The following is a 288,358-nucleotide window of genomic DNA, read 5'->3' as shown; positions in this document are numbered from 1 at the left end:
AATTGGGAACAATAAGATAAGATAAGATAATCCTTTAATCGTCCCACCATGGGGAAATTCAGAGTATTACAGCAGCAAGGCAGGAACAAGTACAGATACAGATGCATAAAAGGCATTACATTGACAGTAGGTAGGTACATATACGAAAAAAAAAAAAAATGTAACCGGACTGTCACAACTTTGGATCAATCAGTTCTCTGTTTGGGTCGTTCTCCGTTTTGGACAGTGCTGGTTATACAGGTTAACTGCAGGAGGAAGGAAGGACTTTCTATAGCGCTCCTTCTCACATTTAGGATGAAGTAGCCGGTCACTGACAGTACTGCACATCTTTGTCACGGTCTCATGCATGGGATGGGAATCATTCTGCACCATGTAGCTCACCTTGGCCAGTATCCTCCTGTCGCCTACTTCCTGAACTGGGTCAAGGGGGCATCCCAGGACAGAGCTGGCCCTTCTAATCAGTTTGTCCAGCCTATTCCTGTCCCTGGTTGATATGCCACTACCCCAGCACGCCACACCAAAGAAGATGACTGATGCCACAACAGAGTTGAAGAAGGATGCAAGGAGTGCCCCTCTAACTCCGAAGGCTCTCAGCCTTCTGAGCAGATAAAGCCTGCTTTGGCCCTTCCTGTACACTGCATCCAAGTGATGGGCCCAGTCAAGCTTATTATTGAGGATCACACCAAGGTACTTATAGGTGTCGACTATCTCAATGTCATTTCCCTGAATGTTCACCACTACTGGTGGATTTTTGCCCTTGCGAAAGTCCACCACCAATTCCTTGGTCTTCCCGGAATTAATCCTAAGGTGGTTCCTCTGACACCACTCCACAAAAGCTTGGTTAGTATCTCTGTACTCTCTTTCATCTCCTCCTGTGATGAGGCCTACTATTGCAGAGTCATCAGAATACTTCTGCAAGTAGCAGCTAGATGAGTTGCACCTAAAATCCGCAGTGTACAGTGTGAAGAGAAAAGGGGGCAAGAACTGTACCTTGAGGTGCCCCTGTATTGCAGATCACTGTGTCTGACACACTGTCCCGAACCTTTACAAACTGAGGTCAGTTCGTGAGGTAGTTAAGGATCCAGGTGGAGAGTTGGAGGTCCACACCAACAAGGCCCAGCTTGTCTCTCAGTAGTCCTGGCTGTATGGTGTTAAAAGCACTAGAGAAATCGAAGAACATTATTCTCACAGTGTTCCCAGGTTTCTCCAGGTGAGAGAGAGTCCTATCTAGAAGATGGATAATGGCATCATCCACACCAATGCCCAGCCTGTAGGCAAACTGGAGAGGGTCCATATCCAAGCTCACTAGAGGACGGAGACGTGTGAGAACCAATCTCTCTAATACCTTCATCAGGTGTGATGTCAATGCTACAGGTCTATAGTCATTAAGGTCTTTCGGATAAGGTTTCTTCGGAACTGGTACCACACACGATAATTTCCACAGTTGTGGTACTATACCCATTCTCAGGCTCATATTGAACAGATATGTAATGATCTCACTCAGCTGGTGCCCACAGGTTTTGATTAGCCTTGCACTGATGCCGTCAGGACCGGCAGCCTTCAAAACTTTGATCTTATCCAGTTCTTTTGCAACCTGGGTACTTGTGAAGAACAGACCCTGGCTCAGTTGACAAGTTGCAGCAGGGGGTGAGGTTATTGTAGCAGAGAGGTGAGAATGGTATGCAGAGGCAGGAGCAGCCAGTGTGTGATTAAATCTGTTAAAGAATAGATTAAGTTCATTAAGCCCCTCTTTATCTACAACCATCCTGGAGACAGTCTATCTATGCCCAGATATAGACTTTAGACCCTCCCAGACTTCATGGATCCTTTTCTGTGACAATTTCAGTTCAATCCTTCTCTTAAGGCCCCGTCTCACTAAGCAATCTCGGTAGCGAGATCGCTGCTGAGTCACAACTTTTGTGACGTAACAGCGATCTCACCAGCGAGATCGCTGTGTGTGACAGCGATCAGCGAGCGGCCCCCCTGCCGGTATCGCTGATCGCTGGAAGAAACCTCTGGACATTTCTTTGGTCGCTGGCCAGCACGCACCGCTGTGTGTGACAGCGGGAGACCAGCGATCAGGTGTAAAAAAATAATAAAAAAAAATAAAAAATAGTTATTCTCACCTTCCGATGTCCCGTTCAGCCATCCTGCCTCTATCCACGCTCCGGTCCCAGTGATCCTTTGCATGAATGACCGCAAGACTTTGTTATCCCGCGAGACCGTGACATCTCGCGGTCATTCGTGCAAAGGATCACTGGGACCGGAGCGTGGAGAGAGGCGGGATGGCTGAACGGGACGTCGGAAGGTGAGAATAACTATATTTTTTATTTTGATTCTATTTTCTACAGCGATAGCCAGCGATGCCGGGCGCTCGGCATCGCTGTGCAGATCGCTGGTGAAGCTGTCTGTGTGACAGCTCACCAGCGATCACATAGCGACTTACTAGCGATCCTGACACCTTCATATCGGTGTCGGGATCGCTGGTGAGTCGCTTAGTGTGACGGGGCCTTTATAATTAGCCTTTCCCTGCCTGATTAGATACTTCAGATCCTTCTGCACCTCTCTCAGCCTGCCCTTGTCACCTGATCTGAAGGCCAACTTCTTCTCTTTGAGAAGAGCCTTTATTCCGGGGCTGATCCATGGTTTGTTGTTAGAGAAGCACCTCACTACTTTTATGGGTACCGTGTTGTCTACACAGAAATTAATGTAGTCCGTTATACAGTGTGTGAGACCATCCATGTCATCACCAATGATGAATGTAGGGAGTCTGCAAGTGTATGAGGGTTAATGGCTTGTAGATTTCTGAATGTGTGGTAGGTAGGAGTTTGCTGGGGTGGGCGAGGATTTGTGATTGTGAAGGAAAGAATGTTGTGGTCAGAGAGGGAAAGCGGTGAGTTATCAAGGTAAGAGTTTGAACAGAGCCGGACAAAGATCAGGTCAAGGGTGTTACTGTCTTTGTGTGTCTCGGAGGTTGAGAGATGTGAGAGGCCTAGAGAAGTGGTTAGTGATAGAAGCTGGGATGCAGATGTGGAAGTGGGGCTGTTAATGGGGATGCTGATGCCTCCCAGGATAAGGGTTGGGAGTTCTGAGGACTGCGGCAGCCAGGCTGAGAAGTGGTCAAGGAATTGGGTGGGTGAGCCTGGGGGCCGGTATATGACCGCTACTCTGAGGGAAAGGGGACAGAAGAGCCTGATAATGTGGACCTCAAAAGAAGGGAATGAGAGTGATGGAGTTGGGGGGATGACCTGGAAAGTGCATTGTGGGGATAGGAATATGCTGACACCACCACCAAGTCTGTTTGTGAGTCTTGGGGAATGGGAGAATTGTAAGCCACCATGGGAGATGACAGCAGGTGATATAGTGTCAGAATCCTGAATCCAGGTTTCTGTGAGGGCCAACAGATTAAGGTCTGTTTCACATTTCCGTTTGTTTCCATCAGTCAAAATCCGCCGTTTTGCAAAAAGAAGGATCCGCCATTTTTTTGGGCGGATACGGTTTTTTCCCATTGACTTGCATTAGCGGCGGATTTTGACGGATGGTCATCCGTTGGATCCGTTTTTTGACGGATCTGCCAAAATTTTGGCGTCTGCCGACTTGAGTGGACGGACAATGAAACGTTTTTTGTCTGCACGGATCCGCACTTTTACACTGAGCATGCCCGGAAGCATTTCCAGGCCAGAAAATTAACCCTAAATCCCGTTCTGGCCGCAGAAAAAATTCTCTCTCTCTCTCCTTTTCCAGGCTGCGGTTCCTTTAAATTTCCAACTTCAGCAGATCCGTCAAAACAACAGTCCGGAGGCATACGATGGTGTCACAACGGAAACGGATCCGTCTTTTGCATTTTTCACGGATTTCAACTGACCAAAAAAACGGAAGTGAGAAAGAGGCCTAAGAGAGTTGTTCAGAAAGTAGTTGTGCAGGAAAGGAAGCTTGCTACATACAGATTGTGGATTCCAGAGGGCACAATTAAAAGAAGGAGATGAGGGAGTGCAAGTAATATTAATAAGGTTATTATGGTTTTGATATGAGGTAGGGTAGGGGTTGATGGATGGTGGACTAGGGTTGGGGGAGATGTCCCCTGAAATCAGTAGGAGTAGGAAGACAAAGAGCAAGTAGTTTTTGGAATTGTAAGAAGTTTTTGTGCTATGTGTTTGGGCAAGGTGGGCTGAGGTTTTTCAGGAAGGTGAGAAGTGCATGGGAGTTGTACATGGGAGAGGGAAGGAGAGAGGGGCTGATGTCTATGAGTGGTGATGGAGGGGGGATGGGGCGGTGAATGTGAAAGGCAAGAGAACACAGAAGGATAGAAATAAAGCACATGGTTAAAAGGGAGTACAAAGTGTAGGTTACCTGACTTCTGCCCTAACTGCCACGGAATAACTACTTCTTCAGGATGCTTAGCTAATGGGATGCTTTGCTGAAGGGATGCGCGTGCAAGCACCCCACACTGCATGCACCCCTTAGAATGCAATCACTAGTAATGGATATGTGATTATGTGATGGCGTGTTTGAAAGAGGTGGGAAAGATATTTTATGAAAGAGAGAGGTTATACATTTTGAGTAGGTAGGTAGCGACTGCCAGGGGAAGGACTGGAAGATTATTGAGAGAGAAGTAAAGGCTGTGGTCAGAGACCAGGAGAGGGGAATTGGTAAGATCATGCACCGAGCAGAGCCGGGAGAAGACCAGGTCCAGCATATTCCCATCCTCATTTTTAGGAGAGTTAGTAAGCTGTGAAAGGTTATGAGAGGAGGTGTCATGATCCCTGACCTGCACACCAGGGGTTAACGTCTTGATCCCAGTGCAGCCCTGACCTGCATACCTGGGGTTAATTATTGTGGCCTCTCTTTGGTTCGGGGAGAACTTCTTATAGCCCTGGGAAGCTCCAATCCCCGTCAGTTATACTTTTGCCTTTGGCCGAGTGTGGTGACCCCTGTGTGCCTGTGCCTTTTGCCTGCCTCCTAGCTTGCTTCTATGGTTCTGACCCGGTTCTGTCCCCCATTGAGAGTTTGCCTGTTGATTCTGTACTGCATATCTGTTTCTCTGGTTTCTGACTTCTTGGCTATGTCCTGACTGTCCGTTCTGTCTAGTACTTTGGTATTGTCGTGCTATCTCGTGCTTTGACAACTATAGGTCGGTGAGTCTGACTTCTAAACCAGGAAAGATCTTTGAACAAATTATTAAATAACATGTATGTAAGTACTGTGGCAGGGCTAAGGGTCGTGTAATCGATGGGAGATATGTGTCTCATAGATGGCTTGTCTCCACAATATAAGGCATAACAGATATTATTATTATTGTTTTGCAAGGACCTTTGGTGAGGTCACAGTCATGTGACCAGTCAGCTTCTGGGTTCGTGGGTGTGACTACACCCTTATAATGTGGCCAGCTCCTGAACCAAGGGGCTGTATGTGATGGGGTTATACACCTCCTGTGTGCGCTGAGGCTCGTGGACTGAGCCTGAAGGAAAGGACATTTGATGTTATTTTGTCACCTGAACTGAAGGCTGTTTATTTTGGTGACATACTGTTTGGTTTATGATGTAATAAACCGCATGAACTTTAAGGGGACCTGCCTCCTGACTGTCTCCCGTCGCACCTAAGCGAGTAGAATCCCTACAATTGGTGCTAGACGTGTGGGCAGCGTTCCCAGCAGAGCTGTGAGACTGTTGCTGCATGTCCTGGGTCAAGTTTGCAACAAGCCAGCAAGCATTGCCTGGAAAAATGGAGGACCTGCTGAAACACCTGGTCCAGGCACAGTCACAACAACAGGAGACCAACAGGCTGTTGTTACAACTGATCCAGCAGTTCCAGCAGAGCCAGCAGGAGCAACGGCAGCAGATGCAGCTTCTGGCAACCGCCATACAGGAGGGCAGGACGAGCGCCCCAACCCCAGGTCCGGCTGACGACACCCACGTCAGGAAGGCGGTAAGACGCACATTGCAAAAAATGATCCCTGAGGATGATGTTGAGGCTTTCCTGACAGTGTTTGAGAGGGTGGCTGAGAGGGAAAAACTTCAGCCAGAGCAGTGGGCAGAGCTACTGGCCCCATACCTGATGGGGGAGCCCCAGAAGGCGTACTTTGATTTGACTTTGCAAGATGCCAAGGAGTATCCCAAACTAAAAGCCGAGATTCTCGCAAGTTTGGGGGTGACAATGACTGTCAGGGCAAACCGCCTCGTTCCCAAATGTTCGACCTGTTGCACCTGGTCCAGAAATGGCTGCAGCCCGAGTCTTTTACGCCTGTGCAGATGGTAGAGCGAGTGGTGATGGATCGGTTTGTGCTTGCCATCCCGAGACCCCTACAGACTTGGGTTGCCCAGGGCGATCCCCAAAATGCCGATGAACTGGTTGGGCTGGTCGAGAGATACCAGGGGATGGAAGGTTCCTTGGGGAAGCAGCCCATTCCGTATTGGGGGTCCCAGCAGGGGACAGAGTCCCAAAAAGGGGTGGCGCGTCCAAGGTCAAAAGGGGCGGGGAGGCGGTGCCCAAGGTCCCCACGGGTGATATTATTTGCTGGTAGTGCCACGGGCCAGGACATATAGCTGCCCGTTGTTCCCAGACCACCGAGCAGATGGACTGCAGCATGGGACGCCGTAGTTCATACTATGCATATCCGGCTTGCAGTGTGAACTCGCCACCTAACGAGGGGCCACAAGCATGTCCCGTGAAGGTGAACGGTCGAGCAGTAATGGCGCTTCTGGACTCCGGGAGCTTGGTGACCCTTGTGAGGGCCAGTTTTCCTCTCAACATACTCCCAGGTAAAAAGATTGGTGTTCGGTGCATACATGGCGATGCAAAGGACTACCCTATGGCCAGGGTGAATATTGAAACGGCGCATGGCACCGAGTCACATGAAGTTGGCGTTGTTCGAGACTTGTTGCATCCTATAATTATTGGACGGGATTTCTGTCTGTTTTGGGATCTGTGGGGAAAGGGTTCTGAGTGTGCTAGCAAGAGTAGGGAACCAATCCACCCCAATGAGGTATCGCCACCACCAGAGGCAGACAAGTTTCCTTTATGTGTCCTTGTTGGGGATGAGGAGGAAGTGTCCCCTGTACCTGACATCCTGGAGTTAGGGGTGGTCGGGGAGAATTTTGGGACTGCCCAACATAGGGACCCCACGCTGAGGGAAGCCTTTAACAATGTCACCGTCATTAATGGGGTTGCACAAGAGCCGGGAGCAGACACACAGTTTCCCTATTTTATGTTGAGTGGGGAATTGTTATACCGGGTCACGAAAATAAGGGAGGAGGTGGAAGAGGAGTTAATAGTACCAGGCCCCTATAGACGGAAAGTGTTGGACATCTTGGGGGGACACCTGGGGGTGGAAAAAACGCAGGAATGGATTGTGCAGAGGTTCTATTGGCCTGGGTGTCACCAGGAAATAGCAAACTATTGCAGGTCCTGCCCGACATGTCAGTTAACTGCCCCCACGTCTCATTTTCGGAACCCCCTTGTGCCACTGCCCATTATTGAGGTGCCATTTGAGAGAATTGCCATGGACTTGGTCAGTCCCTTAGTTAAATCAGCTCGGGGTCATCAGTATATATTAGTCATCCTGGACTATGCCACACGTTATCCTGAGGCCATTCCCCTGAGAAACTTCTCCGCGAAGAGTATAGCCCGCGAGCTGGTCCATGTGTTTTCCCGGAGGGGTTTGCCGAAGGAGATCCTGACCGACCAGGGGACACCTTTTATGAGCAAGGGGATGAGGGAATTGTGCCGAGTCTTGCAAATCTCCCAGTTGAGGACTTCAGTGTACCATCCACAGTCAGATGGCCTTGTTGAGAGGTTTAACAAGACACTGAAGAGCATGCTGAGAAAAGTCATAGAGAAAGATGGTAGAGACTGGGATTCTCTCTTACCGTATTTGCTGTTTTCTATCCGTGAAGTCACCCAAGCCTCCACGGGGTTCTCGCCCTTCGAGCTTCTGTACGGCCGACATCCGCGAGGTCTCCTAGATATAGGCAAGGAAACCTGTGAAGCCAAAGTCACGCCCCACAGAAGCATCATTAAGCATGTGGCACTGATGCAGCAGAGGGTTGCGAAGGTGATGCCCATTGTTAAAGAACATCTTCGCCAAGCACAAGAGGTTCAGGCCAGGGTCTACAACCGGTCAGCCAGAGTGAGGCAGTTCAGTCCGGGAGACCGAGTTCTCGTGCTAATCCCGACGGTGGAGAGTAAGTTCTTGGCCAAGTGGCAAGGGCCGTATGAGGTGGTGGAAAAGCTGGGAGATGTAAACTACAAGATCCACCAACCCGGAAGAAGGAAGCCATACCAGGTTTTCCATGTCAACCTCACCAAGCCGTGGCAAGATAGAGAGCCAGCGGTAATTCCGTGCTTCCTAGGCAACCTAGAAGGGGAGGTTGGAGCGGTTACCATAGCGGAGACACTATCGAAGGCCCAGAAACAGCAGTGCTGGGAGTTACTCCAGAAAAACAGGGACCTGTTTTCAGAGTTGCCGGGGTGCACAAAGGTGGTGGAGCATGAAGTTCTGACCGAGCCACATGTGCGGGTGAACATGAAACCGTATCGTATTCTTGAGGCCCGGCGAGATGTAATCTCCAAGGAGGTGCAGCGTATGTTGAAGCTCGGGGTCATTGAGGAATCCAAGAGCGGCTGGTCGAGCCCGATTGTTCTGGTCCCAAAACCTGATGGTGAATGGAGGTTCTGCAACGATTACCGGAAGCTGAATGAGGTCTCCAAGTTCGACGCTTATCCCATGCCACGCGTTGATGAGCTCATTGAGAGACTTGGACCTGCCAGGTACATAACCACTTTGGATCTGACAAAGGGATACTGGCAGATTCCCATGGCACAGGGAGCCAAGGAGTATACGGCATTCACCACACCAGACGGGTGCTTCCAGTATGTCCGGATGCCGTTTGGCCTGCAGGGAGCTCCAGCCACCTTCCAGAGGGCTATGGATAGAATACTTGCACCGCATAAGCTATACGCTGCTGCGTACCTGGATGATATAGTCATCTTTACCCCAGACTGGGAGTCTCACCTGGAAAAGGTCAAAGCAGTGTTTGACGCTCTAAGGGAGGCGGGGTTTACAATAAACCTGAAAAACTGTGCCTTGGGTAAGGAGGAAGCCAAGTACCTCGGATATGTAGTGGGGCGTGGCGAGATCAAACCCCAAGTCAATAAAGTGGAGGCAATTCAAACATGGCTGAGACCTCTGTCAAAGAAGCAAGTTAAAGCCTTCCTGGGAATCATGGGATATTACAGGAGGTTCATCCCTAACTTCGCCACAATGGCTTCACCTCTAACTGATCTGCTTAAGGGGACAAAGTCAGTGATGGTTAGCTGGTCCAAAGAGGCAGAGTCAGCCTTCCAAGAAATGAAGGGAGCTCTTTGTAAGCAACCCGTTTTGGTGACCCCAGACTTTAAACGTGAATTTGTCCTCCAGACAGATGCCTCAGATGTCGGGGTAGGAGCAGTCCTTTCCCAAGAGATACGTGGGGAGGAGCATCCTGTTCTCTACTTGAGTAGGAAGTTGTCTTCTTGTGAGAAAAATTACTCAGTTGTAGAGAAGGAATGTTTGGCCATAAAATGGGCAGTGGATACATTACGATTAGAGATGAGCGACTTTGCCTTTTTTCGGGTCGAGTCGGGTTTTGTGAAACCCGACGAAAGTCGGGTCGAACAAAATCGGCCGATTATCGTGAAAAGTTGAAGGCCGACTGAAACACAAAACCCAATGCAAGTCAATGGGGAAGCAAAGTCGGCAGGGAGTGGAGGACAGAAAACACACCTACAGTGCCCTTTTGAATGCCAAAAACATCAATTCTGATTACTGAAGCTTTTCAACCTTAATTTACTTCATAATACTAGTTACGCACTGAAAAATGGGGGTTATTTGGCTAAATTTGTTGGGGGGGTAGGGCTGGCTCCAGGTTTTCATGTGCCCTGGGCTAAAGATCGTCCCTTTAACACATACCACAACTCATGATGCTCCGATACCGCAGAGAAATAGCGGCATAGTACAATGAAAAATACTTCACTTCTTACATCTCATGACTGATATCCATTTTTAATAGCTCCAAAAACGGACAGCATATTACTCCATACAGTATTATGGCCACCGCATAGTGCGCTATACAGAGTAATGAGGCCCATATATTTCTCCATACAGAATCATTGGTCCCATATAATGTTTGAAACAGTATATGATTAGCTCCACATAATGCTACAGTATATGTTGGTCCCCATGGATGAAACTCCACTGTTTTATGGGCCCAAATAATGCTCCATACATAATGGGCCCCATTTCTAATGCTCTAGGGTATAATGTGCCCTGTAAATGCTGCTCCAGTGTCTGAAGTCCACCTTTAGAATGCTCCATAGAATCATAGAATCATAGAATCGTAGAGTTGGAAGGGACCTCCTGGGCCATCTGGTCCAACCCCCTGCTCAAAGCAGGATTCGCTAAATCATCCCAGTCAGATGTTTGTCCAGCCTCTGTTTGAAGACATCCATTGAAGGAGAACTCACCACTTCTCGTGGCAGCTTGTTCCACTCATTGATCACTCTAACTGTCAAAAAGTATTTTCTAATATCTAATCTGTGTCTCCTCCCATTCAGTTTCATCCCATTGCTTCTAGTCTTTCCTTGTGCAAATGAGAATAAAGATGATCCTTCTACAATGTGACAGCCCTTGAGATATTTGTAGACAGCTATTAAGTCTCCTCTCAGTCTTCTCTTTTGCAAACTAAACAATCCCAAATCCTGCAACCTTTCCTCATAAGACAGGGTTTGCAGACCGGTCACCATTCTGGTCGCTCTTTTCTGAACTTGCTCCAGTTTGTTGATGTCTTTTTTAAAATGTGGTGCCCAAAACTGGACACAATATTCCAGATGAGGTCTGACCAAAGAGGAGTAGAGGGAAATAATGACTTCACGTGATCTAGACTGTATGCTTCTGTTAATACATCCTAGAATTGCATTTGCTTTTTTTGCTGCTGCATCACACTGTTGACTCATATTCAGTTTGTGATCTATTAGTATACCCAAGTCTTTTTCACATGTGCTGTTGCTTAGGCCTATTCCTCCCATTCTGTATATGCTTTTTTCATTTTTATTGCCCAGATGTAGTACTTTGCATTTGTCCCTGTTAAAAACCATTCTGTTAGTTGCTGCCCAGTTCTCCAGTTTATTTATATCTTTTTGAATCCTCTCTCTCTCTTCTCTAGTATTAGCTATCCCTCCTAGCTTTGTGTCATCAGCGAATTTAATCAGTTTACCCTCAATTCCTTCATCTAAATCGTTGATAAAGATGTTGAACAATACAGGGCCCAGGACAGAGCCCTGTGGTACCCCACTTGAGACATTCTTCCAACTGGATGTGCAGCCATTTACGACCACTCTTTGGGTCCGATCACTAAGCCAGTTATGAATCCACCTAACAGTTGCCTTGTCCATTCCATACTTAGTCATTTTTTCAATAAGGATTGTATGAGATACTTTGTCAAATGCTTTGCTGAAGTCAAGATATACTATATCTACAGCATTTCCTTGATCCACCCAATCAGTGATTCCGTCATAGAAGGAAATTAAGTTAGTCTGACATGACTTATTAGTTACAAACCCATGCTGACTCTGTTTAATCACTTCATTCTTATCCAGGTACTGACATACATGTTGTTTAATAATTTGTTCAAAGATCTTTCCTGGTATAGAAGTCAGACTCACCGGCCTATAGTTGCCTGGGTCCACCTTCTTCCCCTTTTTGAAGATAGGAACAACATTTGCTCTTCTCCAGTCTTCTGGGACTTCTCCTGTTCTCCAAGAATTTTCAAATATTATGGAGAGGGGTTCAAAAATTTCTTCTGCTATCTCCTTCAGTACTCTGGGGTGTAATTCATCTGGACCTGGAGACTTGAATTCATTTAGGTTAGCTAAGTGTTTCCTCACTATCTTTCTGTTTATAGATATCCTGGATTCTTCTATACCCTTAATAGGACAGTGAAGAACAGTTGATGTCACATTTCCTTTCTGAGAGAAAACAGATGCAAAATAGGAATTTAAAAGTTCGGCCTTCTCAACATCCTGTCTTACCATTTCATCATTTTCATCCTGTAAAAATCCTATAGCATCTTTGACTTTTCTTTTACTTTTGACATATCCCCAAAATCCTTTATTATTGCTTTTGACATCTCTTGCAAGCCTCAATTCATTGTCAGCTTTAGTAATCTGATTTGTGCCCTGCAGGTTCTACAGACAGCATTATATTCTTCTTTAGATATGCCTCCCTCTTTCCATTTTATAAACATTTTTTTCTTCCTTTTTAGCATGTGCTTAAGTTCTGTGTTCATCCATCCTGGCTTCCTTAAATGCTTCCTATTCTTCCCTCTTTTCGGAATTGTTAACAATTGTGCTTTGAGAATTTCATTTTTCAAGATTTCCCATCCTTCCTGGACATTTTTGTCTTTAAGGATATCCAGCCATTGGATCCCTCCAATTCTCTTTCTGAATCCCTTAAAATCTGCCTTTCTGAAATCTAACCTTGACGTCTGAGTCTTCACAGGTCTTCCTCCTCTAGTTATCCAAAATTCTAAAATAGCATGGTCGCTACCTCCTAGGGTCCCAGCCACTTTTACCTCCTCAACCATTTCCTCCCTGTTTATAAGGATTAGATCCAAGGTAGCAGTTCCCCTTGTTTTCTCCCGTACCTTTTGGAAGATAAAGTTGTCAGCAAGAGAGGATAAGAATTTCCTTGACCTGTTAGTTTTGCCTGAGAGAGATTCCCAACAAATGTCTGGATAGTTGAAATCTCCCATGACAACTATGTCATATTTTTGGGAGAACTTGGCCATTTGATGCATAAAGAGTTCATCCATATCTTCAGCTTGCACAGGTGGCCTGTAGTAAATGCCTACAATGGTGTCCTTTCCATTGTTCTGTCCTTGTATTCTTACCCAAACAGTTTCCACAGAACTCCCAGTCTCTGAAGTTCAATCTCTGTGCAGATATACGCGTTTCTAACATACAATGCGACACCTCCTCCTCGTTTATCAAGTCTGTTTCTTGCAAATAAGTTGTATCCTTCTAGTCTTGTATTCCAATCATGTGTATTGTCCCACCAAGTTTCAGTGATTCCAATGACATCATATTTCTTTTCCTGCGTTAGTAGTTCCAATTCTCCTTGTTTGTTGCCCATGCTTTGTGCATTAGTATAGAAACATTTTAGTTTGTGATTGGTTTCTCTTTCTCCAATATTTGTATTAATTAGATTCTTTTGTCTTTGTTCTTCCTGTTCTTCCTTTCCACTTCTAATAGCAGAGTTCTCAATAGCATTTGTCAGGTGTATGGCTTTTTCTAGTCTTTTGCTTCCCTTCCCATGTTGTTCTAGTTTAAAGCTCTCCTTACAAGTGTAGCAAGACGACTTCCAAATACATTTTTTCCAGTCTTCGTAAGGTGCACCCCATCTCTAGCAAGTAGTCCATCGTAAAGGTACCTCACTCCGTGATCCAGAAATCCAAATCGTTGCTGACGGCACCATCGACGTAGCCAGTTGTTCACCTGCAGAATCTTATTCCACCTCCTTGTTCCATGGCCATCCACTGGGAGGATGGAAGAGAAGACCACCTGCGCTCCCAGTTCTTTCACTTTCTTGCCTAAGTCTTCAAAGTCTCTGCAGATGGTTTCCAGGTCGTTTCTTGCGGTGTCATTTGTCCCCACATGTAGTAGCAGGAATGGGTAGTCATCTGTAGATCTGAAGAGTCCTGATATCCTGTCAGACACATCTTTAATTTTTGCACCTGGAAGACAGCACATTTCTCTTGAAGTTATATCCGGTCTGCAGATAGCGGCCTCTGTTCCTCTCAACAGGGAATCCCCCATGACCACCACTCTCCGTTTCTTCTTCACAACATTTTTCTTTCTCCATCCAGGAGGACTCTGAAGGCGTACAAGGTTGCTGTTTGTGGGCAAAGTCTTATCCTGATGTATTTCTTCATTGGTTTCCTGTGTGAGAGCCTGGTACTGGTTCCTGAGGAGTATGGGTGCTGACTGCCTCCTGATCCTCCTGCTTCTCTGGGTCACATGTCTCCATTCCTCTGTTTCTTCAGGTGCACTTCGAATTTCTTCTCTTTCTGTAACATGAAGAGATAATTCTGCTCTGTCCAAGAACTCTTCGCCTTCCTTAATGATCTTCAACGTAGCTAACCTCTCTTCGAGACTTTGCAACTTTTCCTCCAACAGGGACACAAGCTTGCATTTGTGGCATGTGAAGTTTGGCTTTTCCACTGGTAAGTCTGTGAACATGTAGCAAGAAATGCAGCTCACCAAATGGCTCCTGGCCTCTTCCATATTGAGATTTCTTAAAAACGATGAAAGATGAGCCAAAATTCGGCGTGCGGCTTTCCGATTTCCTCTTTTCAGCTGCAACAGCCAAAACCCAGTGATCGTTGAGCTCACGGAGACTCTTCACTTATCCCAGAAGGCACTGGGAATATGCAGATGATCTCCTCAAGACTCTTCCCCTGGTTTATTTGGGGCTCCAGTGTATGCTGGGCCCCAAATATCATTCTCCAGAGTATAGTGCTCCCCAAAAATTGCTGTCCCAACATTGAAAACAATTAAATAAGTCTCCTCGCTATGGAATCCCTGTACTAGTCTGGACTCCTCGTCGTCCCCATCGTCCATCTCACTGCACTTGGCTGTTTAGGCAGAGGGCGTACAGACGTGATGTCATTGCGCTCTCTGATCAGACTATCACTGTCAGGAAACGCGGAAGACGTCATGGCAGTGGAGCAGGGAGAGGTAAGTATTTCAACTTTGCAAGTGCTGTGATCCTGAGCAAGCAGGGGGCGCCCACTCGTTGGCGACGGCAGTGGCACAGGGCCCCTCTAATAGTATGGCGGTGTGTGGCGGTGTGTCTGACGGCGGGTGGGGGTGGGCCCTCCGGGGGGCCCTCCCACCGGCAGAGACACTTTTGCGTTCTATGAGGGGCCCTGTGCCAGTGCCGTCGCCCATGAGTATGGCCCCCCACCAGCTCAAGGAACCTGGACTTTCATCTGCACCTTCCTCTTTGTCACCGTGTAAGGTGGTATAGTATGCGGGAAGGGGAACCTGAGTTTCCTCTGGGTCAGATTCTGGCTGTGTAGAGTGTGAGGGGAATGTAGTGGTCTGGGTCAATGTACCAGCAGAATCATCTAGCAGTAGCTGGGCATCAGTGCACTTGTGGCGTCCCCAGGAGTACGGTCGCCACAGTGGCATTACCTTCCTCCTAGGGAGTGTGATGTCATGCTTGGGAGCAACGAAGGATCTCTCTAGCAGTTAAACCAACACACAACACATTTCCGACTCCACGCCAGCAGGGAGACCTCTGAACATGACTGCTGAGGAGCTGCTCTCTGTGGTCGGGAGGAGGTAAGTTAGGCCATTCTGTGCAGGGAAGGGGAAGTGTGTGGACGTGAGAAGGGGAGCTGGAGGATGAGCAGAGTTAAGGCTCATTCATAGCTGGAGCGCATGGTCCGGATTCTGGTCTCCGAGTTTGTAGGGACACTGACGTTCCTGCAGCAGAATCCGGAGAAAGTAGCAGCTGTAAATGCTCTGTACCCAACTGAGGCTCGGAGGCCCCAGCATCGACGTGTCTGAGCCAGAAGGAAAAGGCTACGGCTGCCAGCCATACGAGAAAGTTCCAAAAGAGAGTCAACAGGGGGAACTTCATTGAACTCAGCACTGCGAGTACCTCAGATAAGAGCTAGAACGGAGGCCACACTACCTATCTGCAGAGAGAGAAATCCAAATTGGCTTCCAGGCTGACCAACTCCTTCTCCATCTGTACTCTGTGTCCTGGACAGCACCTACCAAGTACAGGTAAAGGAACTGTACAATTGTGTCTGTCATCTTTCTCCTGCGCCTGGCACACGACTCAGCTATATCCTGCACTGCACACCATCTCCCAATTCTTTCATCTGCCCTGCGACTACAGCCCTACCTGTGCAGGTCTTCTACATCTTAGCTGCACCACAACATCTGTCCCAGAGAAGCGACACTGCAGCGCTAGTCAATCTAATCAGAAACCAGAGGTGGCGTCATGCATCATTCACCTATAAACGTAATTCACCCCTTTGCATGGACGTCCAGGCACAGATTAACCCCACTGCCCTGGCTGGCCACCCACACTACATGTCAGATTCATCTTGGACTGGGGAATTCACGATTTGACATGATAACCCAGGCATGGTATGATAGAAAGAGCTACATGGACTAATGTGAAGTGTGGCCTGTTGCCTCATTCAGTTTGGGTGGGGGTGCAGGACACAAGGAAAGGGGTTCTTCCTGACCAGGAGCCAGCACTTGACCACTCAGTGCTTGCATTTTTTGAAACTTCAGAAGAGGCGGGCATATTTGATGGAGTCTGTTTCGGCAGTGTAAGCCAAAACCAGTTCCTCATGCTCCGCCTTTAAAAGCGGTTAACCTACTCCCAGGAAAGGTATCATTCCAGGCGTTCTGGAGCCAGACCATGACGCAGGCTAAACACCTCCTGCCTTAGCTGCTATTGTGCTTTTGCCACTACCAGCAGATGCACCACCACCATCATCACCAGCTGGTCCCCCGCACCCACGTCCGCGGCCTCTTCCACCAAACTTCAAAATTTTGCACAAAATAACATCATATATATATGGCATGGTATCAGAAATGTACAGCTCTATTCAGTCAAAGGATAATTGTCAATCTCCATATATATTCCATCAGTCAAACAGAGATGCTCACAGGCTCAGTATTGATTAGACAAGAATATAAAAAGTAGACAAAGTGTACAGTATCATCAGATAGCAGGTATATATAGCACAGTTTAAACATTAACAATGTACGTCTATATATCAGGAGTAGTGTTGAGCCACCACGCTAGTGTTTTGGTTCGTCACACAGGAGGCAAGTTCGTCGAATGTTCGTCGAACCCCATTGAAAACAATGGCAGGCAAACACAAACACATACAAACACATAGAAAACAATTACAAAACACCTTAAAAGGTGTCCCAAAGCAGAGAAAATGATCAGAAGACAAAAATTACATATGGAAAAGGGCAACTACATTTAGAAAAGAGGTGGAGGAGTAAAAGGAGGAGGTGGAGGAGACACAGATATAGGCTTGTCATTCCCTTAGGAAATCAAGAAAGGCTGGAATAAAAATGTAAAATACAAACCAAAAAAAATTCTGAAATCGAACACGATCATATACCGTCGGACTTCCCACCAATAAATTATGCCAACTGGCGATCGGGCGGCGTTATTTCCACAAACCTCCAAACAGCGTCCATGAAGGCAAAGTGTTTGCTTTCCGGGTGCAGTATGATTGCAAAGCTGAACCTTAAAGGAATGTCCAAAAGGGCACCACCAGGAGTGGAGCCTGCGGCTTAATTGGACTCCACCCGGGAAACCACAACCATGCCACCTCAAGAAAAGATGCACATATTGAAAGCTTTGTTGATTGTATGTGTGGTGTGGTATGTCCATTTGTAGTTGTGCTAGCAATTTGTCAGCTTTATTCCGTTAACGAACGAGACTCTGGCATGCCCCCGCGGTACGCGTCAAGCTTACTAGAGGGATACGCGAAGCTCTGGCACTATCATGGTCTATCATGGCGTTACATGTCCGGGGCTGCATGCGCGCTACACTGAAAGGACCAGCTTTTGTCGCTTACAGGTGCAGATAACCAGCAGAACACCGTTAGTGATGGGGATCTGTGATTCCAATTATTCCCCGCGAACGATGATTTCCCAGTAAGTGCAGGTCAACCGCAATTCCTGAATTAGGCCTAACCGGCATTCCTGAAAAAATGCAAAAAATTACGTGTCCAAACCACAGTTGCTGTAGCTTGCTTAACAGCTCGGCAGCCGTTCTCAGGCCCAGTATGGATTCGAAAAGATTCTAGAAAGTTGATAAAGGGTACAGTTTCACCGGGTAACACGTATATATGTAGCATAGTTTACACATTAAAAACCTATGTCTATATATCAGGAGGCAGGCTCAGACAGTCTCAGGCCCAGTATGGATTAGATGTGATTGGACAAAGGTGAGAAAGGGTACCGTATCACTGGATAACAGTATTGTATAGCATAGTTTACACATTAAAAACGTAGGTCTATATAACTGGAGGCAGGCTCACACGGTCTCAGGCCCAGTATGGATTAGACGTGATTGGACAAAGGTGAGAAAGGGTACCGTATCACTGGATAACAGGTATGTATAGCATAGTTTACACATTAAAAACGTAGGTCTATATAACAGGAGGCAGGCTCAGACGGTCTCAGGCCCTGTATGGATTTGACGTGATTGGACAAAGGTGAGAAAGGGTACCGTATCACTGGATAACAGGTATGTATAGCATAGTTTACACATTAAAAACGTAGGTCTATATATCAGGAGGCAGGCTCAGACGGTCTCAGGCCCATTACGGATTAGACGTGATTGGACAAAGGTGAGAAAGGGTAACGTATCACCGGATTACAGGTATGTATAGCATAGCTTACACATTAAAAACCTATGTCTATAGATCAGGAGGCAGGCTCAGACGGTCTCAGGCCCAGTATGGATTTGACCAGCTTGTACAAAGTTGAGAAAGGGTACATTATCACTGGATAGCAGGTATATATAGCATAGTTTAAATATTTAAAATCTCCATGTTCTCAGTATGGATTAGACAACAAACTAAAAAGTAGAAAAAAGGAAATGTATTTGAAGAGTACACCAGTATACACTTTTGGTGGTATTTTAAAATCTTCATATATATTTCAGTCTCAGTAAGAGAGTCCAGACTCTCCGCCATAGGAAATGAGATGCATACAATTACTGACATAAATTCTAGTGATTGCAGAAATCTAGGAATTCCTATTCACGGGATAAACTTCCGTCACAATTCTCAGAGGCGATGCAGACCCTCAATTAATTAGTGTGTGGAGACAGCGAAAACCTTTCTTTGTGAAGAAAGTGTTGCTGTATCTCAGTACCGTTGATTCCATCGCCATTACTCATATCCATATAATTTTGATCACAGGGAGAGATGTAAACATGGTGCTCACTGCCTATCATGCTCTGTCACGTAACTTTGGAGTGCAAAAAGACAGAAGCCACAGGTAGGGATGGGCGAATCTACTCGTTAGGACTCGTTACTCTGCGAGTAGTAGGGGACTCGCAGGAGTCGGTACTCTGCGAGTTTCCAAGCGATTACTCGCACAGTAACGAGTCCAATGCAAATAAGGCTAAGTGCACACGTACCGGAACTCTCGCGGAAATTACCGCGAGAATTCCGGAATTCCATTCCGCGGGAAAATCGCATTTTAAATTCCCGCAATTTTCCCGCAGAAAAACTAGCATTTTGCAAGCGTAATTAGCTTGCAAAATGCTAGCGTTTTCCAAGCGATCTGTAACATCGCTTGGAGAACTGATTGACAGGTTGGTCACACTCGTCAAACATAGTGTTTGACAAGTTACTACTGAGGCTGCCTATGCGGCATCAGTAGTAAAAGATAAAATGTAAAAAAAAATAAAAAAATGGTGTTATTCTTACCCTCCGACATCCCGCGCAGCCTTCCCGCCTCTCCAAGCATCCGTTCCCAGTAATCCTTTGCGAAAATGCCCGCGATGACGTCCGTTCTCGCGGGATCGCGATGTCTCACGGTAATTCGCGATGACGTCGCGCGAATGACCGCGAGACTTCGCGATCCCACGAGAACGGACGCCATCGCGGGCATTTTCGCAAAGGACTACTGGGAACAGATGCGTGGAGAGGCGGGAAGGCTGCGCGGGACATCGGAGGGTGAGAATAGCAATATTTTTTATTTTTAAATTCTATTTTTTACAGGGATATGGTACCCAAAGCCCGGAGGACAGTCTCCTCTCCTCCGGACCATGGGTACCATCCGCAATTGTTCTGCTTACTTTCCGCATGGTGTGCACAGTCACAGAGGGCATATTTAAAAATGTGCGCTGGAATGTCACACGTCTGTGGGTAGGAAAACTGTGAAAGCTGATGAGAAACCACTACTGCATCTCATTGTGAGTCGACGTCCATAAGAAATGGAAGCCATTGATCATCTGAAGCTAGATCCTGGCCAGCGGGACAGGGCATAGCTACGTCTTAACCATCATCTTCTATCAGTTCACCAAATTTGTAGTGGCAGTCCCAGTGAAGGATTTGACAGTCCAGACTACACAGCGGAGGAGCAGGGAGAGGTAAACATTGCAAATGTTGGGGCCCTGCCCAAGCAAGGGGGGCCCACTCGTGGGCATCGGTACTGGCACTGGGCCCCTCATAGTACAGCGGTGTGTCTGACGGCGGGTGTGCACCCCCACCGACAGAGACTCTTGATTGCACTATGAGGGACCCTGTGCCAGTGCCCTGCCCAAGAGTCGGCCCACCACCTGTCCAGGGCAACGGCACTCGCACGGTTTCGTGCGCTAGGTGGTGACCCCGGCCATGGGGGGAGGAGGCAGCCTAGTTAGGGAGGTTTACAAAATTGCATATGTTGATGTGGGACATTCACCTGCTGCTAAAGGCGAAATTGGTCAAGTCCCAGGAAGAGGCGGACCAAAGAAAGCCACTTTTCTGTCACCCTATGTGTCATCAGGGTAAGGTGTGACAAAATCCTTGGAAACCCATGCATGGTTCATTTTAATGAAGGTTAGATCATCCACATTTTGGGTCGACAAACGTATCCTTTTTTCTGTCAGGATTGATCCAGCAGCACTGAAGGCTCTTTCCGATAGCACACTTGCAGCTGGGCAAACGAGCTCCTGTAAGGCATATTGTGCCAATTCAGGCCAGGTGTCCAGTTTAGCTGCCCAATAGTCAAATGGGAATGACCTGTGAGGGAGAACATCGATATGGGAAGAAAAGTAGTTTGTAATCATAGTTGACAAGTGCTGTCTCCTGTCACTTTCAATTGATGCAGTATTACCAGTCGTGTGAGCGGGACTTGAAAAATCAGTCCACAACATGGTCATGAAACCCCTGTCTCCAACGCCACTTCTGATGTGTGCACCACCAACACCTCTTCCTAGTTGCCCCCGGCCCCTACGGCTCGTGTGACAACCATTACCGCTGCTGTGTGCTGGGAATGCCTCAACCAACCAGAGTTGCTTGTTTGTTAGCCAATATTAGGTCAAGGTTCTCCTGTGGCATGATGTTTTAGAATTTGCCTTTATAGCGTGGATCCAGGATGCTGGCCAACCAGTAGTCATCATCGTTCATCATTTTGGCAATGCAGGGGTCCCTTTTTAGGATCTGCAAGGCATAATCTGACATGTGGGCCATTGTTCCCGGTGTCAATGATGCACTGCGAGTGCTGGGTGGAGGAGCATTTTCAGGCAAATCCACATCCCTCCAGTCACGCACAAACCCAGTACCAGACCTTGCCACGCCAACATTTTCTCTTGCCCCACAAGAAGCATCCTCCTCCCCTAAATAATCATCCCCATCAACATCCTCCTCCTCCTCCTCTTCTTCCTCCACCTCGTCCACGACAGTTCCCTGAACAGACAATGGCTGACTGTCATCAAGGCTTCCCTCCTCCTCTTCATCATCCTCGGCTGCAGACGCCTGCTCCTTGATGTGCGTCAAAGTTTGCATGAGCAGTGGGATGCTCATGCTTATGATGGCATAGTCTGCGCTTACCAGCCGTGTACATTCCTCAAAACATTGAAGGACTTTACAGAGGTCTTTCAGCTTCGACCACTGCACACTTGTCAACTCCATGTCTTCCCTCAAAGTGCCTGCCCGTGTATCCTCCCACAAATGCATTACGGCCTGCCTCTGTTCGCACAGCCGCTCAACCATGTGCAGGGTGGAGTTCCACCTTGTTGCAACGTCGATAATTAGGCGGTGCTTGGGAAGGTGGAGCAATCGCTGCAGCTTCTGCATACGACTGGAGTGTACCGGCGACCGGCGGATGTGCGAGCACAGTCTTCGAACCTTATGGAGCAGGCCTGTTAACTCCGGATAATTAGTGAGGAAGCACTGCACCACCAGGTTCAAGGTGTGAGCCAAGCAAGGTATGTGTCTGAGTTTTGAAAGGGCTATGGCTGCCACAAACTCCGGTCATTATCACTAACTACCTTGCCTGCCTCAAGATGTAGACTGCCCAGCCATGACTCAGTTTGTCGCTGAAAGTAGTCGGCCAGTACCTCCGCCGTGTGTCTGTCGCCCAAACACATCATCTGCAACACAGCCTGCTGACGCTTTCCACTAGCTGATCGATAGTGGGACACATCGTGTGCACCACTGTCAGCTGCGGATGCAGTGCTCGTGCGACTGCGCTCTGTGGACGAGCTTTCGCTTCTGGAGGAGGAGGAGGGTCGAACGCCTACAGCCAACTGTTTCCTATATCATGGGCTAGGCAGCACTGTGCCATCACAGCTGTCCCCTGTGGACCCTGCATCCACCACATTAACCCAGTGCGCAGTGATGGACACATAACGGCCCTGGCCATGCCTACTGGACCATGCATCAGTTGTGAGGTGCACCTTTCCACTCACTGATTGCTTGAGTGCATGGACATGGACAATGCGGTCTTTCACATGAAGGTGGGGGGCTGGGATGGCTTTGCGAGAAAAGAAGTGGCGACTGGGTAGGTCATAGCGTGGTACTGCGTAGGCCATGAGTTCGCAGAAAGGTGCGCTTTCACCCAACCGTTAAGGCATCATCTCTAACGAGATTAGTTTGGCAATGTGGGCGTTCAAACCCAGTGTACGCGGATGAGAGGATGAGTACTTTCTTGTCCTACTCATAGTCTCTGGTAGGGTGAGCTGGACTTGAGAGCTGCATATTGTGGAACTAGCGGTGGACATGGCGGACTGAGAGAGCGTTGTTGATGGTCATGGAGTTGGTGTTCTTTCTGATGGCCTAGATTCAGTCTTTCGTTGCAATAACAGTGTGATTCCCTGACTGATTTGCCCTTGCGACGACAACTCAAAATTTGCTGTTGGTGGTGTGCTAACCGGTGGACTTACAGTGGGGGAAACAATGTAGCGTTGCTGACTACCTTCTTTGGGTGCAGTAGCACATGTGGTACGTGAGTTTTGGTAGTCCGTCCACGCTTGCAAGTGCATGGTGGTTAAATGTCTAAGCATGCAACTGGTATTCAAATTTCTCAGATTTTTCCCTCGGCTAAAGGTCTTTGCGCACTTCTTACGGATAACCTTTGCCTGATCATTAGGATTTTGTTCAAAAAAGTGCCACACTGCTCTCTTCCTACTATGGAAGACATTTTGAGGCCTTGCACGCTGTGCTATTTTGACCGTCTGGCCAAGCTGTCCTGCAACTCTTTTGGTTTTTGTAATCCGTTTTTGGACTGCTCCAGGTCTGCCAGATAACAGCTGTTGCGATGTCGCTGCCCGCTGCGGATGCTCCTCCTCCTCTTCTGAGCTATTGGCAGCGGCACCCTCTACCCCCAATGGATGCCCATCTGAGTCAACAACTGGGTCATCCATCACTTGCTCTTCAATGTCATGTGCACCTTCCTTTGTGTCGTGTATGGTGGTATAGTATGCGGGAAGGGGCACCTGAGTTTCATCTGGGTCAGATTCTGGCTCAGTACACTGCGAGGACAATGTAGTGCTCTGAGTGAATGTACCATCAGAATCATCTATCAGTGGCTGTGCATCAGTGCACTCATGTCAGATTCATCTTTGCCTGGGTAATTCACGATTTGACTTGATAACCCAGGCATGGTATGTGAAAACAGCTCCATGGAGTAATCTGTAGTGTGGCCTGCCGCATCCTTCAATTTTGGTTGGGGTGAAGGACACAACGAAAGGTGTGGTTCATGAACATGAGCCTCCAATGATGCCTCAGTGCTTTTATTTTTTAAAACTTCAGAAGAGGAGGCGATAGAGCTGGAGGCCGAGTCAGCAATGGAAGCCAAAACGTGCTCTTGAAGCTCCGGCTTTAAAAGCGGTTTACCTACTCCCAGAAAAGGGAGCCTTCGAGGCCTTGTGGAGCCAGACGATGACGCAGGCTCAACACCTCCTGCAGTAGGTGCTATTTTGCTTTTGCCACTACCAGCAGATCCAACACCAACACCATCATTACCAGCTGCCAACCCCCGCCCACTTCGACGGACTCTTCCACCACACTTCCTCATTTTTGGGGAAAATGTACCCAAAAAACTACCAACTATATGGTACTGTAAAACAAGGTACAAGGTGTATATAGTAGTGGGGAGAATTTGAATCTCTCTAGACTTCAGGACACAGTTGGATTCTGTCAGGCCCTGTTTATTTTACACCGCAATGTGACAGGCAGATTATGGATGGTGTAATAAAGGTGGATAGAGGACTGTGGAGAATTGTAATCTCTCTAGACTTCAGGACACAGTTGGATTCTGTCAGGCCCTTTATATTTTACACCGCAATGTGACAGGCAGATTATGGATGGTGTAAGAAAGGTGGATAGAGGAATGTGGAGAATTGGAATCTCTCTAGACTTCTGGACACAGTTGGATTCTGTCAGGCCCTGTTTATTTTACACCGCAATGTGACAGGCAGATTATGGATGGTGTAATAAAGGTGGATAGAGGACTGTGGAGAATTGCAATCTCTCTAGACTTCAGGACACAGCTGGATTCTGTCAGGCCCTTTTTATTTCACACCGCAATGTGACAGGCAGATTATGGATGGTGTAAGAAAGGTGGATAGAGGACTGTGGAGAATTGGAATCTCTGTAGACTTCAGGACAAAGTTGGATTCTGTCAGGCCCTGTTTATTTTACAATGCAATGTGACAGGCAGATTATGGATGGTGTAAGAAAGGTGGATAGAGGACTGTGGAGAATTGGAATCTCTCTACACTTCAGGACACAGTTGGATTCTGTCAGGCCCTATGTCTATAACACCTCAATGTGACCGGCAGAAATTGCCTAGTGTATGACAAACTACAAGGTGTATATAGAATTGGGCAGAATTGGAATCTCCCTAGAGTGTAGGTCTGTAAGAACGGACAAACTCCTCGGCTTTTCCTTACAGAGTCACACACTTTGATAGCTTCAATTTGGCCGTGATAACAGCCTGTACACGGTACTGAGAGAGGAGCGTGCACGTACACCGCTGTAGGATGTGTATGTAAAATTGTCAAGCTCCGTGTTTTTGTATACGGACTGACACACGCTGTCTCTCTCTAATTTTGAATGTAATCAAACAGCAAATATACTAAACTGTTTGAAAAATGGACAAAACTATAAGCTGTAGGTCTGTAAGAACGGACAAACTCCTCGACTTTTCCTTACAGAGTCACACACGTAGATAGCTTCAATTTGGCCGTGATAACAGCCGTTACACGGTACTGAGAGAGGAGCGTGCACCGCTGTACGGTGTGTGAAAAAATGAACGCTCACTACCTCACCAGGACAAAACAATACAATTTGGATTGCTTTTAAAAAAGCAGTTTGAACACCAGTGTGCACACAGCAATGCAGCTAGCTTTAAAAGGCAGGCTAATCACCACCAGCGCTGCTGCACAACCCATTTCGCTCAACTCTAATTACGATACTACCTGGTGGGACAGAAGTTCAGATTAATATCCGACCATGCCCCGCTCAGATGGATCAGGGAAACAAAGGGTAAGAATGCTAGGGTCACCCGCTGTTTCTTAGCCCTACAAGACTTCAGCTTCCATGTAGAGCATAGGGCCGGGAAGCTACATGGGAATGCCGATGTCCTCTCCAGAATCCCTTGCCTGGTAGGTGAAAGTGCCAAACCCCATGGCTTTAGGCAGAGGGGGGAGGTATGTGGCAGGGCTAAGGGTCGTGTAATCGATGGGATATATGTGTCTCATAGAAGGCGTGTCTCCATAATATAAGGCATAACAGATATTATTATTATTATTGTTTTGCAAGGACCTTTGGTGAGGTCACAGTCATGTGACCAGACAGCTGCTGGGTTCGTGGATGTGGCTACACCCTTATAATGTGGCCAACTCCTGAACCAAGGGGCTGTATGTGATGGGGTTATACACTTCCTGTGCGCGCTGAGGCTCGCGGACTGAGAATGAAGGAAAGGACATTTGATGTTATTTTGTCACCTGAACTGAAGGCTGTTTATTTTGGTGACATGCTGTTTGGTTTATGATATAATAAACTGCCTGAACTTTAAGGGAACCTGCCTCCTGACTGTCTCCCTTCGCACCTAAGCGAGTAGAATCCCTACAGTACATGGATAAGAATGAATTGATTAAACAGAGTCAGCATGGGTTTGTAACTAATAAGTCATGTCAGACTAACGTAATTTCTTTCTATGACAGAATCACTGATTGGATGTATCAGGGAAATGCTGTAGATATAGTATATCTTGACTTCAGCAAAGCATTTGACAAAGTATCTCACACAATCCTTATTGAAAAAATGGCTAAGTATGGAATGGACAAGGCAACTGTTAGGTGGATTCATAACTGGCTTAGTGATCGGACCCAAAGAGTGGTCGCAAATGACTGCATATCCAGTTGGAAGAATGTCTCAAGTGGGGTACCACAGGGCTCTGTCCTGGGCCCTGTATTGTTCAACATCTTTATCAAAGATTTTGATGAAGGAATTGAGGGTAAACTGATTAAATTTGCTGATGACACAAAGCTAGGAGGGATAGCTAACACTAGAGAAGAGAGAGAGAGGATTCAAAAAGATATACTGTAAATAAACTGGAGCAGTGGGCAGCAACTAACAGAATGGTTTTTAACAGGGAAAAATGCAAAGTACTACATCTGGGCAATAAAAATGAAAAAAGCATATACAGAATGGGAGGAATAGGGCTAAGTAACAGCACATGTGAAAAAGACTTGGGTATACTAACAGATCACAGACTGAATATGAGTCAACAGTGTGATGCAGCAACAAAAAGGCAAATGCAATTCTAGGATGCATTAACAGAAGCATACAGTCTAGATCACGTGAAGTCATTATTGCCCTCTACTCCTCTTTGGTCAGACCTCATCTGGAATACTGTGTCCAGTTTTGGGTGTCACATTTTAAAAAAGACATCAACAAACTGGAGCAAGTTTAGAAAAGAGAGACCAGAATGGTGACCGGTCTGCAAAACCTGTCTTATGAGGAAAGGTTGCAGGATTTTGGAATGTTTAGCTTGCAGAAGAGAAGACTGAGATGAGACTTAATAGCTGTCTACAAATATCTCAAGGGCTGTCACATTGTAGATGGATTATCTTTATTCACATTTGCACAAGGAAAGACTAGAAGCAATGGGATGAAACTGAATGGGAGGAGACACAGATTAGATATTAGAAAAAACTTTTTGACAGTTAGTGTGATCAATGAGTGGAACAGGCTGCCACGAGATGTGGTGAGTTCTCCTTCAATAGAAGTCTTCAAACAGAGGCTGAACAGACATCTGTCTGGGATGATTTTGCGAATCCTGCTTTGAGCAGGGGGTTGGACCAGATGGCCCAGGAGGTCCCTTCCAACTATATGATTCCACAATTCTATGACCCCGGCCTGATCTGGTTTATGTCTCTGTCTATGCCCAGGCCCGGATTGGTAAAATGCCCAACCGGGCATTTTCCCGCTGGGCCACTGTCATGTGGGCCACGGGCGGCAGCGCCCACTCATCTGGCCACTGGCCTGGCTGTTGTTCCTGCTGCCGGCCCTCTGCGCGCACCGCAGGGAGATAAGCCGCCACGCGCCCCATCCTCGCCCTAGCTTGAGACCTCGCCTCCGCGGCAGCCACTCACAGCGTCGCTTGCCTGCTCTCTTTTCTGTACACAGGACCTGTGATGAGGTCACAGGAGGGGAGGAGTCAGGGGTCACATGATCAGGAGCCTTTGTCCAGACCCCTGATCATGTGACCCCTGACTCCGCCCCTCCTGTGGCCTCATCATAGGTCCTGTGCGCACATTCCTGCCTCTTGGTGTCTGCCGGACTCTGCTGTGCTGGTTGTCATGGTGCTGGATGAGGTAAGTATGTGTGGGGTCAGGAGGGGTTTACAGGGTAGATGTAGCAGAGACGTGTGTGTACGAGGTGTACGGAGCGGAGCCGTGTGTGTACGGGGTGTACGGAGAGGAGCCGCACGTGTACGAGGTGTACGGACCGGAGCCGTGTGTGTACTTGTTGTACGGAGCGGAGCCGCGTGTGTATGGGGTATACGGAGCGGAGCCGTGTGTGTACGGAGTGGAGCCATATGTGTACGGGATGTACGGAGCGGAGCCAAGTGTGTACGAAGCATACAAAGTGGGCTTTTCCCATGGACACAGGAGTACACGGCGGAGCCCCGAGGAGCATTTTAAAACTCACACATGACGTTCCACCGGAAGTGATATGCTGAAAGCTGACCGGAAATGAGATAATTTCATGAGGAGATTGTGACGGAACTAGGAATGCTTCAGTTCCATCACCATGTCCTTCTCCGACAGCGCAGACAGCAGGATCGCCTTGGAATCGGGGATGACGGCCATGTGAGCGGATCATGATATGTCCTGCATCGGGAGGCTCAGGTGGGCACTGCAATGGGAGCCGGGCTGCTATAGTATCTTTATAGAATCTTTCTTTATTTCTCTCTTTTTCTTTCTTTCTCTGTTCTTTCTTTCTCATTCTCTGTTGTGTCTTTCCCTCATTTTCTCTCTCTCTCTGTTCTTTCTTTCTCTCTCTAATCTTTCTTTTTTCTTTCGCTCTCTCTCTGTTCTTTCTTTCCCCTTTCTTTCTTTTTCTTTCCTCTCTTTCTTTCTCTCAGTTCTTTCTTTCTTTTCTTTACTTCTTTCTTTCTCTCTCTGTTCTTTCTTTCCCCTCTTTCTTTCTCTCTCTGTTCTTTCTTTCTCTCTGTTTTCTTTTTTCTCTCTCTCTGTTTTCTCTCTTCCTTGGTGCCAGTCAGTGTGCCCATAATGCCAGCCACTGTGCCCTCAGTACCAATCAGTGTGATCAGCAGTGCTAAATGGGTGCGGTTGGGTGTGGACATGGGTGTGACTAGTTGCGAAATGGATGTGGCCAGGGTGTGGCCTAAAATTTGCAGCCGCTGTCTTTCTCCCTCTTTCCCTTCAAAACTTGGGAGGTATGATAGGGGCAGCTGTGACCAGGGGTCAGGTTGCCCAATGGATAGCAGTTCTGCCAGGAATTCTGTCACCGTGCGTACAAAAGGGGACAGAGCTTTGGGAGGAGTACTGTACCTAAAAGCAATAAATAGGACTGAGCTGAAATACTGGGCACAGCTCTGACTACATGTTATATAGTCGTGTTAATCTCCTCTCACTTCTTGTAACCTACAAGTGTACAAAGATATTATATAGTCACCATGTGACCAGTGGGCCTGTGTAACTTCAAATGCCAGGGCTGAATTTTAGTCCCAGTCCGGCCCTGTCTATGCCCCTTGGTAACTTTGCCCCATAGTTACCCTTCTAGGAGTTTTCCTTTAGCACCTAGCTCTCTGGAGCTTAGGCCACACCCCAGCAGTCACATGCTTCAGTTCCTGTTGGTCTGAAGCACGCATCTTCACTGCTGCTGCCCCGCTCCACTGGTATCTCTGAGCACAGTTTGTCTTACTCAGGACATGCACACTGACTCAGTGAGCAAGTGCAGTGTGGTGTCCCTGACAGGTTAGAGAAAGATGAATAGCAGATGCAGAGAGTAGATTATAAATGGGGATGTTAAAGTCCCCCAAGATGAATGTGTGAGTGTTGCAGGATAGGAAATGAGGGAGCCAGGTAGCAAAGTAATCCAGGAACCAGTGAAAAGGCCCTGGATGGTGATACACAACTGCCACTTGCAGGGAGTAGGGCATGAAAAGTCTGATGGTGTGGACCTAAAAGATGAGAAGATAAGTGAGGGTACTGAGGGTATGACCTGAAATGTACATTTTGTTGAAAGAAGCAGACCAACACCTCCACCTTGTATCTTGTCAGGTCTAGATGTATATGAAAAATATAGCCACCATACCAGAGAACAGCAGTGGTGGTGGTGTATGATTGCTGGTTCCAAATTTCAGTAAAAGGCAGAAGGTTAAGAGAGCTGGAAAGGAAAAAGTCATGGATGTAGGAGAGCTTGTTACAAGCTGACCTTGAGTTCCAGATGGCACAATTAAAAGGAACAAAAGAAGACATGCAAAATATATAATATAATATATATTAATGAGATTATCTTGGTTTCTGTGTGTAGCAGAGGAGTTAAATTTACTATTATAAGGAAGGCCCTGGTTAGGGGAGATGTCTCTTGCGACTAGGAGAAGGAGACTAGACAGAATGTGTTTGTTATTGATTCACAAAGACATTCTGACTCGTTTCAGGCATGACTAAGTGCGTAATACAATGCTGGAAACTCGTCAGAGAGGTCTTTGTGAATCACCAGAAATCGTTTTATTGGATCTTACAATAAAGGATATCAATTTTTTTTTATATATACTGTATGTTAAGTGGATGTACCTGTCTTTTTTTTTACCAAACTTTTTCCTACATTACTGTCAGTCAGCTGTCGAAGTGGGTCCCACACTTGGTGCAAAGTTACATACATTTTTTTTTTTTGCTTTAATGTGTTTGTTTTTGCCCGCAGCATCGATGTCGACAAGTTAGTGCAGAATTTGCAACCAAGTAATGTGTTTATAAATATTATATGGTAATCATTATTTTTTTGCATTCAAGAGGGTCCATGGACCGGATCTGCTCAGCAACTATATCGTCAAGCCGCTCTACATTCTTCAGGCATTACAAGATGGATGTTGCTGCTAAGAAGGACTTGTTCTTTCGGTGGCCATCACTCCATAGTTTTTTTCTTTAGGGTCTATTCACACAAACAATTTTCAATCGTATATGTTGCCCAAATGCTTGCACTGAACCCTGACCTATTAAAGTCATTGGGCAACATGCAATTTTCGTAGGAATTTTTTTGCAGTGCCAAGAAAAACGCAGCAAGCACTACTCATGAGTTTCATCGTTCCTCTAGATATATGCATCACTTTTCATGTCAATACTGTGGCTGAGGTAAAAGAAAACCTACTTACTGGTAATTCAATTTTCCCATAAGTTCCATAACATCATAGGAATTTTTTCCCACCTTTATTTCTTTATATTATACATTTTATGTTGTATGTTATTTATACCATCAAACATTCACAGGCTAATTCAGACGAATGGCACTTTTTCATCCTGAAACACGTTTCATCCCTACGATCGTTAAGATAAAATCAAGTCAAGTGCCAATTTTTTTTTAAAACTCTTTTTATTGAAAGATACCACAAAATAACATATTAAACATGTGACATTACAGTATGAGGAAAACAGAGTAATCCATCTAGTCGTCATTCACAACCTCAGTTATAAAAGCATACTTCCAATAATAAAGTAGACAAACAGCACAAATAAAATAGAACATTAAACATAGCGTACTCTGTTCTCAATAACATTGCATCATTAACCCCTTACCTACAATTGACGTAATATTCCGTCCATGTGACCCTGGACCTAATTACCATGGACGGAATATTGTCACCGCGATCAGCGGCGCCCACGTGGTGAGCGCCGCTGATCGCAGCCGAGTGTCAGCTAATTATCATAGCTGACACCCGGCACAATGTGTCAGGGGTGGTCACGGACCGCCCCCCGACACGTTAACCCCTTGCACACCGCGATCAAACACGATCGCGGTGTACCGGGGGTTAAAGGGAAGCATCGGCTGGGAGGGGGCTCCCTCCTTGCTTCCCTGAGCCCCCCACGGCAGCGCAATGTGCAGCGCTGCTGCGGGGGACTCCTTTCCTGCAGATCCAATATGGCGACGGGGACCTCCGGGGGCCTGCAGGAAGCTGGCTTCCTCAGTGCCTGCAAAGCGCAGGCATGAGGAAGCCTGTGCAGTGCCTGTGACAGATCGCTGATCTGTCACAGTGATCTGTGATGTGACAGATCAGCGATCTGTCACAGGACAGTTATGTCCCCCCTGGGACATTGTAATAAAGTTAAAAAAAAAAGTGTAAAAATAATTTTTAAAAAATCGCTAAATAAATTAACAAAAAAAAAAAAAATTCCCCAATAAATTCATTTTTTGGAAATAAAAAAAAAACTACACAATAAAAGTACACATATTTGGTATCGCCGCGTCCGTAACGACCCGCCCTATAAAACTGTCTCAACAGTTAACCCCTTAAGCGAACCCCTTAAAAAATAAAAATAAAAAACGAAGCAAAAAATAATGATTTATTATCATACCACCGAACAAAAAGTGCAATAACGCGCGATCAAAAAGACGCATATAAATATCCATGGTACCGCTGAAAACGTCATCTTGTCCCGCAAAAAACGAGCCGCCATACAGCATCATCAGTGAAAAAATAAAAAAGTTATAGCTCGCAGAAAAAAGTGATACAAAAATAATTATTTTTTATATAAAATTGTTTTCATTGCATAAAAGCGCCAAAACATAAAAAAAGACCTAAATGAGGTATCGCTGTAACCGTACTGACCCGAAGAATAAAACAGCCTTATAAATTTTACCGCACCCGGAACGGCGTAAACGCACCACCCAAAAGAAATTCATGAAACGCTGTTTTTTGTAAATTCTGCATCCCAAAAAACGAAATAAAAAGCGATCAAAAAATGTCACATGCCCGAACATGATACCAATAAAAGCGTCAACTCGTCCCGCAAAAAATAAGACCTAACATGACTCGGTGGGTCAAAATATGGAAAAATTATAGCTCTCAATATGTGGTGATGCAAAAACTATTTTTACAATAAAAAGCGTCTTTTAGCGTGCGACAGCCGCCAAACATAAAAACCGCCATAAATAGTAAATCAAACCCCCCGTTATCACCCCCTTAGTTAGGGAAAAATAATAAAATTAAAAAATGTATTTATTTCCATTTTCCCATTAGGGTTAGGGCTAGGGTTAGGGTTAGGGTTAGGGCTAGGGTTAGGGCTAGGGTTAGGGCTAGGGTTAGGGCTAGGGTTAGAATTGGGGGTTTCCACTATTTGCGCACATCAGGTGCTCTCCAAACGCAACATGGCGTATGATCTCAATTCCAGCCAATTCTGCGTTGAAAAAGTCAAATGGTGCTCCTTCCCTTCCAAGCTCTGCCATGCACCCAAACAGTGTTTTACCCCCTCATGTGGGGTATCAGCCTACTCAGGACAATTTGCAAAACAACTTTTGGGGTCCTATTTCTCCTGTTGCCCTTAGGAAAATAAAAATTTGGGGGCAAAAATATCATTTTTGTAGAAAAAAATATTTTTTTATTTTCATGCCTGGGCGTTATAAACTTCTGTGAAGCACTTGGGGGTTAAAAGTTCTCACCACACATCTAGATAAGTTCCTTAGGGGGTCTAGTTTCCAAAATGGTGTCATTTGTGGGGGGTTTCCACTGTTTTGGTACATCAGGGGTTTTCCAATCGCGACACGATGTCCGATCTCAATTCCAGCCAAAAACGTCAAATGGCGCTGCTTCTCTTCTGAGCTCTGCCATGCGCCCAAATAGTGGTTTACCCCCACATGTGGGGTATCAGCGTACTCAGGACAAATTGCACAATAGCTTTTAGGGTCCTGTTACCCTTGGGAAAATAAAAATTGGGGTGAAAAAATCATTTTTGTGGAAAAAATATGATTTTTTAATTGTACCGCTGTACGTTATAAACTTCTGTAAAGCCCTTGTGGGTTCAAAGTTCTCACCACATATCTAGATAAGTTCCTTGGGGGGTCTAGTTTCCAAAATGGGGTCACTTGTAGGGGGTTTCCACTGTTTAGGTACATCAGGGACTCTCCAAACGTGACATGGCGTCCGATCTGAATTCCAGCCAATTTTGCATTGAAAAAGTCAAACGGTGCTCCTTCCATTCTGAGCTCTGCCATGCGCCGAAACAGTCGTTCCCCCCCCCCACATATCAGGTATCAGCGTACTCAGGACAAATTGCACAATAACTTTTGCAGTCCAATTTCTCCTGTTACCCTTGGTAAAATAAAAAAAATTGAACCTGAAGTATTTTTTTTGTGAAAAAAAGTTAGATGTTCATTTTTTTTTAAATATTCAAAAAAATTCCTGTGACGCACCTAAAGGGTTAATAAACTTCTTGAATGTGGTTTTGAGCACCTTAAGGGGTGCAGTTTTTAGAATGGTGTCACTTTTGGGTATTTTCTATCATATAGACCCCTCAAAGTGGCTTCAAATGTGATGTGGTCCTAAAAATAAAATGGTGTTGTAAAAATGAGAAATCGCTGGTCAACTTTTAACCCTTATAACTTCCTAACAAAAAAAAAATTTTGGTTCCAAAATTGTGCTGATGTAAAGTAAACATGTGGTAAATGTTAGTTATCAAGTTTTTTGTGTGCCGTATCTCTGTGATTTAAGGGCATAAAAATTCAAAGTTGGAAAATTGCGAAATTTTCAAAATTTTCGCCAAATTTCCGTTTTTCTCACAAATAAACGCAAGTTATTTGAATGAAATTTTACCACTAACATGAAGTACAATATGTCACGAGAAAACAATGTCAGAATCACCAGGATCCATGGAAGCGTTTCAGAGTTATTACCTCATAAAGGGACAGTGGTCAGAATTGTAAATATTGGCCCAGGAGTTAACGTGCAAACCACCCTTGGTAGTGAAGGGGTTAAAAAGGTCTAAATCAGGAGTTAACAACAAGTCGGGATGTAGTAAGAAAATATTCCTAAGTCCATGTAAAGCATCACATTCTGCACTGAAAAATAAACACTTCAAGGGTTATATCTCATTTGAAGAATTTATGGAATCAGGAGCTAGTTGTGTCAGGGGCGAGTCACACCACTTTTCCCAAATTTTGCAAAATTTCTGGGGACATCCTCTATTTCTGTATAGTATGTTCTCATAGGGAATTACATTGTTCACCAATTTTTTCCACTGATTAACCGAAGAGGACCTTCCCCCCCATCCACCGCAATGCAATCACTTTCCTGGCAAGAAACAACACCTCTCTGAGAAATATTCTGTCGTAATGAGTCCACATTTCTTCGTCCACAACACCCAACACACACATCTCTGGAGTGCAATCAATTGGTATCCCAATTATCCTTTCTAAAGCAAAAATTACGTCTTCCCGGTACCTTCTTACAATTCTACAATCCCAAATGAGATGCCAAAAATCTGCCCCCACCTCCCCACATCTAAGACATTCATCATTTACTCTTCTGCCAAATTTATGTTGTTTACTCGGGGGTTAGATAGGATTGGTGTAGCATATATAACTGAATCAATTTGTTATTTGCCGCTGGAGGTACCGTCGTATGCGCCTCCAGTGCGTCACTCCACTGGTCATCGGTGATAGAGGGGATTAGGTGCCTCCATTTATCTTCCACAGCCAGTTGGAATTTAACAGAAAGATGTACAGAGAGGAAATCACACCCGTAGGTCCCTGAGTGGACAATATTCCTATTAGTGGATATTTAGATATTTGCATCCTGGGAAGCAGGAACTGAGATGCTATGGCATGCCTCAGCTGCAGATATCTATAAAACTCTCTATGGGGGATTCTGAATTTTATGTGAAATTGATCAAATGATAAAATTTGATTTTCAAAAATCTGATTGAGTGTTGTTATACCATTTTGCTTCCAGAAACCTATATCCTGTAACTTCTGGAGATGGGTAAATTCAGGATTATCCCATATCTGAGTCTCCCCAATCTGATCAGAAAACTTTAAAGTATGTTTACCTTCCCGCCAAACCTGTATTGCCAAACTATGTGCAAACAGCAGGCCCTGAGGTGGTCAGTATGAACCTTCAAGTACCGCCCATCGTGTACATTCTCCCAGAAAATGAATGAGATGAGCCTCTGCATTATTAAGCCTGTCGGAGAGCAACCAATATCGTAACTGGCCAGCCAGGTAGTACAGAAAAAGATCAGGTACCGCGTAACCTCCCTGCCTCTTGGGCCTCTGCAGGGTACCAATACCCACCTTAGGCCTAGATGAGCCCCATATAAACGCTGCCATCAAGCTGTGCATTTTATTAAAGTAACCCTTGGGGATTTTAGTTGACGTGTGTTCCAACATATAAAGACACTTTGGAAGGATTATCATTTTAATTAATCCAATTCTGCCTGCTACAGACAGTGGGAGTCGGGACCATAGTTCAAACTTTTTCCTCATCATATCCTCAAGGGGGCATATATTGTCCTCAAGGTCTTAAATCAGATTCCGGTTAATCACTATGCCCAAATACTTAAATCTTGGTACCACCTGCAAACCAAACAACACCGGCACCGCTATATTATCCAATATCGGCATGACCATCGACTTACTCCAATTAATTTTAAGACTCGAAAACTTCCCAAAGCCATCAATAAGGTCAATTGCCCTAGGAATGGACTGTTCAGTCTCATCCAGGAAGAGCACCAGGTCATCCTCATACAGTCCTACCTTATCCACTCTAGAATTAATATTGATTCCCTTCACCAAATGATCCTGTCTAATCTTAAGTGCAATTGGTTCAATCGCGAGCGCAAAGGGCATCGGAGATAGCGTGCAGCCCTGTCTGGTCAACCCTACCCAAGTTGAAATATTCCGACAGCACGCCATTCACCCGTATATTGGCTCTCGGCATACGATAAAGCAATTCGACCCATCTACAAAATTTAACTGAAAAGCCGAACCTCAGAAGCACCTGCTGCAAGAACTTCCACTCCAAAGAACCAAAGGCCTTCAGTATCCAAAGAGGCTATCGCCCAAGGTCTTTTATATTTATGGCCTATCTGCGTCAGAACCTGCACTCTTCTAATATTCGATGAGGTGGATCTTCCTGGCATAAAGCCAGTTTAATCCTCATGTACAATGCCCAATATTACAGCTTTTAATCTATTAGCAATGAGTTTTGTGAGAATTTTATAATCAGTATTAAGCAGGGATATGGGACGATAGGATCCACATTCCTCAGCAGGCTTATCAGGCTTTGGAATCACCACAAAAGTGGCATCATAAAAGGATTGGGAGAGTGAATGTCCTGCAAGCACCCCAGAGAGGGTCCCAACTGATCTAAGTATCTTTTATATAGCTCCGCAGGCATACCGTCAGGGCCAGGAGTTTTCCCATTCGACAGGGACATAGTAGCTTCCCGAATTTCTTCTAAAGTGATGTCCCGGTCTAAGAACACCCGGTCCCCACAAGAAAGTTTGGCAAATTCAATCTGATCCAGATACACATCAATTTCTTCCACAGTATGATTCGACTGAGAGCTATATAATTCTTTGAAGTACTCCTCAAATCTGTTTGCAATTTGGTCAGATCTGAGTAATGGGGTTCCCTCTTTCGTATTAATGGACAAAATGGATGGGGACATTTGATTTTGCTGGACTATATATGCCAAAAATTTACCTGATTGTTTACCAAGTTCAAAATAGGTTTGTTTAGTAAAGTATTAAGTTACGTACCGGTAACGGTATTTTTCGGAAGCCCATGACAGCACGAGAGAGGGGATCCGCCCTATAGGAACAGGAAACCTACAGATACAAAAAGGGCGGCACCTCTCCCACGCATCAGTTGGATTACAGAGCTTGAGAGGCTACCATGGTTAGTACACAACATATAATATATACAACCTATCTACCCTATTTACCAGAATTATTTTATACCATCTCCCACCTAAGGTGATTTTATGAACAATCTTCTAAAGGAGTGCACCCCTATATGTGAACAAGGGAGGGAACTAAGGGTGCTGTCATGGGCTTCCGAAAAATACCGTTACCGGTACGTAACTTAATACTTTATTCGGACTCCCATGACAGCACCACGAGAGAATTACAGAGATGTAAAATAACTTAGGGAGGGACTACAGCCTGCAGCACCCTTAGCCCGAAGGTGAGGTCTGAGGAGGCACCCATGTCTAACCGATAGTGGTTAAAAAAGGTGGAAGGAGATGACCAGGTGGCCGCCTTACATATTTGATCAATTGATACTCCAGATCTTTCCGCCCAGGATGATGCCATGGCCCGAGTGGAATGCGCCCTCAGATTCTGTGGAGCTGGGCCGCCACCTGCTGTGTAGGCAAGAGAGATAGCCTCCCTAATCCACCTTGCTAATGTGCGTTTTGATACTCTATATCCTTTCCTGGGACCTTGGAAGGATAGGAATAATGCGTTCTCCTTCTTCCAAGGATCTGTGGCCGCTAAATATGTCAGTAAGCATCTCCTAATATCTAACGCCTGAAGTTTCTGCTCTTTAGGGTTGGTTGGATTAGGGAGGAAGGAAGGCAGAACTATCTCCTGTGTCCTGTGGAATTGTGTTGCTACCTTGGGAAGGTATGCTGGATCTGGCCTTAGGATTACTCTATCCTGTAAGAACTCTGTGTAAGGGGGCAATCTGGAAAGTGCCTGTATGTCGCTCACCCTACGTGTGGATGTTATTGCTACCAGAAATGCTGTCTTAAGAGATATAACCTTTAGTGAGGCGGAATCTAAAGGTTCAAACGGACTTTCCGTCATGGCTGTAAGGACTAAGTTTAAGTCCCACGGCACGCATCTGTCTTTGTGTATAGGTCTCGATCTGGCCGCTGCTCTGATGAACCTTGCTACCCAATAATTTTTTGCAATATCACCTGCAAACAGGGCCCCTAAGGCTGAAACTTGCACTTTTAGCGTACTTGTGGAGAGACCCAATTCGAAACCTTTCTGGAGAAATTCCAGAATATGTTTCGTGGGAATTCCGTCTCTGATGTCAAAGTGAAAGGTGGACAGGAAGCGTTTCCAGGTCCTAGCATAGATATTAGTGGTAGTTAATTTTCTGCTTTTTAGGAGGGTGTCAATTAAATTCTTGGAGAACCCTCTATTTTTTAATAGTGACCTTTCAAACACCACGCCGTCAAATGAAGTCCCGCTACTTGTGGGTGGCTGACTGGCCCCTGGTAGAGGAGATCCGGAAGGTTCGGCAGTACCCAGGGATCGCATACCGACATGGTCCTCAACCACGCGAACCAGGTCCTCCTGGGCCAAAAGGGGGCAATCAGTATGACTTTTGCCCGATCCTCTCTGATCTTCCTGACTACCCGAGGAAGAAGATTCAATGGTGGGAAGGCGTATGCCAGAGAAAAGTCCCATCTTATCAGGAGGGCATCCACCGCCAGGGGATCTTCCCTGGGGTTCAGAGAGCAGAACAATCTTTCTTTCCTGTTTTCTCTGGTGGCAAAGAGGTCTACCTCTGGCTGACCCCATCTGCGGACAATCTGGTGGTAAATATCTTTGTTCAAAGCCCATTCTCCTTGTCTTAGAGCCTTGCGGCTTAAAAAGTCTGCTCTTACGTTGTCCTTTCCGCTGATGTGGAGCGCGGTTCAAGATAGACAATTTCTCTCTGCTATCTGGAGGAGCCGTTCTGTTATCTGCATCAGAGCGCTGGAGCGGGTCCCACCTTGGTGGTTGACATATGCTACCGCTACCTGGTTGTCCGAGTGTATCCTCACATGATGGCCCTGTAGGTAGATAATGAGTTTCTTGACTGCCCGTTCTATCGCCAATAGCTCTCTCTGGTTGGATGAGATTTCAGAATCAGAATCCCACTGTCCCTGTAACACTATGTCCCCCATATGGGCTCCCCAACTGAAGGAACTTGCGTCTGTGGTTATAATACGGGTTATCTGTGTTATCCAGGGCACCCCTGACGCTAGGTTCTCGCTATCAAGCCACCATCTCAGTGATGTAACAGTTGAGGGGCTCAGCAACATCCGACCTTGTAAGGAGCCTTCCAGGGCCCTGCTATTAACCAAGACGTCGTTTTGAAGGGGTCTGGTATGGAACTTTGCCCACCTAACTGCTGGGATGCATGACGTTAGAGAGCCTAACAGGGACATGGCCTGTCTGAGGGTCATAGATGGATTATCAATTGCCCGAAGAACCTGCTCCTGTATCTTTTGTAATTTATCTAGTGGCAGCAGGCACCGCTGAGTCTCTGAATTTAGTACTAACCCTAAAAATTTCTGTATTTTTAAGGGCTGGAGTCGAGATTTCTCGTAGTTTAAAATCCATCCAAGGTTTTCTAACCTGGATCTAGCTTTTTCTATCTGGGATTTACAATGACCCACTGATTTTCCTACAATCAAGAAAATGGAATGATTAAGACGTCAACCTCCCGTAAGTGAGCCATAACTTCGGCCACTATCTTTGTAAAAACCCTGGGTGCTGCTGAGAGACCAAAGGGAAGGGCTCTATACTGAAAATGACGTACTGTGCCCTCTACTGAAACTGCCACCCTCAGGAACTGCTGGAAGTCTGTATGGATAGGTACATGATAGTACACGTCTTTCAAATCTATGACTGCCATAAAACAACCTTTAAACAATATTTTTATTGTTGTATTAATGGACTCCATTTTGAATGTACGATTAATCAAAAACTCGTTAAGGGAACGAAGGTTTATAATCGTTCTGAATGTCTTATCAGGTTTCTGGATTAGAAACAGGGGAGAGTAAAACCCTCTTCCTCTTTCAGCTTCTGGAACCTCTACCAGGACATTTTTCTGGCATAGGCTCAAGACTTCCGCTTCTAAAGCCGCTTGTTCGAGATGAGAAGATCTTAAGGGGGTTAGTTTAAAGGTGTCCCGCGGGATCTGGGTAAATTCCAACCTAAGCCCGGTGGATATTACCTTGCGCACCCAGTCACTATTCGTAATCTGTGACCATGCCGGGAAGAAGGATGACAGTCTACCCCCCACGGGAATTGCTAGTCATTGATTTGGTCTCTTTTGATCTCTCGACGAGCGTGTGAACATATAGCCCGTACCTCGTCTCCTTCTGTCTTCCCATCTGGGCCAATCTCTAACAGGCGAAGAGTTGCACCTTCTCCCCTGGCCAAATCTCCTTCTACCAAATGGACGACGGTAGGACGCCGATGAAAGGTTTGGGAATTTTTTCTTGTCGTCCCCCGCCTTCTCAAGCAGCTCGTCTAGGACAGTTCCAAACAAATATTCGCCCTCACAAGGAATCGCACAGAGCTTTGCTCTGGACTGGATGTCTCCCTGCCAGCACTTTAGCCACAGGGCTCTGCGAGCTGCATTAGAGAGACCTGCTGCTCTGGCGGCCATTCTCACTGCATCCGCTGAGGCATCTGCTAGGAAGGCTGCTCCCTCCTGGATGGTCGGTAGGGCCCCAAGAATTGCCTGTCTTGATGTACCCTGTTTTAGTTGTGACTCCAACTGGTCCAACCAGACCATCATGGACCTGGCCGTGCACGTTGAAGCCACTGCTGGTCTTAAGGACCCGGCCGCCATTTCCCAGGTGTTTTTCAGGAAAGTATCAGCCTTCCTGTCTAGGGGATCTTTAAGGGATCCCATGTCCTCAAAGGGGAGCGAGGATTTTTTTGATGCCTTTGCAATAGCTGCGTCTAATTTGGGGGCTCTGTCCCAAGAATTCACTGCCGGATCGTCGAAGGGGTATCTTCGTTTGAGGGCTGGTGGTAGCGACCCTCTTTTGTCCGTTTTTTTCCACTCTCTGTGGATCAGATCCTGTATCTTTTGATTTAACGGAAAGACTCTCTGCTTCCTCTGTTCCAGCCCACAGAACATGACATCCTGCATGGACAAATGGGGCTTAGGCTCCTCTACCTCCATTGTCCCTCTGACTGCTTTGACCAGCTTGTCTACCCGGTCAAGAGGCAGACAAAATCGCCCCGAGTCCTCTTCTCCTGAGGAGGACGAGGGAGATGAAGCCTGGGAGTCTCTGCTTTTTCTCCACTCTACCGAGGAATCAGACTCCGCCGGGACCTCGCCCCTTAAACTTTCCGGCTGGGACAAGGACTTTAGGGTTTCCCTCATTTCTGCCCTGACAATGTCCCTTAAACTCGCCGCTACTGCGGGCGACTCTTCTGCCACCGTCTGCTGAATACAGGGGGGGCACAATTTTTTGAGGCAAGCGTCCGGTAATGGGCATGCACAGAGTGCGCATTCCCTATGTTTAATTTTACTTGTAGCTTTTTTCCCCTAGAAAAAAAGAAAACACAAAAGGGGGGTCCCGTCACTGAGTGAACTTTCACGAAGATCACTTACCAGTGCCACAATCAAGTACCGGAGAACGAGGGGGATTTCTTTCAGTCGATGCTCCTGTCTGCCTGGAGGAGCTCTTACGAGTGGACTGGTCACTTCGTCCCGGCCGCTCATTACTGTCACGGGACACTTTCTTTTTCTGTTTGACCTGCCGAAGGTCATCCAGGGGCGGCAGTGATGTTTGCCGCTGCTGTCGCCCTTGCTTCTGCCGCTGCTGCTGCTGCTGCTGCTCTCGATCACTCTCCATTACCACTGCTGCTGCTGTACACTGCTGCATGTAGTAATGTGGCCAAGGCAAGGTACCCTGCCAGGGTCCAGCCTAAATACCCCTCCTCCGGTCAGCAGTATCCATGCCGCGCCCCACCCCCCCTTAACGGGGCTCCCTACCCCAGCTGGCGCCCGACCCGGTCCGCGCCATCGGTGTTTCCGATGGGCGCCTCCATCTTGGATTCCTCGCGCATGCGCAGTGGCGCGCTGACCCGGAAGCGCATCCTCCGCCCGCCCCCTGACGTCACCGCTACCCCAGGAAAGACCGGAAGTCACGCGGGACGCCTGGGAGCCCCGGAAGCAGCGCCACCCGGTCGCAGCCCCCTGCACCGCGCTGCCGTCGTACCTGCGCCGCCGGAGCCGGGAACCCCCGGGGGGAATATACTTACCGGCGGCGGCCTAATTCCGGAGACGGACATCCTCCGGACGCCGCTCCCTGCTGCACACGCCACCGCCGTGACACCCATCCTGGGCCACCGTGGCGTCCTCCAGGAGATCCGCACCAGGCCGAGGTAGGAGACCCCCTCGCTACCGGTATCGGCTGGCCGGCCTGGGATCCGGTTCTTCTGTAGGATCCCGTCCCCTCAGGAACAGGAAACCAACTGATGCGTGGGAGAGGTGCCGCCCTTTTTGTATCTGTAGGTTTCCTGTTCCTATAGGGCGGATCCCCTCTCTCGTGGTGCTGTCATGGGAGTCCGAATAAAGAAAAGTTTTCTCTGGGCTTTTTCTTGTAAGCATAAGATATATTCCCTCCCCTTCCCAAGCCATTTATGCAAAGAGTCATCAGAGGGGCTATTAACATAGTCGGCTTCCAGCGATTTACATTCCTCTGCAAGCCTCTTTCCCCCAATATATGACTCCCTTTTAATGTATGAAATTGTAGATTTAACGCACCCCCTCAAATATGCTTTGAGTGTGTCCCACATCACTAATCTATCAGGGAAATCATCATGTTCTGTTATAAAGACATCAAGTCAGTCTATTATTCTATCTTGTTCCCCAATAAGGGATAACCAAAATGAATGCATACGGAATCTCTTTTGTCTACCAGGGCCACCACCAATGGAGAATGATCTGATACTGCCCCAGGAAGGTACTCCGATAATACAGCACTATTTCCAAATGCGTGGTCGATTCTGGATAAACAGCGAGCAGCCGGCGTGTAGCAGGAGAATTCTTTCCTAAAGGGATGCCGCTGTCTCCATAGATCAATCCAGCCCATCTCCTCTATAAAAGCACCCAGCACAGTAGTGCCTTGGCCGCCAGGTCTGAGATTTGCTGCACTCATCTTATCCAGATAAGGATTGAGGATCATATTAAAATCTCCGAGACACAGTATCTTAGCATCTGGATGCTGTGATACAAAGATCGCAGCCTGATGGAGTACGTCCATCCTGGCCGGAGGGGGGCTATAAATATTAAGGAGTACATAAGAGACCATATCTATAAATGCATATAGAAAGATATATCTGCCCTCTGAATCCCTCCTGGTCACTTGTACCAACCATCTCAGAGACCTGTGCACCATAACAACCACCCCCCTGGAATAGGACATATGTGTAGCATGTTTCTGCCGTTGTATCCAAGGCTTATTCATCCTGGATAGTTTCTGGTGTCAAATGAGTTTCTTGTAGGCATATTATCTGCGCTTGCGTTCTACGCATTTGAGAGAATACCATATTTAGTTTCCTAGCACTCCCCAACCCTCTAATGGTTCCACGATAGGACTTTAAGTGATGTCATATAAATTGCATAGAAAATCTTTACTCAGGTTAATATTTACTTTTGATTCATTCAGCTCCATCCAGTACAACTCACTCATACGCACTAAATTATAGATGCAATGCTGCATTTTATCTGAAATTCCAATTAAACTAACGGCTATTGACCAACTTTGGTCACAAAAACAAGACAAGGGATGCCCATAAGCTTCTCCGAACTGAAGTATGGGCATAAGTATAGTCGTTGTATTCTTCTCCATTTACCCGAACCACCATTAATAGATATAACGGATGTAGGTCATATTCCTAAAGTATCTTCCACCACCATCCCCCCATCCCCCAATTCTTCCCACCATCCCCCCCCAGGGAGACATCCCAGGACTGTTGATCCGGCCACTCAGTTTTAACTAGACCCATAGGGTAACCGAGCTACCGGACCGTGAAATGCGGCACAAACGCCCGCAGAACTGGGCGCCCCGCCACATCCCCATTTGAATTCTCACCAATCATTATTATTTCCCAAGGAGCGGGAACCAATTGTCTGCATACATAGATAAGCATTTAGAGAAGGGGAGACATGTCAGAGCCGCATAAAGTTATTGTCATAGTTGCATAAAGCCACTAGCACAACAATCAAACCCTGGCACGTACACAAATGTGAAACACAGGTACTATGAAAGGTTTAGAACAAAAAACTCGGCAACATTAACTTGTATTATCACTTCTTTCGGCGTTTCTCTCTCAGGGAAATCCATTCCTCCGCCTCCACAGGGGTCTGGAAGAAGGTTACCTTATCCCCCATCCACCACTCTCAGTCTAGCTGGGTACGCCATCGAATAGATGATATTTGAGCTCTTCAAACGTCTCTTAACAGAGATGAAGGATGCTCTCCGCTTTTGTAGATCTGCCGAAAAGTCCAGGAATAACATCACAGTAGTATTTTCGAACCTGATAGTTTGGGACTTTCTTGCCAATTGCAGAATATAATCTCTGTCCTTCCAGTTGAGGAATCTGGCGAGTAGAGGTCTAGGAGGAGCTCCCGGAGTGTTTGGTTTTCCAGGCACCCGATGCGCTCGCTCCACCGCGAACGCAGCAGAGAAGGTGGCCTCCGGGAATAGATCACGCATCCATTTTTCCACGAAGCTGCTAGGATTATTACCTTCTTCTCTCTCCGGTAATCCAATTATACGAATATTGTTCCTCCTCGATCTATTCTCCAAATCATCTTGTTTCTGGATACATAGTTCCAATTTTTGTTCTAGGATTCTGAGACATTCTGGTAAAGGTGCTGTTTGGTCCTCCAAATTCGAAATTCTGTCCTCCACTTGTCTGACTTTCTCTCCCAAATTGGACATGTCATTGCGGAGGAGACCCAAGTCAGTCTTTACCTGGTCGATTTTCCCAGTCAGTGAGGCTGAACTACTCTGAATGGCAACCAGTAACTGTGCGGAGACTTGTTTCAGGGTGGTTTCCGGATCCATGTCTTCTGGCTCCTGTAACAGCAATGTTTCCTCTTGATTTGATTTAGTTAAGGGTTTTTTGGCTGTCGTTGTTGAGCTGGCCCCTCTGGCATAGGTTTTCAGCTTGTCAACTGCAGATTGTGATTTATGAGGGCCCATAATGCGCTTCCAAGATATGTACGTGGTCCAAAATCGGCTTGTCAGCAATATTGTGGCATGCCTTTGCAGAATATTTGGGTGGTTTGGAAATTAATTTCAAGCAGGCAACAGAGTCATAATTCCGTTTGTTTCAGTGGTGCATATTTATGTGCCACCAATACAGTACATAAGAAGAACACAGGGTGGCAGCAGAGAGCTGTGATCTGCAGAACAACAAGTTCCTCACACAATGGCTAGTATCCTCAGGCTGCCTTCAGTGACCAACAGCAGGGGTATGGGGGAAGGATGCCTTCCCGCAGCCACAAATTCAAAAATCCCCACTCCAGACGGGCGGGTCATCCCCTCCAGCCATTACAAAGTCCCAGATCCACACCTCCACCGCACTCCACCAGCTTCACCACCTCACCCATGTGTTGAGGGGGTTTCCCCAAGATGGCCGCTCTCCCTCAGCTCCGTTCCTGGACTTCCTGCCACTGGTGTCCAACAACTTCAGGGGGGTCCTGTATCAGCGCTCAGCCTCCTGACACGCTCGGCAGCCCCTCCGCTCTCTTCAACTCACCGGGAAGCCAGCCAGCAGGTGAATCCTCAGACACGCAGAGCTGATGTCTGCCTGCTTCAGCATGTCCAGCGCGCCTCTGCCACAGCTCTGTCTGCGCTCTGTATCACGCACCAGATGGGGTCAGAAATTCTCCCGGTGGTCCTCCGGTATGCTCCCTCACCGCTGCTTACCTTTAGCGCTCCGGTTGGCAGTCAGAGGAGCTATTTTGTGCCATTTCCGGCAGGAGCGCAGTGGCATGCGACCTCTCTCCTCAGCGTCTTGGCCACGCCCCCCGTGCTTGATCTCAAGTGCCCATTTTTACCTTTGTTTTCAGGTCCACAATGAAAAAAAATTCCAGTTAAAGAGGTTGTCCACTACTTTGTCATTGATGATCTATCCTTAGAATAAGCTATCAATGTCTGATTGGCTGGGTTCCGACACCCGACACAACCGCCAAACAGCTGTTCTCGATATCGGAGGCCGCCAGCCGGAAATGCTCAATTATGGAGCCTCCCAGTCTTCAGATAGTGGCTATGACAGAGTACTGTACATCCGCCTTCTATTCAAATCAATAGTGCAAATTGTGGATAGTCCTAATTTTTGGGGGTAGAACATTCCAGAGGATTGGCGCTGTGCGGGAGAAGTCTTGGAGTCGGGAGTGGGAGGTATGGATTAGTGCAGAGGTTAGTCAGAAGTCGTTTGTAGAGTGCAGCGGTCGGTTAGACCAATAGACAGAAATAAGGGAGGAGATGTAAGGGGGTGCCGAACTGTGGAGAGCTTTGTGGGTGAGAACAAGTACTTTGAATTGGATATTATAATGAATTAGCAGTCAATGTAACGATTGGCGAAGAGCAGACATGTCTGAGTACCGATTAGCCAGATAGATGACCCTGGCTGCTGCATTAAGTATGGACTGCAGAGGGGAAAGTGGAGTGAGGGGGAGGCCAATTAATAGAGCGTTGCAGTAGTCCAGGCGGGAGTGGAAGGAGACAGTGAGGGTTTTTGTGGTTTCCATGGTGAAAAAAGGGCGGATTCTAGAGATGTTCATTAGGCGGCAAGAGCGGGCAAGAGATTGTGTATGGGACGTGAAAGAGAGATTGGTGTCAAACATAACATCCAGACAGAGCACCTGCTGCCGGGGTGTTATTATGGTGCTACCTACAGAGAGGGAAATGTCAGATTTAACGAGGTTAGTAGACGGCGGGAGCAGAAGAAGTTCAGTTTTGGAGAGGTTGAGTTTCAGATAGAGGGCGGACATGATGTTGGAGATTGCGGACAGACAGTCACTGGCGTTCTGTAGTACAGCGGGGGTAAGGTCAGGGGATGATGTGTATAGTTGTGTGTAATCAGCATAAAGATGATACTGAAAGCCAAATCTGCTGATGGTCTGTCCAATTGGGGCTGTGTAGAGAGAGAAGAGAAGGGGACCAAGGACTGAGCCCTGAGGTACCCCGACAGCGAGAGGAAGAGTAGATGAAGTGGAGCCAGCGAACTAAACACTGCAGAAATATAGGAAGAGAACCAGGAGAGAGCAGTGTCCTTAATGCCTAGTGACTGGAGCCTAGAGAATAAGACACGGTGATCAACAGTGTAGAAAGCTGCAGAAAGGTCGAAAAGAATGAGCAGAGTGTTCACCGTTACATTTTGCTGTCAGAAAGTCATTGGTAACTTTGATGAGTGCAGTTTCAGTCAAATGTAGAGGGCGGAAGTCGGACTGTGAAGGGTTTAGGAGGCAGTGTTTAGAGACGTAACGGGTAAGGCGGGAGTAGACTAGACGCTCCAAGAGTTTAGAGATGAAGGGGAGATTGGAGACTGGTCTGTAGTTGTTTGTGCAGGATGGGTCAAGAGCGGGTTTCCTTAATAATGGAGTAACGATAGAGTGTTTGAAAGAGGATGAGAAAATACCTGAGGAGAGGGAGAGATTAAAGATTGTAGTTAGTTGAGTTGTGACGAATGGAGAGAGAGACTGGAGACGTGAGGGAATGGGCTTGGTAGTGCATGTAGTCGGACAAGAAGAGAGGAGTCTGGAGACTTCTTCTGTGATGGGATCAAATGTGGAGAGTGAGCCAGGGGAAATGCAGGGAGGTATGGGAATCACAGCACTTAGTGGTTGGGTGCGGATTTCCTGATGGATGTCATCTATTTTCTCTATAAAGTGGGGGGCCAGGTCATCAGCACAAATGTCTGTGATAGGGGCTTGAGCTCAGGGCCGGTTTTAGGCAAAGTGGGGCCCTAGGCAAAGTTTAAAATGGGGCCCCAAATGCTAACATATTGCACATCACAGAAGCATTTCGATTGTATTTACATGCGCTGAGTTCAGGCCGCTAAACGAGTGTGATCGACAAAATTGAAGAAGTCATTCAACACTTGCTTCCCGGGCTCTTTACACCGTCTGAGAAAGAATGATGGGAACAGAACGATCACTAATGGATCACTAAGGGGTGTGCACACGTTGTGGTTGGTCCTGCGGATCCGCTGCAGTTTCCATGCGGTTTACAGTACCATGTAAACCTATGGAAAACCAAATCTGCCATGCACATGCTGCGGAAAATTCAGCCCAGATTTGCTGCGGTTTATTTTGCGCAGCATGTTACTTCTTTTTTGTGGAACCGCAGCTGCAGTGTATGTTCCAGGACATACAAATCAATCAATCTCTCTCTCTCATCCGCACTGACAAACTGCACTAGAACCTGCATCAAATACACTGTACACATGCTAGGAATCCTCAGGAAAAATGCATTTGTTTTACCCTGCGGTTTCTGCCAAGAGATATGGATTCTCTGCAGAAAAAGCCGCAGACTAATCCGCAACGTGTGCACACTCCCTAACAGATCATCATACAGTATCATGTTATCAGCAGCACATCTACAGTTTACACCCCTTAGTCCTCCATATAATATAATTTGCCCTATAGTCCTCCATATAGTATAATACACTCCTCAGCCATCCATATAGTATAATACACTCCTCATAGCCCTCCATATATTAAAATACACTGCCCAGTCCTCCATATAGTATAATACACTCCTCATAATTCTCCATATAGTATAATACACCGCCATAGTCACCCATGTAGTACAATTCACTTCCCATAGCATAGTGCACCCCATAGTTCTTCATATAATGTATTCCCCATAGTCCTCGATACAGTATAATGCAGCCCACATATAGTATAATGCAGCCACCTCATAGAGCATAATGCAGTCCCGCCATACAATATAATGTAACCTCCATAGAATATAATGCAGCCCCCCTCTTATAGTTTAATGCAGCCACCCCTTAGAGAATAATCCAGCTTCCCCAGAGAATAATGCAGCCACTCCACAGAATATAATGTAACCCCCCCCCCATAGAATATAATGCAGCACCACCCACCATATAGTATAATGCAGCCCCTCCATAGAATATATGGCAACGCCCTTATAGGATATAATGCAGCCCCTTATATAGTATAATGTAGCCCCTCCATAGAATACAATGTAGCTCTCCTCATATAGTATAATGCAGCCCCCATCGAATATAATATAATACAGCCCCCATAGAATATAATGTAGCCCCATATAGAATATAACACAGCCCACCTCCCCATAGAATATAATGTAGCCCCCCATATTATATAACACAGCCTCCCCCTATAGAATATAGTGTAAAATGTACCCCCCATGGTATATAACACAGCCGCATAGTATATAGCCCAGCACCACATGGTATATAGTCCAGCCCACCATTGTATACAACACAGCATGTGTCACACTGTTCCGACATACTCACCCGGCCTCCGCTCCCACGCCATCTCTGCATACTCACCCGGCCATCGCTCCCATGCCGCAGCCCGACAGCCACGGCGGTCACCTCTGACAGGCGCGCGGCCGACGGCGTCTGCATGCAATGCTCATGCGCCATAGGCCGCGCCTCCCTTCTGCTTCTTGTGCTCCGGCTATGCCCTGACCCAGAGGCACCCCCTGACCAATGGCAGACCAGACAGGGACATATCATGCCGCTTCCCCCTGAGGGAGGCGCCTGATCGTTGTGTTTCCTAGCACACTGGGCCTCGCTTCTTTGTGTGCTCTCTGCAGTCTCACAGTCCCGTTCTCGTGTGCGCCCTGCAGCAGCCTCGCAGTCCTGCTATCCGTGTCCCCTGCTGTACTCCAGTCATGCCTCCGGTGTTCCTGTTCCATCCTGCTCCAGTCCTGCCTCCGGTGTTCCTGTTCCATCCTGCTCCAGTCCTTCCGTCCTACTCCAGTCCTGCCTCCGGTGTTCCTGTTCCATCCTGCTCCAGTCCTTCCACCCTGCTCCAGTCCTGCCTCCGGTGTTCCTGTTCCATCGTGCTCCAGTCCTTCCGTCCTACTCCAATCCTGTCTCCTGTGTTCCTGCTCCAGCCATCCCTCCACGTTCCAGTCTACAGTCTTACTCCACTCCTGTCTCCTGTGTTCCAGCTCTGTCCTGTCATCTACACTTCAGTCCCACACTCCTACTCCAATCTATCCTGAGCCGCCCCTCTCGGTACCGGTTACCGTGGTACTCGAACCCCCGGGCCTGCTCCTAACGGTCCCTGTATAGGGGTCGGTTCCACCTGGCAGCTCGCCCGGGGCCCCTCGGTGCCACGGCCGAGAGGGTCCACTCCTGGAGATTTCGGCTTCAGACCCGCCACGCTAACAGTATGGTATATAGCCCACCATGGTATAATACAGCCCAGCATGGTATACAGGCTGTATACCATGCTGGGCTGTATAATACAGCCCAGCATGGTATACAGCCCAGCATGGTATAATACAGCCTAGCATGGCATAATACAGCCCAGCATGGTATATAGACCCCCAGAATGGTATAACACAGCCCAGCATGGTCTAATACAGCCCAGAATGGTATAACACAGCCCAGAATGGTATAACACAGCCCAGCATGGTATAATACAGCCCAGCATGGTATATAGCCCCCCAGAATGGAATAATACAGCCCAGTATGGTATAATACAGCCCAGCATGGTATATAGCCCTCCAGAATGGTATAATACAGCACAGCATGGGATATAGCCCCCCCAGAATGGTATAATACAGCCCAGCATGGTATAATACAGCCCAGCATGGTATATAGCCCCCCAGAATGGAATAATACAGCCCAGTATGGTATATTACAGCCCAGCATGGTATATAGCCCCCCCAGAAGGGTATATTATAGCCCAGCATGGTCTAAAACAGCCCAGCATGGTATATAGCCCCCCCCAGAAGGGTATAATATAGCCCAGCATGGTCTAATACAGTCCAGCATGGGATATAGCCCCCCCAGAATGGTATAATACAGCCCAGCATGGTATAATACAGCCCAGCATGGTATATAGCCCCCCAGAATGGAATAATACAGCCCAGTATGGTATAATACAGCCCAGCATGGTATATAGCCCCCCCACCATGGTATAATGCAGCCCAGCATGGTATATAGCCCCCCCCAGAATGGTATAATACAGCCCAGCATGGTATATAGCCCCCCAGAATGGTGTAATATAGCTCAGCAAGGTACAATACGGCCCAGCATGGTATATTGGCCCCCCCCCAGAATGGTATAATACAGCCCAGCATGGTATATAGCCCCCCAGAATGGTGTAATACAGCCCAGCATGGTATAATATGGCCCAGCATGGTATATAGCCCCCCCAGCATGGTATGATACAGCCGAGCATGGTATAATGCAGCCCAGCATGGTATATAGCCCCCCCAGAATGGTGTAATACAGCCCAGCATGGTATAATATGGCCCAGCATGGTATGATACAGCCGAGCATGGTATAATACAGTCCCCCAGAATAGTGTACTATAGCCCAGCATGGTATGATACAGCCGAGCATGGTATATAGTCCCCCCAGAGTGGCCCCACAGTCGAGTACTCACACGGATTTAAAAAAAAAAAAAACCTCCTCACCTTCTCCTCGTGCCTGAGCTGCTGGCTGCTCCTGTCTCCTCCTGCTCTGTCTGGCACACAGTGAGAGCGCGATGACATCATCACGCCCCCGCTGTGTCAGAGGCAGAGCGGGGAATGATGGGAGAGGGAGTGTCAGCTGATGCTCTCACCTCCATCACTTCCTCCTTCAATGCGGTGGGAGTCGGCGCTGGGGGCAGGTGGGCCCTCCTGCCTCACAGGGGCCCCATAGCAGCTGTGTGATGTGCCGCTGGCTGGGGGCCCCTGGAGGAGTGTGGGCCCTAGACAGCTGCCTGGTCTGCCTGCCCCTAACGCCGGCCCTGCTTGTGCTTTTGGCCTGAGGAGGGAGTGAAAGGTATCAAAAAGTATCTTGGGGTTGTTGGATAGTGAGGAGATCAGGGTGGTGAAGTAGGTCTGTTTGGCAAGGTGAAGGGCAGAGTTATAGGCTCTTAACATAAATTTGAAGTGGATGAAGTCTTCTGGTGTGCGGGTTTTCCTCCATAAGCGTTCAGCACGCCTAGAGCATCGCTGGAGAAGTCGAGTTTGCGATGTGAGCCAGGGCTGTTTTACTCTTTGTTTGGAGGTTCTGAGGGTTAGGGGAGCTACTTGGTCAAGGGTGCTTCTGAGAGTGACATTGTAGTGATTTACAGCCAAATCAGGACAGGAAAAAGAGGAGATTGGGGACAGTGATGAGTGTAGGGAGTCTGCAAGAGTATGAGGGATAATGGCTTGTAGATTTCTAAATGTGTTGTAGGTAGGAGTGAGCTGGGGTGGGCGAGAATTTGTGAGCATGAAGGTGAGAATGTTGTGGTCAGAGAGGGGAAGCGGTGAGCTATCTAGGTAGGAGATTGAACAGAGCCGGACAAAGACCAGGTCAAGGGTGTTACTGTCCTTGTGTGTTTCAGAGGTAGAGAGCTGTGAGAGGCCGAGAGAAGTGGTTAGTGATAGAAGCTGGGATACAGACGTGGGAGTGGGGCTGTTAATGGGGATGCTGAAGTCTCCCAGGATAAGGGTTGGGAGTTCTGAGGACATTAAGTGCAGCAGCCAGGGTGAGGAGTGGTCAAGGAAGAGAGTGGGTGAGCCTGGGGGCCGGTATATGAAAGTCTGTTTGTGGGTCTTGGGGAATGGGAGATTTGTAAACCACCATAAGAAATGGCAGCAGGGGAGACAGTGTCAGAGAGTTGTTCAGAAAGTAATTGTGCAGGAAAGGAAGCTTCCAGAGGGCACAATTGAAAGAGGGAGATGAGGGAGTGCAAGTAATATTAATAAGATTAGTATGGTTTCGATATGAGGTAGGGTAGGGGTTGAGGATGGGGGATGGTGGATCAGGGTTGGGGGAGATGTCCCCTGAAATCAGTAGGAGTATAAAGATAAAGAGCAAGTAGTTACTGGAATTGCAAGTTTTTTTCTGCGATGTGTATAGGCTAGACGAGCTAAGGTTTTTCAGGAAGGGGTGAAGAGAGCATGGGAATTGTACATGGGAGAGGAAAGTATAGAGGGGCTGATGTGTATGAGTCATGGTAGAGGGGGGATGTGGCATGAATGTGGATGGCAAGGGAACACAGGAGGATAGAAATAAAGCACATGGATAAAAGGGAGTAGAAAGGGTGATTTACCTGACTCCTGCCCTGACTAACTGCCATGGAATAACTGCTTTTGCTTGATGCTTAGCCAAATGCGTGCAATCCCCACACGTGTGTACCCCTTAGAATGTTTCTAAATTTATAGGCCCCAATACAGAGACAAGAGAGGATTGTGGGACCCGTTTGTTATAAATTAGCAACAGCTGCTCAACACATCCTGGTGTGGAAGAGATGATCAAAGACAAAAGTCCTAATTCCATCTCTATGCTATAGCACCTCTCCCATGATAACATCTACAGTGATCGCCCCCCCATGAATATACAACAGTAAGTACTGAGAACAATGTAACAGATGAATTATCGCAAAGGAGATGAATTAAATAATTACCAGTTCAAAATGCTTGCTGACACTGAATAGAGTGAAAACATGCAAGATGGATGATCCTCAGTGCAGGAGTTGAATGAAATGATTACCAGTACAAAATGCATGCTGACATTGAATAGAGTGAACACTTGCAAGATGGATCATCAGTGCAGGAGTTGAATGAAATGATTACCTGTATGAAGAGAATAGAGATGCATGTTAGATACTTGCATGGAATAACTGCTTTTGCTTGATGCTTAGCTAATGCGATGCTTTGCTGAATGCGTGCAACTCCCACAGAAGATACACAAAAGTGACACCATTCTAAAAACTGCACCCCTCTCAAGGTGCTCAAAACCACATTCAAGAAGTTTATCAACCCTTCAGGTGCTTCACAGGAAATTTTGGAATGTGGAAAAAAAAATTAACATTTAACTTTTTTTTCACAAAAATTTTTCTTCAGACCCAATTTTTTTTAAATTTTGACAAGGGTAACAGGAAAAAATGGACAACAAAATTTGTTGTGTAACTTCTCCTGAGCATGCTAATACTCCATGTGAGGGAGAAAACCACTGTTTGGGCGCACAGCAGAGCTCGGAAGGGAAGAAGCGCCATCTGACTTTTTGAATGCAAAATTTGCTGGAACTATTGGTGGACGCCATGTTGCGTTTGGAGAGCCTAAGATGTGCCTAAATAGTGAAAATACCCTACAAGTGACCCCATTTTGGAAACTAGACCCCTCATGGAACTGATCTAGATGTGTGGTGAGCACACTGAACCCTCAGGTGCTTCACAGAAGTTTAGAACGTTGAGCCGTAAAAATAAAAAATTAAAAAAATCAAACTTTCCACACAAATATGATTTTAGCACAAAATATTGCATTTTCATAAGGGAAACAGGAGAAATTGCATCATACAATTTGTTTTGCAATTTCTCCTGAGTACGCCAATACCTAATATGAGGGCGATAACTACTGTTTGGGCGCCGCGGAAGAGCTCAGAAGGGAAGGAGCACCATTTGACTTTTTGAATGCAAAATTTGCTGGAACAATTGGCGGACACATGTCGCATTTGGAGAGCTTCCAATGTGCCTAAAAAGTGAAAACCCACAAGTGACTCCATTTTGAAAACTTGACCTCATCAGTAATGTACTTAGATGTGTTGTGAGCACCTTGAACCCCCAAGTGCTTCACTAAAGTTTATAACATTGAGCCGTGAAAATAAAAAAAAATAAATTACATTTTCCCCACAAACATGTCATCTTGGCCCTAAATTTTGCATTTTCATATGGGTAATAAGAGAAATTGCACCAAACCGATTTATGTGCAATTTCTCCTGAGTACGCCGATACCCAATATGTGGGGGAATACTACTTTTGAGGCACAATGCAAAGCTCAGAAGGGACAAGGCACCATACTGGAGTTCAGATTTTGCTGGAACAGTTTGAGGGTGCCATATCACATTGCCAGAGCCCCTGAGGTGCCAGAACAGAAACCCCTACATGTGATCTCATTTTACAAACTACACACCCCAATAAACTCATCTAGGGGTGCAGTGATTATATTGACACCACATGTGCCTCACAGAATTTTATACCATTGAGCGGTGAAGAAAGAATAAATTACATTTTTACCACTAAAATGTTGTTTTAGACCCAAGTTTTTAATTTTTCTAAGGGCTAATAAGATTTTTTTTACAACAAACTGAGGGCCATTTTTTTCTGAGTGCGGTAATACCCTACATGCAATCGGGAAATATTTTTCAGGCCCAGTGCAAAGCTCAGAAGGCAAGGAGATTTTACTGTTATGGTTTGCAGGTGCCATGACTCACTGGGAGAGCTCATGAGGTGCCAGAACAGCAGAACTCCCCATAAATAACTCGATTTTACAAACTACACCTCTCAATGAATTCATCTAAGGGGGCAGTGATCATATTGACACCATAGATGTGTCACAGAATTTTATACCACTAAGCAGTGAAGAAAAAATAACTACATTATTACCACCAAAATTTTGTTTTAGCCCAAGATTTTAAATTTTCACAGAGGTGGGTAAAGCTGGCACCAAAATGTGTTCACAATTTCTATTGAAAGTGGCAATACCCCATTTGTGGCTGTACAGCACTACTTAGCCATACGGAGAGACTCGGGAGGAACGGAGAGTTATTTGCCTCCTGGAGCACAGATGTTCCTAGAAAAGTTTGCAGACTCCATATACAGAGCCCCAAAATTGCTAGAAGAGCGAAATCCCCCCTCAAGTGACCCCATTTGGGAAACTATACCCCTTGGGGAATTTATCTACAGGTGTAGCGACGATTTTGACTCCATGGGTATTTTCCAGAAACAAGCAGCAATGAATGTTGCCAAGTAAAAATTGCAAACTGACATTGCTGTGACCAGTACGTTGTAGTCACCAGTACATTATGCCCAGCTCATGTTTCTGTTGTCATGAACCCATAAATTAGGCGGGCTCTCATCGCTTCAGAAATGCCAAACGTGGATGCAATATGTGGTTTAGGTACACTGTGGGACTCATAAGGGATGGGGGCATTTAGATTTGAGAGCAGAGAATTTGCTGAATATCTTTTGGCAGGTGAGGAAACATTTAGATTTTCCAGAGCCTTTGTGCTACCAGTAACGTGGAAGCCCCCTATATTTCCGTTAACAGATGATAGACCTGAGTGGGGGCTTGCTGTTTTTGTGGATTAAGTTGAAGGTTTTATTGGGAACATTTTACATAACGTTTGGAATCACATTTATCTGGTGCTCTCCGCTGAGCACTTACTTTGGGGTTTACATCTAAATGTTTGAGTGACGTGACAGATGAAACCCATGAGGGAGCCTTTCACTATAATGGAGTAGCAGAGTTACTCTGGACTCCATTTGGCCTCTGTTCAGCGGTGTCCTTTTTTCCAGAAGTGCAGAAAACTGTGGCCGACGACACTTTTTTGCAATCCTAAAGACAGATACCGCCGGATCACAGGTCAGACTGCTTCCGCAGTGCCTCCATCTGCCTCATTATAGGGAATCTTCAGCCAGAAGTTCCATCTGTATTTCAGAGATTTACACGGAAACCCCAGTGTAAGCGCTCAGCGAAGGATAAATGTGCGCCGAGCCTTACTGTGATCTTTGAGACACAGAATGAAAAAATACAACAGCAGGTGAAGAATTGGTTTTATTTATTTTTGACGCCATTTCTCGTGCGGTATAAGTGATTAGGTGACTTTATTCTTCTGGTCGATGCAATTACAGCGATATCAGATGTATAGTGGGTTTTTATGTCTGGCTACTGACACACACTAAAAGACGCTATTTACTGCAAAAAATAGTTTTTGCATCACCATATCTTGAGAGCTATAATTTTTCCATATTTTGGCCCACAGAGTCATGTTTTTTGCAGGACAAGATGACGTTTTCAGCGGTACAATGTTTATTTAGGGCGGCACGGTGGCTCAGTGGTTAGCGCTGCAGTCTTGCGCATGATCAGCAAATTTCCTAGCTCTGGTGACCTGGATGTCATCATGATGTGGCAACAAACGGGACCCTGTGTCGCACTGCGGGATCTCCGATCAAAGGCAGAGCAGCTGTCAGCCCTCTGCCAGTTCCTGGAATGCTGTTATCTCATTCGATCGCAAGCATTTCGGGGGTTAAAATGCCGGGAGCAGTGCGTGACCGCTCCTGGCACTTAGTGCCCGGTGTCAGCTGTCAGAATCAGCTGACACCCGGCGGTGATCGACCACACACCACCCGTGTGCGCGAGCGATAGCGCAGATGTAATAATGCGTCTCTGGTCAATTAGGCCCAGGTCACATGAACAGATTATTATGTCAGAAAGGGGTTTTATGTAGAAGATAAATTAGCTTTAGAAGAGTGATATTCCATATAGGAGCCCCAAAGAAAAGCTACACAGTAATACCACCTAAGTTATTTTAATCTTTATCTGTTAGACCATATTAATTCATTACAATGAAAGTAAAGTTTTAATCACACTATCCGTTAACTTGGGTCCATTTACCCTCATGGTAATCTTGTTTGTATGATCTCTCATCCCTAAAGGGTTTTGTTAGACACTCAGTTTTCTATTCCAAATTAAACGTCACACACTTCTTAATGGATTTGTCAGGAGAATCCGCCAGGTGGGCACTTACCAGAGGTTTCAGCAGCCCTGACAGTAAGAGCCCAGAGCCTCTGACGGCCTGTGACAGCTGTACTTACAGCGTCCGGGAGCTGGGCAAGATGACAGCAGTACAGCAGGGCTGGAGTGAGCAGAATGCCTGGTGGTGAGTGTACTAACAGGACCTGCAGCACGTGACCAAAGGGAGCGGGGCTTAGTGTCTTGCTGCTGGAGAGGAGTGCAGGATGCTACAGGGACCCTGGAGCAGAGGAGAGGGGAAAGGGGGCCACCGGACACCAGGGAAAGGACGGGGCACCAGAGGGAGAAGAAACCCAAGACAAGCCAAGGTCAGTAAACGAGAGAGGCAACGCGGTACACAGGGAGCAGGCTAATCAGGAATATTCAAGGACGTAGCAGGAGTCAGAAACCAGAAAAGGAGATACACAATACAGAATCAAAAGGCAATCTCACAACGGGGGACAGAACCGGGTCAGAAGCATACAAGCAAGCTAGAACACAGGCAAAAGGCACAGGTACACACGGGGTCAACACACTTAGCCAAGGGCAAAAGTATAAATGACGGGGATTGGAGCTTCCCACAGCTATAAGAAGCTCTCCCCGAACCAAAGAGAGGCTACAGTAATTAATTTCAGGTGTGCATGTCAAAGTCTGCACTTGGCTCAAGACATTAACCTCTGGCGTGCAGGTCAAAAACCTGCACTGGGATCATGACAGGATTTGGTACATCTTTCACCTGTCATGAGCCACCGCACAAAATATACTCAAAGACTACAGTATAAAGCTAGTTTTTACACTAGCGTTAGGAGGCGCAGCGCACGGCTGCTGAGCAGCTCCGTCCCCTGCCGCGCCCCCTCCAGTCAGCTCCTCCTATGGGCGCATGACGCTGCATGCGACCTGCGTACCCTATTGTTAGCATTGGGTACGCAGGCCGTGCGCTGGTATGATTTTGACAGCGCATGCGTCCGTTTGACAGTGCGCCGACGTGCGCCAAATGCACCGTGTTGCATTTTGGTGCCCTCGGCACACCGTCAAAAGGGCGCATGCACATGTGCAATTGCAATAATTTTCTGGGAGAAATACTTCATTTTCTGGACCAATTTTAAGGATGCCAACACTTTCGGCCATGACTAACAGAAAAATCACAAATACAGAAAGTACCTAAAATTACTCAATTTATTATTTTATCTTTAGTTAGTAAAACAAATGTATACATATATACAAATCTGGATATAAAAATAGATAACACGTTGTAAAGAGAAGAAAAATAACTTTGCATCGCTTTCCTGCTATTTTATGTATTATTTACACACTAATGATTATGCTGCAAAACTGACGAAAAATGTAAGAGTGCAAATCATCATGGGGTTTCTCTTTTACCCCCTTCTTTTTTATTTTTTTGCAAGCCCTTCTTGTGGCAAGGTGACTATAGGCCTTATTAGACTGCTCTACAGATTCTTTTTAGCTTAGACTACACAGTTTTGAAAAGGAGTGAATATGATAAAAAGGAGGTAGTAGGCATCACCAGCTGACCACACTCTTCTATTTACATCTGATTCATGTCCTTTATTGGGAAGCATATACCCTCACTGTGAGATGACCTATGTTCTTAAGAATGATCGTGCGAGAAAATTATGATTTTTTTTTCTTAATCAAGTTTCCGGAAGCTACTGGCACTTGTTTGATCCACAGGTTACAATTAATTATGCAGAGCATTTTCCTTAGATCGTCTGTTTTTCTTTTTTTTGCAGAGTAATAATACATTAGGATTACGGACCATAGGAGGGTAATACTGTTTCCCATGGTGGGATAAATTAGTTTTATGTACACAAATATTAAAGTCAAAATTTTGAATTGAACTAAGGTGGCGGCTTCATATTGTCAAGAGTTAAAATCTGCAGTTGTAATGAAGAAACTCTAAAGATGTTCACGTTGCAGCAATCTTAGAGACGTCATGCCACACGGTTTTTCTGTAAATCTTTGGTTGCATATGACCTTGCAAAGTAGAAGTGTCAGATTATAAATTCCCTGGGTTTCCAGTAGTTTTGCTGTGTCTTCGTGATGAAGTATCCTGTGTCTTGCTAATAGGGTTACTGATTTTCGAAGAGCCAGGTACACCGCTTCCTTTGCTCAGGGGGGAGTTAATTGGGGAGGATGAGTTTAAATGGCTAAAATCGGAAGCTCCATAAGTTCTTAAGAGAGGTGCTTGAAGGGTGCTGTTCGGCTGGTGAACTGCAGAAAGAGACAAAATGCAATTAGCAAAAAAATATGTAAATGAGAAGTTAATTCCAATTCTATAGGCGCTATTGGCATGAAATTCTGACCAGATGTCGGTAACAACCCATCCAATCTACACAGGCAAAAAGAGCAAACCATAAATGTCTATAAATTATATGTAATAATGAGAAATGAGACAGGGAGAAAGTACTGAACACTAGAAGAAAGAGAGATGCAAAAAACCATGGAAATTCACGACACCAGCTGAAATATATCAGTAATACAATCCTGCCACTTAGAGAAAATTAATATTAGCTGATTCGACCGATGGCCTATAAAAAGGTGTCTTATTAGCAAGGTGCCACACAAGAAACCTCTCATGATGGGTATAACCAGTGACCTGTCTCAAGACCTTCGCAACCTTATTGTTGAAAAACATACTGATGGCATTGGTTACAGAAGAATCTCTAAACTGCTGAAGATTCCAGTGAGCAATGTTGGGGCCATAATCTGGAAATGGAAATAACATCATTTCTCCATAAACCAGCCACGAAAAGCTGCTTCTCACAAGTCTTCAGACAGAGGAGTGAAAAGAATTATTAGAATAGTTGACAAAGAGCCAAGGGCCACCTGTGTAGAGCTACAGAAAGACCTGGAATCAGCAGGTACAGTAAGTAATCCACTCAACCTCCATGGCCTGTATGCATGCTCACCATGCAAGACTCCACTGCTGAACAAAAAGCAACATTTACACAAGCCTGTGAAATACTAGGAGAATATAGTCTGGTCACATGAGAGCAAGACTGAACTTTTTAGATACCATAATACACAAACATGTTTGGAGGCCAAAAGGCACTGCATATCATCCCAAAAACACGAGGGTGGACATTTCAGCAAGATAATTATCCCAAACACACAGCCAAGGAAACTCTCAATTGGTTTGAGAAAAAGAAATTAAAGCTGCTAGGATGGCTCAGCCACCGGACCTGAATCCAATAGAAAATTTATGGAAGGAAGTAAAGCTCAGTTCACAGAAGGAGCCCACAGCACCTTCAGGATTTCAAGAGAGTTTGTGTGGAAGAATGGGCTAAAACCACACCTAAGCAAAGTCTACCACCAGTTTCTCCACACAAGAGGGGTCTTGAAGCTTCATCACCAACTTAAAGCTTTTCTACAAAGTATTAAATACATTTCAGTGAGGGAGATCACGGCATTTTCCTGATGAAATTTCACTTTATTACTCATAACTTAATTTATGGACATCTATGGTTTGATTTCTTTGCCTGTGTGGATTGGATGGCTTGTTACCGATATCTGGTGAGAATGTCATGTCAATATCACCTATAGAAATATATTTACTTAGAAAATTGATGCCGTGTTCAATACTTAATTTCACCAGCTGTAAATGCAAAATGTACTTGTTTTTGATAGATACTATAGATACTTACTGATTGCAAAGTCAGTGAACTTGATTCATCAAGCAGTTTTTGTACTTAATGACCGGGCCAATTTTTACAATTCTGACCACTGTCCCTTTATGAGGTTATAGCTCTGGAACGCTTCCATACATTCCGGTGATTCTAGACTGTTTTTTCGTGACATATTGTACTTCATGTTAGTGGTTCAATTTCTTTGATATGACTTGCGTTTATTTATTTAAAAAAAAAAACAGATTTGGTAAAAATTTAGCAATTTTCAAACTTTTAATTTTGTGTGCTTTAACCCCTTAATGACTAGAGGTTTTTTTGATTTTGCATTTTCATTTTTTGCTCCCCTTCTTCCCAGAGTGATAACTTTTTTATTTTTTGGTCAAAATGGCCATATACGAGGGCTTGTTTTTGTGGGACAAGTTGTGCTTTTGAACAACAACATTGGTTTAACGATGTCGTCTACTGAAAAACGGGAAAAAATTCCAAGTGCAATGAAACAGCAAAAAAAAAGTGCAATCCCACACTGTTTTTCGGTTTTCTTTTTTTTACTAGGTTCACTAAATGCCAAAATTGACCTGCCATTATGATTCTCCAGGTCATTACGAGTTCATAGACATCAAACATGTCTAGGTTCTTTTTTATCTAAGTGGTGAAAAAAAATCCAAACCCCTGGTAGCCGAGACCCAGAAGATTTTCCGACACTGGGGGGCGCTATATGTTTATTTCTCAACGCCGTTAAAAAGAGGCGCTGAGGAATAAGTACCCTTTACTGCCGCCGTTAAAAGGCGTATTGGAAGTCGTTAAGGGGTTGATCGCTGCTCTTCCTTCTGCAGGGTGACCTGATCAAGATCACACTGCATAAGGCAGAGGATGTGGGAATGAAGCAGAATAGTCATGCTAGTGTGGGAGCCATTGTTTCACTTTATTTAATTTCAGTTTTGGAACACTCCAGTCTCATAGGTGTTTGGTTTGTTTTTTTTTAAACGGATCTTCATTCACCCTACCCCGGTCCAGCACTGAGGCTCCACCGCTGCTCCCAGTGTTTGTCATTGTGTGCAGCCCTGACAACAGCACTGCTGCCAATAACGGATCTTAGTTGCTCTTCCTGAGTGGACCACATGAGCCACTGAGCTCAGTTATTGGCTGCAGTGCAGTCGTCAGTGCTGCAGACAATTTCAGACACAGTGGAGACTCAACGCTGGACCTTGGGAGGGTAACTGGAAACCCCCTTTAATGCAGGTGTCACTAAGGTGAGATCACGCTGTATAGAGCACAGACAGCAGTGGATATAAGATTGACAGTCATGCAGTGAAGTGGCAGGGACAACAAAATTAACCAATCAAAACTATGGCCCCCACAATAGCGTGACAATTCTCTTTCATTTCTATGCACTGAACATGATCTCTGCCCCATCAGCGAGATCTTGTGATAACTTAACCCCTTTCTGACATCGGACGTAATAATCTGTCCATGTGCCCTGGGCCTATTTGATCAGGGACGGATTATAACGCCATCGCCTGCGCACACGAGCTGTGAGCCGGCGATTGCCACCGGGTGTCAGCTGATACTGACAGCTGACACCAGGCACTAAGCGCCAGGATCAGTCACGCACCGCTATCGGCACTTTAACCCCCTGAGTGCTGCGATCGAACACGATCACTGCATTCCAGGAGCCAGCAGAACAAAACTAATTCTTCCCCTGCTATTGATTTTTTTATTCTGCCTCCCAAAGATCGTAGTATGGCTCGGCGCACATTTATCCTGCTGTAATGTCACTTGTGACTGGATACACCGCCTCCAGCAGGGCGATTTTCTATAACACACGTGACCCTGGTTACACCGCCTCCAGCAGGGCGAATTTAAACAGAGTTAAGGGGAACACCGGGGAAACCGTTACAATGGAGGGCCCTGCAATAGGGAACGGGGATGTGGAGACCTCCTGCACTCCCCTGAGTCAGTATCCTTACACTCCTGACGATCCCTAGGCAGGTTCCGCACCTGGCGAAGAGCTGGATACCTCAAATCCCTAGCTCGCCCTGCACCTATCCCTTTCTAGTGAACTGGACGGTGCAGAAACTAATTCCACCACTGCACTAATACACACACAAGGAAAGTCACAAACAGGGAAAAACACCACTTAGCTTTGCTCTGTTGCTATTGCTCCCAGCAACAGAGTACAACACCAAAGTTCAGCTTCACCCCTGAAGCTCGACACTTGAATTCAGCTTCTGCCTGAAGCTATTACACCAGAGCTCCCCTGAGCTGCCAGGAACGCCTCTCTGTAGTTCCTTCCTTCACCAGACTTGGTTGGAAATGGGCAATTTCACCAACAGTGAGTGAGACCACCTGCTACTCCTTTATAGGTAGCAGCCAGGGAATCGCACCTGCTTCATTATCACGTGCAATAACACTAGCGGCCACCGGGGGCAACTAAACTAAAGTAACCAGAGTGCAATGACCCTAACGGCCACCAGGGGCAAAACTAGAACTAAAACAACCACAGTGTAATGACCCTAATGGCCACCGGTGGCAAAACTAACTTTAAGCAAACAGCTTAAAGAAAAAAAAAAAAGGTTACTTGTGCAAAATCTGTCATAATCCAACCTGGATCATGACACCTGCACTCTGCGCTGAGCCCTTGAACTGGGGTTTCCGTGTACACCTATTAAATATCTGATTCAGTTGGAACCTCTGGTGGAAGATTCCCTATAATGAGGCAGATGGAGGCACTGTGGACGCCATAGGACCTGTGATCCGGGGATGTCCATCTTTTTAGGATTGCTTAACAGTGTCATCGGCCACAGTTTTGTGCACTTCTGAAAACAAGGACACCGGTGAACAGAGCCCAGTGTAACTCTGCTGCCTTATTATAGTGAATGGATCCATTGGGGTTTCGTCTGAATCACATCACTCAAGAGATTTAGATGGAATCCCCAAAGTAAGTGGTCAGCGTAGAGCGCAGGATAACTGTGATCCAAAACGTTATGTAAAATGTTCATAATAAAAGCTTCAACTCAATCCACAAAAAAAGCATGTCACCACTCAGGTCCATCATCTGGTAACAGAAATAACAGGGGTTTCCACCTTACAGGTAGCACAAAGGTTCTGGAAAAGCTAAATATCTCCTCGCCCAACAAAAGAAAGTCAGGAAATTCTGCGCTCTCAAATCCAAATGTCCCCCTCCTTTCTCAGCCCCACAGTGTACCTAAACCACATAATACATCCACGTTTGGCATTTCTGAAGTGATGAGTGCCCGCCTAACTTACGGACGCATGCCAACAGAAGCACAGGCTGGGCATAACGTACTGGTCACTACAACAGCAGTTTGCAATTTTCTCTCGGCAGCATTGTTGCTTGTTTGTGGAAAATACCCATGGAGTCAAAATCGTCACACCTGTAGATAAATTCCCAGAGGGGTATAATTTCCAAAATGGGGTCATTTGAGGGGGGGGGGGGGGATTCTGCTCTTCTTGCAATTATAGGCTCTGTATATGGAATCTGCAAACTGGTCTAGGAACATCTGTGCTCCAGGAGGCAAATAGCTCTCCGTTCCTCCCGAGTCTCTCCATATGGCTAAGCAGTACTGTACAGCCACATATGGGTATTTCAATGTTCAGCAGAAATTGTGGGACAAATTATATCATTTTACCCACTTCTTGTGTGAAAATGTAAAATCTGGGGCTAAAACAAAGTTTTGGTGGTAGAAATGTAATTATTTTTTCTTCACTACCCAATGGTATAAAATTCTTTGACACACCCGTGATGTCAATGTGATCACTGCGCTCCTAGATGAATTAATGGAGTTCTAGTTAGTAAAAAGGGGTCATTTATGGGGGGTTGTGCTGTTCTGGCACCTCATGAGCTCTCCCAGTGAGTCATGGCACCTGCAAACCATAATAGTAAAATCTGGTGCTCCTTGCCTTCTGAGCTTTGCACTGTGTCTGAAAAATATTTCCCGATTACATGTAGGGTATTACCGCACTCAGGAAAAAATGGACCTCAGTTTGTTGCAAAAAAAAGTCCTATTAGCCATTAGAAAAATTAAAACTTGGGGCTGAAACAACATTTTAGTGGTAAAAATGTAATTTATTCTTTCTTCACGGCTCAGTGGGATAAAATTCTGTGAGGCACATGTGCTGTTAATATGAACACTGCACCCCTAGATGAATTCATTGGGGAGTGTAGTTTGTAAAATGAGTTCACATATGGGGGGGTTTCTGTTGTTCTGGCACCTCAGGGGCTCTGCCAATGTGACATGGCACCCTCTATCCATTCCAGCAAAATCTGAGCTCCAATAAGGTTCCTCTTCCCTTCTGAGCTTTCTACTGTGCCTCAACGGTAGTAATTCCCCACATATGGGGTATCAGTGTACTCAAGAGAAATTGCACAACAAATTGTATCATGCAATTTCTCCTGTTACCCTAATTAATATCCCAAATTTGAGGCTAAAATAACATTTTTGTGGGGAAAATGTAATTTTACTCTTTTCACAGCTCAACACTATAAAACTGCTGTGAAGCACCTGGAGATTCAAAGTGCTCACCACACATCTAAATAATCTCCCTGGGGGGGTCTAGTTTCCAAAATGGGGTCACTTGTGGAGGGTTTCCACTGTTTAGGCACATCAGAGGCTCTCCAAATGGGACATGACATCCGCTAATGATTCCAGGAAATTTTACATTCAAAAAGTCAAATGACGCTCCTTCCCTTCCAAGCCCTGCCGTGCACAAAAAAGGTGTTTTCTCCCGCATTTGGAGTATCGGCATGCTCAGGAGAAATTACACAACAAATTTTGGGGTCCATTTTTTCCTGTTACCCTTTTCAAAATTTAAAAAAAATGTTATCGAAAGTAAATTTTTTGTGAGAAAAGTTAAATGTTAACTTTTTTTTTTCCACATTCCAAAAATTCCTGTGAAGCGTTAATACATTTCTTGAATGTGGTTTTGAGCATCTTGATGGGTGCAGTTTTTAGAATGGTGTCACTTTTGGGTATTTTCTATCATAGAGAACCTTCAAAGTCGCTTCAAATATGATGGGGTCCCTAAAAAAAGAATTTTGAAAATTTTGCTGAAATAATGAAAAATCGCTGGGCAACTTTTAACCCTTATAAAGTTGACATGTGAGAAATGTTATTTATTAACTATTTTGTGTGCCGTATCTCTGTAATTTAAGGGCATGAAAATTCAAAGTTGCAAAATTGCTACATCTTCCAAATTTTCGCCAAATTTCCGTTTTTTTTCACAAATAAACGCAAGTCATACAGAAGAAATTTTACCACTAACAAGAAGTAGAAAATGTCACGAAAAAAACAATCTTCGAATCACCGGGATCCGTTGAAGCGTTCCAGAGTTATAACCACATAAAATAACAATAGTAAGAATTTTTAAAAAATTGGCTTGGTCCTTAATGTGCAAACCACCTTCGGGGTAAAGGGATTAAATCTCACTGATCAGAAGCCAACGATCATGTTCAGTGCCGGAGAGAGAATTGGTGCTCCCGGGAACGCCTCTTCTGGCAGCCTGATGGCAACTTTTAATAGAAAGTTGGCAATTTGCACACAAAGCAAGTGGCCATCAACTCAATGTTTAATAAGTATTTTTTATATATTTCCACATACTGAAACAATAAAATATAAAAAGGTAAAATCTGATGATTGGTGCCCTTTCAGATGTTACTCAATATCACCTTTTGACACATTGTATCCATATGCCGCAAATGCTGCGGCAGCGCCAGCCATAGCTCCCGCCATGGCGGCTGCACTGCCAGCAGTGGACTTCCGGCTTCGAGATTTCCCCGCCTTTGCTCCGTTTCCAACCGGTTTTGTACGTCCTCGGTTGCGGTTTGCGTTTGCTCTTCCACTGGAAGATGTTTCTGGACTGAAAATTCCTGTGAAAGAAAACAAAATGATCATAAAAACCCAATCTCACTCTTAAGCCAAATTCATTGATCACTAGGAAAGCCGACGTAAAGCAGCTGTAAAAGCAATAAACCCTGGAAATCACCTTAAAATCACAACTTAATCTGGGTACTGTACCTCCTGTCTTCTCTGGAACAACACTTTATATCATAGATGCGATAGATCTATGACGTCACTTAGTGCTGTACATGTAAAAGATCATTCATAGCAGCTTTGAAAATAAAGATGTTAGACAGTCTTGTGCTTTTAAGAGATGTCAAAAGGGACCTGTCAATGGGTCAAAAGTAATGAGCTGTTGCTCTTATTTTATTCCCACTCCTACCTCGAATATTCCATTTTGTTTTTTAGCAAATCTGCCAAACGGTTCTAAAGATATGGGCCTGTTTAATGTAGTGCTAATTTTTATAGTCTATACTAAGGGGGGGCGGGTCCCATAGGGCCATAATGCAGTGCAGCCTAAAGTCACGCCTCAGAAGATTATGTAAGCCACACCCCTTGGTAAAAAACATACAAATTTGCACCAAATAATAAGGGCCGTCTCTCTGGAATCATATGCTGGATTTGAAAAATAAAAAACTGAATACTTAGGAGAAGAGCGGCAATAAAAGAAGAGCAAAAACTGCCCACTTTGAACCTGGTGACAGATGGCCTTTAAATTTGAATAGTTGTCCCTTTTACCCTCCACTCTATTAGAGACAGTTATAAGTGAACAGTCACAATCTCCACTCATCACCTGGTATCAGAGAGGGGAGAAATCAAATACATTAGAGGATCAAAAAGACAATTTGACCTATAAGTAAGGTCTTTTGCCACTATAAGTGGCTGCAAATATATGGCATTTGCAGCTGCAGACCAATAAAGTCTAAGTATAGGATTTATGAAAGATAAGACAAAGTAGAGCTGTTCATATAGTATATGTGATTATAAGAAACTTTGTAATATATCTTATCAGAGAAATCTGCTTTTTTCCTCTGCAGGACTGATCATTCACTCTCAAAAATCTCAATTCTTGGGTAAAATCTGTCTTCAACTAACACAGATTTCTCCATTACAGAGACGACCATTCTGACCCATAATGTTCTATGGAGAACTGCAAGTGTCAATTCAGGAGAACTTGCAGCAGAATGTCTGGTTCTGCCTCTAGCTCCTCCTCTCCATAGAACCTTATAGGCACCTGCTTTCATCTCCTATCTCAGTAATGGGAAATCTTCACCGAAAACAGTTTTTACTCCTGGTTTGAGAATGAAAGATCAGTCCAGGTCTAGGAGAAAGAAGCAGATTTCCCTCATAAATTACAAATTTGCTTATTTTCATGCGTACTGTAATTGATGAAATAAAAATTACACCAATGGTTACTTTTAACCACTTATACTGGTTCTCTGAGAAGTTGTCCAAAATGGCTGCTGTTACATACTTCTAGTTGAAATCCATCCTAGTCATGTATTAGGACGGGTTTCCTGAACAAACACTGCTTGAGATTGATGTCTGTTAGAGATGTTAGAGCAAGTTCCTGTCAGGATGAGGTGCAGCATCAAGAACAAGACTAACCGATCTGATCGCTTAGCTGGACAGGGTTAAAACAGGAGGGGGGAAAAAGCCAGTCAACAGAGGAGAGGTTTTGTCCTCATTCAGCCCTGTTCCATGCTCAGTTGTAATCCAATGCTGCTCTGTTCCCTGCCATACACCTGTCAGACTGGACTAAGCAAACAGGGTTATTTACTCCTGCTTCATGCCCAGTTGTAAACCTGTCAGGCGGAGTGTAAGCTAAGTTCACAATGCTGCTCTTTGGCCTGAAAGGACTTGCTCAAACTTTGCTCAGAGACATCTGTTTCAAGCTGAGTTTCTTCAGGCAACCTGCTCCAATTTGTGCCCAGGACTATTTGCAGCTTGAAATATGCAATAGTGGCCATTTTGGACAACTTCTTAAAGAAGCCGTTTAAGAAGTTTTTGGGTCTCAAAGACAAAGGTCAAAGTGTTTTTTATATCTTCTGAAAAATATAACATTTTTTTCCATTGATGTTTTCTATTTGGGGACAAATTGTATTTTCCATGGTAAAATTGTTCACTACATACAATGTATTAGATACATTTTATTAACTATTTCTGGGGTGGGGTAGGAATAAAAAAATAATAATTCTGACATTTATTTTAGTTTTAAAACTTAGATTATATATGTACATATGTGTTTTTTCTTCCCCATCGATGAGCTAAAACTGAAAAATAATAAGCAGTCATATGTTGGACAGATAAAATTATGGCTCTTGGAAGAAATGGAGGGAAAAAAAAAGAAAAACAAAGGCAAAAATGTAAAAATAAATAAATTAGGATACTTTTTCACATGCCGGGTTTTTCGCGGCCTGTCTTTACAGGCCGTATTGCCGGGTTTTTTGCGGTCTCCCGCAAAAAACCTTCTCGCAAATACGGTGTACCGCAAAAACAAGCTACTGTTATTTTTGCGGTACCAATGTTTTAAATAGAAGGTGTGTCCGTGAGCCGTTAAAAATATCGAGCAAGCTCAATATTTTTTCGCGGCCGTATATACGGCCCTCACAGCCATACGGCACACTGTGATCCGATGTATTTTTGCGGGTCGTTTTTGCAGCCCCATAGAAATCTATTGGGGTTGCAAAAACAGCCCGCAAAAACACGGCAAGTGTAAAAGCAGCCTTACACCCAGTCAGAAAGGGGAATTTTTCATTTTTGCATTTTCATTTATTTTACCTTTGATCCAAGAGCCATAATTTTTTGTATTACCATTTTTATTTCATATATCAATAGTACACATAAAAATAAGAAACTTTGTAATATTTCTTATTAGAGAATTCTGCTTCTTTCTCTGCCAGAACTGATTTTACATTTTTCAAAATTCTCAATTCTTGGGTAAAATCTGTATTCAGTGAAGACAAATTATTACATTACTGAGATAGAATTTTATCTGAATGAATCTTCCATCTAGATGGAGGTATTATGAGGAGGGAGGAGATCTGTCTATAGCTTCTCCCCTGCTGTCTACATAGAATCCTATCTGTAGTATGAGGGAGGAGCTCTGCCTGTATCTACTCCTACCTACATAGAATCTTATCAGTAGTAACTGTCAGCTTCCATCTGGATGGAGGTATTATGAGGAGGGAGGAGCTGTCTCTAGCTTCCCCCCTGCTGTACACATAGAATCTTATCTGTAGTAACTGTCATCTTCCATTTAGATGGGAGGGTTATGAGGGAGGAGCTCTGCCTGTAGCTCCTCCAGTCTACATAGAATCTTATCGGTAGTAACTGTCAACTTTCATCTAGATGGGAGGGTTATGAGGAGGGGGGAGCTCTGTCTCAAGATTCCATATAGATGGGAGGTGGAAAGATCTAGATAGAGAGCTCCTCCCTCTTCATATCTTTCATCTAGTTGGGATGGTTGACAGTTACTACTGATAAGTTCTATGTAGGAGGGGGAAAAGCTAGAGACAGAGCTCCTCCTCCCTCATAACCCTCCCATCTAGATGAAAGATGACAGTTACTGCTGATAAGTTCTATGTAGGAGGGGGAGAAGCTAGAGACAGAGCTCCTCCTCCCTCCTCATAACCCTCCCATCTAGATGAAAGATGACAGTTACTATGATAAGTTCTATGTAGGAGGGGGAGAAGCTAGAGACAGAGCTCCTCCTCCCTCCTCATAACCCTCCCATCTAGATGAAAGATGACAGTTACTATGATAAGTTCTATGTAGGAGGGGGAGAAGCTAAAGACAGAGCTCCTCCTCCCTCCTCATAACCCTCCCATCTAGATAAAAGATGACAGTTACTATGATAAGTTCTATGTAGGAGGGGGAGAAGCTAGAGACAGAGCTCCTCCTCCCTCCTCATAACCCTCCCATCTAGATGAAAGATGACAGTTACTATGATAAGTTCTATGTAGGAGGGGGAGAAGCTAAAGACAGAGCTCCTCCTCCCTCCTCATAACTCTCCCATCTAGATGAAAGATGACAGTTACTATGAAAAGTTCTATGTAGGAGGGGGAGAAGCTAAAGACAGAGCTCCTCCTCCCTCCTCATAACCCTCCCATCTAGATAAAAGATGACAGTTACTATGATAAGTTCTATGTAGGAGGGGGAGAAGCTAAAGACAGAGCTCCTCCTCCCTCCTCATAACCCTCCCATCTAGATAAAAGATGACAGTTACTATGATAAGTTCTATGTAGGAGGGGGAGAAGCTAGAGACAGAGCTCCTCCTCCCTCCTCATAACCCTCCCATCTAGATGAAAGATGACAGTTACTATGATAAGTTCTATGTAGGAGGGGGAGAAGCTAGAGACAGAGCTCCTCCTCCCTCCTCATAACCCTCCCATCTAGATGAAAGATGACAGTTACTATGATAAGTTCTATGTAGGAGGGGGAGAAGCTAGAGACAGAGCTCCTCCTCCCTCATCATAACCCTCCCATCTAGATGAAAGATGACAGTTACTATGATAAGTTCTATGTAGGAGGGGGAGAAGCTAGAGACAGAGCTCCTCCTCCCTCCTCATAACCCTCCCATCTAGATGAAAGATGACAGTTACTGCTGATGAGATTGTAGATAGGAAGGGGGAGGAGCTATTCTGTAGTAAGTGTCATTTTCCATAAAAAAAATACACATGGTATTGCCGCATTCAAAATCACCCGGTCTATCAAAATATAAAAAGAATTAATCTGATCGGTAAATGGCGTAACGAGAAAAAAAATCAAAACCACAGAATTCTTTTTTTTGGTCACCTCAATTGACCGTGGCATTTAAGTGGTTAGATTGGAGCAATCGGAGGGCGCTCCTGTTGCAGCACTTACAGGCAGATGCTAGCTGTGTAATACAGCACTCCCAGCAGAGACCCTGAAACTGGTGACAAATTAATACAGTAAATGTAATGAAAAATTGCAAAACATTTCATTAGCCAAAATGCAACGTTTTCAGAAAGCAGACATAACTAATAGATCGAACGGTGTGATGGTAAAGTGTTCCTGAACCTGTAGCAGTACGGACCATTAAGTGTGTCTGATGCGGAGCCGGTGATGGATGCCGGAGAGTTTGTTCCCCGGGACTGCTGGGCTGAAGAGAAAGGATCATCTACTATCACCAACATGTCATTGCTGCTCTCATCCAGCGCGATAGATCCAGTGTGGAGTTCACTGCTGATGGAAATCTACAGAAAACACAACAATACAATGACTCCTCTGCTGCGGTATTCAGGAATAGGCAGGCATGGCGTCACACGTCACCAGTAACAAGGACGTCACTGGTTAATCACCTCAGGTTTTCATGTTCAGTGTCACTGTCGTTTCAACAATCTTTTGCTTATCAGATGCCAATGTAGGCGCTGTGCAATCTGTAACATGCCTTCAGATGAAAAAAGATTTTATTTTTTGCGGGAAAAAGTTAAGTTGTGGCCACTAGAAGATACACTGTGCCTGCCTCAGCTGTGAACGGAGAGCATCCCCTGGGCTCGGCACAGAGCACAGCAATTGTCCACGGAGCGGGTGTATCTAATCCTACCATGTGTAATTCAGTCTGTGTATCTAATCCCATCATGTGAGATACAGATTCTGTACCTAATCCTACCATGTGTAATTCAGTCTGTGTATCTAATCCCATCATGTGAGATACAGATTCTGTACCTAATCCTACCATGTGTAATTCAGTCTGTGTATCTAATCCCATCATGTGAGATACAGATTCTGTACCTAATCCTACCATGTGTAATTCAGTCTGTGTATCTAATCCCATCATGTGAGATACATATTCTGTATCTAATCCTATCATGTGTAATTCAATTTGTGTATCTAATCCCATCATGTGAGATACAGATTCTGTATCTAATCCTATCATGTGTAATTCAATTTGTGTATCTAATCCCATCATGTGAGATACAGATTCTGTATCTAATCCTATCATGTGTAATTCAGTTTGTGTATCTAATCCCATCGTGTGAGATACAGATTCTGTATTTAGTCCTATCATGTGTAATTCAGTCTGTGTATCTAATCCCATCATGTGAGATACATATTCTGTATCTAATCCTATCATGTGTAATTCAATTTGTGTATCTAATCCCATCATGTGAGATACAGATTCTGTATCTAATCCTATCATGTGTAATTCAGTTTGTGTATCTAATCCCATCGTGTGAGATACAGATTCTGTATTTAGTCCTATCATGTGTAATTCAGTCTGTGTATCTAATCCCATCATGTGAGATACATATTCTGTATCTAATCCTATCATGTGTAATTCAATTTGTGTATCTAATCCCATCATGTGAGATACAGATTCTGTATCTAATCCTATCATGTGTAATTCAGTTTGTGTATCTAATCCCATCGTGTGAGATACAGATTCTGTATTTAGTCCTATCATGTGTAATTCAGTCTGTGTATCTAATCCCATCATGTGAGATACAGATTCTGTATCTAATCCTACCATGTGTAATTCAGTCTGTGTATCTAATCCCATCATGTGAGATACAGACCCTGTATCAAATCCTATTGTGTAAATTAGTCTGTGTATCTAATTCTATCATGTGTAATTTAGTCTGTGTATCTAATTCTACCATGTGTAATATAGTCTGTGTATTTAATCCAACTATGTGTGATATAGTCCGCTGAGCAATGTATTTAATCCCATCATGTGTGATTCGGTCCATATATCTAATCATGTCATGTGTGATTCGGCCCATGTATCTAATCCCATCATGTGTGATTCGGTCCATATATCTAATCATGTCATGTGTGATTCGGCCCATGTATCTAATCCCATCATGTGTGATTCGGTCCATGCATCTAATCATGTCATGTATGATTCTGTCCATGTATCTACTCATGTCATATGTGATTCGGTCCATGTATCTAATCATGTCATGTGTGATTTGGTCCATGTATCTAGTCATGTCATGTATGATTCTGTCCATGTATCTAATCATGTCATATGTGATTCTGTCCATGTATCTAATCATGTCATATGTGATTCGGTCCATGTATCTAATCATGTCATGTGTGATTCAGTCCATATATCTAATAATGTCATGTATGATTCTGTCCATGTATCTAATCATGTCATATGTGATTCGGTCCATGTATCTAATCATGTCATATGTGATTCGGTCCATGTATCTAATCATGTCATGTATGATTCGGTCCATGTATCTAATCATGTCATGTGTGAATCGGTCCATGTATCTAATCCCGTCATGTGTGATTCAGTCAATGAACCTATTCCCATCATGTGTGATTCGGTCCATGTATCTAATCCCATCATGTGTGATTCGGTCCATGTATCTAATCCCATCATGTGTGATTCGACCCATGTATCTAATCCCATCATGTGTGATTCGGTCCATGTATCTAATCATGTCATGTGTGATTCAGTCCATGTATCTAATCATGTCATGTGTGATTCGGTCCATGTATCTAATCCCATCATGTGTGATTCGGTCAATGTATCTAATCCCATCATGTGTGATTCGACCCATGTATCTAATCCCATCATGTGTGATTCGACCCATGTATCTAATCCCATCATGTGTGATTCGGTCCATGTATCTAATCATGTCATGTGTGATTCAGTCCATGTATCTAATCATGTCATGTGTGATTCGGTCCATGTATCTAATCCCATCATGTGTGATTCGGTCCATGTATCTAATCCCATCATGTTTGATTCGATCCATGTATCTAATCATGTCATGTGTGATTCGGTCCATGTATCTAATCATGTCTTGTGTGATTCGGTCCATGTATCTAATCATGTCATGTGTGATTCGGTCCATGTATCTAATCCCATCATGTGTGATTCGGTCCATGTATCTAATCCCATCATGTGTGATTCGATCCATGTATCTAATCATGTCATGTGTGATTCGGTCCATGTATCTAATCATGTCATGTGTGATTCGGTCCATGTATCTAATCACACCATGTGTGATCCTGACTGCTGAACTGTGTAATCACATTGCAGTCATCAACAAAATGGCCATATGCTGTGATCCTAAATGCTGTCCTCTCCCTCTTTTGCAATAAGTGAAGTAGAGAAATGGCATCAGACCCCGCCCACATTAGAGACGGCAGACCCCGCCCCCATCGAACCCTGCAGACCACGCCCACATCAGACCCTGCAGACCACGCCCACCTCAGACCCCGCCCACATTAGAGACGGCAGACCCCGCCCCCATTGAACCCTGCAGACCCCGCCCACATCAGACCCTGCAGACCCCGCCCACATTTACTGCAGCCATTATGCGAGCTAACAGTACACTAGATTGCGAGCTAACAGTACACTAGATTTTATGGCAAGATTCAGCAGTTGCCCCCACTAATGTTTCAAAGTTGAAAATAGAAAAACTTTTATCATTATTCTTATTATTGTTTTTGATACTTTTTATAATTATATAAAATAAATGAAACATTAATACTTTTTTTTTCTACTGTTAAAAACAATTTTGTGGGGGAGAATGACACATTCCATTTAAAAGCTTGATGCTGCTCCTGGCACAGCTCCTTATATCCTGCCTGGATTTGTCTGTCTATATCAGCTGTGCATCTCTACCCAAGGTTTCCCTCCTCTGCTTTATGACAGGCCAGCAGCGCATGGCTCCCGTTCTTGTTTTCAGTTTTCTGCTGGGTCCCAGCTGTGCTCACTCTGAAACGTCCTCCGTCACCCATCTTTCCCACTACCTTGTATTGTGGTTATCATGTCAGTCACTAGGCAATCACCTGCTGCTGAACAGCTTGGGAGAAAGCTGGATCACTGCTGTGCTTACTCAGTCACTGGAACCCAGCTTTCCAATTGCTTTGTGATATTAATATAATGCATAGCAATAGTAAAAAGCTGGATTACTGTGACTGTCAGAGTAAGCACTGCGGTGACCCAGCTTTCTCACAAGCTGGACATTACAGCGATCTGTTGTGGGAATTAGGGCTGTGCGATTGATCAGATTAATTTAATTCTCCTTTGTAGGTCGGCACAAATTTTAATTTATAACAAAATTGAAAATTTGATTCCTGCTCCGCCCCCTCTGCTGTCATTGGTGGAACAGGCAGTAGTGAAGGCACAGCAGAGCCGCTGACCGCCATGATTGGTTGGAGCAACTCAAACCTGAGCGGGAGCTGAGTAAGCGGAGTGCCATGAGAGGTTGAGTGCACACAGAAAAAAAAAAGTTTTGTGTCGTAATTTTCAAAGTTCTGATTTTTTCTCACCATTCAGATATAGAGAAATATCTCTCTACATACACTGCAGATGTGTGCGGCCTAAATGAGCCAAATATTTTTGGCAATGTGGTAATTCTTGGCTCTACATGACTTCAATAGATCAGCTATGGCAGCCGCACTCACCTCACTGAAGGGACTGGGCATGGCGGAGTCCACGCTGAGGAAGGAGTCGTCTCCATCTGCAGAAAGGTTTGAGTTATCAGCTGAGGGCACAAATGGAATAACCAAGTTAATGGCATCTCTTTTCTTCCTCCCATCAATTTCGTCTTCTTTCTTCTTCTGCAATGACAAGAAAATTAATAAAAAATGGTCAGTAATAAACAGTAAGTAGTAAAAAAAATAAAAGTACAAGAAAGTGGAGGCAAAAAACCTGCAAAACAATAATAATCAGTGATTGCATTTGATGAGCAAATAAAGCTATTTTTTCCTTAAAAAAAAAAAAAAAAAGAATAAAAGTTTTACACTTTTAAAATGCTTCAGGCATGTGCATCAATAGAGCAACATCTGCAGTTCCCTATCGCTGATCAGTCTGCAGCAGGCATCAAACACAGCTCAGCTCTTCTTAGTACAAAGGGGAGCATCGATTGTAAGGACTCCATCTGCAAGGTCAGTAATCTGGCAGGGAGACCTGCAAATCTCATTACTTAGCGGCATTCCTGGCTCTCGTTCTGCTTAGCCGGGCTGGCACGACATCCTCATTGTAGTGTTACGCACACAAGACATTGCGTGGGCCTAGCTAATCAGAAGAATTGACAGGAATGCCAGGAAGTAAGGAGATTTGCACAGTTACAGATTACTAACCTGTCTGATGTACCAGAGTCCTATGAATCGTTTCTCCCATCTGCACTGGGTAGTTATTACAAGTTCTGTGGTGGAGGAGAGCAGGACAGTTGCGCTCTGCGGAAAACCAGCTAACATAGCAATGATGTTTAAACACGCAGACAGTTAGGCAGCTATATTGTTGTAGATGGCAAACGATAAAACAGGCCATGCAGGGCACGGTGCAGAAGCACAGAGTGTATTCTAAGGCTATGTGCACACGGTGCAGATTCTGTTGCTGATCTGCAGCGCTTCAGGCTCTGTGGGTCCGCAGCAGATTTATGTGCGCTGTACAGTACCATTGTTTTCAATGGTAAACTGAAAAACGCTGTGCACATGCTGCGGATTTTTTCGCGTGGATTTGCTGCGAGTTCAAATCCGCAGCATGTCAATTCTTTGTGCGGTTTCCGCTGCGGTTTCACACCTTATCCATTGTAAGGTGTGAAACCGCAGAGCTAAACCACAGGCTAATCCGCAGGTAAATCGAAGGTCTTTTGACCTGCGGATTTTCCCAGATCCGCAGGGACAAATCCGCGGCACATAAAACTGTGTGTGCACATAGAAGATAGAATACCCTTAATGTCAGAGGTGGAAGCCAAGCAGAGCTATGTTAGCAGGAAGCCAACACTGCGCAAAGTGCGCATAATCAGGCAGAACAATGGAAACTGAAGGGGGGAGAGAGGGGCATCTGTTGGAGGGTGGTTATGCATTTCATAAATGATTACATTGCCTCCTAACTACCTCTGTAGACTTCAAAAATACCATTTGATTTGGTCCGGCGCTGTATTTAAATGATGATCCAATCCAATGGGAGTTCTCCTTGTGGCATCTGTTCCTCCTCTCTGCTAGTAAAAGCTGTCCTGCAGCTCTGGATGATGTGGTTGACATTTCCTGCGTCATCCACATAGCTGAACGCAGTCTCGCACTTGCGCATTGATGTCCTTTGCTCTGCCCGCAGTAGGGCAAATCAAAGGGCGCCTATGCAGCCAGTGATGCTCCTACATATGCGGATGATGCAGGGCACATTATACAAATCAATCAGAAACCGGAGAAAGGTTTTTACTAACAGAGAGGAGGAACAGACGCCGCAAGGAGGACGCCCATTGGACTGGATCAGCCTCATTTAAATACAGCGCAGGACAAAATCAAATGGTATTTTGAGGTGTACAGGAAGAGTCAGGAGGAATTTGTAATCATTTGTGAAATGTATAACAACAGCAGAAAACAGGTGGTGACATTTGTTGGGAAACTAAAAAACTGGTGACCGGTTCCCTTTAAATAGCTTGTACATGCAACAATACAACATTTGGAGAGGAAATAACCTTTTCTGCATATTTTTCCCTTTTTCTCTTGCGCTCTTTAACTTTGTTGGTCTCCTCTTGCTGTCTTTTCTCCTCTTGTCTCTGGCGTACTGCAAAAATTGGAATAAGAAACGTTACAAATGTTTTGTAAGCTTTTAGAAAGGGTCTACAGAAATGTTCCCACCCCATTTTGATGGCTATTTTAGTTCTGCCAGTGTTTGTGTGCATTCCCTGCGCCACAGATCCATGCTGCACCTAACACAACACTGCACGCAGTGCAAAATATAAGAAGTATCCAAGACAAATGATTTGTAGCATTTACCCTTCGAGTGCATCGACACACGAGGGCCACACACAGGGGAAGTCAGATTATGACCAAGAACGCAATTATACTGGTGTTAAAGGGAAACTACAGAAAACGACCCACTGTTTAAATCAGGCTTTTGTGTTAAATGTAATTTTTTCTATTGCTTAGCAAGATTGTTTTTGTTTGTTTTTTAAGTGGTGAAAAAAATTGTCAATTTGTAAGAAAAAAAAAAAAAAAAAGAAAAGCGGTGAACCCAGAGGAAAGTCACACAAAACACAGGGAGAACAGGAAAAGAAGGGAGTAAAATAACATACCTCAAGAGAAAGACAGACCTGGCTTTCTCCATGTTGGATATGTAATGACACAGAGCTCTGTTCTCCTCAGGGATCCCTCTGCTGAAACCTACAGTGCTTACAAGCTGGGGAGGGGAGTAGACTTGTGTGTCATTACAAACACCTCTTGCAGCTCTCCTCCCACTGCACTGTCAGCTCGGTTAAACTCACTCTCTCCCACACTGACTGCAGGGAAATGAGAACAGCAAGAAGTGTATGGAATGATATGCAGCTCTGCTTTACTCCCCTCTCCCGCTTGTAATCACAGTAGATGCCTGTAGTGAAATCGGCGGCGGGCAGAGAAGAGCAGTGTGTCATTACATGTCACACAGAGAAGGCCTGGTCTGACATTCTCTGGGAGTGCATTCTTCCCACCCCCCCGATAATGGCTCCTGCTTATGATTGGTCAGCATCATGCAGGGGAAAAAGTAAATGCCTCCAGTGAAGAATTTCTATTCACTCCCCCTTGGGTCTTAAGTTTAAAATAAATCAATACTTTACAAGCAAATATCGCCGCAACAAAGATGAAAAATGAAAAAATAAAAATGTTTTATTCAGCTTCAAAGTCTCCTTTTTTTCTTTTATTATGGGTCTAAAATCTAACAAGCAAGTAGTTGTTAGAAAGAGCATTGGCTTCTTTTCCACCCTGCCCTATTGACAGGACGTGACTGCCGACGTCATGCTGATTGACAGCCAGCCCCTCCAATTGTGCAGTGGAGAGCCAGCTGTGAGTCAGCATGATGTCGGCAGTCACGTCCTGTCAACAGGGCAGGGTGGAAGAGAAGTCAATGCTCTGTTGATGTGACGTCAGCGGAAGTAGCTGAAGAATTAAGCAGTGGTCTGTGACCACCCTTTTCGGGCAGAGATCAGTGCCGGGCACAGCAGGCATGTAGCAACTACCTGCCTGTTTATTTTTTATTATGAATATTAAACTATGAAAAAGTCCTGGCTATATTATTATTATTATTATTATTATTATTTATTGTTATAGCGCCATTTATTCCATGGCGCTTTACATGTGAGGGGGGTATACATAAAAACAAGTACAATAATCTTAAACAATACAAGTCATAACTGGTACAGGAGGAGAGAGGACCCTGCCCGCGAGGGCTCACAATCTTCAAGGGATGGGTGATAATACAGTAGGCGAGGGTAGAGCTGGTCGTGCAGCGGTTTGGTCGATCGGTGGTTACTGCAGGTTATAGGCTTGTCGGAAGAGGTGGGTCTTCAGGCTCTTTTTGAAGGTTTCGATGGTAGGTGAGAGTCTGATATGTTGTGGTAGAGAGTTCCAGAGTAGGGGTGATGCACGAGAGAAATCTTGTATGCGATTGTGGGAAGAGGAGATAAGAGGGGAGTAGAGAAGGAGATCTTGTGAGGATCGGAGGTTGCGTGCAGGAAAGTACCGGGAGACGAGGTCACAGATGTATGGAGGAGACAAGTTGTGGATGGCTTTGTATGTCATGGTTAGGGTTTTGTAATGGAGTCTCTGGGCAATTGGGAGCCAGTGAAGGGATTGACAGAGGGGAGAAGCTGGGGAATAGCGGGGGGACAGGTGGATTAGCCGGGCAGCAGAGTTTAGAATAGATTGGAGGGGTGCGAGAGTGTTTGAGGGGAGGCCGCAGAGCATGAGGTTGCAGTAGTCAAGGCGAGAGATGATGAGGGCATGGACTAGGGTTTTTGCAGATTCTTGGGTGAGGAATGAACGGATACGTGAAATATTTTTGAGTTGAAGTCGGCAGGAAGTGGAAAGGGTTTGGATATGTGGTTTGAAGGAGAGATCAGCATCAAGGATTACTCCGAGGCAGCGAGCTTGTGGGACTGGGGAGAGTGGGCAGTCATTTACTGTAATTGATAGGTTCGTAGGGGGGGTCACGTGAGATGGGGGAGATAGGCTATATCCTATAATGCAATGCTTATTGTTCACCCAGGCACGTGCATGTTTAACACAGGCCAGTAATGGTTGACATCATACAAACTTTTTCTTTTGTTATGAAAAACAGAACCCAGCTAAACCCCATAATAGTTAATGGGATTCCCCTGCATCCTTGTGCTTATCTGATACAATGTATCACTTATTATATTTGTCTGTTACGAAACTGGAAACATGAATACAGTCTATGTTCTGATCAAGATCTGTGCCATGGTAAATTCTAGAATACCTTGCATCTCTATGGAACAGAATGGAGATGACTGCATACCTAGAAGTCGTCCCTAATATGTAGTCCTATTACTGCTGTCAAACAATAATTAGCCTCTGAGATAACCAACAGTACATTTTACTACTCAGTTGTGAATCCCAGAAATCAGACATTTACCACCCATCCCGAGATAGAGGGATAAGAGTCAATTAAGGGTAAAAATAAGAGTCACCGTCACTTTAATTTTCATTTCACCAATCAATAGCACACATAAAAATAAGAAACTTCGTAATATATCTTATCAGAGAAATCTGATTCTTTCTCCTTCTGCACTGATCATTAACTCAAACCTCCTGGCTAAAATCTGCCTACTGTGAATACAGATTTTGCTATTACTGGGATAGGAGAGGACAGTTAGTGCTTTTAAAATTCGATAGAGATATATATATACACACACACACACACACACACACAAACATATATATATATATATATATATATACACACACACACATATATATATATACACACACACACACATATATATGTATACACACACACACACACACACACAAACACACATATATATGTATACACACACACACACAAACATATATATATATATATATATATATATATATATATATACACACACACACACACATATATATATATATACACACACACACACAAGCATATATATATATATATATATATATATATATATATATATATATATATATATATATATATATATAACTAAGGAATTTTATAGTGTACTATATATATATATATATATATATATATATGGTACACTATAAAATTCCTTAGTTTCATATGCACTATATATGGAAAGAATAATTAAAATTAAAATGGTGGTTATTCTAAGCATACTGGATGTTCCAGTAGGAGAAATAAGTGTAGAAATGACTCTTGCAATGGTTTCGGAAAAATGATCCAATAGCTTACATTTCTTTTCCAATTCCTCATCATCCAGAAGCAGGCTGACTACTTCCTTTGGTTTCAGAGTGTCCGGTTTAAAATTTCCTCCAGAGATCACAACTCGCTGTATCTGTTACAAAAGACGAAACATGAATCCTGAGTGTGCAACAAACCAATAAGTGAAATAAAAAAATCCAGATATGGCATAAAACCCAACGTGTACTACTAGAGACCGTAAGGGGTCATGCCCGCCTTGTGGATCACATGTTGATGGAGGAGTCTGAAGAAATGGACACCCAATGTGCCGTACCTCACTTTTCTCCTTTGCCCTCTGAAGTATACGCTCTTCAATGGTGCCTTTACATATCAATCTGTAAACAGTGACTTGCTTGGTCTGACCAAGACGGTGGGCTCGGTCCATGGCCTGTTGGTCCACAGTTGGGTTCCAGTCACTATCGTAGAAAATCACCTGAACGAGAACAACAGACAGTTGGAAAAAATGGCCAGAATTAGGGTAGCAGTGATTTTTTGCAATGGGGATGGTTAGTTGGTCATATGCTGGAGTCTGGAACGGAAGTAATGCTTGTCCACATGTGGCGGTGGCAAACAACACATGTACATTGATACAGAGGACTGAAAATAGTTAGGGCTTAAAAGGGTTGTCTCTTTTTGAAAAATCCAAGTCTGAGCATGTTATGGGCACTGAGCTCACCGCTCTCCCTGTGCAGATGGGACTCCCTGCTTAGAGCCGCTGAGCTCAGCGATTGGCTGCAGCCAATATCAGGCACTGGGAGCAGCGGCAGAAACACAATGGTGGACCTGGGGACAACATTTTTAAATAAACTGCTCCAAGCAAAATGTTGCCTTTCAACATCCAAACAGGAGTAGCAGCTTTATCACAGACTAGCTGAAGAGACCGGCGCTGCCCGGGCATAGTAACTTTACTGTGGTTAGTTACAGCAAATTATAATTATCCTCCATCCCATAGTCCGGTGCCCATATACCCATCACACATCCTCCATCCCATAGTCCCATGCCCATATACCCATCATACATATTCTCCATCCCATAGTCCCGTGCCCATATACATATCCGCCATCCCATAGTCCCGTGCCCATATACCCATCATACATATCCTCCATCCCATAGTCGAGTGCCCATATACCCATCACACATCCGCCATCTCATAGTCCCATGCCCATATACCCATCATACATATTCTCCATCCCATAGTCCCGTGCCCATATACATATCCGCCATCCCATAGTCCCGTGCCCATATACCCATCATACATATCCTCCATCCCATAGTCGAGTGCCCATATACCCATCACACATCCGCCATCTCATAGTCCCGTGCCCATATACCCATCACACATCCTCCATCCCATAGTCCCATGCCCATATACCCATCATACATATCCGCCATCTCATAGTCCCGTGCCCATATACCCGACATACATATCCTCCATCCCATAGTCCAGTACCCATATACCCATCACACATCCTCCATCCCATAGTCCCGTGCCCATATACATATCCGCCATCCCATAGTCCCGTGCCCATATACCCGTCATATATATCCTCCATCCCATAGTCCAGTGCCCATACACCCATCACACATCCTCCATCCCTTAGTCAACCATTATGACATCATAATGAGCGGCGGCGGGGCTTGCAACCTATGATGACATCAGCGTCACCATGGCAACCATTGTGACATCATAATGAGGGGCGGGGCTTGATACGCACACACTGCTTCCCCAGTATGCAAATAGGGGCATTATGACATCATAATGAGGGGCGGGGCTTGCTACGCACACACTGCTTCCCCAGTATGCAAATAGGGGCATTATGACATCATAATGAGGGGCCGGGCTTGACACGCACACACTTTTTCCCCAGTATGTAGATAGGGGCAAAATTGTTTGGTGAATTGGAACGCGCGGGTTTAAAATTTTGCCTCACAACATAGTCTAGGACGCTCTCGGGGTCCAGACGTGTGACTGTGCCAAATTTTGTGGCTGTAGCTGCGACGGTGCGGATGCTAATCCCGGACATACACACACACATACATACACACTTTGAGCTTTATATATTAGATTGAGGTTTCCCGAGCCTTACCGTATCAGCAGCAGTGAGATTAATACCCAGGCCCCCGGCTCTAGTACTCAGCAGGAACACAAATATGTCAGTCCTAATTGGGAAAAAAAAATAAATAACATAAATCTATGGGATATGGGAAATAAACTATCTTCCTAAAATTAGACTGACTTGAATCCAGAAGTTACTCATTGATATCCTATCCATACAACACCTAGCACCCCCACTGAGCAGCTGTGTCATGTAAGAAATGTGTGGTGTGGCCCCTGCGGCTCTGTACCTTGTTTTGTGGCCCCTGCTGAGTGCTGCAGTTTATTTCCCACTCAGGTGGAGCGCTGTACAATATTGACATTGCTGCTGCCGAAGCAGATACCAGCTGAACTGTTTGGAGGAACTGCACGTCAGACCCCTATGATGTCATATTGATGGCCTATTGATCCTTAAGTATGACATAAATATAGGAGTTCCAGAAGATGACTTTAAAGAAAATCTGCCATCAGGTTTCTGCTACCCCACCCAACAGCAGCACAAACGTAGGGACAGAGACCCCAATTCCATGGATGAATCACTTACTGAGCTGTGTGTTGCTGCTTCAATAAAATCAGTGGTTTATCAGAAGGAGATTATCACTACAGGACTAGGAGTTTCCTCCTGTTCTGTGTAACCCCGCCCCCACCACTGATTGGCAGCTCAATGAGTACAATGAATATTTACAGAAAGCTGCCCATCAGTAGTGGGGGCGGGGTTATACACAGCTCAGCATTCTGAGAATCTGCTGCAGAGAAAACTGTGATTGTTTCAAAGTTACAGCAAACAATCCAGTAAGTGAAACATCATCGGAATTAGGGGCTCAGACCCTATTTTGAGATACTCTCAGATTCCCTTTAACACCATTGTGAAATGTATACCATATATTTCCCAACATACATCTGGCCATGACCATTTCCTTTACCTGCTCTGAAAGTCAGCCACCATGTCTCGTCTCTCAGAAATCTTGGAAGATCCATCTAATCGCATGTATGTGTGCTTTCTATATACCATATACTCCTACAACAAGAGATGTTTAAGTTACAGCAACTGCACCGAAGCTCACTTTCTAATATCTGCAAAATACAGGTCTATGAAAAGGGAAACTGTGCAATGAACGTGGCAATGCAAGGATCAGAAGCCAACGATCTATATTCCCAGTTTTTGCATTATGACAAGTACTGCGCACTATGCAAGAACTTAAAAGGGTCCCTGGTTTCCCATAACTCTTGTTCTGTAGCTGCAAACACACTGAGCTTTACTCACCCTCCCCGCCTCCAGCTCGGAGCCTCCAGTGTCCGCTATTGTCTGCACATCAAGTCAGTAGCACTGCAGCCAATCACTGAGCTTGGTGGGATTTACATCAGCACAACCACTGAGCTCACCGATTGTCTGCAGCTCTGTCAATGTGACGATAACAGACACTAGGATCAGCGGCGGAAACTCAGTGCTGGACCTGAGGAGGGTGAGAAAAGCTCCCAAAGGAAAGAGGATTTCCAAAACTGGAAAATCCCTTTAAATCTGCATTATGTCACAGCTGCTTTAAAACAAAGATGGGGAAAAAGAGTGACTGGTTATAATTGAATGAATAATACACTTAAAGTGGTAATAATGTTATGACACATCCCGTTACATCACGATTTGGACCTGCGGTCACAGTCTTTCTTCCTCTTTGCAGTGGTGTCATCCACTGTGCAGAAACACACAATCCCACGAGAAGCTGGGATGAGTTCTTTTGGAAATTTGTCCTGGACATGTGAGTGTCAGGTAGTGTTCTGAAGCCCTACACTATAACAAGGTGTGAAATGCCGATTTCTTTATTTCTTCCGGGAACTCATGGCAGATATGCAGCCCGCTATCATTGCAAAGGTCTCATTCTATATATAGGATTTCTCCAAGAACACATTACCTCCAGCAAATCTATCATCCGAGTCATCTGAGAGTAAATAAGAACTCTGTGTCCTTGTGACTTGAGACGGGTAAGCAGCAGATCCAGTGCGTACAGCTTTCCACTGTCAGTAATGAGACTCTCCTTGTCTGCAATAAACACAAAGTGAAGGCAACGGTCACAGTAATATACAGTATGTGCTAATGCTTCATATTACAGGACTATAAGGCTCAATGACACGGAACTAGGTAAGAGTTCCAAGCTACATCCCTGCACGGTGTTAGGTGGCGCTACAACATTATTTCAACTATGAAAGGGTTGAGCCATCAATCACAATATTTTCACAAAACTATTATTAATAGCCCAATAAAAAGTTTCTTCTTCTTCCCCTTCTGGGCATCCAGCTTCTTATAGCTGAAAGGGTGGTGCTTTTCTGATTTGCTAAAGCTACTTTTACTAGCAGCAAATTTACAAAGAAGAAAACGACCAGAAAGTCCCAGAAGGATGATATATTTTATTAAGTCATTATAAAAAATAGTTAAAAACCATTACATAAAAATAGGTAATACATATACTGAACAAAAAAGGGGGTTATGCTACCCAGATATGAAGCAAAAAAAATATAGCAAAAATGTGTAAACAAATGGTGAATAAGCAAAATAAATATTGATATAAATAATGAATAATAAACAATATAAAGTGCACAAACACCAAAAAATATATTATAAACCATAAACATAAGTGTAAACCACTACCACAGTAAAACTATATACATCAATATATCGAAATAGTGCATCTGTGTGATAGGGCTAAAAAAGGACACGGTATGTGTCACCGTGAATTAAGGTGTCTACCGACCAGGAAAGGAAAAATGGTGTAAAAATAAAAATAAGTGAAAATACATACAACCTCTCCTGGTCTCCTGGGAAAGCAACCCGGTCCCGACGCGCGTTTCGGCGCTAAGCCTTCATCAGCCTGATGAAGGCTTAGCGCCGAAACGCGCGTCGGGACCGGGTTGCTTTCCCAGGAGACCAGGAGAGGTTGTATGTATTTTCACTTATTTTTATTTTTACACCATTTTTCCTTTCCTGGTCGGTAGACACCTTAATTCACGGTGACACATACCGTGTCCTTTTTTAGCCCTATCACACAGATGCACTATTTCGATATATTGATATATATAGTTTTACTGTGGTAGTGGTTTACACTTATGTTTATGGTTTATAATATATTTTTTGGTGTTTGTGCACTTTATATTGTTTATTATTCATTATTTATATCAATATTTATTTTGCTTATTCACCATTTGTTTACACATTTTTGCTATATTTTTTTTGCTTCATATCTGGGTAGCATAACCCCCTTTTTTGTTCAGTATATGTATTACCTATTTTTATGTAATGGTTTTTAACTATTTTTTATAATGACTTAATAAAATATATCATCCTTCTGGGACTTTCTGGTCGTTTTCTTCTTTGTAAATTTGGTGTTTTCAACACGACTGTCCTTTAAACAGTCCAACACTCTCCAGCGATATATTATTTTTTATGCATAGTATTATCTTAATATAATGTAAATCTCGCTGTTTCTCCTTATTTCGTGTTTTTTTTTACTAGCAGCACCCTGCTTCTCCTCAGTACTACAGGCCCCCACACTCTTCTCTAACCAATAACCATAAAACTTTAATTTTATTTACTCACCTTCGGGATGGACAATTCTACTCAAGAAAACAGGAAGGGATGGTTTTAACATGACTTATTTGTTACTACTATTACTCACTAGAAGACCAACAGCAGGTTACATGTACAAATATTTTGTATTTTCAATGTGCCTAGAAGTTAACATTTCATTGGTGGCTCCTGGGAGTCATCAAGGTCCGAGTGGATGTATAGAGAAGTTGAGTGCAAGCAGGCTCACAGCAAACTGTGTGTGAAGGAACCCTAATGAAGGCGCACTCAGGATTCAGTAGCGCTGCATTAATATTTGTATTATTTATATTATACTTTAGACTATTATACTATTATTTCTATTTTACTTTAATTATTGTATTGTTAACGTTGTTACTTATGGCTTGTGTTTTGAAACTGTTAAACTGTAAAACGCTGCGGAATATGTTGGCGCTATACAAATAAAGATTACTATTATTATTATTATTTATTATTATGTGTGGTCATTCTAATAATAGACAGCAAAGAGTCCATATAGGTTTAATAAAAGTAGAAAGGCTGACACCTAGTAAAAGAAGTTTCAAAAATGTATTCTATAAGTAGCATCAAATACTACAACAATGATGCTTTTTAGCTTTAGGATTATGTCTGAAAAAGGCTCAGTTAGAGCCAAAACGCATCATTGATGTTGTTATATTCGATGCTACTCATGGAATAACCTTTGAAATTTCTCCAACTACAGTGGGGGAAATAAGTATTTGATCCCTTGCTGATTTTGTAAGTTTGCCCACTGACAAAGACATGAACAGTCTTTAATTTTAAGGGTAGATTACTTTTAACATTGAGAGATGGAATATCAAAAATAAACTCCAGAAAATCACATTGCATAAATTATATAAATTTGCATTTTGCAGTGAGAAATAAGGATTTGATCCCCTACCAACCAATAGGAGTAAAGACCAGTTAGATGTTCCCAATCAACTCGTTACCTGCATTAAAGATAGCTGTCTTACACAGTCACCTTTATAAAAGACTTCTGTCAACAGACTCAATCAGTGAGACTCTAACCTCTACAACATGGGCAAGACCAAAGAGCTTTATAAGGATGTCAGACCCAAGATCATAGACCTTCAAAAAGCTGGAATGGGCTGTAAAACAATAAGTAAGATGCTGGGTGAGAAGGAGACAGCTGTTGATGCAATAGTAAGAAAATGAAAGAAATGATTGACTTTGATCTGGGGCACCATGCAAAATCTCACCTCGTGAAGTATCCTTGATCATGAGGAAGATGAGAGATCAGCCTAAAACTACAGAGGGGAACTTGTTAATGATGTCAAGGCAGTTGGGACCTCAGTCACCAAGAAAAACATTATGCCGCAAAGGTTTAAAATCCTGCAGTGCCCGCAAGGTCCCTATGCTCAAGAAGGCACATGTGCAGGTCCGTCTGAAGTTTGCCAATGAACACCTGGATGATTCTGTGAGTGACTGGGAGAAGCTGCTATGGTCAGATGAGACAAAAATTGAGGTACTTGGCATTAACTCAACTCACCGTGTTTAGAGGAAGAGAAATGCTGCCTATGACCCAAAGAACACCGTCCCCACTGTCAAGCATGGAGGTGGAAGCATTATCTTTTGAGGGTGTTTATCTGCTAAGACCACAGTACTGCTTCACTGCATCAGTGGGAGAATGGATGGAGCTATGTACAGTAAAATCCTGAGTGACAACCTTCTTCCCTCCACCAGGACATTAAAAATGGGTCGTGGCTGGGTCTTCCAGCAAGATAATGACCCAAAACATACAGCCAAGGCAACAAAGGAGAGGCTCAAAAAGAAGCATATTAAGGTCATGGAGTGGCCTAGCCAGTCTAGAGACCTTAATCCTATAGAAAAATTATGGAGGAAGTTGAAGCACCAAGTTGCCAAGTGACAGGCTCAAAATCTTAATGATTTAGAGATGATCTGCAAAGAGGAGTGGACCAAAATTCCTTCTGACATGCGCAAACCTCATCATCAACTACAAAAACGTCTGACTGCTGGGCTTGCCAACAAGGGTTTTGCCACCAAGTATTAAGTTTTGCTTGCCAGAGAGATCAAATACTTATGTCTCACTGCAAAATGTAAATACATTTATATAATTTATACAATGTGATTTTCTGAATTTTACTTTTGATATTCTATCTCTCAATGTTAAAATTAACCTACGCTTAAAATTATAGACTGTTCATGTCTTTGTCAGTGGGCAAACTTACAAAATCAGCAAGGGGTCAAATACTTATTTCCCCCACTGTATGTCAGCGTTGGTCTTTCCATCTTTGATTTCATATGGGACACCTTCCCTTGACACGAGCACCACCATCTAAACAAGTGTGATGTACTTTCATTTTGGCCAAATAAAAGTTTAGTGATGAGTTTAGGGTCCACACTTACTGATAGTCGGTAATTGATGCCTCTTTATTTGGTTGGTATTACAGATATCGCATGTAGATAGTTATCATTGTGTTTCTAACATTGTTGTAAGTATTTCTTCCTGGATTGTCTATACTGGCTACACATAAAGTATAGAATTGTGGAGGGTTCATCATTAGCTGTTTTGTAGTAGAGGTGGACAATACATGATGATTGCATATACCTGGAGGGATGTGTGCACAGACACAACACCATTAGCATCGCTCACCTCCCAATGCAGAGGTGAACAGCACAAGACAATCCCTCATAGGGCGTAATGTGACAAGTAAAGAAAATGATTCCATGATGCATATCGCAATCTGTTTTTTGAGGTTTGAGGGAGGCAAAATTATATGTGGGCTCATTGGGTGTGGATGCACCAATGATGTTGGAGACCAGAAGATACTATGGCTGCACCCATGAAGATGGAGAATAGAAAATATGTCTGCATTCAAGAAGCCGGAGACTAGAAGATGCTATGCCTGTACTCATGATGCTGGAGACTAGAAGATACTATGCCTGCACCCACAATGCTGGAGACTAGAAAATATTATGCCTGTATCCAAGATGCTGGAGACTAGAAGATACTATGCCTGCACCCATAATGCTGGAGATTATAATATACTATGCCCGCACCAATGATGATGCACACCAGAAGATTCTATGGCTGCACCCACAATGCTGGAGACTAGAAGATGCTATGCCTGCACCCATGATGCTGGAGACTAGAAGATAGTATGCCTGCATCCATGATGCTGGAGACCAGAAGATACTATGCCTGCACCCATGATTCTGGAGACTAGAAGATCGTATGCATGCACCCATGAAGCTGGAGACCAGAAGATACTATGCCTGCACCCATGATTCTGGAGACTAGAAGATAGTATGCCTGCACCCATGATGCTGGAGACCAGAAGATACTATGCCTGCACCCATGATGCCGGAGACTAGAAGATACTATGCCTGCACCCATGATGCCGGAGACTAGAAGACACTGCCTGCACCCATGATGCTGGAGACCAGAAGATACTATGCCTGCACCCATGATGCTGGAGACTAGAAGATAGTATGCCTGCACCCATGATGCCGGAGACTAGAAGATAGTATGCCTGCACCCATGATGCTGGAGACCAGAAGATACTATGCCTGCACCCATGATGCTGGAGACTAGAAGATAGTATGCCTGCACCCATGATGCCGGAGACTAGAAGATACTATGCCTGCACCCATGATTCTGGAGACCAGAAGATACTATGCCTGCACCCATGATGCTGAAGACTAGAAGATAGTATGCCTGCACCCATGATGCCGGAGACTAGAAGATACTATGCCTGCACCCATGATGCTGGAGACTAGAATATAGCATGCCTGCACCCATGATGCTGGAGACCAGAAGATACTATGCCTGCACCCATGATGCTGGAGACTAGAAGACACTGCCTGCACCCATGATGCTGGAGACTAGAAGATACTATGCCTGCACCCATGATGCCGGAGACTAGAAGACACTGCCTGCACCCATGATACTGGAGACCAGAAGATACTATGCCTGCACCCATGATTCTGGAGACTAGAAGATAGTATTTCTGCACCCATCATGATGCTGGAGACCAGAAGATACTATGCCTGCACCCATGATGCCGGAGACTAGAAGATACTATGCCTGCACCCATGATGCCGGAGACTAGAAGATACTATGCCTGCACCCATGATGCCGGAGACTAGAAGATACTATGCCTGCACCCATGATGCCGGAGACTAGAAGACACTGCCTGCACCCATGATGCTGGAGACTAGAAGATACTATGCCTGCACCCATGATTCTGGAGACAAGAAGATACTATGCCTGCACCCATGATGCTGGAGACAAGAAGATACTATGCCTGCACCCATGATGCTGGAGACAAGAAGATACTATGCCTGCACCATCCATGATGTTGGAGACTAGAAGATACTATGCTTAAACCATGTTGATAAAGACTATTATATATTACTAGATGGTGGCCCGATTCTATCAAATCGGGTATTCTAGAGTCTCTGTTAAAATAAAAAATAGTGATATACTCACCTCCCAACGGCCCCCGGACTCTTCTCTTTCTCTCCTCTCACCACGCTCCCAGCATCTTCCGATCCCAGTAATGCTTTGCGCGAAACACCGCTGATGACGTCGTGCTCTCGCGAGAGTGACGTCATCTCCAGCCCTCCTCGCTAAGCATTACTGGGACCGGAAGAGCGTGGTGAGAAGTGGGACAGAGTCCAGGGGCCGTCGGAAGGTGAGTATATAACTATTTTTATAACTATTTTTTATTTTAACAGAGACTCTAGAATACCCGATGCGATAGAATCGGGCCACCATCTAGTGTATTATACTCCTGTTACACCCGGAGCTGCTGTCACTGTTTTGCTGTTACCTAAAGTATTGTACTCCAGTTACAGGCAGAGCTGCAGTTACTGTTCTGCTGTTATCTAATGTATTGTACTCTAGTTACTCCCAGAGCTGCAGTCACTGTTCTTCTTTTACCTAATGTATTGTAGTCCAGCTACACCCAGAGCTACAGTCACCGTTCTGCTCTTACCTAATGTATTATACTCCTGTTACACCCAGAGCTGCAGTCACTGTTCTGCTCTTACCTAATGTATTATACTCCTGTTACACCCAGAGCTGCAGTCACTGTTCTGCTCTTACATAATGTATTGTACGCAAGTTACACCCAGAGCTGCATTCATTGTTCTGCTGTTACCCAATGTACTCCAGTTACACCCAGAGCTGCAGTCACTGTTCTGCTGTTACCTAATGTATTGTAGTCCAGTTACACCCAGAGCTGCAGTCACCGTTCTGCTCTTACCTAATGTATTATACTCCTGTTACAGCCAGAGCTGCAGTCACTGTTCAGATCTTACCTAATGTATTGTAGTCCAGTTACACCCAGAGCTGCAGTCACTGTTCTGCTGTTACCTAATGTATTGTACTCCAGTTACACCCAGAGCTGCAGTCACCGTTCTGCTCTTACCTAATGTATTATACTTCTGTTACACCCAGAGCTGCAGTCATTGTTCTACTGTTACCCAATGTACTCCTATCACACCCAGAGCTGCAGTCACTGTTCTGCTTTTACCTAATGCATTGTAGTCCAGTTACACCCAGAGCTGCAGTCACTGTTCTGCTCTTACCTAATGTATTGTAGTCCAGTTACACCCAGAGCTGCAGTCACCGTTCTGCTCTTACCTAATGTATTATACTCCTGTTACAGCCAGAGCTGCAGTCACTGTTCAGATCTTACCTAATGTATTGTAGTCCAGTTACACCCAGAGCTGCAGTCACTGTTCTGCTGTTACCTAATGTATTGTACTCCAGTTACACCCAGAGCTGCAGTCACCTTTCTGCTCTTACCTAATGTATTATACTTCTGTTACACCCAGAGCTGCTGTCACTGTTCAGATCTTACCTAATGTATTGTACTCCTGTTACACCCAGAGCTGCAGTCACTGTTCTGCTGTTACTTAATGTATTGTATGCAAGTTACACCCAGAGCTGCAGTCACTGTTCTGCTGTTACTTAATGTACTCCTGTTACACCAAGAGCTGCAGTCAGTGTTCTGCTGTTACTTAATGTACTCCTGGTACACCCAGAGCTGCGGTCACTGTTCAGATCTTACCTAATGTATTGTACTCCAGTTACACCCAGAGCTGCAGTCACTGTTCTGCTGTTACCTAATGTATTGTACTCCAGTTACACCCAGAGCTACAGTCACTGTTCTGCTGTTACTTAATGTATTGTACTCCAGTTACACCCAGAGCTGCAGTCACTGTTCTGCTGTTACCTAATGTATTGTACTCCAGTTACACCCAGAGCTGCAGTCACTGTTCTGCTGTTACTTAATGTATTGTACTCCAGAATATGTACAGGACTGTGCCCGTGTAATGAGCAACGCAGCAGTGATGCCATTCACAGCAGTAATGTGCCTGTACAATAAGCGATGCGGCCGTGTTGCCGCGAGGACTAAGCAACTGTCGCTGATTGGTCGCGGCAGTTAGGCCGCGACCAATCAGCGAGGCGGGATTTCCATTACAGACAGACAGACAGAATAAGACAATTATATGGTAGATGCCTGCACCAATGTTGCTGGAGACTAGAAGATACAATCGCTGCACCCACGAAGATGGAGCTAGAAGATAAATATTAAGTAGGATTTTAGGGGGTTTTTAAGACAGATATGTAGAGGTACATTTATTTTATACACCATAACTATCTTTTGGCATTTTGATCTGATTTTCCATTGATCCTCAGAACCTGAGTGCCTGGTCCCTCATTCCCACCTCCCATTCACTACAGTGGAGAAATGGCCGCTCTGCCAGGTCAGCAGAAATGTGCAATTACTCATTCTGAAAGTTGGTGTAGCACAAGTAGTCCCATTGCCATGATTATCCCTATATATCTTATCTCTTCTTTTTTATCATCTGTGTGAACAAGAGACATAAACAGAAGCATAAAGCCCTGAAATAGCGATTCCTAGGGTCAGCAGAACAGGAAACAAAAGATACGGCAGAGTGCGTATAGCTCATCGTGGGGGAGGTGGGAGCAGTAGCTACTGCACCAACTAACCCCCTCAATCCAGTGTCCCTTGTTCAATAGCCACAATAACTTTTGTTTCTATTAAAATTATTCCAATAAACACCTAAAAAATATTACTCACTGAACCAGCATCGGTGAATAAAAGGACTATTTTATTGGATGCGCTGCCTCAATTTCCAACTTGCCTGGATCTGTGTGATCGTTGCGTGAAATTCAGTGCATGTCCTATTCTGAAGTGTTCTTTATCAGCTCACACAATCCACCAATTCAATGCATTAGTCTGTTACTGCTAGTCAGTAGTGATGAGCACCAGTGCTCGTTACTCGAGTGTGCCGAGGGTGCTCGGGAACGCATCGAGTATCGCAGGTGCTCGAGTGACATGTTTGAATCCCTGTGTTTCACGGCTGTAAGGCTAGTTTCACATTAGTGTTTATGGCCGCAGCGCCGAGCTGCACACGGCCTCCGCTAAGCCCCACCTCCGCCTGTAGCTCCGCCTACGGACACATGACGCTGCATGCGTCCTGCGTCCCCTATCTTTAGCACTGGGGACGCAGGCCGTGCGCAGTATGCGTTTGGCGGCGCATGCGTCCTTTTGAAGCTGCGCCGACCAGCACCAATTGCAACAGGTTGCAATTTGGTGCGTTCGGCGCAGCGTCAAAAGGACGCATGCGCCGTGAAATGCATACTGCGCACGGCCTGCGTCCCCAGTGCTAAAGATAGGGGACGCAGGACGCATGCAGCGTCGTGCGTCCGTAGGCGGAGCTACCGGTGGAGGCACAGCAGGGGGCGGGGCTTAGCGGCGGCCGTGTGCAGCCCGACGCTGCGGCCGTAAACGCTAATGTGAAACTAGCCTTAGATAGCCACAAAACATGTGGGGATTGCCTGTGTACGTCAGGCAATCCCCCATGTTTTGAGGTTGTCTAACAGCCGTGAAACATGCGGGTGTGGGGACTTGAACATGTCATTCGAGCACCTGCGATACTCGGTGCATACCCAAGCACTCGCGCTCATCACTAATAGTCAGCCATCTCAGCCGCCTCTCCCATACACAGGAGCTTGGTCAGACAAACGCTTCTGTGTTCTCTATGAGGAAGCCACCATCACATGCCTGACATGCCGACCAGCAGCTTATCTACGGGAGAACAACGCAATCAGCAGTCCGAAATCAGACATGCGCGATCAACACCTGTCGCAATAATCAGTTGTCCAGCATCCCCATACACATTAGATTGTTGGACGAACCCGCCATTAGTCTAACATGTATGGGGGCCTAAAGTCAATGTCGAACACGACCATTTATCATAAGGTTGTAAACAAAATTACTAATTACAGTCAGATCCAGAGTCATCCGTCACTTATGCATTGCACACAAGAAACCAAAGACAGTACAGTCCTTACAAAAGACAAAATCTCTTAAAATCTACAGAAAAGTTGCAAACAATTTTTTTTTTTTTTAAAGATAAACGCAATGTAACCTGTGCTGTAAAATGCTTAATACATATTTGGAACTATTTCTGGATCGTCCATAAACTAAAAACTTAGTCAGCTCTGCTATGCAGGCAACATTTCCTCTGTAACGGAGACCAATATACCAGCCCAGTTACAGGGGAAATCAGCAATCAAAAAGAATGTATTAATATGTTAAACGAATCTGTCTCCAGGTTTTTGCCACTTGCAGCATAATGTAAAGTCAGAGACCCCGATTCCAGTGACATATAGCTTATGGGGCTGCTTCTTCAGCACTGATAAATTAACTATTTAATCAGAAGGACATTATCACTAGAGGACTAGTAAACCTGCTGCCACTTAGTATTCCACATACATGAGCTCTGCATAACTCCATCCCCACTACTGACTGGCAGCTTTCTGCCTATCCACAGTGTACAACAGAGAGCGGATTTTATCAAAATAGAAGCATGCAACCCAGTAAATGACACATTACCAGAATCACGGTCTCTGCCCCAACATCATGCCACTCTTAGATAAGGATAGCAAAACCCTTGAGACAGATTCTCGTTAAACTGCCCCCCAAAGGTCTTTAAAGACCTAATGAGAGGCACAATGTGTGAAATAAGTAAGAACAAATTAAGATTTGAGATGTCATGTAGCAAATTTCAGTGAAACTATTGTTTTCCTTTAAGCTATGATATTTGATTAAATTAACCAACAGATGGGGCGCTGCTAGCAGTCTGGTTTCTTCATTTCAGGAAAGCGATGCATCCTGTTTGTAGTCTTTGTAATAAACACACTTTGAAAACAATACTCTCTGTTACTGACATTGACTTAACCCTTCGCTAACAAGGTTACAAATGCAATCTCTAAATAACTATAATTTTAAAAAAAAATCATAATATGGTATATATTTTTGGTAGAATTATTTGCAATTCAAATGGGTTGTCAGGGATAGAAATAAAAAAAAAAAAAAAGCGGGACACACCTGTTCAGTCGCTCCAGCGCAGATGCTCCAGTGGTTCCTGCCAGTCTTTGTTTTCCCTCCTGCAGTAATGACCTGCCTTACAGGCACGTGACAGCTGCAGCCAATCACAGGCATGCAGCAGTCACATGGATGCACATGAAGTCAGCCAGAGCTGTGGAGTTAATAAGCAAAAGTTCCAACTCCTTCAGAAATAACTGATAATTATTAAAAAAAAAAAATTGTATTACACTAAATTTGGTGGTCATCTTATAAAAAAAAATCTGCTTCTTCCACCTCCTGGATTGATCCTCTTCTTTTAATTCATGGTTAAAATTTGTATTCAATGGACACAGGTGTACACATTGCTGAGATACTAATTAAGTGACAGTTTGTGCTTTTAAAATTCTATGGAGAGGGGAGGAGCTAGAGGTAGTGTACAGTTCTCCATAGAACTTTATGAGCACCAATTGTCATGTCCTATCACAGTACTGGGAAAATTTGTTTTCACTAAAGTTAGATTTACCTGATGGCATTGAGAATTTTGAGAATGAATGATCAGTTCAGGAGGAGAAAGAAGCAGATATCTCTGATGAGATACATTACAAAGTTCCTTATTTTCACAACTACCATTGAGTTATGTAAAACAACAACAAAAAACCGACGATTACTCTTTAATGAATTTGGCATATCTTGCTCCAGAGGACTTTGCATCAAGCATGTGTGCAAACACCAGTCTTAATTAATTCCCAGTAAAAAAGACTTTTTGCAAAAAAAAAAAAAAAAAAGATTAAAGGGAATCTATCACCCTGTTTTTTCTATTTAACCTAGGAACAATGTGATGTAGGGGATAAGACCCTGATTCCAGTGATGTATCAGTTACTGGGCCGCTTGGTGCAGTTTTGATGGAATCACTGCTTCCTCTGCTATAGATGTAGCAGTTCTATGACTGCTGAGCTATGTATAACCCCGCCCTCACCTCTGATAGGCAGCTTCCTGTGTACACTGTAAATCGTCAGTAAGCTGCCAATCAGTGATGGAGGAAGGTTGCACAAATAAGCTGGACTGCTGGTACATGACACCTAGTTTTGAATTGATAATATCCTGATAATATCCTGATTATAAAACACCTATTGTATTATAACTTCAGCAAGCTGCTGAGCAAGTGACACATCCCTGTAATCAGGCTCTCTGCCCCTACATTTTGCTGGTCTCGGGTTAAAGAGCAAAAACCTGCTGACAGATCGCCTTTAACTACAAATAGTAAACTAGAGTCAGATGGGTCTACGCTCCCAATAATGGCTTAAGATTCTGAGTTTGTCTTTCAGGTTTTATGCTGGAGTACCTCTAAATGTGAGCCTAGCAATAATTTGTTTTGGTGCAATCACTGAATTTTAACACACTCAAATACATGAATAACCATATTCTTGTGCCAATACTATAGGATATTCAGTTAGAATCAAAATTATCCAATCCGCAGTACAATTTTTTTTTTCAAAATTTACAAACTTTCTGCTCCAAGTCCAAAACAAACACCTCTACTAACCCAAAAGCACAAGAAAAGTCTGCTCCAATGTGTTTAAAATACGCCATTGAAGTTCAGGAATTCTGTTCTGTGGAGCAATGGAACAAAACTGTGACTTTTCAAAACCTATAGACCTGAGGTATGTCTGGAGGAGAAAGAAGGAAGATTATGCTGGAAAGAACACACTGCCATCCGTGAAATATGAAGGTGGCTCGGTGATTCCCCCAGTAAAGCTTTGCAGTGGTCCGGTGACTCCTACAGTGAACCATGGTGGTGGCTTGGTAACACTTACAGTGAAGCATGGCGGTGGCTTGGCGACACAAAGTGGTTGCTCGGTGGTGCCTGTAGAGAAGCATGGAGGAGCTTGGTGATGTCTACAGTAAAGCATGGCGGTGGCTTGGTGATGATGTCTACAGTGAAGTAAGGCGGTGGCTTGGTGAGGCAAGGTGGTGACTCAGTGACACCTACAGTGAAGTATGGCAGTGGCTTGGTAACATCTACCGTGAAACATGGCAGTGGCTTGGTGATGTTTTGGGGTTGTTTTACTTTCTCTGGCACTGGAAACCTCCAGAGCGTGGAGGGTAAGACAGATTCAATCAATAGTCAGGAAATCCTAGGAGAACACATCATGCCCTCTGTGAAGATTATGAAGCTTGGGCATCACTGGCCCAACCAACAGGACAATGATCTCATTGTCCACGAAAGCTTGGGTTTGGAAGAAGTCCTGGAAGATTCTAGAGTGGCCATCATAGTTGTCTAACTAAAATATTTCATGGGATGTGAAGAAACTGATTACATACAAACCACAAGAATTTTAGGGACCTGGAGGCCATTGTTCATGATGATGGGCTAAGGTTCTTCAGGAACACTGGTAAAAGCTGGTGTCTGGCTATACATCATGTTTGCAGCAGGTCAAAGCAGCCTGTGGTGCTCTGTTAAGTACTAAGGATGCTTGTCATGAAGGCAGTGGAAAATTCAGAGATTCTAGGTGGCATTAAAAGTATTTTGGTTGAATTTAGAGAAACCAACTTGTTACCCTTCATGTGATGAGCGAATGTGCTCGGATAAGGTGTTATCCGAGCATGCGCATGTGCTAATTGAGTGTCTTTGGCGTGCTTGAAAAATATGTTAGGGTCCCTAGGGCTGTTAGGCAATCCTTGCATGTGTTGTGGCTGTCTAACAAACAGGCAATCCCTGCATGTGCTGTGACTGTCTAACAAACAGGCAATCCCTGCATGTGTTGTGACTGTCTAACAAAAAGGCAATCCCTGCATGTGTTGTGGCTGTCTAACAAACATGCAATCCCTGCATGTGTTGTGACTGTCTAACAAACAGGCAATCCCTGTCTGTGTTGTGGCTGTCTAACAAACAGGCAATCCCTGCCTGTGTTGTGGCTGTCTAACAAACAGGCAATCCCTGCCTGTGTTGTGGCTGTCTAACAAACAGGCAATCCCTGCATGTGTTGTGGCTGTCTAAAAAACAGGCAATCCCTGCACGTGTTGTGGCTATCTAACAAACAGACAATCCCTGCACGTGTTGTGGCTGTCTAACAAACAGGCAATCCTGTTATGATTGAGTCACCGTAGGAGGCAAAAACAGAAATGCTAGCTAAGTCCAGAAAACCAGAGAAGTTGGCAGCTATCGGATTGCAGACCCCTGAACCTATCAACACAACTACCAGTAGCCGTGGGGGGTTCCTACGATGCCCTAGACCCCTCGATCACAGCCGAAGAAATAGCTAGCCCTAAAGAAAGAAAGGGGAAAACTAAACTGCCCCAGAGCAGACCCCAAAGCAATAGGCAGCCCCCAACATATAATGACGGTGAAGCAAGATGAAAACACTAACACAGGCAGAAAGATAGACTGAGCAAAGACAGGGCAAGACAGGGCCCAATCTACCTAGATAGGAAAGGACAGGAAGGCTGCTGTCTGCAATCCGTGAAAAACCCTATGAAAATAAGAGCCAACAGACTGACAGTGAAAAAGGCCCTGAAGACGCTAGGCTTCAAAAAAGCTATGTCAGTACTCAGGAATATTCTGAAGACAGAGCTACAGAAAAAAGGAGATTCAGCTCACCCCAGCAGGGAATGGCAGTATCCAGAAAAGCAAGGAAAACAAAAACAAAACACTAAAGCAAACAGGCAAAGCAGAAAAACTTAGCTTAGAGGAGCAGGAATCAGACTGGTGTCCTAGAAGTCCACAGAGAAATCACCCGCAGGTCAGAAGGGCGTCGGCAGCCTTATATCCAGTCCGTGACTCCACTCAGCCAGTCATCCTCATCAGGTTCAGGTGCCTGATAATCAGGCTCATTACCTTCCTTCACCAGAATAGGGAGTTCACCAGACCTCAGTGACGAAGGGGAAAATGAACTCACAACAGTACCTCCCCCTTGAGGAGGGGTCACCGAACCCTCAACCACGCCACCAGGGTGAGCCCGATGAAAGGCACGCACCAATCTTTTGGCATGAATATCAGAGGCAGAGACCCAGGAATTATCCTCCTGACCATAACCCTTCCACTTAACCAAATACTGGAGTCTCCGTCTAGCCAGATGGGAACCCAGTATTTTCTCTACCTCATATTTCATGTTACCTTCAACCAATACAGGGTCCGGAGGTGCCACCCCAGGAACAACTGTTTCAACAAACCTCTTCAACAAGGACTTATGGAACACATTATGGATTTTAAATGTGACAGGAAGAGCCAAACGGAAAGAGACCGGATTAATAATCTCCAAAATCTTGTAAGGTCCAATAAATTTAGGCTTAAACTTAGGAGAAGCCACCTTCATAGCAATATTTTTTGATGATAACCACACCATATCACCAATCTTAAACTGGGGACCAATGGTCCTATGTCGATTGGAAAACCACTGGGCCTTTTCCTGGGAGAGAGATAACTTATCCACCACTTGGTCCCAGATCTGGTGCATTCTCTCCACCACAGTGTCAACACCTGGGCAGGCAGAAGGCTCCACCTGCCCTCAATAAAATTACTATTAAATATCAGTATCCGTTACCCCTGATTTCAGATCTATTCTCTAGAGTTAGAGGTGCTTGCTGGTTTACCAAGCTTGACCTCAGGGGGGCGTATAATCTTATCCGCATTAAGCATGGGGATGAATGGAAGATGGCGTTTAATACTCCGGAGGGACATTTTGAGTACCTGGTGATGCCTTTTGGGCTCACTAATGCCCCTTTTGTCTTCCAGTGCTTCATGAACGATATTTTCCGAGACTTTGTCGATAAATTTTTGATTATCTATCTGGATGATATTTTGATCTTCTCCAAGGATTGGGATTCTCATGTGGAACATATTCGGACTGTGTTCCGGATCTTGAGGGCAGAAGGGCGTCGGCAGCCTTATATCCAGTCCGTGACTCCACTCAGCCAGTCATCCTCATCAGGTTCAGGTGCCTGATAATCAGGCTCATTACCTTCCTTCACCAGAATAGGGAGTTCACCAGACCTCAGTGATGAAGGGGAAAATGAACTCACAACACAATCCCTGCCTGTGCTGTGGCTGTCTAACAAACAGGCAATCCCTGCATGTGTTGTGGCTGTCTAACAAACAGGCAATCCCTGCCTGTGCTGTGGCTGTCTAACAAACAGGCAATCCCTGCCTGTGCTGTGGCTGTCTAACAAACAGGCAATCCCTGCCTGTGTTGTGGCTGTCTAACAAACAGGCAATCCCTGCCTGTGTTGTGGCTGTCTAACAAACAGGCAATCCCTGCCTGTGTTGTGGCTGTCTAACAAACAGGCAATCCCTGCCTGTGTTGTGGCTGTCTAACAAACAGGCAATCCCTGCCTGTGTTGTGGCTGTCTAACAAACAGACAATCCCTGCCTGTGTTGTGGCTGTCTAACAAACAGGCAATCCCTGCACGTGTTGTGGCTGTCTAACACACAGGCATTCCCTGCCTGTGTTGTGACTGTCTAACAAACAGGCAATCTCTGCCTGTGTTGTGGCTGTCTAACAAACAGGCAATCCCTGCCTGTGTTGTGGCTGTCTAACAAACAGGCAATCCCTGCCTGTGTTGTGGCTGTCTAACAAACAGGCAATCCCTGCCTGTGTTGTGGCTGTCTAACAAACAGGCAATCCCTGCCTGTGTTGTGGCTGTCTAACAAACAGGCAATCCCTGCCTGTGTTGTGGCTGTCTAACAAACAGGCAATCCCTGCCTGTGTTGTGGCTGTCTAACAAACAGGCAATCCCTGCCTGTGTTGTGTTGGTCTAACAAACAGGCAATCCCTGCCTGTGTTGTGGCTGTCTAACAAACAGGCAATCCCTGCCTGTGTTGTGGCTGTCTAACAAACAGGCAATCCCTGCCTGTGTTGTGGCTGTCTAACAAACAGGCAATCCCTGCCTGTGTTGTGGCTGTCTAACAAACAGGCAATCCCTGCCTGTGTTGTGGCTGTCTAACAAACAGGCAATCCCTGCCTGTGTTGTGGCTGTCTAACAAACAGACAATCCCTGCCTGTGTTGTGGCTGTCTAACAAACAGGCAATCCCTGCACGTGTTGTGGCTGTCTAACAAACAGGCAATCCCTGCCTGTGTTGTGGCTGTCTAACAAAAAGGCAATCCCTGCCTGTGTTGTGGCTGTCTAACAAACAGGCAATCTCTGCCTGTGTTGTGGCTGTCTAACAAACAGGCAATCCCTGCATGTGTTGTGGCTGTCTAACAAACAGGCAATCCCTGCATGTGTTGTGGCTGTCTAACAAACAGGCAATCCATGCCTGTGTTGTGGCTGTCTAACAAACAGGCAATCCATGCCTGTGTTTTGGCTGTCTAACAAACAGGCAATCTCTGCATGTGTTGTGGCTGTCTAACAAACAGGCAATCCCTGCCTGTGTTGTGACTGTCTAACAAACAGGCAATCCCTGCATGTGTTGTGGCTGTCTAACAAACAGGCAATCCCTGCCTGTGTTGTGGCTGTCTAACAAACAGGCAATCCCTGCCTGTGTTGTGACTGTCTAACAAACAGGCAATCCCTGCATGTGTTGTGGCTGTCTAACAAACAGGCAATCCCTGCCTGTGTTGTGACTGTCTAACAAACAGGCAATCCCTGCATATGTTGTGGCTGTCTAACAAACAGGCAATCCCTGCCTGTGCTGTGGCTGTCTAACAAACAGGCAATCCCTGCCTGTGCTGTGGCTGTCTAACAAACAGGCAATCTCTGCCTGTGTTGTGGCTGTCTAACAAACAGGCAATCTCTGCCTGTGCTGTGGCTGTCTAACAAACAGGCAATCTCTGCCTGTGTTGTGGCTGTCTAACAAACAGGCAATCTCTGCCTGTGTTGTGGCTGTCTAACAAACAGGCAATCCCTGCCTGTGTTGTGGCTGTCTAACACACAGGCAATCTCTGCCTGTGTTGTGGCTGTCTAACAAACAGGCAATCTCTGCCTGTGCTGTGGCTGTCTAACAAACAGGCAATCTCTGCCTGTGTTGTGGCTGTCTAACAAACAGGCAATCCCTGCCTGTGTTGTGGCTGTCTAACAAACAGGCAATCCCTGCCTGTGTTGTGGCTGTCTAACAAACAGGCAATCCCTGCCTGTGTTGTGGCTGTCTAACAAACAGGCAATCCCTGCCTGTGTTGTGGCTGTCTAACAAACAGGCAATCCCTGCCTGTGTTGTGGCTGTCTAACAAACAGGCAATCCCTGCCTGTGTTGTGGCTGTCTAACAAACAGGCAATCCCTGCCTGTGTTGTGGCTGTCTAACAAACAGGCAATCCCTGCCTGTGTTGTGGCTGTCTAACAAACAGGCAATCCCTGCCTGTGTTGTGGCTGTCTAACAAACAGGCAATCCCTGCCTATGTTGTGGCTGTCTAACAAACAGGCAATCCCTGCCTGTGTTGTGGCTGTCTAACAAACAGACAATCCCTGCCTGTGTTGTGGCTGTCTAACAAACAGACAATCCCTGCCTGTGTTGTGGCTGTCTAACAAACAGGCAATCCCTGCACGTGTTGTGGCTGTCTAACAAACAGGCAATCCCTGCCTGTGTTGTGGCTGTCTAACAAAAAGGCAATCCCTGCCTGTGTTGTGGCTGTCTAACAAACAGGCAATCCCTGCCTGTGTTGTGGCTGTCTAACAAACAGGCAATCTCTGCCTGTGTTGTGGCTGTCTAACAAACAGGCAATCCCTGCATGTGTTGTGGCTGTCTAACAAACAGGCAATCTCTGCCTGTGTTGTGGCTGTCTAACAAACAGGCAATCTCTGCCTGTGTTGTGGCTGTCTAACAAACAGGCAATCCCTGCCTGTGTTGTGGCTGTCTAACAAACAGGCAATCTCTGCCTGTGTTGTGGCTGTCTAACAAACAGGCAATCTCTGCCTGTGTTGTGGCTGTCTAACAAACAGGCAATCCCTGCCTGTGTTGTGGCTGTCTAACAAACAGGCAATCCCTGCCTGTGCTGTGGCTGTCTAACACACAGGCAATCTCTGCCTGTGTTGTGGCTGTCTAACAAACAGGCAATCTCTGCCTGTGTTGTGGCTGTCTAACAAACAGGCAATCTCTGCCTGTGTTGTGGCTGTCTAACAGGCAATCTCTGCCTGTGTTGTGGCTGTCTAACAAACAGGCAATCCCTGCCTGTGTTGTGGCTGTCTAACAGGCAATCTCTGCCTGTGTTGTGGCTGTCTAACAAACAGGCAATCTCTGCCTGTGTTGTGGCTGTCTAACAAACAGGCAATCCCTGCCTGTGTTGTGGCTGTCTAACAAACAGGCAATCTCTGCCTGTGTTGTGGCTGTCTAACAGCCACGAGACATGCAGCTGCAGGGACCAGAACATATTTTCTGAGCATGCCAAAGTCAGTCGGTTAGCACCCGAGCATGCTCACATAGCACCTTACTCCAGCATGTTCGCTTGTCACTAGTGTTATTTAATTTGCAGTTATTTGTTCATTGCGAGCAGCCAAAGGTTTAATCATTTTACTAATAAACCTAATTTGCAATGGGGACTGAATAATTTTGACTGCAACTGTTAACATGGAGATAAATATCAAAGTAGACTAGATGTTGTTGGAGGACGCAGAACGTTCTATTAGAGAATACTGAAATAAAAGAACAATTGTGCATCCCAAAAACACATGTATTTACCTTATAAATAATACGGAGCGCCAGGACGCCAGGTCTACCACCCGTTAACTCCTAAGTGCCCTGGCTCTGCAGCACCATTACATGTCTCCGAGCACCACCTAGTGTTTGAAGACCACTTTGCCAAATAACTATGTTAGGAATTTATGGTGGGAATGTACGACACACGCTCGCACAACAGGAAATCAGACCACCTTGTTTAAAAACATATTGCTGGAAACATTTCCTCTGGGTCTTCCTACTTGAGGGCTTGTTTTTCCCTGACCAAGTTTAAGAGAAGACTCAAGCCAGGTCCCCCTCTCAGTGCACAGTCTTAAGAAAAAAAAAAAAAAAAAAAGTGTCATGAAGTTAAAACGTGACCAACTGACCTCAGCGTAGAATCTCTGCCCCCAACCCTCCACCTCTACCTTCTAACAAGCTCCTTAGCGATTTCTTGATAATCAAGTCCGAAAGATGGTTGATTCCCCTTGGTTAAGCCCGCCACCCCAGGGAGACACTGACATGATTTGGCATAAGGAGGTAGAGATATGGAGGTGGTTAGGGCAGCTGACAGCTTCCTCAGAGATACAACTACTCTTTAAATCAGGTTTTTGTGTTACATGTATTTTTTTAACCACCATTTTTTAAATCAGTAATCTTGTAATTCTCACACTGGCCACTAGGACTTTTTTAAACTCATACTTCCTGTCTTTCCAGGAAGAGTTTACATCAGTTTCCTTGTCATCAGAGGCAGGAATACAGTGACAGGTAACATCTCTATACACAGCTGATAACACAGGATCCACCAATCGCAACAGGAGATGTTACCGCTGTCCCTGCTGTCTCTCCCTTCAGCCACAATGACCTTCACAAGCGCTCATTAGACACTTCAATACAAAAGATAGGGTGAGGATCTGACTATTGTGACTATGGACAGGTGTTGTTTCCTGACACAAAGGAAGTTAGAGTCTAAAAGAAACCCTAGTTGTCAGTGTGAAGATTTGTATTCTATACTTTTAATCTAGATTGTGATATGCAAAACAAAAAAGTTCTAATTAAATAAAGGAAACTAAATTAATAAGGTGGTCATTTTCTGATTACAGCTTCCCTTTAACTTTTCTTAGCCTCTGTATGCACACCATTTAGGAGGCCGATTCATCCAGACTGGCGTTCTGTGAGCCAGTCTAGCAGCATAACCTGGATTTGGCACATCTAAAAGCCAGAGGCAAAAATGTACTCCAGTGATATAATTTATACCTGTCACGATTCCTCTTATCAGTGTGGTGAGTGGCAGGTCAGCCGTCCAATCTGGTGCAGAAAAATTCTGACTTGTCAGTATCGTGATAGACAGCTCAGCCATCCAATCTGATGCTGGTGGCGTACTGAGCTGTCAGTGTGGAGAGTGACAGTCCAGTCGACCAATCAGCGACTGGACTGTGAGTTCTGTATTTTGATCTTCTGCTGACTGACCTTAGATTTGCTTTTGACCATCCGTTTGCCTAGCCCCTTTGTCTTGATCGGCTATCTTCTTGGAATTCTGACCCCGGACTGCAACCTAACTACGCTTTTGTCTTACCCCTCTGTTTATGGCATACCCTACTGGCTTTTGACCTCGGACTCCTTGACTTCCTCACCTCACGGCGTGTCCGTAAGTAGTGACTAGCACCACGACACAGCTTTAGAGCCGTAAAATATAATAATAAATTTGCCAAGCCAAGCTTGGCGTTTCCCCCCATGCTAAGCTCTACCTTTATAGTGGGAAACAGAATAAAAAAATAAATAAAATTCTTGGTAAACCTAATATATGAACGTGCCCTTTAGCTTCTCCAAATTTTGGCAAGTTAAAACAGATAAATAATCTCACGTCCTGAAAATAAAAAGAACGCCTCGAAGGTTTGAGAAGCACACGCTGGGACAGATAACCTTGGATCTCTAGAGACTAACCCATCATTCTCCAATAGAAGAAGAAAAACAATAGGGTCATAAGAAGTGCGTTGTCACGCTTCCACAAACAGAATGAACCTCTGAGATTGCTAACAACTCTGCCACTTCCTCCCATTTAAGTTCCAGCCATTTTTTATCAATAGAACAGGAAGGTATTGGAGATTCCCACAGTCCTGATAAGAAGTCCAACTCTCCATCAGACAGTAGTGCAGCTTAGTACCAGAGGTAGCATGAGAAGTAAGTGACACGGCCATAAATTACAGCCATCGTGTAGGAGAGGAAGTGCTCAGACATGGAAACTTTCTATGAAAGTAAAGCCAATCTTTTAGTGACCTGCACAGAAGGCTTCCACTGTATAGTGTACCATACTACACAGAACATACAGATTTTTTTTAACCGGTTCAGCACCGGGCCATACCCCCATATAATTGACCAAGAGCATTTCTGTGTTTTATTATACATGATTTTTTAACAGTGCTCATTCAGATATTCAAACTATTTTTGCGCTTTTCACGATACATGAGGCACAATTTCTGTGCAATTTTTAAAATGCCCTTATTTTTGCTGTTATTGGGCGAAAATGTAAAGAAAATTTGAAAATGTGTGTCTATTTTTCCACACTTTCATGACCACAAAGGACCACTAAAAACATTTTAAATTGCCCTTTCCATAGAAAGAGGGATTTTTGGTTCTTACCGCAAAATCTCTTTCTTGGAGCCTTCATTGGGGGACACAGAATACCATGGGTGTATGCTGCTGCTGCTAGGAGGCTGACACTATGCAAAAACAAGAAAATTGGCTCATCCCCGGCAGTATACACCCACCGACAGATACCAAGTACCTCAGTTGGTGAAAAAGCAGTAGGATAGGCCACAGAACTTTAAACATATGTACAACCCAACAAGGGGCTCAACAAGCCCAACACGATACAACTTAAACAGGGGGGGTGCTGTGTCCCCCAATGAAGGCTCCAAGAAAGAGATTTTACGGTAAGAACCAAAAATCCCTCTTTCTTTATCGCCTTATTGGGGGACACAGAATACCATGGGACGTTCCAAAGCAGTCTCCAAGGGCGGGAACAGCAATAAGGAACAACGAACAAGAAGGGCTTAGGTCGGCCGGTGTGCCACCGCCGCCTGCAGAACCTTTCTACCAACAACTGCATCCGATGAGACCTGGGTATGAACCCTGTAGAACCTCGCAAAAGTGTGTACGGACGACCAGGTCGCGGCCCTGCAAATCTGTAAAGCCGAAGCCTGGTGACGCACAGCCCACGAAGCTGCCACAGCCCGGGTGGAGTGGGCTCTCACTCCCGGAGGGGGCCGCTTTTCCTGAAGTCGGTACGCTTCCAGAATGGTAGAAAGAATCCAGCGAGCTATCGTGGATTTGGACGCCGGAAACCCTTTCCGGCGACCTTCAGACATGACTAGCAAGGAATCGGATTGACGAAAAGAAGCAGTCCTGGCGAGATAAACACGCAAGGCTCTGACTACATCTAGTTTGTGGAGGGACTTCTCAATAGGGTGAGACGGAGCCGGGCAAAAAGATGGAAGAACGATATCCTCATTGATGTGGAAAGAGGATACCACCTTTGGAAGAAAAGAAGGAACGGGCCTGAGGACGACCTTATCCTGATGGAGAATCAGGTACGGGGAACGGCATGACAAGGCCGCCAATTCAGAAACTCTTCTAATGGATGTAATGGCAATTAAGAAAGTTACCTTCCACGAGAGAAAGGATAAAGGAATGTCCTGGATAGGCTCGAACGGCGCCTTTTGGAGAGCGCTAAGGACGAGATTGAGATCCCACGGATCTACCGGCGAATGATGCAGAGGAGCCACATGGGCGACCCCTTGGAGAAAAGTCTTAACCTGCGGTAAGGCCGCCAGCTCTCTTTGGAAGGAATGGAAAAGGACATAGGAAAGACTTTTTTACCATCGCACCAACGGAAAAAGGCCTTCCAGCACCTATAGTAAATGCGGGAAGAGGCCGGTTTTCTGGCTTTGATCATAGTCTGAATCACCTGGTCGGACAAACCTGATTCTCTCAGGATTGCGGCCTCAATGGCCATGCCGTTAAATTCAGAGACTGAGAATTCTCGTGGTAAAGGGGACCTTGCGAGAGAAGATCCGGACAGTCTGGAAGCCTCCAGGGAACGTCCGCGAGCATGTTCACCAGCTCCGCGTACCAAGGGCGCCTTGGCCAGTCTGGGGCCACCAGAATCACTGGTACGCCTTCCGATTTTATCTTTTTGACCACTCGAGGGATCAAGGCAAGAGGCGGAAATAGATAAGGAAGTCGGAACTGGGACCACGGAATTACCAGGACGTCGCAAGCGATGGCTAGAGGGTCCCTGGACCTGGCTACGAAGCGCGGAACTTTGTGGTTCATCCGAGATGCCATGAGATTGACATCTGGGGTGTCCCAGCGCTGGCATATCTGATGGAAGACTGAGGGGTGAAGGGCCCATTCACCTGATGCTAGACCTTGACGACTCAAAGTCGGCCGCCCAATTTTCCACCCCTGGAATGTGAACGGCGGAGATCGCAGGAACGTGACATTCTGCCCAGCGCAGTATCTTGGCTACTTCCGCCATTACTTGCTTGCTGCGCGTGCCTCCCTGGTGGTTTATGTATGCCACAGCCGTGGCTTTGTCCGACTGAATGCGGACCGGCTTGCCGAGGAGAGGCTGCCAGAGAAGAAGAGCCAGGAAAATTTCTCTGATCTCCAGAAGATTGATGGGGTGAAAAGCCTCCTGTGGGTTCCACCGGCCTTGAGACGTTTTTAGATGGAACACCGCTCCCCACCCTGGAAGGCTGGCATCGGTGGTGAGGACTTGCCATTGAAGCGGAAGAAAGGACCTCCCTTGAAGGACTGACTCTGGCCTTGCCCACCAAGTCAGGGATTGTCTCACTCTGAGGGGAAGGAGAATGTGAAGGAGAATGGGACTGTTCAAGGACAGCGAGGTCTTGTCCCAGGCCGAAAGAAGAGCCAACTGGAGGGGACGAAGATGAAATTGTGCAAAGGGCACCGCGTCCATGGAAGCTACCATCTTCCCCAGAACCTTCATGCAGGACCGAAGGGGAATGGGGGTTGGCCGCTTGAGAAGTCGGATCCCCTTGGAAAGAGCTGCAAATTTCTCCTTCGGAAGAAACACACGGGCTAGATTCGTGTCGAATTCCATGCCTAGGAAGGTTAGGAGCTGGGTGGGGATCAAAATGGACTATTCTTTGTTGATTATCCACCCGAGACGGAAAAGAGTGTCTAGGACTATCTGAAGACTCTGAAGACAGTCTTGCCGGGACGATCCCTTGATCAAAAGGTCGTCCAGATAAGGGATGATGAGGATCCCCCTGGAGCGGAGGATGGCCATGACTGTCGCCATCACCTTCGTGAAAACCCGGGGAGCGGAGGCCAGACCGAAGGGAAGAGCCGTGAACTGGTAGTGGTCTTCCTGAATCGCAAAACGAAGGTATTTCTGATGCTGCAAACACACAGGGATGTGAAGGTAGGCATTCCGTATGTCCACAGAACAGAGAAATTCCTTGTGTTCCATTGAGGCTATCACCGACCGAAGAGACTCCATTCTGAAGTGGAGAATCTTTCTGTGGCGATTGAGCAATTTGAGGTCCAGGATTGGCCGAAAAGAACCGTCCTTTTTTGGGACAACGAAGAGATTTGAATAGAAGCCTGAAAATCGTTCGTGTGCGGGAACCGGAACGATCACTCCGGCGGCAAGAAGAGAGGAGACGGCTTGAAAGAATCTCGGAATGTGAGACCACTGTCTTGGAGGTCGGGACAGGAAAAAACGTCTCTTTGGCGGAGACGCAAACTCGATCTTGTATCCAGATGTGATGATTTCCCTGACCCAAGCGTCGTCGACAACGGACAGCCAGGCGTCCATGAAAAAGGAAAGTCTGCCTCCCACCCTGGAAGAAATTCCAGGTGGGGGTGACCCGTCAGCTGGAGGCAAACCTACCGGACCGGGTACCTGACGACCTGGGGTATTGACCTCTAGATCTCCAGCGGGGAGCGGGTTTGTAAGAAGGTCTTTTCTGCTCTCGCTCCCTAGAGGCGGAAGGCCGATCTTGCTGGGTAGATCTCTCTGATGACGCGAAGGGACGAAAGGGCCTAAACGGCCAGAAACCCTTTTTGTTAAAGAAACGTTTTGGTCAAGACTGTGGAAGGAAAGTGCTTTAACCACCAGTGGCATCGGAAATTATCTGATCCAACTTGGCTCCAAAGAGCCTAGAACCATGGAAAGGCAGATTGGTAAGTGACCTCTTTGAGGTAGTGTCCGCATTCCATGACTTTAGCCAAAGGACTCGGCGTACGGCCACTATGTTGCTGTTAGCCCTTGCCACGCACCCAGCCGCATCTAGGGCGGCGGCCAAAAGGTATTTACCTGCATGATTAATTTGATCTGCCAGATCCGCCAACTCATCCTGAGGAGCTGCTGCTAAGATGCCCCTGCGAAGAATCCTTGCCCAAGCAGAGATGACCTTTGCTACCCAGGCAGACGCGAAAATCAGACAGAGGGAGGCACCAGATGCCTCAAAAATTGATTTCGCTAGAGACTATATTTGTCTGTCTGTTGGATCCTTAAGTGATGCCCCATCCGGGAAGGATAGGACCGTCTTTGAGACTATGCGAGAGACAGGAGGATCCACTTCGGGGGCTTTGGACCATTTTGCGCATAAATCCGCATCAAAGGGGTACAGGACATCTAAGTACCTGCGGCCTGAGAAGCGCTGCTCGGGGTGCTCCCAATGTTTCGTCAGTGTAGTATCAAACTCTTCGTGGTTTGGGAAAGTTTGGGATGGAGGCCTTGCCCGCTTAAATGGAATAGAACATTCCTGAGATGGGGGCTTGTCTTGTTTAATTTCTAAGGTTTGAAAGATAGCTGAAAGGAGGCTATCGACCATATTCCGAGTTTTAGACATGTCATCTGCTTCTGAACTAGATCCCGATTGGGGATCCTCATCTGACCTAGTGTTCGTCTAATGAAGAGGGAGAAGGAGGTCGGTGCACAGGTGGCTGTAGATAGCTGAGGCAAACGTTCTAGGACCTGGACCAGGGACTGAGACACTTTAGTCAGATCAGAGACCGACTGCGAAATTGCCACGGTCCACTCTGGGAGAGAAGAGGTACCCTCATCCCGGGAATCTGTATGCTCCTGAGAGGCTGACATGGCGGAAGGACGGCAGGACGGACAGAGGGGCGACGACTGACATGAAGGCCACTTCTTTTTACAGCGTGCACAGGCGTAGTGAATAACGGTGGGCTTGAAAGAAAGCGCCGTTGAAGGGTTGAACATAGGTGGGATACACCGTATGGCCGCACTAGATAAGATCAGGGACTGCAGAGGGGAGCCAATTTGCAATAAAGGGCTGAGCCTACCGAGAATCTGACTAGCAGCAGGACCCTGAAGTGTCACCCAAGCAGCGAAGGAAGAAGAGAGATTCCAGTCAGGAAGCTGGCTGTGAGTTTGAGGGAGGCGGAGCTTGACGCCGGGAAGTGATTGGGCCATGGAGGCGGGGGGCGCGGTAATAAAAAGATTGATGCCTCTGAAAGCAAAAGGAGCTCTTTAATAGGGTGGAATGGGCGTGCAAAAAAGGGCGCCAGAGAGAAAGGAGGAGCACATCTTGAGCGGGGAGGCAGGAAAGAAAGTGAAACCGCTCTCCCTCCCCGCCTGGATCTCTAGCCTGCAATAGCCGCGGGGCCGATAGATAGAGGTGAGCTGCGCCCCCATTGCTTTGGAAAAAACCTCCCCCAGTGATGAAAAGACCCATGCAGCTTATAAGCGACCGCTCCAGGAGACCGCTGATGCCTGTGCACGGCGGGGAGCGCGGCTGTCAGCATGAGGCGCGCGGCTGGCAGAGAGGGAGGAGGGCGGGAATTTCAAATGCTGCTCAGAGACATGCCGGCTGAAGGGAACGATCAGACTCTTACCTGACGTCCCTGAAGAGGATAACCGCAGGGGCCCTGCGTAACAGTCAGGCCGCTGGGAGAAGACCTCTTACTCTCTGGCATGTAGAAGACGGCGTTTTCTTGCTGGGAGCGAGGGATAGCCTGCTGACCACCGCCGTCTTCCTCTCAGCCCTGTCCCAGGAGAGGGGTGAGGGGTTGCTTTGGCAAGGACCGGCCACCCGTCATCCGCCCATAACACCGACTGGTGTTAGGGAAAGGTCCTGCCTGCGGTACTGAGAGGTGCGATGTGGGAAATCACCACACTGCTCGCTCAGCCACCTGATATAGGAAATCAGAGTGAAAACTACACCGTTTCCTGATGTGAAGACCTGAAAGAAATAAGCGAGAAAAGATTAAAAAGTTTGACAAATACCTAAGGAAATAAAAGGATTATTAACTGCAGATCTGAGAAGATCCCGGTCCACCTCCTACAGACACTAAGCACAAACTGAGGTACTTGGTATCAGTTGGTGGGTGTATACTGCCGGGGAGGAGCCAATTTTCTTGTTTTTGCATAGTGTCAGCCTCCTAGCAGCAGCAGCAGCATACACCCATGGTATTCTGTGTCCCCCAATAAGGCGATAAAAGAAATTATTTTTGTATATTTTTTTTTCTTACAGTGATTCAGACTGGCAGTGTATATTTTTTTCTTTTTATACTTTATCTTATATTTTTTATGTTTCGTATATATTTTGCACTCTGCCCCTCAAGACCTTTGTGGTGCATTTTAACTTATTAATACATTCTTTCGATTGTTGATTTTCCCTGTAACCGGGGCCAGTAAATTAGAACCAGTTACAGAGGAATTTCAGTCTCCTGCATGCATAGCACAAGACAGCAATTAATGTTCCTTCCCTACACCCAGAGATCACATGTTCACTTTGTCTAGAGGAGGAAGCAGAGACAAATATAACCAAGTTAATAATTGTATTAGGAGTACTGGCTAACTGCAATGATATGGCAGAAAATACACAAGTTGCTCCTCTGTGATGGAGCATGTGCACTCACAATGTGGCTTATGCCTATAATAAGTGAGCAATGGTGCCTACATTTTTTAAGGAAGGAGTGGTGTGCCCTTTATGAATGACTCATCAGCTCTTCAAGTCTACAAGTTTGGTCGACTTAATTTTCCCAAGCCTGGGGAGAGGGAAGTGGAGTATTCATCCATTCTAAAGGTATTGGAGCCTCAGTCGTCCTTAAAGTAAATGTTTCGCCAGGTTTTTGCTCCCATCTGAGATGTAGTGGTAGAGATCCCGGTTCCAGTAGTGTGTCACTTATTGGGCTGCTTGCTGTAGTTTTTTAAAAAAAAAAACACTTTTATCTATTGCAGATCTAGCAGTTCTCTGTCTGCTGAGCTCTGTATAACCCCACCACTACCACCGATTGGCAGCTTTCTGTTTACACTGCGCATAGGCAGAAACTGACCAATCACTTGTGGGGGTGGGGTTATACACAGCTCGTGTATATGGAGAACAACTTGGCAGCAGGTTTAGTAGTCCTCCAATGATAAAAATCAATGTATTATCATCAGGAGATTATCAAAACTGCAGCAAGCTGCCCATTAAAGGACACATTGCTGGAATCAGGGTCTCTGTCTCTAAATTATGCTGCCCTCAGATTAGGTGGCAAAAAACCTGGTGACAGATTCCATTTCAGGATCTCATTTTGGAAGAATGCTTTTGTTCAGTTTAAAACTAGGAAGCCATAATATTTTTGGCAACGCTGTACCATTATTTGACTTGGTAAGAAGGCCAACCGAAGTTTTCATGGCTTGACTAATTCTAGCCACCTAATAATGGCCATCGTACCAGTGGAAGCTATGATACCATGTTTCAGCTAAGGTTCACAAGAACAGCGACGTATCCAACTATCTACTTCCCCCTAAAATGAAGGACACTATGGAGGAACACAAATCGGCGCTGGAGGTATTTATCGTCTCAATGTGCCCTGGTTTACATCATAAACTGAAGACAAAATGCAAATATGAACAGAGTCTAAGAAAAGCTCAAACCAAAGCACATACTGATATTATAGATATATACAGCGATGTCTATCCTTACAGAAGCCAAATTATTTTGGACAGTGGGACATTATAAAGAAGATTTGCTTGTTTGTCAGGTGCACAAAACTATTACTTATCGTTCTGTGCCCATGAGAAGTGTGGTCTGACTGTCTAAACAGGCAATTCATAGATGAATACTGACAAATAGCGATCGTAAAAACAAACACTTTTGCAATTTACTGCTTATTAAAATTTGCAGCCGTTCTTGAGCTGGTAATTTGACTCTTTACTTTGTTTGTTACTTTGGAAACCGACCACTTTTGAAGTCTAGCTTGTAAGCTTTGTAGTGAAGCCAGCTGGGATTAGTAGGTAACAGGGTGCTCTAGTAAACCGGGACAGCTTTGCACCAGTGCTTACAAGCTCAATAGAAAGAGCTTGAAAGCACTGCACATTTTCTGCTGTCTAGCAACAGTGATTGGTCTCTAAGGCAACAAGTTGTAAACAAAAGAAAAGTTTTAATGTCTCAAAAATGGATGAAAATTGTGATAAGCAGTAAATGGCAAAATTGCTTGTATATACAAGTATTATCTAACAACACCCACTCCCATTTCAACTTTCTCAAATATGGGAATGTTGGGCTTGGACTAATCAGAGCGAAGTGACACCTCACTGGTCTACTCCTTCATATGTAAACACCAAGCTCCAGCGTAAAAGGTCATTTTTAAAAGACGGCAAAACCTTTGGATTAATAGGAAAATCTAATGCTGCAGTAGATCAGTGGCCGATGATCATGTAAAGGCCCCTTGGAAGAAATATATTTTATTTTTCCCCAAGAAGACACAACATGGATTACAGAGGAGAAACACCAAGAGTATAGTGTTGCGCTATTTTTTTTTAAATACACAGGGCTCATTCAGATTTATTGTATTGGAGAACCCCTAGAAGTCAGATGAGACACTTGTACTGACATCCAATCGATCCTGAGATCCTCTCATCCAGGCTGTTCTCCTATGCAAATGATCCACATAGCAATACAATATCCCCTGCTCCAACAATGCAATCCATTTAGCCATACTGAAATCGATCATCTCATTGAGGCTGCAAACACACAGAGTCTGGACCCTAAAACCCAGACCTTACATACTTGTGATGTCATTCTGGCAAGTCACCCGACTGCGAGCCATTACGCAACCGGCATAATCCGTGACTCCACAAAGTGAATGACATCTCTGCCTTGCGAGGGATTCCCTCCCCGGCAAGGTAGCGGTGGTGTCCTCCCCGGCAAGGTAGCGGTTTCCTCCCCCGCAAGGTAGCAGTGTTCTCTCCTGCAAGGTAGAGATGCCCTCCCCCGAAAGGTAGAGATTTCCTCCCCTGGTAAATATGTCCTCTCCCGCAAAGTAGAGAGGTCTTCTCCCACAAGGTAGGGTTGGCCTCGCTTTCAATCTTTTTGGTCTTAATTAATTTACATCAGAGAATGGCCTTGTAGAATTACCTTACAGTGTTCAGCCTCACTGGCAATTTTCTCATTTGGCCAGTTCCTTGCCCTCTCAAATAAAGTGTTCTCCGCTATCTGCAGGTGGAGCGGCATATAATCATTCCTTGCCTTGGTAACCTCTAATTGTCCTTCTTTGGTGGAGTAGCAAAAGAAGTTGATGTAAATCTGAGAATGGACTTGTTGGCTTTAAAATATACCTTCAATGAAACTGGATTGTATTTATGGGATCTCAGTGTTGTGCTGGAATTTTTTGAAGTGTTTTGTTTTTATTGTACTATTCATATGTTCAATATCTGTATTTTCCCAACACAAAGCAGAGGATGACATTTTTTTTTACTCCAAAATTGTATTGACTTACCTGGAATTCTTATAAACGACCAACCATGACATGGCCGAATTGCCAAAAGCCCACATGGATTCTCTGGAAATAGCTGTGTATCCCTTGTGAGCCAATCAGCTTGATGGTTGTGGGTCCCAAACACAAGCAGCTTTGAGACCTCTGTGTTTCCCCCATTCCTCCACATCTGTCGTTCATATTCTGCACTTCGATCATTGCAGTAAGTGTCAATTGGGGCTGCAGTTACCTGAGAGGGTAAAACATGAAATATTCTTTAAACATTCACATCCATAAAGAGACCCTTAAGTGGTGTAAGACAGTGCCATCTTACCAACACAATTTGAAAAATGTTTGGGTTGTTAAAGGTACATGACACTAAAGGTCAATCTCTCACATGTCTTCCCTTTAATGGACATATAAATATATGTAGAGCTATTGATTTTTTTATTCAGTGCTAATTGTTATGGTGTTTAGTAAGGAGCCGTGGCTCACAGGAAACTTCTCCAACCCATCCTGGGGAAAGAACACCACAAGTCCTTTGTCCATTTATTCATATAAGAGGTGCATTTGGCCCTTTCTCTCATTGTATGCATCTCTAATTTTATTTTACGCTGAGTTGAGGCAGATCTGAGGCTTGCAGGCCACAGTCAATACTGCCTCCCAGCTTAAGTTGATTTTGTGGGTTTTTAGCGCCACCGGGAGCATAATAACTAATAGGCGCATCCGCTTGTCAACTGAAAATGCTGACAGGATGACTATTCTCAAAATGAACACGGCTTGGATTGCCCAAAACTTCTTAACCACATTGGATGACAGCAGCGGAACATAAAAGGCAATTCAAATGGGAAGGGGTTCATGGGAAAACACCCCAAAAAAAAGGGGTATAAGGTTCATGGTTTTTTATTTTTCTTGTCCTCATCCTTTACCATATCAATAGTATTATCATGTGTCCCTCACTGCAAAATTTTGAGGACCATGAGGGCTCAGTCATACATTTCGAAGACCCATCAGGCGGCCCTCAGTCATACATTTTGGAGAGCCATTAGGCGGCTCTCAGTCATACATTTTGGCGGCCTATCAAGCAGCCTTCAGTCATATTTTGGAGGCCCATCAGGTGGCCCTAAGTCATACATTTTGGAGACCCATCAGGTGGCTTATAACGTGGCCCTCAGTCATACACTTTAAAGGGCCAACAGGTATCAGTCATGTATTTTGGAGGCCCATCAGGCAGCCCTCTGTCACATTTTGGAGGCCCATCAGGTGGCTCTCAGTCATACATTTTGGAGGCCCATCAGGCGGCCTTCAGTCATATATTTTGGAGGCCCATCAGGCGGCCATCAGTCAAACATTTTGGAGACCCATCAGGCGGCCCTCAGTCATACACTTTGGAGGTCCATCAGTCACACATTTCGGAGACCCATCAGGCATCCCTCAGTCATACATTTCAGAGACCCATCAGGCATCTCTCAGTCATACATTTCAGAGACCCATCAGGCAGCCCTCAGTCATACATTTTGGAGGCCCATCAGACAGCCCTCAATCATACATTTTGGAGGCCCATCAGGCAGCCCTCAATCATAAGGAACCAGTACCAGGCTCTTACGCAGGAGAACGATGAAGAAATAAATCAAGATAAGACTCTGCCCACAAACAGCAACCTTGTACGCCTTCAGATCCTCCTGGATGTGGAAAGAAAAATGTTGTGAAGAAGAAACGGAGAGTGGTGGTCATGGGGGATTCCATGTTGACAGGAACAAAGGCCACTATCTGCAGACCGGATATAACTTCAAGAGAAATGTGCTGTCTTCCAGGTGCAAAAATTAAAGATGTGTCTGACAGGATATCAGGACTCTTCAGACCTACAGATGACTACCCATTCCTGCTACTACATGTGGGGACAAATGACAGAGCAAGAAACGGCCTGGAAACCATCTGCAGTGACTTTGAAAACTTAGGAAAGAAAGTGAAAGACCTGGGAGCGCAGGTGGTCTTCTCTTCCATCCTTCCAGTGGATGGCCATGGAACAAGGAGGTGGAATAAATTCTGCAGGTGAACAACTGGCTACGTCGATGGTGCCGTCAGCAACGATTTGGATTTCTGGATCACGGAGTGAATTACCTATATGATGGACTACTTGCTAGAGATGGGGTGCACCTTACGAAGACTGGAAAACATGTATTTGGAAGTCGCCTTGCTACACGCATCATGAGAGCTTTAGGACAATGTGGGAAGGGAAGCAAAAGGGCAGAAAAAGCCATACACCTGACAAATGCTATTGAGAACTCTGCTATTAGAAATGGGAGGAAAGAACAAGGACAAAAAAATCTAAATAATAAAAATATTGGAGAAAGAGAAACCAATCACAAACTAAAATGTTTCTATACTAATGCACAAAGCATGGACAACAAACAAGGAGAACTGGAACTACCAACGCAGGAAAAGGAATATGATGTCATTGGAATCACTGAAACTTGGTGGGACGATACACATGATTGGAATATAAGTCTAGAAGGATACAACTTATTTGCAAGAAACAGACTTGATAAACGAGGAGGAGGTGTCGCATTGTATGTTAGAAACATTTATATCTGCACAGAGGTTGAAGCTTCAGAGACTGGGAGTTCTGTGGAATAAGTTTGGGTAAAAATACAAGGACAGGACAATGGGAAGGACACCATTGTAGGCATTTACTACAGGCCGCCTGTGCAAGCTGAAGATATGGATGAACTCTTTATGCATCAAATGGCCAAGTTCTCCAAAAAATATGACATAGTTGTCATGGGAGATTTCAGCTATCCAGACATTTGTTGGGAATCTCTCTCAGGCAAAACTAACAGGTCAAGGAAATTCTTATCCTCTCTTGCTGACAACTTTATCTTCCAAAAGGTAGGGGAGAAAACAAGGGGAACTGCTACCTTGGATCTAATCCTAATAAACAGGGAGGAAATGGTTGAGGAGGTAAAAGTGGCTGGGACCCTAGGAGGTAGTGACCATGCTATTTTAGAATTTTGGATAACTAGAGGAGGAAGACCTGTGAAGACTCAGATGTCAAGGTTAGATTTCAGAAAGGCAGATTTTAGGGGACTCCGAAAGAGAATTGGAGGGATCCAATGGCTGGATATCCTTAAGGACAAAAATGTCCAAGAAGGATTGGAAATCTTGAACAAATGAAATTCTCAAAGTACAATTGTTAACAATTCCGAAAAGAGGGAAGAATAGGAAGCATTTAAGGAAACCAGGATGGATGAACACAGAACTTAAGCACATGCTAAAAAGGAAGAAGGAAATGTTTATAAAATGGAAAGAGGGAGGCATATCTAAAGAAGAATATAATGCTGTCTGCAGAACCTGCAGGGCACAAATCAGATTACTAAAGCTGACAATGAATTGAGGCTTGCAAGAGACGTCAAAAGCAATAATAAAGGATTTTGGGAATATGTCAAAAGTAAAAGAAAAGTCAAAGATGCTATAGGATTTTTACAGGATGAAAATGATGAAATGGTAAGACAGGATGTTGAGAAGGCCGAACTTTTAAATTCCTATTTTGCATCTGTTTTCTCTCAGAAAGGAAAGGTAACATCAACTGTTCTTCACTGTCCTATTAAGGGAATAGAAGAATCCAGGATATCTATAGACAGAAAGATAGTGAGAAAACACTTAGCTAAACTAAATGAATTCAAGTCTCCAGGTCCACATGAATTACACCCCAGAGTACTGAATGAGTTAGCAGAAGAAATTTTTGAACTCCTCTCCATAATCTTTGAAAATTCTTGGAGAACAGGAGAAGTCCCAGAAGACTGGAGAAGAGCAAATGTTGTTCCTATCTTCAAAAAGGGGAAGAAGGTGGACCCAGGCAACTATAGGCCGGTGAGTCTGACTTCTATACCAGGAGAGATCTTTGAACAAATTATTAAACAACATGTAAGTAAGTACCTGGATAAGAATGAAGTGATTAAACAGAGTCAGCATGGGTTTGTAACTAATAAGTCATGTCAGACTAACTTAATTTCCTCTTATGACAGAATCACTGATTGGGTGGATCAGGGAAATGCTGTAGATATAGTATATGTTGACTTCAGCAAAGCATTTGACAAAGTATCTCACACAATCCTTATTGAAAAAATGACTAAGTATGGAATGGATAAGGCAACTGTTAGGTGGATTCATAGCTGGCTTAGTGATCGGACCCAAAGAGTGGTCGTAAATGGCTGTACATCCAGCTGGAATAATGTCCCAAGTGGGGTACCACAGGTCTCTGTCCTGGGCCCTGCATTGGTCAACATCTTTATCAACGATTTAGATTAAGGAATTGAGGGTAAACTGATTAAATTTGCTGATGACACAAAGCTAGGAGGGATAGCTAATACTAGTGAAGAGAGAGGATTCAAAAAGATATAAATAAATTGGAGCAGTGGGCAGCAACTAACAGAAAGGTTTTTAACAAGGAAAAATGCAAAGTACTACATCTGGGCAATAAAAATGAAAAAAAAAGCATATACAGAATGGGAGGAATAGGGCTAAGCAACAGCTCATGTGAAAAAGACTTGGGTATACTAATAGATCACAGAATGAATATGAGTCAACAGTGTGATGCAGCAGCAAAAAAGGCAAATGCAAATCTAGGATGTATTAAGAGAAGCATACAGTCTAGATCACGCGAAGTCATTATTGCATTCTACTCCTCATCTGGAATACTGTGTCCAGTTTTGGGAGCCACATTTTAAAAAAGACATCAACAAACTGGAGCAAGTTCAAAAAAGAGCGACCAGAATGGTGACTGGTCTGCAAACCCTGTCTTATGAGGAAAGGTTGCAGGATTTGGGAATGTTTAGTGTTATGATTGGGTCACCGAGGAAGAAAGCAAAACCAAGCTAAGCCACAGAAAACCAGAGAGGTTGGTAACTAAGCGGATTGCAGACCCCTGATCCTATCCACACGACTAGCAGTAGCCGTGGAGCGTACCTACGATGATTCTAGACGCCTTGACACAGCCGGAGAACTAAATAAGCCTAAAGCAAGAAAGGGGAAATCTAAACTGCCCCAGAGCAGACCCCCAAAGGAATAGATAGCCCCCAAACATATATTGTCGGTGAGACAAGATGAAAACACAAACGCAGGTAGGAAAATAGGCTGAGCAAACGATGGGGCCCAAAATAACTAGACGGGACAGGAAAGGAAAGACACTGTCTGCAATCACGCAAAAAACCCTGCAAAAAATGCCCAACACGTCTGATAGAAAAAATACTGAAGTCACTAGACTTTGCTCACTATATCAGCACTCTGGTATATTCTGAAAGCAGAGCAAAGAGAGGCCAATCTAATAAGGGACAAAAACAAACTGGCACAAACAGTAACATAAGGATGAAAATTCAGCACAGCCCCAGCTGGGGCTGGCTGACCAAAAAAACTGAAATAGACAAAACCAAATCAAATGTGAACAATAGCAAAAGAACAATTAGCTTGAGCATGCAGGTACTGAGCTGGAAACTAAGACCTCAGGAGGCAGGAAAAAATCACCAGCAGGGATAGAGGGAGTCGGCTGTCTTAAATCCAGTCAGAAGCTCCCAATGTCCAATCGTCCTCCTCATTATCAGGTGGCAGGCCTCTGTAAATTATATCAGCTCCACTACCTCCTGTAACCACCAGAGGGACCCCGGAAAGAGAACTCGCGACCCCTCTGTCAATATAGCCATCTCCACTACCTTCACCAGCAACCAGAGGTAGGCCAGAAAGTGAATTCACAACAGTTTAGCTTGCAAAAGAGAAGACTGAGAGGAGACTTAACAGCTGTCTACAAATATCTCAAGGGCTGTCACATTGTAGAAGGATCATCTTTATTCTCTTTTGCACAAGGAAAGACTAGAAGCAATGGGATGAAACTGAATGGGAGGAGACACAGATTAGATATTAGAAAAAACTTTTTGACAGTTAGAGTGATCAATGAGTGGAACAGGCTGCCACGAGAGGTGGTGAGTTCTCCTTCAATAGAAGTCTTCAAACAGAGGCTGGACAGACATCTGTCTGGGATGATTTAGCGAATCCTGCTTTGAGCAGGGGGTTGGAGTAGATGGCCCAGGAGGTCCCTTCCAACTCTACGATTCTATGATTCTAAACATTTTAGAGGGCTAGCAGGTGGCCCTCACACCAAATTCATTTTCAGGGCTACACGTTTTAATTTGAAATATAACACCATACTGTGCAAACAGGATGTGGGATGGATGGCAGATAATGCTTCTAGGAAGTTCCCTAGCACCACCCTGTTTATCACCCGGTCCAATCTCACTAGCCGAGAGTTGGGACCACATAATACTCAACCTGATCCTCCTTCCTCCCAGCATGGCAAGTCCCAGTTGGTAAATGATCCCACACTCAGAAACTCAGAGGAGCAAGTCTTAGCATTTCCATTTATTGATTCTGGTCTCTCGCTCTGCACATTTCAAGAGGAACTTGAAGCCTCATGTGTAGGGATGCCAAAATATTTGAGCAGCCATGGTCAGAAGATGATGGAATACAACGGCAATTAGTGTCTCAAGCAGTCAATGATGATGAGACACAGTTGCCAACAAGTTATGCTGTTAAGTCAACAAGTGAGGAGGAGGACCAAAGTGCAGAAGAGGAAGACGAGGTGGTGGACAATGAAGTCACTGACCCAACCTGGCAAGATGCCATGCAGAGCGAGGACAGCAGTGCGGCGTTGGTGGGATCCTCAGCACTGCAATACGCAGGAAGATGCAGTGACGTGGCAAGAGGTAGAAGTCGGGCAACCGTTTTCCAGGGCACCCACACGTGGCAAGATCTCAGGCTAATGGTTAGGTGTTCCTTTTTTTTCTGGTGTATTCCCATGCATCACTTTTCACCCAACAAACGGTATACGGTTCATGGTTTTCTTGTCCTCCTCCTCCAATCCAAAACTATCCCTCTTCCAGCACCTATCCCTACACAAAATGCAGCTAACAGCGGTATTAATAGGGAATAGAATAGAATAAATGTAGTCCTCTAAAGGAATTTAGGTTTTTGGTTTCTGCAGCAAAGACTGTAAGGCAATAATCATTTCCTAAATGCCAGTAATACACTATCCCTACTCCAGCAGATAGCCCTACATTAATTGCAGCTAAGAACTGTATTGAGCCCTGAAAAGGAACATACTCGCCCATCACTTTTCCTTACATCAAATCTGATCTGACGCAGTGTGTGTAAACACAGTACTACACTTAAGATTAAAGTAAATTCAGACACTTTTGTAAAGTGCTACCTTGTAATAATAACAGAATTGAAATAATGCAATACCACTGCTTTATATGGAACATCGTAAGTCATAGTAGGATACAAAAAATAAAGATGAGACCAAACAAACCTTAATATCATAAACCCACATGTGACACTGCACGTCAGGAAGGGCGTAAAGCACTCATACTACTTTCTTATTCTGCCGTCTCAAGGAATCAAAACTGTATAACAGAAACCTGATGTCCAGAGCAATCAATCATAGTGTAGCTCTCATGTTTAGCTACGGTCTGTTGCTAAAGGAAACAAGAATAGGACCTTGGATTTTCTGCCCTGCTGTATACTTACAATGAAGTTATAAAAGTTATAAAACAAGTGAGTAAAAGCTACTTACCAATGGTGAGGAGATACACAGGAACGACAGCAGCTCAGTGACTTGGCAACGCTGTACAACTTCTGAACCAGTGCTTTTCTGAATTATCACGTGGTCTGTAAACCCAGAGACTGGCTCATAATGGCAGGTGAAGACCATGCTCTAAAAAAGAATAATATTATTCAACTACGTATTACATGCTTATGTCTTCTATAAACAATATTCTTTGCTGTAAGAAAACATGAAGAAAAGCGTCATTTAGAGGTGTCTCTCATGACAGATATTTATGGTATATCCACTGGATTTACCATAAATATCTAACACAAGGTAGCCGAGTGTACATGGACAGGAGAGTGGTGACTGCATGTGCGGTGACAGGAGAGGTGGCAGGGAATGCAGCAACAGGAGAGTGGTAGCAGGGAGTGCAGCAACAGGAGAGTGGTGGCCGGAAGTGCAGCGGCAGCAGAGGTGACAGGAAGTGCAGCGGCAGCAGAGGTGACAGGAAGTGCAGCGGCAGCAGAGTGGTGGCCGCGCATGAGGTGACAGGAGAGGCAGCAGGCAGTGCAGTGACAGGAGAGGGGTGGTCGCACATGGGGTGACAGAAGAGGTAGCAGGGAGTGAAGCAACAGGAGAGTGGTAGCAGGGAGTGCAGCAACAGGAGAGTGGTGGCCGGAAGTGCAGCGGCAGCAGAGGTGACAGGAAGTGCAGCGGCAGCAGAGGTGACAGGAAGTGCAGCGGCAGCAGAGTGGTGGCCGCGCATGAGGTGACAGGAGAGGCAGCAGGCAGTGCAATGACAGGAGAGGGGTGGTCGCACATGGGGTGACAGAAGAGGTAGCAGGGAGTGCAGCGACAGGATAGTGGTGGCCACATGTGCAGTGACAGGAGAGGTAGCAGGGAGTGCAGTGACAGGAGTATAGTCTACCAATGTGCTGTCTCTCCCTTTATTCACAACTACAGGGTGGGCCATGTATATGCATACACCTAAATAAAATGGGAATGGTTGGTGATATCAACTTCCTGTTTGTGGCACATTAGTATATGGGAGGGAGGAAACTTTTCAAGATGGGTGGTGACCATGGCGGCCATTTTTAAGTCGGCCATTTTGGATCCAACTTTATTTTTTTCAATGGGAAGAGGGTCATGTGACACATCAAACTTATCGAGAATGTCACAAGAAGAACAATCTATCAGACATTTATATTGTACATGCTGTATATATGACATAAGCAGCGTCAGACTGGAGCACTTTGGGCCCACCAGAGAAAATCGTTCTTGGGGACCACTATGTAGCTACATAGAAATAAATACAAAACCACCAATTATGCGGTAAAACACACTAATATAAGGTAATACACGTCTTAAGGGTTGGGGTAGCCCCCTCATAGAATAACGCATCCCCCTCATAGAATATAATGTAGCCCCCCTCACAGAATATAATGCAGCCCCTTCATAGGGAATAATGTAGCCCCCTCACAGGGTATAATGCAGCCCCCCTCATAGGGTAAAATGCAGCCCCTCTGAGTATAATGCAGCCCCCCATAGAGTATAATGCAGCCCCACTCATAGGGTAAAATGCAGCACCCCTCATAGGGTATAATGCAGCCCCCCCCCTCATAGGGTATAATGCAGCCCCCTCTAATAGGGTATAATGCAACTCCCCCTCATAGGGTACAATGCAGCCCCCCAACATAGGGTATAATGTAGACCTTCAGAGTATAATGTAGTCCCCTACATAAAATATAATCCAGCCCCGCAGTCCTACAATCTTATGGCCACCAGGGCTCACTCACCTCTCCGGTATCAGCAGCTGCACTGCCGTCTGCCCGACACACAGCGGGTACGCAATGAAGTGACGTCATCACGCACCTGCTGTGTCAGAGGCAGAGGGGAATGATGGGAGAAGGAGCGTCATTTATGATGCTGATACAGTTAAATGTGTCGCGCACTGACTTACGGACCCCATAGTTGCCGCGTGAACTAGGGGCCCCTGGGGGAGCAGGGGCCCTGGTCTGCCAGCCCTGTTTGCAGCTAATACTGTCGGCTATTAAAGTGAAATCAATATTCACTCCTCTCCATGCTCCTAGGGGAGTGGGGAAGAGTGAGTATTCATTTCTCTTTAGCAGCGGGGACAGGCTTTAGCCGCAGCAGCTGGCATGCCCCCTGACTCATGGGCCCCATAGCAGCTGCGTGGTGGGCTGCTATTAGCGACACACCACTGGCTGGGGGCCCCTGGAGCAGTGGGGACCCTAGGCAGCTGCCGACTCTGTATGCCACCATTTGTCAGTGCTTGAGCCCACCTGAGAATCCTCCGGTTCTCCAGTGGGCCAGTCCGACCCTGCATAAGTGTCAGTTGTGAGACAATTTCTTAAATTAGAACATACAGATGGTCACTGTGGCACCCTAACCTGTGGCTGTAAGAGAATAATGAGAGTTGTACTTTATTTCGAGTGTAGTATTAAATACCTAATTTATTTAGAACTATTCTAAGTAGCTGGACATATAAAGCAACAAGCAATATAAACTGGACATGTGCGACTGTCCTAGTCCGATTGGAATTTTACCTGTAGAAGACGAGAAGTATGGATCCTAGGAAAAGCAAATGGAAAATCTACCCAAAGTATAAAGTCTTGGTTACTCAGGGATGAAGGTGCTGTAACGGATATTCTCTTACGCCGCCAAAAACGAGAGTGGTGGAGCCTGTAGGCTTCTTTCAGAGACATGAAAAGTGCTAACCATCTGCAACAGAACATAGTGCATGATACAATAAAACAAGTTCTTCAGTTTATGGCCTGTAAAAGCGCTGTCAATTGTCAAATAGCTCTCTGCGTGTCCTGGGGCCAGCTACCACTCTTGTAGGCAAGTATATGATAGAAGACAGAAGCTACATTGGCGCTGTCGACCCAACAGAAAGGAGCATCAGGCCAGAGGTGAGAAGGGTGTTACTTTATTTATACAGTGACTTAAAAGGTTGATGAATTTTTGGTATCTGCTCCTTTCCATCAGGCTAGAAGCAAGTATTTGTTGCGGAATTTCACTTGCAGATCCCGCAATTAATTCCAGAATAAAATACAGTACAACGTAGTTAATATAGTTTTAGCAAACCCAATTCAACCACAGCCTAAAAAAAATCTGCACGCTGCAGATCTTCAAATGAATTGTGCATTTCTATTTCTTGCTGCTATTTTTATGTATCTTTTTATTGTCTTATGGAGAAAACATGATGGAGCATTTGCACAGGCAACTTTGATGCAACTGTAAAAAAAAAAAAAAAAAAAAAATTGAAGCTGCAATAAACAGTGAAAAAGATGGGCATGATACAGTAATGATTCTACTGCATTGTTTTTTCTTTATTACAAGTCAAAAACTTCCTCAAAATGACAGGTGTAAAAGCACTCTCGATATAATACCAACATACATAATGCAATCTGAAGACAGCATGTTTTGTTTGCTTACAATGATTGTTTTAGCACCAGGAGATTATAGTTTCTGGGACACAGCAGCGTGTGCTTGCTAGTCCGACACGACCGCTCCTGTGATAGGCACCTGTCAATGGTCATTGTACATACAAAGCCTGGATTGGGCAGGTTAGCTGTGTTGTAGGCGGTGTTAGCTTCCTCAGCTCTGCTGTATTGCTAAGTTTTAAAACTCTGTCATAACGGCTGCACCCAGCAAGCCAAGAGATATATTTTTGGATTCATCTTCTCTTTCTCTACATCAGGTTGCTTTCAGATGAGGTAGAAAAAAACCTGCTGACAATTCCCTTTAAGGCCTCGATTAAGCAAGACTGGCATTTGCATGGGCGTGCAGGAATAGCATGCGCCTAATTCATTAAGAGGCACAGTTCTCCAGGGACTGATGTGACATTACTAGCGGTCAGAACACCAACACTTTTAAAGGGGTATTCCCAGGAACAAAGTTAATTTTAAAGCTGATTTTAACTAATAGATCTTGGAATAATAATAACATCCACAATTGGATGTGTTTAAAAAAAATGTTCCTGTGCTGAGATAATCGTATAATTGCTCCCCTGCTGTGTGCTGTGTAATGGTCGTGTCTGACCGTGCAGGAACATGGTCTGAGCATACCACAGCTCCTGGGCAGGGGAGGATGCAAAAGAGAGGATATAGACAGGACAGCACAGGATCACAGATGGTTCTTTTTGTGAGATAAAGCATTTCCCTGACTGTGTTTAAAAAATGTTTTACCTCTAAGAAAAAATTAATTGTGATCCCGTGCTGTAATGTCTGTATACTCTTTTGCTTCCTCCCCTGCCCAGGAGCTGTGGTATGATCAGACCATGTTTTTGCACGGTCAGACACAGACATTACACAGTACACAGCAGGGGCACATTAATAAGATTATCTCAGCACAGGGACATTTTATTTAAACACATCAAATTGTGGAAATTATAATACAAGATCTAACGATAAAAATGTACTTTTTGTACTTTAATAAATTTGTCAGGCAGATGTTCCCATGCATTGTCTCGGCTCTGCCCATTTTGGTGCGGCTACCTGAAACTGGCATGAAAATGACAAAAATCACAACATTTTTGTACAACTTTGTGTAATGCAAAAAATTCTGACCATTTGAAAGCGTTTTATACTAGAATTCTGGTGTAAACATTATGAAAAATTAGGGCCCAAGTACATTCTTTTTCTCCCTAATAAATTCTTTATTTAAAAAGAGCAAAAAAAAAAATCAAATAAATGAAAAAACTAGTACTGCGACAAACACAAAGACCGGTTTTAAAATTATCACTTTTTTCCCCACACATGGCATATGTCATAAAAACAAACACTAGCTATAACAGCCCAAACTGATTGCCTCTCATCATCTCCTTCCCGACATAAGATGCACCAATATGTCCTGTTGAATGCAGGTGTATGGAGGAGGCTCAGTAGCTGAGCCCACTCAATAACAGGCAGGTGCCAGCTGTGTAAGTTTGAGCATAATAAACTGGCCACATTGCTGAATTTCTCATATGCAGCACCATGGAATCAATTATGCTATATATATAAATAAATAAATAATATTGGCTGCAGAGCTGAGTGAAGCATAGTTTTTTTTTGTTTGTTTGTTTATTTTTTATTTCTTCACTCATTGCGGAGATATTAGCTTGTAAAGTGTAGATTATAATTTATGTTAAGCCCAAGGGGGAATTACCATAGATTTGTCTCTGGGGGCGTGCTCTTTTTCCCCTGTATGTCGCTGACCAATCATAAGCATGATGCGATATATGCACATATGTAATAGACGTCAGCACAGGCTATGTGAGAATATCTATGGAGTTGATGGACACAGCGAGTGACGTCTGTTTGCCCGCTCCATTCCCAAGCTATTATTTTTGCTTGTTGAGTTTTCAATTTTAGCATTTAACAAGTGGTATGTTAATAATAGGTTAACCTTATCGTGAATCCCAATTTAATTTTTTTTTTTTTTTTTTTTTTTTTTTAGAATTAAGATATTCCCCAGATATTCTTTACTAACAAACCTTTTCAAATACGTTTGAGGATGAACTGTAAGGGGTTGCATCAAGTATATAAAAGCTATAACCAATGAACAGGATTAAGACAGAGGATAACGTACTGTATAAATCATGGGATACAACAATTGAGTCCCCCACCAATCCTGAAAGAGGGGGAAACAGCAAACGCAACAAGGTATTATCTGGTTGAGAAATTGGCCTAGGTGAGAGGTAAAGGAATTGCTCAACTTTTGGGGTTGCTTAACACACAAATGAGAAAATCAAGGTGCAACAAGATGCTGCTTTACTCTCAGATCGGGAAATCTCGCCATTTAAACCAATTGGTGAAAGATAGGAGTAGTAGTCTGTGCTGCTGTGTTAGACTGAAGAACGTGATGAAGGAGTAGAGAATACGATTTATTCTCAACCTGTTTCAAACTTGAACCAACTTTTTCATCAGGAAAACCACAATGTTAAAGAACGAAATGCATTGAGAATAAACTGCATGATCCAATCCATCATCAGGTCCTCTAGATTTCTTGAATCTAGAACAGGAGCGCAGACTACTACTCTTATCTTCCTCCAATCCTGAGCACGAGGCTCTGCAGTGCCCTGTCCGAATGGTGCGGAGATCAAGCATGTGCACCTACTCCCCATTTATTCTGTAAGGGACAGCCAAATATTGCCAAACACACTACTCGGTCATACAGATAATGAATGGAGCAAGGCTGTTCATGTTCGACCTTTATTCCCTCCAAACGGTGATCTGCAGAGCCCCAGAAAGGTTTTAACACTCGCCTAGATATAAGCTTGAGTTTACCTGGCTTGGTGTCCATTGCGCATTACACTGGCCATCTCTGCGGGAGAGATATTAATGAAACGAAGAAACGAAAAGCAGCTCTCTTCGTCTGACCCTTGGTTTAAAAAAAAAAAAAAAAAGGGGATAAAGTCATATAAAACTGGCACACCACATAGAAAATGTCATTATAGAATGTTGTACATGCGATAATAAAACATTTTTTACCAAGGTACAAATGCTTTTAGGATGGGGTGAGTCAAACCATTTCTATTCCCCATGATGGGCCATTTATAGTATATCTCATAGATATTAAATTTGCAAGCCTTTTAAACCAGATGCTATGCGTCATGCATGGGATTATGAGTACGGTGAGTAGAGAAAAAATATGGAAAAGGTCAGGATTAAAAAAAAAACACTGCCAAGCCCACTCACGTTACTTACTTTTCTTATGGAAGAGCGATTGCTGAATGTGATCTGGTGCAAATGGCGAAAGGAGAGTTCGTAACCACCTACAGAGACAAAATCAGAAGAAGCCATGACGTTTCAGCAGCGACTCCAGGCATGAGGTGAAATATTCAGCTGCTTTATCCCTTCTATTGTTAAAGTGTTTTAGGTATGGGTCAGACGAGCGTATGGAAAAGCCGCCGATTTCCATCCGTGTGTCCAGATTTTACATCTGTGTGACATTCGTTTTGATACATCAACATTTTAAAATGTACATGATAACATTCAGTTTCCTAGGTTAACAATGGCAATGTATCCGTAAAAATTGGACGCAATATGGATGATCCGTATGGGAACCAATTTTTTTTTCTTTGCACCCATAGACTTGAATAGGCAAGTCACCCAAAATATGGAAATTATTAGTGCATGTTGCAATTTTTTTTTCTATGGGCACTCGGTCAGTATGAGAAGGAGGATATTTGGTTCTTACTGTAAAATCTTTTTCTTGTAGCCTTCACTGGAGGGACACAGAAAACCATGGAAGTCTACTCCCAACTGGAAGCCAAAACTAAGAGTACAGCTGAAGAAAAATGTCGGCTCCTCCACGAAAGTATACACCTTGCCTGTCGACACCAAGTTAGTGCAAAAAGCAGTAGCAGAAGCAAAACAAAGACCACCCAAAGAGCGGAAACTGTGTCCCCCAAAGAAGGCTACAAGAAAGAGATTCTATGATGAGTACCAAAATCCTCTTTCCTCAGACACTTCGTTGGGGGACACAGGAAACTATGGGATATTGAAAAGCAATGCCTAAGGTGGGAAAACGAATAATAATGCAGAAGGAGAAATGGCAATCTCTCAGAATACCAACCGACTGATTGAGGCTTGCAGGATCCTTCAGTCAAGACTTGACGCAATGGTAAAGGCTGGGTGAAGATGTGGACAGATAGAGGTCTACAGAATAGAAGGACAAGTGCCAAGAGACATAAGCCCCAGGAGGCTTCTATAGCACATGTAGGGCAAGCTCTGCCTAGATGGCAGCATCCTGGCTTAGCCTAATTTTCTGCAATGGCAGATCAAAATTGGAAACGAGTAGCAGCCATAGAGGTGATCAGACCTCAGCAAGGGTATACCAGGAGGACTAATAAGGCATGAGAACGTCTGAACGGAGCTGTGAGACTCCGGTAGAGCAGCACAGCCCTGACCTCAGACTGTAGAAGAAGTCAGGGAGATGAGAGGTGAAGTCCTTAAAGGAAAGGGAGCAATTTCCTCATTGATTTAGAAGGTGGAGAACAAGTTAAGGAGAAAGGAGGGTGCAAAACGGAAGGCCACTCTGTCCCAATGAAGGAGAGAGACATAAGAGAGCAACCATTTAAAAGATCGCTAAGAGGAAAATAAAAATCACCTTGTCAGGAACCCAGAGTGGAGCAAGGTCTCTGAAAGTATCGAAAAGAGGGGACTGATGGGCACGGCACCCAGGACCAGATTGAGGTTCCATGGATCAAAGGAAACCAATACAGTGGGATCAAGGTTTGCCTTGCCAAGGCAGAAGGTTCTGACCTGAGTCCTGGAAGTCAGGTAACACTTTAAAAGGACAGCCAAGGCAGAGAACTGGCCCCTAGGAGCCAACCCTTGCACAAGGTCAGAATAAAAAAAAAAAAAAAAAAAGAAAGAGGTTAGCTTCTGTAGGTACTAAAACGACAAAAACAGGTCTGAAACTCAAAGCTGTATCTGCCTCCTATGTGAGACTACGCTGAGCTGAATAGCAGTGACTGCAGGCCAGGTGTAGCTTGTTGGGAAGAAAGCAACAATTTTCTTAAGATGTCTTCTTTTGTGTCAGCAGACGTCCATGGTTTCCTGTGTCCCCCACTGTGGCACCCGAGAAAAACTGTCATTTGAACAGCCCTATAGGCCTACATTGGTTAGTGTGCTGTCTGATTTATACTGTCTGAATTATAAACTCGTCTGAAGGAGCCTATGAGTCCACTGTCAGATGCCATAAACCAGTGTGTTTGGTCCAGATCACTTTGCAATGATATTGATCTAGCTTTTTTTCTGCAATTGATGAATAAAGTTCTGTGGGGGTGTTAGCTCACTTCCCAACCCTCCCCTCCCAAGGAGGTTTCCCCTCCCAGAGCCAGTCTCTGTAGCTTGATGGATAGCTCAGCTCCTGGCTTGGTACCTAACATAACACAGGCAGTAAGCTATAAATGAAGGTAAAGAGGCTGGCGGTGGGCAGGAAAACATTCTCAGAAGGCGGAGGCTCGGGAAGATCTCTGTCGCACCCAGAGTGCTCAACGTCTCATCTGCATATGATTTTTTTAAAAACTACTCTCTCAGGACTTATTTCTATGCATAACTAAATCTTAATTAATGGCCATCCTATACACCTAGAAGAAAGTACCTAAACCAACACAAAAGGGGATTCTTTACTGTAAGAGCAGAGAGACTGAAACTTTTGAACTTTCTGCCAGAGAACATTGTGATTGTTAATTCACCAATTCAGGAGGTGCCTAGATGACTTCCTTGGGCGGACTAATATTACAAGTTATAATAGTTCAGTTTGGTGTCACATTTTTAGACTCACCTGTTACGTGAGTAATTTAAAAATTCTAAGTTTCCCTGCCGGTAGAGAATTTTCGATATCTGGTATGGCCTCAGTGCCAAGTAAAAGGGAGACCATGTTTCCTGGCGCTCAAATAGTTCTGAATGATTGCACACCTAAAAGAAGGAAAAAAATAGAATTAATGCAGCTGACAAATATTACCACAGGTTCATCTCAAGTATAAAATGGATAGGTGATAAGTTTCTGATCACTGGGGTCCAACCGACATGGCCCCCTGTATTTCTGGGAATCAGAGCTCTGAAGAGCCCCAGGTGAATGGAGTAAAATTCAATCATGAATGCAGCTCCACTCATTCTAATGGGAGTGCCAAAGGTCAGTAAAGCGTTCCCATTAAGAGGGCATAGGGTGATGATTGACCGCCACTCCATTCAGCCTTGGCTCTGCTGAGCTCCAATTCTCAAGACTGCAGGGAGGGGGGGGGGGGCTGAGTGGTTGGACCCGATCAGAAAATCATCCCCTATTGAGAGGAGAGAACATTCAAACTTGAGAATATCCCATAAAAAGAGAGGAAGGTGGGAACATCTCCTCACTAGCAACATTTAGCTTTCTTTTTTTTTTGTAAATGATTAACCACCTTGTAATTTGTCGAAAATCTCAATCAGTCAATAGAAATCTGTCCAGGGTGAAACACATGCTAGAAAGAGAGGAGGGGGAAGCTGCCTCTCAGTGTCTATACACTGACCTAACATGGGGGCCGTGTAATAGGCTGTCCGGCTGCATTTATAAGTGCATGAAGGTGAGCATGTAGGGAAAGTCATCTGATAAAAACAGTTCAATAACGAAGACAGCATTGAGAGAGAAATCAAGTGGAAGAGGAGAGAGAAAAATCAAGCAGAAGAGGGAGAGAGAAATGAAGCAGGAGAGGGAAGAAAGCAAGCACAAGAGGGGAGAGAGAAATTAAGGGAGAGAGAGGAGAGAAACATTAAGGGAAAGAGAAAAGAGAGAAATCAAGCAAAAGAATGAGAAAGCAAGCAGAATATAGAGAAATCAAGCAGAATATGGGAGAAAGCAAGCATAAGAGGGAAAAGAGAAATCAAGCAGGAGAGGGAAGAAAGCAAGCACAAGAGAGGAGAGAGAAATTAAGGGAAAGAGAGGAGAGAGAGAAATTAAGGGAAAGAGAGGAGAGAGAGAAATTAAGGGAAAGAGAGGAGAGAGAGAAATTAAGGGAAAGAGAGGAGAGAGAGAAATTAAGGGAAAGAGGAGAGAGATATTAAGGGAAAGAGAGGAGAGAGAAATATAGGGAAAGAGAGGAGAGAGAAATATAGGGAAAGAGAGGAGAGAGAAATATAGGGAAAGAGAGGAGAGAGAAATTAAGGGAAAGAGAGGAGAGAGAGAAATTAAGGGAAAGAGGAGAGAAATTAAGGGAAAGAGAGGAGAGAGAAAATAAGAGAAAGAGAGGAGAGAGAAACTAAGGGAAAGAGAGGAGAGGGACATTAAGGGAAAGAGAGGAGAGAGACATTAAGGGAAAGAGAGGAGAGAGAAATATAGAGAAAGAGAGGAGAGAGAGAAATTAAGGGAAAGAGAGGAGAGAGAAATTAAGGGAAAGAGGAGAGAGATATTAAGGGAAAGAGAGGAGAGAGAAATATAGGGAAAGAGAGGAGAGAGAGAAATTAAGGGAAAGAGAGGAGAGAGAGAAATTAAGGGAAAGAGGAGAGAGATATTAAGGGAAAGAGAGGAGAGAGAAATATAGGGAAAGAGAGGAGAGAGAGAAATTAAGGGAAAGAGAGGAGAGAGAAATATAGGGAAAGAGAGGAGAGAGAGAAATTAAGGGAAAGAGAGAGAGAAATTAAGGGAAAGAGAGGAGAGAGAGAAATTAAGGGAAAGAGAGGAGAGAGAAATTAAGGGAAAGAGAGGAGAGAGAAATTAAGGGAAAGAGAGGAGAGAGAAATTAAGGGAAAGAGAGGAGAGAGAAATTAAGGGAAAGAGAGGAGAGAGAAATTAAGGGAAAGAGAGGAGAGAGAAATTAAGGGAAAGAGAGGAGAGAGAAATTAAGGGAAAGAGAGGAGAGAGAGAAATTAAGGGAAAGAGGAGAGAGATATTAAGGGAAAGAGAGGAGAGAGAAATATAGGGAAAGAGAGGAGAGAGAGAAATTAAGGGAAAGAGAGGAGAGAGAAATTAAGGGAAAGAGAGAGAGAAATTAAGGGAAAGAGAGGAGAGAGAGAAATTAAGGGAAAGAGAGGAGAGAAATTAAGGGAAAGAGGAGAGAGAAAATAAGAGAAAGAGAGGAGAGAGAAACTAAGGGAAAGAGAGGAGAGGGACATTAAGGGAAAGAGAGGAGAGAGACATTAAGGGAAAGAGAGGAGAGAGAAATATAGAGAAAGAGAGGAGAGAGAGAAATTAAGGGAAAGAGGAGAGAGAAATTAAGGGAAAGAGGAGACATTAAGGGAAAGAGAGGAGAGAGAGAAATTAAGGGAAAGAGAGGAGAGAGAGAAATTAAGGGAAAGAGAGGAGAGAGACATTAAGGGAAAGAGAGGAGAGGGAAATTAAGGGAAAGAGAGGAGAGGGAAATTAAGGGAAAGAGAGGAGAGAGACATTAAGGGAATGAGAGGAGAGAGGCATTAAGGGAAAGAGAGGAGAGAGAGACATTAAGGGAAAGAGAGGAGAGAGACATTAGGGGAAAGAGAGGAGAGAGACATTAAGGGAAAGAGAAAAGAGAGAAATCAAGCAAAAGGAATGAGAAAGCAAGCAGAAGATAGAGAAATCAAGCAGAATATGGGAGAAAGCAAGCATAAGAGAAAAAGGAGAAATCAAGCAAAAAAGAGGAGAGAGAAATCAAGCAAAAGAGAGGAGAGAGAAATCAAGCAAAAGAGAGGAGAGAGAAATCAAGAAAAAGAAAAAGAGAGGTGAGAGAAATCAAGCAAAAGAGAGGTGAGAGAAATCAAACAGAAGAGGGGAAAAAGATCCAAGATATTCGTTGTTCTCTTTGGTCTATTCAACACTTATTTTGTCAGAAAATAATCCAAATCTACAGTGGAAATCTGATGCATATATGCCCCCAGGGTCATTCCACTGAGAGGGATAAATTAGTGTGAACTTATGCAACTAATAAGTGGTCTTGCAAATTTCACCAGCAAGAAAATGTATTGCAAGTTTATTGGTTATGGAGGACCACACACCGACCTCCCTGGCACCTTACATAATAAAAACACAAAAGAAGGACCGGTGTTCTTGTTGGGCCAGCAAACCAGGCATTACCATTTGCGTAAAAAAATGTTATACAGGATCACCATTATCTTGTTTCTAAGGAAATCAATGAAAAGTAAAACATTTTTCATTCTCACCTTCCTGAATTGCATAACAAGGTTCATGAGACTACTGGTGGTGTTTTGTGCTTGTTGGGTTGTGCCCATGGAGGACTGAAGGAGGTCATCAATGGAGATTTTATTCTTCAAGGCCTGATATAGCAACTTCTGTCTACTAGTCAAATTGCAGTACATAAGGATTTCAATCTGCATTTTAGAGGGAAAAGTAATTACTTGCCTAATTAAAAAATTTTTAAAAAAACAAACTATATTATGTAATAATATACGATGGAACTACTAATAAATATATATATATATATATATATATATATATATATGGCTTACCTTATCAGACAATTCGTTTTCTACATCCTTCTTGATTCTCCTGAGCATAAAGGGTTTGAGGATCATATGTAATCGAGACAGCTGATCTAATGGCAAGAACATATAGGTCAAACACCTATCGCTCTCTCATGTCCATCCATAAGCAAAAAGAGCAATTCTCACAATGGTAGGGCCTCCTTCACACGTCTGTGTTTCCAGTACATATTGGTATATGTTTGTATGGATATCACACATACTCATTATAATCTATGTTACTATTCACATGTCCATTTTTTTATGGCAACATGGATGACAAAGGTCAATACAAGTCTATGGGTCCGTGAAAAACATGTACAGAACATGGATGACATCAGTAATGGTTTCCCACATACCGTATATACTTGAGTATAAGTCGACACGAGAATAAGCCGAGGCACCTAATTTTGCCACGAAAAATTGGGTAAACTTATTGACTCGAGTATAATCCGGGTATGCATTGTCCCCTCATCCCTATCCTTGTATGCATGGTTCCCCCTTCCCTGTCCTTGTATGAATGGCTCCTTATTCCCTATCCTTGTATGCATTGTTCCTATAATAAAAAAAAAAAAAACACAAAATAAAAAAACTTCCTCCTTACCTTACCTGCGTGCCCTCACTGCACCTCGTTCCGGCGCCAACAGCTCCTCCGGCCCAGCGATCACGTGGCCCCGCTCATTAAGGTAATGAATATTCACTCCATGCCTATGGGAGTGGAGAGGCATGAATATTCATTACTTTAATGTGATCGCTGGGCCAGAAGAGCTGCTGGCGCCAGAACCAATGAGATGCAGCGAGGGCGCGCAGGGAAGGTAAGTAGGATGTGTGCTGGAAGTCAGCGCCTGCAGCTGACACTGTGCGCTATTACAGAGAAATGAATATTCATTTCTCTTTAGCAGCGGCACAGGGTTTAGCTACAGCCGCCGGCTCCTGCCTCTGTGACCCGCTGCTCCCCCTCCCCCGCTGGCTTTTGGGACAATTGACTTGTGTATAAGTCGAGGGGGGCGTTTTCAGCACAAAAAAATGTGCTGAAAAACCTGGCTTATACACGAGTATATACGGTAAGTGTTTTATACATACATGTGAAGGAGGCGGAAGGAACAGCCCTCATACATCAAAGGCAGAGAAAACACCATGAAGTAGGTTTCCCATCATGAGGGCACAAAGCCAGTTTTGACCTTCCTGAAAGAGCCTCAGTTTTCAAATCTGATGTGTCACTGGTTTTTGTGACACATTGTACTTTATTTGTATTGCACTCCACTTTTAAAAGGAATCTGTCGTCAGGTTTTCGCTATGTAATCTCACAACAGAATGATTTCAGGACAGCGACCCTGATTCCAGTGATGTTTCCGTTTACTGGGTGCAGCAGTTGTGATAGAATCACAGTTTACTCTGCTGCAGATCTAGCAGAGTTCTGAATGCCCAGCTGTATATAACCCCGCCCACAACACGGATTGGCAGCTTCCAGTGTATAAACCCCGCCCATAACACTGATTGTCAGCTTTCTGTGTATAGCCACCCCCACACCCGATTGGCAGCTTCCAGTGTATAACCCGGCCCACAACACCTATTGACAGCTTCCTGTGTATAATCCCGCCCACACCGATTTTGAGCTTCCTGTGCATAACCCCGCCCACAGCACTGATTTTGAGTTTCCTATGTATAACCCTCATACCACTAATTTTGTGATTCCTATGTGTAACCCCACCCACACCATTGATTGGCAGCTTCCTGTGCATAGTCCCGCCCACATCCCTGATTGGCAGCTTTCTGCATATAACCCCACCCACATCACTGATTGGCAGCTTCCTGTGCATTGTCCTGCCCACACCCCTGATTGGCAGACTCCTGTGCATAGGCTGACCCACACCCCTGATTGGCAGCGTCCTGTGTGTAACCACACACCACTAATTGGCAGCATCCTGTGCATAAGGAAACCTGCATCCCTTGAGTGAATAAATCTAGATTTTATGAAAATTCTGTATTCATTTTGCCATCATATTCATATCAGTAACAAGTCATTAGGTGATTTCCATAATCACATCACGCTTCATTCTTACTACTGTAATTTCAGTGTTGAGGAGTGTATGTAAGGACAAAACTTTTAATAATTAAAAAAAAAACAAAACAAACAATGTCTTTATTTTTTCCAGCAAGAATTTTTTTTTTCTTTTTTTCAGATTGCACTCACTGAGAGATTCTTCCTGAACCTGTGTGGCAGCCAACAAATCACAGTATAAAATAGAGGCTCCCTGAGGCAAACAGTGTCAAAATGTTAATGAAAGCTAATTAGAAAAATGATTGTGAGACAGAAAGACTTACTCTCATCAATGGCAGACTTATTCTCCGCATGGCTTTCTATGTCCTTGGAAAACCACTCATTAAATTCATCATGAGAATCGAACAATGTAGGCATAATAAAATGCAACAGGGCCCAAAGCTAGGAAGAAGAAAATGTTCAGATTGATTGCATGAGGAACAAAGAAGACTACTACAATGTGGAAGCTTACAAGCCCTGCACAAGCACAAGCTTAGTTTGCAATGGGTGTCCTTACTTCAAGGGAATCTGACAGCAGGTTTTGTTATGTAATCTGAGAGCAGCGTGATGTGGAGACAGAGGCCCTCATTCCAGCCATGTGTCACTTACTAGGCTGTGTTTTGTTGTTTCAATGTAACCAGCGTTTTATCATCAGCAGATTCTCACTTCAGGACTATGTGTCTTGTGCCTCCTAGTCCTCCTGCTCCGTCCACCACTGATTAGCAGCTTTCTGTCAATGTACAGAGCGGCCAATCAGGGGTGTGGGCGGGGTTATACGGAGCTCAACATTCTCAGTTCTGCTAGATCTGCAGCAGAGAAAACAGGGAATGTATCAAAATCACAGCAAGTGACACATTGCTGGAATCAGGGTCACTGCCCCTACATCATGCTGATCTCACATTACATAGCAAAATCCTGGTGATCGATTTCCTTACACAATAATAAAGGTGGCAAGAGGCATGATACGTCTGTCTGTCTGGCCATCCAATTATACAATGTGGCCAACAACATTACAAGCATATAACGGATATGTGGGTTTCACAATTCAAAATTAGGCGGGATTAGCGGGATCAATAAAGCTTTTTACAACCGCTGTCGGCCCAGGACGTGTGCGCGCGTCATATGCTTTCTTGATACTGACCTTGTACAATGTACAAAATGTGGCCGATACCTTACAGTGTGTACTCCTGTAAAAGACTTTGCAAAGTAGCAAAAATGTTGTGACTTTTGGCATTGTTGTGCCAGTCCCGGCCACTTGTAAGATGCGCCTAGCTCATTAAGTGGCATGTGCCGCTTACTCCCCTTCATTTAAGGAGCTCCTTCAAGGAGGACATGTCAGCAAGTCAAAAGTGTCCAATTTTTGCTCTTATTTTATTTCCGCTGCTTCCCTGACTATCCCTTTTTATTTTTTTTTTTTTAGATCTACCATATGGTTCCAGACATTTGGGCCTTTTTATGCAGTGCTAATTTTTTGGTCTTTAACAAAGGAGGCGTGGCTCATAGGGTAATGAAGCAGGTCAGTGACACACCCCCAGGAATCCTGAAAGCCATGCCCCCTTATAAAGACCATAATAAATAACAATAAATGTAAATTAAAAATAGTCCTGGAACTGTATGAATGATTTAAAAACTTCCATTAATCAAAAAGCTAAGCATTGTGAAACAAAAAAAAAGTAATAAATCTGTACCTCGGCCATTGTATTTTGGATGGGGGTGCCAGTTAGTAGCAGCCTATTGCGGCACTGAAACTGTAACAGGATCTTCCACCGAACACTAAAGGTCAAAAGGAGATAATAAATTCACGCTTCATTACCAAGAATGATTTTACGGCAGCAAGAAGAATATTGTGACTGTACAATGGATCGTCATCGGGATAAGAGCTGAAAGTGGAGAATGACAAGTACCTGGAACTGCTCTTCAAGGCTTGGGCTTCGTCCAGCACCATATACTGCCACTTCACCCGCTGGAAGTATTTGACATCTTGCACTACGAGCTGGTAACTAGTGATCACTACATGGAAAGGAGCTTCCTGTGTATACAGAGTTTTCTAAAAGAAAAAAAAAAAGGAGTCAGTGGTATGGGGAGTAGAAGGAAATCGGCTTCTTTCACCTCCAGGACTGATTTTTCACTCTCAATTGAGGGGGAAAATTCTGCATAAAGCGAGGATAGACTTTCCCATTACTGAGATAGGAGATGACAGTTGGTGCTTACAAGATTCTATGGAGGAGGGAGGAGCTTGAGGCAGACACAGACATTCTGATCAAATGACAGTTACAGTTCTCCATAGAGCGTTATGAGCACAAACTGCCAGCTCCTCTCTCAGTAATGGGAAATCTGTGTTCACCTAAAACAGATTAAACCCATGGCTTGATAATGTTGATAATGAAACATCAGTCCAGGCAGAGATAGAAGCAGAATTATCTGATGAGAGATATTACAAATTTTCTTAATTTCATATGCACTCATGATTAATATAAAAAAAAAAAAGTTAAAACAATGGTTTTTTTTGCCTTCCAACTACATTCAGTGTAAGTAGTAAAACGCTGATCTGCAACATGGTTTATGGTAGTGGACATGAGGGCAGGAATTTTGGAAATCATTTTTACAAAAATCAACTCCTGTAAGGGTTCAAATGAGATATAATCCCACACGGGAGCCGCCACCACCACGGGGTGTACCCCAGAAACTGAATTTCCATTGGCTGATGTATGCGGTTTAAATTGGGGCCAATCCGAGACACGATCATCTCTGGAGATTTCCTAAAATAAGGGTATGTGCACATGCTACATTTTACAGTACCAGCAAAGTGAATATTTCAGGAATCTCATGCACACACTGCTTATTGTTTCTTTGCAGATTTGCAGCATGTGAATCCTTTAACCGTCTTTCACTCATGCTAATGACTGGTAAAAATGCATTAAAAAACAACCAAAAATTGGTACATATCTGCAGAAATGTCTGCAGCAAATACTTAAGGTGTGCACGTGCCCTAAAGAAAGAGGCTGTACACTGCGATAAGACGGAGAAAACAGCACGAAAACAAACACTTTACATTTTTTCCCATGGGAAAAAATACACACCCCAAAAATGCCTGAAAAAAATCTGCACAACCTATAGGTTTAGCTTTAGGAAACAGAAATGTCTAAGTTGAGAGGTATGTGATCACCAGGTGCCCGGTAGAAACTCATCTTATATTAATGGGATTTCCCTTCTCTTAATGCTGATAATATGTAGTGCCCGTAATCAAAATGAAAAAATAAAAAAAGAACTAATGACTCCAAATGGCTGATGTTTTCTATTAAGCAGGATCCATACTTGAATTCTAAAAGATATTAGGGAGAATAAAAAAAGAGAGTAAGTATCACAATAGCACTTTCAATAGAATTGCTCATCAATTCTCACCTGACCCCAAAATTTGCGAATTACTTTCCTTTCATGTGGATTGCCCCAGTAAGGCAGGACCTAGAAAAGAATAAAACCACGTCAGTTTCCGGGAGATGGCAAGATGGCAGCCAGAGGGTTAATGTCATTAAACAACACCAAACCTGTACAGATTTTTTTTTTTTTTTTAGATTTTAGTGATTTAAAAAAAAATCAGAAATTTGTAAAGGAAAAAAAAAAAAAAATTTGGTGCTGCCATTTTGGATGTCAGCTGTATATAGTAACAGCCAACAACCACTGTGTGCGGAGCAGGCTCAATTCCAGCTCCCCACTCCTCTCCCAAGTCTCACTCCTCTCCCAAGTCTCACTCCTCTCCCGCGCCCCACTCCTCTCCCAAGTCTCACTCCAATCCCGTGCCCCGCTCCTCTCCCAAGTCTCACTCCAATCCCGTGCCCTGCTCCTCTCCCAAGTCTCACTCCAATCCCGTGCCCTGCTCCTCTCCCATGTCTCACTCCTCTCCCGTGTCTCACTCCAATCCCGTGCCCCGCTCCTCTCCCAAGTCTCACTCCAATCCCGTACCCCGCTCCTCTCCCAAGTCTCACTCCAATCCCGTGCCCCGCTCCTCTCCCAAGTCTCACTCCAATCCCGTGCACCGCTCCTCTCCCAAGTCTCACTCCAATCCCGTGCCCTGCTCCTCTCCCAAGTCTCACTCCAATCCCGTGCCCTGCTCCTCTCCCAAGTCTCACTCCTCTCCCGCGTCTCACTCCAATCCCGTGCCCCGCTCCTCTCCCAAGTCTCACTCCAATCCCGTGCCCCGCTCCTCTCCCAAGTCTCACTCCAATCCCGTGCCCCGCTCCTCTCCCAAGTCTCACTCCTCTCCCGCGCCCCACTCCTCTCCCAAGTCTCACTCCAATCCCGTGCCCCGCTCCTCTCCCAAGTCTCACTCCTCTCCCGCGCCCCACTCCATCCATGCGCTGTACAAGTAGAGCAGATATCAGAAAGGTGCTAATGGGAATTGGTTCTGAATTGACAATGAGCAGAGTTGGTGCAAATATATTACTGTATATAGTAACACACCCAACAACCACTCGCGCACCGCTGGAGGAGAGCAGTCTGTGAGCGCACATTGGAGGAGAGCAGTCCGTGAGCGCACGCTGGAGGAGAGCAGTCCGTGAGCGCACGCTGGAGGAGAGCAGTGTGTGAGCGCACGCTGGAGGAGAGCAGTCTGTGAGCGCACGCTGGAGGAGAGCAGTCTGTGAGCGCACGCTGGACGAGAGCAGTCTGTGAGTGCATGCTGGAGGAGAGCAGTCTGCGAGTGCACACTGGAGGAGAGCAGTCTGCGAGTGCACACTGGAGGAGAGCAGTCTGCGAGTGCACGCTGGAGGAGAGCAGTCTGCGAGTGCATGCTGGAGGAGAGCAGTCTGTGAGTGCATGCTGGAGGAGAGCAGTCTGCGAGTGAATGCTGGAGGAGAGCAGTCTGTGAGTGCACGCTGGAGGAGAGCAGTCCGTGAGCGCACGCTAGAGGAGAGCAGTCCGTGAGCGCACGCTGGAGGAGAGCAGTCCGTGAGCGCACACTGGAGGAGAGCAGTCCGTGAGCGCACACTGGAGGAGAGCAGTCTGTGAGTGCATGCTGGAGGAGAGCAGTCTGTGAGTGCACGCTGGAGGAGAGCAGTCTGTGAGTGCACGCTGGAGGAGAGCAGTCTGCGAGTGCATGCTGGAGGATTCTATTCAGACAGCCCTCGCTTTGGCCTAAATGAAAAGGGGATGTCCAGGTTTAGGACAAAAATCCCTATGTGAAAGCAGACGGCTGAATTGTCACAGCGTGATTTCCTGAGGAGAGTGGGCCAGTATTGGCCGACTAGACTCATCTGGCTTCTCTCATTTCATACCTACTAATAAAAGCTGACGCGTTTCGTCCAAAGCCAAGACAACCTCTTTAAATTAACCCAATGGCTCATGATAAATTGTGCGCATCTACAGACACATTTGTGTAACTTTCCACCACTTCTTGGTTGGCTTACTTTTAGAACCTTTATTTTTTACCAAAATTTGGTGCACCTTGCTCCCGGTTAGCTCAAGCCCCTTTCCCAACCAATCCCCACTGTGTCGAGTTACAGCTAGTATGTAATAAGCAGCAGCGGTTTAAAATCACACAAATAGGTCTAATAGCTGATGCCACAATTCGAGTAGTCGAGGCTTGTTCACATTATTAGTTGTTCCTTATCCACAAGTTGTAGCATTGTAGCGCCTGTCCTTGAATGCCTGATTTCTGGGATGGTTGAAAGTGTTGCTGAAGCAGGTCGCAGAGAAGTTTTGTGTAAGGCCTTATTTGCATGCAACATTTCAATATACGGCAGTGGTGGGTGCCACAGATTTCATTACAGGGTCCTAAGATCTGACTTCACTGCCTCCAAACCAGTAAAGTTAGCAGTTTTAAAAGAAGAGGGAACTCATCACTTTTATGGAGTCTATCAGCAGGTTTTTGCTTTTAATCTGAGAGCAGAATGATGTAAGGTCAGAGAGCCTGATTCTAGCAGTGTGTTACTTTCACTTGCTGCAGTTTTAACACAATCAGTGTTTTATCATCAGGAGATTATCACTACAAGACTAGGTGACACATGACAGGCAGCTAAGATGAGTAACCCTGTCGACACCATTGATGGTCAAATTGCTAACAATGTACACAGGAAGCTGTCAATCACAGGTGGTGGGAATACTCACAACTCACATTCATTCTGAGCTCTGCTACCTCTACAGCAGAGACAACATGGATTTTATCAAAACTGCAGTAAGCAGCCTAGTAAGTAATACATAGCTGGAATTAAGGTCTCTGCCCCTACATCATGATGCTTCTCAATCTCCACAGCAAAAAATCTGCTGACGGATTCCAATGGGCTATATAGTCTAATAGGGAACTTTTTACCCCTTTCACACATTTCGTAAAAGAGTCTTCAGACAGAAAACTTGGAAAAGATTAGTAGTAAATTTATTAAAGTAATTTCAAAAGCGAGTGCTAAAACTTTATACAAATCTTCCTTACCTTGAACCGTGGCACAAATCTTGAAAACTCTTGATGCCAGTTGTTCAATGTCGAGGCAGGTGAAATAATTAGAAAAGGACCCCAGATGTTCTCCCGCTGGACAAAGAAAAAGAAACAATTAGCCCCTCACCATCAAAGCCTATCTTCACCTTCCGAGAGACCCATTTTCTGAAACTGACCGGGTATGTAGCAATAACTCGTCTACACATCCCAGTGATACAGAGAAAGTTTCTTCATGACACATTGTACTTTATGTTAGTTGGAAATGATGAATTGGAAGGTGCCAGAATAGCAGAAGACCCACAAAAGTGACCCCATTTCAGAAACTACACCTGTCAAGGAGTTGATCTAGGGGTGTACTAAGCATTTTGAACCCACAGGGGCTTCAAAGATTATAATATTAATACCTGAAAACAAAAATTGAGGGGCTTTTTTCCCACTAAAACCTTTTTTTAGCCCCAAATATTTCAGCATCACAAGAAATAATAGGAGAACATGGCCCCAGACTTTGTAAAGCAATTTCTCCTGAGTACGCCAATACACCATAGATGGTCAGAAACTACTGTTTGGTGACACATCAGTACTTGGAAAGGAAGAAGCACTATTTCTTTGGAGTGAAATTCAGGCTGGAAAAGATAGCAGATGAATTTACAGAGCCCCTAAGGTGCCAAAGCAGGCGAAACATCCCCCAAGTGACCACATTTAGGAAACTACACCTCAAGATATTCATCAAGAAATGTGCTGAGCATTTTGACTTCACAGCTGCTTTAAAGAATGTTATGTCATTGGGATATAACCTAAAATTGATGAATTTTTTTCCATAAAAATGTCGCTTTAGCCTGAAAGTTTTGATTTTCACAAGAGATAACAGGAGAAAATAGACTTCACAGTTTGTAAAACTATTTATTCCCAATTGCAGTAAGATCCTGTATGTTATGCATCATCGGTGATGTTCGTTTCAGGGGCTGGGTTAGTACTGCGCAATGTGCACAGTGACAGTGCACTCTCTCGCGGTGAAAGTAATAGATGGATTGTTGGTTCTTACCGTAAAATCTCTTTCTTGGAACCTTCAAAAACAAGAAAATTAGCTCCTCCAGGCAGTATACACCCACCGACAGGCACCAAGCACCTCAGTTGGTGAGAAAGCAGTAGGAGAAGCAACGAGAAAACGCTAAACATATGTACTAACCCAACAAGGGTTTCAAAGACCCAACACGGTACAACTTAAACAGGGCGGGTGCTGTGTCCCCCAATGAAGGCTCCAAGAAAGAGATTTTACGGTAAGAACCAAAAATCCATCTTTCTTTATCGCCTTATTGGGGGACACAGATTACCATGGGACGTTCCAAAGCAGTCCCAAGGGCGGGAACAGCAATAAGGAACAAAAGAATAGGAAAGGCTTAGGTCGGCCGGTGTGCCACCGCCGCCTGCAGAACCTTCCTACCAACTGCATCAGACGAGGCCTGGGTATGAACCCTGTAGAACCTCACAAAGGTGTGCAAGGACGACCAGGTCGCGGCCTTGCAAATTTGTAAAGCTGAAGCCTGGTGACGAACGGCCCACGAAGCCGCCACAGCCCGGGTGGAGTGAGCTCTCACTCCCGGAGGGGGCCGTTTTTCCTGAAGTCGGTAAGCTTTCAGAATGGTAGAACGAATCCAGCGAGCGATCGTGGATTCGGAAGCCCTTTCCGGCGACCTTCAGAGATGACCAGCAAAGAATCGGACTGACGAAAAGAAGAGGTCCTGGCGAGATAGACACGCAAGGCTCTAACTACGTCCAGTTTGTGGAGAGACTTCTCAAGAGGGTGAGAAGGAGCAGGACACAAAGATGGGAGAACGATATCCTCATTGATGTGGAAAGAGGACACCACCTTCGGAAGAAGTGAAGGAACGAAATGACAAGGCCGCCAACTCAGAAACTCTTCTGATGGATGTAATGGCAATCAAGAAGGATACCTTCCATGAGAGAAGGGATAAAGGAATGTCCTGGATAGGCTCGAACGGCGCCTTTTGAAGAGCACTAAGGACAAGATTCAGATCCCACGGGTCTATCGGCGAATGATGAGGGAGAGCCACATGGGCGACCCCTTGGAGAAAAGTCTTAACCTGCGACAAGGAAGCGAGCTCTCTTTGGAAGACGATAGATAGAGCGGAGACCTGGCCCTTGAGGGTACTGATAGACAGACCCGCCTCTAAACCAGACTGGAGAAACCCAAGTATGGAAGAAATAGAAAAGGACATTGGAAAGATATCGTCACACCAACAGAAAAAAACCTTCCAGTAACTATGGTAAATGCGGGAAGAGGCCGGTTTTCTGGCTCTCATCATAGTCTGAATCACCTGGTCAGACAAACCTGATTCTCTCAGAATTGCGGCCTCAATGGCCATGCCGTTAAACTCAGAGACTGAGAATTCTCGTGGTAAAGGGGGCCTTGCAAGAGAAGATCCGGACGGTCTGGAAGCCTCCAGGGAACGTCCGCGAGCATGTTCACCAGCTCCGCGTACCAAGGATGTCTCGGCCAGTCTGGCGCCACTAGAATAACTGGTACGCCTTCCGATCTTATCTTTCTGACCACTTGTGGGATCAAGGCAAGAGGCGGAAAAGATAAGGAAGTCGGAACTGGGACCACGGAATTACTAGGGCGTCGCAAGTGACGGTTAGAGGGTCCCTGGACCTGGCTACGAAGTGCGGAACTTTGTGGTTCATCCGAGATGCCATGAGATCGATATCCGGTGAGCCCCAGCGCTGGCATATCTGATCGAAGACTGTGGGATGAAGAGCCCATTCGCCTGATGCTAGACCTTGATGACTCAAAGTCGGCTGCCCAATTTTCCACCCCTGGAATGTGAACGGCTGAGATTGCCGGAACGTAACATTCCGCCCAGCGCAGTATCTTGGCCACTTCTGACATTACTTGCTTGCTGCGAGTGCCCCCCTGGTGGTTTATGTACGCCACAGCCGTGGCGTTGTCCGACAATGCGGACTGGCTTGCCGACGAGGAGAGGCTGCCAGCGAAGAAGGGCCAGGAAGATTGCTTTGATCTCCAGAAGATTGATAGGCAAAAGAGACTCCTGTGGATTCCAGCGGCCTTGAGCCGTCTTCTGATGGAACACCGCTCCCCAGCCTAGAAGGCTGGCATCGGTGGTGATGACTTGCCACTGAAGCGGAAGGAAAGACCTCTCTTGTAGAACTGACACTGGCAATGCCCACCAAGTCAGGGATTGCCTCACTCTGAGAGGGAGGAGAATGGGACGGTCCAAGGACAGCGTGGACTTGTCCCAGGCTGAAAGAAGGCATAGCTGGAGGGGATAAAGATGAAATTGTGCAAAGGGCACTGCTTCCATGGAAGCTGCCATCTTCCCCAGAACCTTCATGCAGGACCGAAGGGGGATGGGCGCTGGCCGTTTGAGGATTTTGATTCCCTTGGAAAGAGCCGTAAATTTTTCCCTCGGAAGAAACACCCGGCCCAGGTTCGTGTCGAATTCCATGCCCAGAAAAGTCAGACGCTGCGTGGGTATCAGAATGGACTTCTCCTTGTTGACTAGCCATCCGAGACGGCAGAGAGTGTCCAGGGTTATCTGAAGACTCTGAAGGCAGTCTTGGCGGGACGAGCCCTTGATCAAGAGATCATCCAGATAAGGGATGATGAGGATCCCCCTGGAGCGAAGGATGGTCATGACTGTTGCCATCACCTTCGTGAAAACACGGGGAGCGGAGGCTAGGCCAAAGGGGAGAGCCGTGAACTGGTAGTGATTTTCCTGAATCGCAAACCAACCAAAGATATTTCTGATGTTGCAAACAAACAGGTATGTGAAGACAGGCATCCCATATGTCCACCGAGCAGAGGAATTCTCCGGGTTCCATTGAGGCTCTCACCGACCGAAGGGACTCCATTTTGAAATGAAGAATCTTCACGTGGCGATTGAGCAATTTGAGGTCCAGAATTGGGCGAAGGGAGCCGTCTTTCTTCGGGACTACGAAGAGATTTGAGTAGAACCCTGAAACACGTTCGTTTGGGGGGACGGGAACAATCACTCCGGCGGAAAGATGGGAGGAAATGGCCTGAAGAAACCCTGGAATCAGGGACCGCTGTCTCGGGGGTCGAGACAGGAAAAACAGTCTGTTTGGGGGGGAAGCAAATTCGATCTTGTAACCGGATGCGACGATTTTTCTGACCCCAGTGTCGTCGACAGCGGACAGCCAAGCATCGACGAAAAGGGAAAGTCTGCCTCCCACCCTGGAAAAACTTCCAGGTGGGGGTGACCCGTCACTTGGAGGAAAACCTGCCGTAACTGGCGCCTGAAGACCTCTAGATCTCCAGCGGGGAGCGGGTTTGTAAGAAGGTTTTTTTTGTTTTTTTTTGCTGCTCCCGCTCCCTAGTGGTGGAAGAGCGATCTTGCTGAGCAGATCTTTCCGTGGAAGAGAAGGGACGAAAAGACCTGAACGGCCGAAAACCCTTTCTGTTAAAAAAGCATTTTGGTCGAGACTGGGGGAGAGAAGTGCTTTTACCACCAGTGGCATCGGAGATTATCTGATCCAGCTTGGCTCCAAAGAGCCTAGAGCCATGGAATGGCAGATTAGTAAGCGACTTTTTTGAAGTAGTATCCTCATTCCACGACTTTAGCCAAAGGACTCGGCGTATAGAGACTACGTTGCTGTTAGCCATAGCTACGCAGCCGGCCGCGTCCAAGGAGGCGGCCAAAAGGTATTTACCCGCATGGTTATTCTGATCTGCCAGATCTGCTAACTTGTCTTGAGAAGCTCTCACTAAGATGCCCTTGCGAAGAATTTTAGCCCAAGCGGAAATGACTTTCACCACCTAGGCGGATGCGAAAATAGGACAGAGGGAGGCGCTGGATGCCTCAAAGATTGACTTAGCCAGAGATTTAATCTGCCTGTCAGTAGGATCTTTAAGCGATGCCCCATCTGGAAGGGATAGAACCGTTTTTGAGGCTATCCGTGACACTGGGGGATCCACCTCGGGAGTCTTGGTCCACTTTGTGAGCAGGTCCGCATCAAAGGGATACAGCACGTCTAAATACCTGCGGCCTGAGTAACGTTGCTCAGGGCGCTCCCAGTGTTTGGACAAGGTAGACTCGAACTCTTTGTGATTGGGAAAAGTTCGAGATGAGGGCCTTGCTCGTTTAAAGAGCACAGAGCCTTCCTGAGGGGGCGCTTTATCTTGCTTAATTTTAAGGGTTTGGGAGATAGCCGAAATGAGACTATCGACCATGTCCCGTGTTTTAGATGCGATGTCGGCGTCTGAACTAGACCCCGATTGGGAGTCATCGCCTAGAACTCCTGCCCGATCTTTCCCTCTGAAGGTCGCGGTCAGGTGCAGACGACTCACCTTGAGAGGCGGTCGGTGCGCAGGTGGCTGTAGCTAGCTGAGGCAATCGTTCTAAGACGTGGATCAGAGACTGAGAAACTTTAGTCAAGTCAGACATTACCACGGCCCACTCTGGGGGAGGTGGAGTATCCTCATCCCGGGACTCAGTGTGCTCCTGAGAGGCAGACATAATGGAAGGTCTGCAGGACGGACAGAAGGGGGATGACTGACCTGAAGCCCACGTCTTATTACAGCGCGCACAAGCGTAGTGGGTAGCTGTGGGCCTGAAGCGGAGACCCCTTGAAGGGTTGGGCATAAGTAACCTGCGCTGAATGGCCAGACGAGTTAGGGAGAAAAAATGCGGAGAGGAGCTATTTTGAGCCGCAGAGCCTACCGAGATTCAGGCGAGCAGAGAAAGCCGAAGTGTCCCCCACGCAACACAGGAAGAGAAAAGATGACCAGGAACTACTGTATAGAGGAAGCGGCGGGCGGAGCTTAGTAGCTGAGCCGCGATTGGATAAGGGCAGCGAGGAGGGCGCGGGGAGAAAGGGGCTGGCTAGGCAAAAGAGAAAGGAGCCCTGTGATAGGATAGGAAAGGCGCGCAGGAAAGCGCGCTCAGGAGGAGAAAGTGCGCTGAAAGCAGCTGAAACGAAAGTGAAAGTGAAACTGATGCCACCGCAGCCCGATGCCTGATAACTACTCGGGACAATAAAAACGCCGATATTAAGGTACAATGCCCGCAGATTCCCTTGAAATCCCTGCCCAGGCTGTGAATTGTTCTGTGCCCCCCTGAATATAGATAGGAAGGCGCATGGCTGATGAGAGCGGTGCGCGGCAGGCAGGGGAGAGAGGCGGGAGATTCAAACAGGGAAGCCTGTAGATGTTACTGCCGATGGTTCTCTGGTAACACTGCGGGGCTGGAGGGATCGTACAGGCACTTACCTGACGTCCCTGAAGAGGATGATCACAGGGGCCCACGAGCATAAGGCAAGCCGCTGGGAAATGTCCTCTGTACCCGCATCCTGCAGAAGACGGCGTTAACCTCTTGTTGGATGAGGAGGATGCACTACTTGCGATCGCCGTCTTCCTCTCAGCCCTGTCCCGAGAGAGGGGTGAGGAGGGGGATTTGGCAAGGACCAGCCACCTGTCCACAACCCATAGCACCAGAAGGTGATAGGGAAAAAGTCCTGCCAGCGGTACTGAGAGTTGCGATGTGGGGTACGCCACACTGCTCGCTCAGCCGCCTGATATGGGAAAGCAGGGTGAAACTTACACCCTGTTTCCAGACTTGAATCTGAAAGACAAAAGACAAAGAATTAAAAACGTTCTACTAGAAAACCTAAGGGAAAAAAGTTAACTGCGGATCTGGGGAGATCCCGGTTCCTCCTCCTACAGACACTAAGCACAAACTGAGGTGCTTGGTGCCTGTCGGTGGGTGTATACTGCCGGGGAGGAGCTAATTTTCTTGTTTTGCATAGTGTCAGCCTCCTATCAGCAGCAGCATACACCCATGGTATTCTGTGTCCCCCAATAAGGCAATAAAGAAAAGGGAATTTTGTTCTTCAGTTCAGTACGATTAGAGCAATGCCAGGGTTATAAGGTTTTTGAGGTGTTGGAAGGGGAGTGGGTTTTACATATTTTGAGAGCTAAAACTTTAAATTAATTTTCCCCCCGTAAGACAATGTCAGGGATGAGCTGAAATTTGTACTCGTGCCAGAACAATTTTTGATTGCTTTTTTCCCCCCTCAATTTTTGTGTGGTACAGTGAAGAAAACCTGCAAGATAACTGATCGTAAAGAATCCCCTTAAGTTAAGAGGACCCCCGAACTGTGTAAAGTACATAAAATATACTCGGTAGGTAACTTCGCCTACCTGGGTCCAATGCCAGCTCCCTGCTGCTTCGAACCTGGTGTTTTTTGACTACAGTGATGACATCACTTCAACAGCGTGCTTTACAGCTAGCCAATCACTGAGTTAAGTTCATATGAAGAGTCTCTCCATAAGAATCAATGCTAAAATGTGTTTTGTTTTTTTTACAGTGTGTAAGCCTCCTTTCGTTCACAACCATCAGGATTCGCTGGTGACCGTAGCACGTAAAGAGTTAAACGGCCACAATAAGTGTTGGCAATGATCTTGGGTATTGCATCGGGGTGTGTCAGTTCTAATGTAAAGTTGACCCCCTCAGCTGATGGCACCAAGGCTGCTTCTGCATTGGCATCATCACAGTGCCGTACATATAAACAGCTTTTCGTGAACTCCTTGCCTGCTGAGCTGTATATGGAAAGGTGTTCATTTGTTTAGTTCGTTCATTGTATCCTATGTGAGACAGGAACCGGTGTTACAGGTAGGGGGTCACGGTTTGTTCTCTCCGGGGTGCGCACGGAGGCATATTGAGGTCATGAGGGGGCTTTGCAGTTGCAGGCGTAGCTATGATTGCAATGGTGAAGCAGTGACCGATGTCACAAGTAGGGGTCACTGTGTATTCTCCCCAGAATGTGCATGGAGGCATATGAAGGCCATAGGAGTGCATGGCAGTCATGGGCGTAGCTGCGACTGCAATGCAGACTAAAAATAAACTAAGTGCTAGCCTTGTACATACTAGTGTCCAAGGCAGATGTAGCGAAAACCTGCTCTGGGATGTTGTGTTGTGAAACAGACTGCTGTCCGTTTCATTCCAGGTCCGGGTTTTCCATGTGGCTGAAGGCCACAGGTTCCTTTGTTAAAAGCCCTGCAGGAAAGGGTTTGGGTGTGTCAGGGCCAGTTTCAGTTTGGTGTAGGTTAGAGTGCAGAGCAGAGGCTCTGCAGAAGCTTTGTCTGTGTGAAGAGACACAGGTCAGAGCGGAGCCAATAGGCCTGGCACCCACAGCGTACACAGTGGTGCTGCCGTCCACAGTGATTGGTCTCGGAGGTAGACTCTACTGTGTCCGAAGGAGGACGAGCGTGTTTAATAGCTGCAAACATGTGGATATGGTATCCGGCTGTAATCCAGAGGATATCATGGACTGTGTACGGCTGTGAGTAAAGAGTCATTTACTATCATCTTGGCGGTGCAGTCGCCCACGGAAACTGGTCAAAGGGAAGTCTAGCGTGTTTAGTGACTGTAGTCTAAAGGATATTGTGTACTATGTAATGCTATGAGTAAGAGACATTGACACGGCGATAGTCGCCTACGGCTACTGGTCAAAGGGAAGTCCAGTGTGTTTAGTGACTGTAAACGAAAGGATGCCCTGTAGTGCAGGGCAATGGACACTAATACTATGCACTGAGATTATATGCACTTGTGTGAATTTGGACATTTAATGCTGTGAAGAAACACATTAAAGGAGCTTTGTGTTTGAACTTTGTGAGTCACTGCCTCCTCACTGCATAAGTGTGCAACCGCTGCACTACACCTATAGTTCATTTATGAGGTCTTTCGAGACATATTATGAAAAAATAAACAAAAAATTCAAAACATTGCCATATCCACCCACAATCTGTTTGCTCTAATATTATTAGCAGCGACCCTGGGACCCCGCTTCAACGCAGCCAACCCCCAGTAAGCAATAAGATGAGTGCATTATAAGGAGCACCACCATTTTATTAAAAAAGTTTTTTTTACCTATTTTTATAATCCGGAGCGTCTTATAAACTGCAAAGTACGGTACATTGAAAATTATAATTTTTTTTGTACATCTTAACTTCAGAAAGAAAAAGATCACACTTACCTCTGCAAGATGTGCTAGTAGAGCTATGCTCTGGACAGTTTTTCCCAGGCCCATTTCGTCAGCTAGGATGCCATTAATACCCTAAAATGCATATCAAAAAATCAACTCATTAAAAAAAAACTTAGTTATTCTTTATAATTTAGCCATTTAAATGGAATCTGTCAGCGGGTTTTCCCTACTCCATGTGAGAGCAGCATGATGTAGAGTTAGAGTTCCCGATTCCAGCAATGTGTCACTTACTGGGCTGCTTGCTGCAATTTTGATTTTAAAAAGCCCTGTTTTATCTACTGTTCATCTAGCAGTTCTCTAAATGCAGAGCTCTGTATAACCCTGCCCACACCGATTGGAAGATTTATGTGTACACTGGACACAGACAGAAAGCAGTCAATCAGTGGTGGTTGCAGGGTTATAAAGAACCCATGAATGTGGAGGACTACTAAGCAGGTCTACTAGTCCTATAATGATAATCTGCTGATAAAATTGTGATTTGATCAAAAACTACAGCAAGCAGGCCAGTAAGTGACACATCGCTGGAATCAGGGTCTATCTATTTTTACAGTACATTACATTTCTCTCAGATTAGGTGCTAAAGGCATTGTGACATAATTACCTTTGCCCTATGGATAACCTTGTTCCCCAATAGCGCACTGCTAAGAGGAATGGTGTGTCTGGTCAAATCTATGGCACTGAAGAAACCAGTCCCAGCTGCCGAGCAGACACCAATATAACAACTATTCACTATCAAGTAGATAGTTGATCGCTTATAACCACTGGTAGATATCTGATAATTTACCTACAGGAATACAATAAATATTTTAGTAAAACCTATTTAGTATGTGTTGGCAGAAAACAATTATTCTACAACCTTAGGTACAAATTACAGAACCACCGCACTTTAGTGAACGTTCACCCAGATTTTTTTTCAGCAAAAAATAAATAAATAAAATCACACATGACACAAAATGTTTAAAATGGACAAATAAATTTGGAGAAACCAGTTTGGCACAGCAGTCAGTATCAGGCTTGTGGGACGACAAAAGTAACTGTAAATGGAGACAGGCATTGAGGTGATCTCCGATTATTCTCACAGTAGGATGAAATAAAAAGGGAGTAAAAGAACAGATCGGTGTCTGAGATGTAAATAAAAGGAGACTGCATACAGTTATTGTGCAGTGGCTGGAAGCTGCAACAATTCAGGGTGGATGCTCTCAAGATTAACTCCCATTCCAAGATAGACTAGGCTATACTAGTACGTACTAGTACATTCTTCATTGTGTCTATGGAATGGGCTCAGAAACTACTACTTAATCTATTTAATCTGATAGTGGTATAACGTAGGGGCACAGACCGATTCCAGCGATATGTGACTTGCTAAGCAGCTCTCAGTAGTTTTATTAAAAGTAATGTTTTATCAGCAGGTGATTATCACTGCTCGACTAGGTGTCGAAAGCTAGGCAGACCAGTTAAGTTGTGTAACCCTGCTCCCATCACTGATTGGCAGCTTGATGACAATGTACATAGGAATCTGCCTATCAGAGCTGTGGGCGGGGTTATACATAGCTCAGCAATCATAGCACTGCTGCATCTATCTCAGTGAAAACAAGGATTCTATCAAAACTGCAGTAAGCCGTCCAATACGTGACACATCGCCGGACACGCTTATAAATGAAGTTCCATGGCCAGAAAACATTGGTACTCAGACCAACAAAATATTTATGTTGCAAACCTATACAGAATTGGTCCATGATGAGACTTTATTTTGTTTTATTTTTTTTTTTTTACTGTGTTACCTGTTCATAAAGGTTGGCCAGCCAATTCATGCCTTTAAGCTGGTACCCTTTGAGTTTTCCATTGAATATGGTGGGCTGCGGAATATCCTCTCCTGCCCTTATAGAGGGGTTAGCCAGACTGTAACTTTCTCCAAAGCCAGTTTCGGATTTGTTGGCCACACGAAATGCAGCTAATCTGCTTTCTCTGGCATCTTCATCAAAGGACCTTTTCTAATGAAAAAAAAAAAACAAAACAGAAATTACTAGATATAAAATATTGCCAACAAAAGAAAAACACATGACATGCACTGCACAGCATGAACCTGCAGAATCAGAAAAAAATGAGAGTGCTAAATTGAAAAAAGCTGAGCTCTGAGCTTTACTTGTGCTATCACAGGTGTCTTATGTGGTAATGGTGTGAGAAAGAACCAGTTGTAACCAGCAAACCCATAGACTTAATGGTGCAAATCTACACAACAGGTCCACATAAATTAGATGAGATCTGAGGGACCAACTAAGTTTAGGGCCAGAGCTGGGTCAGGGCTAAAGCCAGAGCCGAGGCAGGGGCAGGGCCAGGGCCAGAGCCAGAGCCGAGGAAGGGCCAGAGCAGAGCAAGGGACACAGCCAGAGCAGAGGAAGGGCCAGAGCAGAGGAAGGGCCACAGCAGAGGAAGGGCCAGAGCCAAAGCAGAGGAAAGGCCACAGCCGAGGAAAGGCCATAGCCAAGGCAGGGCCAGGGCCAGAGCAGAGGAAGGGCCAGAGCAGAGGAAGGGCCAGAGCCGAGGCATGGCCAGAGCCGAGGAAGGGCCAGAGCAGAGGAAGGGCCAGAGCAGAGGAAGGGCCAGAGCCGAGGCATGGCCAGAGCCGAGGCAGGGCCAGTGCCAACAAGTGTCACACGACAGCAATTGTCAAATGATCCAAGACATTTTTGCAATGTCAATAATTTGCTGTTGTGCCGTATTTTAGCACTGTGATTTTCGCAGTACAAAAAAAAACAACTCACAGATTAATCACAGTCGTATGCGACTTGCAGTTAAGTCTATATCATTTGAATCGTTGTGAAAATTAACACCTTCTGAAATTTTCGCCGCTGTGTCACAGATGGTAGCAATGAGGCAGCATATGAAATTATTAGATGTGATGTTGCACTGCGTTGTCATAATCTCAAATGTCGAGCAGCACAACCTTCCAGACATGGCGGATAGTCTTCGATTTTGCAGCATTATTTATCAATGATCCATCCAGACTATCAGAGGGAGATTTATCAAGTTGCTAGTGTCAGAATTGTGTGAAAAAGGGTTGCACAAATTTGTACACGCCCCAATGAAAACTCTGATAACACCCACTTGGATGTAACAAAAGTTAACTTATTTGGTGCCAAATACTTTGATCACTAATATCTGTGCAACAGAGAGGCAAAATTAAAAAGAAAAAAAACACGTTTTGATCCATATTGCAGCCATTATTACACATTATGTCCAGTTCAGCATGAGAAATGCTGTGAGATGTCCTATTTAACAGTAATCTCGAGCAACTTTGACATTCAGCATGGCTATTTATTTAGAAAACAGAGTAGAATGAAGTCGGCCATATACGGTACATTAGTGGGCTGTTTGATGACAGCGGTCTCTCCCATACAAAAGAGCTTTCTCTCTACGGAGTTCTCTATAAGAAAGTCACCAGCAAACAGACAACTCTGCCGGTAGCTTATCTCCAAGTGATCAGCAGTCCAAAATTGGACATGTCCAATCAACATCTCCCCCGACGATCAGTTGTCCGGGGTCAGTAATACACATTATGAATTCTTCTAGTTTACAAGAGATAGGAATTGATTGTATCCTTACATATATACTACATGGGCAGAACTGTTTTTAGAGCTGTAATTGTGTTGAATTACATTCCCTACAACAGAAGTCACTTTTTTGTTTTATAAAACTTACAAAAAAAAAAAAATTACGACACTACTTCCCAGGAGGAGCCTTACCTGTGCCTGGTGTATCCTAAAAGCCTCCTCTGCGTTTTTCAGCGCCTGGGACTTGAAATAATCACTGTCTGAAATTAAAAGGTGAAATAAAATAATGATTTAGCTTAGAAATAGTCAAAAAGATTAACCCCTTGGAGACAAGACAGTTTTCGTTTTCCGCACTTTACTTTCCTAATTTTTCTTCCCAGAGCCATAACTTTACCGTCGACAGAGCACAAGAGGGCTTGTTTCTTACAAGACAAGGTGCAGCTCTGAACGACTTCACTATTTTACCATATAATGTACCGGATTAACTGGAGACAAATCACAAGGCACGTCTTACCATAATCATCTTGGAGCATGTTCAGCGAACCGCCTCCACTTTGCTGATGAGTGGAACAGTCTTCAAGCTTGCGCAAAATTTCCTCTTGCACGCTGTCTGGTCCAGATTCACGCTTGCGACTTACAAAGTGGGCATAAAGCTCGGTTTGTGTAATTAAAAAGTTTAACTTTCGCTGCTGTCTCTTTGCCTGTTTGTAATAGAAAACATTGGGTTAAACACTTAGTAATATTACGCCACAGTTTCAGAGGCAATATCAGCACATACGTCACATTTTACATACAAAACCTTTTCGAGACCATGATAAAATTCCCCTTGCCTCTTGAATAACATTTTAGACAAAATCTTGTTCCGTGCCAACCATTTTAGCATTTTTTTACTCCATACGTAGTGTCTCGGTAGTTTACCTCTCTCATTTCTTCATCCAATTTCCGCTGTTCTAATGCCTCCTTCTCAGCCCGTTTACGATGCTCTTTCTCTACTTTATCATATTTCTTCCAGTATAATGACATTTCCTTGGTTAACTTGCGCGCTCGCGGGAGAGTCTCCTTGCAGTTTTTCTGAGCTTGGATAGCCGCTCTGCGCACCTCTCGCATGCATTGATGAGCAAGCTAATATAAAAGGGAAAACAAAATGTAAAAACATGAAAGATTTATCCGCTACCAAACAAAGCCTCTTGCATGCCGCAAGGCCATCCCCACTATAATGGTAAAAAAAAAAAAAAAAAAAAACATACTTATAACTCAAACTGGCAGAGCTGCGCCTTTGTTCCAAGAGCAGTGTCCCCCGGCAAGCTTGTCACATTGTTCATATCAAGAGAGCGCTGCAGCCAGTCAGATCCATCTGACTAGCTGCAGCGCTCTCATGATACGAGATCACAGCTGGAGGTTAAGTATGCTTATTTTTCCTTATTTTACTTATCACACTGAGGTCATTCAAAAGAGGTTTCCAGTTGTTAACAACCCCTTTAAGAACTCTCTAATTAATTAATGCTATGTACTGTTCAAGTATTGGACATAAGCTTCCAATGATTGTGGAAAATAACAAACAATCAGAGATTCCCAGGCATCAGGTAGTCTCGTACAGAATCATTTTATTGACAACAGTGTACAGCAAAGTTTCAGTCACGCTGGGCCTTTATCAAGCCAAACAATAGGTGTAGATATGTAAAAACCACTGAAATTCAATGTTTTGGCCATGCAGGGCCTTTATCAAGCCAAACAATAGGTGTACATATGTAAAAATCACTGAAATTCAATGTTTTGGCCATGCAGGGCCTTTATCAAGCCAAAACAAAAAGGTGTACACATATGTAAAAAACGTTTCGGCCACGCAGGGCCTTTCTCAAGCCGAAGAAGAGGTGTAGTTCCGTACACCTGTTTGGCTTGATAAAGGCCCAGCATGGTGCAAACATAGCATGTCAGTGTTTTTTCTGTGCCTGCAACCTGGTGGTGTCAATAAAACTTTTTGAAGAAGACAACCAGGTGCCTTGGATTCCTGAGTTGTTTGCAGTTTTTGCGATCTACTGGAGGATTGTACCAAGCCTGCACGGGTCACGAAGTCTTACAAATGATTGTGGAAAATAAGTTACCTTTTTGCTGTTTGTTAACAGTAAGTTGCGAGCTGAAACTTTTTGCTTGTAGGCCTGAAATATATGAACAATTGTTATGATGCTATAAACAAAAAAAAATTGGAAAAGTCATGCAATCCTGCCATTGCCCAAAACTAGATGTAGAAATGGGAAATGGACAAATGATGGGACTGTTTTCAGCCCTTTAATTCTACGCATCTATTTATTTTCTTTTTTTTTCCAAAAATAATAAAAAGGAATAGCGGCCATTGCACTTTACATAGTGGCTGTCACACAGCTCTCCAAGAGTCACAACTGTAACTCTGCTTCCAGGTATAGGCCCAGGATAGGTATCACGCCAATACTGGGAGGTTTGCTTAAAGGGAACCTGTCACCCCCCAGGGCATTTTTAAGTAAAAGAGCCACCTTCAGCAGCACTAAGGCTGCACTCTGTGAAGGCGGCTCTTATGTTTCTGATCCCTAGTAACACTGAAATATTGACTTTTATAAATTGCTCCCCATACCAGTATTGAGTCCCAGAGGTATGGTGTCTCCCCCTGTAATAGCCGCCTCCCAGCCGTGGATCATCCCCCTCTTGCGTCTGTGCGCTGCCTCCTGTGTTGTTGTTACATGCTCAGCGCCTGCGCTGTGCCAACAGTTCTCGGGCATGCGCAGTGCTCGCTGCCCGGGAACTGACATCAGGCTATCGCGCCTGTGTGTTGCGGAGGCCCCAGATCCCGTCCCGCAGTGTGTTATGATGTATTCACACTGCGGGGCTGGGAATCTGGCGCCTGCGCAGTGAGCATCTATAGCTGCGCCTGCCCCATCTCCCTCCTCCTCTTTCTCTTTCCTCCCTCGGCAGCATCTGATGAGCTAAGCTCCCCACACGCAGGTCAGCTCATCAGACGCTGCCGAGGGAGGAAAGAGAAAGAGAAAAAAACAGTGATTGTACCAAAACGACAGCATGCAGCACAGTAAGTGACACATCACTGGAATTGGGCTCTCAGACCCTACATCATACATCATGCTGCTGACCTTTCCCCTTTCAGTATAAATGGCATTTCATAATATAATAGTATGTCCTATTACCTTCGGCAATTCTTTCTTCACTATTGTCAGCCACACTTTTCTGCGACGGGCATTTAGCTGCTCAACCGACATATGCTTCTTTTTCACAATTGGAATTGGAGCATCTTGGGAAAATTTAGCAAATATTTTAGCATGGTGACGATGGTGTGGTAACTCTTCGTCAGACAAATCCTCTTCATGGCGCCTTTTCTTCTTCACTTTTTTTAACTTGGCTGCGGAAAGCAAATATTATTTAACAATTGTTCCATTGGTCTCTGGACACGCAGAATTATAAATCAAAAGGCCATCTGGTAATGGACGGTGTCAGGACTGATAATTTGAACACTAATGGAAATGGATATAATACAGATTATTTTATACATTCTATAATACGGATAGTCAGAAAGGTGCTGACATTCCCATATTCTTATAGGTCAGGATGGAGCCTTAAAGGGGAATTCCTATGTCCAACAACCTAACCCAATATGTAGTAGGTGTAATAATAATAGCAAATACCCCCAATTAGAAATGTAGTATAGTTCTTCTGATTAGCTATGACATTTACCCCATGTGCAGGGCATTGCAGTACCTTAGGTATCCATGGTTATGACCACTAAAAGCTATCCAACTAAATAACTTTCACTATACCAGTGGTCGTAACCATGGATACATAAGCTACTGCAATGCCCTGCACAAGGGGTAAGCGACAAAGCGAAACTATACTACATTTCTAATTGGAGGCATTTGCTAATATCATTACATCTACTACATATTGGCTTAGGACCTAGAAGATGGGAATACCCCTTTAAAGAAGATAGACACCCCACCTCTACAGACCACTATAAACACTAGATAACTGTCGGCGGAATGGCGAAATATCAAAAACTCCACCAAAAAAGGATAGTGGTGTCGGGTAATGAAAAACAATTCTCAAAGTGTTGCCCCATTAATATTGCTGGGTTAGACTGGGAATTGGGGTCTAGTTGCAAATTACAACAGTTAATACATCATAAACATTTCACATTACAATTTTCCTTTTTTGGGGGGGGGGGGGCAGAGGAGTGAAGAAAAAAAAAAACCTGTTACCTCTCAATTTCTTTTCATTTTTAATTTTTCTCTTTTTTGGTCCATTAAGATGACGTTGCTCATGAAACTGATCGTGGGTAGAGAGAAGGCCTGCACTGTAAAAACGATACTCCTGCAGCTACAATAAAATATATATTACAAAAAAAAACAATAGTTAGTATTAAGGTTATAAGAAAAAACAATGACTAATTGAAAAACTATACAATTGAAAGGGAAATTGCCAGCAGGTTCTTGTTATTTAATCCGAGATCAGCAAGAGCCTGGTTACAGTGATGTGTCATTCGGCAGTTTACTGTAGTTTCAATACAATCAATGTTTTATCAGCTGGAGATTATCACTGAAGGACTAGGTGCCAGGCAGTCCAGCTAATCTGTGTAACTTCTCCCCCACCTCTGATTGGAAGCTTTCTGCCTATGCACTGTGTACACAGAAAGCTGCCAATCAGTGGCATAAGTATGGTTATTCACAGGTCAGCATTCATAGTACTTTTATAAAAACTGCAGCAAGCAGTCCAGTAAGTGATACATTACTAGAATCAGGGTCTCTGCACTTACACCATGATGCTCTCGGATTACACAGTAAAACCTGCTGACAGATTCCCTTTAAACATGTTAGGTTATCTGTTAAACTCGAGGACTTTTATCTACGGTCAACTTTAAAAAGTATGAAACACAAAAACCTGACTTAAACCATGGGTTATTTTGTTATGATAGCTTCCCATTAAAAAAGCAAAATGCAGTTCCTCCTGCTTGCCACCCATGATATCACATTGCTTGTTTAATGTGACATTATCACAACATCAGACTTTCCTTCAACCGGTCACAGGGAAACTGCTATAGTGTAAGTACCATAAACCAGCCAGATACCTGCTCCAGACCAAACAATAAGGCATAAGAAGGGAGTGGTAGTGTCCCTATTACATAGGGTCCCGTGTCACCTGCCTCCAGCTTTAAAATAAAGGCTTATCCCTTTATCATAAACCTTGCATTGTCCTTATGATTTCATTGATTCCTACAGGGCAGGAAGACTAAGGCCTAGAGATTTCAGTGGCCAGTGTGCTGTAATATTTCATTTTAATAACATCACTGAAAAATTATCCCTTTTAAGGCAGATCCCTGCCATGTCTGTGTTTATATGCAGCAGGTCTACACGGAAGTCTGTTTGACAAGTGGTGATCCAAAAATTATCCCTTTTAAGGCAGATCCCTGCCATGTCTGTGTTTATATGCAGCAGGTCTACACGGAAGTCTGTTTGACAAGTGGTGATCCAAAAATTATCCCTTTTAAGGCAGATCCCTGCCATGTCTGTGTTTATATGCAGCAGGTCTACACGGAAGTCTGTTTGACAAGTGGTGATCCAAAAATTATCCCTTTTTTGGGAGCTATATCAGGTTTATTTACCCTGTGCAGAGTAGAGTTCCCAGTAGAAATACAATATAGCTATGGAAACAATGGTCAGGCAAGAGATCGGTGACTGTCTATCGGCAGTGGCAGTAACCACATAGTTCAGAGTAATGATGGGACAGGCATGGAGATGTTTGCCTGTATACTGCCAATACTGGCCACCTCGGCAGCAGCACAATACAAATATAAATGGACAGGCAGGAGATGCCAGGCTGTGTAGGGGCATCAACACTAGTGGCAGCAGAACAATATAGAATACAATGGACAGGTAAAAAGATGCCAACGTCGATCTAGTCATAGGTATCACTTGTAGGTGAACGAAAATAGGCACTGATCTATGCCTCACTCATCTTCACAGGTTAAGCTTTTACATACTTGCAGGAAAAATGTTTGCTTGCCCATGACAAAGCCACCCGCCACACCGAGTACCCTCTCTGACACTACACTGGAGGCTGGGCAAGACTGTGTGCTCATGGCAAACTGGGCCAGTTCTTGGCATTGGTTCCATGTTGACCATGGAGTCAGGGCTCTAAATGTCGGCTTGAGAAAGGACATAGTCCAGGTATGACTGAATCTGGCTGTTCAGGCAGTAAATCTGTTTTTGCTGCTGTGGGTCAGTGCCGCAGCAGATAAAACATCTGTTCCAACAGATCCTATACACTAATCTCTGTAGAGTTGGCTGTTTGTTGTAGCCATGGTACTGGCCCATGTGGGGGAGCATTAGTTCTGTGGGGAGCGCAGAGGGGGTATCCTGTCCAGACATGCCGTTAGCAGGCATTTGTTCAGCAAAAGCTCCACAATTCCGACCACTTTATTAAAAGCAGCAAAAAAAAAAACCCAGTGCTTTTAAATTGAGGGTCTATAATTCTAGCTATCCAACAGTCATTGTTTTATGCTAATGATATGCCTTCCAGCATGATGGAGGGCGTCGTTGGTTCACTTCCTGCACCGTGGGGCAACGGTTGGTTGTCATATCCAATGTCATCACCAATACCCAATAACTGTCAGCCTGAACCCCTGCTTGTGTCGGAGGTAACTTAATGTCCCCATCCACAGCCACCTACTGTTGCTCCTTCTCAGCCTGCTGCATGTAACATTGTCCTTAACAGTCCTCGACAGCCCCAGGGCAGAGATGAAAATGTAGAAGTTGCTGCTCCTCTTCCATCCCTTGTTGTATCCTTATGAGTGATTTTTCCAAATTAAATGAGAGGGTGGACATCTTAGATGTCACAGTTGCCCCTACTGACAAATTTAGTAGTTTCTTTGAAGGGACTTTGTAAGCAACATGTGTCCCGCATTAACTACCAATGGTAAATTTCAAGGTAAATCAAGCTCTAGTTTGCCCACTGCATGATATAATCAGACACCGCATTACCCTGCTCTAACATGCAGTATTATATTCCATCTGGGAAAACCAAAAGCAAAACACAAAACAAATATCCTGGAATAAAAAAGTAAAAAAATATATTGCAAAAATTGCATGAAGGTAGTAATAATAGTAATAATAAGGGTATTTAGGTAACATAATTTTGATCAAAATAATGTAGAAGCCATCCCGCCACGTCACGGCAACCCTTGTGGGACAGTCCTAACTCTTGTATTTAAAACCTTTCCACTTGTCAAGTGACGTAAATGTGAACAAGGACAGAGGGACTGAACCACCAGTAATAGTATAGGCCAGACAGGATGGATTTTCCAACTCAGAAACAGGGCGGTCACACCCTTATATGCACAGAATGCACAATGAAACAAATGAGAAACTGGGTCTGAGCAGAAAAAGTAAATTAATGTGCATGCAAAATGTAATTGCATATGAACACATGACCTTTACACAGAGAAAACCAAAAGCAAAACACAAAACAAATATCCTGGAATAAAAAAGTAAAAAAATATATTGCAAAAATTGCATGAAGGTAGTAATAATAGTAATAATAAGGGTATTTAGGTAACATAATTTTGATCAAAATAATGTAGAAGCCATCCCGCCACGTCACGGCAACCCTTGTGGGACAGTCCTAACTCTTGTATTTAAAATTACATTTTGCATGCACATTAATTTACTTTTTCTGCTCAGACCCAGTTTCTCATTTGTTTCATTGTGCATTCTGTGCATATAAGGGTGTGACCGCCCTGTTTCTGAGTTGGAAAATCCATCCTGTCTGGCCTATACTATTACTGGTGGTTCAGTCCCTCTGTCCTTGTTCACATTTACGTCACTTGACAAGTGGAAAGGTTTTAAATACAAGAGTTAGGACTGTCCCACAAGGGTTGCCGTGACGTGGCGGGATGGCTTCTACATTATTTTGATCAAAATTATGTTAACTAAATACCCTTATTATTACTATTATTACTACCTTCATGCAATTTTTGCAATAATTTTTTTACTTTTTTATTCCAGGATATTTGTTTTGTGTTTTGCGTTTGGTTTTCTCTGTGTAAAGGTCATGTGTTCATATGCAATTACATTTTGCATGCACATTAATTTACTTTTTCTGCTCAGACCCAGTTTCTCATTTGTTTCATTGTGCATTCTGTGCATATAAGGGTGTGACCGCCCTGTTTCTGAGTTTGAAAATCCATCCTGTCTGGCCTATACTATTACTGGTGGTTCAGTCCCTCTGTCCTTGTTCACATTTACATCACTTGACAAGTGGAAAGGTTTTAAATACAAGAGTTAGGACTGTCCCACAAGGGTTGCCGTGACGTGGCGGGATGGCTTCTACATCATTTTGATCAAAATTATGTTAACTAAATACCCTTATTATTACTATTATTACTACCTTCATGCAATTTTTGCAATATATTTTTTTACTTTTTTATTCCAGGATATTTGTTTTGTGTTTTGCTTTTGGTTTTCTCTGTGTAAAGGTCATGTGTTCATATGCAATTACATTTTGCATGCACATTAATTTACTTTTTCTGCTCAGACCCAGTTTCTCATTTGTTTCATTGTGCATTCTGTGCATATAAGGGTGTGACCGCCCTGTTTCTGAGTTGGAAAATCCATCCTGTCTGGCCTATACTATTACTGGTGGTTCAGTCCCTCTGTCCTTGTTCACATTTACGTCACTTGACAAGTGGAAAGGTTTTAAATACAAGAGTTAGGACTGTCCCACAAGGGTTGCCGTGACGTGGCGGGATGGCTTCTACATTATTTTGATCAAAATTATGTTACCTAAATACCCTTATTATTACTATTATTACTACCTTCATGCAATTTTTGCAATATATTTTTTTACTTTTTTATTCCAGGATATTTGTTTTGTGTTTTGCTTTTGGTTTTCTCTGTGTAAAGGTCATGTGTTCATATGCAATTACATTTTGCATGCACATTAATTTACTTTTTCTGCTCAGACCCAGTTTCTCATTTGTTTCATTGTGCATTCTGTGCATATAAGGGTGTGACCGCCCTGTTTCTGAGTTGGAAAATCCATCCTGTCTGGCCTATACTATTACTGGTGGTTCAGTCCCTCTGTCCTTGTTCACATTTACGTCACTTGACAAGTGGAAAGGTTTTAAATACAAGAGTTAGGACTGTCCCACAAGGGTTGCCGTGACGTGGCGGGATGGCTTCTACATTATTTTGATCAAAATTATGTTACCTAAATACCCTTATTATTACTATTATTACTACCTTCATGCAATTTTTGCAATATATTTTTTTACTTTTTTATTCCAGGATATTTGTTTTGTGTTTTGCTTTTGGTTTTCTCTGTGTAAAGGTCATGTGTTCATATGCAATTACATTTTGCATGCACATTAATTTACTTTTTCTGCTCAGACCCAGTTTCTCATTATATTCCATCTGGTTGCAAACTAGCAAATCAAGTGGTGCTCAGGAAGACCATACTATTTTTCAAAGACTGGAGGGCGTGCTTAGCTACATAAGAACTGTTTAAATGTCCTGACACACTTCTGGCTATAGTCACCACCTTATTCAAGCTGGTATATTTCTTTAATACATATTGCATGATTAAATTTAGGACGTGCGCCATGCATGGAGAATAAGTTACTTTGACAAAAGCGTAGCGTAGACACAGTGTTCTGTGTATTGTCGCTTGTAACATTGCCCACTTGCAGTTGACTAGAAGTCATCCAGTGTGAGATTTGCTGTGTGATGCAGAGGATCAGCTTATCCACTCTATGGCTTTTGTCACCCATGCTCAGAAGCTATAAAACAGCTTGCCAATGTTAAAGATTACAAGAATTAAAAAACGGAGATCGGGGAATGGAAACCACGCTGTGTCTTGTTGTTGTTGGGGATATGGTCATGTCCATTGAGGAAGATGCAGAGGAGGGGGTGATTAAGTTCCGCCTGGTGTTGGACCAAGACATAGTGCCCAACTGTGAAGGCTTCATCACCTGTCCTGGTGGTCATCGCTGTGGCTTGAAACATTGACCCACTGTGGTCAAAGATATGTTATCCCTGTCTATAATTGCTGCTACATGTATCAATGATGCAGTGCACTTTCAAGTTTCAAGTCTAAATGCAAGCCCACGTACTCCTACACACGAAAGTACGGAGTAGCACCCCTTTCTCTGAGAAACATTTCCAGTTAAGGATCTTCCAGAAAGGCTGAGGGCATGCCATCATTTCACAAAAGGGAGGAGAATCTGCCAAGTGGTAAAGCAGCGACAGCAACACCAGCAAAGGAGTGGAGTTAGCACACAAGTGGTTGAAATAGATTGGATGGTTGTTTCCTGGCCACACAACCAGAAATAGGTAACTTGATGGTGTGACGGAGATGGGGAATCAAAAGCAGATGATGATACCAAATGTGCTACTTTAAGATGCAGATTGGGTACTGAAAAAAAGGAGGGATCATAGGACAGCAGGAGCTTACTCATGTTGCTGGTCAGCTGGCTTTTCCACCACGAGCAGATGATGCTGCTCCATCTGCTGATGGACAGCCATAGTTACTAGTCTGTTGAGTCAGAACATCAATGGCTTAGTTTCCTCCTGCACGCTATGAAAGATGTGCCAGCCAATAATGTGGAAAAGACACACACAAGATGCCCACATGTAGAACTCCACCACCGAGACCAGAGCCTTCAGGCCCTGGTGAGTCTACTGTACTTACAGCAGTCGTAGCACCACCTGCTCCAGAGCTGAATGCAAGAGGAGCTCTGCTTCTGGAAGACCTTTTGCCTGTATCTAGTTCCCAGGTCCTACCCACCATATTATCATTACTGATTCGATTGACCACTGTCTCAGTGAGGGAAAGTTCTTCAGCTTCTAAACACCTCCCACTTCCAAATGCCGCCTGACACAGGGTGCTGCCACTCCTACTTCAGCTACCACTGCCAGTACCTGTACTCAATTACCACCCAGTTTCAAAAAAAGGACTGAAAAAGAAATGTAAAAACTCAGTACAGTAGCTTGTGAGACACACACACACTTTCTCCCATAGACATTGAGTTCAGATTTTTTTCCTTAAAAAGAATCTGCCAGAACAATTTTGTAATGTAAAGTAAAGACCTGGCTGTAAAGGGGCTGTAATCCTGATTACTTTGATACTTTTGGTGAAGAAATACGCTTTGTGGTTCTTCATTATTCAGCGTTTAACATTTTCTGGTAATTAGAGGTCGGTGCACAGGGGTCGGTCTGTGCACTGGGTGTCCTCCACCCTGTCTGTGATTCCACAGCCCCTTCGCCTGCCTCCAGTCTATGACTGACTTGCCTTCTCGGTTTCAAATCTCAGCAGTGACCGGGTCATTCAGAGAATGGAGGCAGCGGAGGGGCTGAGGAATCACAGACAGGGAGGAGAACACCCAGTGCACAGACCGGCCCCTGTGCACCGAAATCTAATTAGCAAACTTCAAATGGTGATTACAGTACAACCACAAAGTGAAATGCAGCAGCTGCAAACTACACTACATCACTGGGTGATCAATCACTAGCAAAAACCTACAATTGCTATTTTTACTATATTCTATAGTATTCCATGTCATACTGCATGTAGTTATATAACAGCATCTCCCTGTTGATTTTTATATGGAATTTTAATTGTTTAATCTTAAAAAAAAAAAAAACTTCGACTCTACACCTTTTTGTATTTGGATGATATTCACATTTTCTTATTGGTCCAATGTTTTATGGCTTTCTCATCCTATCTTTATTAATATCTGTGATGTCCCCTCACGATCTAGACTTATTCCAAAATGGCTGCTGCATTCTCTACCTCAGCTTTTTAGGCTATGATCATCTCTGCCAATTGGCTGCCACATTTGACAGCTGAAAGGCATTATGGGAATGTCCACCAAGCCACACTCGGAGTCATGTGAACCTTCTCTGGCTGATGCAAATCTCCAAAAACAGGCCAAAAACTCGATTTCAATTGAATCGATCTGTTAATCTTTGGTAGACACCAATCGGAAGAAAATAAATAAATAAGTTGTACATCAATGTAACAAAAAATATATTCAACGTTAAAAACCGATTTAAATCCTAGGCTATTTTCTGAGGACACATTCACTTTTAAAATAGTGATGGCAGAACGCTGTACTTTTTCAGCTCAGTCTGAACAGTGCCTTATAAAGTCAAAGGGCACAAAAAAAATTAGCCATCGACAATGGGAAATATTGTTCTCATTGGACAATTCCTACTTATGTCACCGAGTTGGAACCCCCGGGAATCAGTTGTAAACTGTGGAGAAATCTGGCAATAAGTGATCAATCTCCCTGCTGGACCCCCACAGGGAAGTTATAGGGTATGTGCAAGTTCTGTCCATCAGATAGGAAATAATTTCCTGATTGGTGATGGTCCCAGCAGTCAGACCGACCAAACCACGAGGTGGAGCATGTGCTCCTACACGGCACTGCAGGAAGTAGCCAGGCATATGTGTGAACAGATCCCGATAGAAGCCTGCTGTAAAATGAAACTGAAAGCAAAGAATATGTCTTCTCAGTGACCAGAGCGAGAGATTCTGGGCTTTCCTGATACATGTGAGGCTACTCCCGCAACACAAGCAAAGATACTGAAGCCTGGGCATTCAGGCTTTGTGTGATGCAGAAGATTAGGAGGTTAGCAAATAACATACCTCTTTGTCCTTGTGATATTTGCTCTGGTGGAGCTTTTTGTACTTGTGCATCCTGAGCATATCATAGAGCTCATCCTTAGAGAGCGTATACTCATCATCTTCATCGCTTAGAGAGTCAGAGTCACTGGAGTCCTCATTCAGGAGTATGTTCTACAAATAGAAGCAAAAGGAATTAAAGGGATATTCCCATCTCCAAGATCCTATCCTATTATGTAGGAGGTGTAATAATATTAGTAAATACCTCCAATTAGAAACGTGGCATAGTTCTTCTGATTCGCTAAGTTGCTTACCCCATGTGCAGGGCTTAGGTATCCATGGTTACTACCACTAATAACTGTCACTATAGGAGTGAATGGATGCTATGGTCGCTTGTTCGGCTGACAGCTCTCTCTGCCACACACAGAAGTGCTTGTTTGGCCAAACACTCCTGTGTCGTCCATCAGAAAACTGGTGACAGACATTTCTGGGGGTGGCTTATTATCGGGAGAACATAGTGAACGGCAGTCTGAAATCAGACATGTCTGATCAAAATCTCCCCCAACAATCAGTTGGCCAGTTCCCCGGTACATATTATAGTGATGGATTAACCCATCAATATCGGTGGGTGTCACCGACATTAGTCTAATGTGTATCGGGGGGGCTTAAGTGATAATGCCCATTTTTATCTAGTCATCCATGAAAGTGGAGAGGTTTATGACTTGTGCTCAGTGGTGTACAAACTGATAAAGTCTCCAGAGGTGCCATCTCTGCCCTATCTTTCTGTAAAGGGATTCTGTCTCAGATTCTCAACTAGTCTGAGAGCAGCATAATGTGAGGGCACAAATTCCAATTCAGAGATGTATTGCTTACTGGGCTGCTGGGTGTAGTTTGTATAACAATCATTGTTTTATCAGCAGGACATTATCACTAGAGGACTAGAAAACCTGCTTCCAGGTAGTCCAACCACGCCCTCAACACTGATAGGCAGCTTTGTGTACATTATCCAAAAAGCTACCAATCAGTGGTGTGGGCGGCGTTAGACAGAGCTCAGAATTCAGGGAACTGATAGATCTGCAGCAGAGAAAACAGTTTTTCTTCCAAACTGCAGCACCCAGCCAGTAAAGTAAATGACATCACTGGAATCAGGGTCTCGGCCCCTACATCATATGCTGCTCCCAGATGGGGGAGCAAAAGTCTGCTGACAGATTCCCTTTAATGTGCAAACTCCAAATATGTATTGTATACAGGAGCAATTAACAAGGTGTGATTAATCTACAATATTGAACATCTGAGTGCAGATACTCACTTTTAACCATTTTCTGTTTTTTTTTAGCTTTGAAAAATTGTACAGACTTCCTTGCTCAGATTTGATCTCTGTGGAGTAACATATATGGGAAAAAAAATATTAAAAAAAAATTGGTAGAATTTTTACTAACAATAGTATACAAAAAATATGACTATTAGGAGAGGATTGTAGTACAGACCCGGCTGAAGGACTCCGTTGCGAGCGCTAACTGGAAAAACCCCAGAGATTCCTTCTTGTGATATATCTCCAAGCAGGGGTGACAGAGGCTCCTCTTTCACCTGCATGGAAGGCTCCTCAGATTCTGTAAGATGTGGGGTTTCATCCAAACCGTCTTCACTGTCATCACTGCAAGATTTTTCAAACAGTTTAATGACACCGCGAAAATACAAGAATCATGTGCACATCGAGTGACCTTGGAGCAGAAACTCAAAGTTTTTAAACAGATCTGAGATATGGAGAGTTTTCGCTCAATTTCTGCTCTTAAAAAAAAAAATTGTGTGCACATAGCTTTAAAGGGGAAACAGGGAGGAAATCTGACTTTTTACATATGTCTCACTTTACTTTTTAATTCCCTTAGGGGACTGGAACTTGCAATCTTGTTTTACTACAGTACTGCAGTATAGAGTTAAAATGATGTTCCGGACAACTCATCGGTACCCTGGAGTTGCGTCGAGGATGGGTGATGGCAAATTGATGCACGTGGGTACCAGCAGTTGCACCATTTCAATACCGATGTCGGTGATTGACGGAGGCATTTTAATGGTTAAACAGCAGAGATCAGAGCAAGTTTTGGCAATTGCTGTTACAGCAGATGCTGTCTGTGTAACACAGCTGGTATCTCTGTGGTATAGTGCGGGCTCAGCTCCTGAGCCCTCCCTGTAAAGTAACGCCCAATGCCACATGTCAGAAAGGGGTTTCAAACGAATGGAGAAACACATGTAGATTGAAAGAGGATTCGACAATTTTATGGCCCCGTCACAAGTTCATATTTTATTCTCTTAGACGCTACTAGGGTTTTAAGACTGACACAAATTTTATGTGTTTCACAAAGTTTGCTGCTTCAGTGGTTTTAGATCTCAGCCAGATTTTCAGCTTCTGGACCAGATCCTGACTTGATGGCAGCACATTCTTGTCTAACTAGTGCTTGGGGTTTATCACAATGTCTGCGTTTTGTCTGTCCTCCTGCTTTTCGAGGATTGACCACATATTCTCAGTGGGATGACGATCAGCGAGTTTCTTGATCATGGACCAAAAATTACAGGGTTTTGATAACCAAGCCACTTTCTTATCATTTTGGCTTTGTGACTTGGTCTCATACATGTTGGGAAAAGCATTATTCATCACCACATTGTCCTGGATGGTTGGGAGAAGTGGCTCTTGGAGGACGTTTAGATCCCATTCTCTTTTCACGACAATGTTCTTCAGTAAAATTGTGAGTAAGCCTCCTCCATGGATGAAAAGTCCTCACACAAAAATGATCTCACTTTTGGCATGGCATGCATTCTTCCAGGTGTCAATAAGGGGGCTTCATCAGAGAAAATAACTTTTCAGGAAGCACAGGGCTTGGACTTCAGAGGACAGGGGTAAAGTTATTTTCTCTGATGAAGCCCCCTTTATGATGTCTGGAAGAATGAGTGTCCAGACTAGAAAAGGTTTATGCTGCCAGGAGTCCTGTGTCATTCCAATAGTAAAGCATCCTGAGACCACTCATGTGGGGGCTTTTCATCCGTGAAGGACGCTCACTCAAACTTTTGCCTTAGATCACTGCCAATGACAAAGAATGGGGTGTAAGATCCTACATGAGCAACTTCTCCCAATGATCAAGGAGCAATTTGGTGATGATGTTTTATCCAGCATGATGGAAGCCATGTTACAAGGCAAAAGTGATAGCCAAGTCACTTGGTGAAGAAAACAATGAAATGCTGAGTCCATAGCCAGGAAACTCCCCAGATCTCAATCACATTGAGAACTTCTGCTCAATCCTCAAAAAAACAAAAAACAAAAATACACAGAAATTGTGATAAGCTCCAAGTACTGATTAGACCAAGACTGGACCAAGAATGGGTCATCTGTCAGGATTTGGCCTAAAAGCCGATATTCAGCTGCCAGGACAAAGGGCAGAAGTCATGAAAAATAAGGGTCTACACTGCAAATATTAAGTCTTCTCATAAACTTTATGGATTTGTGAATAAAAATGTAAAAACCTATGAAATGCTGATAATTGTACACCAGTAACCATAGAAACATCTGACTAAAGGATCTAAAAACATTGAAGCAGCAATCTGTGAACAGCTAAACTTGTGTCAGTCTCAAAACTCTTGGCCGCGACTGGAAATGCCCAACATGATCAGGTTTTTGGAGATGACACTAAAGGCCCTTTTACATTTAGCGATGCACCAGCGATCCGACCAGCGATCCGACCCGGTCAGGATCGCTGGTGCATCGCTAAATGATCGCTAGTGAGCTTTCATACAGAAAGACCTCACAGCGATGCAGCAGCGACACAGCGCACGATACTTACCATTCACACACAGCGATCCTGCGTCCTCCCGCCCGCGTCCAGCGTCGCTCGTCGTCACAGCAGGAAGTCTCAGCAGGAAGCGCCCGACGAGAAATGGAGCCGGACATTCTCGCGCGATCAGCGATGGACAGCGGGGGAGCCGGTCGCTGGTAAGTATCACACATAGCGATATCGCTAGCAATATCGCTATAACGTCACAAAACCGGTGACGTTTTAGCGATATTGCTAGCGATATCGCTTAGTGTAAAACCCCCTTAACTCTGGCATCGAACCACAATCATAATCTGATTAAAGCTCATTATGCTTCCGCGTGTCCATGTGCATATTTAACCCCTTATTGACAGCCTAAACATGGTCCTTATTCCCCAGTACCAATCAGGCCCATTTAAATCCCCCGTAGTTGTCGCTGACAATAGCGACAGCAGCATCAGGGTGGTTAACAGAGGAAGGGGCTGCCTCTTTTACCTTACTGGCCGCCCTGCGATGCGATCTTTGGTTGTTATTGGCAAGCAAAGGTTTCAGGCTCTGCCATAAGCAGGGTCTAACAGGCCACATGTCAGACAGATCTAATGCCTTTAAAAATTCAATTTTGATATAAAAACTAAAATAAACAAAAAAAAACCCACATACACGTACTTGGAATCATCTTCCAGAACAACCTGAACTATAAACATTACGGTAATTCATAAATGATAAAAACATGTAAAAACCGCTGTTTTGTTATTACACAACCACACAAAAAGTGGAATAAAAAGAGATCGAAAAATCGTATGTAAAGAAAAATGCAATTTAAGGCTGGAAGACCACATCTAAAAAAAATCTAAAAAATATGAAATGCAAGGAAGGTGTTGTCACCAAGAGCCCACCCAATTGGCTCACTTGGTTTTCATTGGACCAAATGTCAGCAGTGACAGGTTTCCATGGACAGAGCCTCGAAGTTTCAAGTGACATAACTAGTCGCCATGTTACCTGGAAAGATTTCTGTTGAATATAGCAGATGTTTGTCGGAGAAACTGATCCAGTCGCACAGCTCGTTCCAAGTACTGGAGATAAAGAGGTTTTGCAAGGTCTGTCGAATAACCATCTTCTGTGGCTTCTGGGTCTGAGGCCATAGACACAACCTTTCTTCATACAGAGAGGATGCCTCACAGAACACAAGGCTGCAAGAAAACAAAGAAAAATGTAAATGCCTGATGGTTTCTTCTTTCCAGTTCATGCACAAAAAAAATTATATTAAAACGAGACCTGTCACTTGCCAAAAATTGTTTTAATTAAATACTTGATGAAAATGTCTGAGCTTCACCGATTCAGCCATTCTGTTCCAGGGCCGCGCTGTTCCACTGGTGTCGGCACCGGATCTCCCGGAGCTCGCGTGACATTTTTATGTCACAAGATCCCTGAAGATAATCAGCGCTGGCTTCACTCTCCTTTCCTTTGGACAAAGGAGACATCCACAGGAAGTAAAGGCAGCCACAGCGCTCACTTCATCCAGATGTCAATTACCTTTCAAGGGGAAAGTGAAGCCAGGGCTGATTGGCAGCAGGGATTGCATGACATAATTTCACACGAGCCGCAGGAGATCCAGTGCCAACACTGCTGAAACGGAGACAGTGGTGAGTATAGGTATTATTTTACTGGGAGAAACATAGGGATTCAGAAGAGTTTGTCTGAGTAGTGGACAGCCCTTTTAGTCTTTTTTCTTTAAATGAATGTATTAACTCTATCTGGCTACACAATTTTGTCATAGCCCTACAAAGGCTTAAAAAATTTTTGGAGGAAGGAGTTATAGCTTTATTTGACACCATTCATTTTACCAAAAAAAGAAAAAAATTCAAGAGCGGCGAAATGGTGAAAGGTTTTTAAGGCATGTACTATGTGATAAAAATAAGATGTTAATCTGATTTGTGTTTTAGATTAGTTTTTTTGGTCAGTATTTTACATCAGTAGTTGTAAGCCAAAACCAGCAGTGGGTGGATAAATACAAAAGCGATGACATGTTTTTATCATACTTTTCCTCTGATTGTTCCACTCCTGGTTTTGGCTTATAAATACTGATGTAAAATACTGACCAAATACTGAATGTGGCCTTAGGCAGCATTTTCATTGCACGATGCAAAGACCGCTAACAAATTCGGTGGTTATATAGAGGGAATCTGTCAGCAGACTTTTGCCACCTAATCTGAGAGCAGCATAACGTAGAGCTAAAGACCCTAATTCCAACTATGTGTCACTTACTGGGCTGTTTGCCGCAGTTTTCATAAAATCACAGTTTTATTATCAGAATATCACAGGAAGACTAGCAAATCTACTGCTAGGTAGTCCTCCATAGTCATGAGCTCTGTATAACTCTGCACTTCCCACTGATTGCCATTTTGTTTTTGCCTATGCACAGTGTACACAGAGAGCTGCCAATCAGTGTTGTGGGCGGGGTTATACAGAGCTCAGCATTCAGAGAACTGCAAGATCTGCAGCAGATAAAATTACTATAAAATCCTTGTTTTATCAAATCTGTGGCAAACAGCCCTGTAAGTAACAAGTCACTGAACTCTTGGGGTCCAGATTCAGTAAAGCTTTCAAGCCAGAATTCTTGGGTAAAAGCTTTGAAAATGCTCCAGATTCATGAATAACTGCGCAGCTCGCATGGAAAAGTGTCCTCTACGTCTAAAGCAATATCATCAGACAGGACAGCTGCTTAGTACAAACTGCTCAAGAATTCTGGCCATAAAAGGTGTCAGGACCTGAATCATCAACGCAGGGTTGTGGAACGTGATGAGGGGCGCCCTGGAGTTAGAGGCACAAGTCTTATAATGACTCGAGAGTTGCCCAGTGGTGTGTACTGTGCCACATACCTTACTCTGGTCATGAATTAGACAACCTGTGGCATCCTGCCAATTTTGTCGCAGCTGCATGAAACTTGCATGAAAATGCCAAGATACACAACCTCGAGATGGGCACAAATTTTTGGGACCTATCAAGTCAAGATGTTTGGCGTACACACACTATGATAAATCGGGGCCGCAGTGTTTTGCAGCTTATTGTGTGCAGTACTGCATCCACTGCTGAGAGCTAAGGAGCATCAGGACTGGACTATGACGAGCCGCTTGCCATAGAGTGTACTAGGCCCTTTCAAAATGCAAAAATGCACCTCCCGAAGCTGAGCGAAACGCGCGTCGGGGCAGAGGGATGTCCAGGGACCCCCACCAGGCGTCACATCGGAATGGTTAATATGTTTGGGTACTACTTTTGCATTTTGAAAGTGCCTATTACACTCTATGGCAAGCGGCTCCATTTAATGGTGATATATTAGGACACCTATTCTCCTGGCTATTCAGTGCAATATGCTCTATTGGGCAGTTTATATAACATAGCAAGTTATTTTAGCGTGTTCTCACCAGTATTGATCATTGGATTGCTTACCTTTCTGTATTGTGTTACTGTATGGTTTATTCCAACGCTGCACTTTATATCTTTTTGTGTATATCGATGGGCTTGTGTTATAGGGGATCTTATGGTGTTGTAGTCCCTCTTACTTGGTCTTGCACCTTTTGTTTATCATTGTTTTTAATTGTATTTACAATAAAGGAAATATTTTTATCCACATTATACCATTCTTTCACATCTTGGTTACCATAACAGTGAGGCACTGGTATAAGACAGACATGGAGGCCATTATTAGTCTTCTGGTTGCCATTTACACACCACAATCAAAGGGGAGTATGAAGCACAGAATGACTGTTGAAACCATGTACTGGATGCATCCACATCTAAAGCAACTGTCACCACAGGATGACTGTTCAAACTAAGTCCCGTCTCCCGGTGCTGACAGAGTTCCCTTAAAAGCACCTCCCTGCTTGCTTGCTTTCAGTCTTTGGGTACATAAAGTTGATAACCTAACCTTAGGTTAGGGCATCTATATTAGATTGGAGAGGGTCCGACACCTGGACGCACCACCTATCTGTTATTAGCGTCGGCCCGTACATCGCTGACAGAATTGAAGATCGGCTCTTATTGTCTGTGGTGTTCAGCTCTGCTCAATCTTTACATCCGGCCACCACCAATCACTGATGTTTGGACCCATGGATCTGATGCTGATGACCAAAGTCTCTGAGCAAAGACCAGTGGGACCATCGGGGGAGTAAATGTTACTTTATCACATTCTTCTTTCTGACTCCTGCTCCTCTTTCAGGACGACTTTTGGATGAAGCACTTTTTTCCCATCTTTTTTATCGTGGCCTTCTCCAAGAACCACAACTTTTTTTTTACTTTTATTTTGTGGCACCAACTCCTTTTTGGGCTTGTTCACATGGGTTGGATATGATGCGGATTATCCATCCAGGAAATCTGAGGCGCAATACAGTAACAGTATAGTGTATGTGATTTCCAGAATTCTCACTGCAAAGACTGTCAGCAGCGTACAATGACTTGTGCGAAGGATTTGGCATCTTTGATAAGTCCATTTTTGATGCAAGGAGGTATATTTACCATGAAAATGGCAGCAATCTCCACACAATACAGTGCAGATAGTACTGCGGCAGTGCCAATGTGGACATTTCACAGCGTGAACATACCTTTAGGAGGGCAGATTGTACAAAACAAGTCAGGATTTTGTGTTTTTCATATACACAAAATGACTTTTCAAACCAAGCACAGGAAAAAAGCTGAAGGGGCAAAACCTGCACTGAAAAGCGCTGTTCTTTTATACTGCGACAGCACGCCATCCCCTTCCTGGCAGCGCCAGTTATTTGGCTATTCACTCTTGGAATGCAACCGGACCCAGCCAATAGTGGGCAATGAAGGGTTATTATAGCCCTACGGAGCAGCAGTCAGCACCCCCTGGGAGGTGCCAGTATGCACGCCATGCTCCCCTCTAGAGTTGTGCCTATTTCTGTACAACTATCAACGATCAGTACTATTAATTCACCTTTCATGTGATCCAGTCGTAGAGGATATTGAGGGGGAGCGCCAGCTCTTTGCCGTAGCACTCTCTAGGTGATATAGCCCTTATAAAAATCATAGCTCTAGTGTCCAAAGCTGCTGCTCTATTTTTTTGGTAGGAGGGTTGATGAAATAAAAAAAACACTTCTAGACTTGTTTATTTTTTATGGTGTTCATCGTGCCGTATAATTGACATGTGAGCTATATTGTGATTATGGGAATACCACATTGTTTTGCTTTATTACTTAGGCTAGTTTCACACTAGCGTTTATGAGCGCAGCGACGGCCTGCGCACGGCCGCCGCTAAGCCCCGCCCCCTGCCGCGCCCCGCCGGTAGCTCCGCCCACCGGCGCATGACGCTGCATGCGCCCTGCGTCCCCTATCTTTATCACAGGGGGCGCAGGCCGTGCGCAGTATGCGTTTGGCGGCGCATGCGTCCTTTTGACGGTGCGCCGCACTGCGCCAAACGCAACCTGCTGCAGTTTGGTTGCGTCGGCGCACCGTCAAAAAGGCGCATGCGCCGCCAAACGCATACTGCGCACGGCCTGCGCCCCCTGTGATAAAGATAGGGGACGCAGGGCGCATGCAGCGTCATGCGCTGGTGGGCGGAGCTACCGGCGGGGGCGGGGCTTAGCGGCAGCCGTGCGCAGGCCGTCGCTGCGCTCATAAACGCTAGTGTGAAACTAGTCTTATGCACGGAAAAAAAAAATTTTTTTTCTTTTTTTGGTCTTCAGTCGAAGGTCAAGTCCACATACAGAACGTTCATATGTTCATGTATTGCTTGCAGATTTTACACCGTGAATCCACAAAGTGTGCACTTAGCTTAGGGGCTTGCCCATTCAAGTCTATGGGTGCATGGAAAACACTGGGATGAGAGCTGAATGCAGTCCGATTTCCATAGACTCACACAATGGAAAAGATGGAGAAATTTTGCTCTCCATCTTCTCCTCAGTGTCTTTCTATTCTCTCATCCGAGAAAATCAGATCACACGCTATATGCTGACACTCGGCTCAAATTCAGATCAAACTCTGATCAGAGTGTCCTTAGCATAATCATACGGTCTTATCACCCGAGCCAGGCTTTCAAACCTTTAAAAATAAAAAAAAGGCTACAAACACGGCGTGTAAACACAGAACTCTGATCACTGCTAACAACCCCTTAAATGCCGCTGCCAATCACGGACCGCGGTTGAGCATGTTAAACTGGCCACATCACGGAGAGTGGCTGCAGAGCTAAACAAAACACACGTTTTTATTTTTCCTCTCCATTGCAGTGGTATAAGGGTATATGAACACGGTGTCTTTTTGATGCCGATGTACTCAGATAGCAGACGATGCTTCAAGAAAATGATGACGTTTTACCTTAAGCATCTTCTTGGCGTGTTGGCAGCAGCTCTGCCCTTGGAGTCTTTTTATTTTTTAAAATATATTTTATGTATAAAGAAGTAGCAGCTTCCAAGCGGAAGTTTCCTGAAGAATGTTCAGGCGACTTATTTTAGCCACTTTAAGGCTTTTGAAGCCTGAAGTAGTTAAAAAAACAAAACAGAATATATGCACAGCAGGTCGTTTTACATGGCTCTGCTTATGTTTATTATTTTTAACATTCATTGAGCATTTTCAGATGCTATGTGTACATACACATATAGTAAAGTTTAGATTAGTTTAGCAGAAATTTCTCTCTGGGGGACTGGACTTCTTCCTCTGTATAATGATGACCAATCATAAGCAGACAGCAACATAGAGGACACAAAAGAAAACGCCCTCATAATAGCTTAGAACAGGCTTTCTCCTGTATGAGATATGTAATGACAATCTGTTCTCCTCACTGGACTCACTGCAGAGCTGTGTGTGATTACAAAGTGCCAGGAGTAGTGAGGAGTTTGGTCACAACACCTCTCAGCATTCAACTCAGGACAGTCAGTTTAGGGAGAGGGGCAGTACTTCTTTCACAAAGTTCAGAACTTTATTTTTAAAAGGGGTTGTCCAATGGAACCTTTGACAAACCCATCTTAAACTCTATATTCCCCAATGTAAAAAAAAAAAAATACTCTCCTTCCGCAGTTTCTGTTTCAGTGATGGGTCTCTAATGACATGGTTATGCTGGGTAAGCACTGAAGCCAATCAATGGTTGCTAACAGGCTGCAGTTCTAACACTTCAGATGACCGCAAGGAGGAAGTGTGAGCAAAGTGCTCAGGTGGCATAACAATGTCATGTGATTCCAGGTCAGATGTGGGAGGCGAGTATTTATTCTTTTTATTTTACGCTGGGGAGTGTAGCATTGAAGAATGGGCTTTCTGAGCTACAGAAAACACTTTAAGCCACTAAAATAATTGAAAAAAGAAAACTATACGTTTGGCAGAACAGCAATCGTATTGACGTGGAGAATCACGTTACTAGGTCCTTTTAATCGCACAATGAACATCATAAATGAAAAAACAGAATTGCATGGGTAGGAAGATGGGATTCACCCTTATTTTGTACAGTATATAATAAAACAAAGAGGGTAATTTACAGAATATTAAAGAAAAAATATGGCTCTCTGAATAAGAAAAGGAAAGAATAAAAACACAAAAACGAAAATTTGATGCATCCTTGAGGGGTTAATGAGAATCCATGCCCGAAATTCACCATATGCAAATCTATAACCCAAACTACAAATCATCCAGCGCGAGTATTATACCAAGGATTTTCTGACAGAAAATCAGCAGATTATCCACCATTTGTGGACATACCCTTATACCAGTTGTCCACCATTATGAACATTTTTTTTTATTTTTACTTTAATATATGTGGCTAAAAATCATTTTTACAATTAGGTTTCATTAAAAATGTTGCACCGTTTGACTCTTTATTTGACTGCACATTCAACTAGGATGTGATCTATGGTCATAACTTTATGTTGAGAGAAAAAAAGATAAGTCACAAACTCTCCATAACGAGCTCACTGATGGATTCTCAGTTATCTCATTCTACAGCCAACAGAACAACACAGAGGGTTTAGAAGGCAAACAAAGATGTTCGGACTCTGTCCCATAGACAATCCAGAAAAGGTTTATCACCTTCTCTGCCTTCCTGATCACTGTGTACAGAATGCTGATTAAGTGCTTTAAATACAGATTAGGAAGCACTCATAGCGCTTCCTCCTCTGGACTCAGTGATCGCTGGGTTCTGGCTCATAGTAGACCCAGTCACCTCTGTTATGCAGGCTGAATTTCCCCTGTAACATGGGGTAATATACCAGCCCAAGTTACAGTGGAAATCAGCAATAAAAAGAAAGCTTTCATATGTTAAAATGGTTCGCGAAAGGTGTTTTAAGAGCTTAAGGGTGAACAGGGTGTGACAATTGCCTTTTTCATCACCTTCTTACAAAAGGCATAACTATTTTTTTTTCTATTAACAGCCATATGAGGACCTGCTTATTTTTCTGGACGAGTTATAGGTTTGAATGACACCATTTATTTTGCCATTCCATGTACTGAAAAACAGGGAAAAAAAAACATTTCAAATGGGATGGGGTGGTGAAAAAAATGCAATACTGCTATAGGTTATTGGGTTTAGTTTTTGCAATGTTGATTGAACGGTAAACAGTGTTATGTATAATGTTTGCAAGGATCTCCATTGCTCTAGGCAGGTCTTCAGAAAAAGTCTTTGCATAATATAGTCTGTTCTCTTGATGTACAGGTGCTTCTCACAAAATTAGAATATCATCAAAAAAGTTATTTTCAGTTCTTCAATACAAAAAGTGAAACTCATATTATATAGAGTCATTACACACAGAGTGCTCTATTTCAAGTGTTTACTTCTGTTAATGTTGATGATTATGGCCTACAGCCAATGAAAACCCAAAAGTCATTATCTCAGTAAATTAGAATTAACAAAAAACACCTACTAAGGCTTCCTAAGTGTTTAACCCCTTCCTGACATCTGACGTACTATCCTGTCCATGGGACCCGGGACCCTATGCCCATGGACGGGATAGAACGTCTTAGCGATCAGCGGCGCTCACGGGGGGAAGCGCCGCTGATCGCGGCCGGGTGCCAGCTGATTATCACAGCTGACACCCGGCACTATGTGTCAGGGACGGTCACGGACCGCCCCCGGCACGTTAACCCCTGGCACACTAAGATCAAACACGATCGCAGTGTACCGGGGGTTTAGGGAAGCATAGGCAGGGAGGGGTTCACTCCGTGCTTCCCTAAGACCCCCGCAGCAGCGTGATGTGCAGCGCTGATGCGGGGGCCTCCTTCCCTGCAGGTCCCCGGATACAATATGGCGGCGGGGACCTTCGGGGGCCTGCAGGGAGCCGGCTTCCTCACTGCCTGCAGAGCGCAGGCATGAGGAAGCCTGCTGCAGTGCCTGTGTCAGATTGCTGATCTGTCACAGCCATCTGTGATGTGTCAGATGAGCGATCTCAAACATGACAGTGATGTCCCCCCAGGGACAGTGTAATAAAGTTTTTAAAAAAAAAGTGTAAAAATAATGTATAAAAAAAAAAAATATTCCCTAAAAAATTCATTTTTTGGAAATAAAAAAAAAACACAATAAAAGTACACATATTTAGTATCGCCGTGTCCGTAATGACCCGCCCTATAAAACGGTCCCACTAGTTAACCCCTTTAGCGAACCCCATTAAAAAATAATAAAACAAAGCAAAAAATAATGCTTTATTATCATACCGCCAAACAAAAAGTCGGATATAAATAACCATGGTACCGCTGAAACCGTCATCTAGTCCCGCAAATACGAGCTGCCACACAGCGTCATCAGCGAAAAAATAAAAAAGTTATAGCTCGCAGAATAAAGCGATGCAAAAATAATTATTTTTTATATAAAATTGTTTTTATTGCATAAAAGCACCAAAACATAAAAAATGACAAATGAGGTATCGCTGTAATCGTATAGTCCCGAAGAATAAAACCGCCTTATCAATTTTACCGCATGCGGAACGATGTAAACACACACCCCCAAAATAAATTCTAGAAATGCTGGTTTTTGCTCATTCTGCGTCCAAAAAATCGGAATAAAAAGCGATCAAAAGATGTCACGTGCCCGAAAATGATACCAATAAAAAACGTCAACTTGTCCCGCAAAAAGTAAGACCTCACATGACTCTGTGGGTCAAAATATGGAAAAATTATAGCTCTCAAAATGTGGTGATGCAAAAACTATTTTTCCAATAAAAAGCATCCGTTAGCGTATGACAGCTGCCAAACATAAAAAAACGCTATAAATAGTAAATCAACCCCCCGTTATCACCCCCTTAGTTAGGGAAAAATAATAAAATTAAAAAAATGTATTCATTTCCATTTTCCCACTAGGGTTAGGACTAGGGTTAGAGTTAGGGCTGAGATTGGGGTTAGGGGTGTGTTGGGGTTAGGGTTGGAGTTAGAATTGGGGGTTTCCACTGTTTGGGCACATCAGGTGCTCTCCAAACGCAACATGGCGTCTGATCTCAATTCCAGCCAATTCTGAGTTGAAAAAGTCAAATGGTGCTCCTTCCTTTCCAAGCTCTGCCATGCGCCAAAACAGTGTTTTACCCCCACATATGGGGTATCAACCTACTCAGGACAAATTGCAAAACAACTTTTGGGGTCCAATTTCTCTTGTTACCCTTGGGAAAATAACAAAATGGGGGCAAAAATATCATTTTTGTGGAAAATAATATGATTTTTTTATTTTCACGTCCAGGCGTTATAAACTTCTGTGAAGCACTGGGGGGTTCAAAGTGCTCACCACACATCTAGATAAGTTCCGTGAGGGGTATAGTTTCCAAAATGGGGTCACTTGTCGGGGGGGTTTCCGCTGTTTAGGCACATCAGAGGCTCTCCAAAGGCAACATGACACCCGCAGACCATTCCATCAAAGTCTGCATTCCAAAACGTCACTATTTCCCTTCCCGACATGTGCCCATACAGTAGTTTTCTCCCACATATGGGGTATCAGCGTACTCAGGACAAATCGAACAACAACGTTTGGGGTCCAATTTCTCCTGTTACCCTTGGGAAAATAAAAAAATAGGGGACTAATAGATCATAGTTGTGGAAAAAATATAATTTTTTTATTTTCACACCTGGCGTTATAAACTTCTGTGAAGCCCTTGGGGGTTCAAAGTGCTGACCACATATCTAGATAAGTTCCTTGGGGGGTCTAGTTTCCAAAATGGTGTCATTTGTGGAGGGTTTCCACTGTTTAGGCACATCAGGGGCTTTCCAAACGCGGCATGGCTTCCAATCCCAATTCCAGCCAAAAAAGTCAAATGGCGCTGCTTCCCTTCCGAGCTCTGCCATGCGCCCAAATAGTGGTTTACCCCCACATATGGGGTATCAGCGTACTCAGGACAAATTGCACAATAACTTTTAGGGTCCTGATACCCTTGGGAAAATAAAAATTGGGGGTGAAAAGATCATTTTTGTGGAAAAAATGTGATTTTTTTAATTGTACGGCTGTACGTTATAAACTTCTGTGAAGCCCTGGGAGGTTCAAAGTTCTCACCACACATCTAGATAAGTTCCTTGGGGGGTCTAGTTTCCAAAATGGGGTCACTGTGGGGGGGTTTCTGTTATGAATGGGTCACCGTGGAGGAAAAACCTAAACAAGCTAAGCCCCATAAAAACCAGAGAGGTTGGTAACTATGCAGATTGCAGATCCCTGATCCTAACCACACAACTAGCAGCAGCCGTGAAACGTGCCTACTATGAACCTAGACGCCTTGTCACGGCAAGAGGACTAAATAAGCCTAAAGCAAGAAAAGGGGAAAAATAACTGCCCCAGAGCAGACCCCAAAGGAATAGACAGCCCCCACACATGTATTGACGGTGAAACAAGATGAAAATAGAAACATAGGCAGGAAAATAGGCTGAGCAAACGATGGGGCCCAAACTAACTAGAAAGGAAAGACACTGTCTGCAATCTGCCAAAAAACCCTACAAAAATAATGTCCAACACTTCTGATAACAAAATTAACCCTGAAGTCACTAGACTTCTCCCACTATATCAGCACTCTGAAATATTCTGAGGCAGAGCAAAAAGAGGCCAATCTAATAAGGGACAAAAAGCAAATTGGCAAATACAGATAAGAGTGGAAATTCAGCACAGCCCCAGCCGGGGCTGGCTGACCACACAAAAAACTGAATAGACCAACAAAATCAAGTGTGAACATTAGCAGAAAAACAGCTTGAGCTGACTGGAACAGAGCTGAGAACCAAGACTTGACAAGCCAGAAGGAATCACCAGCACCAGAATAGGGCGTCACCTGTTTTAAATCCAGTCTGAGATTCCTGAGGTCCAATCGTCATCCTCCTTATCAGGTGGCAGATCTCCACTGATTAAATCAGCCTTCAAATGTGATGTGGTCCGTAAAAATAAAGTGGTGTTGCAAAAATGAGAAATCGATGGTCAACTTTTAACCCTTATAGCTTCCTAACAAAAAAAAAAATTTGGTCCCAAAATTGAGCTGATGTAAAGTAAACATGTGGGAAATGTTACTTATAGAATTTTTTGTGTGCCATATCTCTGTGATTTAAGGGCATAAAATTTCAAAGTTGGAAAATTGTGAAATTTTCAACATTTCGCCAAATTTCCGTTTTTTTCACAAATAAACGCAAGTTATATCAATGAAATTTTACCACTAACATGAAGTACAATATGTCACGAGAAAACAATGTCAGAATCAGTGGGATCCATGGAAGCGTTCCAGAGTTATTACCTCATAAAGGAACAGTGGTCAGAAGTGTAAAAATTGGCCCGGTCATGAACGTGCAAACCACCCATGGGGGTAAAACGGTTAAAAAGGTCCCTTAGTCTATTTCAGTAGCTCCACAATCATGGGGAACACTGCTGACTTGACAGATGTTCAGAAGGCAGTCACTGACACACTCCACAAGGAGGGTAAGCCACAAAAGGTCATTGCTAAAGAAGCTGGCTGTTCACAGAGTGCAGTATCTAAGCAGATTAAAGGAAAGTTGATTGGAAGGAAAAAGTGTGGAAGAAAAATGTGCACAAGCAACCGGGATAACCGCAGCCTTGAAAGGATTAAGAAAAGGCCATTCAATAATTTGGGGGAGTCTCACAAGGAGTGGACTGCTGCTGGGGTCATTGCTTCAAGAGCCACCACACATAGATGTATCAACGACATGAGCTACAAGTGTCACATTCCTTGTGTCAAGCTACTCATAACCAATAGAAAACGCCAGAAGTGTCTAACCTGGGCCAAGGAGAAAAAGAACTGGACTATTGCTCAGTGGTCCAAGGTGGTGTTTTCAGATGAAAGTAAATTTTGCATTTCATTTGGAAATCAAGGTCCCAAAGTCTGGAGGAAGAGCGGAGAGGCCACAATCCAAGCTGCTTGAGGTCTAGTGTGAAATTTCCACAGTGATGGTTTGGGGAGCCATGTCATCTGCTGGTGTAGGGCCACTGTGTTTCATCAAGACCAAAGTCAGCGCAGCCGTCTACCAGGAAATTTTAGAGCACTTCATGCTACTCTCTGCCGAAAAGGAAATGTCATTCTCCAGCAGGACTTGGCACCTGTTCACACTGCCAAAAGTACCAATATTTGGTTTAAAAACAACAGTATCACTGTGCTTTATTGACCAGCAAACTCGCCTGACCTTAACCCCATAGAGAATCTATAAGGTATTGTCAATAGGAAGATGAGAGACACCAAATCCAGCAATACAGATGAGCTGAAGGCTGCTATCAAAGCAACCTGGGCTTCCATAACATCTCAGCAGTGCTACAGGCTGATCGCCTCCATGACACGCCGCATTGATGCAGTAATTGATGCAAAAGGAGTCCCGACCAAGTACTGAGTGCATTTACTGATCATACATTTCAGTAGACCAACATTTCGGATTTTAAAATCATTTTTCAAGTTGGTGTTATAAAGTATTCTAATTTACTGAGATAATGACTTTAGGGTTTTCATTGGCTGTAAGCCATAATCAACATTAACAGAAAGAAACACTTGAAATAGATCACTCTATTTGTAATGATTATATAATGAGTTTCACTTCTTGTATTGAAGAACTGAAATAAATTAATTTTTTGATGATATGCTAATTTTTTGAGACGCACCTGTATGTGCATTCAAGTTAGCGCCCATGTTCTCTATTTCAAGATCCAGTTGAGAATGCTTTTTTTGTTCCCATAAATGCCATTTGCCCAAGGAAATTGGCAGCACCATTGTTCATCTAGTTTTCACATGTGCTTCCATGATCAAACCACAGACCGTCCATTTGTGACGTACATGTGGATAAGGGCCAAGAAGGCCTGAGCTTGAATAATGGCCACCAAGGCACGGGGAACTACATGAATGCAATGTCCTGGCAACGATTCTACCGGTCAGTGTGATTATGGCAATACCAAAGTTACATGGAGTTTTTTCTATTTAAAAGAGAACCCATCATCCGGATTTTATATCCCAAACTGAAGGCATGCATGACAAGGTGCTCCTATGCAGATTCATTCTTCTTGTACAAATCCGTTTTGTTGTTTTAAAGAAATTGTTAGTTGAAATGGTGAAAAAGCCAAACCTGTGACCAGTTGGAAAGGTGGGTCCTTGGTGACGTCTTCCTGTCCGCTGCCCTGGAGCGACGAGTCTGTCGCTGTGTGTGAGTATAGGGAAAGATCTGCCACTCAAGGGCAGCGAGAAGCCACCGGGACCCGCCTGTCAGACTAGTCCTCCTGTGCTCAGACAAAAGATGGGTTTAAACCACAACGCGTTTCGATGGAGGATCCGTCTTCATCAGGTGGAAGTTCCACCTGATGAAGACGGATCCTCCATCGAAACGCGTTGTGGTTTAAACCCATCTCTTGTCTGAGTCTCTTTCCTGCGCTCCTAAGACCGTTTTCCATTTTCTCATTGCTCCTATCCTAAATTGGAGGTTTTCGGCTGGAGCTGCGGTGAGAGACCTGACATCCTTGTCTGCCCCTGGGTTGCTTCCGAAGCGCTCCTTCACTGACTCTTAGGCTATGTGCACACGTAGCGGAACTCTCGCGGAAGTTACCACGAGAATTCCGGATTCCATTCCGCTGGAAATTCGCATTTTAAATTCCTGCGATTTTCCCGCGGAAAAACTAGCGTTTTGCAAGCGTAATTAGCTTGCAGAATGTTAGCGTTTTCCAAGCGATCTGGAGCATCGCTTGGAGAACTGATTGACAGGTTGGTCACACTCGTTTAACATAGTGTTTGACAAGTGTGACCAACTTTTTACTACTGATGCTGCCTATGCAGCATCAGTAGTAAAAGATAGGATGTAAAAAAAATAAAAAAATATTGTTATTCCTACCTTCCGGCGTCCCGCACAGCCTTCCCGCCGTTCTCCACGCTCCCGGTCCCAGTAATCCTTTGCGAGAATGACCGCGATGGCGCCCGTTCTCGCGGGATCGCGACGTCTCGTGGTCATTCGCGATGACGTCGCGCTCCGACGTCATCTCAAATGACCGCGAGATGTCGCGATCCTGCAAGAACGGACGCCATCGCGGTCATTCTCGCAAAGGATTACTGGGACGGGGAGCGTGGAGAACGGCGGGAAGGCTGCGCGGGACGCCGGACGGTAAGAATAACAATATTTTTTATTTTAATTCTATTTTTTACAGGGATATGGTACCCAGAGCCCAGAGGACAGTCTCTTCTCCACCGGACCGTGGGTACCATCCGCAAATGTTCTGCTTACTTTTCGCATGGTGTGCACAGCCACATGCGGAAAGTAAGCAGAACAATGCATACCTATGGGTGCGGGATCGCCGCGATTCCGCTAAATTAATGAGCATGCTGCGCTTTTTACAGCGAAGCGATTCCGCCACAAAAAAAACGCAGCATTAGCACAGCATTGCGGAATCCCATAGGAATGCATGGGATGCTTATTTTTCGCATTTTCGCGGCAAAATCGTGCGTTTAAAACCGCCGCGGAAACGCGAAAAAAACGCTACGTGTGAACTCAGCCTTAGTTTTCCTGTGTGTCTCAGTCCCCGACAGCTACTAAACTATGTTTTTCTTGAGGATGGGGCTGCACGTAAAAGCTGTCAGGTTCCCTTTAGGTGGTGGAAAAATAAAAAAAATTTGGTTTCAACCATCATCTCCCAAGATCCATATGGTTTTTATCTTTCCGTCAATGCAGCTGTGAATGTGCATTTTTTTGCAGACAAGGTGACTTATTAATCCATGGGGTAAATACAACACATTGATCACTTATTATATTTTTAATGGACGTATGATGGCTGAAAAAACGCAATTCTGGCTTTTCTTTTTACATTGCTTAACTTATACGAATTAACTAACTTTAAATCTTGAAAAATTAACGGATATAGCTATAAAACGTTTTTGTTTTTTAATGGGGTAAAGGGAGAGAAATTGAAATTTTTATATTTTGGAAAATTTATCATTTACATTTATTAAGTCACCTCATGGGGCATGAACCAGTGACTATCTGATGGCTTATACTATATACTACAATAGCACAGTATTTCAGTACATAGGGAAAACCATGGTCTCCTATGAAGCTCAGCCTACGGTAGGGACAGGGGCCTTCAGCAGGTCCCTGAGGATGCAATGACAACCCATTGGGGCTGATTGGCAGCCGACGTGTATGAAATTCAGCAACCACAGCATTTTAATGCTGTCAGAAATTGACAGTGGCATCTAAATGGTTAAGAGCAACAGGTGGAGACACACAGTAGATGACGGCTATTTAATTTACCAGCATCTGCCCATCCTAGAGCATTAACGGGTTAACAGCGTGTGTACAGAAAAAAAACTAAAATGTGAGTGATCAGAGAAAGGAATATGGCAGTGGGGTGGGAGAAGCAAGCGCCATCCTTAGGGTAGGTGCACACGATCAGGAACTGGCAGCGCTTTGGACGCAGCACATGTCCGCTGCCGTCTATTGATCACAGGTGATTCCACGTGATATCTCTGAACTGTGCGGAATCACCATGTCCAAAACATTGTATGGGTGAAGTTTATGTTGCAGAGACTCGTGTCTCCGCGGGAGAAAAACCGATTACTTACCGGTAATACTCTTTTATAGAGTCCACGACAGCACCCACTGAGAGAGGGGATCCGCCCCTAGGAACAGGAAACCTACAGAGAGATAAAAGGGGAGGGCTCCCTCAGTTGGGTTGCAGAGAACAAGAGAAACCGCCATGCATGTTTTAGTCAATGGTTAATTAAGCGACTCCAATCTACATCTTATAGGTTTTCTACAAATATTTACATAACTTATAACCCTACTCTCCATCACTAGAGAGAACCATGTGTCAATTAAGGGAGGGAAGTGAGCGGGTGCTGTCGTGGACTGAGTATTACCGGTAAGCAATCCGTTTTTTTCTCTTCGCCACGACAGTACCCACTGTAAGAATTTCAGAGATAATCACTTGGGAGGGCACACCGTGTTAGGACAGATCTACCAAAGGCCAAATCCTCGGAAAAGGTTAAATCTAGTTTATAGTGACTATAGAAGGTAGATGGAGAAGACCAGGTTGCAGCCTTACACATTAGCTCAATTGGGACGTTCGCCCTCTCGGCCCAGGAGGATGATATGGCTTGAGTAGAGTGTGCCTTTATACCCTGTGGATGGTTTTCTCCTTTTGCCAAATATGCCATCATGATCGCATCCCTGATCCACCGGGAAAGTGTGCCTCTCGTAACGCTAGACCCCTTCTTGTTACCCTGGAAGGAGACAAAAAGAGCCCTGCTCTGCCTCCAGGGACTGGTCCTATCTAAGTAGGCTACCACTGCTCTCTTCACGTCTAATGTGTGATACCTATCATCCTCTGGTGTTGCTGGGTTCTCATAGAAGGAGGGTAGGCAGATCTCTTGGGACCTAGGAAACTTAGTAGCTCGTTTGGGAAGATGGGTCCGTTCTTAACACTAGTCTATCCTGGACTATTGACAGGAATGGGGGGGAATCTACCGATAGGGATTGTAGATCACTTACTCTCCTTGCTGAGACCAGCGCTACCAGTAGAGCCATTTTCAATTAAAGGCTTTTTATTGATGCTGAGTGTATGGGTTCAAAACGGGCCTGAGTGAAGGCATCTAAGACCAGACTAAGGTCCCATGTTGGAAGCTGGGGAAAGCGGACTGGGTTTATTCGCTGACAGGCCGATATAAACCGGGCCACCCACTTATTACCTGCCACATCGTAATTATATAAGGCCCCTAAAGCTGATACATGGACCTTCAGTGTGTTAACTGAGAGCTTTAACTCTCAGCCTTTCTGCAGGAATTCTAAAATGGCTGCAATAGGTACTTCGCTGGCGAGTGTCGCTGGGTGAAATGCCAAGAATTTCTTCCACACTTGTGTAAATTCTCGTCGTGGATTCCTTCCTACTCTGTAGAAGGGTGTCAATCAGATTATCTGAGAACCCCCTTAGCTTCAATAACCCCCTTTCAAATTCCATGCCGCTAGGTGCAGGGCTTTGACTTGAGGATGGTAACAGGGTCCTTGTGAGAGGAGGTCCCGATGTAGTGGGAGAATCCATGGGTCGGTTATCGACATGGCCCTCAGCCATGAGAACCACGGCCTCTTTGGCCAAAATGGGGCTATTAAGATGACCTTTGCACCTTCTTCCCTTATTTTCCTGACCACTGTTGGTAACAGTACCATTGGAGGAAAGGCGTAGGCCTGCCGGAATGTCCAGGGTGCTTGGAGGGCGTCGAGCAAGTCTGGGTTGTCCGCTCTGTATAGAGAAGCGAACGTTTCTACATGCCTGTTGGCTCTCGTTGCGAACAGATCAATTTCTGGTTGGCCCCATCTGGCCGCTATCATCTCGAAGATATGCCGGCTGAGCACCCACTCTCCTTGATGCAATGTCTGGCGGCTGAGAAAGTCCGCTCTGGAATTGTCCACTCCTCTGATGTGTAGCGCAGACAAGGAGTGGAGATGCGACTCGGCTATCTCTAAAAATTATTCCATGATATACATGAGCGGCCCTGATTGCGTGCCTCCTTGCCGGTTTATGTAAGCCACTGAGGTTGAGTTGTCTGATTGGATTCTCGCATGGGTTCCCCATAGCTGCGGTAGAAATTTAGATATAGCATAATATATCGCTGTTAGTTCTCTAATATTGGATGAATTCCCCCTTTTGGACTCGGACCATTGGCCTTGCACCATATTTTCCCCTAGGTGGGCCCCCCACCCTGAGGTACTAGCGTCTGTAGTGACTATTTTAGAGGGGATAACACACCCTGGAACCCTGCCGGTGAGGTTGCCTGTGTCCAACCACCACTCTAAGGAATCGATCACTTCTGATGACAGTGATATTTTACCTTCTAACTGCCCGTGCAGCTTATCTGCTTCTTGTAAAACGGCCCACTGCAATTTTCTGGAATGGAATTGAGCCCACTGGACAGCTGGGACGCATGATATTAGGGACCTCAACAAGGACATGCCTTCTCTTAAGGACATCGTGGGTTTACCCACTGCTGTCCGTACCTTATTAATTATGGCTCGTGATTTTGTTTCTGGCAGGAAGCATTTTTGACTTACAGAGTCTATTTGAAGGCCCAGGAACGTCTGACGGGTTACTGGTTGTAGTCTGGACTTTTCCAAGTTGATCAGCCAGCCTAGTGTCTGCAGGGATGAAATAATATCAGCGATCCTGTTTTTGCATTGGGAAACAGAATTTCCTACTATAAGCAGATCGTCCAAGTACAGGACTACTAAGGTATCCTTCAGCCTGATATGACATCACCTCTAGCATTAGTTTGGTAAACACGTGGGGTGCCATGGATAATCCGAACGGCATTGCCGTAAACTGAAGATGTCGTATTCGGCCCTCTAACATGACCGCCACCCGTAGGAATTGCTGGTGCTCTTTGCACATAGGGAGATGGTAATAGGCATCTTTTAGGTCCAAGACTGCCATATGGCGCCTAGGAAACAAGAGTTTTATTGCCGAACGTACAGACTCCATTTTAAAGGATCGCACCCTTAAAAACGTATTAAGCTTTCTTAAATTACGGTCCTGAAGAAACCATCCGGCTTTGGGACCAGAAACAGGGGAGAATAAAACCCCCTCCCTATTTCGTCTCTTGGAATGTCTACCAGAACGTTCTTAGATAAGAGGCCCGTAATCTCCAATTCCAATGCTTCCTGTTGCCCCAGAGACTTCAGAGAAGTCAATAGGAAGGAGTCTGGTGGGTACCGAACGAATTCTAGTCTTAGGCTGGTTTCACACTTGCGTTTTTTTGCGCTGTATTTTAGCGCTAAAGAACGCATGCGCTTTTTTTCCCCTATATTTTGCATGGGATGCGCTTATGTGCGCATACACATGCGTTTGTATGCGTTTTTACGCGCATGCGTTTTTTTGTGGTGTGCGCTCGGGCACACAAAATGCATCCTGTTGCATTTTTTGGGAGTCCGACTTGCCTCAAAAAAACGCATGCGCGCAATGCGTTTTTTTTTACAGCAAGACACCCATTATAAGTCTATGGGTGCGCATATGTGCGCATTGGCATGCTCATGTATGCGTTTTTTTGTTGACCATTGGTTAGACAATGGAAATTAGGGGTTTGGGTTAGAGTTAGGGTTAGTTAAGGGGGGTTAGGGTTAGTATGGTTTGGTTAAGGGTTAGGGTTTGGGTTAGTAGGGTTTGGTTAAGGGTTAGTATGGTTTGGTTAAGGGTTAGGGTTAGTAAAGTAATGGTTTGGGTTAGTGTGAGGGGCCAACTAATGTTGGAAAAAACCACAAACGCGGTAAAAACACACTAAAAACGCATACAAACGCATACAAACGCATAAAAACGCTGCGTTTTTTTCATGCATGCTCATAAAAATGCTTGAAAAAAACGCAGCATTTGTATGCGTTTTTTCCATGCGTTTTTTTGCGGGAAAAACGCGCTGCAAAACAAAGCAAGTGTGAAAGTAGCCTTAGGCCCGACGTAACAATATTAATGGCCCATGGGTTCGATGTTATTTTTTCCCATTGGCGGCTGAATCTTAGTAGCCTGCCACCTACCGGTGAATTGGTGCTACCGGAATCTGTCCCCCGATCTGAAGGGACGCTTCTCAAATAGGTTGCCTCTTTGCTTGGGATCTTTATTGCCCCAGCGGTCCTGAGGCTTGAAGTCCTTCTTTTTGCCGAATGGAGGCTTTCTGAAGGCTCTCCTGTTGAAGGGAACATACGGGTTAGGCTGGTTTCACATTAGCGCTTTTTAAGCGCACGCACGGCCGGGGGTAGCTCCGCCCCCGAGCCGGCTCTCTGCCCGGCGTGCCCGCCCCTTGCTTGTAGCGCCGCCTCCTAGCGCACAGCGGCGCCTGCGATCGGCGCACCCTATCTTTAGCATAGGGTGCGCAGATCGTGCGCAGGCCGTGCGCTAGTTGCGCTTTGACCTGCGCTGCGCACTTTTGACGGTGCGCCGTGCGCGCCAAAATCCGAAAAGTTTGATTTTGGCGCGCACGGCGCACCGTCAAAAGTGCGCAGCGCAGGTCAAAGCACAACTAGCGCACGGCCTGCGCACGATCTGCGCACCCTATGCTAAAGATAGGGTGCGCCGATCGCAGGCGCCGCTGTGCGCTAGGAGGCGGCGCTACAAGCAAGGGGCGGGCACGCCGGGCAGAGAGCCGGCTCGGGGGCGGAGCTACCCCCGGCCGTGCGTGCGCTTAAAAAGCGCTAATGTGAAACCACCCTTAGGGAATCCTTTCTTTCTCTCACCAGCTTTTGTCGGGATCTCAAGCTCAGTGCCGAACAGGTACTTAACCTGACATGGCATGGCGCAGAGTTTGGTTTTTGTCTGCGTATCGCCTCTGCACCCCTTCAACCACAAGGTCCGCCGGGCTGCGTTGGTTAACCCTGCCGCTCTGGCAGATGGACGGAGGGAGTCAGCTGAGGCGTCCGATAGGAAGGCTGCTGCGCCTTTAATCAGGGGGATAGAGGAACGGAGCTTGTCTCTAGATGCTCCACTTTTTATTTTCTCCTCCAACTCATCCAACCATATCATTGACCTCCCTGTGCAAGAGGCCGATAATGTCGGCTTAAAGGCCCCTGTGCATGCCTCCCAAGACCGTTTGAGGAAGGTATCCGCCTTGCGATCTAGGGGATCAGATAATGTTCCTGAGTCCTCCACCGGCAGGGACGACCGGCGAGAAGTGGAGGCCACTGCCGCATCCACCTTGGGGGCTCTCGACCAAGACGCTAACTAGTCATCATCGAACGGATTTTTCCGTTTTGATGTTAAGGGGAGAAAGGTCCTTTGCCCTTGCTTCTCCCACTCTTTTTTCACCAGCTCTTTGATTGCTGGGACTACTGGAAAGGCCCAGACTTTCTTTTGGGAGATGCCCGCAAACATTATTTCCTGTGGGGTTTTGGAGTCTTTAGAATCGGATAGCCCCATCGCATTGCGCACACACTTGACTAAATTATTAACACTGTCCTTGGGGAAGCAAGCATGCTCCTCCTCCTCTGAGGTTAGGTATTCCTGGGATATTTCCTCAGTTTCTGAAGGCGATCTAGACGCCGGTGAGATTAACCCCTTGCTGGAGGTTTGTCCCCCTAGACTACTGGAACCACCTAAGGCCCGTAGTTCCTCTGTAATAATTGTACGGATATCCTCCGTTTTCCCCCGAGGCTTCTTCCCGTAAGGTTTGCCCGATACAGCTTTGACACAGCCTCTTAGGGTAACTATCCGGGAGAGGTTGGGCACACAAGGCACATTCTCTGTGTTTAGATTTATCCGTTCTTTTGGCCTAAGGTATACGGAAGGGGAGAAAAACAGAAAGGGGACGCCATCAGTTAGAAGCATGACTAAAAACACTCACCCATGAATTTCGTCAGCATAGTACCAGCTGCGGGGTTCGAGACTCAGGCTGAGGCGAGGTGTGAGATGGTTTCTTCTCCTTTCGTTTTTTCTCTGTGGGCTCGATCTGCCTAGAGCGCCCACTAGCATTCCTCCTGGAGCTGCTACTCGTCCTGGTGCCTTCGCCTCTCCTCGTGCTGCACTTCTCTGAGTACTGCCATGGGGGGATTCTTCTGGCCGATCTATTTGGAGCAAAACCGGGTCGTTTGTGGACGACATAGCTGCGCATCGGTATGCCTCTAGCCGGTGCTTTTATGCAGCTTACTGGTTTTGCCCCCTTTTTTTCCCTCCTTCCCCCTACTGCGCATGTGCGGCCGCTTGTCAGCTCTACCGCGATTTTTCGCCTGCCTCCCCCGGAAGTTGTCGGTCTCCACTTCCGGGTCGCCCTGCTGCAGAGGAACCCTGGTCTCCGCCGAGCGTCTTCTGCCCCTGCATCGCCGGTACGAGCATATCGCTGACCGCGTCAGGTATGCCATTCTCTCCTTCAGCACTGTGGCACTCCATGTCCCTGCCGCTCTGCGCGAGCTCCCGGGGACTTCATTATTACCGACCCCGCCATTTCCTGGGGGGGGGGGCACTACAACAGCAGCCCCGACCTGTGCCACGCTCTGTAATGCGGCTTCCCTAGAGGGAGTAGCCCCCGATGCCGGCTCCCGTCGCCCCATGCACCTATAAGTGAGCCCTGCACATATCGCCAAGGCCTCACCCGCATTACCAGCTGAGGGGAAGTTGATTTGCTGATCCTCCTGACGCTGCTTCCAGCTCTGGGGCCCCCGCTGCTCATATAATGCTACGTGGGTGGCTACCAGGCCAGGAATCCTCTACTCTGCAATCCAACTGAGGGAGCCCGCCCCTTTTATCTCTTTGTAGGTTTCCTGTTCCTAGGGGCGGATCCCCTCTCTCAGCGGGTGCTGTCGTGGCGAAGAGAAAATTGACATGCTGCGGTCTGGAGAGATGCGCCACATGTCCGTCTCCGTGGGTGATCCGTATGCGTCTGTGCACGCATAGCGGGCATGGGATTTCTTGAAATACCTTCCACTATGCTGTAGCAGCTGAACGATGTACAAGTACGCAGTGTCCAACTCGCAGCGTTTACTGATCGTCTGCACATACCCTTCGTCAGGCTGCATCCTGCTTTTGGTACAGTGGGCACCTTATCTCTGCTCCCCATACATGCAGGTATGGTGCAGGTGGGAGTGCGCTCATATGCGGGGAACTTGTTCCTTCTACTCGTCAGCACTACTGGCTTTACTACTCAGCCATAATTCTCCCCTCCTGACAGTGCCATGACGGGGAGGAGGAACGTTTGAGCATGGCTGCAGTGAATATCAGAAGGAAAAACAGACATAAAGGGGATGAGATTGGGGAAAAGTATAAGCAAAATGATGTAATTAAAGGGTTGTTCCTAAAATAGCGAATTCTCTCTTAACCAAACACGAGAGGACAACTGATTGATCACTGGGGGGGGGTCTGACTGTTGGTAACCCCAGCAATTCCAAGAAGGCTCAGCCTCTCTGACAATCACTGTCCAAAATAGCCAAGAACAGTGCTCTGCCAGTCCCACAGACGATGAATGAAGTGGTGGTTGATCTTGTGCATAGTCGCTCCTTTCATTCTTAACGGGCGTGAAGAGCAGACGAGCGCAACGCTCCGCTATCTCCAGAGGTCCCGTAGAGTAAATGGTGTGGCAGAGCACGTAATTGGCCAGTACTCCATTCACACAAGGATCTTTACAGCCTAAGCTCTCAGGTGGGGTTCCGAGCAGTCGGACCTTCAGTAATCAGGATGTTATCCCCCTATCTTTCAGATATGAGATATCTCCTAAACTAGGTAGAACTCTTTTAAAAGGATTTTTCAATCTGTCTCAGCCCAATAGTAAGGTCAGGGGGATTCTGACAGCCAACCCCTGCTAATTAGAACATATTGTAGAGATGGAAAGAATATTGTAAGGGTGTACAAAGTAACATGGAGATCATTGATACAGCAGCCCTGAGATTATTGGAACGCTCCACCGGCCTCATGTTATACAGCAGTGATGTCACTGCATGAGATCGAGACCACGGTGACTATCTGCTCATACACCACAGGATTCCTCTAATTAGTGTAGGGTGTAGTGTTGGTGTAGAATCACCTCCGTTCATTGCTATAAGCAATATTAACGCTTCCTTGCAGACATAGTTCTTAAAGCGAACCTGTCAGGCGATACATGCTGCCAATCCGTTTGCAGCATATACCAGGCACTGTGTGTACCATCGCAGCTGGGTATGTTTGTACCTGAAACAATGTGGGGTGTCAAGGACTGAGCCGCGCTATTCACTATTCGTACAGACTGGTCTGGAGCGGCTTCTCCCCACCTGCTGACAGAGACTGACAAGCCTCTGCCTATGTGTACGTATAGACAGTGAATGCGAGAAGCCGCCAGAGACCCGTCTGTATGACTAGTCAATAGAGCGGCTCAGTCCCTGACACCCCTCATCGTATCGGATACACTCATATCCGGGTGTGATCGTACACACAATGCCTGGCACAAGCTGCACACGGATTGCTAGCACGTATCGCCTGACAGGTTCTCTTTAACATTACAGCTTCTTTTACAACTTCAGACTCTTTTAAGTTCCGCACTCCTCATGGCTAAAAATACCAGGAGTATTGTTACCCTCCTGTAAATAACATAAGTGCGCCCTCTGAGATCAATGAATGTCTGCACATATATCACATTCATAGATGACACACTCATCAAATCTGGGTACATATGTGTGATGACTGTTATATGTATGCACATATATTATCTGTGAGTGTGAACATGTGTCATGCATGTTACATGTGTGTTATCTGTGTACATACATGCGAAGCGTACGTATCATGTGTTATCTGAGTGTACATATGAGCTGTGTATGCTACATGTATGTTATCTGTGTGTACATATGTGTTATCTGAGTGTACACATATGTATGATGACTATCTGTGTACATGTTTTATGTGTATGTCATATGTATGTTATATGTGTGTACATATATGTGTGATGTATGTTATCTGTGTGTGCACACGTTTGATGCATGTTACATGTATGTTATCTGTGTGTACATATTTGTGTGATCCAAGTTATGTGTGTGCACACGTTTGATGCGTTACATGTATGTTATGTGTGTACATGTGTGATGCGTATGTTACATGTATGTTATCTGTGTGTACGTGTGATGTGTATACTGTATGTTATCTGTTCGATGTGTATACTACATGTTATCTGTGTGATGCGCATGTTACATGTATGTTATCTGTGTGTACATGTGTGATGTGTATACTGTATGTTATCTGTGCGATGTGTATACTACATGTATGTTATCTGTGTGTACATATATGTGTGATGCGCATGTTACATGTATGTTATGTGTGTACATGTGTGATGTGTATACTGTATGTTATCTGTGTGTACATATCTGTGTGATGCGCATGTTACATGTTATCTGTGTGTACATGTGTGATGTGTATACTGTATGTATCTGTGCAATGTGTATACTACATGAATGTTATCTGTGTGTACATATCTGTGTGATGCGCATGTTACATGTATTTTATCTGTGTGTACATATCTGTGCGATGTGTATACTACATGTGTTATCTGTGTGTACATATATGTGTGATGCGCATGTTACATGTATGTTATCTGTGTGTACATGTGTGATGTGTATACTGTATGTTATCTGTGCGATGTGTATACTACATGTATGTTATCTGTGTGTACATATCTGTGTGATACGCATGTTACATGTATTTTATCTGTGTGTACATGTGTGATGTGTATACTGTATGTTATCTGTGCAATGTGTATACTACATGTATGTTATCTGTGTGTACATATGTGTGATGCGCATGTTACATGTATGTTATCTGTGTGTACATGTGTGATGTGTATACTGTATGTTATCTGTGCGATGTGTATACTACATGTATGTTATCTGTGTGTACATATCTGTGTGATGCGCATGTTACATGTATGTTATCTGTGTGTACATGTGTGATGTGTATACTGCATGTTATCTGTGCAATGTGTATACTACATGAATGTTATCTGTGTGTACATATCTGTGTGATGCGCATGTTACATGTATTTTATCTGTGTGTACATATCTGTGCGATGTGTATACTACATGTATGTTATCTGTGTGTACATATATGTGTGATGCGCATGTTACATGTATGTTATCTGTGTGTACATATCTGTGTGATGCGCATGTTACATGTATTTTATCTGTGTGTACATATCTGTGCGATGTGTATACTACATGTATGTTATCTGTGTGTACATATATGTGTGATGCGCATGTTACATGTATGTTATCTGTGTGTACATATCTGTGTGATGCGCATGTTACATGTATGTTATCTGTGTGTACATGTGTGATGTGTATACTGTATGTTATCTGTGCAATGTGTATACTACATGTATGTTATCTGTGTGTACATGTGTGATGTGTATACTGTATGTTATCTGTGCAATGTGTATACTACATGTATGTTATCTGTGTGTACATGTGTGATGTGTATACTGTATGTTATCTGTGCAATGTGTATACTACATGTATGTTATCTGTGTGTACATGTGTGATGTGTATACTGTATGTTATCTGTGCAATGTGTATACTACATGAATGTTATCTGTGTGTACATATCTGTGTGATGCGCATGTTACATGTATGTACCTATCTGTCTGAAGTGTGTTATCTGAGTGTGTACATATCTGTGTGAAGTGTATGTTACATGTTATCTGAGAGTGTACATGTTTAATGCGCATGTTACATGTGATTGTACAGTATATGTGCTGTGTACGTCACATGTATAAACATTATCTGTGTGTACACATATTAGATATATGTGCAGATTATTATCTGTATATACTGTATGTTATCTATGAGTGTGTTTCTATATACTGAGGGTGTGACACGTGTTTACTGCATGTGCAGTATCTGTGTACACAAACATACACACAGATTTATGTGCCAAGTATGATCCATATCTCCTCTATGTGTGTGTGCTGTTACATGTACGTGCTGCTGACATCGTATGTACATTTTCTGTGTGTACTCATATATACACACACAGATGCATGTGCCGAGTATTCTCCGCGCCCACGTCCTGCACAGGCCCCGGCTGTGACTGCGGCCCCTGCCCTCCTCCTGCCTCCTCTCCTCCCCGGCCTGCTCTGCCCTCAGAGGCCGTCCATGTCACCCCGTGGCAGCACACTCCGCTCCTCACCTGTGCTCTCCGTCTCCGGAGCCGGTTCGGGCGGCTGGGTAGCAGAATGTGCTGAGAGCAGCCCTGAACCCGTTAGCTCCTGCTGGTAGCAACAACTCTCCCAGTCTAAGAGAGAAGGGAGACAAGGAGCCATGGTGGGGGGAGCGGCGCCATTGCTCAGGCCAAAACAATCGAACGAAACCTTTCCTTCTTGCCGAAGCACATGGTTGGAGGGCCCTAAAAAGTGTCTCTACGCTCAGCCGGGGGAGCCAGTAACCCGTCCGCGCCCGGATGTGCGGACGTTACGGCTAAATCAGCTGGTTTCACCTCCGTTTATTCAAGGTCGACATCGAGGCGATCGTGCCTCGATTGATCGAGTCTGTCCTGTTCAACTGGCGAAACAGCCGAGGTGACGTCACGCGAGTGAACAAGCAAATTTAGCGGACGCTCGCGATATTGCCTGCGGAAGTGACGTCAAAATCACCCTGGTAACCGATACCATAGAGAGGAGGGGCGTAGGCTCAGAGCTTGTCTATAGCGTTTGCTGCTCTATCGTCTGACGTCATACCTTAACCTCTTCTGTCCCATCTATCTTTTTATATGCGTTCATTTAAAGGCGTTAACACACAACGCGCACATACACACTCGGCTAAAACCAAAACTTTTTGTTGACTTGGCAACCAGTTCAAGAGCAACTTTCAGTTCTCTGGGAAAATGAAGTCGAGTTGTGATTGGACCCATGTTGCTATGGACAACAAAGGCAGCTTTTGATTTAGACAGCATTAACCCCTTAGTAACTATGTTGGCGCTGGGGAAAGAGTAAAATGTCATATTGGCGTCTACTAAATGGCCTATTTCCCCAGCGCTGACATTCATGGCACTGATAAATATATAAGTATAGCGCCACCCCATGGACATGAGCAGATTGCTGCACATCCTCGATGCAGGTCAGTGCTCCCAGGAGCTGTGTGAATTTTCCAACCTACGCTGATCTGGTGCTCAACTTATGATTTGCTGTGCTGGTGTGATGTCACTTGTACGGCGCACCGATGACATCACACCAGGCCAGCGAATCACGTCGCACCGAGGAACACAGACAGTTAAGGAATTTGTGCAGCTGCTGTCCACAGCCAGGGAGCACTGACCTGCATTGGGGCTGTGTGCAGCAGTCAGAATCGGAGAGTTGGAAGGGACCTCCTGGGCCATCTGGTCCAACCTCCTGCTCAAAGCAGGATTCCCTAAATCATCCCAGACAGATGTCTGTCCAGCCTCTGTTTGAAGATGTCCATTGAAGGAGAACTCACCACCTCTCGTGGCAGCCTGTTCCACTCATTGATCACCCTCACTGTCAAAAAGTTTTTTCTAATATCTAATCTGTATCTTTTCCCTTTCAGTTTCATTCCATTGCTTCTCATGTTTCCATGTAGAAATGAGAATAATGATCCGTCTACAGTACACTGTGACAGCCCTTGAGATATTTATAGACAGATATTAAGCTTTTCTATGAACTTGCTCCAGTTTGTTGATGTCTTTTTTTAAATGTGGTGCCCAAAACTGGACACAGTATTCTAGATGAGGTCTGACCAAAGAGGAGTAGAGGGCAATAAAGACTTCACGTGATCTAGACTCTATGCTTCTTTTTATACATCCTAGAACTATGTTTGCCTTTTTTGCTGCTGCATCACACCTGCAGGGTAAGCCGTCGTCGAGCGGGGGTGCCATTGCGCAGGTTTTAGGGTGCCAACCTCTGCTGGTAGGTAGGGATACTCAGCTCAGGACAGGGTAAGGCACCTCCCTGTGGTGTGAACATCTAATCCTTGTCTGGTGATGGTGTTTTGTCTACGTCTTGTAATATGTTGTAATAAAGGTTATATTTTAATCTAAATAGTAAGAATTTACAGTGAGCCAATTGATTTCATTCTTACCCCATTTTTTGAAATTGTGAATACCCCGTGATGTGTGAAAAGTACTTGGGTATACTATTAGATCACAAACTGCACAAGAGTCAACAGTGTGATGCAGCGGTCCTAATTATGGCAGGGAAGTGAAACGATATATAGTAGGTGGGACAGAGAGAGAATATCAAATGAGTGTCTGAATGTCTTTTTAAAATAGTGAAACACTAATTCTCCATGCCTATGTAATAACAGACAAATTTCTATCTGATAGCAACCTATTCCTTCACTTCAATTATCTGACTAGAAACAGGGTGTTAGGAGTGGCAGAAGACACTAAATAAAAAATAAATAAAGTGCCTTCGCCACCCGGGGTCCACCGTGCGGTGGATGGAAAAACCGCTGCTAGAGAGGCAGAGCACAAGGCAGTAATGTGCACAAGGGTTAGACGACACCCAGTGCACAAAAGTTATACTCACAGAGCTGCAGGCACATAAGCTCAAATTAACCGCTGAGTCTGTTCAGAGTCACAGACACACAGCGATATAGTCGCGGTATTCGCGGTCACAGGAGTAGCCTTAGACAGCAGGACTACTCCGTCTAGACCTACCGTCAAATAAGGTGCGAAGCGTCGCAACCGCGGACGCAGATAAAAGCTGCAACTGCAGCGCGGCAAGAACTGAGCCGCTGGCAAGGCGCTGCAATAACGCTGGCGCAATGCAGACGCTAAGCTGCTGAGCAAGATGGAGCTAGGCGCGCTGGCGCTAGCGCTGCTACTGGCTGGACCCACACAATCACACAATTGTATTATCAGAGGGAAGGGGTTTCTTAATAAGTCATTCACCAGTCCAAGCATCCATCACCTTACATACAGCAGCAAGTATGAAATACTAGCGCATGGCGGAAAAGCCATGCGCACTTTTTATACCAAATGGGACCTTCTGGAAGTCTCCAAGGCTCCAGGAGGAGCCAATAGGATTTGACACAGGACCTGAGCATGTGACTCCCGAACTCCAATGGGAGCTCGTCCCATGAGCATGCTCAGTGGTGGGAATAAAGGACTTCGCCTCTGTAGAGATTTGCCACAAGGTACTCTCCTCTGCAATCTCCTCTACCACAGATGAAACGCAGGAGACTGCAGCATGCAAGGGTCTAGATTTCATCATAGGGAAGGAAAAAATCAGACTCCTAACATTACCCCCCCTCCTAGGCCCCCCTCCTCCCTGAGCCTTCTGAACCATCAACCTGGGCTCAAACTCACCCGAAGGCGAGCTTGATGTCCTGGTAGGTGTTACAGTAAACCAGGACACCTGGAAGGCATCAGTGGAAGTAAAGTCACCAGGTTTCAACAGAGACACCTGGGAGATGGCAGGAGCTAGCGATGCAACTGAACGCCGCCGCGAATCAGCGACCGTCACCACTCTTCGCTTAGGAAGGTTAACCTGGGCACATGAAGTGCAAGCCTGGATAAATTTTTTAATATCCCGAGCTCTATGAGGCCACCAATACGCTCCGGCCAAGAGCTTCGTGATTTGCATGTAACCTCGATGTTGAGGCGGATGGGAGGCATGCACCCATGCGAGAACTTGAGCCCTAAGATGTGGAGGGACAAAAGTCTCGGTGACCGGTTCAGATTCTGACCATTGAGGGGAGCTGGCTTCCGGAGAAACCGCACATACATGGTGACAACCGCAAATGGATTCCTGATCAGAGTCTGTGTTGAGATCAGTACGAGACACCTCCATGGGCTCAGGGGTATAACCTCGGGCTCAGACAGCACAGGAGGTACAAAAAATTTAGGAGCTGAGACAGCTCTTCACTTGGAGTGAGCCCTCTCCAAACCGCGCTCCGAAAAACGGAGGTCGATACCTGAGGAGATGGAAATTAGCTCTTCCAAACTGGTGGGGATCTCTCTAGTGGAGAGAGCATCCTTCACGTGCTCTGCTAGACCTCACCAAAAAACGGGGATAAGCACTTTGTTGGACCATTCCAACTCGGACGACAGTGTCCGAAAACGGACGGCATACTGGCTAACCGAGAGCAACCCCTGAGTAAGGGCGAGCAGCTGTGTGACATCGGCGGCTATGCCCGCCGATGTCCCTCCAGCAGCAGCGCACGCCGCAGCATCCCCTTACCTGCGCACCCCCGTCCAGGCGCGCGCCCGTCCTGTGTTCCTCCTCACAACTGCTCTTGGCACCCGCTCCCTGTCGCGCGCACGCCCCCTCCCGCTCTCTCCCTCCAGCGGTGGGCGGCGCTGAGGGGCAGGACAGGGGGACGCACTTCCGGGTGTTAGGATACTTCAGGCGTCCTCGCTGTGAGGAGGACGCCTGATGATCGTGTAGTCTCCTGCACCCTCTGGCCGCTACAGTCCTCTGTAGTTCCTATTGTCCACGCCCTGTCTCACTGCCTCCCTGCCGTGCCCTGTGTTACAGTCCTTGCAGTTCCTATTGTCCATGCCCTGCCTCCCTGCCTTGCCCTGTGTTACATGCCCCTGTAGTTCCTCTTGTCCATGCTCTCTCCCTGCCTTGCCCTGTGTTACATGCCCCTGTAGTTCCTCTTGTCCATGCTCTCTCCCTGCCGTGCCCTGTGTTACATGCCTCTGTAGTTCCTCTTGTCCATGCTCTGCCTCCCTGCCGTGCCCTGTGTTACATGCCTCTGTAGTTCCTCTTGTCCACGCTCTGTCCCACTGCCTTGCCCTGTGTCTCATTCCTCTGTCCGTCAGTCCTGGGTCCGTACCTAAGCCATCCTTCTCCCTAGTCCTTATTTGTCCGTGGAGCCGTCCCTCTTGGTTCCGGCTGTTGCGCTTCCGTCCCCTGTGGTCCTGCCCCAAACGATCCCTGTATAGGGGTCGGTCTTCACCTGGAGTGCTCGGCCCAGGGGCTCCAGATCCGCGATCCAGAGGGTCCACTCTCCGACGTAGCTTTTACCTAAAACGTCACAGTATCATCAGGCCATGGACCCCGCCAGTGCCGCGGCTGCCACTCAAAAGGAACTGCTGTTCTTAAGGGAAAATCAGACCCGGATTATGTCCTTCATGAAATCCATGGACACCCGGCTTTCCGCCCTGCAAACTGCTGACCCTGGGCACGCCCCCCTCTTAGCCAGTCTCCAGCAGGAGCTCGCGCAGCAGCGCGACGCTCAATCTCACATTCTGGGGTACATGGCGTCCGTGGATGATCGACTGCTTGCTCTACAGTCCTCTGCAGCCGTCTCTACCCAACCGCGGGACGCTGTCCCAGCTCCTCCTCCCCACCTTGGAAAACCGCCCAGGTATAGTGGGGACCCGAAGTTGTGTAGGGGATTTTTAAACCAGTGCAGACTGCACTTTGAGCTCCTGCCCCAACAATATCCCACGGACCGCGCTAAGGTGGCCTTTATAGTGTCCCATCTTGAGGGAGAGGCGCTGGCTTGGGTGAATCCCTTATGGGAGAGGGATGACCCGGTGGTCACCAGTATCCAGAGTTTTTTGGAAACATTTTGCACGGTATTTGATGAACCTGGGCGCCTTGCTTCCACTACGGAGGCCCTCTTTAACCTTCGCCAGGGATCCCTGACGGTAGGGCAATACGCCATCCGTTTCCGGACCCTGTCCTCGAAGCTGGGGTGGAATAATGAAGCCCTTGTAGGTGCCTTTTGGAGAGGTCTTTCTAGTAAAATCAAGGATGAGCTGGCCGGGCGTGACTCCCCAACCACCCTGGAAGATCTCATCTCTCTAGCTACTCGTATTGATCAGCGTTTTCAGGAACGCGCTAGAGAGTCAGCCAGGGAGAGGAGGCCCTTTAGGTTATACCAAGCCCCCATTCCGCGCGCTGTTGCTCCCTCTAGTAACTCTGCTCCTGAGCCTATGCAGGTGGATCGCGTCAAGCTGTCCGAACAACGGCGCAAGGAGAGGATGACTAATGGACTCTGTTTATATTGTGGAAGGGCCAATCACTTCGTACGCACTTGTCCTGAGAGACCGGGAAACGCATCCACCTAGGCCAGGTAGGAGAGGGCCCCCTAGGTGATCAGACCCCCTCTCTTCCACTTACTCTTTCAGCTCTGCTTATTACAGGTCGGGGACGTGGCTCCGTGGAGGCGTATGTGGACTCAGCCGCAGCAGGCAACTTCATCCGCCAGGAAGAGGTGGACAAACTCCAGATTCCCGTGGTCGTCTTAAGAAATCCGCTAGCAATCACCTCCGTCGATGGCAAACCTCTGCCTGGACTCATCACCACGGTTACCACCGAAGTTGAGCTACAAATTGGTGCACTTCACTTTGAGAAGATTGCCTTTTATGTCCTGCCTCAACTATCCCACGCCATTCTCTTAGGGTTACCTTGGCTCAGGCGGCATGAGCCAGTTGTCGACTGGCGCTCCGGGGAGATCTTGCGCTGGGGGCACGCCTGCCATGCATGCTGTTTGCGGACCCTTGTTCGTCCCCATTCTCTGCCTAGGCCAACCGATCTCCCGGGCCTTCCTGTTCCATACCACGCCTACGCTGATGTTTTCTGCAAGAAGGAAGCGGATTCCCTGCCTCCATATCGGTCCTATGACTGCCCTATCGACCTGATTCCCAGAGCTGTCCCTCCCAGAGGAAGAACGTACCCTCTTTCTCCAGCCGAGACCTCTGCCATGACGGAATACATTCAGGAAAACCTGACCAAGGGGTTTATCCGGAAGTCCTCCTGCGGGCGCGGGTTTTTTCTTCGTCCAGAAGAAGGACGGATCACTGCGGCCTTGTATAGATTACCGGAGCCTAAACAATATCACCGTTAAAAACCGATATCCCCTTCCATTGATTCCTGAGCTCTTTGACCGGCTGAGAGGAGCTCGGATCTTCACGAAGTTAGATCTGCGGGGAGCTTACAATTTGATCCGGATCCGCGCAGGGGATGAGTGGAAAACGGCCTTCAATACCCGTGACGGGCATTATGAATACTTAGTCATGCCATTCGGTCTTTGCAATGCACCAGCTGTGTTTCAAGAATTTATCAACGAGGTGTTCCGGGATCTGCTCTATTCCTGTGTGGTGGTGTATTTAGACGACATTCTCGTTTTCTCGCCCGATCTGTCCTCCCATCGCAAGAGCGTACGCTTGGTCTTGCATCGCCTTCGAGAGAATCGACTCTACGCCAAGATTGAGAAATGCCTTTTTGAGCAGACACCATTGCCCTTCTTGGGATATATCGTCACCGATTCCGGTCTGAAGATGGATCCCGAAAAACTCAGTGCGGTACTCAAGTGGCCCCGTCCAGTGGGGATAAAGGCCATCCAGCGGTTCCTTGGGTTCGCAAACTATTACCGTCAATTCGTGCCTCATTTTTCTACAGTTACTAAACTCATCACGGCCTTGACCCGTAAGGGAACGAAACCCAACAGCTGGTCCCCCGAAGCTGAAAACGCCTTCCTGGCTCTGAAACGTTCTTTTGCATCGGCACCCATCTTGCATCGGCCAGTGACCAGCAGGCCCTTCGTCCTAGAGGTGGATGCCTCCTCCACTGGAGCGGGGGCGGTCCTGTCCCAGCAGGCTTCATCCGGGCGCCTGGTCCCTTGCGGCTTCTTTTCTAAAACCTTTTCGCCTGCGGAGTGCAACTACTCCATTGGAGATCGGGAATTACTTGCCATTAAGATGGCCTTGGCTGAATGGCGATATTTACTCGAGGGGGCTGTACATCCCTTCACCATCCTTACGGACCACAAGAATCTGGCTTACCTGCAGTCTGCCCAAAGACTCAATGCCCGGCAAGCCAGGTGGGCCCTGTATTTCTCCCGCTTTGACTTTCAACTTCACTTTCGACCTGGTAATAGGAACATCAAGGCCGATGCCCTTTCCAGGTCGTTACAGTCACCGGAGAGGGATGAAGACCCATCCTATATTATCGAGCCTACTAAGATGATCACCGTGGCTCCTGTGAATTTTTCCACTCCTCCGCCTGGTAAAACTTTCGTCCCTCAAGGCAGACGTTCAGAGGTGCTGCGCTGGGGGCATTCCTCCAAAGTTGCTGGACACGTTGGGACTAAGAAGACTCTCTTGCTGCTTTCCCGGTATTACTGGTGGCCCACGCTTCGCCAGGATGTGATGGACTATGTAGCCTCGTGCACAACCTGTGCCCAGAACAAGGTGGCTAGGGCTTTGCCCTCCGGTCTTCTTCACCCATTACCAGTTCCAGAGGCTCCCTGGCAGCAAATTGCTATGGATTTTGTGACTGATTTACCCCGCTCAGCTGGATGTACCACCATCTTAGTCGTAGCAGATCGTTTTTCCAAGATGGCCCACTTTGTTCCCTTACCGGGACTGCCGTCCGCCCCGAAGTTGGCCGAGATCTTTATCCACCAGATCTTCAGGCTACATGGTCTTCCTCAGCGGATTGTGTCGAATCGGGGGGTCCAGTTCACCTCTCGCTTCTGGAGGGCTCTCTGCCAGCTTATGGGTACATCTCTCGACTTCTCCTCTGCATACCATCCTCAGACCAACGGGCAAGTGGAGCGAATTAATCAGGTGTTAACTACCTTCTTACGTCACTTCTCCAACGCCCATCAGGACAATTGGGTCGCGCTCCTACCTTGGGCTGAATTCTCGCACAATAACCATCCCAGCGAATCTACCGCCAAGTCACCATTCTTTGTGGTAACCGGTCAAAATCCAGGTATTCCGCTACCCTTTTCCACGTCTATGGGAGTGCCCGCAGCAGATTCACTCACAATGGAATTCTCACAGATTTGGAGGGAGACCAGGGAAGCGCTCAAGAGTGCCAATAACCGAATCAAGAAACATGCGGACAAAAGACGAAAGGACGTGCCTCCGTACCATCCAGGTGACAAAGTCTGGCTTTCAACTCGACATATCCGTCTGAGAGTTCCCTCTTACAAGTTGAGCCCTCGGTACATTGGGCCGTTTGAAGTGATCGGACGCATTAATGAAGTGGCTTATAAGCTGAGGTTGCCTGCTTCGCTCCGGGTCCCCAACGCTTTCCATGTCTCGCTCTTGAAACCCGTAGTCCTGAATCGGTTCCAACCAGTTTCCATCGCCCCTCCTTCACCAGTTGCCTCGGACAACGTCTTTGAGGTCAAAGACATCTTGGCTATGAAAAGAGTCAAGGGAAAGACCCTTTTTCTTATCGATTGGAGGGGTTTTGGCCCCGAGGAAAGGTCCTGGGAGCCTCGAGAGAATATCAATGCTCCCCGGATTCTGAAAAAGTTTTTGGCCAATCTCAGTAGGGGAGGACGTAAGGAGGGGGGTACTGTGACATCGGCGGCTATGCCCGCCGATGTCCCTCCAGCAGCAGCGCACGCCGCAGCGTCCCCTTACCTGCGCGACCCCGTCCAGGCGCGCGCCCGTCCTGCGTTCCTCCTCACAACTGCTCCTGGCACCCGCTCCCTGTCGCGCGCACGCCCCCTCCCGCTCTCTCCCTCCAGAGGTGGGCGGCGCTGAGGGGCAGGACAGGGGGATGCACTTCCGGGTGTTAGGATACTTCAGGCGTCCTCGCTGTGAGGAGGACGCCTGATGATCGTGTAGTCTCCTGCACCCTCTGGCCGCTACAGTCCTCTGTAGTTCCTATTGTCCACGCCCTGTCTCACTGCCTCCCTGCCGTGCCCTGTGTTACAGTCCTTGCAGTTCCTATTGTCCATGCCCTGCCTCCCTGCCTTGCCCTGTGTTACATGCCCCTGTAGTTCCTCTTGTCCATGCTCTCTCCCTGCCTTGCCCTGTGTTACATGCCCCTGTAGTTACTCTTGTCCATGCTCTCTCCCTGCCGTGCCCTGTGTTACATGCCTCTGTAGTTCCTCTTGTCCATGCTCTGCCTCCCTGCCGTGCCCTGTGTTACATGCCTCTGTAGTTCCTCTTGTCCATGCTCTGCCTCCCTGCCGTGCCCTGTGTTACATGACTCTGTAGTTCCTCTTGTCCATGCTCTGCCTCCCTGCCGTGCCATGAGTTACATGCCTCTGTAGTTCCTCTTGTCCACGCTCTGTCCCACTGCCTTGCCCTGTGTCTCATTCCTCTGTCCGTCAGTCCTGGGTCCGTACCTAAGCCATCCTTCTCCCTAGTCCTTATTTGTCCGTGGAGCCGTCCCTCTTGGTTCCGGCTGTTGCGCTTCCGTCCCCTGTGGTCCTGCCCCAAACGATCCCTGTATAGGGGTCGGTCTTCACCTGGAGTGCTCGGCCCAGGGGCTCCGGATCCGCGATCCAGAGGGTCCACTCTCCGACGTAGCTTTTACCTAAAACGTCACAAGCTGCAGAGACGTATCGTGTGTGACCTGAGGACCGAGAAATACTTGCTTGATGGCTGTTAGCAAGTTGGCCGCAGTCCGAATCTCGAGGTCACCACGTTCCCATAGAGGCGTAGCCCATTCCAGAGCCTTGCCCGACAGTAGGAGATAATGAATGCCACCTTAGCCCGCTCTGTAGGGAATTGCGCAGCCAGCAGCTCCAGGTGTATAGAGCACTGGCTGATGAAACCCCTGCAGGAGGCGCCATCCCCAGAGAATTTTTCGGGCAACGGGAGGCGGGTAACTGTCGGCACAAGGGAGGACACGGACATACGCCTCACGGCATCTGTGAGTGCCTGAACAGCAGCATCTGTGGCCTGCGCAGCTGCGAGAGACCTCTCAAGGGTGGCCAAGCGAGCCTCGAGCTGTCGCACACACTGCACCAGTTGCTGCTGATCTGCCATCTCTAGCCAGACCCTGACACTAGTATTATGTTAGGAGTGGCGGAAGACACTAAATAAAAAATAAATAAAGTGCCTTCGCCTCCTGGGGTCCACCGTGCGGTGGATGGAAAAACCGCTGCTAGAGAGGCAGAGCGCTAAGGCGGTAATGTGCACAAGGGTTAGACGCCACCCAGTGCACAAAAGCAAGCTCTGCTATACTCACAGAGCTGCAGGCAAATAAACTTAAATTAACCGCCGAGTCTGTTCAGAGTCACAGCGATACAGTCGTGGTATTCGCGGTCACAGGAGTAGCCTTAAACAGCAGGACTACTCCGTCTAGACCTACCGTCAACTAAGGTGCGAAGCGTCGCAACCGCGGACGCAGAGAAAAGCTGCAACTGCAGCGCAGCAAGAACTGAGCCGCTGGCAAGGCGCTCCAATAACGCTGGCGCAATGCATACGCTAAGCTGCTGAGCAAGATGGAGCATATGCGCGCTGGCGCTGCTACTGGCTGGACCCACACACTCACACAATCGTATTATCAGAGGGAAGGGGTTTCTTAATATGTCAGTCACCCGTCCAAGCATCCATCATCATACATACAGCAGCAAGTATGGAATACTAGCGCATGGCGGAACAGCCATGCGCACTTTTTATACCAAACGGGACCTTCCAGAAGTCTCCAAGGCTCCAGGAGAAGCCAATAGGATTAGATACAGGACCTGAGCATGTGACTCCTGAACTCCAATGGGAGCTCGTCCCATGAGCATGCTCAGTGGAGGGAACAGAGGACTTAGCCTCTGGAGAGAGTTGCCGCAAGGCACTCTCCTCTGCAATCTCCTCTGCAGCAGATGAAACGCAGGAGACTGCAGCATGCAAGGGTCTAGATTTCACCATAGGGAAGGAAGAAATCAGACTCCTAACACAGGGTGTACCACAAACTGCTGTTCCTGTTACTAGAAAAACTTATACCACTGCCTCTTGTTTTGTGTATATCACATAGTCAATATAATGATGTTTAATGTGATGACAAGATCTTGAGCACTTGATGTCAAATAAAGCTAGCTTAATGCAGTGGAGAATTAACCGATGTTAAATAATTCTATTAGCTATAGGAAGTTGGGTGATTTCAGAAAAGAATCCTAGCAAGATACATATCAGATACAGCTGACTCAATTCAGTGAATAGTAAACTGGTAGTAGATCGTAAAAAAAGATGTAGAAAATAAGAGTCCTAACAGGACACATATAACATGAATGGATGCATGCAAAAATAATCAATGATGAAATATAAACAGTCAGACATAAAATTACTCCCGACTGTTCATAAAGATTTCACCCTTCCAAGTAACATCAGACACAATGTACCACATGAACAACCCACTGTTCATAAACCAACACCAATGAAACTAAAAGCTACACAGCAACTCAACGCGTTTACCTTCTTCCAAGGCTCATCAGGAGTAAAAATAAAGAGCAAAGAGTACTTAGCTCATTGTTGTTCAGATACAGATGCAACTCAATGGCCAGTTATAACTCAATATGAAGGGTCAATCCCCTCATCTGGTATGATGCTACTTATACCACTGTCCCCAGCATCATACTAGAGGAGGGGACTGACCCTTCATATCGAGTTATAACTGGCCATTGAGCCGCATCTTGAAACACACTTCCAATTGGATGTGTAACCATTTATTACCACTTTTGAGTATGATCACTGAGCCAGATATAAATCCACCTAAAGGTAACCTTGTCAATCCCATGCTTGGTCATTTTTTCAATTAGGATAGTATACAGTTGTGGCCAAAAGTATTGACACCCCTGCAATTCTGTCAGATAATACTCAGTTTCTCCCTGAAAATGATTGCAAGCACAAATTCTTTGGTATTATTATCTTCATTTAATTTGTCTTAAATGAAAAAACACAAAAGAGAATGAAGCAAAAAGCAAAACATTGATCATTTCACACACAACTCCAAAAATGGGCCAGACAAAAGTATTGGCACCCTCAGCCTAATACTTGGTTGCACAACCTTTAGCCAAAATAACTGCGACCAACCGCTTCCAGTAACCATCAATGAGTTTCTTACAATGCTCTGCTGGAATTTTAGACCATTCTTCTTTGGCAAACTGCTCCAGGTCCCTGATATTTGAAGGGTGCCTTCTCCAAACTGCCATTTTTAGATCTCTCCACAGGTGTTCTATGCGATTCAGGCCTGGACTCATTGCTGGCCACCTTAGAAGTCTCCAGTGCTTTCTCTCAAACCATTTTCTAGTGCTTTTTGAAGTGTGTTTTGGGTTATTGTCCTGCTGGAAGACCCATGACCTCTGAGGGAGACCCAGCTTTCTCACACTGGGCCCTACATTATGCTGCAAAATTTGTTGGTAGTCTTCTGACTTCATAATGCCATGCACACGGTCAAGCAGTCCAGTGCCAGAGGCAGCAAAGCAACCCCAAAACATCAGGGAACTTCCGCCATGTTTGACTGTAGGGACCGTGTTCCTTTCTTTGAATGCCTCTTTTTTCTCCTGTAAACTCTATGTTTTGATGCCTTTGCCCAAAAAGCTCTACTTTTGTCTCATCTGACCAGAGAACATTCTTCCAAAACGTTTTAGGCTTTTTCAGGTAAGTTTTGGCAAACTCCAGCCTGGCTTTTTTATGTCTCGGGGTAAGAAGTGGGGTCTTCCTGGGTCTCCTACCATACAGTCCCTTTTCATTCAGATGCCGCCGGATAGTACGGGTTGACACTGTTGTACCCTCGGACTGCAGGGCAGCTTGAACTTGTTTGGATGTTAGTTGAGGTTCTTTTTCCAACATCCGCACAATCTTGCGTTGCAATCTCTTGTCAATTTTTCTTTTCCGTCCACATCTAGGGAGGTTAGCCCAGGGCCGCCATCAGGGCATGACAGCCCTTACAAGTGTACGGGGCCCAGACGATTAGGGGGGCCCGCGGGCCCCCTGAGGCCCGACATTTTGTTCAGGCTTCTCTGCGCTTTGTAAACTGTACCAGCGCCTGCCGGGCCCTCCCCCTTCCCCCCCCCGAGCATCATGGTCCAGCCAAGCCAGCGCCGCCCTCATGTGACGTCACACGCTGCTCTTCCTTATTCCGAGCAGTGTGCGTGCGCCACGTGGGACTGGCTGGCAGCGGTCGCAGACTGGAGTCGCAGCAGAAGACTGTGGACCAGCCTCCAGGCGGCGAGTGGACAACCAGGCGCAGAGTCACAAGGCGGCAAGGGAGCAGGGTGTGTAAGTACGTACTAGTCAGTCACTGTCAGTTTGTCTCTACTCTCTCTGAGTGTACACTGCACTGCAACGTCTCAGACCGGTGGCGTGGGTGGAGTGGGCCTGGCGCTGTGGGGATGATCATGGGGTAGAACTACCAGCATCAGTAAGCCCATACCCCTTTAAGACCTAAGTGTCCACAGCAGTTGCAGAACTACAACTCTCAGCATGCTGTGGAATTTTTTCATCTTCAGCTATTGCACAACTACAACCCCCAACATTCCTTGACAGCTGCTCTTACACAACTGCAACTCCCAGCATGCTGAAGTCTTTTTGCTCTTTAGCTACTACACAACTACAACTCCCAGCAAACCTTGGCAGTCAGCGGCTTTGTGAATGTTTTCTTGGCTGCATCCTATAAAACTTATGTTGGAACCACAAGTCCCAGCATGAAAAGACATTGTCTAATATCTGTGGTTTTCAGGGCAGACTGAGAGTTGCTACACAACATCTGAAGAGCAAAAATATGTCACATTCTGCTGGGAGTTGTAGTGATACAAGTCGCAGAACAATAATGCTCCAGCATGCCAAGAGTTGTAGTTGTGCAATAGCTGGAGAGCTGCAGATAATAATAATAATAATAATAATAATAATAATAATAATAATAATCTTTATTTATATAGCGCCAACATATTCCGCAGCGCTTTACAATTTAACAGTTTCAAAACACAAGTCATAAGTAACAACGCTAACAATACAATAATTAAAGCAAAATAAGACGAAATAAGACGACCCTGCTCGTGAGAGCGTACAATCTACAATGAGGTGAGGGAGATACAGAGTACAGGTGTGTATTTACAATGGTGTATTTACAGTGAAGGTCCAGCCATCTTGCAGGAGTGAAGGATGGATGGAGATAGTGAATGGGCTACGCACGCACACTTACACAGAGAATGACTTTGATTAGTGAATGTGATAGGCCGCTCTGAACAGGTGTGTTTTGAGGGAGCGCCTAAAACTATGCAAATTGTGGATAGTCCTGATTTCTTGGGGTAGAGCATTCCAGAGGATAGGAGCAGCACGGGAGAAGTCTTGGAGTCGGGAGTGGGAGGTACGGATTAGTGCAGAGGTTAGTCGAAAGTCATTTGCAGAGCGCAGCGATCGGCTAGGCCGATAGACAGAAATGAGAGAAGAGATGTAAGGGGGTGCCGCACTGTGGAGAGCTTTGTGGGTGAGAACAAGTACTTTGAATTGGATCCTATAATGAATGGGCAGCCAATGTAAGGACTGGCGAAGAGCGGACGCGTCCGAGTACCGATTACCCAGATGGACGATCCTGGCTGCTGCATTGAGTATGGACTGGAGAGGGGATAGTCGAGTGACGGGGAGGCCAATTAATAGAGCGTTGCAGTAATCCAGGCGAGAGTGGATGAATGCAACAGTGAGGGTTTTTGTTGTTTCCATAGTGAGAAAAGGGCGGATTCTAGAGATGTTCTTTAGGTGTAAGCGGCAAGAGCGGGCAAGGGATTGTATATGGGATGTAAAGGAGAGATTGGTGTCAAACATAACACCCAGACAGCGCACCTGCTGCCGGGGTGTTATTGTGGTACCACCCACGGAGAAGGAAATGTCAGATTTAGGGAGGTTAGTAGACGGCGGGAGCAGAAGAAGTTCAGTTTTTGAGAGGTTGAGTTTCAGATAGAGAGCGGACATGATATTGGAGACTGCGGACAGACAGTCACTGGCGTTCTGTAGTACAGCGGGGGTAAGGTCGGGGGAAGACGTGTATAGTTGTGTGTCATCAGCATAAAGATGGTACTGAAAGCCAAATCTGCTGATGGTCTGTCCAATTGGGGCCGTGTAGAGAGAGAAAAGAAGGGGGCCAAGGACTGAGCCCTGAGGTACCCCGACAGCAAGAGGAAGAGGAGATGACATGGAGCCAGAGAACAAAACACTGAAGGAGCGGTCAGAGAGATAGGAAGAGAACCAGGAGAGTGCAGTGTCCTTAATGCCTAGTGACTGGAGCCTAGAGAGTAGGAGATGGTGGTCAACAGTATTGAAAGCTGCAGATAGGTCAAGAAGAATGAGCAGAGAGTGGTCACCGTTACGATTTGCTGTCAGAAGGTCATTGGTCACTTTGATGAGTGCAGTTTCAGTCGAATGTAGGGGGCGGAAGCCGGACTGTGAAGGGTCTAGAAGGGAGTGAATGGAGAGGTAACGGGTAAGGCGGGAGTAAACTAGGCGTTCCAAAAGTTTAGAGATGAAGGGGAGATTGGAGACTGGTCTGTAGTTGTTTGTGCAGGATGGGTCGAGAGCAGGTTTCTTTAGTAGTGGAGTAACGATGGCGTGTTTGAAGGGGGATGGGAAAATGCCCGAGGAGAGGGAGAGATTAAAGATTGTAGTTAGGTGGGTTGTGACGACTGGAGAGAGAGACTGGAGGAGATGTGAGGGAATGGGGTCGGTAGTGCATGTAGTCGGACGAGAAGAAGAGAGGAGTCTGGAGACTTCTTCTTCTGTTATGGGATCAAATGTGGAGAGTGAGCCAGGGGAGATGTAGGAAGGGATGGGAGTCACAGCACTTGGTGGTTGGGAGCAGATTTCTTGACGGATATTATCTATTTTTTCTGTAAAGTGGGAGGCCAGGTCATCAGCACAAATGTCTGTGATAGGGGCTTGTGCTTTTGGCCTGAGGAGGGAGTGAAAAGTGTCAAAAAGTTTCTTGGGGTTGTTGGCTAGTGAGGAGATCAGGGTGGTGAAGTAGGTCTGTTTGGCAAGGTGAAGGGCAGCGTTATAGGTTCTTAACATAAATTTGAAGTGGATGAAGTCTTCTGGTGTGCGGGTTTTTCTCCATAGGCGTTCAGCACTCCTGGAGCATCGCTGGAGAAGTTGAGTTTGCGATGTGAGCCAGGGCTCTTTTACTCTGTGTTTGGAGGTTCTGAGGGTGAGGGGAGCTACTTGGTCAAGGGTGCTTCTAAGAGTGTCATTGTAGTGATGAACAGCCAGATTAGGACAGGAAAGAGAGGAGATTGGGGACAGAGCTGCAGATCAGAGACTATCATCTTGGTGATTGTCTCTCTGCATGCAGGGACTTGTGGTTCTGCCCAAAGTTCTCCCTGAAACAGTAAATCATGAAACTACAAAAGAATCCGCTGGATGAAACCTAAAAATTCCCAATAAGGCAATGGTGTAACTGGTGTTACTGGCATTGATGGAATAACCTGGGAATCTCAGAGCTGGACCGTCTACCTACTGACACACAAGTTCCCCACCCCATGTCACTGCAGATGTAGCAGAGCTGGGAGTGATGGGGGGAGGGCGACGATGGTGGTGGCCGGTGGGGGAGAGGGCAGTGATGGGGAGGAGGAAATGATGGAGGTGGTGGAATGGGCAATTTCTACACGAAGGGGATCATGTTGGGGCATATTACTACATAAAGAGGATCATGATGGGGCATTTCTGCATGAAGGGGATCATGATGGGGCATTTCTGCATGAAGGGGATCATGATGGGCAATTTTCTACATGAAGGTGATCATGATGGGCAATTTTCTGCATGAAGGGGATCATGATGGGGCATATTTCTGCATGAAGGGGTCATGATGGGGCATATTTCTGCATGAAGGGGATCATGATGGGGCATATTTCTGCATGAAGGGGATCACGATGGGGCATATTTCTACATGAAGGGGATCATGATGGGGTATATTTCTGCATGAAGGGGATCATTATGGGGCATATTTCTGCATGAAGGGGATCATGATGGGGCATATTACTACAAGAAGGGGATCATGATGGGGCATATTACTTCAAGAAGGGGATCATGATGGGGCATAATACTATGTGAAGGGGATTATGATGGGGCATATTTCTGCATGAAGGGGATCATGATGGGGCATATTTCTGCATGAAGGGGATCATGATGGGGCATATTTCTGCATGAAGGGGATCATGATGGGGCATATTTCTGCATGAAGGGGATCATGATGGGGCATATTTCTGCATGAAGGGGATCATGATGGGGCATATTTCTGCATGAAGGGGATCATGATGGGGCATATTTCTACATGAAGGGGATCATGATGGGGCATTTCTGCATGAAGAGGATCATGATGGGGCATAATACTACATGAAGGAGATCATGATCGGACTTATTTCTACATGAAGGGGATCATGATGGGGCATAATACTACATAAAGAGGACCATGATGGGGCATAATACTACATGAAAGAGATCATGATGGGGCATAGGGCATATTTCTGCATGAAGGGGATCATGATGGGGCATACCACTACAAGAAGGGGGATCATGATGGGACATATTTCTACACGAAGGAGATCATGATGGGGCATACTACTACAAGAAGGGGGATCATGATGGGGCATATTTCTGCATGAAGGGGATCATGATGGGGTATATTACTACATAAAGAGGACCATGATGGGGCATTTCTGCATGAAGGGGATCATGATGGGGCATATTACTACAAGAAGGGGATCATGATGGGACATATTTCTACATGAAGGGGATCATGATGGGGCATATTACTACATGAAGGGGATCATGATGGGGCATATTACTACAAGAAGGGGATCATGATGGGGCATAATACTACATGAAGGGGATCATGATGGGACATTTCTACATGAAGGGGATCATGATGGGGCATATTACTACAAGAAGGGGATAATGATGGTTCATACTAATACAAGAAGGGGGATCATGATGGGGCATAATACTACATGAAGGGGATCATGATGGGGCATATTTCTGCATGAAGGGGATCATGATGGGGCATATTTCTGCATGAAGGGGACAATGATGAGGCATATTACTACAAGAAGGGGATCAGGATGGGAACATAACTACTGGCTATGGGACCATTCTAATTGGGCAGGTGGCGAGCGCAGTAATTAAAAGATAAAGTGTGTACCTATAAGGGTGAGTGAACACGCTGCGGATTCTGCTGCGGTTCCGCAGCGGATTTGGCCGCTGCGGGTCCGCAGCAGTTTTTGCTGCAGTGTACAGTACCATTATTCCCTATGGGAATAAAAAACCGCAGTGCAGACGGTGCGGATTTTTCTGCGGTTTTGAAACCGCAGAAAGAATTGACATGTCAATTCTGCGGATTCCGCTGCGGTTTGCCATCTCCTCCATTGTGGAGATGAAAAACCGCAGGGCAAAACCGCAGAGCAATCCGTAGGTCTTTTGATCTGCAGATTTACCTGCAGATTTTACAAAATCCGTGCGGCCAAATCGGCACCCCATTCCGCAGCGTGTGCACATACCCTTACTAGCTTGGCGGTTGTTTGCAATCTCAGCACCTGGACCGCCAGCAATTTTTTTTTTATGTGTTTTTTGTCAAATGTGGAGCGGGATCAAATATTTATACTTTTTCAGATCACGGTGAAGCCTCCTAGCCTACCATTCTTGCCTGGTGCTATCCACAAGCCAGCCATCTCCAAGCCAGCCCAGGATTCAGAAGTCGGCAGCAGCCAGATACAGTAAGTGTTATCACATTTGTGTGACTGTGGCTAAAGATTAGAGATATTCATACTGTGAAATGTGGTAGATTTTAGCGCTTGGAATCTGCTTGCATTCTATGCTAAAATCTATCCAATATTCTACATTTTTCACGTGTTGGAGGAGGAACTAGGGTGGAGGCAGAACTGGGGGTGTAACCTGGGTGGAGTCTCAAGGGGGCCCCATAAATTTTGCCAGTATGGGGCCCCAAAATTCCTAGTGGCAGCCCTGGGTTAGCCACAGTGCCATGGGCTTTAAACTTCTTGATGACACTGTGCACGGTAGACACAGGAACATTCAGGTCTTTGGAGATGGACTTGTAGCCTTGAGATTGCTCATGCTTCCTCACAATTTGGTTTCTCAAGTCCTCAGACAGTTCTTTGGTCTTCTTTCTTTTCTCCATGCTCAATGTGGTACACAGGACAGAGGTTGAGTCAACTTTAATCCATGTCAACTGGCTGCAAGTGTGATTTAGTTGTTGCCAACACCTGTTAGGTGCCACAGGTAAGTTACAGGTGCTGTTAATTACACAAATTAGAGAAGCATCATATGATTTTTCGAACAGTCCCAATACTTTTGTCCACCCTCTTTTTTATGTTTGGTGTGGAATTATATCCAATTTGGCTTTAGGACAATTCTTTTTGTGTTTTTTCATTTAAGACAAATTAAATGAAGATAATAATACCAAAGAATTTGTGTTTGCAATCATTTTCAGGAAGAAACTGAGTATTATCTGACAGAATTGCAGGGGTGTCAATACTTTTGGCCAGAACTGTAAGATTCTTCATCAAATGCGTTGTTGAAGTAGAGATATACTATATCTACCGCATTTCCCTGATCCAACCAGTCAGTGATTCCATCATAGAAGGAAATTAGATTAGTCTGGCATGACTTGTTTGCTACCAACCCATGCTGGTTCTGGTTAATTACTGTATTCTTATCCAAGTACTTACATACATGCTGTTTAATAATTTGTTCAAAGATCTTTCCTGGTATGGAAGTAAGGCTCACTGGCCTGTATTTACTGGCTCCATTTTCTTTCCTTTTTCAAAGATAGGGACACCATTTGCCCTTCTCCAGACTTTGCTCATGCCTAGCTCCGATGTGCCAGGATGGAGCGGGCAACAGCTGTAGATAACAGAAGATACCCTGCAGCAACAGCCATAACTGTTAGCACCGATCTTGCTTGTGTAACCACCTAGATGCCACTGGCAATAGTAACAGCAGCATCAACATGGTAAAAAGAGGGAAGGGTCTCTAAGTTAGATTTTGTGATCCCATGCTGTCATGTCTGTATCCTCTCTTTTGCTCCCTCCCCCTGCCCAGGAGCAGTGGTATGATCAGACCATGTTCCTGCATAGTAAGACACAGTAATTACACAGTACACAGCAGGCGCACAGTTATAAGATTATCTCAGCACAGGAACATTTTATTTAAAAACATCCAATTATGGAAAATATTATTATTTCAAGATCGATTGATTAAAATTAATTTTTATTTGATGTAAAACCCCTTTAACCCCTTCACTACCAAGGGTGGTTTGCACGTTAACTCCCGGGCCAATTTTTACAATTCTGACCACTGTCCCTTTATGAGGTAATAACTCTGAAACGCTTCCAAGGATCCTGGTGATTCTCACATTGTTTTCTTGTGATATATTGTACTTCATGTTAGTGGTAAAATTTCATTCAAATAACTTGCGTTTATTTGTGAAAAAAATGGAAATTTGGCGAAAATTTTTAAAATTTCGCAATTTTCCAACTTTGAATTTTTATGCCCTTAAATCACAGAGATACAGCACACAAAAAACTTGATAAGTAACATTTCCCACATGTTTACTTTACATCAGCACAATTTTGGAACCAAAATTTTTTTTTTGTTAGGAAGTTATAAGGGTTAAAAATTGACCAGCGATTTCTCATTTTTGCAACACCATTTTATTTTTACGGACCACATAACATTTGAAGCCACTTTGCGGGGTCTATATGATAGAAAATACCCAAAAGTGACACCATTCTAAAAACTGCACCCCTCAAGGTGCTCAAAACCACATTCAAGAAGTTTATTAACCCTTTAGGTGCATCACAGGAATTTTTTGAATATTTAAAAAAAATGAACATTTAACTTTTTTTCACAAAAAAAATACTTCAGGTTCAATTTTTTTTATTTTACCAAGGGTAACAGGAGAAATTTGACTGCAAAATTTATTGTGCAATTTGTCCTGAGTATGCTGATACCTGATATGTGGGGGGAAACCACTGTTTCGGCGCATGGCAGAGCTCAGAAGGGAAGGAGCGCCGTTTGACTTTTTCAATGCAAAATTGGCTGGAATTCAGATTGGACGCCATGTCGCGTTTGGAGAGCCCCTGATGTACCTAAACAGTGGAAACCCCCCACAAGTGACCCCATTTTGGAAACTAGATCCCCCAAGGAACTTATCTACATATGTGGTGAGAACTTTGAACCCACAAGGGCTTCACAGAAGCTTATAACGTACAGCGGTACAATTAAAAAATCATATTTTTTCCACAAAAATGATCTTTTCACCCCCAATTTTTATTTTCCCAAGGGTAACAGGACCCTAAAGGTTATTGTGCAATTTGTCCTGAGTATGCTGATACCCCACATGTGGGGGTAAACCATTATTTGGGCGCAAGGCAGAGCTCGGAAGGGAAGCAGCGCCATTTGACGTTTTTGGCTGGAATTGAGATCGGACACCATATCGCGATTGGAAAACCCCTGATGTACCAAACAGTGGAAACCCCCCCCACAAATGACACCATTTTAGAAACTAGACCCCCAAGGAACTTATCTAGATGTGTGGTGAGAACTTTGAACCCCCAAGGGCTTCACAGAAGTTTATAACATACAGCCGTACAATTAAAAAATCATATTTTTTCCACAAAAATGATCTTTTCACCCTCAATTCTTATTTTTCCAAGGGTAACAGGACCCTAAAAGTTATTGTGCAATTTGTCCTGACTACGCTGATACCCCACATATGGGGGTAAACCACTATTTGGGCGCATGGCAGAGCTCAGAAGGGAAGGAGCGCCATTTGATGTTTTTGGCTGGAATTGAGATCGGACACCATGTCACGTTTGGAAAGCCCTGATGTACCAAAACAGTGGAAACCCCCCACAAATGACACCATTTTGGAAACTAGACCCCCAAGGAACTTTTCTAGATGTGTGGTGAGAACTTTGAACCCCCCAGTGCTTCACAGAAGTTTATAATGCCTGGGCGTGAAAATAAAAAAAATCATATTTTTTCCACAAACATGATCAATTAGTCCCCAATTTTTTTACTTTCCCAAGGGTACCAGGAGAAATTGAACCCCAAAAGTTGTTGTCCAATTTGTCCTGAGTACGCTGATACCTCACATGTGGGAGAAAACTACTGTATGGGCACACGAAGGGGCTCGGAAGGGAAGTAGTGACGTTTTGGAATGCAGACTTTGATGGATTGGTCTGTGGGTGTCATGTTGATTTTGGAGAGCCCCTGATGTACCTAAACAATGGAAACCCCCCACAAGTGACCCCATTTTGGAAACTAGATCCCCTAAGGAACTTATCTAGATGTATGGTGAGCACTTTGAACCCCCAAGGGCTTCACAGAAGTTTATAATGCTCGGGCAAATGATTTTTGCCCCCAATTTTTTATTTTCCTAAGGGTAACAGGAGAAATTGGACCCCAAAAGTTGTTTTGCAATTTGTCCTGAGTAGGCTGATACCCCATATGGGGGGTAAAACACTGTTTGGGCGCATGGCAGAGCTTGGAAGGGAAGAAGCACCATTTGACTTTTTCAATGCAGAATTGGCCGGAATTGAGATCAGACGCCATGTTGCATTTGTAGAGCACCTGATGTGCCCAAACAGTGGAAACCCCAATTCTAACTCCAACCCTAACCCTAATCTCAGCCCTAACCCTAGCCCTAACCCTAGCCCTAATGGGAAAATGGAAATAAATACATTTTCTTTTAATTGTATTATTTTTCCCTAACTAAGGGGGTGATAATGGGGGGTTTGATTTACTATTTATGGCGGTTTTTATGTTTGGCAGCTGTCGCACGCTAAAAGACGCTTTTTATTGTAAAAATATTTATTGCATCACCACATATTGAGAGCTATAATTTTTCCATATTTTGACCCACTGAGTCATGTGAGGTCTTATTTTTTGCGGGACGAGTTGATGTTTTTATTGGTATCATTTTCAGGCATGTGACATTTTTTGATCGCTTTTTATTCCGATTTTTGGGACGCAGAATGAACAAAAACCAGCGTATCATGAATTTCTTTTGGGGGGTGCATTTACACCGTTCCGCGTGCGGTAAAATTGATATAGCGGTTTTATTCTTCAGGGTCAGTACGGTTACAGCGATACCTCATTTATGTCTTTTTTTATGTTTAGGCGGTTTTATGCAATGAAATCTATTTTATATAAAAAATAATTATTTTTGCATCGCTTTATTCTGCGAGCTATAACTTTTTTGTTTTTTCACTGATGATGCTGCATGGTGGCTCGTTTTTTGCGGGACATGTTGATGTTTTCAGCGGTACCATGGATATTTATATGCGTCTTTTTGATCGCGCGTTATTGCACTTTTTGTTTGGCAGTATGATAATAAATCATTATTTTTTGCTTTGTTTTTTAGTTTTAATTTTTAAGGGGTTCGCTAAAGGGGTTAACTAATGGGACTGTTTTATAGTGCAGGTCGTTACGGACGCGGCGATACCAAATATGTGTACTTTTATTGTTTTTTTTTTATTATTTCCAAAAAATGAATTTATTTGGGAATATTTTTTTTTTCTAATTTATTTAGCGATTTTTTTTAACCCCTTCCTAACATCCGATGTACTATCCCGTCCATGGGACCCGGGCCCCTATGCCCATGGACGGGATAGTACGTCTACCGCGATCAGCGGCGCCCACGTGGTGAGCGCCGCTGATCGCGGCCGGGTGTCAGCTGATTATCACAGCTGACACCCGGCACAATGTGTCGACCGCCCCCGACGCGTTAACCCCTTGCACACCGCGATCAAACATGATCGCGGTGTACCGGGGGTTAAAGGGAAGCATCGGCAGGGAGGGGGCTCCCTCCGTGCTTCCCTGAGCCCCCCACGGCAGCGCAATGTGCAGCGCTGCTGCGGGGGGCTCCTTTCCTGCAGGCCCCCGAATCCAAGATGGTTGACGGGGGCCTTCGGGGGCCTGCAGGAAGCTGGCTTCCTCAGTGCCTGCAAAGCGCAGGCATGAGGAAGCCTTCTGCACTGCCTGTGACAGATCGCTGATCTGTCACAGTGATCTGTCACAGGACAGTGATGTCCCACCTGGGACTATTTAATAAAGTTAAAAAAACATAAAAAAAGTGTTAAAATAATTTAAAAAAAATCGCCAAATAAATTAGAAAAAAAAAATATTCCCCCAAATAAATCCATTTTTTGGAAATAAAAAAAAACAAAACAATAAAAGTACACATATTAGGTATCGCTGCGTCCGTAACGACCCGCCCTATAAAACTGTCCCATTAGTTAACCCCTTTAGCGAACCCCTTAAAAAACAAAAATAAAAAACGAAGCAAAAAATAATGATTTATTATCATACCGCCAAACAAAAAGTGTAATAACGCGCGATCAAAAACACGCATATAAATATCCATGGTACCGCTGAAAACGTCATCTTGTCCCGCAAAAAACGAGCTGCCATACAGCATATCAGCGAAAAAATATAAAAGTTATAGCTCGCAGAATAAAGCGATGCAAAAATAATTATTTTTTATATAAAATAGTTTTCATTGCATAAAACCGACAAAACATTAAAAGATGACCTAAATGAGGTATCGCTGTAACCATACTGACCCAAAGAATAAAACCACCTTATCAATTTTACCGCACGCGGAACGGTGTAAACGCACCCCCCAAAAGAAATTCATGAAACGCTGGTTTTTGTTCATTCTGTGTCCCAAAAATCGGAATAAAAAGCGATCAAAAAATGTCACATGCCCGAAAATGGTACCAATAAAAACATCAACTCGTCCCGCAAAAAGAAGACCTCACATGACTCGGTGGGTCAAAATGTGGAAAAATTATAGCTCTCAATATGTGGTGATGCAAAAACTATTTTTACAATAAAAAGCGTCTTTTAGCGTGCGACAGCTGCCAAACATAAAAACCGCCATAAATAGTAAATCAAACCCCCCGTTATCACCCCATTAGTAAGGGAAAAATAATAAACTTAAAAGAAAATGTATTTATTTCCATTTTCCCATTAGGGTTAGGGCTAGGGTTAGGTCCAGGGCTAGGGTTAGGGTTAGGGCTAGGGTTAGGGTTAGGGCTAGGGTTAGGGCTAGGGTTAGGGCTGAGATTAGGGTTAGGGGTGTGTTGGGGTTCGGGTTGGAGTTAGAATTGGGGGTTTCCACTGTTTGGGCACATCAGGGGCTCTCCAAATGCAGCATGGCGTCTGATCTCAATTCCAGCCAATTCTGAGTTGAAAAAGTCAAATGGTGCTCCTTCCCCTCCAAGCTCTGCCATGCGCCCAAACAGGGGCTCTCCAAAGGCAACATGACACTCGCAGAACATTCCCTCAAAGTCTGCATTCCAAAACATCACTACTTCCCTTCCGAGCCCCGACGTGTGTCCATACAGTAGTTTTCTCCCACATATGGGGTGTCAGCGTACTCAGGACAAATTTGACAACAACTTTTGGGGTTCAATTTCTCCTGTTACCCTTGGGAAAATAAAAAAATTGGGGACTAATTGATCATGTTTGTGGAAAAAATACGATTTTTTTATTTTCATTCCCGGGCATTATAAACTTCTGTGAAGCCCTTGGGGGTTCAAAGTGCTCACCACACATCTAGATAAGTTCCTTAGGGGGTCTCGTTTCCAAAATGGGGTCATTTGTGGGGGTTTCCACTGTTTAGGTACATTAGGGGCTCTCCAAAGGCAACATGACACCCGCAGACCATTCCATCAAAGTCTGCATTCCAAAACATCACTATTTCCCTTCCGAGCCCTGACGTGTGTCCATACAGTAGTTTTCTCCCACATATGGGGTGTCAGCGTACTCAGGAAAAATTGGACAACAACTTTTGATGTTCAATTTCTCCTGTTACCCTTGGAAAAATAAAAAAATTGGGGACTAATTGATCATGTTTGTGGAAAAAATACGATTTATTTATTTTCATGCCCTGGCATTATAAACATCTGTGAAACCCTTGGGGGTTCAAAGTGCTCACCTCACATATAGATAAGTTCCTTAGGGGGTCTAGTTTTCAAAATGGGGTCATTTGTGGGGGGTTTCCACTGTTTAGCTACATTAGGGGCTCTCCAAAGGCAACATTTATTTTCACGCCCGGGCGTTATAAACTTCTGTGAAGCACTGGGGGGTTCAAAGTGCTCACCACACATCTAGATAAGTTCCTTGGGGGGTCTAGTTTACAAAATGGTGTCATTTGATGGGGGTTTCCACTGTTTAGGTACATCAGGGGTTTTCCAATCGCGACATGGCGTCCGATCTCAATTCCAGCCCAAAACGTCAAATGGCGCTGCTTCCCTTCCGAGCTCTGCCATGCGCCCAAATAGTGGTTTACCCACATGTGGAGGTATCAGCATACTCAGGACAAATTGCACAATAACTTTTAGGGTCCTGTTACCCTTGGAAAAATAAGAATTGAGGGTGAAAAGATCATTTTTGTGGAAAAAATATGATTTTTTTAATTGTACCGCTGTATGTTATAAACTTCTGTAAAGCCCTCGTGGGTTCAAAGTTCTCACCACATATCTAGATAAGTTCATTGGGAGGTCTAGTTTCCAAAATGGGGTCACTTGTAGGGGGTTTCCACTGTTTAGGTACATCAGGGACTCTCCAAACGTGACATGGCGTCCGATCTGAATTCCAGCCAATTTTGCATTGAAAAAGTCAAACGGCGCTCCTTCCATTCTGAGCTCTGCAATGTGCCGAAACAGTCGTTCCCCCCCACATATCAGGTATCAGCGTACTCAGGACAAATTGCACAATAACTTTTGCAGTCCAATTTCTCCTGTTACCCTTGGTAAAAAAAAAAAAATTGAACCTGAAGTTTTTTTTTGTGAAAAAAAGTTAGATGTTCAATTTTTTTTTAAATATTCAAAAAAATTCCTGTGACGCACCTAAAGGGTTAATAAACTATTTGAATGTGGTTTTGAGCACCTTAAGGGGTGCAGTTTTTAGAATGGTGTCACTTTTGGGTATTTTCTATCATATAGACCCCTCAAAGTGGCTTCAAATGTGATGTGGTCCCTAAAAACAAAATGGTGTTGCAAAAATGAGAAATCGCTGGTCAATTTTTAACCCTTATAACTTCCTAACAAAAAAAAAATTTGGTTCCAAAATTGTGCTGATGTAAAGTAAACATGTGGGAAATGTTACTTATCAAGTTTTTTGTGTGCCGTATCTCTGTGATTTAAGGGCATAAAAATTCAAAGTTGGAAAGTTGCGATATTTTCAAAATTTTCGCCAAATTTCCGTTTTTCTCACAAATAAACGCAAGTTATTTGAATGAAATTTTACCACTAACATGAAATACAATATGTCACGAGAAAACAATGTCAGAATCACCGGGATCCATGGAAGCGTTCCAGAGTTATGACCTCATAAAGGTACAGTGGTCAGAATTGTAAAAATTGGCCCGTCATCAACGTGCAAACCACCCTTGGGGGTGAAGGGGTTAAAATTATTATTACACTTTTTTTTTACTTTATTAGGTTGTTCCAGGGGGGACATCACTGTCCCTGTGACAGATCGCTGATCTGTCACATCACAGATCACTGTGACAGATCAGCGATCTGTCACAGGCATAGACGCAGACTTCCTCATACCTGCGCTTTGCAGGCACTGAGGAAGTCAGCTCCCTACAGGCCCCCGAAGGTCCCCGTCGCCATCTTGGATCCGGGGACCTGTAGGGAAAGAGACCACTGCAGCAGCGCTGCACATTGCGCTGCCGTGGGGGGCTCAGGGAAGCACGGAGGGAGCCCCCTCCCTGCCGATGCTTCCCTTTAACCCCTGGTACACCGCAATCGTGTTTGATCGCGGTGTGCAAGGGGTTAACGTGCCCTGACACATTGTACCGGGTGTCAGCTGAGATAATCAGCTGACACCCCGCTGCGATCAGCGGCGCTCAGCACGTGGGCGCCGCTGATCGCTGTGATGTAATATTCCGTCCATGGTAGTTAGGTCCAGGGTCACATGGACGGAATATTACGTCCTTTGTAGGTAAGGGGTTAAGGACTGTATACACAGTAGTTCACCAAGAAAACTTCATACAGCTTGACGAAACAAGATCGTACATAGAAACCATGGGGGTCCCAAAGCAGATGTTCTAAGTAGTTGGTGCCGTCCCAGAACTGCATATCTTACAAATTTGCAGCTTTAACAAATTAATTTTCCTACTATTGAAGCCACTAAATTCCCCTTTCATTGCCCCCATAAAGTATGTTTCCAAAAAAAGTGCCGCCCAAATACAGTGTGGTAACCCCACAGTATATTCCTCCACTCGCACAATATGACTCTTGTTCTGCCCATTCTTTGCAGCAAGATATTTTTAAGTGCTGTTCCAGCTATCGCCAGTAGGTGTCATAAGTTGCCCTTCCCTTTCTTATTCATATGTTTGGAATTTGTTTTCCTATATGGTTAACTGTTCAGAACCGCCCTTCTTCCCTTCCTGGTCAACTACATGCAACCATTTTCAGCTGGTCTTCTGAGTTGCTCACATTAGCTCAGCTCCCTGCAAAACCACTGCTTATACAAGCGGATTCCGGTAAGGTTAATGCAATTATGTGCTATGCATCTGTGTTAGCAGCCATAATGCAGCCCCCCATAATGTTTGCAGTGCATGTTCAGCTCCTGTAATGTTATTTCACTGCATAATAGTTATATGCATCCTCTAGATATGCATCCTCTTGTCAGTGAGTGCAAAGCTGGCAGCCATTAGCTGTTTTAGATATCTTTTACTGCTGTGTATGTTGTATTGCTCAGATTCTATAATGCTTGCTACCGATATAACAGCATCCTGTATCATTGCTACTGTTGTGATAGTACCTTGTATTTGCCGTGATTACCTACCATTATTTGTGTATTGTATATTATCTACCAGTACTGACATGCTGCATTATCTGTCTCTTAATAATAATAATAATCTTTATTTTTATATAGCGCTAACACATTCCGCAGCGCTTTACAGTTTGCACACATTATCATCACTGTCCCTGATGGGGCTCACAATCTAAATTCCCTATCAGTGTGTCTTTGGAATGTGGGAGGAAACCCACGCAAGCAAGGGGAGAACATACAAGCTCCTTGCAGATGATGTCCTTGGTGGGATTCGAACCCAGGACTCCATCGCTGCAATGCTAACCACTGAGCCACCGTGCTGCCCATAATCTTGTAGTTTTTACCTGAATCATCCACATTGTGTACAACAATATCTGAATTCTCCATAACTGTGTTCAACAATCTCTGAAATCATCCACAACTTTGTACAACAACCCCTGATCTCATCTACTACTGTGTTCTACTATGCCATCTCTTATCATCTCCCATTGTTGTCCATATCATCCCAATAAATATAGACTTAAGCACCCATACTGTCTTGTTTCTGAGAGTGGATGAAAGGTTAAGTCGTATGCTGGAATCCACATAGCATCATACATGGAAGAAGGCAAAACAACTCTACTGTATCCCGTCTCCAAATATGGTGACCTCAACACAGTATCATGCCCGTTCAAGCCTCGATACAATATAACGGACCCCAACCTCCACTCACTTTGATGATCCCAGCACAACCCTCCACACTGTATAATGGTCCCCACTAGCCCTCCAAACAGTTAGAGCAGGGGTGCACATTTTTTGTTACAAGGACCACATGGCCATACTGAACCAATCCAACAGCCGCAAAAAAATTTTTAAAGCGGTACTTACATTAATACATTAACAGAACCACATTCCAAAAAAAATCAGTGTGGATACAAGCTAACTTAAACTGAGTTTTTGAAGCAGAAACTCACCAAATCCTCCTAATAAATTAAAATCTCTAAATTGTGAGGATTTGTAAGTTTTAATCTAGACATGAAGCATGTTCTGGATTGCTTCATGTGTACAAGATCATAACCACTGTCAGCACAGGAGTCTGGCTCCAGAACCACCATCAGTACAAGAATTCAATGCCAGAAACAGTGTCAGTGCATGAATGCAGCACCAAAAACACAGTAGACAAATGGAGAGCCAAAATCACCATCTGTACATTTACAGTATACAGCACAAGGCTTTGTAAAGCAATCAATTGTGATGTCAGGTCAACCCCACATACAATTGAATCACATGAGCCTACTATTCCCAGTATGTCCTTAACAATGTTAAGAAGATGCTGGGAGTTGTTGTTACCAGCCATTATCAGCCTGTGGACCATACAGGAACCACAGTACTAATGAGACGTAGCCTGTATCACAAACGTTCGCATCCAGGTACCTTATAGGGGACATCTCTGAATTAAGTCATTCCCATCCCTTTTGTTTCCATGTAGCACAGACGCCATGATGAGATTTCACTCCCAGAGCTCGTCTCTCCAGATTTCCCTCTCCTGTATCATCAGCAGCACATCCTGACACAGTCTCCTTAAAATAAAAGTATCATTATACTGCCTCATAAATAAAAATATTTTATATTCTGCTCCCTTGAATAAATAATTGCCCTTCACTGTGCCTCCTACACAAAATATGCCCCCACACTGCCCCTCTCCATAATAACCCCTGTATACTGCCCCTCTCTGTAATACCCTCCCATACAGCCCCTCTTTTTAAGATTCACTCCGTACTACGCTTATAGGTGCCCAACGTGTCCATTTCCTCAGCAGCACCGTCATCAGTGTGATAAGATCAGTACCGTGCTGACCTCATCACACCGCTGCACGTAGGGGCCGAGGCTGATGGGCACTCCTCTGACCTATTCCCCTAGTATGTAAGACGCAAATACATTTGAATAGGGGAAGAAAGGAACTCTGTCCACCGGACAGCTCCGGGGGCCACAGGAAACCCTTTGGTGGGCCGTATGTTGTGCAGACATGCTTTCCAACATTAATGCGGATCATCCATGAATATTAATATGTCTACAGTTAGTGCAAATAATCTGCTTCCTTTAGCTTCTATTTATCTGTGATGCCAGTTGGGCCCTTCCATTATACCCTAAGTGACAATTTTTGTATCCACGATTCAGTGCATTATAATCTTGTGGCTCAGTGTGATATCTACCTGATAGGCTGTCAGTCTGTTAATAACATAGTAACATAGTTAGCAAGGCCGACAAAATACATTTCTCCATCCAGTTCAGCCTATATTTTGTCAGAATAAATCCCCAGATCTACATCCTTCTAGAGAACCTAATAACTGTAAGGGTGTGTTTCCATGTAGCGCATACCTTGCGCTTTGGATGGAGCAGAAACCCCGCTCCATCCAAAGCCCCACCCCCTTCTGTACACACGGTGATTCTGGGTGTGCTCATTGAACACATCCAGAATCGCTGCATCATATACATAGAGTAGGCTATTCTCCTTGCTGAGACTGAGCGTCTCAGCCAAGTAAATAGACATGCTACGTTCTAAAGAGACGTGCCGCATGTCCGGTTTCGCGGGTGTGTCACCCGCTTATTAGGAAGCATAGTGGAGACGAGATTTCATAAAATCCCCTTCACTGTGCTGTAACATCTGGATGCTGCGGATTAAACGCTGCGGCTGTACGCAGCGTTCAATACGCAGCAAATCCGGATGTAATATGCCATGTGGAAACTCTCCCTAAGATACAATAGAGTTACGCTCCAGGAAGACATCTAGGCCTCTCTTGAACCCCTCGACTGAGTTCGCCATCACCACCTCCTCAGACAAGGAATTCCAGATTCTCACTGCCCTAACTGTAAAGAATCCTCTTCTATGTGTAATGCTTGTGCCCAAACTGGATGGCGCGAGCGAGGATTGTGGCCCCACTGTGCCACAAACAAGACTACCCTGGAGGGGCATGACTAAGCAGCTTCCTTGGTGTTCACTGGAGCCTCTAGTGGTGAGGTCAGGCTTGTGCGGCAGGTAGCTGCCAGGTAGCACTCCAGGGCTGCGTCTGGCAGTAGCAGCTAATCCCACAGGGGGACAGAACACAAATGACAGGTGCGGGCAAGTAGTGACTGGCACAACTGGTACTCTGGCGGACACGGCTGGCACTCTGGCAGGCAAACATGGCTGTCACTCTGACAGGCAGGCGGGCACAGCTGGCACTCTGGTAGGCAGGCGAGCATGGCTGGCACTGGCAGGCACAGCTGGCACTCTGGCGGGCATGGCTGGCCATCCGGCAGGCAGGCTGGCACGGCTGGCACTCCAGCAGGCGAGCACAGCTGGCACTCTGGCAGGCAGGTGGGCACGGCTCAGACAGGAGGAATCGGGACCTTTTCAGGTGGGGCAGGAACACAGGCAGGGACGAGTAGGATATGGGAACAGGTAAGAACTAGCTCAGACTAGAGGAATAGGAACTGTTTCAGGAAGGACAGGAACATGGGCAGATGTGAGTGGGATATAAGAACAGGTAGGACCAGTTCAGACTAGAGGGATAAATGAACCGGTAAGAACCAGTACAGACAAGAGGGACAAAGAGCCACAGGGCGCAGAGCGGAAGCAGAACAGAGCCGCAGAGAGCGGAGCAGAAGTGTGGAGCGGGAGCAGAGTCGCAGGATAAGTGATGGGAGCAGAGCAGAGCCACAGGGTGCGGGAAGGAAGCAGAGCCGCAGGAATGCGGGATGGGAGGAGAGCCGAGCCGCAGGATGCGAGATGGGAGCAGAGCAGAGCCGCAGGATGCGGGACGGAGCAGACACAAGGATACACACAGCTGAGTAGGGAAGGCAACAGACAAGGATACAAACAGGTATAGGAAACAGACTTAGTACAGACAAGGACAGACACGGGAATAAGTTCAGGACACAGGATTCAGGTCTGTATATACAACCCCCAGGTAGCGGAAGAAAGACACATAGAATACAGGTACGGGCCTGGGTATGCAGCCCCCAAGAAGGCAAAAACGAGACACAAAGAATACAGATACAGACCTGAATATACAGCCCCCAGGGTAGCAGAAACAGGACAGGACCTGGCAACTCAGTAGCAGAAAGCAGACTGAGACAGATTGTTTCTCAGGCATCTCCCTATGGGTAGAAATGCCTTAAGTACCCGATACCTCTTGGTAATAGACTGGGGACAAATTAGGAGTGTGCACACTGTCTCTATAAGACTCAGGAAGTGCCGGCGCTACCGCCCTAAGCATACAGCCAGGAAGTATGCAGAAAGCAAGCACATGAGGTTCACAGCATGGAGCAGGCAGAGGACAGAACTCACAGCATGGCCCAGAGTGGTAAGTAAGATGGGAAGCCATGGAGTGATGCTGGCAGGGATGTTACACTATGTTGGTGAACAAACCTTCTTTCCTCCAGACGCAGAGAATGCCCCTTGTGACCGTCACCTTCTTTGGTATAAACAGATCCTCGGAGAGATATTTGTATTGTCCCCTTATATACTTATACATAGTTATTAGATCGCCCCTCAGTCGTCTTTTTTCTAGAGTAAATAATCCTAATTTTGCTAATCTCTCTGGGTATTGTAGTTCCCACATCCCCATCATTAATTTTGCTGCCCTTCTTTGTACTCGCTCTAGTTCCATTATATCCTTCCTGAGCATCGGTACCCAAAACTGTACACAGTACTCCATGTGCGGTCTAACCAGGGATTTGTACAGTGGCTCTCATCTTGTGTATCCAGACCTCTTTTAATGCACCTCAAGATCCTGTTTGCCTTGGCAGCCGCTGCCTGGCACTGGCTGCTCCAGATAAGTTTATCATTAACTAGGATCTACAAGTCCTTCTCCATGTCAGAATTACCCAGTGGTTTCCCGTTCAATGTTTAATGGTGATATTGATTCCTTCCCATGTTTCCATCTACTACTTTTCAGCCCAAGTTTCCAACTTATCCAGATCCATCTGTAGCAGAATACTATCTTCTCTTGTATTGACTGCTTTACATAATTTTGTGTTATCTGCAAATATCGATATTTTACTGTGTAAACCTTCTACCAGATCGTTAATAAATATGTTGAAGAGAATAGGTCCCAACACTGACCCCTGCATTACCCCACTGGTCACAGCGACCCAGTTAGAGAATATACCATTTATAACCACCCTCTGCTTTCTATTGTGGCACCCCAGGAGTTCAGTTGCTACAATGGCCTTGCCTCCCTCCAGGGGGAAGTGATGTCATGCCTGGAAGCAAAGAAGGAATCCCCTTACCAGGTAGTTAAGGCATACAACACAGTTCCTGCTCCAGACCAGCAGGGGGAGCTCTAAACCCGACTTCAGGGGAGCTGCTCTCTGGTCAAGAGGAGGAAGTTAGTGGAGAGAGTTAGAGCCTGAACAAGGTTGAGAGAGGACGTGTGGAGAGGAGCTGGGGATAGGAGCTCCACCTGAGCTCACTCCAGGCTTGAGCGCCAGTGAACGGGCACCGGAGCCCGAGGCTGTGTGGGTACTAAAGCCCCGGCAGCAGAATCTGGAGGGTAGAGGACCACAGATCCTATTTCCTCTAGGGATACTCAATGACATAGCAGCACGTGTGAGCCAGAGACGCCAGACAGGAGCGACCCCTGAAGCAGGCTCCAGCTGCCTGTCATGCAAGTAGAGTTCTACCTAAGCATCAGACAGAGAAACTTGAATAGAGTATACAGCAGCAAGTACCTCAGAGAATAGCGCTAGAAAGGAGGCCTCACAACCCACCTGACTAAGGAAATTCCCAAATTACTTCCAGGCTGACCGGCTCCAGAACCATCTATAACCTGAGCCCCGGACTGTACCTGCATTACTCAGTGAAAGATAAAAGAAACTGCATCCTGCTGTGTCTTCTGAATCATTCCTGCATCACCTGCCCTGCACCACACTCACCACCAACATCACCTTTATCACCCTAACTGCCCTGGGACACATCTCTACCCTTGGAGAACTTAACCATCTTTGTTGCCCTATCATCACCCCAGAGGATCTGTATTGCAGCGTCGGTCCCCTGACCGAATACCATGGGTGGCGTCACAAACACTTTATTTAGTCTATAGCTTACCTCTTCATAAAAACTGATTAGATTGGTTTGACAGGAGCGATTCCTCATAAACCAATGCTGATATGAAGTTAAACAGTTATTCTCATTGAGCTAATACAGAATAACATCTGACTCGCCCCCAGAGGCCGTGGGGTACTCGGTGCTGGGCCCGTTGACTTCAATGGGAGACGTCACAGTGGCAGTGACCCGGTCCGTGGCCTCAGGCGGTCAGTGTAAAAGGGGTAGAGTGATGGGGATAAAGTTATTGAGATGATTCGTGACTAGAGATGAGCGACTTTGCCTTTTTTCGGGTTGAGTCGGGTTTCATGAAACCCGATTTTCGCAAAAGTCGGGTCGACCGAAATCGGCCGATTATCGTGAAAAGTCGAAGGTCGACTGAAGCACGAAACCCAATGCAAGTCAAAGGGGAAGAAAAGTCGGCAGTGAGTGGAGGACAGGAAACACACCTACAGTGCCCATTTTAATGCCAAAAACATCAATTCTTATTACTTAAGCTTGTCAACCTTAATTAACTTTATAATAATAGTTAGGCATTGAAAACTGGGGGTTATTTGGCTAAAGTTGTGGGGGGGGTAGGGCTGGCTTCAGATTTTCGTGGGCCCAGGGCCAAAGAGTGTCAATGGACTCCTTTAACATATGCCACAATTCATGATCCTCTGATACGGCAGAGAAATAGCGGTATAGTACAATGAAAAATACTTCACTTCTTACATCACATGACTGATATCCATTTTAAATTCTCCAATAGCTCCAAAAACGGACAGTATATTACTCCATACAGTATTACGGCCACCGCATAGTCATAGAATCATAGAATCGTAGAGTTGGAAGGGACCTCCTGGGCCATCTGGTCCAACCAGTGGCGTAGCGTGGAGGGGGCGTGGAGGCGGTCCGCCCCAGGCGGCACTTGTGTGGGGGCGGCGCGGCAGCAGCAGCAATTCCACCCTGTGGGAGAAGCGCGGAGGCACAGTGCAGTGTAGCGGCGGGCAGGGAGCGATCACAGCAGCTCCGCTGCCTGCAAGAGGGAATAGCAGGAGCAGAGCTGCAAGGGTCTGTCCTGCTTCCTGCCCGGAGACCGCGCTTCCTGTTTGACACAGAAGAGCGCCGCTGAATGACGTCATCATTCAGCGGCCGCTGCGTGTGAGCGAGGAAGCGTGGGCGATGCTGCGGACAGGTGAGAGGTGGTGTCTGTGTGTATGTATGTCTGTGTGTATGTATATGTATGTGTGTATGTCTGTCTGTGTGTGTATGTCTGTGTGTGTATGTAGTATGTCTGTCTGTGTGTATGTCTGTCTGTGTGTGTGTGTATGTCTGTGTGTATGTGTATGTCTGTCTGTGTGTGTGTGTGTGTGTATGTATGTGTGTGTGTGTGTATGTCTGTGTGTATGTCTGTGTGTGTGTCTGTAGGTTAGCCTGGCCCTGGAGGAGATGGGCACATGAGAAGATCGTGATGGGGAGAGAAGGCCATGATGCCTGGGGTGACAGGAGAAGGCCATGATGGGGGTAATGGGAGAAGACCATGATGGGGGTAATGGGAGAAGGCCATGATGGGGGTAATGGGAGAAGGCCATGATGGGGGTAATGGGAGAAGGCCATGATGGGGGTAATGGGAGAAGGCCATGAAGGGGGTAATGGGAGAAGGCCATGATGGGGGTAATGGGAGAAGGCCATGATGGGGGTAATGGGAGAAGGCCTTGAGGGGGTAATGGGAGAAGGCCTTGAGGGAGTAATGGGAGAAGGCATTGAGGGAGTAATGGGAGAAGGCCTTGAGGGAGTAATGGGAGAAGGACTTGAGGGGGGAATGGGAGAAGGCCATGTGAGGGTAATGGGAGAAGGCCATGTGAGGGTAATGGGAGAAGGCCATGTGGGGGTAATGGGAGAAGGCCATGATGGGGGTGATGCAGAGAAAGCAATGATGGGAGTGATGGGGTGATGGAGCAGGCAATGATGGGGGTGATGGAGCAGACAATGATGGGAGTGATGGGGTGATGGAGCAGGCAATGATGGGAGTGATGGGGAGAAGGCAGTGATGGGGTGATGGAGAAGGCAATGATGGGAGTGATGGGGAGAAGACAATGATGGGGTGATGGAGCAGGCAATGATGGGAGTGATGGTCTAGAAGGCAGTGATGGGGTGAAGGAGAAGGCAATGATGGGGGTGATGGAGAGGGCAATGATGGGGTGGTGGGGGAGAATGCAATGATGGTGGTAGTGGAAAGGGCAATAAATGGGGGTGGTGGAGGAGGAGGAAATGATGGAGGTGGTGGAATGCGCAATGATGGGAGTGGTGGGGGAGTAAGCAAAGATAGTGGTGGAGGAGAAGAAAATGATGGAGGTGGTGAAGAGGGCAATGATGGGGTGGGGGAGAGGGCAATAATGGGATGCGAGGGGAGGAGGACAATGAGGGGTGTGGGGGATTGGGATGGGAGGAAGGGGGACTTATAATGGCCTTAGGAACAGGGGGAGGTGGAGGAAGACATTATCGCTTATTATGTCTAGCACAGTCCCTTAGTATATAGTGTACTCACTATGTCTAACACAGTCCCTTAGTATATAGTGTACTCACTAATTCTGTATAACACCATCCTTAGTTACATAGTTTCCTCTTTTATTATGTATAACACCATCACTTACTACGTATCATCCTCTCTAGTTATATATGATGCCTTATTATATAGCTTCCTCTGCTGTTATGTATAGTGCTGTCTCTTACATAGTGTATTCTTGTTAATTTTGTTATTTACAGTGCCCTCTTTTATTACATAGTCCCTTCTCTTTTTAGATATAAAATGACTGCTGATCAAGGAGCCGGTGACCAAACTACCAGTCCATCATCTCCTCCATTAGAAAGGAAGCTTTCCCATGCTCCATCAGCCATCATTGCATTATACAGCCAACAAGACAGGACGGTATGTAATAAATAACAGGGCTCTATATAATCCAATATGTAAGGGACGGTACTGTACATAACAAGAGAGGGCACTGTGTAAGGGACAGCAATATACATAATAAAGGAGACTATGTAATATATATACGTGTGTGTGTGGCTATATAATATCAATATCTATCTATCGATATGCATATATACACACACACACACACACACACACACACACACACACGTAGCTTTGACGCCATAAAAGGAGGGGGGCCCGGACACATTTCTTGCACAGGGGCCCCAAGCTGTCAGTGTCCGCCACCTGTCCGCCAAAATAATTTGTACTTTCTGTTTTTTCTCCTGTCACATTATTAAAAATTATTATTAAAAAAGCCATTAGGTCTTCATCCAGCATCATCAAGCTAATACATACATATATATAGAGAACTGCAAGAAGATGAAAGTCTAGAAATTTAGAAATAATAGCATAGTAGCAGACTAAAAATTAGATCTTTGAGTGTAGTGTGGGCTCTTCGGATGCTTCCGAATTATCAACGACCAAAGGGGCGGCAAATTTTTCGACCGCCCCGTGCGCCACAAACAGTTGCTACGCCACTGGGTCCAACCCCCTGCTCAAAGCAGGATTCGATAAATCATACCAGTCAGATGTCTGTCCAGCCTCTGTTTGAAGACTTCCATTGAAGGAGAACTCACCACTTCTTGTGGCAGCCTGTTCCACTCATTGATCACTCTAACTGTCAAAAAGTTTTTTCTAATATCTAATCGGTGTCTCCTCCCATTCAGTTTCATCACATTGCTTCTAGTCTTTCCTTGTGCAAATGAGAATAAAGATGATCCTTCTACAATGTGACAGCCCTTTAGATATTTGTAGACAGCTATTAAGGCTCCTCTCAGTCTTCTCTTTTGCAAACTAAACATTCCCAAATCCTGCAACCTTTCCTCATAAGACAGGGTTTGCAGACCGGTCACCATTCTGGTCGCTCTTTTCTGAACTTGCTCCAGTTTGTTGATGTCTTTTTTTAAAATGTGGTGCCCAAAACTGGACACAATGTTCCAGATGAGGTCTGACCAAAGAGGAGTAGAGGGAAATAATGACTTCACGTGATCTAGGCTGTATGCTTCTGTTAATACATCCTAGAATTGCATTTGCCTTTTTTGCTGCTGCATCACACTGTTGACTCATATTCAGTCTGTGATCTATTAGTATACCCAAGTCTTTTTCACATGTGCTGTTGCTTAGCCCTATTCCTCCCATTCTGTATATGCTTTTTTCATTTTTAATTGCCCAGATGTAGTACTTTGCATTTTTCCCTGTTAAAAACCATTCTGTTAGTTGCTGCCCACTGCTTCAGTTTATTTATATCTTTTTGAATCCTCTCTCTCTCTTCTCTAGTATTAGCTATCCCTCCTAGCTTTGTGTCATCAGCAAATTTAATCAGTTTACCCTCAATTCCTTCATCTAAATCGTTGCTAAAGATGTTGAACAATACAGGGCACAGGACAGAGCCCTGTGGTACCCCACTTGAGACATTCTTCCAACTGGATGTGCAGCCATTTACGACCACTCTTTGGGTCTGATCACTAAGCCAGTTATGAATCCACCTTACAGTTGCCTTGTCCATTCCATACTTAGTCATTTTTTCAATAAAGATTGTATGAGATACTTTGTCAAATGCTTTGCTGAAGTCAAGATATACTATATCTACAGCATTTCCTTGATCCACCCAATCAATGATTCTGTCATAGAAGGAAATTAAGTTAGTCTGACATGACTTTTTAGTTACAAACCCATGCAGACTCTGTTTAATCACTTCATTCTTATCCAGGTACTGACATACATGTTGTTTAATAATTTGTTCAAAGATCTTTCCTGGTATAGAAGTCAGACTCACCGGCCTATAGTTGCCTGGGTCCACCTTCTTCCCCTTTTTGAAGATAGGAACAACATTTGCTCTTCTCCAGTCTTCCGGGACTTCTCCTGTTCTCCAAGAATTTTCAAAGATTATGGAAAGGGGTTCAAAAATTTCTTCTGCTATCTCCTTCAGTACTCTGGGGTGTAATTCATCTGGACCTGGAGACTTGAATTCATTTAGGTTAGCTAAGTGTTTCCTCACTATCTTTCTGTTTATAGATATCCTGGATTCTTCTATTCCCTTAATAGGACAGTGAAGAACAGTTGATGTTACATTTCCTTTCTGAGAGAAAAAAGATGCAAAATAGGAATTTAAAAGTTCGGCCTTCTCAACATCCTGTCTTACCATTTCATCATTTTCATCCTGTAAAAATCCTGTAGCATCTTTGACTTTTCTTTTACTTTTGACATATCCCCAAAATCCTTTATTATTGCTTTTGACATCTCTTGCAAGCCTCAATTCATTGTCAGCTTTACTAATCTGATTTGTGCTCTGCAGGTTCTGCAGGTTTTGCTTCCAGGCTGACCAACTCCTTCTCCGTCTGTACTCTGGGTCCTGTATGGCACTTACCAAGTACAGGTAAAGGAACTGCAAGACTGTGTCTGTCATCTTTCTCCTGCGCCTGGCGCACGGCTCTGCACATCCTGCACTGCACACCATCTACCAACTCTTTCATCTGCCCTGCGACTACGGCCCTAACTTCTACATTCTACATCTTAGCTGCACCACAACATCTGTCCCAGAGAAGCGACACTGCAGCGCTGCTCAATCTGATCAGAAACCACAGGTGGCGTCACGTATCATTCACCTATAAATGTTATTTACTCCTTTGCATGGACACCCAGGGCCACGGACCGGGTCACCACCACCATGACACATCCCTCTGAGACACCGGCCCGGTACCGATTAACCTCACTGCCCTGGCTGGCCACCCACACTCCATGTCAGATTCAACTTGGAGTGGGGAATTCACGATTTGACTTGATAACTGTAACAACCCTGCTGGCATCACTGCATGGCCTCCCATCCCCCGCACACCAACTTACTTTCTGCTTCAAGCCATGCTGTGAATTCTGTCTGTTGCCAGCCCTGAGCTCCATGTGCTATGCCTCTTGTCTTCCTGCTTGCTCTCCATGTTTCCTGACTGTGTGTATTGGGGGGCGGCGCCTGAACTCTCTGGTTCTTATGCAGTCTGGGTGCACCTGGCTAATGGGTCTCTGACCAATTACCTAGAGCCCTGGACTATTTAACCCTGCCACAGCCACTGAAACATTGCCTGTGCAATGTCTATACTCAGTTAGTATCTTGCTGCTGAGGAAGCCAGGCCCTGTTCTGTGTATCTCCTTCTCTGTAGGAATATTCTTTGTCTTGCTTTGTACCTTGTCCGCCTGCCAGGAGGCAGAATATCCTGGTCCCTGTGTCTTTGTCCCGGTGTCTCTGTCTGAACTCAGTCTTACCTCTGTCTGTCAGTCTCCTTGGTTGTGGTTCCTTCTCTGCCGTGTCTTTCCTTGTGTCCTGTCTCTGCACCCTCGCAGCTTTATCTGTGCATTTGCACCCTCGCAGCTTTATCTGTGCATCTGCACCCTCGCAGTTTTATCTGTGCATCTGCACCCTCGCAGCTTTATCTGTGCATCTGCACCCTCGCAGCTTTATCTGTGCATCTGCACCCTCGCAGCTTTATCTGTGCATCTGCACCCTAGCCGCTCTGCCTGTTCCGCACTCCTGCGGCTCTGCCTGCTCCGCACTCCTGCGGCTCTGCCTGCCTGCACCTCCTGTGTGAACAGGTCCAAACCTGTTCCTTCATATTCCACTCCTTCCTGCCTATATCCATACCTGCACCTCCTGTGTGAACAGGTCCAGATCCTGTTCCAGCATACACCACTCCCTCCTGCCTACACCTGCTGTGTGAACAGGTCCCTACTTGCTCCTTCTCATACCACGCCAATCTGTCCTGTGTCTCCAAGCCGTGCCCGCCTGTCCTGTGTCTCCAAGCCGTGCCTGCCTGTCCTGTGTCTCCAAGCCGTGCCCGCCTGTCCTGTGTCTCCAAGCCATGCCCGCCTGTCCTGTGTCTCCAAGCCATGCCCGCCTGTCCTGTGTCTCCTGTGTCTGAACTCCGTTAGTGATGGGGATCTGGGATTCCAATTCTTCCCCGCGAATGAGGATTTCCCAGTAAGTGCAGGTCAGCCAGAATTCTGGAATTAGGCCTAACGGGCATTCCAGAGAGATTTGTGAAAAAATTAAGTGTCCAAACCACAGGTGCTGTAGCTTGCTTAATAGCTGGGCTCCTCTGCTGAGTAGCGCGCAGTTCTAACATAAACAGGTGGCATAGCTTGGTTCACGGGTGGGCAACTCTGCTGAGTAGCAGACAGTGCTTACATAAACAGGTGGCATAGCTAGGTTCACGGGTGGGCTCCTCTGTTGAGCAGTAGACACAGGTACTAGGCCCAAAGTATTGACTGGGCTAAATGGAGTTAAAAAATGGTTCTTACATAAACAGGCGGCACAGCTTGGTTCACGGGTGGGCTCTTCTGCTGAGTAGCAGACACAGTTACTAGGCCCAAAGTATTAACTGGGCTAAATGCAGTCAAAAACTGGTTCTTTCATAAACAGGCGGTGTGAAGGGTTAATACTAAAATCAGAGTTGAAGTTTCGTTTTATCCATTTTTCCTGAAGGTTTCGTTTCTCCGTTTTTGTTGCTGTAAGATAAATTTTGTAATTAGGTAAAAGTTCAAACTGTCATGAAACCAGACTGTTCCCATCAGGTGCAAGATAAGGGAGGCGGGGGTGTAAAACTCTGAAGAATATGCCATTATACTACTTTCTATTTGGATACGGACTTATATGTAGTTTCCGGTTTTCTTGCAATATTATTGGCTTATAAAGTGAAATGATGCTATTGGGTCACCCTCGCACACCCAGGGCAGCGGGGCACTCGGCCCCGGGCCGGTGTCAAGGGGGGAATGTGCCACAGCAGCGGTGACCCGGTCCGTGGCCCTGGGCCCCCCAATATCAACGGCGGTGATGTTAATGGCATAATAGTTTATTTGGATAGTTCGTGACGACACCCGCGGTGCCCGGCAAGTAAGATGCCAAGCCAATGATGCATGCAGATCCGCTGGGACTGATGGTGTGGTGCAGCAAAGATGGTGTAGCTCCCCACAGGTGGAGCTGTAGTCCCAGGGCAGTGTAGGTGCAATGGATGAGGAGAAGCGCAGAATGGTATAGATGTTGTTACCCAGGTGTAGCGGTGCAGGGATAACTGGAGGACACCAGAGTATGCGGTTCCAAAGCTTTACTCACTGTTTGCAGTTCACACAACTGCCTGCCTCCGTACTGTGTTCTCCAAGTCAGGGCTCCAGCCAACCTCCAGGCAGGATAGGATTCTCCCTTCCACACTCCACCAACAAGTACCTTTCTGAACGACTCCTCCAATGCGCCTTTAGGTGCGAAGCACTCCAGTACTTAGTTACCCTGGAACACCTCTCTCTAGGTGTTCCTAGTCTTTACTTGTATGACAGACAGCTGTAGCCTGCTTTGGGGACTCCTCACTGCGTCCCGGCTCTCTATTCAGTTGCTGTTGTGTCCCAAGTCTATGATGGGAGCAAGGCGTTAGCGGCTCACTACTCCTCCGGTGTCTGTTGCCGGACATAAAGATCCAATCAACCTTGGGGACCGGGCCCCGGCCTTTGCGCTCTCTGGACTGGAAGGGTTCTCTCTCTTTCTCAACCTGCTTCACCCCGTCCCTCTATTCTCCTTCGTTCCGATCTGTTCTATCTTTCTTATGGAAGGTTAGGTTATCAATCTTATCAGTCTCTTTCTCTGGTCTTTCTTGTGCCAGCAGCCCAGATCACTGGGACCTGCTGCAGCACGTCCTTCAGACACCCATCTTCTCTCTTCTCCAACTAACCACCAACCAACCTCTAACTCTGACTCTTCCCACTCTTTTATATCATCTCACTCCACCCGCCTCCCAGCACATCTCGTGTTACGAAGCAGGGTTCCACGAGGGGTGCTCTGCTAACCCCCAGCCTAAAGCTGTTAGGTGGCCCCACTGAACTATCCTGTGTGTGGAATGCAGGTGTGGAGCGTGGTAAGGAGTTCCCACCTTACCTGGAAGGTGGGGCACTACACCTTAGGAGAAGGTGCAGTACCTCTGTGGCGACTGAAGCCTCAGGGGCGCCACATACCCCCCCATTAAACACAGCACGTCCGCGGGCTGCAAGACAACAAAAGGTACAATACAGGAACACACAAAATTTTTATATGCTGTTTTACAATACTTATCTAATCTTCCTAATGTAGGAGGTACATTTCTTAAACGTTACAAACAGGCTAACTTCCTATCTTAGTATCAAAAATTTACTTAAGTGCAATTCTTAATTCAAAGTGCTATACTCAACACATTTTCTTTATTACATTTGCTATCAATTATTCTCTTTTTCTTCTTTCTTTTTCTTTCTTTCTCTGCTGGACGCAAGACACTGACCATCTACACTTGGCCTGTCACCTGTCACTTTCAATTCTTCAGTCTTTATTCACTTCTCACATTCTATCTCAAAACTTTTCTAATTCTCTGTATCAAATATTCTATAAAAGACATTTACACAACATTATCAAATACGCTTTTTTTTTTTCATAAAACATTCAAAATACTTCTAAGGTGCTGAACACTGCTCCCAGCCGGGATTTCTTGCAGTGTCCCTTGAGGTAGACATCATTCTTCAAAAAGTGTCCATGCAAAAACATCATCTTCGCAAAGAGTCTTTATATGTAAAACCAAGAGAGAGCACCCAAAGGGGTGCAAACTATTTACAAGAAAGTTTTGGATCACACAGCGTTCATGATCTCCACAGTTCCATTTGTAGAAAAACACTGCCAATCAGAAGCAGGCAACAAAAGTGCTACCGTAAAAACATGATAGCAAACAAGGCACAACTGGTGCAAACAAAACCCTCCTGGGTAGCGAGATTTGGATAATTATTTTAACGGCTACCAGATTCCAAGTAGTCATTAGCAATCCGCAGGTACTCCTCTTCCCACGGTGTCAAGCCAGAGATCTTTGGTTTGGGTTGCCGAACTGGAGGTGATGCAATAGCAGCCTGGTTCTTGGCAACAGGTACCTGAGCAGTCTGTGGGGTACCGGTGGATGGAGTATTGACTGGTTTTGATGGCAGGCACCTCTCGATGAACTCTGCAGGGATACGTCGTACATTCAGGGCGTACCATCCCCTGAGTCCGTCATGCCGGGTAAAGGTCACATATTCCCCAGGCTGCAGGTCTCTATCTGGATGTCCTCTCCTCAGATGGGACTCCACATCCCGCCGGTTGAAGAACAGGTCACCAATGCGCTTAGGGTCCGCGATGAATCCAAAACCCTTCTCCTTGTTCACATTCAGCACCTGCCCCCAACCGGCTGCATCCCGGGAACCATAATGCCCAGCACGGGCCCTCTCTTTCCTGCTCAAATCCGGGCCCAGTACAGCCATTCTCCTCTGCTCCCTCTCCTGGTACTCATCTGCCAGCTTTTTAATGGTGGCTCGGCAATAGGCCTCATTCTGCTCCTCCCGGGACCTGCTTTGACCTACTGGGGCCTGCGGTACCACCGTTGGGGGTTCCGGTATCTCCCCCCGTGGACTGGCTTCCCGGATCCAGACCAGGTCTAACACAACCTGGCCGGCCGTTGCAACGGTGGGGCAACCCCGGGTTTTCTCGGGTGAAGGGGCACCGGACATACCTGAGCTCCCCTGGCGGTGCGGCCTCGGCTACGGTGCAGATGATGAAGGAGCAGTTGCGGGTTCTGGATCCGCAGGGGTCTCTGTGGAGACTGGCGCAGCCGCGCCAGGTCCAGGTGTGAGCTCTGCTTCCACTCCCGGGTCCTCCGGTAACTTCTCCGGGCCGGTGGTGCTCAACCGCACGGTCAAAGTAGATGTATAGGTCAGCGCCGCCCGAGGACAGTCCGGTGCGGTAGCAGCGGGTACCGATGGAGAGGGCGGTACCACTGATGTAGGCCCCGCCGGGGCACGCTGCCATCTCAGCTTCTCTTCGTAGCTGCAGATGGGTTGTCAGTTCAGTGGTTTCACCTTCTAATTGCTGGCGGTCCATTCCGGAGTTCGGGTTGGAGCCTTCAGCCATGGCGCCAGGGAGATCCGTTTCCCTGCGCTCCGCAGGCCTCCTTCCCTCACTCTCCAAAATAGCGTTCTCCTTGCTCCGCCCTTCTGCTCGCCACTGGCTTCCTCTGCCCCTTCTTCCGGGGGCGGCGTCTTCTTCCAACGCATCCATACCAAGCCAGTATACGAACCCCTTGGGGGGTGGGCCATGCATCTGTCACATAGTAATTCAGGCAGGGACGGTCCAGTACTCTTCGCGGTCTTTCTTAGGACCTCCCATCTCTTCACGCCCTTCTTCTCCGCGCCAGCGGCCATTTCTAATGTCCATTTTACAGTCTATTAAATTTGGTCTTCTGCACATTTTCAAAAGTCGTAAATCCAAGGCACACAGAACCCAATGGCATCGGATCTCGTCATCCTGTTCGTGATGCCAAAATTGGGTCACCCTCGCACACCTAGGGCAGCGGGGCACTCGGCACCGGGCCGGCGTCAAGGCAGGAATGTGCCACAGCAGCGGCGACCCGGTCCGTGGCCCTGGGCGCCCAATATCAATGGCGGTGATGTTAATGGCATAATAGTTTATTTGGATAGTTCGTGACGCCACCCGCGGTGCCCGGCAAGTAAGATACCGAGCCAGCGCTGCATGCAGATCCGCTGGGACTGATGGTGTGGTGCAGCAAAGATGGTGTAGCACCCCCAGGGCAGTGTAGGTGCAATGGATGAGGAGAAGCGCAGAATGGTATAGATGTTGTTACCCAGGTGTAACGGTGCGGGAATAACTGGAGGACACCAGAGTATGCGGTTCCAAAGCTTTACTCACTGTTTGCAGTTCACACAACTGACTGCCTCCGTACTGTGTTCTCCAAGTCAGGGCTCCAGCCAACCTCCAGGCAGGATAGGATTCTCCCTTCCACACTCGGCCGACATGTACCTTTCTGAATGACTCCTCCAATGCGCCTTTAGGTGCGAAGCACTCCAGTACTTAGTTACCCTGGAACGCCTCTCTCTAGGTGTTCCTAGTCTTTACTTGTATGACAGACAGCTGTAGCCTGCTTTGGGGACTCCTCACTGCGTCCCGGCTCTCTATTCAGTTGCTGTTGTGTCCCAAGTCTATGATGGGAGCAAGGCGTTAGCGGCTCACTACTCCTCCGGTGTCTGTTGCCAGACATAAAGATCCAATCAACCTCGGGGACCGGGCCCCGGCCTTTGCGCTTTCTGGACTGGAAGGGTTCTCTCTCTTTCTCAATCTGATTCCCACCGTCCTTCTATTCTATCTTTCCTATGGAAGGTTAGGTTATCAATCTTATCAGTCTCTTTCTCTGGTCTTTCTCGTGCCAGCAGCCCAGATCACTGGGACCTGCTGCAGCATGTCCTTCAGACACCCATCTTCTCTCTTCTCCAACTAACCACCAACCAACCTCTAACTCTGACTCTTCCCACTCTTTTATATCATCTCACTCCACCCACCTCCCAGCACATCTCGTGTTACGAAGCACGAGGGGTGCTCTGCTAACCCCCAGCCTAAAGCTGTTAGGTGGCCCCACTGAACTATCCTGTGTGTGGAATGCAGGTGTGGAGCATGGTCAGGAGTTCCCACCTTACCTGGATGGTGGGGCACTACACCTTAGGAGAAGGTGCAGTACCTCTGTGGCAACTGAAGCCTCAGTGGCGCCACACTATAGGTAGTTGAGAACTTCGCATAATTAAGCAAAAGATTATAAAAGAAGTGACTAAAATAAAGGGGCTTAGTGATCTGTCTCGATCCTCCAGTACAGAGACCCCCATCTCCGTGTGGTCATTTGAGTTGCTAGCAACACTCTGTGGAATAATTTGGACATCACTGGCTCAACCATGAAGGGTTAATTTAGCCCTCCCTCAATAGCTACCCCGACAGCTGGCCACCCAACGTGGGGCCCCCAAATAGGGACGCGTCTGCCCCCGGAGGACAACAAGACAAAGGACCCTCGGAGCGGACACAGGTGCTGGAAAATTGGGACTGATCATCCCCCACGACAACCACGGTAAGTTGGCAGTTATACTGTTCAGACTGATCGTTGGTGTGGTTTTCCTGTGCTTGTTGCTGCAAAGAGGATCTGAGTTTTGTCCCCGTGGTGGGGTGATTCATGGGTGGAATCATATAGAGGTGCAGTCCCGTTGGGGGCCCAGTGCTCGAACCGTACCTCAAAAGGGATGGACACCCCGGATTGACCAGTGATTGTGGCTCTCTTTATAGTCAAAATATCCTGAAATCCTGAATTCACTGTTAGTAATCAGGCGTGGTGAGTGATCGAAGACTGGGTAGGATACGTAACTCAGGTATATATAGATAGATATACATAACCAGAGGTGTCCGGAGGGATAGTCTGAGACGCCCTCCTCCTTTCACTGAGTACTGCGAATTTTGGGCTTCCCAGAGGGGGTTGACCCGGTGGAACAGACTGATACGTCCGCTCCAGATCTGTGCACAACTGAAGTAATTATATTTAGCTCTAAATGAGAGAATCCGTGGAAGGAAAAGAAGAATTTTGTGGCTTGGCACGTGAATTGTGTGACAACGGTGTTAGGAAGAACAGAGAAAGTGAATTCTCATTGTTTCTGTTACTGCTATGTTGAAGAAGGAAAAATTATTATTATGGCAAGGACTGGATGTATTGTGGTTCAAGAAAGTGACTGTGGTGTCAGAAAGTGATTAAAGAAGGAACTGAGATCGAGACTAATGTGTCAGGCAGGCAAATAGTTAAAAGTGATGATTTGAAAGAGGTCTCCCTGCTAGATGATAAGGTCCCTCCCCAGGAAATATCATCCGCTGCCAGCCTCAGTCCCCGCTATGCCTAATATTGCTAGTGGTTATGAGTATCCACCCCTTCCATTTACCAGATCCAGAGAAAAAAAAAAAGTTTTCAGAAGACTTTAACCCGCTCTGTTCAGTAGAGAGAGAGAAAAAAAAACAAGCTAGCAGCCGTAGCTGCTCCAGCCCCCTCCCATCGCCCCCACTGCAGCTGTGAACACACAGCTCCCCCTCAAACTCCAGCTCCCGCGCTCCAATATCTCTTCCAATCCTATGACTGGGAATCCTGCTAATTCTTGTCAGAAATTCTGGCGCTGTGCGTGATTCGGACACTTTTATAGAGATTGTCATTCCCCTGCTATTTTAATCGGGGTAGATGGCAGACCCAATTAATATACTTTTATAAACCCCAAAAAACCTTTCTCCGAGGTTACTATTCAGTTTGTAATCTCTCCCACATGTCCTGTAAATTTACTTGGAGCAGAATTATTATCACAGTTCCGCTCCGGAATACAATTCCAAGATGATGGTCAGATGGCTCTTACGTTATATAATCCCTATGTAGAAGAAGACAGTGAGGAAATTTGTATTTTGCATGCCTTTCCCACAGATGCCACAAGGGGCCCAAAACAGTCCCAACCAGTTTGCAAAAAAAAAAATATATGAGCAGGTGTCTTTTGCCATTGCTGCCATTGTTAGCCTCCTTAAGTATCTGGCAGCACTGAACTGTCGGGTTTCGGCCTCGAGACTTCAGTTCTGCCTTGGTCAAGTGATATTCTTGGGTCACTGTCTCCTTCAGGGTGCCAGACACCTCGCAGAAGAAAGAAAAATAGCTGTCAGTTCCCTTCCTTTCCCAAAAGATGAAACTAGATGAAGCTGAACTCCAGCGTTTTTTTGGACTATGCACTTATTTTTGTCAGTGGATACCGGATGAATCCCACATAATGTAACCTCTTTACAATGCCTTGAAAGATGGTATAATGAACTATAAGGAAAGACGGCAGTGATGAGGTTTATCTCCAATATGATTGTTCCCAACTTCTGACTGAAGAAACAGCTAGTCCACCAAATGTCAGTGAGAATCCACTCCCAAATCCTGATCTGGTGTTATACACAGATGGTTCAAGATATGCTGACGAGTTTGGTAGACTCCACACGGGACATGCTGTTACCACAGAGGACACTGTAGTGTACGCAGCTGCGCTCCCGCCCTCACAGTCAGCACAAGAAGCAGAACTCCAGGCTCTGTCTACTGCATGTACTTTGGCCAAGAACAGACAGGCTAATATATACACAGACTCACGGTATGCATTTGGTATTGCTCACGATTTTAGGGCTCTGTGGGCCAATCGAGGGTTTATTACTACTGCCGGAACTCCAGTGAAAAATGCTGAAGCTGTTAAAACCCTCATGGACTTGATCAAATTACCTACTCAGGTGGCCATTATCAAAGTTAAGGCGCACGGTCCTAGGAACAGCCCACAGACTGTTGGCAACATTTGCGGATATGCAAGCAAAAGCCGCCGCTCTTTTACCCATTGAACCAACCATACCAACTATGGTGACCACACTCTCTCAGCGTAAACAGTTACAAGAAGCACTGACCCTACAAGAACCTGATGATCTACAACAGACTGACGTTTTCTGTCGGACCCCGCGAGACCGCTTAATGACGATGCAGAGAATGTCTCCAAAGGAAAAGGTGAAGCAATGGAAGACTGATGGAGCACGTATGGATAATGGTCTCTGGAAAAAGGACCGACTTGTGTGTCTCCCTGAGCGGATGTACCCTGCTATTGCCATATGGGCACATGAACCTATATATCAAGGAAAGAATCAGGCCCTCGCACTGGTGCAAAAATTCTACTGGGCTCCGGTTCTCCAGTTGGCCGGAAGCATTCCCTGTTACCAACATGACTGCGAAGACCACAGCGAAGAAACTGGTGATGGAAGTTATATGCAGATATGGGGTTCCAGAAGTTGTTGAACATGATCAAGGTCCGACCTTTTCTTCTCATGTGTACCAGGAAGTTCTGACAATGCTTGGATCCACTGTAGCCCTCCATACTCCGTACCACCCACAATCCAGTGGGAAAGTTGAGAGGCTGAACGGCACACTGAAGGGACAATTGACTAAAATGATGCAGGAGACTACGGCTCCATGGCCAGAGCTCCTACCCATTGTACTATACCACATTCGTACTACCCCTATTGCAAAATATGGCCTGTCCCTATATGAGATATTGTTTGGTGCTAGGCCCCCAGTTGCAAATTTCCAGCCTCAGCAGTTATCAGAAGAAACTGACCATGCTGTTCAATGTGTTATTCAGCTTAGTAAAAATCTTGCTAACACCCATGCTCTAGTTTCTTCTTCTTATCCAGATTCAGCAGAAACTGACACCTGTCATAACCTGAAGCCTGGTGATTTGGTAGTCGTGAATAGGCATGTCAGGAAGCACGGACTAGAACCCGTATGACGGTCCCTATTGTAGTGAAACCTCCACCAGGGGGAGCGGGTGAGGGAAGAGAGGTTACACACTAAGAGCAGCAACCCTGAGCAACAGCACAGGTGCCACAGGTAACGAGAGAGAATAGTCAGACGAACCGAGTCAGAAACTAGCAGGAGCAGACGTACCAGAAGGAGCAGCAATACACGTAGTCAAAATACCAAGCCGAGAGTCAGAAAGCCAGAACATGAGCACGGGGTCCAAAACGTGAGACGAAATACGTGGTCGGGGTACAAGCCGGGGAGTCAGATGCCAGAGAGGGAACATAACAGCAGAGACAAATACCAAGAGACGGGGTCAGAAATCAGTCCGGGTCATACACGTGAATATCAGTCAAAGGCAGGAGGAACACCAAGGTACAAGGGTCAGAGGCTCTAAACTGGAAGCTTGAGCTATCACTAATACTGGTCAGCAGGCTGTGAGAGACTGAAATAGCCCAGCAAGCTCCAGAACGAGGCTGAGGAGATTAACTCCCGCAGGACCAGTCCGGAGTGAAGACAGCAGAAAATAAACTCCGGACTGGACCATGACACCTATGAAGTCCTCCTCATCACCCAACAAGCCAATAGCAAATGAAGGGGACATAATGTTTTGGTTTTTCGCATTTTCAATATTGGTAGAAGTTAAAAGTTAAAGTTAGAAGATATTCAAAGACTCAGAGATCAATACGATAAAGACAATGATCGTAATAAGGACAGTTGGTGGTCAGACACCTTCTCCTTTCTCAATCCAGCCAATTAATTTAAGGGAATTGGGGGCTGGATAGCTGGGATCTTGCAAAGCTTGTTACACATTGCTGCCTGTATCCTTGTTGTATATGTGATACTAAAACCTGTTCTTTGGTGTATTTCTGTATGTATTAGGAAATTCTGCACTAAGACAGCTAATGATGATACCAAAGGTGTCGTTGCCCCTGCTCTTCTCTGCACCGATCTCAAGACAAGATGCAGTAAAAAATTATTAGAAACACACACGATGTAGCTCCTTGATAGGTGCACTACACCGCTGGCTACCAGACACCGCTACTATGCCATGAAACTGTCTATTAAAATTAAAAACCATTATTAATGTGAAAATAAAGTTACGCTTTTGGTGAACGAACCGTTCTCGAACGGATCCTCGAACAGCCGAATTTTAAGCAAAGTGTTCGAGTTCGACGAACGGCTCAAACACCGCCCAAAACAGCTCGAATTTGAACTTGGCGAACAGGTCGACTCGAACACCGCTCATCTCTAATCAGGAGGCAGACTCAGACGGTCTCAGGCCCAGTATGGATTCGACAAGATTGTAGAAAGTTGAGAAAGGGTACAGTATCACCGGATATATGTAGCATAGTTTACATATTAAAAATCTATGTCTATATATCAGCAGGCAGACTCAGACGGTCTCAGGCCCAGTATGTATTCGACAAGATTGTAGAAAGTTGAGAAAGGGTACAGTATCACCGGGTAACAGGTATATATAGCATAGTTTAAACATTAAAAATCTCCGTGTATATTTCCGTAGTCCGACAAAGACACTCACAGCCTCAGTATGGATTAGACAAGAATCTAAAAAGTGGAAAAATGTAATGTATTCGAAGCGTACACCAGTATACACTGTTGGGGTATTTTTCAATCTTCATATATATTTCAGTCTCAGTAAGACAGTCCAGACTCTCCGCAAGAGGAAACGAGATGGATACAAGTACAGATGGAAAGTCGAGTGATTGCAGAAATTTTGGAATTACTAATCACGGGAAAAACTCCCGGGAGAATTCTCAGAGGTGATGCTAACCCTCAATTACTTTGTCTGTGGAGACAGCGAAAACAGTTCTTGTGAAGAAAGGTTTGCTGTATCGCAGTACCGGGGATCCCATTACCGTTACTCATCTCCATCAAATTGTGATCACAGGGAGAGATAAAACAAAAAAACTGAACTGGAGTAGACTTGAATGACATGCATGATGTAAAAGCATGGTCACACTGGCCATAAGAGCAAGCAAAACCAAAGGAAAAACAATGTATGTATATACCCTAATGAAAATCAATAAGTAAAAAAGCAAGTGCATTAAATAACATAGGGTACTTGGTAAACACTATTTTGATCAAAAAAGTATAAAGCTGTCCCACCACGGCAAGGTGTACCCATTTGAGACAGTAACTACACTAATGGTTAAAACCTACCTAGTGTGAATAGTGGCAGAGTCTCTGGGTCCCAAACGGACACCCAGCTTCAGAGGGACTATAAGTGAACTACACAGCTCAGTAGAAAGGAGGCCACACCCTATTTGTACTGAATACAAAAATGCTGAAGAAAAAACAAAAAAACTGAACTGGAGTAGACTTGAATGACATGCATGATGTAAAAGCATGTTCACACTGGCCATAAGAGCAAGCAAAACCAAAGGAAAAACAATGTATGTATATACCCTAATGAAAATCAATAAGTAAAAAAACAAGTGCATTAAATAACATAGGGTACTTGGTAAACACTATTTTGATCAAAAAAGTATAAAGCTGTCCCACCACGGCAAGGTGTACCCATTTGAGACAGTAACTACACTAACGGTTAAAACCTACCTAGTGTGAATAGTGGCAGAGTCTCTGGGTCCCAAACGGACACCCAGCTTCAGAGGGACTATAAGTGAACTACACAGCTCAGTAGAAAGGAGGCCACACCCTATTTGTACTGAATACAAAAATGCTGAAGAAAAAACAAAAAAACTGAACTGGAGTAGACTTGAATGACATGCATGATGTAAAAGCATGTTCACACTGGCCATAAGAGCAAGCAAAACCAAAGGAAAAACAATGTATGTATATACCCTAATGAAAATCAATAAGTAAAAAAGCAAGTGCATTAAATAACATAGGGTACTTGGTAAACACTATTTTGATCAAAAAAGTATAAAGCTGTCCCACCACGGCAAGGTGTACCCATTTGAGACAGTAACTACACTAACGGTTAAAACCTACCTAGTGTGAATAGTGGCAGAGTCTCTGGGTCCCAAACGGACACCCAGCTTCAGAGGGACTATAAGTGAACTACACAGCTCAGTAGAAAGGAGGCCACACCCTATTTGTACTGAATACAAAAATGCTGAAGAAAAAACAAAAAAACTGAACTGGAGTAGACTTGAATGACATGCATGATGTAAAAGCATGTTCACACTGGCCATAAGAGCAAGCAAAACCAAAGGAAAAACAATGTATGTATATACCCTAATGAAAATCAATAAGTAAAAAAGCAAACGGACACCCAGCTTCAGAGTTCACTTATAGTCCCTCTGAAGCTGGGTGTCCGTTTGGGACCCAGAGACTCTGCCACTATTCACACTAGGTAGGTTTTAACCGTTAGTGTAGTTACTGTCTCAAATGGGTACACCTTGCCGTGGTGGGACAGCTTTATATTTTTTTGATCAAAATAGTGTTTACCAAGTACCCTATGTTATTTAATGCACTTGCTTTTTTACTTATTGTTTTTCATTAGGGTATATACATACATTGTTTTTCCTTTGGTTTTGCTTGCTCTTATGGCCAGTGTGAACATGCTTTTACATCATGCATGTCATTCAAGTCTACTCCAGTTCAGTTTTTTTGTTTTTTCTTCAGCATTTTTGTATTCAGTACAAATAGGGTGTGGCCTCCTTTCTACTGAGCTGTGTAGTTCACTTATAGTCCCTCTGAAGCTGGGTGTCCGTTTGGGACCCAGAGACTCTGCCACTATTCACACTAGGTAGGTTTTAACCGTTAGTGTAGTTACTGTCTCAAATGGGTACACCTTGCCGTGGTGGGACAGCTTTATATTTTTTTGATCAAAATAGTGTTTACCAAGTACCCTATGTTATTTAATGCACTTGCTTTTTTACTTATTGTTTTTCATTAGGGTATATACATACATTGTTTTTCCTTTGGTTTTGCTTGCTCTTATGGTCAGTGTGAACATGCTTTTACATCATGCATGTCATTCAAGTCTACTCCAGTTCAGTTTTTTTGTTTTTTCTTCAGCATTTTTGTATTCAGTACAAATAGGGTGTGGCCTCCTTTCTACTGAGCTGTGTAGTTCACTTATAGTCCCTCTGAAGCTGGGTGTCCGTTTGGGACCCAGAGACTCTGCCACTATTCACACTAGGTAGGTTTTAACCGTTAGTGTAGTTACTGTCTCAAATGGGTACACCTTGCCGTGGTGGGACAGCTTTATACTTTTTTGATCAAAATAGTGTTTACCAAGTACCCTATGTTATTTAATGCACTTGCTTTTTTACTTATTGATTTTCATTAGGGTATATACATACATTGTTTTTCCTTTGGTTTTGCTCACAGGGAGAGATGTAGACATTGTCCTCACTGCCTATCATGATCTGTCAGGTAACTTTGGAGTGCAAAAGACAGAAGCCACAGGCCGTAGGCGATTCTATTGGATTGGCATGAGAGGACACATTTAAAAATGTGGGCAGGAACGTCACACATCTGTGAGTAGGAAAACCGTGAAAGCTGATGATAAACCACCACTGCATCTCATTGTGAGTCGACGTCCATAACAAATGGAAGCCATTGATCATCTGAAGATAGAGCCCAGCAGGACAGGGCATAGCTACGTCTTAACCATCATCAGTTCACCCAATTTGTATTGGCAGTCCCAGTGAAGGATTTAACAGGCCAGACTACACAGTGGTGGAGCAGGGAGAGGTAAGTATTACAAGTGCTGGGGCACTGAGCAAGCAGGGGGGGCCCACTAGTGGGCGATGGTACTGGCACAGGGCCCCTCATAGAACGCCGGTGTGTCTGATGGCGGGTGTGCACCACCAACGTCAGAGACACTTGATTGTAATATGAGGGACCCTGTGCCAGTGCCGTTGCCCAAGAGTGGGCCACCCACCTGTCCAGGGCAACGGCACTCGCACGGGTGCGTGCGCCAGGTGGTGACCCCGGCCCTGGGGGGGAGACAGCCCAGTTAGGGAGGTTGAAAAAATGCCATATGTTGATGTTGGACATTCAGCAGCTGCAAATGGAGGAATTGGAAAAGTCCGAGGAAGAGGAAGACAAAAGCGAGCCATTTTTCTGGCAACCTACGTGTCAGCAGGGGAAGGTGGGACAAAATCCTTTGAAACCCATGCATGGTTCATTTTAATGAAGGTTAGATGATCAACATTTTGGGTCGACAGACGGGTCCTTTTTTCTGTCAGGATTGATCCAGCAGCACTGAAGACTCTTTTGGATAGCACACTAGCAGCAGGGCAAGCGAGCTCCTGTAAGGCATATTGTGCCAATTCAGGCCAGGTGTCCAGTTTACAGGCCCAATAGTCAAAGGGGAATGACCTGTGAGGGAGAACATCGATATGGTAGAAGTAGATCGTAACCATAGTTGACAACTGCTGTCTCCTGTCACTTTCAATCGATGCAGTATTACTAGTGTGAGCGGTACTTGAAAAATCAGTCCACAACATGGTCATGAAACCCCTGTGTCCAACGCCACTTCGGCTGTGTGCACCATGAACACCTCTTCCATGTTGCCCCCTACGGCTCGTGTGAGAACCATCACCGCCGCTGTGTGCTGGGAATGCCTCAAACAAACGGTTTACCAGAGTTGCTTGTTAGCCAATATTAGCTCTAGGTTCTCCTGTGGCATGATGTTTTGGAATTTGCCTTTATAGCGTGGATCCAGGATGCTGGCCAACCAGTAGTCGTCATCGTTCATCATTTTGGCAATGCGGGGGTCCCTTTTTAGGATCTGCAAGGCATAATCACACATGTGGGCCAATGTTCCATGTGTCAATGATGCACTGCGAGTGCTGGGTGGAGGAGCACTTTCTGGCAAATCCACATCCCTCCAGTCACGCACAAACCCTGTACCTGACCTTGCCACGCCAACATTTTCTCTTGCCCCCCTGAGAAGCATCCTCCTCCCCTAAATAATCATCCCCATCATCCTCCTCTTCCTCTTCTTCCTCCACCTCGTCCAGGAGAGTTCCCTGAGCAGACAATGGCTGACTGTCATCAAGGCTTCCCTGCTCCTCTTCATCCTCGGCTGCAGACGCCTGCTCCTTAATGTGCGTCAAAGTTTGCATCAGCAGATGCATAAGTGGAATACTCATGCTTATGATGGCGTCGTCTGTGCTTACCAGCCGTGTGCATTCCTCAAAACACTGAAGGACTTTACAGAGGTCTTTCAGCTTCGACCACTGCACACCAGACAACTCCATGTCTGCCCTCAAACTGCCTGCCCCTGTATCCTCCCACAAATGCATTACAGCCTGCCTGTGTTCGCACAGCCTCTGAACCATGTGCAGGGTGGAGTTCCACCTTGTTGCAACATCGATAATCAGGCGGTGCTTGGGAAGGTGGAGGAATCGCTGCAGCTTCTGCATACGACTGAAGTGTACAGGCGACCGGCGGATGTGTGAGCACAGTCTTCGCACCTTATGGAGCAGGGCTGTTAACTCTGGATAATTATTGATGAAGCACTGCACCACCAGGTTCAAGGTGTGAGCCAGGCAAGGTATGTGTCTGAGTTTTGAAAGGGCTATGGCTGCCACAAAATTCCGGCCATTATCACTAACTACCTTGCCTGCCTCAAGATGTAGACTGCCCAGCCATGACTCAGTTTGTCGCTACAAGTAGTCGGCCAGTACCTCCGCAGTGTGTCTGTTGTCGCCCAAACACATCATCTTCAACACAGCCTGCTGACGCTTACCACTAGCTGTTCGATAGTGGGACACCTCGTGTGCAACACTGGCAGCTGCGGATGGAGTGCTTGTGCGACTGCGCTCTGTGGACGAGCTTTCGCTTCTGGAGGAGGAGGAGGGTTGAACGCCTACAGCCAACTGTTTCCTATACCGTGGGCTAGGCAGCACTGTCCCACCACCGCTGTCTCCTGTGGACCCTGCATCCACCACATTAACCCAGTGCGCAGTGATGGACACGTAACGGCCCTGGCCATGCCTACTGGACCATGCATCTGTTGTGAGGTGCACCTTTCCACTCACTGATTGCTTGAGTGCATGGACAATGTGGTCTTTCACATGAAGGTGCAGGGCTGGGATTGCTTTTCAAGAAAAGCAGTGCTGACTGGGTAGGTCATAGCGTGGTACTGCGTAGGCCATGAGCTCGCGGAAAGCTTCACTTTCAACCAACCGGTAGGGCATCATCTCTAACGAGATTAGTTTGGCAATGTGGGCGTTCAAACACAGTGTACGTGGATGAGAGGATGAGTACTTTCTTGTCCTACTGAGAGTCTCTGGTAGGGAGAGCTGGACGTGAGAGCTGCATATGGTGGAACTAGCGGTGGACATGGCGGACTGAGAGAGGGTTGGTGATGGTGATGGTGTTGGTGGTCTTGCTGATGGCCTAGATTCAGTCTTTCGTAGCAATAACATTGTGATTCCCTGACTGCTTTGGCCTTGCGATGACACCTCAACATTTGCTGCAGGTGGTGTGCTAACCGGTGGGCTTACAGTGGGGGAAGTGATGTAGCGTTGCTGACTACCTTCATTCGGAGCAGGTGCACATGTGGTACGTGAGGTTTGGTAGTCCGTCCACGCTTGCAAGTGCATGGTGGTTAAATGTCTAAGCATGCAACTGGTATTCAAATTTCTCAGATTTTTCCCTCGGCTAAAGGTCTTTGCGCACTTCTTACAGATAATCTTTGCCTGATCATTAGGATTTTGTTCAAAAAAGTGCCACACTGCACTCTTCCTACTATGGAAGACATTTTGAGGCCTTGCACGCTGTGCTAATTTGACCAACCGTTTTTGGACTGCTACGGGCCTGCCAGATAACAGCTGTTGCGATGTCGATGCCTGCTGCGGATCCTCCTCCTCTTCTGAGCTATTGGCAGCGGCACCCTCTTCCCCCCCAATGGATGCCAATCTGGGTCAACAACTGGGTCATCCATCACCTCCTCTTCAATTTCATGTGCACCTTCCTCTGTGTCACCGTGTAAGGTGGTATAGTATGCTGGAAGGGGCACCTGAGTTTCATCAGGGTCAGATTCTGGCTCAGTACACTGCGAGGACAATGTAGTGCTCTGAGTGAATGTACCAGCATAAAAATCTAGCAGTGGCTGTGCATCAGTGCACTCCATGTCTGGGGAATTCACGATTTGACTTGATAACCCAGGCATGGTATGTGAAAAGAGCTCCATGGAGTAATCTGTAGTGTGGCCTGCCGCATCCTTCACTTTTGGTAGGGGTGAAGGACACAAGGAAAGGTGTTGTTCCTGACCAGGAGCCTCCAATGACGACTCAGTGCTTTTATTTTTTGAAACTTCAGAAGAGGAGGCAATAGAGCTGGAGGCTGTGTCAGCAATGTAAGCCAAAACTTGTTCCTAAAGCTCCGGCTTTAAAAGCGGTTTACCTACTCCCAGAAAAGGGAGCCTTCGAGGCCTTGTGGAGCCAGACGATGATGCAGGCTCAACACCTCCTGCCTTAGGTGCTATTGTGGTTTTGCCACTACCTGCAGATACACCCCCCCACCACCACCATCAGTACCAGCTGGTAACCCCCGCCCACTTCCATGGCCTCTTCCACCATACTTCCTTATTTTTGGAAAAATGTACCCAAAATACCATGAAGAGAGAAGGAAGACCCAGCACTGGAGACTTGATAAAATCCACGATAAGTTTTATTCACAAAATTTCATGATAAAACCATAAAGGGGAAAACAGACCCCCCCACGCCTGACGCGTTTCGAACCTTACACCAGGTTCTTCCTCAGAGGCATGAAACAAAACAGTTCACAAAATGATTATAAACATTCCTAATCAGCAGAGGGACTCCACACATGTGTATAATCAAAGAGGCAGACAACTAAGCCCTCAAATCACTGGTGGAGTCACTCCCTTGCAAGAAGAAAGAAAAAAAAAAAAGGAAAAGACCAATACAACAATGGACAAGACATAGAATAAATAAAAACATGTGCAATACACACGTATAAATGCATAAATACATAGCAACTATCAAATGACAAACAACAAAAAAAAAAAAAAAAAAAACCCCAAAAAAAACAAAAAAAAATAAATAAAAAACACCAAAAATCTCAGCACTCAATAGAAATACATAAGATCATTTCTATAATTTAGACCTTGCGGATATCGTGCATCAAGCGCAAGTATCCAGAAGGCTTCCCGACAGTGTAGTAAATGTTCCCAGTCACCCCCTCTGGGGGGTTTCAATACCCGTTCTATTCCCTTAACTTTAAGACTGCATAAATTACCCTTGTGTATTTCAAGGAAATGTTTGGACAAGCCAGACACATTCCTACGACTGGACATAGACTCTGGATTAGAAGCGGTGATGTGCTCACTTAGTCTCCTCTTCAGGCTGCGTGTGGTACAGCCAATGTAATATAAACTGCACAATGTGCACTCTGCCATATACACTAAGTGTGTGGTGTTACAATTCATGTAGGTTTTAAATTTTGTAGGTTTGTTGTGTACTAAAATTAACAAATCTATCTGTAATATCCATATAGCGGCACAAACCACACAATTTTTCACCACACTTATAATTGCCCAAGTAATTTAACCACGTAGGTTTAGTGCAATCAGACAAGTACAATGAGGGGGACAAAAAATGACTCAAATTTTTAGCTCTCTTTGGAACACACCTATGTCCACCAGCCAATATCTGCGATAAGACTGGATCTTGATGCAGTAAGGGAAGATGTTTATTTATGATTTTAGTAACACCCTTGTAATGTGAACTGAAAGCGGTAGAAAAAGTGGGAATATTTTTATTTTGATTAGTGTGTACCATGTCATTCTGCAATAAACTACTCCTAGTTTTGTTATCCACTTTCTTAATAGCCCTATTTAACATCCAGTTCTTATAACCCCTTTTTGATAGCCTGGTGCAAATTTTACGACGCTCGGATTCATAAAGAGCGTCATTAGAGCATGATCTTTTGGCACGGATTAATTCACCCAACGGTAAATTTCGTATCACATGTGGCGGGTGACAACTATCCGCATGCAATATGGCATTACCACTGGTATCTTTTCTATATAGGGAAGTATATATATTCCCCGTTTTGACATCTCCCATAATTTTAACATCCAGATATGTGGCACAAATGTCATGTATTTCGTTGGTGAATTTAATATTCAAAGAATTAGTCCCAATATACTCAAAAAACTTAAGCATGCCAGGAGAGGGAGATACATCACAACGATCAAACCACAAAAGGATCACGTCATCAATGTATCTCCCCCACCACAATACATTCTCTAAATAGGGATTATCCATAGTATATATATATTTGTTCTCCCAAAAGGACATATATAAGTTGGCCAGAGTAGGAGAAAATTTTGACCCCATCGGGCAGCCACACACCTGAAGATAGTACTTAGTGTCAAATTTGAAAAAATTGGTGTTCAAAAGATGTTGTAACGCCATAATGATAAATTTTTTAAGATCAGAACTGAAATTACTTTCTTCAGTCAAAATGGTGGAAACAGCAGATAATGCCAAATCATGAGGTATACATGAATATAGAGCAACAACATCACATGTTATCCATGTGTGGTGAGGCCCCCATGCAACCTCCTGAAGTGCCTGCAGAAGCTGTTTGGTGTCTCTAATGTGACCTGGTGTTTTCAAAACCAAAGGTTGTAATTTTCTGTCTATCCACTCGGAGAGTTTTTCATTAACCCCTCCAATACCGGCCACTATGGGCCTGAAAGGTGGAGGAAACACGCCTTTATGAATTTTGGGTAAGGCGTGAAATACAGGACACACTGGTTTATCCACATATAAAAAATCAGCCATGCGCTTGTCCAATACTCCCAAAGCAAGACCCTCCTGCAAAATCACAGATAAACCCTGCTGAATACAGCTTGTAGGATCATTGTTGAGAGGATGATATGTATTAATATCAGATAACATGGATAAAATTTCATTGCGATATAGTAGTGAGTCTAGAATCACCACTGACCCCCCTTTGTCTGATTGGCGGACTACTATATGTTGGTTCTTACTTAGTAAATGAAGCGCATGCTGCTCAATTGCAGATAAATTCATACAAGACTGCACATCTGAATCCAACAGAGATTTAACATCACGTTCTATTGCCCTCTGGAAAGTATCCATAATGGGCACTCTAGATATCAGGGGATAAAAAGTGGGGTTAGATATCTGTACATTTGTGTCACATTGTACTGCTGTATGTTGATTTGTGTTCTCCAAACTAGACAACATGTCAAACAAAATTTGATCTCTAACAGGAGCAGCAAGTGGCAACAAATCAACATTGTTTGAACTCAAGGATGATATATCAGAAAATTGATTACCAATACCAGAATCAGGAGTAAAGAAATGTCTCTTAACTGTTAATAATCGCACGAATCGATTGACATCACATAATGTTTGAAACAAATCCCCTCTACATGTAGGAACAAAGGAAAGTCCTCTCTTCAAAACGCTCAGCTGAGCTTCACTCAGTATGGTAGCTGAAATGTTTATAACTGTAAACTCATCAGACGCAGCAATATTACCGTTTATTTCCTCCAATGATTCACATTCCGCAGACCATATTGATGCTTTCTTCTTACGTCGACGTCCACCTCGCCTTGTTTTCTTTGATCGTTTTTTGCATGTGATGTTAAAGGTAACACCCGATTAGAGTCCATTGAACCCTCAGAAGTAGTAGGTGAATTAAAAGACTGTTCACATGAGGAAAAACTGACGTTGTTACTACGGAATGATTGATTCCTCTTGAGAATAGATCTAGGCTTATACGGAGTGAATTGTTTCCAAGCATAAACCATATTAGAGTCATAGTCCCTGCGATCACGCAGGAACTTATTTTTCTTGGACTTGGTAATGCCGCTTTCCAAATTATCAATATTAGCATGTAATCGTTCATAGCTCTTAGAAAATGTCATATGATCAGAAAATACATCCAACTTAGACTCCAAATCTTTGATGGAAGCTTCAATGTTGGTCAATTTGACAGATTCTTCCTCCACAATAAGAGACATTAGTTTCAAAGAGCATTCACTCAAAATATCATTCCACTTCTGTAGAAAGGTATCATTATAAATCACAGTCGGTACCTTTTTTAATCTCAAACCTCGCGGTATCATCTTATGACTAACGTATTTCTCAAGAGTCACTGAGTCCCACCAGGTTTTAAGGTGAGAAGTCATCTTTCTCTCCAACTCAGAGAAAAGTGAATGCATGTCCATACTAATCTTATCCTCATTATCAGAGGAAATGCTAAATAATTCATCAGCTTTTTTTCTTCTTAACAAGCAAGTTGCTGTAATATTTTTAGTCCCGGCTTGCATGTTAACAAATGTGCGGCTTGATGGGAGCACAGTTAGTCAGTATATTTAGAAAATTAGGAAGGGGAAAGGGAAATTTGTGCTCACCAAAATAGTCCTGTAAGCCGGTCGTGCCTAGGGATCAAATGGCTACCACCATGAAATTTTGTGAATAAAACTTATCGTGGATTTTATCAAGTCTCCAGTGCCGGATCTTCCTTCTCTCTTCATGTTTGCAACACATGGTGGTCAGCCATTTGATCCCTAGGCACGACCGGCTTACAGGACTATTTTGGTGAGCACAAATTTCCCTTTCCCCTTCCTAATTTTCTAAATATACTGACTAACTGTGCTCCCATCAAGCCGCACATTTGTTAACATGCAAGCCGGGACTAAAAATATTACAGCAACTTGCTTGTTAAGAAGAAAAAAAGCTGATGAAATATTTGGCATTTCCTCTGATAATGAGGATAAGATTAGTATGGACATGCATTCACTTTTCTCTGAGTTGGAGAGAAAGATGACTTCTCACCTTAAAACCTGGTGGGACTCAGTGACTCTTGAGAAATACGTTAGTCATAAGATGATACCGCGAGGTTTGAGATTAAAAAAGGTACCGACTGTGATTTATAATGATACCTTTCTACAGAAGTGGAATGATATTTTGAGTGAATGCTCTTTGAAACTAATGTCTCTTATTGTGGAGGAAGAATCTGTCAAATTGACCAACATTGAAGCTTCCATCAAAGATTTGGAGTCTAAGTTGGATGTATTTTCTGATCATATGACATTTTCTAAGAGCTATGAACGATTACATGCTAATATTGATAATTTGGAAAGCGGCATTACCAAGTCCAAGAAAAATAAGTTCCTGCGTGATCGCAGGGACTATGACTCTAATATGGTTTATGCTTGGAAACAATTCACTCCGTATAAGCCTAGATCTATTCTCAAGAGGAATCAATCATTCCGTAGTAACAACGTCAGTTTTTCCTCATGTGAACAGTCTTTTAATTCACCTACTACTTCTGAGGGTTCAATGGACTCTAATCGGGTGTTACCTTTAACATCACATGCAAAAAACGATCAAAGAAAACAAGGCGAGGTGGACGTCGACGTAAGAAGAAAGCATCAATATGGTCTGCGGAATGTGAATCATTGGAGGAAATAAACGGTAACATTGCTGCGTCTGATGAGTTTACAGTTATAAACATTTCAGCTACCATACTGAGTGAAGCTCAGCTGAGCGTTTTGAAGAGAGGACTTTCCTTTGTTCCTACATGTAGAGGGGATTTGTTTCAAACATTATGTGATGTCAATCGATTCGTGCGATTATTAACAGTTAAGAGACATTTCTTTACTCCTGATTTTGGTATTGGTAATCAATTTTCTGATATATCATCCTTGAGTTCAAACAATGTTGATTTGTTGCCACTTGCTGCTCCTGTTAGAGATCAAATTTTGTTTGACATGTTGTCTAGTTTGGAGAACACAAATCAACATACAGCAGTACAATGTGACACAAATGTACAGATATCTAACCCCACTTTTTATCCCCTGATATCTAGAGTGCCCATTATGGATACTTTCCAGAGGGCAATAGAACGTGATGTTAAATCTCTGTTGGATTCAGATGTGCAGTCTTGTATGAATTTATCTGCAATTGAGCAGCATGCGCTTCATTTACTAAGTAAGAACCAACATATAGTAGTCCGCCAATCAGACAAGGGGGGGTCAGTGGTGATTCTAGACTCACTACTATATCGCAATGAAATTTTATCCATGTTATCTGATATTAATACATATCATCCTCTCAACAATGATCCTACAAGCTGTATTCAGTAGGGTTTATCTGTGATTTTGCAGGAGGGTCTTGCTTTGGGAGTATTGGACAAGCGCATGGCTGATTTTTTATATGTGGATAAACCAGTGTGTCCTGTATTTCACGCCTTACCCAAAATTCATAAAGGCGTGTTTCCTCCACCTTTCAGACCCATAGTGGCCGGTATTGGAGGGGTTAATGAAAAACTCTCCGAGTGGATAGACAGAAAATTACAACCTTTGGTTTTGAAAACACCAGGTCACATTAGAGACACCAAACAGCTTCTGCAGGCACTTCAGGAGGTTGCATGGGGGCCTCACCACACGTGGATAACATGTGATGTTGTTAACGCCACAGACTGTGAGGAGGAATACCCTGGAGTGGACCCTCTGGACCGTGGCACCGAGGGACTCCGGACGAGCAACCTGGTGTGACCGACCCCTATACAGGGATCGTTAGGCGCAAGACCAGAGACTCGAATGCCACGGCAGCCGGAAACAAGAGGGGCGGCTCGGAATGGTGCACAGGGCGTGAGCAGGAACAGACACAGGACTTGAACAGGCACGGTTACCGGACTGGAGCAGGCATGGACACAGGACTGGAGCTGGCACGGACACTGGACTGGAACAGGCACGGACACTGGACTGGAACAGGCACGGAGACAGGACTGGAGCAGGCACGGAGACAGGACTGGAACAGGCACGGAGACAGGACTGGAACAGGCACGGACACAGGACTGGAACAGGCACGGACACAGGACTGGAACAGGCTCGGAGACAGGACTGGAACAGGCGCGGAGACAGGACTGGAACAGGCACGGACACAGGACAGGTACGGGCACGGACACAGGACTGGAGCAGGGCTGGAAGCAAGCACAGAGGTTAGGCAGCGAGCCGGATTCCAGCGGAGTACACAGGGCCTGAGGCGCAGAAGGAAACAACCACGGTCAGGCGCCTCCACTAAGGGAGGGCGGCCTGATATGGCTGCTGCTGAGCCCCCATTGGTCCGGCGGTGCAATTGGGGCAGAGCACCGCCGGAACCCAGCTTAGCGGCGGAGGACCGGCCGCGACCTACTGCGCATGCGCGGGACCCGAGGTGACGTCACCAGCCGTGGGCCGGAGGAAGGGAGAGGCCGACGCCGGGGCTGGAGGGAGCGAGGCTGCCGGACGAGGTGAGTATCGCTGCGCGCACGGGGGCAAAGGGCTGGGAGCGTGACAGGGGGATCGGGGACCGTGACAGTACCCCCCCCTTAAGCCGCCCCCCGCTGCGGTTGGCAAAAAATTTCCTGAGAATGTGGGGGGCGTTGATGTTCTCCCGGGGCTCCCAGGATCTCTCCTCAGGACCAAACCCCTCCCAGTCAACAAGGAAAAAGGTCCTCCCTCTAACTCTCCTCATGGCGAGAATATCCCTCACTTCGAAAGTATCATCCGAGCCCACAGGCTGAGGAGCTGGAGTGGGTGAAGGATGGAATTGATTCAGGACCACAGGTTTCAGGAGGGAGACGTGGAAGGTGTTCGGGATACGGAGCGAAGCAGGCAACCTCAATTTGTAGGCGACTTCATTGACTCGATCCAGGACCTCAAAAGGACCTATGTACCGGGGGCCCAGCTTATAAGAGGGTAGTTTCAGTCGAATGTACTTGGATGAGAGCCAGACCTTATCCCCAATGTGAAACGGTGGAGGGTCCAGCCTCCTCTTGTCTGCGTGGTTCTTCATTCGCTCACTGGCCCTTTTGAGAGTGGAGTTGGTCTCGGACCAGATTTCAGAGAATTCCTGGAACAAGGAGTTGGCTGCCGGTACTTCAGAGGTTGGAGCGACAGGAAGAGGTATGTTAGGGTGTTTGCCGAATACCACAAAAAAGGGCGATTTAGTAGAGGATTCGCCGGCATGATTGTTGTAGGCGAATTCCGCCCAAGGAAGCAGATCAGCCCAATTATCCTGGTGGCCGTTGGAAAAATGCCGAAGGTATGCAGTCAGGATCTGGTTAGTTCGTTCCGCTTGCCCATTGGTTTGTGGATGATAGGCAGAAGAAAAATCCAAGGAAATATCCAGAAGTTTGCAAAGTGCTCTCCAAAATTTTGCCGTAAACTGTACCCCACGATCAGAGACAATTCGTTCAGGTAGACCATGTAGTCTGAAAATCTGATGGACGAAGATCTTGGCTAATCCGGGTGCGGAAGGGAGGCCGCTTAGCGGAATGAAATGCGCCATTTTAGAAAAGCGGTCCACTACCACAAGAATCACCGTACAGCCAGACGAACGGGGCAGATCCGTGATAAAGTCCATGGCGATATTCTCCCAAGGCGACTTCGGTACCGGCAGGGGAAGCAGCAGGCCAAATGGAGGACGACGGGGTGTCTTATTCCTAGCACAGGAGGAACAGGAGGTGACAAAGTCTGCCACATCTTGACGGAGAGTGGGCCACCAATAATAGCGCGTTATGAGGGCCAGGGTCTTCCCAATTCCGGCATGACCAGCCAGTTTGGAGGAATGCCCCCACAGAAGAACTCTCCTCTTAACGTCCTCTGGTACGAGAGTCTTGCCCGGAGGTGGAGAAAGCAGAGACAACGGAGCCACTGTGATTATCTTCGTAGGCTCGATAACATGGGAAGGTTCCTCCCCAGATTCAGTTGGTTGAAAGACTGGATAGAGCATCGGCTTTAGCGTTCTTGTCTCCAGGGCGGAAGTGCAGCTCGAAATCAAAGCGGGCAAAAAACAGAGACCATCTAGCCTGTCGAGGATTGAGTCTCTGGGCGGTCTGGAGGTAGGCTAGATTTTTGTGGTCAGAGTAAACAATAAAAGGGTGAACTGCTCCTTCCAGAAGGTGACGCCACTCCTCCAATGCCAACTTCATGGCCAGAAGCTCACGGTCGCCAATCGAATAGTTACACTCTGCCGGCGAAAAGGCTCTGGAGAAAAAGCCACAAGGACGTAGGCGGCCCGAACCGGTCCTCTGGGACAAGACAGCCCCGGCGCCAGTCGAGGAAGCGTCCACCTCCAGCACGAAAGGCTTGCCGCTCTCAGGACGGATCAATACGGGAGCTGTGGAAAAAGCTTGTTTTAGCAACTGGAAGGCCTCTTCGGCTTCAGGTGTCCAGGAGTTGGCAGAGATCCCCTTTCGGGTAAGGGCCGAGATCGGCCTGGAGAGCGAGGAGAAGTGCGGAATGAACTGCCGATAGTAGTTCGCGAAGCCCAAGAAACGTTGAATAGCTCTTAAGCCAGCGGGGCGAGGCCACTTGAGAATGGCGGAGAGTTTCTCGGGATCCATCTGAAGCCCGGCATCGGAGATGATGTAGCCCAGAAAAGGCAGGGAGGTCTGTTCGAACAGGCACTTCTCCATCTTGGCATATAGACGATTCTCTCGAAGACGCCGAAGAACAAGGCGGACAGTCCTCCTGTGGGATGGAAGATCCGGGGAGAAGACCAGAATGTCATCCAGGTAGACTACGACACAGGAGTACAGGAGGTCTCGGAAGATTTCATTGACGAACTCCTGGAACACCGCCGGGGCATTGCACAGACCGAATGGCATCACCAAGTACTCATAATGACCGTCACGGGTGTTAAAGGCGGTCTTCCATTCATCGCCGGCACGGATGCGGATGAGGTTGTATGCCCCCCTGAGATCCAGTTTGGAGAAGATGCGTGCCCCCCTGAGACGGTCAAACAACTCCGGGATAAGAGGAAGTGGGTACCGGTTTTTGATAGTGATGTTGTTCAATCCTCTATAATCGATACATGGGCGCAGCGAACCGTCTTTCTTTTTAACGAAAAAGAACCCGGCGCCGGCAGGAGATGAAGACTTCCGAATGAATCCCTTGGCAAGGTTCTCCGTGACATATTCGGACATGGCGGCGGATTCTGCAGGGGACAGCGGGTAGATCCTGCCCCTGGGAGGAGTAGAACCGGGGATAAGCTCAATCGGGCAGTCGAAGGCTCGATGCGGTGGAAGAACCTCCGACTCCTTCTTGTCGAAAACGTCTGCATAAGCCCAATAGGCGGAAGGAAGCCCAGAGAGATCCTGAGGTGGGCGAAGGGGAACCACTGGCTGAATGGGGTTCAGACAGCGACCATGACACGGGTCTCCCCAGTGCAAGACCTCCCCGGTCGACCAGTTGAGAACCGGCTGGTGTGTCCGTAACCACGGGAGACCGAGGAGAATGGCATGAGACAAGTCGGGCAGCACATAGAAGGCTACTTTTTCACGGTGGAGGGCACCGACTTGCAAGATTACCTCTTCTGTGACCGTGGTGATGGAGTCCAACAACGGTCGGCCATCAACGGAAGCGATAATCCGAGGGTTCTTCAGGGAGACCACGGGAATCCGATATTTGTCTACCACTTCACGCCGGATGAAGTTGCCTGCTGAGCCCGAATCCACATAGGCCACCTCTGACCCACGCCTCCCCCCTGAAAGCAGAAGAACGGAAAGTGTGAGGGCCTGAGAGGAATCATAATCACCTAGGAAGGCCTCTCTTACCTGGCCTAGGTGGAAGAGTTTCCCGGTCTCTCAGGACAAGAGCGGATGAAGTGGGATGCCCCTCCACAGTAAAGACAAAGCCCTTGCTCCCGTCTCTCCCTCTGACGTCTCTCAGCCATCCGGACCCGATCTACCTGCATGGGCTCAGGGGGCGGAGTATGTCCAGGACCAGGCGGACGAGGATTAAAGGACCGGCTAGCAATCTGGGCCGGCCTAATGGGCCTCCTATCCCTCGCCGTTTCCCGGGCGCGCTCCTGGAACCTGAGGTCAATTCGAGTGGCCAGAGAGATGAGGTCCTCGAGGTTGGTGGGGGTATCACGCCCCGCCAACTCGTCCTTAATTCTGCCCGACAACCCACGCCAAAAGGCCCCGACCAATGCCGCGTTATTCCAACCCAATTCGGAGGACATGGTGCGGAACCGAATGGCATATTGACCAACAGTCAGGGAGCCCTGGTGTAGGTTGAAAAGAGATTCGGTAAGCGAGGCTACCCGTCCAGGCTCATCGAACACCTTACGAAAGGTGTCCAAGAAGAGCGGAATGTTAGAAACAATAGGATCGTCCCTCTCCCAGAGCGGATTTAACCAAGATAAGGCCTCTCCCTCCAGATGGGACATGATGAAGGATACTGATGAGGCTGAAGCTCAAAATGCAAGCCACACTGGTTTAGGAACCCTCTACACTGTCTGGGGTCCCCAGCGTATCGGGGTGGTTTGGCAAGGCGAGGAGAGGGGAACGGAGCGGGACTGGGGATGGCGGCCGAGGCCGCAGCGGCGGACTGGAGATCTCCCAGACGGCTATCTACCGAGGCCATATATGACAAAATGTGGGACTGAGCGTTCCGCTGCTGGCTCAACTCCTGCTGGAGGCCGGCCAGCTGTGCGGCATTCCCCGGATCGGCCGCCTGGAGAGCGGACAAGCGGGACTCCATGGCCTTCATGACCGACATAATGCGCCCCTGGTTCTCCCGTAAAAAGAGAAGCTCCTTTTGACCGGGAGCGGCAGCACCGGCGGGATCCATGGCCTGACCGTACTGTTAACGCCACAGACTGTGAGGAGGAATACCCTGGAGTGGACCCTCTGGACCGTGGCACCGAGGGACTCCGGACGAGCAACCTGGTGTGACCGACCCCTATACAGGGATCGTTAGGCGCAAGACCAGAGACTCGAATGCCACGGCAGCCGGAACCAAGAGGGGCGGCTCGGAATGGTGCACAGGGCGTGAGCAGGAACAGACACAGGACTTGAACAGGCACGGTTACCGGACTGGAGCAGGCACGGACACAGGACTGGAGCTGGCACGGACACTGGACTGGAACAGGCACGGACACTGGACTGGAACAGGCACAGAGACAGGACTGGAGCAGGCACGGAGACAGGACTGGAACAGGCATGGAGACAGGACTGGAACAGGCACGGACACAGGACTGGAACAGGCACGGACACAGGACTGGAACAGGCTCGTAGACAGGACTGGAACAGGCGCGGAGACAGGACTGGAACAGGCACGGACACAGGACAGGTACGGGCACGGACACAGGACTGGAGCAGGGCTGGAAGCAAGCACAGAGGTTAGGCAGCGAGCCGGATTCCAGCGGAGTACACAGGGCCTGAGGCGCAGAAGGAAACAACCACGGTCAGGCGCCTCCACTAAGGGAGGGCGGCCTGATATGGCTGCTGCTGAGCCCCCATTGGTCCGGCGGTGCAATTGGGGCAGAGCACCGCCGGAACCCAGCTTAGCGGCGGAGGACCGGCCGCGACCTACTGCGCATGGGCGGGACCCGAGGTGACGTCACCAGCCGTGGGCCGGAGGGAGAGGCCGACGCCGGGGCCGGAGGGAGCGAGGCTGCCGGACGAGGTGAGTATCGCTCTGCGCACGGGGGTGAAGGGCTGGGAGCGTGACAGGGGGATCGGGGACCGTGACAGATGTTGTTGCTCTATATTCATGTATACCTCATGATTTGGCATTATCTGCTGTTTCCACCATTTTGACTGAAGAAAGTAATTTCAGTTCTGATCTTAAAAAATTTATCATTATGGCGTTACAACATCTTTTGAACACCAATTTTTTCAAATTTGACACTAAGTACTATCTTCAGGTGTGTGGCTGCCCGATGGGGTCAAAATTTTCTCCTACTCTGGCCAACTTATATATGTCCTTTTGGGAGAACAAATATATATATACTATGGATAATCCCTATTTAGACAATGTATTGTGGTGGGGGAGATACATTGATGACGTGATCCTTTTGTGATTTGATCGTTGTGATGTATCTCCCTCTCCTGGCATGCTTAAGTTTTTTGAGTATATTGGGACTAATTCTTTGAATATTAAATTCACCAACGAAATACATGGCATTTGTGCCACATATCTGGATGTTAAATTTATATGAGATGTCAAAACCGGGAATATATATACTTCCCTATATAGAAAAGATACCAGTGGTAATGCCATATTGCATGCGGATAGTTGTCACCCGCCACATGTGATACGAAATTTACCGTTGGGTGAATTAATCCGTGCCAAAAGATCATGCTCTAATGACGCTCTTTATGAATCCGAGCGTCGTAAAATTTGCACCAGGCTATCAAAAAGGGGTTATAAGAACTGGATGTTAAATAGGGCTATTAAGAAAGTGGATAACAAAACTAGGAGTAGTTTATTGCAGAATGACATGGTACACACTAATCAAAATAAAAATATTCCCACTTTTTCTACCGCTTTCAGTTCAGATTACAAGGGTGTTATTAAAATCATAAATAAACATCTTCCCTTACTGCATCAAGATCCAGTCTTATCGCAGATATTGGCTGGTGGACATAGGTGTGTTCCAAAGAGAGCTAAAAATTTGAGTCATTTTTTGTCCCCCTCATTGTACTTGTCTGATTGCACTAAACTTACGTGGTTAAATTACTTGGGCAATTATAAGTGTGGTGAAAAATGGTGTGGTTTGTGCCGCTATATGGATATTACAGATAGATTTGTTAATTTTAGTACACAACAAACCTACAAAATTAAAACCTACATGAATTGTAACACCACACACTTAGTGTATATGGCAGAGTGCACATTGTGCAGTTTATATTACATTGGCTGTACCACACGCAGCCTGAAGAGGAGACTAAGTGAGCACATCACCGCTTCTAATCCAGAGTCTATGTCCAGTCGTAGGAATGTGTCTGGCTTGTCCAAACATTTCCTTGAAATACACAAGGGTAATTTATGCGTCTTAAAGTTAAGGGAATAGAACGGGGTATTGAAACCCCCCAGAGGGGGTGACTGGGAACATTTACTACACTGTCGGGAAGCCTTCTGGATACTTGCGCTTGATGCACGATATCCGCAAGGTCTAAATTATAGAAATGATCTTATGTATTTCTATTGAGTGCTGAGATTTTTGGTGTTTTTTTTTTTTTATTTTTTGTTGTTTGTCATTTGATAGTTGCTATGTATTTATGCATTTATACGTGTGTATTGCACATGTTTTTATTTATTCTATGTCTTGTCCATTGTTGTATTGGTCTTTTCCTTTTTTTTTTTTTCTTTCTTTCTTCTTGCAAGGGAGTGACTCCACCAGTGATTTGAGGGCTTAGTTGTCTGCCTCTTTGATTATACACATGTGTGGAGTCCCTCTGCTGATTAGGAATGTTTATAATCATTTTGTGAACTGTTTTGTTTCATGTCTCTGAGGAAGAACCTGGTGTAAGGTTCGAAACGCGTCAGGCGTGGGGGGGTCTGTTTTCCCCTTTATGGTTTTATCATGAAATTTTGTGAATAAAACTTATCGTGGATTTTATCAAGTCTCCAGTGCCGGATCTTCCTTCTCTCTTCATGTTTGCAACACATGGTGGTCAGCAGCGTCGGACTGGCCCACCGGAGAACCGGTGGATTCTCCGGTGGGCCCTGGCATCTGGTGGGCCCTGGCACCTGCAGGCATACAGGGCCAGCAGTTGCCTAGGGCCCCCGCTGCTCCAGGGGCCCCCAGCCAGTGGTGTGTCGCACACCATGCAGCTGCTATGGGGGCCCCTGCCAGCGGAGCAGCAGCGGGTGTCAGGAGGCAGGAGCCCCTGTCCCCGCTGCTAAAGAGAAATGAATATTCACTGCGAAGCAGTGAATATCATTTCACAGTCTCCACCCCCAGAGGCCCCGCCCCCAGCCCAGTAAGCTGCTCTGCAGACTACAGCTGTAAATCAGGGCCGGCGCCGCCCTCAGTCCTCTCTGCTCCTGGCTCACAGCCAGTGCGCGATGACGTCACTACATCGCGCACCCGCTGTGTGTCTGGCAGAGGGGCAGCTCCTGACACTGAAGCCGGGATCAGCGTGGGAGCGAGGAGGAGAGGTGAGTATTGTGTTTTTTTGTTTTTTTTTTTATATCTCTCTCGCTCTCTCTATCTATCTCTATCTATCTCTCTCTCTATCTCTCTTATATCTATCTATCTTTCTATCTCTATCTATTATCTATATCTATCTATCTATCTATCTCTATCTATCTCTCTCTCTTATATCTATCTATCTTTCTATCTCTATCTATTATCTATATCTATCTATCTATCTCTATCTATCTCTCTCTCTTATATCTATCTATCTTTCTATCTCTATCTATTATCTCTATCTATCTATCTAACTATCTATCTCTATCTATATCTATTATCTATATCTATTTCTAAATCTATCTCTATCTATCGCTCTATCTATCTCTACATCTATCTCTATATCTATCTATCTCTATATCTTTCTATATATATCTCTCTATATCTATCTATTATGTCTGTCTATCTCTATATCTATCTATCTTACTCTATCTCTATATCTATTATCTCTATATTTATTATCTATCTAGCTACCATCTATATCTATCTTTATCTATATATATATCTCTATCTAATATCTATATCTATCTATCTCTATACCTATCTATCTATTTATCTATCCGTTATCTATCTCTATATCTTTTCTCTGTATCTATCTATATCTATATCTCTCGCTATCTATCGCTCTATCTCTATATCTATCTCTATATCTATCTTTATATCTATATCTATATATCTATCTCTATATCTATATCTATTTCTCTCTATATCTCTCTCTATAGCTATCTATCTATATATCTCTATCTATCTCTATATCTATCTCTCTGTATATCTATCTATCGCTCTATCTCTATATCTATCTTTCTATCTCTATATCTATATATCTATCTATCTTTCTCTATCTATTTATCTCTAGATCTTTTCTCTGTATCTATCTCTCTCTATATCTATATATATCTAGTATCTCTATATCTATATCTATTTCTCTCTATATCTCTCTATATCTATCTATCTATTTATCTCTATCTCTATATCTATCTCTTTGTATATCTATCTATCTTTCTATCTCTATATCTATCTATCTTTCTCTATCTATTTATCTCTATCTATCTATCGCTCTATCTCTATATCTATCTTTCTATCTATCTCTATATCTATATATATCTATATCTATCTATTATGTCTGTCTATCTAGCTATCTCTATTATCTATATCTACCTATCTCTATATCTTTCTATCTTACTCTATCTTTATATCTATCTGTTATCTCTATATTTATTATCTATCTTTATCTATCTATCTATTATCTATATCTATCTCTCTATCTATTTATCGATCTCTGTATCTATCTCTCTCTATATCTATCTCTCTCTCTATCTACCGCTCTCTCTATCTCTATCTATCTTTATATCTATATCTATCTATCTCTATATCTATCTATTATCTCTATATCTATCTCTATATCTATCTCTATAACTATATCTGTTTCTCTCTATATCTCTATCTCTCTCTCTATAGCTATCTATATATTATCTCTATATCTATCTATCTTTATATTATCTCTATATCTATCTATCTATCTCTATATCTATCTATCTATCTATCTCTATATCTATCTGTTATCTCTATATCCATATCTATCTCTATATCTAGCTATCTCTATATCTATCTTTCTATCTAACACTATATCTCTATATCTATCTCTATATCTCATTATCTATCTATCTCTATCTCTCTCTCTTTATCTATCTATCTATTGATCTATCCATCTATCTCTATATCTATCTCTATATCTATCTATTACATCTATCTATTATCTCTATTATCTATATCTATCTATCCATCTATCTATCTAGCTATCTCTATCTATCTCTATATCTTTCTCTATATCTATCTATCTTTCTAACTCTATATCTGTCTATCTCTATACATATCTCTATATCTAGCTATTATCTCTATCTTTCTATATCTATCTGTCTCTATATCTATCTATCTCTATCATCTCTATATCTATCTATCTCTCTATATATATATATATCTCTATATCTATTTTTATTTATAGCCATCTATCTATATATATTTATCTCTATATCTATCTATATATGTCTATATTATTATTATTATTATATATGTATATCTCTATCTATTATCTATCTCTATCTATTATCTATATCTATATATCTATCTCTCTATATCTTTCTATCTATAGCTATGTATCTCTATATCTATCTATCCATTATCTATTTTCTATCTATCTCTATATCTATCTACCTATCGATCTATCTATCTATATTTCTTTCTATATCTATCTTTATATCTATCTCTATCTATCTCTATCTATCTCTATGAATCTTTCTATCTATATCTATCCATTATCTACTTTCTATCCATTATCTACTATCTATCTCTATATCTATTTCTACTTCTATCTTTCTATCTATATCTATCTAACTCTATATCTATATATCTATATAGCATTATACCCTATGAGGGGGTGCATTATTCCCTATGAGGGGAGCAGTATTATACCCTATGAGGAGGCAGCATTATACCCTATGAGGGGGCAGCATTATACCCTATGAGGAGGGCAGCATTATTCCCTATGAGGGGGGCAGTATTATACCCTATGAGGGGGGCAGTATTATACCCTATGAGGGGGGCAGTATTATACCCTATGAGGGGGCAGCATTATACCCTATGAGGGGGTGCATTATACCCTATGAGGGGGTGCATTATACCCTATGAGGGGGGCAGTATTATACCCTATGAGGGGGTGCATTATACCCTATGAGGGGGTGCATTATACCCTATGAGGGGGGCAGTATTATATTCTATGAGATGGCTGCATTATATTCTATTAGGGGTCTACATTATATTCTATGAGGGGGCTGCTTTATATTCTATGAGGGGGCTACCCCAACTCCTGCTACATAATTAAGACATGTACAACCTTATATTATACCCGGATATTAGCGTGTTTTACCGCACAATTGGTCTGGTATTTAATTCTATGCAGCTACATAGTGGGCCCCAAGAATGATTTTCTCTGGTGGGCCCAAGGTGTTCCAGTCCGACGCTGGTGGTCAGCCATTTGATCCCTAGGCACGACCGGCTTACAGGACTATTTTGGTGAGCACAAATTTCCCTTTCCCCTTCCTAATTTTCTAAATACCCAAAATACCACCAACTATATGGTACTGTAAAACAAGGTACAAGGTGTATATAGTATTGTGGAGAATTTGAATTTCCCTAGAGATTTTAGGAGGCTGAACTATTATCTCAGGCCCACTATAGATTACACCTCAATTTAACAGGCTGAAATTGGCTGGTGTATGACAGTACAAGGTGTATATGTGGCGCCCCTGAGGGATCAGTTGCCACAGAGGTACTGCAACTCCTCCTGAGGTGTGGTGCCCCAATATTCAGGTAAGGTGGATACACCAGACCACACTCCAACACCTGCACCCACACCACAAAGTAGTGTAGCAAAGCACCTTCGGCGGCTCCCTGCTTGGAGTGTAGCATAGCACCCCTTGGTGGCTCCCTGCTTGGAACACGAAACGTGTGCTGGGAGGTGGGTGAAGCTGAATTTACATAAAAGAGCGGGAAGAGTTGAGTGGGTCGTTCAGTGATTCATTCAGTCAGTGAGTGAGGATGTTGAAGGACAGAGAGTGAGACAGAGAAGATCCCCGGGAGAGGGATGGAAGAAGGAAGTGCTGCAGCAGGCCACAGTGATCTGGGTCTGCTGGCACAGGAAAGAGACAGAGAAAGGAAGCTGGATTCTCCATTGGGAAGAAGGATTAGCATGGAACGTAAGGAGAATAAGAGGAGTAAGGATCAGGATTGGAAGAGAGAACCCTTCCCAAGTTCTAAGCGCAAGGCCGGGGTCCGGTCCCCAAGGTTGTATGGATACTAATGGTCCTGCAGCAGACACCGGAGGAATGGAAGTTGTCACCACTTTATTCCCACACAAGACTTGGGGGCACAACAGCAACGATAGTGAGCCGGGACTAGGTAGTAAGGAGTCCCCGAAGCAGGCTACAGCTGTCTGCCGAACAAGTAGAGTTCATAGGAACATCTGACAGGAGGAACTCCCGTGTAACTCAGTACTAGGAGTACTTCATTCAAAGGCGCTATAAGAGGAGACGTTCAGAAAAGGCACGCTATGGTCGGGTTTCGTTTCATGAAACCCTACTTCAGCGAAAGTCGGCGACTTATGAATTTGACCGACCCATTTCGCTCAACTCTGTTCGTGACGCCACCTGTGGTTTCTGGTCAGTTTGACCAGCGCTGCAGGGTCGCTTCTCTGGGACAGATGGTGTGGTGCAGCAATGATGTTGAAGCTCCCCACAGGTGGAGCTGTAATCCCAGGGCAGTTTAGATGAGGTTGGCAAGTGGGGAGATGGTGTAAAGAAGTAGATGTAGCAGAGCCGGGTGTAAGGCGCAAGAATAAGTGGAGGACACAAGGGCATGTAGTTCCAAGGCTTTACTCAGTCTGGTGCACACAGATGCACGCTTCGGTGCCGTGTCCTCCAGGTCAGGGGCTCAGCCAACTCCCAGGCAAGGTAAAGTACACCTTGCCAGCACTCCTCCAACATGTGCCTTCTCTGAACATCTCCACACTAGCGCCTAATCTGAAGTACTTGTAGTTGCGTATTAAACTCAAGTTCCTCCTTCTTGATGTTATTAAGAACTCTACTTGTACGGCAGACAGCTGTAGCCTGCTTCGGGGACTTCTTGCTATCATGTCCCAGCTCACCCATGTTGCTGTTGTGCTCCCAAGTCTTAGATGGGAATAAAGTGGTGACGACTTCTATTCCTCTGGTTTCTGCTGCAGGAACATCAGTATCCATACAACCTCAGGGACCGGACCCCGGCCATGCGCTTCAAACTTGAGGAAGGGCTCTGCTCTGACCCTAGTCTTTTGTTCTCTTCTTCTCCTTACATTCCGTACTAAACTATCTTCCTTCTGAAGAATCAGTCTTTCTATGGCTCTTTCCTGTGCCTGCAGCTCCAGGTCACAGGAGTCTGCTGCAGCACTTCCTTCACTCCATCCCTCTCAGGGGATCTCCTCTCACAGACTGACCTTTTCCCAATATTCTCCCGGTCTCTTATGCAGTCTAAGCTCCACCCACCTCCCAGCACTCTTCATGTTCCAAGCAGGGAGCCACAAAGGTTGCTCTGCTACACTACTGGTGTGCGTGTGGGATGTGAGTGTTGGAGTGTGGTCAGGTGTCTCTACCTTACCTGGATAGTGGGGTAACACACCTCAGGAGGAGGTGCAGTACCTCTGTGGCGACTGAACCCTCAGGGGCGCCACACATCCCTCAGAAACCCTTCAAATATTTTACCAACAATACAGGTTAGATTGACTGGCTTATAATTTCCAGGATCACTTTTATAACCCTTTTTGAATATTGGTACCACACTTCCTATGCGCCAGTCCTGTGGAACAGACCCCACCGCTATAGAGTATCATCACCTTCCTCACAAAGCATGACATCCTTAGCAGAAGCCAAGCTGGGTTCATGCCAAACCACTGCAATACCGATCACATCTACACCCTGCACAGTCTCACCAAGCCCCACATCCATAGCAAAAAACAGAGGAAAATATTTGCATGCTTCGTGGACTTCCAGAAGGCCTTTGACTCAGTGTGGCACCCCGGCCTGTTTCTAAAACTCCTGAAAAGCGGAATAGGTGGCAGAAACTACGATGTCATCAAGAGCTTATACACTGAGAACCACCACAGCATGAGGGTGAACGGGAAGAGGACAGCCTTCTTCCTGCGGGGTCAGACAGTACTGCAGCCTCAGCCCAACTCTATTCAACATTTACATAAATGGACTGGCAGCAGCCCTGGAATCCTCCTCCACCCCAGGCCTCAGTCTGCATGACCGACAGGTGAAGTTCCTGCTGTACGCAGATGACCTCCTGCTACTCTCCCCAACTGAGCGAGGCCTCCAAGATAGCCTGGCAGTGCTGGAAACAGCACCACCTGGGCACTGCCCATCAACCAAAAGAAGACCAAAGTCATGGTGTTTCAGAAGAGGAACCAAAATAAAACTCCCACTCAATCCCTCACATTAAATGGATCCACACTGGAGAAGACCAGCAGCTATATCTGCCTCGGTCTGGGGCTAAGCCAAAACAGGAGCCTCAAGCAGGCAGCAGAGGCCCTGAAAGGAAAAGCGTGCAGAACCTTCTATGCCATCAAAAGACAACTGTACCACCTCAAACCACAGGTGAGAGTTTGGCTTAAGATGTTCGATAGCGTCATCACTCCTATACTGCTGTATGGTAGAGAGGTTTGGGGCCCAGTGACTTACCCAGGCCACACAAAATGGGATTCCAGCCCAACCTCAGTCTTCCACCTGGAGTTCTGCAAATATCTCCTCCAAGTACATCGCAGTACCTCAAACAAAGCCTGTCGGGCAGAGTTGGGCCGATTCCCCTTATGGCTAACTATAAACAAGAGGACGCTATCACACCAGGCGCACATACAGAGCAGCAACCCCGGCTCCTACAATTATAAAGCCCTACTGAGCCAAAGCCCAGAGAAAGCCACAAACCCCAACAGCCAGTACCGCCACAGACAGCAACACACCCTGACAAAAGTCGAAATAAAGAAGATCTCAGAGAGACGCAAGATGCAATATATAGAGGGTTGGCAGAGTGAATTAAAGAACTCCCAGAAACCCACTTTCTACCGGTCACTGCGGAGGGACTATACTCTGGCCCAATACCTGGAGAGGTTACATCACCCCAAAGACAGGCAGACCCTGAGTCTATACAGGATGGTTTTCCCAGTTCAGAAAGAGGGCGTTCACACCCATATATGCAAGGAATGCACAATGAAATGAATACAAAACTGGAGTCTGAACTGAGAAAGTAAGTTAATGTGTATGCACATTTTTTTTTATTCATTTCATTGTGCATTCCTTGCATATATGGGTGTGACCGCCCTCTTTCTGAGCTGGGAAAACCATCCTGTCTGGCCTATGCTTTTACTAGTGGTTCAGTCCCTCGATCCTTGTTCACATTCGCATCACTTGGCAAGTGGAAAGGTTTTAAATACTAGACATAGGACTGTCCCACAAGGGTTGCCTTGACGTGGCGGGATGGCTTGTACATTATTTTGATCAAAATTATGTTTGCTAAATACCCTTATTATTATTATTATTATTATTATTATTATCTGTATGCATTATTTTCAGTTTATTTTTAAATTTTTTATTTTAGGATATTTGTGTTTTGCTTTAGTTTTCTCTGTGTAATGGTCATGTGTTAATATGCACTTACATTGTGCATACACATTAACTTACTTTCTCAGTTCAGACTCCAGTTTTTTTTTCCCTTCCAAGTATGTTGTCTTGGGTCTTCTTTGCCGCACCTCATATCCTTCATCAGTATATTTTCTGGCTTCACGTTCATGTCTAACGTTTTTCGTCCCGTCCCCTCTTCTTCTAGTTTAACGCCCTCCTGATGAGTGTGGTGAGTCTTCTGGCGAATGTGCGTTTCCCAAGTTTTTTGAGTAGTCCGTCCCTGGAGAGGAGTCCGTTGTATAAGTAATTCACACTGTTGTCCAGGAATCCAAATCCTTGTTGTCTGCACCATCGTCTTAGACAGTTGTTCACATCAAGGATCCTGTTCCATTTCCTGGTGCCATGCCTGTCTACTGGAAGGATAGAAGAAAAAATTACCTGTGCATCCAGTTCCTTTACTTTCTTCCCCAACTCTTCAAAGTCCTTGCAGATTGTCGGTAGGTCCTTCCTTGCCGTGTCATTGGTACCAACATATATCAGAAGAAATGGGTGGACATCCCTGATCTTTGCACCAGGGTGGAGGCATACTTCTCTTGCCGTTATGTCTGCTCTGCAAATGGCTGCTTCTGTGCCTCTCAGTAGTGATTCTCCCACCACTACCACTCTTCTTTGCTTTTTGGCTGTACTTTTTGTGGTCACTTCTGGGTGTTGCTGTGTGCACTTTTCTTTTTTGCTTGCTAGGTGCCTCATCCTTAGGTGTTCCATCTTCGTCCTCCACAAGGCCTTGGTATCGGTTTCTCAGTTGTGTGGTTGGTGATGTCTCCATGGTCTTCTTGCTTCTTTTGGTCACATGCATCCATTCGTCTGTTTTTGGAGGATCTCTGACACTTTCTTCACCTTCTGTGACCAGTAGAGAAGCTTCTGTTCTATCTAAGAAGTCTTCATTTTCTTTGATGAGTTTCAAAGTTGCAATTCTTTCTTCCAGACCCTGCAACTTTTCTTCTAAAAGGGCCAGTAGTCTACACTTCTGGCAGATGAAGTTGGATTCTTCTTCTAGTCGATCTGTGAAAATGTAGCACATGTTGCAGCTCACCATGTGGGTTGTCACATCTGCCATGTTGCTCCTACATTCTGCTGACTTACTGTTAGAATCTGTTCAGTTTGTGACTATCCGCCATTTTCTTGTAGTGTTCTGGGTGCTGGTCTTTTTCCCCAGGTGCTGGGTTTGTCTTTGGTCAGGTGATTGTATCACCCTTTATTAACCTGCACCTGTCTCCCTTTCCTTGCTGGACAACAGTGTTAATCCACTTTATTTCTGGCTTGGAGCTTTGCTTTCTGTGTGTTTAATTAGTGCAGTGCTGGGACCTCTGGTTCTGCTAGTCTTTGTTTCTGTTTTCAGTTTGTTTCTGCAGCCTTCTCTTTGTTTTCTATTAGGAGGTGACCTGTTTTTATACCCAGCCCTTAGATCTTTCAGGGACCCCTTCCCCCTATCTATAGGTCTTCGCTTGAGATTAACCTAGGATCGTTGGTAGGTCTATTCGCAAGGAATGGGTCGCCCACTCCATCGTAGGGTATCAGCCTAGTCACAGTGCAGGGTCAGTTTTCCCCCCTCCTGCCCTAGTCCTGTGCTGCAGAACCGTAACAGTTTGTCCAGCCCGAGAAAGTTAAAAAAAAAAAACCCTCCCGGATTTCTGCAATATGAACAGCGTTCAGGATCTTGATCACCTGCAGCGGTTAACGTTGGAAGTTGCCAGCTTACATCAGCACGTGAGTAAGTGCCCAGAAGTCCGCCCTGAAGAGCCTAAGGTGAGTTTACCTGAATGTTTTTCTGGTAAGCAGCAGGAATTTTTTTTGTTTAAAAATGCATGTTTACTTTATTTTTGGCTTAGACCCAGGTCTTCAGGGGTTGAATTACAGCGTGTAGGGATTATTATATCCTTATTACAAGGGGAGCCGCAAGTTTGGGCATTTTCAGTGCGTAAAGATGACCCTAGCTTGATGTCAGTAGAAGCGTTTTTTTCGGCTATTGTGTTAATATATGATGATCCGGATCGGGTCGCTACAGCTGAGGCTAACCTCAGATGGCTGATACAGGGTTCTGGTGAAGCTGAGGGATATTGTACCCAGTTCAGACAATGGTCTGCAGAAGTCAGCTGGAATGATCCAGCACTCAAAAGTCAGTTTTTAGCAGGTTTGAATTACAGGGTTAAAGATTTACTCATTGCATACCCTGCACCTGCTACACTTGAGGCTGCCAGGCAATTAGCTATCAGGGTGAATAGAATATTGAGAGACAGACAGAATGAGGAGAAAGCTTCAATTTTGCTGTGTCCTGTCTCTCAAGAGACCCCCGTGGACTATGGGGAACCGATGCAACTTGGGGCGATGACCTCTCGTTCCTGGGAAAGGGAGAGAAGGTTCTCTGAGGGGCTATGCCTTTATTGTGGTAAGACTGGCCATT

The 288,358-nt window shown here is 45.3% G+C and overlaps 1 protein-coding gene across 2 annotated transcripts; it reads right to left on the bottom strand.

The window, feature by feature from the left end:
* Nucleotides 1–59,196: 59,196 nt before the first annotated feature.
* Nucleotides 59,197–204,329, bottom strand: INO80 (INO80 complex ATPase subunit). Of its 2 annotated transcripts, XM_073566672.1 has the most exons (37): nt 204,164–204,329; nt 193,122–193,193; nt 177,148–177,338; nt 173,836–174,002; nt 173,658–173,725; nt 172,373–172,522; nt 163,930–164,047; nt 162,865–163,076; nt 161,797–161,850; nt 160,613–160,816; nt 160,209–160,395; nt 159,887–159,954; nt 157,925–158,134; nt 156,135–156,215; nt 147,099–147,194; nt 144,080–144,139; nt 142,582–142,724; nt 142,366–142,450; nt 140,962–141,079; nt 138,625–138,710; nt 138,319–138,486; nt 134,999–135,132; nt 132,412–132,479; nt 131,992–132,085; nt 128,266–128,440; nt 125,726–125,866; nt 118,129–118,354; nt 86,697–86,824; nt 85,713–85,807; nt 84,782–84,854; nt 82,969–83,127; nt 82,686–82,788; nt 78,961–79,049; nt 76,943–77,098; nt 72,603–72,762; nt 67,372–67,572; nt 59,197–60,270 (listed from the first exon to the last, which is right to left on the bottom strand). In XM_073566672.1, exons 3-37 carry the CDS (start codon nt 177,288–177,290, stop codon nt 60,056–60,058), a joined length of 4,635 nt encoding a protein of 1,544 aa, XP_073422773.1. In that variant the 5' UTR covers nt 177,291–177,338; nt 193,122–193,193; nt 204,164–204,329; the 3' UTR covers nt 59,197–60,055. The 2 variants fall into 2 exon arrangements, with proteins under 2 accessions (XP_073422773.1, XP_073422772.1); XM_073566671.1 differs by lacking the exon at nt 193,122–193,193.
* Between the last annotated feature and the right edge of the window lie 84,029 nt (nt 204,330–288,358).

The sequence above is a fragment of the Dendrobates tinctorius genome, unplaced genomic scaffold (genome assembly GCF_039654945.1).
Source record: "Dendrobates tinctorius isolate UK_male_01 unplaced genomic scaffold, ASM3965494v1 ptg000019l, whole genome shotgun sequence".
Taxonomy (NCBI): Eukaryota; Metazoa; Chordata; class Amphibia; order Anura; family Dendrobatidae; genus Dendrobates; species Dendrobates tinctorius.
Note: the sequence above shows the minus strand (reverse complement) of the source record. Positions and strands in the feature narration are given on the sequence as shown.

Bases quoted from the DNA above. Each gene is read 5' to 3' on its own strand.
- INO80 (XM_073566672.1), bottom strand. From the start codon at position 177,290: ATGGCCTCAGACCCAGAAGCCACAGAAGATGGTTATTCGACAGACCTT. The intron at 82,789-82,968 runs GTACGGCACATT...CTTTTGTAACAG, and splicing joins GGGCAAAGGAGAAAAGTGAG to ATACAGCGAGTTGTGATCTC. The intron at 60,271-67,371 runs GTGATATTGAGT...CTCTTTCTGCAG, and splicing joins TGGATACAATGTGTCAAAAG to TTCACCAGCCGAACAGCACC.